This window comes from Archocentrus centrarchus, unplaced genomic scaffold (assembly GCF_007364275.1).
Source record: "Archocentrus centrarchus isolate MPI-CPG fArcCen1 unplaced genomic scaffold, fArcCen1 scaffold_54_ctg1, whole genome shotgun sequence".
Classification (NCBI taxonomy): domain Eukaryota; kingdom Metazoa; phylum Chordata; class Actinopteri; order Cichliformes; family Cichlidae; genus Archocentrus; species Archocentrus centrarchus.
The window spans coordinates 89,221-324,147 of NW_022060276.1; the positions used below are offsets into that span (position 1 = coordinate 89,221).

Sequence of the window (234,927 nt, forward strand, 5' to 3'; positions counted from 1 at the left end):
TCAATAGCTAATATTTGTCATGAATAGTGAAATGTCTCAGTTTAAAGATGTGATATTACATATTTGATTTTGCACAGCATCCCAACTTATTTGGAATTGGGGTTTTATTTCAGTGGTTTGAAACTATCCAGCCTTAACTAGTGAATGATGTAATTTTTGGCCAGCATTACTTAAACACCTACCATTAGAAACTAGTAATACCACATGAGCATTAAGTCATACCCTGGGTAGCTCATGGCCAGAGACAGAATTCTGTGGAAAGTCATTTTTAAAGGTCTTTCTTGAGTCATGCATATTTCTGTGAGTTGCTTTATGATTTTATGAATGATCAGAGTTTGCTGCTGGTGTGGTATTTATATTGACTGTTCCTGACTGTCTTGTTAACATAAGGTGTATTTTTGTGATACATGTGTAGCTTTTAAATAAACTGTATCATGCGCCAATTTAACTGCTCCCTGCTGCTTTTTTGTCCTTTTATGGAATCATTTATTTTAATTCTCTGTCAGTTTGTGGGTGTCAGCAAATGGTCAGATTAGTTCCCTTTCTAACAGAACATCTGGGACCTTTTCCTGCCACATACGCATGTTCTAGTGAATCACCTCATGCAACAGCAGGAAATAACTTTGTGGACATAGTGGTAATATATTGAAATAGCATGATGAAAATAGGCTTGATTATCCACATAGAGTGAGTCAACGTTATTAACAAATCCATTTTGGAAAAGTATTATAATTCATGTTCAAAAGCACTGGACATCAGCAATTATAATTTGAGCACTAGTGGTTTCAAATAAAAAATACACAGCTCAAAATAGTAAAGGAAATCTTTTTATCAGAGTATACCATCAAGTCAGTTAAACTCCTGGGATACTGTCTGGCAGTTACTGTAGGAGAGCTGGGCAGGGTCGTAGAAAGTCCTTAGCCCATCAGCAGGGCCAGTATCTGCTCCTTCGTGCAAAGAGGAACAAGATGAGCACTGCAGAGCTAAAAAATGAGCTCCAGCAGCCACTGGTGTAATTTAGTGAGACGCCATTCCCTCTCCAGCTTTCGGGTTATCTGCTTTAAGCTGTGCGTTTGTGAATTATACCACGGAGTCAGGCACTTCTGATTTGAAGCTTTCCTTTTCAGAGGAGCCACAGTATCCAAAGTCGTACGCAGTGAGGATGTAAAACTATTGACGAGATAATCGACCTCACTGGGAGCAGAGTTTAGGTAGCTGCTCTGCACGGTGTTGGCACTGAAGAGCATAACAATGAAGGAATTAGATCCTTAAACTTAGTTACAGCACTTTCAGAAAGACTTCTACTGTAATAAAACTTATTCCCCACTGCTGTGTAATCCATTAAAGTAAATGTAAATGTTACTAAGAAATGATCAGACAGGAGGGGGCTTTCAGGGAATAAGTCTTCAGTTTCTATGCCATATGTCAGGACAAGATCCAGAGTATGATTAAAGTGGTGGGTGGGCTCCTTTACATTTTAAGAGAAGCCAATTGAATCTAACAATAGATTAAATGCAGTGTTGAGGCTGTCATTCTCAGCATCTACATGGATGTTAAAATCACCCACTATAATGAAAAGCACTGGACATCAGCAATTATAATTTGAGCACTAGTGGTTTCAAATAAAAAATACACAGCTCAAAATAGTAAAGGAAATCTTTTTATCAGAGTATACCATCAAGTCAGTTAAACTCCTGGGATACTGTCTGGCAGTTACTGTAGGAGAGCTGGGCAGGGTCGTAGAAAGTCCTTAGCCCATCAGCAGGGCCAGTATCTGCTCCTTCGTGCAAAGAGGAACAAGATGAGCACTGCAGAGCTAAAAAATGAGCTCCAGCAGCCACTGGTGTAAATGTCTCTAACCTAACAATCAGAAACAGACTTCATGAGGGTGGTGTGAGGGCCAGACGCCCACTAGTGGGCGCTGTGCTCACTGCCAGTCACCGTAGAACCCGACTGGCATTTGCCATAGAATACCAGAATTTTCTTCCCCGTGGATCGCCACCTTTTCGTCATGGAGGGGTTTGTGTGTCCCAGTAATCTCTGGAGCTATGCTGTCCAGGGGCTTGTCCCCCTGGTAGGGTCTCCCATGGCAAATTGGTCCTGGTTGAGGAGCCAGACAAAGAGTGGTTCAGAAGACCCCTATGGAAGTGTCAACAAGGGAACTGTTTATCCTGCCCAGGATAGGGTTACTGGGGCCCCGCCCTGGAGCCAGGCCTGGGGAGGGAGCTCAAGGGAGAGCATCTGGTGCCCGACCATTAGCTCATGGTGCCCAGCTGGGCACAGGCCGAAGAGAAGACATGGACCCGCCCACCACCTGCAGGAGGCGTCGTAGGAGTCGGGTGCTATGTGTGTCAGTTGGTAGCCAAGGACGGAGGCCCTGGCGGACCGATCCCCGGCTATTGAGACTGGCTACTGGGACATGGAATGTCACCTCTCAGATAGGGAAGGAGCCTGAGCTAGTACATGAGGTTGAGAGATTGGCTACTGTGGTGTCTGTACTGCTATGTTAAACCCTATATATGTATGTATGTTTTCTTCTTTAAGGCCTGTAGTGATTTGAGCAAAAAAGGGTAACTTGAGATGAACAGGAATGCACAAAGGCCCTTGTAGCCTCTCTGGCCTTCCATATAAGGAGTTGACCATATGTCCAGATATAGGCTGTAGGTTGAAGTCATTTTCATAGCCATATATGGGAAGTTAGGAATGTGGGGCTTTCGCCAACACTATATATCCTTTGTTCTCCCCTTGCTGAGTTGAGTTAGGAAGATTGGGCATCCTCTCCCAGGCAGCAAAGGAAAAAGCGCCTGTTTTGACACTGTCTGTTTTTTGTAATAAACTTTGTATATATGCATTAAGACTTTGTCAGCGAAGGATTTCTTCAAACACACCATTATGGCATCAAGACTGAGAAACAACACTACGTATAGTCAGGCTCACCTCAGTGCATAGCGTGGGATCTGGAACCAGTCGCCCTCGGTGAGAGGCGGCAAGCTGGAGTGGGTATTGTTGTATTCCCTTGGCTTGCTGCCTGTACGTTGGAGTTTTCACTGGTAGATGATCATTCACACATATTCATACTCCATGGTTGCATTGGAGAGCAACTTGGTGTTCAGTATCTTGCCCAAGGATACTTTGGCATGCAAAGTGGAGCAGCCAAGGATTCACCTTCCAGGTGACCTGTGTAGGTGGCCACCTCTATCTCCTGAGCTAGTGCACCTCATAGCCCAGTGTGGTACAGCCCAGTCTTCTGGGTGTAGATATGTGGTGTAGATATACTGAGCTCTTTATAAAAATTAGTACATTCAGGTCAGTTCAGTTTGATTTATATAGTGCCAAATCACAACATCAGTTGCTTCTTGGAGCTTTATAGTGTAATGAAAAGACAATAATACAGAGAAACAACAACTTCAACAATCAGATGAACCCCTATGAGCAAGCAGTTGGCAACAGTAAGAAGGAAAAACTCCCTTTAAACAGGAAGAAAAGAACCAGGGAGGGGCAGTCATCTGCTGCAACCAGTTGGGGCTGAGGGGAGAGAAACAGGACAAAAGACACACCGTCGAAGAGCCAGAGATTAATAATAATTAATGATTAAATGCAGAGTGGGGTATAAACAGAGTGAAAGAGGTGAATGAAAAATAACAGGGTTCCGGAGCCGGTGCCTTTATTTGAACCGTTAGGTTTTCCACCGGGGAAACACTCGGTGCTCGGCCGAAAAACCGGTTCGACTCCGGCCCCGCAAACTAGCTGGTCTCGAACCAAGAACGCGTGGCAAAAGCAGCAGAAGGGCGTGACTCTGCCATCTCAACATCAAATTTTCTACCATATTACATGTTTATTACATGAGAAAAGTGATTTGATTTTCACGGCTGTGAATTAGGTTGGGCTCTAAGGCTGAACTTGCTGCTTTGTATCAGTTCATATCACAGATAAAAGGACACAAAGTGCGTACTTGTCGTCTTGCTCTAATCGCTGTCTGTGTTTCCCTCTGTGCTGCACACAGATGCTGCAGTAGTTTGGTTTGGACCGTAAAATGTGTTCGCAGCACGAGAAAGGGGAGCGTGTTCTCCCACGTTTGTGCACTTCGGCTTCTGTGTCCAGACGAGGACCCGCCCACACTCATATGTAAAGGAGCGGTTCACAGAAACGCGGTGGGAACGCGGGCTCGTTCTTAAGCGTTTTGCCAGTTCATTGGGAACAGCACGAGCACTGACATGAGAACCGGCTCCTCCGGGGTGGGAAAGTAGCAACAGTGTTACTGGAGGCCAAAGTAATGCCATCCAGAGTAAGTATCTGGTTTGACACCATGTTTCTAAGATTTGTGGGGCCGAGAACAAGAACTTCAGTTTGATCTGAATTTAAAAGCAGGAAATTAGAGGTCATCCAGGCCTTAATATCTTTAAGACATTCCTGCAGTTTAACCCCTTAACTGGCAAGGGCCTGGTGACGGGCCGTTTGTAGTCCCTTTTATATGGCAGGCTAGACCCTCCCATTTTTATTGACACGTCATTCGGCCAATCATGTAACTGGCTGCACCAAATCACCTGACAAAGCTACGTTACGCCCTCTGAGTATTATTGGCTCTGGGAAACCCATTTCTTAACATTATTGGCCGAATGAGGTGTCAGTCAAAATGGGCGGGTCTAGCCTGCCATATAAATGCACTTCATTCGGCCCGCGGACCAGACGCAGCCGATTAATAGGCTATGAAATGGGTTTTTCAGAGCCAATAATAACCAGAAGGCGTTATGTAGTTTTTGTCAGGTGATTTTTTTGCTGCCAGTTAAGGGGTTAACTAATTGATGTGTGTCATCTGGCTTCATTGATAGATAAAGCTGAGTATCATCTGCATAACAATGAAAATGTATGCAATGCTTTCTAATAATACTGCCTAAGAGAAGGGTTCAAATCCACCTTGACTGAGGTGGAGTTGACTTGTCTGTGTGGGTTGTCGCCGGGTACTTCAGTTTTGTCCCGTTTCCTCCCACAGTCTAAACACACGCAGTTAGTGGGGTTAGGTTGTAGCTCAGTAGGTAGAGCAGGTCACCTACTGATCAGAAGGTCAGCGGTTCGATTCCTGGCTACTCCAGGCTACATGCCAATGTATCCTTGGGCAAGATACTTAACCCCAAGTTGCTCTCCGACCGTCCCGTCGGAGTATGAATGTGTGTGAATGATAGTTAATTAAAAAGCACTTAGCTTAGTACATATGGAAGTGCTTGTATGAATGGGAGTGCATGGGTGAATGTAAACATGTTGTAATAGCGCTTTGAGTGCTCATACTGAGTAGAAAAGCGCTATATAAGAGCTAGTCCATTTAGGTTAATCGGGTTAGGGTTAGGGTTATTGATTCTAAATTGCTCATAGGTGTGAGTGTGAATGGTTGTCTGTCTCTATGTGTTAGCCCTGTGACCTGTACAGGATGTACCCTACCTCTCGCCCTATTACAGCTGGGATAGGCACCCAGCTGGGTAGCTACCCAGCGACTCTGAAAAGGATAGACAGAAAAAATGGATGGATGGTGTGAAGAAGACTCCTCATTTACATGCATAAATTGGAGTCTATTAGATGGATATGAAACCACTGCAGTGCATTACCTATGATACCTACCACATGCTCTAATCTCTGTGATAAAATGTTATGGTCAACAGCATCAAAGCTGCACTGAGGTACAACAGGACAAGAACAGAGATGAGTCCACTGTCAGAGGCTGTAAGAAGATCATTGGTAACCTTCACTAATGCTGTTTCTGTACTGTGATGAATTCTGAAACCTTTTAAGCCATGTTTTAATTGCCAACAGCTTAAAGGCCTGTGGCCTGGAGGAAGTAACTACTGAAGGTAACCCAGAAAGCTCAATTGGAGAGAAAGACTTTAAACAAATACCAGCAGTGCTGAAAGCAGCCAAACATGAAGATAAATCTTTGAGATAGTTTGGAATAATTTTTTCTTTAATGTCTAAAATGTTATTTGTAAAGAAATCCATGAAGTCAATACTAGTGACTTCATGGATTAAAGTGAAAGGAATTCTCGGCTCTACAGAGCTCTGACTCTTTGTCAGCCTGGCTACAGTGCTGAAAACAAACCTGGGGTTGTTCTTATTTTCTTCAATTAATGATGAATAGTAAGATGTCCTAGCTTTACGGAGGGCTTTTTTATAGAGCAACAAACTCTTTTTCCAGGCTAAATGAGCATCTTCTAATTTAGTGAGACGCCATTCCCTCTCCAGCTTTCGGGTTATCTGCTTTAAGCTGTGCGTTTGTGAATTATACCACGGAGTCAGGCACTTCTGATTTGAAGCTTTCCTTTTCAGAGGAGCCACAGTATCCAAAGTCGTACGCAGTGAGGATGTAAAACTATTGACGAGATAATCGACCTCACTGGGAGCAGAGTTTAGGTAGCTGCTCTGCACTGTGTTGGCACTGAAGAGCATAACAATGAAGGAATTAGATCCTTAAACTTAGTTACAGCACTTTCAGAAAGACTTCTACTGCAATAAAATTTATTCCCCACTGGTGTGTAATCGTTATTGTAGATGTCCATACTACAGTATAATTTGTCCTCTTTGTACTGTTGTAAACATGATACAATGCTTTTATAAGGTGCTATAGGTGCATAAATACTAAAAATTGGGAGATTTTAGCCTACTGCAAGGTGGCTGTTAGTCAACATGATGACTTTATGTATAATTCAGCTTTAGTGGATGTGAATGACATGTTATTGTCATAAAATAAAAATAAAAAAATCGGCCACTCAGGTGTTGCAGCTTACTAAAGACAAAACAAACAAACAAGCAAACAAAACAAAACAAAACAAAACAAAACAAACAAACACAAAAAACAGGTCATTTCAGCCCTTTGCTATGCGGTTGCTAAGCAACATGATGACATCATAATATATAACTTAGATAAGACCCTTCAGGAGCCTAAGATGTATCTAAGTACCCATTTTGGTTACTTAACTCCTGATCGTTTAAGATGAGTTGTCGTCCAAAAAACCAAAAAAACCTGAGATTTCCACAGAGATGTAGTACTTGCTGTAGTAGTATATGTACTTGCTGGTTTGCTGTCTTTAAGGGTTTTTTAATTAAAAAAATAAATAAATTAAATAAACCACTTACGAATGGTTCATTGTTTTGGTATGTTTTTAAAATGAACAAAAGTTAAAAGATTATGATCCCGACACTGAAGTATTGCATAGCAGCAAACAGCTGCAGCTTGAGGCGAGGCTAACGAAGAGAGAACTGCAAAAACCTGGACAAAAGGACTATTGTTGGTTTCTGGATATTGATTTAGAACCCAAGCTTCTTGTGCCCGCGTATTTTGTGTGTGTGTATAAATCGTTTAGTCTGAACTCCTGATGTGAGTCTTCTGTGGGCAGTAAATTTCTGTTTTTCTTTTATTATCTATTTTAAAAATGTTTTGAAGATGCTATTTTGCCAGGCCTTTCTAAGACCTAACTGAGCGTTGTCGTGGCTTACACCTCGCTCCTGTTTCCCCTGCGGGACGCCTGCGGACCCTTCTGTCCCCCTCCTCTTTTCAAAGAGCCCTGTATTGTGGTACATATCAGACCGTACCAAGTATTGTAGAGAGTGGGGGTGTATTGATTACTCCTGCGGTTGTACAGCCCCCGTCTGCCTGCCTGCCTGTCTGTCTGACCATGCACCTGGAGCTCGAGGCCCGGCCCGCAGCACAGTCGCGTTCTGCTCACAGGCTAGTACCGGAGGTTGCTGGTCAAACCCAGCCGGAGTCTCGCTAGGCTAGTTGATGGGAGAGGAGAGAAGGAAAAAACGTACACGACGCAGCGGGCGGACAACCATTGCTTCTTGCTCCTAATAAACCATAAACTGCGCCTCGGCTGTATCACTGAAACAACAGACTGCCTCGCGGAGGGAGCGCCGCACCGGGACCCACCTGCACCTGCTTTATTGTCTGTTTGACTCTGCGGATATTTTTGTTAACATGTTTTATCAGACCGCTTTGTTGTTGCCAGTCTTGTGTAGCATCATCAGCACCTCCAGCACTGCATCCTTAGTGTCCCGTAAGTAGGCTAGTGCGCGCGCGCGCACACACACACACACACACACACACACACACACACACACACACACACACACACACACACACACACACACACACACACACACTACCGTAGGGTAATTGGGAAGCTCGCATTTGCTGGGGCCACATCTTCTGTGTGTAGTCAGGGATATAGACTCGAGTCAGAGCTCAGCATGAGGGCAAAGCCCAGCGTCAGCAGCAGGGCGGGGGACCATACGGTATGGCACACACAGCATTCAGTCATGTGAAAATTAAAGACAGTTCTTATCACAGTTCCTCTGTGACTAAAGAGGAAAATAATTAGGGTTTTCCGGGGCAAGAATAGAAATAGTAGAATCATGAATGTGTTTCAGTGCACTTTGGTGGACTGTGGTAGACTTATAGAAAACACAGTCCAAATGTCTTCAGACAGAATATCAACAACATAGCAGTTACAAAATAACTATGAAAACTGCACACCCTCTTGACTGTGTATTGTAGCCATGCATGCTCCACAAATGTATCAGAAATAGCTTTTCTAGTCCATGTTTTTCCATTCAGTTCAGTTATTGTTTAATGCTAGTTCACTACAGTCATCAAGGTGCTTCATGCAGTAAGATAAACCTTACATCAAGGGTCATCTCTGCAAACAGTGTGAGGGCCAGATGCTCTCGTAAAGTAAAATAATATTAATATTATATCCTAAGTAATATATTATGATTTGATATATCATTTTTTATTTCAAAATTATACTATTTTTAATTATGTGATATGCAAGCCTTGCACTTATGTTGACGGTTGTTATGGAGACACTGCAGTTGTGTGCAGTTGTGCTCATTATAGATATAATGAGCATGGGAACCAATAAAATGTTACATAACAGCAAAGAGTTTATCTCTGCACAATCTACTTAAGTAGATTGTGCAGAGATAAACAACAAAACGGCTTCTGAAAATTTTCAGAAGCCGTTTTGTTGTTGTTGATTCTTTTTACAATGAATATAGAAACATGAAGAGTTCAGATGCAAACCCATCTAAATCTGCCTGGACACTTTTAAAAGAGCTGTGGGGTTCGTCACAACCGAGGGCGGAGGAATGAGTTTACTACTGGGGGGGAACACATATCATAAACCTGCCAGATCTGTAAATACTCTGAGCAAAGCATAAAAAAAATGCTATTTGATCTTTTACTTTCTTCTTTTTCAAATGCTTTTTGGAAAAATTGTGTTGTGTACACCTATATTATTGCATGCATAATTTACAGATGTATATGTTTTATAATTGTAAGACATGGGCAAACACCAAACAAAATGGTTATTTTATCAGGTGGCCGCACTGGTACTAGCAAGCTAAATATTTCAGTAGCACAAAAATAATTTAGTAGTGCACACAAATGCAATGTTTGATATGTTTTATTGGTTGAAAACATTTAATAATGGTCAGAAATGCATTTATGTTGGTTGACTGTCAGCAGAACTGGTTCTTTAATTAAACAACATTCTGACATGAAAGAACCCTCACAAATAATGCAATGAACAAATTATTCACTTTTTAATATCAACCTTAAGTTAAAAAAACAGCTATTAAAATATGCCTATTCAGTTTGAAACTCTGTTTGTTTGGACAACAAAAACTAAATCTAAAAAAAAATATATATAAATAAAAATAATAACCAAAGAAAATAAATAAAAGTGATACCTCTCACATTTAATCAACAAGCTGTGTGCCTCACTGACAACACAGTGTGCTGTTGCACTTTACAGCCAATCAGGTGCAGAGCACACAAAAGGTTAAAAAACACTGGCCTAGGCAAAAGAGCCAAAATGTTGTTTCCGCCTCTCATTTGCAGCAACAAACTGCTCGCAAATTGACTTCCTGTGCAGTAAATATTGGACGAGTGACCATCTCCGGATTAAGATGACTGAAAAAGATTTGGTTTCTATTTATGAAAGTAAACTGACAACAAGATGTTATAAAGAACCATATTCATGGCAACATTCGCAACACACCGTTTTACCTCATTCAAAAGAGTTTCTGACTCCTGCCGCTGTCTCCGCCTCTCAAACACTAGCCATTTAGAGGGGGGGCGGGGGGAGCGCAGTGACATGACGCTATGTTGCGCCTTCAAATTAAAAAAATGCGATTTCAAAATCAAGTATTTTTCTCTTCTGCGGTGTACTTTTTGAGTGGTACAAATGCGCCTGTCTCCAATATTGGGGGGGACACGCCCCCCTACCTCCCCCCGGTTCCTACGCCTATGGTGACAACCAAGGGATGGACGCATATGGGGGTCTGTGACCACAAGCGGGTACATGCCCAGTCACAGAGCCACCCCCCCTGCAAGCAGACTGTGTGAAAAAGCCCCACACAGGCCGGGAAGTACGCTCGGCAGCCCCTAACAATCCTTCCACAGGTTCACCGATTGAAATCTCTTTACGCCTTTTACTTCCTTTACTTAGACAAGTTTGATCACCGAACATTTTTTCGACACAAAACAAGGTTAGACTCACCTTCAGCTGTGTTTATAATCTGCGAAGGAGTATTACGGCCACATTGAGAAAAAAAAATTAAATTGTGCATTTTCAGAATAAAGTTAAAATTTCGAGAAAAAAGTTCTTTCAAGTCAAACTGCCACAGCTGCTGTACCCTCTACAAACTGCCTTGGGTAGATAAAACAACTTGATAAGTTGTTTTATTGTATCTGATTCCACATGTCCCCTCTGTACTGCACAAAGGTGCAACCATTGGTATCCTTGTGTCTGGCCATTGCCAGTTTCTGTGGTTTTTCCTTCTGAGCAGATGCAGCTTTCTGCATCATCTCTTTAACAGCCTCATACTTATCACTACATTGTGTTTATGTACTAAAAGAGAAATAATTTCTTTGTTACTAAAACAGATTCTAAAGTATAGTTTCACTAACTCATCTACTCAAGACATTTTCTAGAGGGTATAGCAGACGCGGCATTGCAGTTGTTTGACTTGAAGCGACAACTTTAATCCCCACATTTTGATTTTTTTCTCAAAATGTTGACTTTATTCTCAAAATGCACAATTTAATTTTTTTCCTAAATGTGGCCCTAATACTGCTTTGTAACAATCTGATCACCACCAACAAAAGCTGGTTCTTCAGTGCACTGCACTGCTGAAAATACTTGAAGTCACATGGTCTGATCTTGCATTCTGATCGGTTCTAGGGACATGGAGGCACTTACAGGCAATGGAAAATGTTGTTTGGAGGCTTTTGATAATTCAGACTAGTCAGAGACCGGTATTTAAAGAGTTATGACGTGACATGATTGAGTGGCGTATAGTAGCTCTGGCAATATTCAATTCAATTTTATTTATATAGCGCCAAATCACAACAAACTGTCGCCTCAAGGCGCTTTGTATTGTGGGTAAAGACCCTACAATAATACAGAGAAAACCCAACAGTCAAAACGACCCCCTATGAGCAAGCACTTGGCGACAGTGGGAAGGAAAAACTCCCTTTTAACAGGAAGAAACCTCCAGCAGAACCAGGCTCAGGGAGGGGCAGTCATCTGCCGCGACCGGTTGGGCTGAGGGGAGAAAAAGACATGCTGTGGAAGAGAGCCAGAGATTAATATCAATTAATGATTAAATGCAGAGTGGAGTATAAACAAAGTAAATAAGGTGAATGAGAAGAAACAGTGCATTATGTGAACCCCCCAGCAGACTAGGCCTATAGCAGCATAACTAAGGGATGGTTCAGGGTCACCTGATCCAGCCCTAACTATAAACTTGATCATAAAGGAAAGTTTTAAGCCTATTCTTAAAAATAGAGAGGGTGTCTGTCTCCCGAATCCAAGCTGGAAGCTGGTTCCACAGAAGAGGTGCCTGAAAGCTGAAGGCTCTGCCTCCCATTCTACTCTTAAGTATCCTAGGAACCACAAGTAAGCCAGCAGTCTGAGAGCGAAGTGCTCTGTTGGGGTGATATGGTACTATGAGGTCTTTGAGATAAGATGGTGCCTGATTATTCAAGACCTTGTATGTGAGGAGAAGAATTTTAAATTCTATTCTAGATTTAACAGGGTGCCAATGAAGAGAAGCCAATATGGGAGAAATATGCTCTCTCTTTCTAGTCCCTGTCAGTACTCTAGCTGCAGCATTTTGGATCAGCTGAAGGCTTTTCAGGGAGCTTTTAGGACAGCCTGATAATAATGAATTACAATAATCCAGCCTAGAAGTAATAAATGCATGAATGAGCTTTTCAGCATCACTCTGAGAAAGGATGTTTCTAATTTTAGAAATATTGCGCAAATGCAAAAAAGCGGGTCCTACATATTTGTTTAATATGTGCATTGAAGGACATATCCTGGTCAAAAATGACTCCAAGATTTCTCACAGTGTTACTGGAGGCCAAAGTAATGCCATCCAGAGTAAGTATCTGGTTTGACACCATGTTTCTAAGATTTGTGGGGCCGAGAACAAGAATTTCAGTTTTATCTGAATTTAGAAGCAGGAAATTAGAGGTCATCCAGGCCTTAATGTCTTTAAGACATTCCTGCAGTTTAATTAATTGATGTGTGTCATCTGGCTTCATTGATAGGTAAAGCTGAGTATCATCTGCATAACAATGAAAATTGATGCAGTGTTTTCTAATAATACTGCCTAAGGGAAGCATGTATAATGTAAATAAAATTGGTCCTAGCACAGAACCCTGTGGAACTCCATAATTAACCTTAGTGTGTGAAGAAGACTCCCCATTTACATGAACAAATTGGAGTCTATGAGATAAATATGATTCAAACCACTGCAGTGCAGTACCTGTAATACCTATAGCAAGCTCTAATCTCTGTAATAAAATGTTATGGTCAACAGTATCAAAAGCTGCACTGAGGTCCAACAGGACAAGAACAGAGATGAGTTCACTGTCAGAGGCTCTAAGAAGATCATTTGTAACCTTCACTAATGCTGTTTCTGTACTGTGATGAATTCTGAAACCTGACTGAAACTCTTCAAATAAACCGTTCCTCTGCAGATGATCAGTTAGCTGTTTTACAACTACTCTTTCAAGAATCTTTGAGAGAAAAGGAAGGTTGGAGATTGGCCTATAATTAGGTAAGACAGCTGGGTCAAGTGATGGCTTTTTAAGTAGAGGTTTAATTACAGCCACCTTGAAGGTCTGTGGTACATAGCCAACTAATAAAGACAGATTGATCATATTTAAGATTGAAGCATCAATAATTGGAAAGACTTCTTTGAACAGTCTAGTAGGAATGGGATCTAACAAACATGTTGCTGGTTTGGAGGAAGTAACTATTGAAGTTAACTCTGAAAGATCAACTGGAGCAAAAGAGTCTAAACAAATACCAGCAGTGCTGAAAGCAGCCGAACATGAAGAATAATCTTTGAGATGGTTATGAATCATTTTTTCTCGAATGTCTAAAATTTTATTTGTAAAGAAATCCATGAAGTCACTACTAGTTAACGTGAAAGGAATACTCGGCTCTACAGAGCTCTGACTCTTTGTCAGCCTGGCTACAGTGCTGAAAACAAACCTGGGGTTGTTCTTATTTTCTTCAATTAATGATGAATAGTAAGATGTCCTAGCTTTACGGAGGGCTTTTTTATAGAGCAACAAACTCTTTTTCCAGGCTAAATGAGCATCTTCTAATTTAGTGAGACGCCATTCCCTCTCCAGCTTTCGGGTTATCTGCTTTAAGCTGTGCGTTTGTGAATTATACCACGGAGTCAGGCACTTCTGATTTGAAGCTTTCCTTTTCAGAGGAGCCACAGTATCCAAAGTTATACGCAGTGAGGATGTAAAACTATTGACGAGATAATCGACCTCACTGGGAGCAGAGTTTAGGTAGCTGCTCTGCACTGTGTTGGCACATGGCACTGAAGAGCATAACAATGAAGGAATTAGATCCTTAAACTTAGTTACAGCACTTTCAGAAAGACTTCTACTGTAATAAAACTTTTTCCCCACTGCTGTGTAATCCATTAAGTAAATGTAAATGTTACTAAGAAATGATCAGACAGGAGGGGGCTTTCAGGGAATACTGTTAAGTCTTCAGTTTCTATGCCATATGTCAGGACAAGATCCAGAGTATGATTAAAGTGGTGGGTGGGCTCCTTTACATTTTGAGAGAAGCCAATTGAATCTAACAATAGATTAAATGCAGTGTTGAGGCTGTCATTCTCAGCATCTACATGGATGTTAAAATCACCCACTATAATTATTTTACCTGAACTGAGCACTAAATCAGATAAACAGTCTGAGAAATCAGACAGAAACTCTGAGTAAGGACCAGGTGGACGATAGATATAACAAATAAAACAGGTTTTTGATTTTCCCAATTAGGATGGACAAGACTAAGAGTCAGGCTTTCAAAAGAATGAAAACTTTGTCTCGGTCTTTGATTAATTAATAAGCTGGAATTGAGATTGCAGCTAATCCTCCTCCTCGACCTGTGCTTCGAGCATTCTGACAGTTACTGTGACTCGGGGGTGTTGATTCATTTAAACTAACATATTCATCCTGCTGTAACCAGGTTTCTGTAAGGCAGAATAAATCAATACGTTGATCAATTATTAAATCATTTACTAATAGGGACTTGAAGAGAGAGACCTAATGTTTAACATCCACATTAATTGTTTTATTTTTTGGTGCAGTTGATGAGCTGTATTATTTATTGTTTTTGAATTTTTATGCTTAAATAGCTTTTTGCTGATTTTAGCTTTGGTTTTTGGTGGTCTGGGAGCAAGCACCGACTCTATGGGGATGGGGTTTTGGGGGGATGGCAGGAGGAGAGAAGCTGCAGAGAGGCGTGTAAGACTGCAACTCTGCTTCCTGGTCTCAACCCTGGGTAGTCAGTTTTTAGGAGGGTTAATAAATTTGGCCAGATTTCTAGAAATGAGAGCTGCTCCATCCAAAGTGGGATGGATGCCGTCTCTCCTAACAAGACCAGGTTTTCCCCAGAAACTTTGCCAATTATCTATGAAGCCCACGTCATTTTTTGGACACCACTCAGACAGCCAGCGATTCAAGGAGAACATGCGGCTAAACATGTCGCTCCTGGTCTGATTGGGGAGGGGCCCAGAGAAAACTACAGAGTCCGACATCGTTTTTGCAAAGTTACACACCGAGTCAATATTAATTTTAGTGACCTCCGATTGGCGTCATTACTGCCGACGTGAATAACGATCTTACCAAATCTACGATTAGCCTTAGCCAGCAGTTTCAAATTTCCATGAATGTCGCCTGCTCTGGCCCCTGAAGACATTTGACTATGGTCGCCGGTGTCTCTAGCTTCACGTTTCTCAAAACAGAGTCACCAATAACCAGAGTTTGTTCCTCGGCGGCTGTGTCGCCGAGTGGAGAAAAACGGTTAGAGACGTGAACAGGTTGGTGGTGTACCCGGGGCTGCTGCTTAGGACTACGCTTCCTCCTCACCGTCACCCAGCTGGCCTGTTTTCCCTGCTGCTCGGGATCTGCTGGGGGGGAGCTAACGGCGGCTAAGCTACCATGGTCCGCACCCGCTACAGGGGCCTGGCTAGATGTAGGATTTTCCAGGGTGTGGAGCCGAGTCTCCAGTTCAGAAAGCCTGGCCTCCAGAGCTACAAACAGACTACATTTATTACAAGTACCGTTACTGCTAAAGGAGGCCGAGGAGTAACTAAACATGTGACACCCAGAGCAGGAAAGTGCAGGAGAGACAGGAGAAGAAGCCATGCTGGTAGTGAGTCGGCTAAGGGCTAAGCTACTAGCTGAGCTAAGCTAGCGAATTCTAAAAACAAATAAAGTGAGTAATGTGAATACAGGTGATTCAGCAAAGAGTATGCTATTTAAAGTAGGTGAAGATTACACTAAAATATGTTATTATCCAGATAAATCGAGTTATACAGATATAACAGCTAACAGACAGCAAAACAGTGTGCTCCGAAACAGGAACAGGAAGTGATACAATACCGCAGTGAGAGCCAACACCAAGTGACCAGCTGGTGACCATCAGGGGCGTATCAGATATTAAACTGATAAGAACAGATACTACACTTGATCTTAGCCAAAAGGCCGAGAAGCGATACTATTCGGGGGCCAGATGGAAAGCTCTGTGGGGACCGGATGTGACCCATGGGCCACTAGTTGCCTTTCCCTGCCCTAGATAATTAGACAGAGAACAATCTGATAAACCCCTATAATGGGTGGAAGGAAGAACATCTTTTAACAGGAAGTGGTCTCCAACAGAGCAGTCATCTACCGCAACCAGTGACTGGATGGGCAGTGTTGGGAAAGGAACAAGAAAAAAAGAGCATAGAGAGACCATGAATGATAAACACAAACTACAGGGGGAAAAAGTTGGGAAAACTCAAATATGAAGGAATATGATTGAATGTTTTTTTGAGTTTCTCAACATTTGACTGTTGACTTTACAGAGTTCTGGCAACTTGAATTTTCTTATTAGACATTAGACTTATAAGACACCCTTCCCGATGAGACCATGAGTGGTCGGACACCATCTTGTGCCATCCCCACATCCCCATACAATTGTTTTAGTCTGCCCTTAGGTGGTGAAGAAAAGAGGAAGAACATATGCACAAAACAAATTATACATATATAGCAAAAACTACTTCACTCCGACTCATTGATAAGAAGGGAAGAGGTGGGTATGGAAGTTCTTTGCATTCAGTCGTTAAAAGGGAAGAAGACAACGGTATGTTTCCATGAGCAGTTACAATAATGGTTGTGTAGTTCAGTGTTTTTCAACCTTTTTGAGCCGAGGTACATTTTTTCATTGAAAAAATCACGAGGCACACCACCAGCCAAAAATGTTAAAAAAATGATACTCTGTAGCCTATATTAACAATATAGTCATTCTTATCAAAGTGTCTTGAATAGGAATCAAATAAACACAAAAAGAACTTTATCATATAATATATATCTTCTTTCAAATAAAAAGTCGCGTTATTACGGTAACTCAAAGTTCCTTTGATCAGCGCCTCAGGCTCTGTGCTAACCAGCTGTTCGGCCGGTAGCGGCGATCGCCCGGCAGTATAGAGTTATAATATGTATGCTGTGTGTGCGTTTCAGATGGCTCTCATGTTGCAGAACTACCGCTGCAAACTGTTGGTCTGGGCATTCAACCGGTGCTTTGCATGCCTCCAGTTTCTTGGTGTGGGGTTTTAAAAATGATTGTGGTAAAGTAGTCACTCTCATGCCTCCGCTAGTGACGACACTCCCTGCCCAATCAGTGGCATGCTGTCGTCCGCGGCACATTGCATCGCCTCGGATCGCTTAGAACCTCGGGTGAGTGAGTAAGGAAAAAGGACCGGCAAAGTGTTCCTGATTCTACTGGAGATGCCGTCAAATCGCGGGGAGTCGAGTCGACCGGCGGCGAGCCATTCCGTATGGAAACACAGCTTAATTCTCTTGTCTCTATGCACAATGCAATTCGCTACCTGCTGCTATCTAGTCTAGTGATATGGAAGAGTATTACATGATTATGCTCCAGTCACTACTACAGCACAGACACTCGTGGCATATTACGTGAAACTGGATAATTTCCCACGGCACACCTGACGATCTCCCACGGCACACTAGTGAAAAACACTGGTGTAGTTAGTTATCGCTTGCTGGCTAGGTATGGTCTTTATCATGTCACTGTATCTATATCAAAAAAGGACAACCTGTCAGCCCGTGTCACTGCTTTCAGTGTGTTTCTAGTTAATATACATTTTGCTTGGCTCTTATTGTTATGGCCCTGGGTTATGACCCAGCGTTTTTAGTTTTTGGACTCTCAGTATTATATTGGTTAATGTTACTATTTGATTCTTAGTTTATTGTGTTTGTGCAGTTCTGAATCTTTGTCTTTTTCTGGTAATTCCTGGTTGGCTTCTTTGTTTATATTCTCAGACTTCTTAGTTTAGTTATCTGAGTTTTATTCTTGACTGTTCTTCATTTTGTATTTAATCCTGTTTCGGTTCTCAGGCTTCCCATGTTCTCCGGGTCTGTTTGGTGTTTTGTTTTTATGCTCCTGTTAGAGTGCATTTAGTCCTGGTCTCAGTTCCTTTTGTTGTAGTTTGAGTCCTCCCTGGTATTCCTTCCTCTTGTGTCTAGTTACCTGTTATGTTCTTGTTCCTCTAGTGTGGGTGTTGTAGTCCTTAAGTGTGTCTGCTTCCTCTGTGTGTCAAGTCAGCATTTCTCTTTCCATGTCTACTTCCTGTTTTAGTTTGTCAATCCTCTGTATCTTTGTATTCAGTTTTACTCCCCTTGTCTTGTTCAGCTGTGCTCCCTGTTGTGGTCTATGTCCCAGTTACATCATGTGTATATATTGTCTCTCATTGTGTTTCCTGGTTCAGAGTTTCCTTGTGTATTTCTTAGTTGTTGACTTATCAGCTCCAGTTGAGCTTCTAGTTTTCTTGTACATGGTGAAGTGCAACCAGCAATAGAGTTGTGGTATTTCCGAGTTATGCTTTGACTCCTGAGTTCTGTGTTTGGGGTCTTATCCTGCCTGTCACCTGCTGATCAATGACTCTTGGGTATGTTGGGGTTTGCTGAATAGTTACAAGTCAGTAGCATTGGACATGCCGGTGGCAGATCTTGGCTTTTATTCATGCATGTGCAGACATACTGTGCTTTGTGAGTTGTGTAGTCAATCTGACTTGTTCCTGTGGTGACAGCATTTTGTTGTTTCAATTACTAGGACTCGCTTTTGGTGCCTCATTTGGCGGGTCTTGGGATGCCACCTCACCATTTGTGATATACAATAATAACATATTTATTGCACTTCCTGTAGCAATGGCCCAAGTGTTGACCAGTGATGTTGATCGATTCTGTATGCTGATAATTATATTTACATATTACAAATGGCTTATTTACTAGTCTGTAATTCAATTCAATTCAATTCAATTATATTTATATTTATATAGTGCCAAATCCCAACAAACTGCAGTTAGTAAGTAAACTGCAGTTTAACTAACTGATGTGCGTCATCTGGCTTCATGGATAGATAAAGCTGGGTATCATCTGCATAACAATGAATATTTATGTAATGCTTTCTAATAATACTGCCTAAGGAAAGTATGTATAATGTAAATAAAATTGGTTCTAGCACAGAACCCTGTGGAACTCTATAATTAACTTAGTGTGTGAGGAAGACTCCCAATTTACATGAATAAATTGGAGTCTATTAGATAAATATGACTCAAACCACTGCAGTGCAGTTCTTTAATACCTATAGTATGCTCTAATCTCTGTAATAAAATGTTATTGGTCAACAGTATCAAAGCTGCACTGAGGTCCACAGGACAAGAACAGAGATGAGTCCACTGTCAGAGGCCTCTAAGAAGATCATTGTAACCTTCACTAATGCTGTTTCTGTACTGTGATGAATTCTGAAACCTGACTGAAACTCTTCAATAAACCGTTCCTCTGCAGATGATCAGTTAGCTGTTTTACAACTACTCTTCAAGAGTCTTGAGAGAAAGGAAGGTTGGAGATTGGCCTATAAGTAGCTAAGACAGCTGGGTCAGTGATGGCTTTTAAGTAGAGGTTTAATTACAGCCACCTTGAAGGCCTGTGGTACATAGCCAACTAATAAGACAGATTGATCATTTTTAAGATTGAAGCATCAATAATTGGAAAGACTTCTTTGAACAGTCTAGTAGGAATGGGATCTAATAAACATGTTGCTGGTTTGGGAGGAAGTAACTATTGAAGTTAACTCTGAAAGATCAACTGCAGCCAAAGAGTCTAAACAATACCACAGTGCTGAAAGCAGCCGAACATGAAGATAAATCTTTGAGATGGTTATGAATAATTTTTCTCTAATGTCTAAAATTTTATTTGTAAGAAATCCATGAAGTCACTACTAGTTAAAGTGAAAGGAATACTCGGCTCTACAGAGCTCTGACTCTTGTCAGCCTGGCTACAGTGCTGAAAAGAAACCTGGGGGTTGTTCTTATTTTCTTCAATTAATGATGAATAGTAAGATGTCCTAGCTTTACGGAGGGCTTTTTATAGAGCAAACAAACTCTTTTCCAGGCTAAATGAGCATCTTCTAATTTAGAGAGACGCCATTCTCTCTCCATGTGCATTTGCATAGTTACAAGAATATACATCTTTGATGAAGAGCATGTACACATTTCCAAAAGCAAGTCAAACACCCTACATCAGATATTTCCTATGCCCTCTAGATTGGATATGGCATGCACTGAATGTAATGTATATGGCATATTTATACAATGTATATTATACATTGTGCATGCATCCCAAAAAACATATTCAACAACTTCAATGGCTAGCTAAGGTGACAATGGATATAATCATCAAAATTAAAGAAGCAAACATTTGAAATATATCAGTTTATGTGTAATAATATACAAGTTTCAATTTTTGAATGGAATTACTGAAATAAATCAACTTTTTCACGGTATTGTAATTTTATGAGCAGCACCTGTATGTTTCATATTTTGCAAATGCTTAAGCGAACATATATAACTACCTTTATACCTTGTAGTAACAATAGTAGGCTACCCAGCTCTAGCCAGAAAAAAATTCACAGGCCAGGGTAATCAGTTGTATTCTCTGTCTTGGTGGGTTATTCATAAGAAGTCAGTCAATCTAAAATCGAAAATCGAAAGCGGCAGAAGGGCGTGACTCTGCCGTCTCAACATCAAGTTTTCTACCATATTACATGTGTATTACATGAGAAAAGCGAAGCGATTTTCACAGCTGTGAATTAGGTTGGGGCTCTAAGGCTGAACTTGCTGCTTTGTATCAGTTCATATCACAGATAAAAGGGATCGGCACGGGAGCTGCTGTGCTTAATTGGGTAAAAAAAAATTCTGATCACCGGCCGTTCGGGAACCTCCCGATGGCCACCATTGCCCCAGTCTGAATGAGTTATATCTGTATTTAACTTCCACTCAGCGGCGAAAGCCAGCGGGGGTTGAAATGATGTGACGGCAGTCGGGCGTTCTCTCCATCTAAAGCGAGCCTCGATAGTCCGGTCAGGTGACAGCTAGCGAGGCGAGCTGCTGGTAGAACAGCAGCAAAGGACAGCTCCAAAAACAGCGGAGCACTTTTTGCAAATAAGCTCATCATGCTCATCATATTGTCAATATAATCTGTATGCCTGGAACTTATACTTTCCACGGTGCAAAGTGCGATTTAAAATGCGTTAAATTTTTTAATTCGTTATTTTCCTCGTAATTAATTAATTGTAATTAACGCGTTAAAGTCCCACCCCTACTTTTAACAGGAAGAACCCTCTGGCAGAACCAGGTTCAGGGAGGGGCAGCCATCTGGGAAGACTTTATAAAGCCTTAATTATAAAGTAAATATAACGGTGCTACTTCATGGATTTTCACCTATTGCAGGGGTCTCTGGAATGTAACCTCAGCAATAGGTGAGGGATTGCTGTACAGCCAAAAGTAGCCATTTGTACCTCTTTCCAGTTGCAGAGCACTTTATTTTGTCATTTCAGGGAGAGAAAATCCCTTAACTTAGTGTAGTTTGTGGGAAGTTATAAAGTATAACTTCTTTTATTGTGAAAATAATAATTTTTATTTTTGTTTTTTGTGGCTGTAGCTCAGTGGGGTGGCTGTAGCTCAGTAGGTAGAGCAGGTCACCTACTGATCGGAAGTTCAGCGGTTCGAATCCTGGCTACTCCGGGCTACATGCCAATGTATCCTTGGGCAAGATACTTAACCCCAAGTTGCTCTCCGACCGTTCTGTCGGAGTATGAATGTGAGTGAATGTTAGTTAATTAAAAGCACTTAGCTTCATAAAAATGGAAGTGCTTGTATGAATGGGAGTGCATGGGTGAATGCAAACAGGTTGTATAAGCGCTTTGAGTGCTCTGACTGAGTAGAAAAGCGCTATATAAGAACTAGTCCATTTACCATTTACCATATATATATATATCATGTCAGCTATAGTTCTTGCAAAAAAAAAAAGAATTGGCAAAAATCTGTATCAGCAGGTTATACTTAGGTTATAACCTGCAGGTTATATTCAGCTAAGAAAATTTCATTTGGTGTATCTCTATATTATGAGAAAACTGTGAAACTGCAATGTATTAAACCTGAATAAAAATAGTCTACTTTTGATAGATAAACCATTACTGAAGGACTGATAATATAGTCAAGATACAAAACATCCTCACAGTGAAAATATTGTAACAAGTATTTTATTATACTAGTCCTGCCATGAAAATATGACTATAGATTATACCGCATGAAGACATTTCTTAAATTAGAGTTGTTTTTCAAAAGTCTAGAAGTTAGCTGTAAAGTGCAGCAGCATCATGTGATGTCTAGATTTGGCAAGACAGAGTAGTTGGAAACATTATAAGGAAGTTGGTTAGAAACTGAAAACTGACTGGGATTTAGACCCTGTTTTAGCTAGGATTCTGATGACATATCTTCTCTGCTAAATTAAGACAGTATCAGTATCCTTTTGAATTCTTAGTTATTCATTTGAGTTTCTGTTTAGGATTTTCTCCTTTTCTAGTGTTGAGGTTTTATTCTAATTTGGTAGTTTGATGTTTGGATTCACATTTCATGTGTTTCCTTTCATCACCAAACACAGAATCTTGTTGGCTCTGTGTCTAATGTTTGCCTTAGGTTACTTCCTGCTATCACTTTGAAGGTTTGTTTTTGGTATGTGGTGGAACGGTGGTATTGTGGTTAGCGCTGTTGCATCACAGCAAGAAGGATCTGTGTAACGTTGTGCAATGTTTAATGGTACCTTTGTGGGTTTCCTCCATGCGCTCATACTTCCTGCGACAGTCTAAAGACATGCTTTTAAGCTTAACTGGTAAATTTGCCATGGATGTGAGATAGAAGTGTATAATAAGAATAAAGCAATGGATGAGTACATGGTTGAAAAAGTGCTACACAACCACTAGTCCATTTTCTTTCATGTTCTTCCCTATGATAGCTGGGATAGGCTTCACCCCCCGTGACCCTGAAAAGGATAAGCAGAAGAAGATGGATGGTTGGATGGATGGATGGATGGATGGATGGGTTCTTTGTTAGGTTTGTGTCTGTCTCCCCTAATTCTCCTTATCCTCCTGTTGGTCAGCCCTTAATGATCATATCTTCCCTCAGGCTTTGTCACAGTGTCTGTTACCTACGCCAAGGAGGTTATGTTTTTTGGCAACATTTTGGTCATTCTGTCTGTAAACACAATAGCTCAAAAAGTTTTGAATTAATTCTGATAAAACTGTGCTGTGTGTCGAGTGGAGTCATGTTCATAAAAACAGTTCATTAAAATTTGGCTTACATTCACCAAGATCTTTAAGGTCTGCTTCATGATAAGGTTGAAAAATGGCAAAAAGCTTTATAACTTTGAAACAGATCTTTACAAGTGTGGTGTGTATTGTCAACATATAGAAAGTACCATATAAAGATTTAAAATATCATGTCACATTTGATCTCTGACCTTTTCATCAAGGCCAGATAAGGTCAAACTTTAAGGCTCCGTTTACATGAGAACAATCCAGTTTCCACTGTATCTTTTCTTGTTTTTGTTTTCGAAAAGTAACGTGTTCAAACAGAAACATTTTAAAAACGATCACCGTTCACATGAAAACACAAGACATTGAAAACCCTGTAGTTACCATGCCAGGCCACAAATTGGCGGTGTGGGTATAGGAGTTGCAAACATAGTGTGCAATATTTTCACTGTTTACGTGGGGATGGCGAATGGAGCATTTTGAAAACACTCCATGTGAAACACATTTTTAAATTGTGCCATCGAAACGCTGAGGTCAGGCCAGTGCACAACAAAACTTTATGGTTTTCATCTGAAAACATTCTTGTGTAAACGGGGGCTAAAATTATGCTTAAAGTTCTAGTGCAACATTTTGGAAGTGATACTGATATATGGGGATTCTAAATATCACAGTATGGTTTGCATCCAAATATCATCTCACATTTACCCCCTGATCTTAATTTTACATGTCACATCTGCCTGTCTTTCAAGTTGACACCAAAATGCATTATTTTGCTGCACTACAAATCTCTTTTTCGTCTTTGGAGTTTGTTGGAATTAGATTTATTTCAGCATTAAAGCATATTTCACAAACTAATTAGCAATTTTTGTGAAGACTGTAGTGGAACATAACTTGATTGGTACAATTCTTGGCATAAGAAAATACAAGAAAACACACAAGACCCAGAAATGTTTACAACACAATTAATTAAAGAAATTAATTAATTTCTTTAATTTTAAATGAATTTATATAAAGCGGGAAAAAAAAGTTAAAGTTGCATTAGAAAAAAGCAAGTTCCAGTGTCAGACTTGTTGAATAGTTCAGGGTTTCTACTTTTAAAATTACACTGGGCTGCAGGATCTTTGTGGGACTATTAAATAATTAAACCACAACTGCTGTATACTGAGCACAAAATGGTCATATTGCGTTATTTCATTCCCTGGCATGTGACTGTTACTTTTCATTAGTGTACAGACTGGGAAAGGTGCTGGAACTTTCATCCTTGAACACAACCTTTTTTCCATTTGCTCCTGCTGTAGCTGCCTGATTTCAAACACTTTACAGGTGTAGGAATCTGCAACATTTATCGTGACATTGTTGAAAAATTGCATTGATCCAAAGGGAATTCTGCACAGATCAAATGTCCAAGACTCCCACCACAGTTTTATGGTTTCATCATAGGCAGGTATTCTATATGATTCCTATAAAACTGCTACAGAACAGTAGTTTTAGTATAGGACCTTGAATTTAGTTCAGTGAATCTTCAATGGTAGAAAAAAAATCCAAACACTCAAAAAACCTTCAAAATGATTTCAAAATCTTTGGCATTTGTATGATGAAAAGTAATAAAGATATTAGCAGCTAAAAGCAGGGCTGAACGGAGGGAGTGGTTGGGTGAATAGTGGGCTGGTCACATTCCAGCAGCCGCAGTGGAGTCATCATTATACACAGGATACTAAATTAAATCCTGTTTCAACCAGAAACTCTGATCCATGATCTTTATATGAGTTCACTTGATTAAAAAGCAGCCGCATTTTAAAGAATATCATCATTGTGGTTTTCCAGACTCTCTTAGCAGCAGGAAGCTCACCACAAGTACTCTTGTCAGAAAGAAAAGGTGTTGATGGAGTGCTGAGGTTATTTTCCAGGTTGTCTGCTGAGCAGATAATTTTTGTCTTGTTCCTTTAAACTGCTTAATGCATGCATGGCTTGTTGCTTTGTGATGCAGATGAGGAAGCTCATTACTATGCCCTGCACCTGTCTCTATCTGTCCCTCACACACACACACACACACACACACACACACACACACACACACACACACACACACACACACACACACACACACGACAAATACACAAAAAAATGTTCATTTTTCCTGGTCCCATCTTTAGTGTTTGTGTGTAAGAGTAATGTGTGAATTTTGTTCAGTTCAGTTTCAGCACAAAAATGGTAAATGTTTCTTAATACTTTTCTACTCGAGCACTCCAGCCTCATTCACTCATTCTTACAAACACGTTATTATGCCTAAGTGCTTTCTATCTAGCAGTCACACTCCAATGACCACATCAGAGAGCATCTTGGCCCAAGGACTATCCTACTAACTTGATACTAGATACTAACTTGATTTTTTTTTATTTGTTGATTTCACAGATTCAGTTATGTTAGATTTACTTCACCGCAGAATCATTTTTATCAGTGCATAATAAGACCGTGACATTCTGATACTTGGCTTGTCAGGATGGTTTTATTTGCAATGTTGCACTTAAATATAACTAAGGTAGTCAGTAGTAATGGGGTGGTTGTACGGTAGATCATGAGGTAGATCAGGTCATCTGCTAATTGGAAGTTTGGTGGTTAGACCCCTGGCTCCTCCAGTCTGCATGCTAAAGTATCCTTGGGTTAGAGACTAAATCCAGAGTTGCTCTCTGATACAGCCATTGGAATAGGAGTTAGATCAAAAGCACTTAGGTGTAGAAAGATGTGTTTGTGTGAATTGGTGAATGAATCATGTTGTATGAAGTGCTTTGAGTGCTAAAAGTAGAGTAGAAAAGCGCTACATAAGAACCAGGCCATTTAGTAAAATAGTACACTTTTTAAAATTTTGACCTGTTTGTGGCATTAAAGGAAACATCTGGGAAAAAATAAAGCTCCCTTTGCTTCTGTCTCTGGTTCAGGGAAGTGTGAAGACAGCTTGGCCACTCCTCTCCCATATAGCTCCTTCACCAGTTCGTCACTATTCAGCCAAGGATATGGAGCTGGTTACGCCAGACTCAACCGGAAACAAGGTATGCCTTAGAAATATTGAGTACTGTGTTGTTTCTATTATTGGGTAAAGTTATTCATGTGCAAACCTCTAATTAATGTTCAATATGAATGAATTTTACTTTTTGTTTCACATATGAATGTAAATATACTACAATATGAATTGTAAAAGTGCGGGTACTAAAAATGTACTGGTTCCCATGTGAAATTTTAAAATTTGAGCTCACCTGACAGTAAATATTTAGCTGCTTCTAGAGCAGTGGTCCCCAACTTTTTTTGAGCCACGGACCGGTTTAGTATTAGAAAATATTTCCACTGACCAGCCTTTAAGGTCTAGCGGTCGTCATGGTAATGTTTAAACATGCCTTCAAAAAAAGATACACCTCAAAAACATGCATACAGTAGAAATCTCCTCATTCGGGTTTAAATGCCCCATGGGATTTCATCCGACGTAAAAAAAAAAAAAAACCCTTGTAAGTGTAAGCCAGGAAAAATCTGTTTCTTCCAAAATATCAGACAGTTTGGGGTCTAATATCAAATTTCGCTGCCATTGCTTCTGCTTCATCTCTGGATTTGCTTCTGCAATTTTGATAATGTCATATTTTTGCTTGTATGTGCGAGTTTGTAGCTTACGCTTGCCTCCTGCGCTTGCCATGATTGTCTCTGTTGCAATGAACTGATATAGACACTAAAGTGATCTCCAGGTATTGTGTAGTTGCACATGAATGAGTCAATGCATGGAAGTGGGTGGACGTGAGTTGAGGAAGGCTTTAACGCTAAATTCATCTGACTTATAGATCACATTTAATTGGACATGTATTACAATGGGAGCAGATTTTTCATCCAAGATAGGTGAATATCTGACTGACTTTGGTGATGATTTTATTGGAATTAACATCAGGAAAAATGGAGACCTGCAGATGCCATCTGACTAGAGAGAAAATACGATTTGTACGATTTCGACTTTTTCGATTTTTACTGTATAAAGCACATGAAAAATACAACTCATCATAACACTGAATCAGTGTGAGACCTGAGCTAGTTTCTCTGCAATTCATTTTTGCTAGCTTGTGGGTTGGCTGGGTTCAGCTGGCACACACCAATACAAACTTTGATTTCACATGGAGAGTGGCTACAGAGCTGTGGTGTCGGGCACCGGAGAGAATCAGCTTGATGGCTGAGTCTGCCTCACTGCTATCCCCGTGCTGCTAAATAAAAATGGTAAATAGGGGGGGGCACTGGTGAGCAAGATATGGCGTAAGATGCTTTTTTAGGGCTCCTGCAAAACTCACAACATTTACATAAAAAAAAACAGCACTAATGTGAGAAGATGACTTTCTCTAAGCTAACCTAACATTTTATTTCACTACTACTCACAACCCTATTGGTTCAAAAAGGTGGGGGCGGGCTTTGGTTTAGAACCGTGCCTTCCCTTGTTGGTGCCCTGAGCTGGTCCCAGCCCCTTGGCACGGCTCGTCCAATCGGCAGCACAAAACAGGTGGGGGCGGGCTGTGGTTTAGACTTTTAGCCCGCCCCTTCGTGGGTGCACAGCCTGGTCCCAGCCTCTTGGCACATCCAATCGGCGGCCCAGAAACCCTAAACAGGAAGGAACACACCTACAGAGCAGACCATGCTCTCAGAACGTGGCTATTTTACATTTTCCTGAAGCAGTGGGAGGGGAGTGACATTTACTGTTCACCTCTCACTTTAATGCGTGCAGTGTTTTAGCGATTTTATTAGGGACTTTACGTACCAAGCATATTTTCCCAGCCACGACAGCTGGGCAACAAGATTAGTGCATCACTGAAGTCTGAATTTACCAAGGTTCTTGTACAGGACATATTTGAGCCGTGATGGCTCAGCTGAATACCGAGATTAATGCATCTTTTTATAGCTTTGAGAACACTCTGACCTCTGATTTTAGATTCTTTCTGCTCTCCGTGTCTCTATCTCTTTATTTGAATTCTTTAGCCCACTGCTTCAGACACTGCATAGGTATTTAGTTCAATCATTATTAAAGTTGAATAATAGTTTTTAATTCCCCTCTGCCCTTTAGTGTTTTGAGCCAGCTGCTGAATTATTATCTGAGTAAAAACAAGTCCCAACACTAACCAAGTTAAAGCCAGGCGATAAACTGAAGAAAACACCATAAGGACATAAACAACCGGACAACTAGAACAAAACCAGTCCGAATGTCCGAAAAACTGCAAAAGTATAAGTACGGAAGTGATGCTAATGCTGCACGGCCTGCTAGGAACATGAGACAGCGTGCAACAGGCGACACGGATCCACCGACACCTGCTGGGACTGAAGCCCCAAACATGAGTAATGAAGAAATGAAAGCAGACATTTTGTCTTCATTGAGAGGAGAAATTGCTAAAGTGATAAGAGATGAAATCAAAGGTGCACTCGTGGAAGACTTTCAAGCTCTCAGATCTGAGCTATAGGCGGCCTGCTCTGATGACGGTCCACACCTGAACCCAAACATATGATAATATTTACTGACAGTCACAGCGCCACCTAGTGGGTACAGGAAATGTCATGTTTGACACTTTGAGGTACAGCTCCAAGGTGGTTGAGCAGAACCATCTCAAATTTCCCCTGGAAGGCCTTGAGGAGTTTCTCTTACATTGTTTTCAAAACTGAGTTTTCACCAAAGGGCGTGACCCTGGCAGGATGGCAACGTTCGGTGTTTCCCCACGAAAACAAAAATTGCTGTAACTCAAAGCCACATTGCTCTGCATCAAACTTTGGTGGTTTGATAAGCCTCCTGCCCTGAACACAATGATATGCATAAAGTCCCTAAACGTGAGAGCACTACCTAGTGGGAGCTGGAAATATAATAAAATACCATGTTTTTTGTGTAGCCCCAGAACATTCTGAAATTGTGCAGGCTCATGTAACATCCTAAGACGTACAAAAAAGTCTCTTGGACCCATACCCGAAACCCTACAGGAAGTCGACCATCCTCAATTGAAGGTGTCAATTTTTGACATTTTCAAGCCTGCTATTTGACTCAACCGCCCATCTTGAAAAGTTCCCCCCTCCCATATACTAATGTGCCACAAACAGGAAGTTAATATCACCAACCATTCCCGTGCTTGTGTGGGTTTCCTCCGGGTACTCCGGTTTCCTCCCGCATTCCAAAGACATGCACTTTCTGGGGTTAGGTTAATTGGCTACACTAAATTGCCCATAGGTGTGGATGAGAATGTGAGTGTGAAAGGTTGTTTGTCTCTCTGTGTTGGCCCTGCGACAGGCTGGCGACCTGTTCAGGGTGTACCCTGTCTCTCACCCCCTGCGACCCTGAACAGGATGAGCAGAAGCAAATGGATGGATGGATGGATGGATGGATGAAAGTTCAATCTTCATCTCATCAGACCAGAGAATCTTATTACTGTGAATGCTTTGCAGCATTCACTCAAAAACCGTTTAAGCTACAGAAACCGTTCTGGTATCAAAACGTTCAGCTTCTTCAGGAGGAGTGGCCTCTTACTTTTCATGTTCAAATCTTTTGGCACTAATTTAATATTAATATTTTTCTAAATTTTTTGCCCCATTCAAATGAATGAGGAAAGTTTCAAATCCTTTTCAAATCCTTTCCTGCTTTCAAATCTAATAACTTCAGCATACTTTCAGCTAGAGACACCATTTAAGCTTTAAAATAAAGCCAAGCCTTTCAGCTATTCAGCTATTACTTTTTGTGTTGATATCTTTCATGGTTTTTGAACAGTTACAGTTAAAGAAGGTTTTTTGCTCTTTTCAGCGTTTATAATGGGTGTGTATTGTGCCAGCTAGAGTGAGAGCTCCAACTGTCAGAGTGGGAGACTTCAAATTCTTCAGCTGAAAAATTTCTCTCTAAACTGCTGCTGTGTCCACAGTGTTTCCTCTACAGCCATCATTTTATGATCAAAACTTAGAGCCGCTTCTCTGCTTTCAAATAATGTGTCTCTCACCCCTGACAAATGTAAACTTTTTAAACTGTGAGGGTTCAAACAGAGGGAGCACCAACTGCTCCATTAGCCTCCATAGTAATTTTTGGGAGGTGATGTTCTCAAAACCAGAAAAGAGCCCTTTTTTAAAACTGCTCCCATGACTACATTTTTAAAGCCAGGAAAATAAAAATTACACCACTGTTTAGAGCAGGGCCTTGTGACACTCACAGTTCAAAAATTATTTTGGAGCTATGGTTTTTGATTTATAAGCAGTTGTTCAGGAGGTGCGCCAAGACAAATTCAACAGGGCTTTGCCACAAAGTGCCTGCATTTAAACAGTTACACAGCTGTTTTGAGTTGGCAGAACTAAATGTGTAGGAGCATTCTAATTGGCTCAAAATGCTTTAAACTGATTGGTGGATTTGTCTTCTGCATGCAAGTTGTTCAAAGTTGGGCTGCTGGTTTTGCTTTAATAACTTCAGCATCGTTTATGCTACTAAAACCGTTCTGGTATCAAAATGCTCAGCTTCTTCCAGAGAATACTGCTATTACATCTTTTTTGCCCTATTCAAATGACTGAGGAAATCTTCAAATAATCTTCAAATCTATTCCTACTTTCAAATCTAATAACTTAAGGATACTTTCAGCTAGAGACATCATTTAAGCTTTAAAATAAAGCCAAGCCTTTCAGCTGTTAAGCTATTCAACTGTTCAGCTGTTCAGCTATTCAACTGTTAAGCTATACAGCTGTTCAGCTATTCAGCTGTTCAGCTATTCAGCTGTTAAGCTGTTCAGCTGTTCAGCTGCTGTTCAGCTGTTGTTCAGCTGCTGTTCAGCTGTTGTTCAGCTGTTGTTCAGCTGTTGTTCAGCTGTTCACCTGTTGTTCAGCTGTTGTTCAGCTGTTGTTCAGCTGTTGTTCAGCTATTGTTCAGCTGTTGTTCAGCTGTTGTTCAGCTGTTGAGCTATTCAGCTGTTCAGCTCTTAAGCTATTCAGCTGTTCAGCTGTTGAAGCTCATTCAGCAAATAAAGTTTCAGCTGTTTGAAGCATTTCTTGGCATTTCAGCTGCAGCCTTTCAGCTTGCAGCATTCACAGTGCATTTTCTTCAGGAAATGCTTTTTCTAGTTTCTCATAGTCTCGGAGTCCTTCATGTGTTTTTGGCAAACTATGTGGGCTTTTATATGTCTGCACTGAGGAGAGGCTTCCGTTGGGCCACTCTGCCATAAAACCCCGACTGGTGAAGGGCTGCAGTGATAGTTGACTTTGTGGAACTTTCTCCCATCTCCCTACTGCATCTCTGGAGCTCAGCCACAGTGATCTTTGGGTTCTCCTTTACCTCTCTCACCAAGGCTCTTTCTCAGTTTGGCTGGATGGCCAGGTCTACGAAGAGTTCTGGTCGTCCCAATCTTCTTCTATTTAAGGATTATGGAGGGCACTGTGCTCTTAGGAACCTTGAGAAACCAGAAATCCATTTGTAACCTTGGCTAGATCTGTGCCTTGCCACAATTCTGTCCAGAGCTCCTTCAGCAGTTCCTTTAACCTCGTGATTCTCATTTGCTCACATGCACTGTGAGCTGTGAGGTCTTATATAGACAGGTGTGTGCCTTTCCTAATCAAGTCCAATCAGTTTAATTAAACACAGCTGGACTCCAATGAAGGAGTAGAACCATCTCAAGGAAGATCAGAAGAAACGGACAGCATGTGAGTTAAATATGAGTGTCACAGCAAAGGGTCTGAATTATGACGTGATATTTCAGTTTTTCTTTTTTTAATAAGTTTGCAAAAATTTCTACATATGTTTTTTTTTCTGTCAAGATGAGGTGCTGAGTGTACATTAATGAAAAATAAAATGAACTTTTTTCATTTTAGCAAATTGCTGCAATGAAACAAAACGGGAAAATTTTAAAGGGGTCTGAATACTTTCTGTACCCACTGTATATGGAGAAGCAGGTTTCGCAGAACTAAAGACTTTACTTTCTACTCAAGCAGGCATGCATCCCATTCTAGGATTGATTATTTCTTTACTCAAAGTCAGAGCTACATAGACTAGTAGATATATACATATTACCTATTACTATATCTGACCATGCACCTGTTTTATTAAAATGGGACATAGGACACAGGCCAACCTCCAAGCAATGGAGATTCAATAAATCCTTGCTCAGTGATCAAGTATTCATTGCACTGGTTACAGAAGAGTTAAAGACATATTTAGAAACTGATACATCTGTAGAAACAACACATCTGATAATATGGGATTGCAACAAAGAATTTCTTCGGGGCCCCATTATTTCTTTCACATTTGCAAGGAAAAAACAGAGGAATGCTAAACAACGAGACTTAGAGGACAAAATTAAAGAATTAGAATTTAAACATAAACAACACACTTCAGCCAATATCATGAAGGACTTAAACACAACTCGCAGACAACTAAACAGTCTATTATCAGATAAAATAGAGGGCAACCTGTGATTCACTAACCAAAAATATTATGAATATGGCCAGAAGGCAAGTACATTACTAGCACTTAGACTGAGGAAACAACAATCCTTTAACATGGTTCATAAAATAAAATTCCAAGGGACTATTGTGACAAAACCTGACAAAATAGCAGAGTCCTTTGCAAAATTTTACAAATTTTTATATAAGAACACTGATACTTGCAGTGATGACCAAGAACTCACAGATTTTTTAAACAACATAAAATTGAACCAACTGATGGAAGAGGCAGCTTTAAAGTTAGATCAACTGACTGAGGAGTGGGAGGTCAAGCAGGTAATTAAGAACAATAAAAGCCCAGGCCCAGAGGGATATGTCAGTGTATTTTATAAAACTTTTATGGACCTTTTAGTTCTCCCACTATTAATAGCATATCATCATACTCTGTCCAAGATGGCTATGGCACCATCTTGGACAGACGCCACTATATGATAATAGTATATATTAAGTATATAATAGTAGTAATATACAAAGAGGGTAAGAACCCCACTGACTGCCAGTCCTTCAGACCTATAGTACTACTGAATACAGACCTACGCATACTCACAGCAACACTCACAGCCGACTTAACAAATTTATCACCCAAATCATACACCCTGATCAGACAGGATTTAGCGCAGGGAGATATTATGCTGATAACCTAAGGCGTTTACTGAACATAACTGCTCAAAAAGAAAGAAAGAAAGATTGAATCAGCAATCAAATCCTTAGATGCCCAAAAGGCGTTTGACAGAGTATCCTGGAAATATCTGTTTCATACACTGAAACATCTTGGATTTGGCCCACACTTTGTTGACTGGGTACAAACACTTTACTCCTCTCCACAGGCAGCGGTCAAAGTCAGCGGCTATAGGTCTGATAGATTTCCATTAGAATGGGGGTTGTAACAGTCGTAATTGTGGTGTCTCTTTACGACAGTCTAAGCTTTTCGTTAATGATGTCACCAGTGTGCGCCCACCGCTCCTCGGTAGAGAGCGAGGGAGAAACGTTTGCAGACAGACATTTTGGCTTGAGGCGAACCTCTAATTTTCTTTCCTTATTCTTTGTATCGTCACGGGTTGTATGAACACTGCTCGTTTTCATGTGTGGTAATGTAGCAGCTACATTGGTGAAGAATACGTTGGTGAAGGTTGGTGAAGAATATGTTTATTAAAGGACAACACTGTGGAATTCCCAGTACCAGTGTGGTTGTGCGTTTTTGGCTGCCTGATAAGTATGTCTGCCGCCTCCTCTTCACCACCAAACACAACCCAGACATTACAGGGTGCAGACAGGGGTGCTCACTCTCAACCCTTCTGTTTGCCATTAGAATTGAACCGTTAGCCCGACTCATTAGAGACGATGTTAATATTAAAGGTACAGGAATAAACAAGGAATTACACAAAATCTCATTATATGCTGGTCATGTACTATTGTATTTAACAGAACCTACATCAACAATCCCCACTTAAAGAGCTCATCTCACAATACGGATTCTATTCAGGCTACAACGTAAATATAGACAAAACAGAGGCTGTGGATGTAAACTGCACAATCTCAGATACCACAAAATTACAGAGTGGATTTAAGTGGTCCAAGGATGGTATCAGATATCTTGGTATCTATATACCTCCATCTTTATATGATCTTTATGAGACAAACTATAGCAAACTACTCCGAGTCATTAAAAAAGATTTGGAGCGATGGGCTACACTCCCTATCTCTCTAATAGGTCATGTTGAAAGCATTCGTATGAATGTCTTACCAATACTATTTTATTTATTCCAGATGCTGCCAGTGGAGATTCCCAAACCTACCTTTGATAACTTAGATAAAATGATGTCTGGATTCATTTGGCAAAAAAAACAAAAAAAAAAACAACAAAAATGAACATAGAAAAGGGAAAGGGAATACATAAAGCAATTAGTAAATTATATGATCTATTCCTATCTGTGTACCTATGAATATGCATGACTCCATAAATAAAGCAGAAATGGGAGACTGAAATGAACGAGACAATAGCAGAGGACACATAGGAGGAAATATGCACTGGAGCACAATTAGTCACAAACTCTTTATACCTGGGGAGAATTCAAATGGAAAGTAATAATCTGATTTTTCAGAACGCCAGCAATAACTGGTAAAATGGGTCCAACACAGCCAAGCTCATGCTGGAGAAATTGTGGGACACAGACTGCCAGCCATACTTGTATTGTCTGGCTTTGTCCTAAATTAAGTGTACTGGGAGGAAATATTTACACACACACACACACACACACACACACACACACACACACACACACACACACACACACACACACACACATATATTTACATTAATAATAGTGAGCACTCAATGCAATTTTCAGAAGAGATGTTCCAAAACCCCCCGTAGCGGCAGTATTGGGAGAAATACCTGAGGTAATGGATAGGAAGGCTGACAGATATCTTCTAAACATATTGCTCACAGCAGCGTTGAAATGTATAGCCATTAGATGGCTAAAACCAGAGCCCCCCCACATATAACTATGGATTCAAAAATTTTGAGACATTTATTTAATGGAGGAAATTACATACTCTCTAAGGCTTCAAAAAACAGTTTTTAATATATGGTGCAGCCCAGCCATGCCCTTATTAATACAGTGATATACTTAGAGGCCTACCCTTTTGCACTCACTGTACACTTTCGGACCGGTAAAAAATACCATTGTGAACAAGAACATGTGGACCATCTTACCTCAGAGGGGATTCTATTATTTGTTTTGTTTTGTTTATCTCTTTGTCATTTTGCCTTTATTACTGTATTGTACTTATTGTTATAACTTTGGACAATATTATTGCTATCTCAACTTCTGTCATCAACTTATTATGTGGAATGTATACAGCTGCAAGAGAAGAATGGAACTATGGAAAACTGTCACTATTTATGGTTGAAAATAAATAAAATCTAAGTTAAAAAATGGTAAATGGACTAGTTCTTATATGGCGCTTTTCTACTCTTGTTGAGCACTCAAATATTTAAACGAGTGTAATGTAGGTAACCGGCCTATTCTGTTAGACAGGTTCTGGAATTTTAGCGGTGACTATCACGTGACCGAGACAAGCGTCTTGACACACGTCAAGACAGAGTCATAGACAGATGTAATGGAGAGAATCCAATTTTTAAAAAATAAAACATCAGAAATAATGTAAGTTAGTTAGTCTTTAAGCACAGCCCGGTACCAAATGACCTACGGCCCAGCACAGGTCCAGGGTCCGGGGGTTGGGGACCTCTGTTCTAGAGCATACATATATTTCCCTGGAAATTAAAGTATAAAATAACCTATGGCACAAATGGATGACTGAGAACCTACACACATATAAAATAACAAGTAGTGCTGGACGCAGCAAAACCTACCCCCGGCAGATGTTTTAGCTGATCTTAGCTGTCCGTCTTACAAACATCACTGTCCAAACACTGAATCACGGAAATAACGCATAGGACCTATTGTCCATGCTCATAATTTACCTTTGACCTTTACCTTGAGGCCAAGGCCACAAGATTCAAACTTGTCCAGTTTTTAGTATCCGCATCTTTGGGGCATTTTAAGCCTTATTTTTGGGCAAAGCAAACTATTTAACTTTGCTTTGGTGACCTGATACTGAGCTGTCTGGCTTCTAGGGCTGTGAATCTTTGGGAATCCCACGATTCGATTCAGAATCGATTCTTGGGGTCACGATTCAATTTTTTCTCCGATTCTTTCAAATCCAAACGATTCGATTAAAAAACTATTATTTTCTGATTCAAAAATGGTTCTTGATTCAAAACGATTCTCAGGATCTACTCCGGTCTGCTGGCATGAAAGCAGAGTACATTTATAAAGATTTTATAATTATAAAGGTTTTATCATGAATTAATTAATTATTTAATCATGAATTAGAAGCCGTCTCTCTCCACTGCGCTGTATGGTCGCAGGTCTTTTGCGATGAAACAAGTGATGGATTTTGTTATCTTCTTTGCCCGTTCACAATTGAGTGGCAGTTTTTCAAAGTGGTGAAGCGTGCTCTGGGTGATGTCTTTCCAGGTGAGAACGGGGATTTGAAGTATTCCCGAAATACTTTACCGTTACAGTCTCTGCAAATCGCATGAGTCGTGTCATGCCCTTTCTTACCCGGGTTGACGGTAAAACCCAAAGTGTTTCCAAATGGTTGCTTTCAAAGACCGCGGAGGCGGTTGGATTTTTTTTTCTTCATCCTCCATAATTTAGCGGCGCAACAACAAACACCGTAACACGACACTACACACCCCCTGTAGCCTACTAGGCCATGCTGCTTCCTTGTTTTGCCTAGCACTATGGTGGCTGAGAAGGCACACCCGCACCCGAAAAAAAAATCGATTTTTTGAAAATGAGAATTGATTCTGAATCGTTCAATGTTAGAAATGCGATTCGAGCTCAAATCGATTTTTTCCTGCACCCCTACTGGCTTCTGTCTATGAACTTTTTGCTCCTTAGCCATTTCTATTTGAAATCTTCTGAAACTTGGCACAAATACTCTTTCAGTAAGGATCTACAAAATAAGGGGCTATGGATTTAAGATTGTGGACTTTTTAGATTTTTTAAAATTTTTGAAAAATGCTGTACATTGAGGTTCAAACCAGTGTTAATTTTGACAGCAAATTTTGATTTAATTTTAGTCAGTCTTTTGACGAAAATGTAATTTAGTTTTAGTCATAATTTAGTCATCTGAATAGTTTTAGTTTTAGTCTAGTTTTAGTCAACGAAATTACTGTAAAAATATATTCGACTAAATCTACAGTCGATTTAGTCGACTAAAATATAAAGAGTGTAAAATGTAAATGCTTTTTCTTCAGTTCCCTTGAATTAGTCATTATACACACAAAATTAAACATTTATTAAACACCGCGGTGTGGAGATTTTCTCTAAACACAAACTGGGAAAAACACTTTACCCTGCATGACATTAAAATGCTCACCTTTGCATAAAGATCTGGGTGACTGGTTTGCAGATGTCGTTTAAGATTTGTCATGTTTTTACCCGAGATAGTCGCCCCCACATGGTTTACACATCGTTTTGTTTGTCACGGCATCATAGGACAAATGTGTCCATACATCGGCTCTTCTCTTTCTCCCTGCTGACATTGTTTACATAACTTAGTTCTATCAGAAGTAAAGACAAATCACAGGCTAGTTTGTCCTTCCTGGATTTAGAGCAAATTTGTGCAACTGTGCGTTTGATTGGATGTTTTCCTAACTTATCCTGCCCTTTCACAAAATTAAATAAGTTCTGATTGGTTTTCGTCCCCGCAAAGCATTTTTGTCTCTTTTTCATTTGTTGACAAAAGTATCAGTTAATTTCGTTATCGTTTTTATCTTTTTAGGTAGTTTTTATTTAGGTATCGTCTCGTTATTATCATACAAAAAAAGGGTCGTTGATGAAAACTGTGACGAAAATATTTCGTCAACGAAATTAACACTGGTTTAAACCCTACTCCTACCTTATTATTTCCAAATATTTTGAAACTTGGTAGGAGTATTCATTGTGCAAAGCTCTGCAAAATGCTTCAAACAAATTTTTATTTAATTTTTTTTTAAAGCCTTTCATGTCTGGCAGATATTCTAACAAGAATTCTGATCTGAACGCACTGGTGTCCCAGACATATTTACTCTTCCAAATTTTTAGAAATTTTTGAAATTTTCAAGATAAACAGCACATTCATGTTTAACTTCAGTGATTACTTCTCCATTATTTATTAGCAGACTCTTTTGAAACTTGATGCAATTATTCATTGGGCAAATTTGTGCAAAATGCTGCAGATGAATTTCAGATTTTTAACTTAATTTTCAAGAAATACTGTAGATTGATGTTTAACTTTAATGACTGCTACTCCCTGATTCATAAGCCCACTCCTTTGAAACCACTAAATGGATGAAAAACAAACAGCACATTTTGCTGTGCCTCTTGTTTGATCAGCTCAGTGATGGCTGACCTACAGCCAAATTAGTTTCTGTTCCAATATATCACATATTGTACAAGTAAAATATTTGACAGCGGAACTCTATTGGCCGGCAGGTCTCTTGTTGTCAAATTTGGGACATGATTCCATGTACAGTTAGTGACTATTTAAATTAAATTTAACTTAGACAAAGTTTCCAAATAACTGTACAAATAAAATAAGTTAGTGAAGACATTCCAAGTGGCAAAACTTCTAGAAGGACGTTGACGACACTTTTGCTAAAAGTTTGTTTTGTGTGTTCTTGATCTGCTGTCCTTCTTTTTCTCTGTGTTTCACCCTTTTTATCCCTACAACCCAATCTAGGTTCTGGAGGTTGGTCGCCATTGGATACAGACCATTACCCGTGGCTACAAGTAGACCTTGGTTCTAGAAAGCAGGTGGTTGCCATAGCAACACAAGGTCGCTATAGTAGCTCTGATTGGATCAGCAAGTATCGGCTACTATACAGTGACACACAGAAAAACTGGAGGCCTTATGTGCAGGATGGAAACATTTTGGTAAGGAAATCAGCCTGGCTAACTTATCTGCACAAATCTAATACCATTTGATGAGAACTTCAGAGCTTAGAAACCTTTTCATATATTTTTTTACATTGTGGGGTGGCTGTGGCTCAGGAGGTAGAGCAGGTCACCTTCTAATCAGAAGGTTGGCAGTTTGATTCCTGGCTGCTCCGGGCTGCATGCCAAAGTATCCTTGGGCAAGATACCGAACCCCAAGTTGCTCTCCGATGCAAGCACTGGAGTGTGAATGCATGTGAATGTTAGACAGTAAGCACTTAGCTTAGTTACACACAGTGTAACTAAGTGCTCGTATGAATGGGTGAATGTAAACGTGTTGTATTATTCCTTTGAGGGCTCAGATAGAGTAGAAAAGTGCTATATAAGAACTAGTTCATTTACCATATATTTTCATTGCAATGCACATGATAAGCAGCTCTATGTATCCATGAAGCCAGATGATACACACCAACTAGTGCATTAGTGCAGGAATGCCCTAAATACATAAAGGCCTGGCCTTTAATTTCCTACTTCTAAATTCAGATAAAACTGAAGTTATTGTATTTGGGCCTCAAAATTGTAGAAATATGGTTCCTAATCAGATACTCTGGATAGAATTACCTTGGCTTTCAGTAACATTGTGAGGAATCTTGGAGTCATCTTTGACCAGGATATGCACTTTGTGCATATATTAAACAAATATGTAGGACTGTGATTTGGCGCTATATAAATAAAATTGAATTGAATTGAATGTGCAGCCTCATAGACTCATCAGATGTAAATTGAGGCAGGTGAACAGGTCTCATTCTTCCCCAAAACCCTAGACAGGCTCTGATTTACCCTTTTTTTAAAAATTTTTTCTTGACAATAATCTGTCAATGGAAAAAAACAATTGGTTGAATGTTTTTTGATTACTGTAACAATAAAAAATAAATTTAAGAATTTGAATGTGTTTTCCCATTATTTTAAAAATGGTTTTGTTTCAGACATTTGAAGGTAATGTAAACAGCGATGGTGTGGTTCGCCATGAGCTGCAGTATGCCATCCTGGCTCGCTACATCCGCTTCATCCCACTGGACTGGAGCAGGGAAGGACGCATTGGGGTACGCCTGGAGCTCTACGGCTGCTCATACTGTGAGTACAAGTGGAAGAGAGGAATACCTGTTTGAAGCATTTTCTAATCTGTTGTACAGATAAAGTTTATTCACACCATGCATGGGAAGCAGACAAATGGACTTTGATATACATTAAATAACATGTCATTCACATCTGTCCTGGCTCTGGTTCACTCACTGTGAATTGGAATGGGTTCCAGCTCCTATGGCCCTGTAAGGGATAGAAAGTTTTTGAAATTTTGAAGGTACAATTATGTCCATATATTTATTGTCAAAGATACAATTTTTGTAGTTTTGCCTCTGTACACCGCCACAGTAGATTTTAGAGTATCTATCTATCTATCTATCTATCTATCTATCTATCTATCTATCTATCTATCTATCTATCTATCTATCTATCTATCTATCTATCTATCTATAACATGAAAATAATTCTGTCATCATGTAGAATAGAATAGAATAGAATGCCTTTATTGCCATTATACAGAATGTACAATAAGATTGGAGGGCCACCCCTGTTCAGTGCCATGCTGTAGAAAGTCAGACTTTCTAAAATATAAATTAGAACTTCTAAAGATATACAGAAAATAAAACAATGTATAAAGTATATATGTTGCAAAAAATAAAATAAGTGTATACATATAATAATGAAGATGGTGAGTATTGCACTTGGTGAATGAATATTGGATATTACACAATATAGGAGTGATAGATATTGTTCAGTATGAATAATATAATATTGCACAGAGATTGAGTTCAATTCAATTTTATTTATATAGCGCCAAATCATAACAAACAGTTGCCTCAAGGCGCTTTGTATTGTGGGTAAAGACCCTACAATAATACAGAGAAAACCCAACAGTCAAAACGACCCCCTATGAGCAGCACTTGGTGACAGTGGAAAGAAAAACCAGGACAGAACCAGGCTCAGGGAGGGGCAGTCATCTGCTGCGACCGGTTGGGCTGAGGGGAGAGAAAAAAAGACATGCTGTGGAAGAGAGCCAGAGATTAATAAAAATTAATGATTAAATACAGAGTGAAGTATAAACAAAGTTAATAAGGTGAATGAAAAGAAAGTGCATCATGGGAACCCCCCAGCAGCCTAGGCCTATAACAGCATAACTAAGGAGTGGTTCAGGGTCACCTGATCCAGCCCTACCTATAAGCTTGATCATAAAGGAAAGTTTTAAGCCTAATCTTAAAAATAGAGAGGGAGTCTGTCTCTCGAATCCAAGCTGGGAGCTGGTTCCACAGAAGAGGGGCCTGAAAGCTGAAGGCTCTGCCTCCCATTCTACTCTTAAGTATCCGAGGAACCACAAGTAAGCCAGCAGTCTGAGAGCGAAGTGCTCTGTTGGGGTGATATGGTACTATGAGGTCTTTGAGATAAGATGGGGCCTGATCATTCAAGACCTTGTAGGTGAGGAGAAGGATTTTAAATTCTATTCTAGATTTAACAGGGAGCCAATGAAGAGAAGCCAATATGGGAGAAATCTGTTCTCTCTTTCTAGTCCCTGTCAGTACTCTAGCTGCAGCATTTTGGATCAGGTGAAGGCTTTTCAGGGAGCTTTTAGGACAGCCTGATAATAATGAATTACAATAGTCCACCCTAGAAGTAATAAATGCATGAATTAGCTTTTCAGGATCACTCTGAGAAAGGATGTTTCTAATTTTAGAAATATTGCACAAATGCAAAAAAGCAGTCCTACATATTTGTTTAATATGTGCATTGAAGGACAAATCCTGGTCAAATATGACTCCCAAGATTTCTCACAGTGTTACTGGAGGCCAAAGTAATGCCATCCAGATTAAGTATCTGGTTAGACACCATGTTTCTAAGATCTGCTGGACCGAGTACAGGGAACTTCAGTTTTATCTGAATTTAGAAGCAGGAAATTAGAGGACATCCAGGCCTCATTGTCTTTAAGACATTCCTGCAGTTTAACTAATTGATGTGCATCATCTGGCTTCATTGATAGATAAAGCTGAGTATCATCTGCGTAACAATGAAAATTGATGCAATGCTTGCTAATAATACTGCCCAAGGGAAGCATGTACACTGCTCAAAAAAAGGGAACACTCAAATAACACATCCTAGATCTGAATTAATGAAATATTCTCATTGAATACTTTGTTCTGTACAAAGCTGAATGTGCTGACAACAAAATCACACAAAAATCATCAATGGAAATCAAATTTATTAACCAATGGAGGCCTGGTTTTGGAGTCACACACAAAATTAAAGTGTAAAAACACACTACAGGCTGATCCAACTTTGATGTAATGTCCTTAAAAGAAGTCAAAATGAGGCTCAGTATTGTGTGTAGCCTCCACGTGCCTGTATGACCTCCCTACAACACCTGGGCATGCTCCTGATGGGGTGGCGGATGGTCTCCTGAGGGATCTCCTCCCAGACCTGGACTAAAGCATCCGCTAATTCCTGGACAGTCTGTGGTGCAACATGACGTTTGTGGATGGAGCGAGACATGATGTCCCAGATGTGCTCAATTGGATTCAGGTCTGGGGAATGGGCAGGCCAGTCCTTAGCTTCAATGCCTTCATCTTGCAGGAACTGCTGACACACTCCAGCCACATGAGGTCTAGCATTGTCCTGTATTACGAGGAACCCAGGGCACCAGCATATGGTCTCACAAGGGGTCTGGGGATCTCATCTCGGTACCTAATGGCAGTTATGCTACCTCTGGCAAGCACATGGAGGGCTCTGCGGCCCTCCAAAGAAATGCCACCCCACACCATTACTGACCCACTGCCAAACCGGTCATGCTGAAGGATGTTGCAGGCAGCAGATCACTCTCCACGGCGTCTCCAGACTCTGTCACGTCTGTCACATGTGCTCAGTGTGAACCTGCTTTCATCTGTGAAGAGCACAGGGCACCAGTGGTGAATTTGCCAATCCTGGTGTTCTCTGGCAAATGCCAAGCGTCCTGCACGGTTTTGGGCTGTGAGCACAACCCCCATCTGTGGACATTGGGCCCTCATACCATCCTCATGGAGTCGGTTTCTAACCGTTTCTGCAAACACATTCACATTTGTGGCCTGCTGGAGGTCAGCAGGCCTGGCAGTGCTTCTCCTGTTCCTCCTTGCACAAAGGCGGAGGTAGCGGTCCTGTTGCTGGGTTGTTGCCCTCCTACAGCCTCCTCCACATCTCCTGGTGTACTGGCCTGTCTCCTGGTAGCGCCTCCAGCCTCTGGACACTACGCTGACAGACACAGCAAACCTTCTTGCACAGCTTGCATTGATGTGACATCCTGGACGAGCTGCACTACCTGAGCCACTTGTATGGGTTGTAGAGTCCGTCTCATGCTACCACGAGTGTGAAAGCACCACCAACATTCAAAAGTGACCAAAACATCAGCCAGAAATCTGAGAAGGTACTTAGAAGTGGTCTGTGGTCCCCACCTGCAGAACCACTCCTTTATTGAGTGTGTCTTGCTAATTGACAATAATTTCCATCTGTTGTCTATTCCATTTGCACAACAGCATGTGAAATTGATTGTCAATCAGTGTTGCTTCCTAAGTGGACAGTTTGATTTCACAGAAGTTTGATTTACTTGGAGTTATATTGTGTTGTTTAAGTGTTCCCTTTATTTTTTTGAGCAGTGTATAATGTAAATAAAATTGGTCCTAGCACAGAATCTTGTGGAACTCCATAATTAACCTTAGTGTGTGAAGAAGACTCCCTATTTACATGAACAAATTGGAGTCTATGAGATAAATATGATTCAAACCACTGCAGTGCAGTACCTTTAATACCTATAGCAAGCTCTAATCTCTGTAATAAAATGTTATGGTCAACAGTATCAAAAGCTGCACTGAGGTCCAACAGGACAAGAACAGAGATGAGTCCACTGTCAGAGGCTCTAAGAAGATCATTTGTAACCTTCACTAATGCTGTATCTGTACTGTGAAGAATTCTGAAACCTGACTGAAACTCTTCAAATAAACCGTTCCTCTGCAGATGATCAGTTAGCTGTTTTACAACTACTCTTTCAAGAGTCTTTGAGAGAAAAGGAAGGTTGGAGATTGGCCTATAATTAGCTAAGACAGCTGGGTCAGTGATGGCTTTTTAAGTAGCGGTTTAATAACAGCCACCTTGAAGGCCTGTGGTACATAGCCAACTAATAAAGACAGATTGATCATTTTTAAGATTGAAGCATCAATAATTGGAAAGACTTGTTTGAACAGTCTAGTAGGAATGGGATCTAATAAACATGTTGCTGGTTTGGAGGAAGTAACTATTGAAGTTAACTCTGAAAGATCAACTGGAGCCAAAGAGTCTAAACAAATACCAGCAGTGCTGAAAGCAGCCGAACAGAGATGTGGGTGTTGCACAGTTACAGTGGGTGAGTGTGTGAGTTCAGGTTGGTGATTGCTCTGGTGAAGAAACTGTTCCTGAGTCTGTTTGTTCTGGCTTTGATGCTCCTGTAGCTTCTGCCAGAGGGCAGCAGGTCAAACAGTTCAAAGTCAGGGTGTGAGCTGTCCTTGATGATGTTCCTGCTCTGCTGAGGCAGCGGGAGGTCTAGATGTCCATCAGGGAGGGGAGAGGGCAGCCAAAGATTCTTTGTGCTGTCTTGACTACCCTCTGACGTTATCTGACCAAGAGAGATCAGCAGAGATGAGGACACCAAGAAACTTGAACCCTCTCCACACGCTCGCCGTTGATGTAGAGGGGAGCTGGGTCAGTCCTGTGTTTCCTGAAATCAATGATGATTTCTTTGGTTTTCATGGTGTTCAGTGCAGGTTGTTCTCTGAACACCAGGCTGTCAACTTCAGGACCTCCTCTCTGTAAGCTGCCTCATCTCCCTTTGAGATGAGTCCGACCACTGTGGTGTCGTCAGCAAATTTGATGATGAGGTTGTTATTGTGGGCCGGACTGCAGTCATGGGTGTAGAGGCAGTACAGGAGGGGGCTCAACACACAGCCCTGTGGGGAGCCAGTGCTCAGTGTGTGGGTGGAGGAGAGATGGGGGCCAAGTCTCACAGTCAGGTTGGTTAAGAAGTCCTTTATCCAGGAATGTGTGTGTGTGGGGGGGGGGACCACAGTGTGCAGTTTGGTGGTGAGAATGTCCGGGATGATTGTGTTGAACGCTGAGCTGTAATCCACAAAGAGCATGCGAGTGTAGCTCTGCTGCTGCTCCAAGTGGCTCAACACAGAGTGGAGAGCTACAGTGATGGTGTTCTCTGTGGATCTGTTTGCACAATATGCCAACTGATGGGTGTCGAAAGTGGAAGTTGGGGGGGTGGGGGGGGGGGGGGGGGGGGGGGGGGGGTAGATGGGTGGTCCTGAGGCATCTCAAAGCGAGCAAAGAAACAGTTAAGTTCCTCTGCTAGTGACACACAGGTCTCCTGCAGTCACATCACAGCCTCTGAAGTTAGTGATGTTCTGAATGCCCTGCCACACCTCCTGTGTGTTATTGCTGGACAGATGGGACTCTGTTCTGCTCCTGTAGTCCGCCTTGGCTTTTTTAATTCCTCTTTTCAGGTCAGCTCGAGCAGCACTGTACAGAGCTCTATACCCCACCCTGAAGGCAGCATCGTGGGTTTTTTATGCTGAGTGCATCCCTTCTTTTTAAGAGTGCACCAGATTGTTGATTTGGCCACTCCTAAACCATTTCCTTTTTCTATGAAAATACTTGTCTGTCAGTTGTTCAATAAAAATGGGGGGTAGTCTATAAAAAATGGCTGCAATTCCCAAACTCTTAATGCAAAATTTCTATAAAACTCGTGGAAGTTCGCACTTCAGTCACATCTCAGATTTTTTTATTTCAAATCCACTGTGCGAATTATCAACCTTGATCGTAGACTGATAGTTAAGTTTAGGATTTTTAAATCGTGTCTCAGTTCAAGTGTAGCTTTGAGTCAGTCGGAGAAACAGGCTTTGCTAGTCAAAGCAGATTCTGTGGCCACAAATGGTGATTGCATGATACTGGCACATTAAACTCTGTTACACGCAGAGCCTGTGCAGTAATGCAAACAAGAATTTGCACTGGGTGGATGGTGGAGGCTAGCTTTACACTGAGTGAATGAGTACAGGAAAAGGTCTTCCCTAAACAGTGCTGACAGCTGATGGTGCAACACTTAGTAATTAGTAAGGTGCACTAATGTTAAATCACTTAAAGGTATCACAAAGAATACAGTCGGGTGGCTGCTAGTATGTACTTTAAGTTACAAATATTGTCTGCTAGCAGATATATGTAACTTAGCTTTGCTGATGACCAGCTGTGTTACATATAAAGTCTGAAGGTTTGTAGCCTGAATTTAGCTCTGTTGCTTTTATATTAACAAAACAACTTGTAAGAAGTCACCAATATACAATATGTTGAATTATGTGTTAGTGTTTGATGTGCTTCAAACTGAATCAAATTCAAATGATCATTTTTATTTATAAGTTCAGACTTTTCCTTTTGTGTCTTTCAGGGGCTGATGTGATCAGTTTTGATGGCCATGGTGTCATCTCCTACCGCTTCAGGAGTAAGAAGTTAAAAATTGTGAAGGATGTCATCTCTCTGAAGTTTCGAACCACAGTAGGAAATGGGGTGCTGCTTCATGGAGAGGGACAGCAGGGAGACTATATTTCCCTGGAGCTTCTTAGAGCAAGACTGCTGCTTAGCATCAACTTAGGTACCCTTCCATTCTTCTGTTCTGTTAAAAATTACTTCATTAACCACTGATTTCATTAATGAGCTCAAATGTGTGCTTGTGTCGTTCTAGGCAGTAACCAGTATGGCTCTATTCAGGGTCACACCACAGTGACCAGTGGGAGCTTGCTGGATGATGATCACTGGCACTCAGTTGTCATAGAGCGTTATCGTAGGAATGTCAACTTCACTCTAGACCACCACACACAGCAGTTCAGGACCAATGGAGAATTTGATCACCTGGACCTGGACTATGAGGTACACATTCCATGTGGCTCATTTTATAACATCTTAACCTCAGACTGATTGCAAACCTACATAAATTTGACTAAACTGGTCAGGGCATCTTAAGAATGCTCTCTTAAAATGCCTGGGACATGTTGGGCGTGCCGGCACTCCAGTCAGTCACAAAGGGCTGCAAGATCGCTCCCTATATAAATCTTCCTGCACTGTGTATATTTACTACTCATTGAATATCTGAATTCTGAAAGTGTCTTTTGCATATCCATGCCATGTCTATTTTTTTCTGTTGGTATATCTACATTCTATAACTCCACAGCTGTGTGTCTCTGTTATGCCCAAAATATTAATTTACTGGTAACAATCTCATGGTTATTGTCTGTTATTATTACTAGTCTTTATAAAGAGTGAGTCATTTTAGTTTGTGTTGGTCACAGAGATGCAGTAAACATCAGGCCCTCCAGTGGTATCTCAGCCAAACACCATTCTGCTATGTGTCCTCAGATCAGCTTTGGTGGACTTCCTGTATCTGCAAAGCCAACATCAGGAGGCAAAGAGAACTTTGTAGGCTGCATGGAGGGAATTACCTACAATGGGGAAAACATCACTAGTCTGGTGCGCAGGAAGAAGGTGGACACCACCAGCTTTGTAAGAAATCCCCTCTTGCTGAATGTTGTGTGTGTTAGCCTCAACTGTATGTAGAATAGAATGCTTGAATGCTAGAATGAATTTCCTTTAGATGGTGGCTTTCTTTTATTTTTCTAAACTACAATATATCATGGACACTAATGTGTAGAGGAAAACTCTTCTTTTTCAAAAAGAAATTATTTAGCTTCAGTAGTCTGCCTTGATTTATGATGACACATGTTACATTATGCTGTGCAGTTAGACACTGTTTCTAGGATTTGTAGGGCCGAGTACAATAACTAATTTCAAAGTAGGAACTTAGAGGTCATCCAGGTCTTTATGCCTTTAAGACATTCCTGCAGTTTAACTACTTGATGTGTGTCATCTGGCTTCATTGATAGATGAAGCTGAGTATCATCTGCATAACAATGAAAATATATGCAGTGCTTTCTAATAATACTGCCTAAGGGAAGCATGTATAGTGTAGATATAATTGGTCCTGTCGGGGAACCCTGTGGAACTCCATAATTAACCTTAGTGTGTGAAGAAGGCTCCCCATTTACATGAACAAATTAGCGCAGTACCTTTGATACCTATTGCATGCTTTAATCTCTGTAATAAATTACCTATATTTAGCAAGTAATAGTTACATCATTAACACCTTAAAGGCCTGTGATATGTAGCCAGTTAATAAAGCTAGAATGATCATATTTAAGATTGGCGCATTAATTTATGGTAGGACTTCTCTGAGCAATCTTGTGGGAATTGGGTCTAATAGACATGTTGATAGCTGGGACGAAGTAACTATTGAAGTCTAATGCAGAAAGATCAATCAGAGAGCAAGGGTCAAATAAATAATAGCAATACTGAAAGTAGATGTACACAAAGATACATCTGTGAGATGGCTATAAATAATTTTTTCTGTAATAGTTAAAATTTTATTTGTGAAGAAATCCATGAAGTCCCAGCTCTGACTCTTTGTCAGCCTGGCTACAGTGCTGAAAACAAACCTGGGGTTGTTCTTATTTTCTTCAGTTAATGATGAATAGTAAGATGTCCTAGCTTTACGGAGGGCTTTTTTATAGAGCAACAAACTACTTTTCCAGGCTAAATGAGCATCTTCTAATTTAGAGAGACGCCATTCCCTCTCCAGCTTTCGGGTTATCTGCTTTAAGCTGTGCGTTTGTGAATTATACCACGGAGTCAGGCACTTCTGATTTGAAGCTTTCCTTTTCAGAGGAGCCACAGTATCCAAAGTCGTACGCAGTGAGGATGTAAAACTATTGACGAGATAATCGACCTCACTGGGAGCAGAGTTTAGGTAGCTGCTCTGCACTGTGTTGGCACATGGTATTAAAGAAGGTAATAATGGAGAATTATATGCTTGACATTAGTTTTGTGTAATCCATTAGAGTAAATGTGAATGTTATTGAGAAATGATCAGACAGGAGCGTGTTTACAGGGAATACTGATAAGTCTTCAATTCCTATACCATATGTCAGAACAAGTTCCGGAGTATGATTAAACAACAAATAAATAACAGTCATCTGCTGCAACTGGTTGGGCTGAGGGGAAGAAGACAGGACAAAAGACATGCTGTGGAAGAGAGCCAGACATTAATAATAACTAATGATTAAATGCAAAGTGGGGTATAAACAGAGTGAAAAGAAGTGAATGAAGAAGAAATATTGCATAACTAAGACTCAAAATATTAAAATACATGACAGTGAAAATATAATGAGTAAACTCTGGAGCTTGAAAAAGGCGACTGGACTTCTTTTTGTTTCTTGAAGACGTTTCACCTCTCATCCGAAAGGCTTCTTCAGTTCTCAACCAAATGGTGGAGAGACCCAGGTATTTAAACCCCTGTGGGCGTAGTCCCCTGGAGGTGGTTATGACCCTCTATTGATCATGTGTGTGAACACATGTGCCCAGGTGTGAAGGGGGCGTGGGTCATATTTAATCAGTGGTTTCAGTTGAAACCAATTTAGGACTCCGCTCCATTGTTTCCTGTGGCCTATTGAGGTCACTGGAACAAAGGTGTGAATGGGGGTTGAGACGTCTGGGAAGGGAGCTCAGGACAGCACTGTAAGCGGGGGAAAGTTGGTGACGTAATCCACCTCCTCTGTTCAATGATGGTTGTTCACAGTGGACATAGGAGGAACACCCTTCAATTGGTGCGGGAGTATGAAAGGGACTCAAGAAAGCTAGCGGACTACAGGAACCACCTTCGTTTCAACTTGAGATGCAGACAGTCCAGACTGGTTCCCAAGAGTTTGCACCTTGGGTCCACAGTAAAAGGACATAGAGCTGACCAAATTCTATGGAGAGCACAGAACCACCTTTTGAGTGAAAGGATAAGACAGGTCCATTTCACCATAGATGCACTCCAGAACAAAATCCACCAGACTCAGCAGAAACTCTCATCACTCTTACCTCACACCATCGCAGAAGAAGTTTTTACATTTGTGGACAAAGCCCAGCTCGCACAACACATCAAAGGCAAGGAAAGACAACTACGTAAATTTCAAACTCTGCAAACCAAGGCATACCATTCATCTGTTAACAAACAGGACGACATGATAAGCAATGGAAACCAAAGAAAGTAGGTGAAGAACCTATCAGACAGGGTCCTCACCAAACCAGAAGAAAATGTGCTAGCCAAAGGACTCAACTTTGCCATAGCCCCACAACAGCTTCCTATAGTAGACCTCATCACAGCAACAGAAACCGCTATAAGAAATAACAAACTTTCCCATCCTGAAGCAGAACAGATCAGGATGAAAGTTTCAGCCACTCTCTCCAGTGCAAGACTTCCTCCATCCAACCTCACCATTCAGGAGAAGAAGGCCATCACAGCTCTAAGCAAGGATCAAAACATCACCATACTGCCAGCCGACAAGGGGAGGTGCACGGTTGTGCTGAATTCATCGGATTACCACAACAAAATTACTACACTCCTCAGTGACAACAATACTTATGAGGTCTTGAGACGTGATCCCACAAGCAACTACGAAAAAAGTTGTTTGCTGCCTGCAACAACTTGAAAAGGAAAAAGCCATTGACCGCCCCACTTACTACCGCCTGTACCCTGGAGAAGCCACTCCATGCATTTATGGACTCCCAAAGATCCACAAAGAAGGAGTCCCACTTCGACCCATTATCAGCAGTATAAACTCGGTCACCTACAACATTTCCAAACACCTCGCCACCATCTTATCACCGCTTGTTGGCATCACACCTCACCACATTGAAAACTCTACAGATTTTACTAACAAGGTCCAGAATCTTGTACTGGATCCAGATGAAACCATGGTGTCCTTTGATGTGGTTTCACTTTTCACTTGCATACCCACAACTGAGGCAGTGGAGACCGTCAGAAGACGACTACAGGAAGACGATTCCTTACTGAACAGAACCAGCTTCACCCCAGATCAGATTTGTGCACTTTTAGATCTCTGCCTTACCACAACATATTTTAAATACAATGATGGATTCTACAGACAGAAGCATGGATGTGCCATGGGCTCCCCAGTGTCTCCCATTGTAGCCAACCTTTACATGGAGGAAGTGGAAAGTAAAGCTCTTGGTTCTTTCAAAGGGATGGCACCTAGCCACTGGTACAGATATGTAGATGACACCTGGGTCAAAATCAAAACCCAAGAAGTAGAAGCCTTCACTCGTCACATTAACTCAGTGGATAAATACATACGTTTTACCAGGGAGGACACCAGAGATAACAAGTTACCATTCCTGGACTGTGCGGTGCTTATTGAGGAAGATGGAAGCCTCAACATTGAAGTTTACCGGAAGCCACACACACAGACCAGTATCTCCTCTTTGACTCCCACCACCCTCTGGAACACAAACTTGGGGTGATCAGGACCCTACAACACCGTGCGGAAAGTGTTCCCTCTAAGGCAGAAGGGAAGCATAAGGAACACACACACATTGAGAAAGCCCTCAAAACATGCGGTTACCCCAACTGGGCCTTCATCAAATCAGCTAAGATGCACAGGAATGAAGGCCAAACACAAACTACAGAGAATAGGAAGGACAAGATGAACAACATTGTCATCCCATATGTGTCAGGCTTGTCAGAGAAACTCAGAAGAATTTTCTCCAAGCATGACATCTCAGTATACTTCAAACCAAGTCACACCCTAAGACAAAAACTGGTTCATCCCAAGGACAAACCCGCCAAACACAAGATCAGCGATGTAGTGTATGCTGTTCAGTGCAGTGAAGAGTGCTCGGACCTCTACATTGGTGAAACCAAACAGCCTCTTCACAAACGAATGGCACAACATAGAAGAGCCACCTCGACAGGACAAGATTCAGCAGTACATCTGCATCTGAAGGAAAAAGGGCACTCTTTTGAGGATGCCAATGTTCACATTTTGGACAGGGAAAACAGATGGTTTGAAAGAGGAGTGAAAGAAGCCATCTATGTCCACTGTGAACAACCATCATTGAACAGAGGAGGTGGATTACGTCACCAACTTTCCCCCGCTTACAGTGCTGTCCTGAGCTCCCTTCCCAGACGTCTCAACCCCCATTCACACCTTTGTTCCAGTGACCTCAATAGGCCACAGGAAACAATGGAGCGGAGTCCTAAATTGGTTTCAACTGAAACCACTGATTAAATATGACCCACGCCCCCTTCACACCTGGGCACATGTGTTCACGCACATGATCAATAGAGGGTCATAACCACCTCCAGGGGACTACGCCCACAGGGGTTTAAATACCTGGGTCTCTCCACCATTTGGTTGAGAACTGAAGAAGCCTTTCGGATGAGAGGTGAAACGTCTTCAAGAAACAAAAAGAAGTCCAGTCGCCTTTTTCAAGCTCCAGAGACTACTATGATCTGGATGACTGAGAATCTACACAGACATAATGAGTAAACCAATAGATAACACTAACAGTCTCTCTTTCTATAAAAATAAATGCTATTTTTAGCATTTAAGTATGAACTAGTCCAGGGGTAACCTGTAATCCGGAAAGAGCCATTTGAAACCGGTTACTAAAACCTGGTCTTGTTAAGAGAAACGCCATCCATCCCACTTTGGATGGAGCAGCTCTCATTTCTAGAAATATGGCCAAATTTATTAAGAGTTTTTTTTTTTAAACCTGTCATGTCTGACAGATCTTGCAAACAGAAATGTGATCTGAATGCATTGTTGTGCCAAACATATTTGCTATTTCAAGATGAGCTCTATAGGTTCTATATACGCTCCTCTTGTTAGTGTAGGCTAGTAGCAAAAGGCTAACACAGAGAGGTGCTTCATCAAAACTTAACTCAATGATTCAAAGAAAACAATTCACATGTCATACTATATGACAAACTGTAACTGACAACACTCACAGATGTATCTCTTCTGAGGTTCAGAGCGAGAGAAACCACCGTGCTGTACACTTCTCCATGAACAGTCGAGTGAACTGAAGGCACCTCAGACAGAGAAAAGCTTATAACATGCAGTACCCAAAACGAACACTAGACGTCATCGTAGTGTCATGAAAATGCGGAAGTAAACAAAATTCTAAAACTTAACATGCCTTTTCTTAAACATAAAATGACTTACACAAGTCGGAACACTAACCTTTAACCACAGAACAAGTTTGGCCATAGAAACAATCAAATTGCATATTCTTGAAAAATTGCATAGTCTAATGTTACTGCTATTATTTGTTTATGTGTGTTTAATTTGAGATATGTGTTATGAAGATGGGCAGCACGGTGGCGCAGTGGTTAGCACTGCTGCCTCACAGATAGAATACCATCTGGAAGGCCTGGGTTCGATTCCACCTGGGCCCAGGCCTCTGCCTCTCTCTGTGTGGAGTTTGCATGTTCTCCCCGTGCTTGCGTGGGTTTCCTCCGGGTACTCCGGTTTCCTCCCACATTCCAAAGACATGCACTTACTGGGGTTAGGTTAATTGGCTACTCTAAATTGCCCATAGGTGTGAATGAGAGTGTGAAAGTGAGTGTGAAAGGTTGTTCGTCTTTCTGTGTTGGCCCTGTGACAGGCTGGCGACCTGTTCAGGGTGTACCCTGCCTCTCGCCCTATGACAACTGGGATAGGCTCCAGCCCCCCCCCGCGACCCTGAACAGGATAAGCGGAAGCGAATGGATGGATGGATGGATGTTATGAAGATCTGTATATGTTGGCCCGATGGGCCAGCAAAATAAAATAAATTCTTTTGTATGTGTAATAAAAAAAATTGCACAATCTCACCTATACTAGAACATAGGAGTTGGCTAATAACTTTTAACCTTTATGGCTCTTGCAGTCCACACCAAACTGTAATAAACATATTAATAAAGTGTTACAGTAGCTTGTTTTTTGAATAGTGATGCTCTCTGGCTGGAGTTATACCTTCTGAACAGTAAGTGAGTGAGTTGGGTAGTGTTGGTCACTGAGAATGTTGTGCCTTTCTGCTGCAGTGGTGTGAGTACTGACTGCTATGGAGGAGATAATTGTCTTTGTAGTTTCAGTGGTTCAGTGCAGAGAATTCCTCCCTGCTTGGATAGTGTTACCAAATCAAACAGTGGTGGTGAGAATGGTTTCAATGATGGCTTTCTTCAGAGGTTTGATGATATTAAGCTGCTGCTGTGCTGTCTTCATCATGACCACTGTGTTTTTAACTGAGATGTTCCAATCTGGAGTGGAATGCCACCATGTTGTGTACTGAGCTTGACTTGGAGTTCTTTGATGTTGCACACAGGAGAGTGCAGTCTTGGCAAATTTACTGTAGAAACACTGGAAGTGGACTGGCATTCTCTGTGAACAAGTCTGTGCAGTAAATTAGTAAAATAGTAAATTAAAAGTGTCTTTGTATATTCCATGACTGAGTCTACTACATAAATCCCTTTATTGCTGTCTTTCTTCCACTGTAGCGTAACCTGACGTTCTCCTGCACCGAATCCAACTCCTTCCCAGTCTTCTTCAACTCAACATCCTTCCTGCGGCTGCCCGGTCAGACTGACAGCGACACTCTGTCCGTCAGTCTGTCTTTCAGGACGTGGAATCTCAATGGGCTTCTGATGTTCACTGCATTGACGAATGGCTGGGTGGAGCTGAGTCTGACAGAGGGAAAAATCACTGTCTATATGAATGTGACACAAAAGAAGAACACACGTATAGACATTTCATCAGGTGAGCCCAGCACATTGGTTTTTAGAGTGAAAGTTCAACAGTCTTCAATTGTTCAGTTATCACTTCTAGGTCCCTTTTGATCTGACAGGTAAACAGGTTTGTTTGTGAAAGGAAGACACCTGAAACACTTGAATTAAAAAAGTAAGATATTTAATATATTAAAGAATCAGAAGTTATCACACATGTATGCGGGGACTCAGAGGAGACAGCAGGCCTGTGTGCTCTCTCTCTCTGAGCCCATGTTCCTACCTAACCATAACGTCTTATACTGCCACTTATCTAAACATAAGATCTGGGGCCTTCGTCATTCGGTCTTGTCCAAGCTGGTTTTTCATGACCCAGATTTCTCTCATCAGCAGTGGAGTCAGCACATCTTCTTCCTGAGGTTTTAATTTATCATAACGAACAATCTTGTCCAGATTAATAACAGAACATGGTGACGTTGGTGATGTTTCAATTGTACGTACTATGGCCAAACCTCCAAGATAAGATGCACTGAGACAGAGAAGTTCGTCAGCACTTTCTATCTGTTGTTCTCTGTCTAATGTATTATTTAATTGTTTATTATTTGGTTGATCACTCTTTATTAATTAACTTGCTGGAGTTTAATTTTAAACATTTGTCCTTTATTCATTGAGTAAAAAATAATCCCTAACAGATCCCTTTTCTTATTTTTCATTGTTTTATCCTGTTAAACAATTCTTGGTGCACATGTGTTTTTCCTCATAGGTTCAGGTCTGAATGATGGCCAGTGGCACAGTGTCCACCTGAATGCACTGGAAAACTATGCGATGCTTACAGTTGATGGAGATGAAGCCTCCACGGTCAGGACTGCTATCCCTATCCAGATCCAGACTGGAGGAACTTATTACTTTGGTGGTGATTACTGAAAATAATACAACTACAAATTAGGCTGTCAGCATAGGTTTCTTTGAGGTTTCTTTGAGAACATACCAAATTTGTTGACCTTTGTCAAACAAAGTTGTTGTCAAACCAAGTTTTCTTTTTCTTTTAAAACACAATACAAACACAGTATGATAAAGCAGCACTGATGGAAGTGTAAATTTAAAAAAGTGCCACAGCAGTCTGGAATAAAAGGGCAGTAACTGGGTGCTGGAACGCTCTTCAACATGAAAGTTTTGTGTGGTTGTAATTAACAAAAGTGTCTTAAATGTGAAACATAATTAATTAAATCAGGTTTCTGTTATGTCAGAAAGCACACCAACTTTATTTTCACAGAAAGCAAGTAGCTGCAAGGCTGTAAAAGGTTAAGCCTGAGTAGGTGAGATCAATACAATGTTAATGCCAGAGCAGACAACCTCAGCCATTTATCGCCCCAGTTTCTGGACCATTACAGATCCTAGAAATCTTATGGAATGTTTATTCTGTTCCATAACTTTAAAACTTAGCTTGGTGGCTGAAACTATTCAATATTTTTCAGTATACTTAAACATAACGCTGGAGAGATTATACCTCTCGGCTGGCCTGGCAACGCCTTGGGGTCCCCCCCAGGTGAGCTGGAGGAGGTGGCTGGGGAGAGGGAAGTCTGGGCTTCTCTGCTTAGACTGCTGCCCCTGCAATCTGGCCCTGGATAAGTGGAAGAAAATGGATGGATGGATGGACTTAAAAATAGTGGAAGAAAGATTAGATAAAATGTACAAATCTCACAAGCTTCAGTATGTCACTATTTCTTTACTAGTTATAATAATTACCTTTGGCCTTCTTCACTTTTCTCCAGGCTATTTTCTACAAACTAACACCCAATCACTTCAGCGCTCCTTCCAGGGGTGCATGCAGATGATCCACATAGATGATCACCTGGTTGACCTCAAGGCAGTGGAGCAGGGGCTCATTGGAACCTTTGAAAATGTCAGCCTGGATATGTGTGCCATTATAGACAGGTATACAGCCCAGAAATCAAAACCTGAGATTGTAATAAAATAATATAAAGCACAGTGGGTTGTTCTTGGGACTGGCAGAAAATATTGTAGAAGAATTTGAACTGTGGTGGAGATGGAAATCACAGCTGTGTTCTCACTGAGTTGCCATGACTTTCCTGCTGTCTCATGTCAGGTGTGTTCCTAACCACTGTGAGCACAGTGGTCACTGTTCTCAGACATGGGATACGTTCACCTGCAACTGTAGCGGCACTGGCTACACTGGAGCTACTTGTCATACTTGTAAGTGCATGTTTCGGCCACTTCAGTGGACTGTATACACTGGCATTTGTTTTACTGATTAATTTTATGCTAATCATAACCTAACCCTAGTCAAGTTTTAAGTTAGAAGTTTTTGTTTTTGCACATTATTTGGTAGCTAATTAATGGGAAACTGGAAATGTTTCCTTTAAGTAAAGCCCTACCTTTCTGAATTCATTTTGTATTTTTGTTTATACACATCATAATTTTCTTACATCAACAGATTAATCTAAACATAGCAAAAAACTAAGGACATTTGCCTTCAGTTGATCAATTATTTCTTTGTTGTAACAATGCTGCTTGGCAGTAAATCTTATACAGTTGGAAAGTCTGTTTATGTCCCCTTAAATGGAGCCACATTTGTATGGAAAATGCATTTGGGCATTGAGGAGCAGAGTTGAGTATGTGGATTGTGCCTGTGAAAAACAAACAGCCAAACAGCTTATTCTGCTATTGTGTCTTGTTTGGTGTCATTTATTGGACTGGATGATTGAAGTCTGAATAAACAGGACATGTTTGCAGTTTAACAGTTTATTAATTTAACAAACAGGGGCCTTAGTAGTGCGTGGAAGATCCAAACACAGCCACAACATCCTGGCACCTCCTCCTCATGCTGGTCACCAGCATGAGGAGGAGGTGCAAATCAACCAAGATGGTTGTGTTGGTCACTCTGGCACGAACAGCACACTCAAGCCTGATCCCACAGGTGCTCAATGGGGTTGACGTCAGAACTGCAGGCAGGTCATTTCATCCTCTCCACTCCAAAATTGTGGAAGTAGTCTCTGATAAACTGTGGGAGTGAGCATTGCCGTCTTTGGAGGACAAAGTTCGGTCCCAGACTGTGGAGATATGGGATTTCCCCTGGTTGCAGAATCTATCTAGATAAATTTGATAATGTTATTATAAAGTTTAGGTTATTAGGCTGTTTAAAGAGTAAACAGTTTAAAAAGTTGGCTTTGTGAGTCCTAGTGTAATGGAAATGATCGAATGCTGAAATATGGCTCAGTATCTTGTTTTGCAGAGGTTTGTGGCAGTTTGATTTCATACATTGTTAATGAAAAGATTTGTGAAATATGCTTACATTCTTTATCAAATTCATTCTTATAGGCTGTTTGACAGTGCTAAGAGTAGCGTTCAGACATAGCGTTCATGAAAGAAGTACATTTTCAATATTTTTCAGTTTGAGACTGAATTTCATGCTATAACCCCTGCTCTGACCAATGACTTTAGTAGTTATGCAAATACTGATAAGATCAAGTTTCTCCATTGCAGAAAGGATCATTTCAGATGTTGATGTTTATTTGGTACTAAGCAGAACCAGGGGAACCACTTTTGAGGTCTTATTATTACCTAATTCTGAGGCAATCATCCTGCTGAGAGCATTCTTTTAGTCCTTTATTTTGATATGGTACTTTTCTAATATTTTCCCCACAGCTCAGATTTCAGAACCTCGTATAGCTGCAGATACAAGTGTATAATTATAATAATTATTATAATATTGAAAGCCACCAGAGACCGTCTTCGAGGTCGCTAATAGAATCCACTCGTCGTATCACAGTGTCTGTGTTGTCCCTAGGGTTGACCTTTGTGGACCCTCCCAATAGAACAGCACTAACCTTATTTAAAAACCCTCTGAAATAGTTCCAGCTTGGAGACAGGCAACTCGGTTGTTTCATATTGGTCCCAGCTTTTTGGCTTTGGCATCTTACTTTATTTGGTTGAAATACAGTCACACAGACAGACCCCAGACACACACACACACACACACACACACACACACACACACTAACTTGAGTCTGCTGAGCTGTACATTGCTTCCCCTCTGTAGCACTGTATCAGCAATCATGTGAGGAGTATAAGCACCAAGGGAAGCGTTCAGGGAACTACTGGATAGACCCAGATGGCAGCGGTCCTGTCGCCCCCTTCAGAGTCCACTGTGACATGACAGGTAAGGTAGAAGAATATGGCTTTACTCTATTTGGTATTATCATATTACTGGACCATGGAAAAAGACTTTTGGACGGTATTGAAGAAATTCTGGCAAACCGTCAGGCGACTCAGGAGGGCAAAGTGGTGCTCCACTCACACGGTTTATAGTGCGGGTGGACTGCTGCTGACTTCAACTGAGGCTATAGTCAGGCAGTTGAAGGAATACTTTGAGGACCTCCTTAATCCCACTGTCACACCTTCTGTAGTGAAAGCAGAGTCTAGGAACGAGGGGGATGACTCACCGATCACTGGGGGTGAGGTTACTGAGGTGGTTAAGCCTTTAACACCAGGCGATCTCCGCTGAAGCGCCCATTCCCTGCCCTTACTAATCACGAACAGCTAATTAAGATGTAGTGTAGTGGCTTTTTACCGTAACTCAGCAACCGTTTGTCCTATTGAAAACATTCAGACGGTTCCTGAAAGCTCAAAAATTGTACTTCGCAGCCCTATGGGGTATTACAGTATTTGTTGCCGGAAGTCTGCGAATGGCGGCACTTTTGACGTACATTGTGTCGTGTTCGACACGTTCGGAGGTAAAAGGTTAAACAACTCCTTGGTGGCAGGTGGGGTGGATGAGATTCGCCCTGAGTTCCTGAAGACTCTGGATGTTGTAGGGCTGTCTTGGTTGACATACCTCTGCAACATCGTGTGGAGATCTGGGGCAGTGCCACTGGATTGCCAGACTGGGGTGGTGGTACACATCTTTCAGAAGGGAGACTGGAGGGTGTGCTCCAACTTTTGCAGGATCACGTTCCTCAGTCTCCCCGGTAAGGTCTATGGCAGGGTGTTGGAAAGGAGGGTCTGTCCATGAGATTAACCCCGGATTCAAGAGGAACAATGCGTTTTTCATCCTGGTCATAGTACGCTGGACCAGCTCGAGGATATTCGAGTGTGCGTGGGAGTTTGCCCAACCAGTCTACATGTGTTTTGTGGATTTGGAGAAGGCATTCAACTGAGTCCTTTGGGGTATCCAGTGGGAGGGAGTATGGGGTGTCTGGCTCATTGTTGCGGGCAGAGGTGGCAAAAGTACTGACATTCTGTACTTAAGTAGAAGTACAAGTGCTTGTGTTAAAAAATACTTTGGTAAAAGTCGAAGTACTGGTTCAACTTCTCTACTTAAGTAAAAGTAAAAAGTACAGGCTCTGAAATGTACTCAAAGTAACAAAGTAAAAGTAGTTCTTTGGAGGACGTTTCTACCTGCTATTTTTGTATAAAACTAACCGAACCTCATTATATATTATTGTAATAATATAAAATAATACATGAGAATACAAATGTTATTCCAATCTAAATTTTAATCCTGATGAATGCACTCAGCTTGAATCTGTTCTGTAGGCCACAAACTGTTAAAGGGAATTCAAACACAGCTCTGTTCTCTGTGTCCTCCATAGTAGAGGGTGACTGTGCCTCCACCTAAACACCAACATGAGGATACTCAGGGGTTACAGTGGGATTCAGAAGGTGGAGGAACCCTAAGATCAGCTGTAGTGGCTCTGCATGGGGAGAAGAATTACAACTTTCTATTGTAACTGCAGTAAATGATGTTGGTGTGCAGGCTGTGATCAGCTGACCTGCTGCTGCTGCTCTGAGGTTTACTGCTCTGTGTGGATGAACTGAATTCGCAAAGATGTAACCCAGTATTTCACAGCTATCTGCTGATCTCCATCCCCTACACTGACAGCATACAGGCTGTAGAAATGTTGGATTCAGTGAATGAATCTCAGCATCAGCAGCTTTGATTCAAACTCATCTCTGCTGCACTGATGTAACCTGTAACTCTGACCATGAACACAGCCTCTGTGCACCAACACAGAGCTTTACTGTAAATACAGTACAGCAAGCTGACCTATTTATTACACACTAAACTGCAGTATTTTCATACAATCTTTGAATTACACAAAGTCAGCATACTTCAGTTTGCTTTCCAGTCCTTACCTGTAAATTAACCTCTCTTCTTCCGCTCCTGTCCTCTTTCTAACATCTTTCTCCATCTCTGAGTGAACTTCTCTCTCTTTGCTCTCCCTGAAATACAGCAGCTCTTCTTTTAGCTCGCAGACACACTGTGTGACAAACTGCACACACTTTGTGTGTTTGCTGATATTTGTTGAGTATTTAGAAACGTTGCATTTACCTTTCATTTCCTCTTCAGTAGCACTAGCTAAGCTGTTTATGTCACGCAGCGCAACTTACGGACTCGTTCCGGCCCGCTGTGACCCCTGATTATAGCGCTATAAATGATACATAAACTATATGGGTTTGCGTATTTAATCCCTTTGTATGAGATAAGCCCGGTGATGGAGGATACGCCAGTACGATTGTCTCTTATGTGTTATTATTCCTCAGTTTAGGTACAAAAGGGTGGAGTGCCTACTATAGCTGAGGGATGAGTTCCTGCCCCAGGTGGAACTCATCCGTTCAAGTATCTTGGGGTCTTGTTCACTATGGCAGGCCATTTTAACATAAAATCCAATTCATCTGACTATCTGTAATTACATTTTAGATATATAAAGCTGCATTCTGACTAGACAAAACTACATTTTGACTATCCAGAATGGTAATTTAAGATACCTGCATTTACATTCTGACTTGTAAGAATAATAATTCTTCAATTACATTTTGACGAGTCAAAATTCCTTTCAAGATATCTCAAATGACGTCACCGGATTCGCCATTTGAAGGGTCACACATCCGTAATTACAATTCAAGATATCTCAAACATAATTATGTCTAGTCAAAATGACATTTTTAGATATGTGAATTAAGCGATTGCATTTAAGACCCCTTGTGCTGTACTGAGCTGTCCAAACAATTGCCTGTTAGAATTTCAGGTGGCTGCAATGGCGCTGGCCATTCTGGATAAAATAGTAGGAAAATGCAACAATATAGAAAGATCTCTTCAGTATGGGATATGCAGAGAATGCAAAAATCATGTACTTGAAGAGTGCTTAAGAAATCTGCAAAGAATCTCTGATTTTATGGCAGGCTGTTTTAACAAACTGCCTCATAACCTTTCCACCAAAATGCGCCGTAAATCTGTGATGTTTTGACTAGACAGAATACTAATTCAGGATATCAGTAATGTCATTCTGACTAGTCAGAATGTTAATTTATTTTAAATATAAAAGCCGTCTAAATCAAGATATCTGAAATTCATTTGGAGATATTTTAAAGGGAATTTTGACTAGTCAAATTACAGTTCTAAATATATCTAATTTAGTTTTGCCTAGTCATTATTTGCTTTCAAGTTATCTAGAATTTGATTTGCACTAGTCAAAACTATATATCCCCTATCTAAAAATACATTTAAGATATCTTAAATTAGGGTGTCACTCAAGATATCTTATTAGAATTATGACCAGTCAGAACAAAAAATTAGATATCTTAGATATCTTGAATTTTCTAAAAACTTTCCTTTTTGTTCAAGCTTATAGTTAGGGCTGGATCAGGTGACCCTGAACCATCCCTTAGTTATGCTGCTATAGGCCTAGGCTGCTGGGGGGGTTCCCACAATAGACTGTTTCTTTTCATTCACCTTATTTACTTTGTTTATACTCCACTCTGCATTTAATCATTAATTGTTATTAATCTCTGGCTCTCTTCCACAGCATGTCTTTTCTCTCCCCTCAGCCCAACCGGTCGTGGCAGATGACTGCCCCTCCCTGAGCCTGGTTCTGCTGGAGGTTTCTTCCTGTTAAAAGGGAGTTTTTCCTTTCCACTGTCGCCAAGTGCTGCTCATAGGGGGTCGTTTTTGACTGTTGGGTTTTCTCTGTATTGTAGGGTCTTTACCTGCAATACAAAGTGCCTTGAGGCGACTGTTGTGATTTGGTGCTATATAAATAAAATTTAAAATTGAATTGAATTGAATTAACTTCATGACTAGTCATAATTTAATTGTAGATATCTGAAATATGTGTTTCAGATAGTAATTCATTGTAGATATCTTGAATTGAAGCCTCCATTCAACTCAATGGTAAATCTGATGTCATTTCTACTAGTCAGAATGTAATTAGCGATATCTTATCCTGTTAACTGGTGGCACCAAAATCACCAAAAACAACGTATACCCAAGTTAAATAAGCTGCTGTTCTTGAAATTTTTGGAGTACATGCAAAAGCTTGGTCTCTTTGTGAAGATGACAAGCTATGTTTTTCATTTTTGCAGTCAAAAATACTTTAACTGTAAATAGTACGTAGCTATTAAGTTTGGAACACAGAACAATTAGACAATTTTTGCTTTGCCTAGATTTTTCATGTTTATTTTTATGTAACTACACACTGAGTGTTGAAGGTATGGACTTGAAAATAAAATGAAACTGTAGAATGAAGTCTTGTCTACTTGTGTTTAAAATTTTGTCAAAATAGCAAAAAAACTTACTGTTTTGGACAAGTTTTTGTGTGTTGATATCCAGGCATTGTCCAATTGGTGCCATTTGGAGACTCCCAAGTGGCACCAATGGGACAATGCCTGATATACAATGTTTAAATGGCTGTAACTCCTTAATGCTTCAACATGCAGTCATTAATGAGGGCTCTAATGAAAGATAATACCCAGATGAATCCTCTGCTATACACAAATTTAGTGATAGTTGTCATGGCTGGGTGCTGCAGGCAGGGCAAAGAGGACCTCAAAGCATGCGAGAGCAGATCTGTGCTTAACTTTTATTGAAAATAACACCAGAAAACAAAACTGGACAGGGTCCAGCTACACGAAAACTAAACACTCGAAAAAACTAGAAACTCAAAACACTCAGCACGAACGTTAACCTACTGTATGTCTGACATATAATGACAATAAAATTCTTCTGATTGTGATTCTTCTGATATCTGGAACGTAAGTGTGGTGAAGCGTAATTTATGCTAAAACGGCCTGCCATATGTTCACAAATGATGGGAGAAGAGGTTGGGAAACTGACAGATGAATTGGGGCTTGATCTGCAGTGATTCAGATGATGCACTGGTCTGTCGTGCTGAAGAGGGAGCTGACCCTAAAAGTGAAGCTGTCGATTTACCGGTCGATCTACGTTCCCACCCTCACCTATGGTCACGAGCTTTGGGTAGTGTCCAAAAGAATAAGATTGCGAATACAAGCGGCAGAAATGAGCTTCCTCTGAAGGATGGCTGGCCTCTCCCTTAGTGATAGGGTGATAAGTGCAGACATTCAGAAGAGGCTCAGAGTAGAGCTGCTGCTCCTCCACATCGAGAGGAGCCAGTTGAGGTGGCTCAGGAATCTGACTAGGATGCCTCCTGGGCGCCTCTTGGGTGAGGTGTTCCGGGCATGTCCTGCCAGGCGGAGGCCCGGAGCAGATGCAGGACATGCTGGACATGCTTGAGTACTCAAAGTGCTTACAACATGCCTCATTCACCCATTCACATCCATTCATACAAGCACTCATGCATTCACACTCCAGTGAACACATTGGAGAGCAACTTGGGTTTCATTATCTTGCCCAAGGATACGTTGGCATGCAGACTGGAGCATCCACATACAGTTACATGGAATCGTGAATCTGCTATATCACATTTCTCGTTGTTTATCGTATAAGTTATTGTACTGGTGAATCTTTGAATACAGACCGTACATATTTACATGTTTTCTTTTTTCCTTAGAGGAAATGGTTTGGACCACACTAAGGAACAACCTGTCTCCTCAGACATCTGTGTCCAGTGCCGACGATAAGGGGAAAGCAGTGCTGCAGATTTCTTACAATGTGACTGATGAACAGGTATAAACTGAAATTGACACACTCCATCTCCTGCATACATTGTTGAATAAAACATCACTTTTTGTTTTTTAAAAATTGTATTAGTGCAAACAGTAAACATGTAGCTACAAAAAGTATTCAGTAAAAGTGTCACTGAAGTAGAAATAAAGTTAATGGAGCTTTTCTAAACATTGGTAAAGTTCAGAATTACAGATATTTTTGGGTCAACCATAATTCTATGGTAAGGGACGCTTCACAAATATCGACATTTTCCAGAGCGTACAAAGTGTACGACAGGGTAGAGGGGGGTAACATCCAACGTACGCTTTTCAAATATTTAGAAAATGTTGGTGTAATTTCTGTAATGTCTGTGTAATTTGAGCGCCGATGGCTGAGGCATCCACACCACTGCACCATTCTGTGCTCTGCAGCGATATGGCCTCCAGTCTGGCGGATCAGTTCAAAGGCCTCATTGAATTCTCTGAAATAGTCCATCATCAATTCCCAAAATTACTCTACTGACGATATTAGACAGGAACAAGCTGTGAGTGTGGAAAGCAGCCAAAGCTGCCGGAGATAAATTCAACAAGAAGTGGAAGCATTGTTCCAAAAATGGAAATTGTATGCAGTGAACTGCAGAAAATGATGATGGATTTTATTCTACATGTTCCTGGCCTTTTCTCATCTATGAAGGTCTGTATATTTGTGAATAATCTGGCGATCGGCGGCCAGCACTGTTGCCAGCTTTTGTGCAACAAAACTCGCTGTCCCCACACGAGGTGGCTGTAGCTCAGTCGGTAGAGCAGGTCATCTACTGATTGGAAGGTCAGCGGTTCGATTCCTGGCTACTCCAGGCTTGGGGTTAAGTATCCTTGGGCAAGATACTTAAACCCAAGTTGCTCTCCGACACAACCATCAGAGTGTGAGTGTGTGTGAATGTTAGATAATTAAAGCACTTAGCTTAGTTAATATTGGTGTGCATGGGTGAATCTAAAATGTGTTGTATAAGTGCTTTGAGTGCTCAGACTGAGTAGAATAGCACTATATAAGAACTAGTCCATTTACACAAGTTCAAGAACCACCAAAATGATGGGAAATCAGAACAGCTGCACAGGACCATCTAACTTTAACAGAATCGCTACAATATGAAAGTCACTTTGCCAAAAACTCTTCTTTATGACTCAAAATGAATTGATATCATGCATAAGAGATGATGTTTGAGATGTTATTGACAGATTATAGGTCCACAAGTCATTTACAACAATATAAATACCAGCAATAATTTTTTGGGCAAATACCAGAAATCACTTTTTGGCACAAGACTGGCTATTCAGATGACAGCTGGGATAGGCTCCAGCCCTCCTGCGACCCTGAAAAGGATAAGCAGAAGAGAATGATGGATGGATTTTTATTAATGCAACAATACAATGTTTTAATAGATAGGAAAAAGTATATTTGATACCAAGATCTACAGAATTTTTCAACACCAGGATGTGTTTATACAGAACCCCGCAAGGAACATGGGAGAAAAAAATGAGGGAAAAAAACAGACGTACTTTTGCGAGATCTCACATGCACACACACACTCAGCTTGAGCTTTTAATTTAAGAATATATATGATATAGAGTAACAGATGTGTGTGTCCTCTATCACTGTAGTTGTTTATGAGCTGAGTGGCTGAGAGGAGAAGGGGGCGGGGCAGTGCTGTGTGTGTTTGTGGCGATCAGTGTAGCAGTGATGGCGTGAGAACGAGACATTCAGTCAGGTTCATTCCTTCATCCCTGTACAGTTTTGTTATGGCCAAAAGGAAATTTAAAAATTAAAATGAAATTAAAGGCGACTTTTAATCTTGGGGTGGGGGTGGGGGTTGGGGCTGAAAAAGAGTATGCTTTGTACGCTCTGGAAAATGTCGATATTTGTGAAGCGTCCCTAACCAACATACAAAAAGTGGCTTGCATGACCAAACTGGCAAATCTGAAGAATTCACTGTAACTTTTCTACAGCACAACATTTCCATCAGTAGAGTAATTTCATACTCTAGTCATGTTCAGCAGTTTAGTCTGTTCAGGACTAGATGACTTTAATCAGTAATTATTGCTCTAAACAATAAATAAGGACCTGATTGATATTTATTACATTTCAGTACATGTCACAGACCATAAATGTCACAGACTGATACATCTGTACTAGACAGAACACAGAGCAGAGGTTTCTTCTCTGTGTCCAGGTGTTGTCAGTAACCAGCAGTGCTGAGTATTGTGAACAGTATGTAGCCTACGCCTGTCGAATGTCCCGTCTGCTCAACAGTCCAGGTGAAGTTTCTATATTGTCAACTTTTCACTCATAAACAAAAAAGCCCCCAAAACATGGTAACTCTGTACACCAGAATACTCATTCTTATTATATTATTATATATATTTGGGAATTAAGGCATGCGGTCTGTGTTCTGAAATGTTGGAATAGAAGTACAGTGAATAGCTGTGTGTTTGGACTCCCAGATGGCACCCCATTTACTTGGTGGTTAGGAAGAGCCAATGAAAGGCATTCGTACTGGGGGGGTTCAGGACCAGGGATACAGAAGTGTGCCTGTGGAATTGAACACAACTGTACTGATCCCAAACACTACTGCAACTGTGATGCTGACCTACGTACCTGGTGAGTATACCGTTACTCAATAGCTCAGCTGAGCAGCATCGTATTTTGAGACTTTATAGATTCATTCTATATATTATATATCATAATCCTCACTATCCCCAATCTTTGAATGGAAGATTGTGCCAAACCATAATCAGCCCTTTACAATAGTTCTCATATGTATATTAATGATGGAACAAGACAGTTTGTCTTGATAGGGTTGGGTGTAACTGTAATTAACTGTAATTAAGTTACAGTAAAGCTGTGTGTATAGCTGTAGTCAGACTGGACACAGGCTGTAAAAAAGATTTATTAAAAACCCCAAATCTAAAAGGAGGCTGATGTAATCCTGAGTTGACAACCATGTTTGTGTGTGTTTGTATATGTGCATGCACACAGGAGGGAGGACTCAGGCCTGTTGGTCTACAAAGACCATTTGCCAGTCAGCCAGGTTGTGGTTGGTGATGCAAGCAGAGCTGGATCTGAGGCCAAACTAACAATAGGGCCACTCAAATGTCAAGGGGACTGTGAGTCTCTCTTTCTTGCTCTTACACACACACACACACACACACACACACACACACACACACACACACACACACACACACACACACACACACACACACACATACACACACACACACACGCACACACGCACACACACACACGCACACACGCACACACACACACACAAATATTTCATGTCATTAGTCAGACTCTTCTGTGGTTGTTTTCTGTAGCAAACTTCTGGAATGCAGCCTCTTTTACCAGCCCAGCCTCCTACCTCCACTTCCCTTCCTTGAGAGGTGAAACCAGCACTGATATCTCTTTCTACTTTAAGACATCATCCACTCATGGAATCTTTCTAGAAAACCTGGGAAACACCAACTTTCTTCACATCGAACTCAGAGGTGTGTCTCTGTATTATTGCACATTGTACATTTCACAACACATTTTGGCAAGCTGGAACAAACTGTAACCTCAGTTTCCTTTTTTTAGCTGACCAGAGTGGCATATGGTCTGGTCTTCTGCTGTAGTAGGACATCTGCTGTGAATAATTAATAGACCAAGTACCATATCGTCCTTACTTGTGGTTCCTAGGATACTTAGAATGGGAGGCAGAGCCTTCAGCTTTCAGGCCCCTCTTCTGTGGAACCAGCTCCCAGCTTGGATTCAGGAGACAGACACCCTCTCTATTTTTAAGATTAGGCTTAAAACTTTCCTTTATGATCAGGTTTATAGTTGGGGCTGAATCAATTACACTGTAATTGGCCTAGACTGCTGGGGGTTTCCTATGATGCACTGAGCATTTCTTCACTCACCTTGTTTCACTCTACACGTGTTTATACATCTTAATTGAATTTAATCATTGGTAATTAATTTTAAATTCTGGCTCTCTCTGTGTCTTTTGTTCTGTCGCCTCCAATGGGTTGTGGCAGATGGCTACCCCTCCCTGGTTCTGCTGGGGGCTTCTACTTGTTTTTTCTTCCTACTGTCACCAAGTGCTTGCTCAAGAATATTGTACATTTGGCTGAAATATGAGTTATTTACAAATGTGTATACACTGCTCAAAAAAAAAGATAAAGGAACACTTTGATAACAGATCAGATGGAGGGAAAAACATTATGTTCTACACACACACATACTGATACGGACTGAGTAATGTGTTATGAATGAAAGGACATCATAATATTTGATGGAAACAAAAATGATCAGCCTGCAGAGGGCTGAATTCAAAGACACCCCAAAAAATAAAAAATTATGCATGGTATCATTTCCTTCATCCTCCAGGAACTGTCTGCATACTCTCGCCAGATGAGACCAGGCATTGTTGTGCACCAGAAGGAACCCAGGACCTACTGCACCAATGTACGGCCTGACAGTGGGTCCAAGGGCTTCATCCTGATACCTGATGGCAGTCAGAGTGCTGTTCCGTAGTCTGTAGAGGTCTATGCATCCCTCCATGGATATGCCTCCCCAGACTGATGCTGACCTACAACCAAATCAGTCATGCTGAATGATGTTACAGCTAGTATGACATACTCTACAATACCTCCAGAGCCTTTCCTGTGTGTCATGTGCTGAGGGTGAACCTGTTCTCATCTGTGAAAAGCACAGAGCACCAATGGTGGACCTGCCAATTCTGGTATATGGCAATTGGTATATTCTGGTAAATGCCAGGCCACCCGCATGAAGTCTGTTTCTGATTGTTTGGTCAGAGACGTTCACACCAGTGGCTGCTGGAGCTTATTTCATAGGGCTCTGGCAGTGCTCATCAATGGCATGTACTGATGTGCCATTCTGGAGGAGTTGGGTTACCTGTGCAAACTCTGTAGGGTTCAGATATTGTCAGTAGTGACACTGACCCCAGCCAAATGCAAAATAGCTCATCCTGTTCAGGGTTGGGGGGGGGGGGGGCTGGAGCCTATCATAGGGCGAGAGGCAGGGTACACCCTGAACAGGTCGCCAGCCTGTCGCAGGGCCAACACAGAGAGACAACCTTTCACACTCACATTCACACCTATGGGCAATTTAGAGTAGCCAATTAACCTAACCCCAGTAAGTGAGAGGGGAGAACATGACACAGAGAGAGGGAGAGGCCTGGGCCAAGGTGGAATCAAACCCAGACCTTTCAGATGTTATTCTAACTGTGAGGCAGCAGTGCTAACCACTGCACCACAGTGCTGCCTGCAAAATAGTTATAAAAAATTTAAAAAAACAGAAAAGATGAGGAGAGTGTCCTCCACCTGTAAAACCATTCCTGGTTTGGGGGTTGTCTCATTGTTGTCCCTCTAGTGCACGTGTTGTTAATTTAATTAGCACCAAAGCAGCTGAAACTGATTAACAACCTCCTCTGCTACTTAACTGACCACATCAATATCCCAGATGTTTACCTACCTTGATGCTATATTTTGATTAAAAAGTGTTCCATTTTTATATATTCAAAGGACTCTTGTTCTCACACATTATACGTCATGCACAGTCACTTCTTAATATCCCTGTCCTAATATTTTTACCAACTTGTCTAGTTTCTGTATAATTAAATGTCCTGCCCTAATGTGGCTTGCTCAATTGTTATTCTAGTTTTGAAATTTAAGGATAATTAAAAATAATAATTTTGCGGCTTCCCCACCATCTCACCATGAAGACCATGAGGGCGAAATGGACAACAATGAGAAAGTGAAACCTTTGGCTGAATTTATATCTTTAGTGCATTAGTTTGCTCCTAGTCCTAGTACTCTTATTCCTCTCTCGGTGTTCCCGTCCTCCTGTGTCAAGTCCTTTTTAGTTAGTTCACTCATCTGTCTGTCTTTTTAGTTATCTAACATCCTGATTTATCACATCCTGCTCAACTTTAGGGCCTAAATACTACTTTAATTAAAAGGAAGGTTAGAAATCAGCCTATAATTAACTATGGCAGCTGGATGGTTTAATTACCACCCCCTTAAAAGCATGTGGCCTGTTAATAAGTTGCCCCCATAAGTTGATCTGTCTCTAAGAGAAATGCTACATCTTGCTAATGTTTGATTTGTTTGGTTCCCCAGGAGGCTCAGTGGTGCTGTTCTCTTTTGACGTGGGCACTGAGCAGATTGAACTCAGTGTCCGCTCACCGGTGCCTTTAAATGATGACCAATGGCATCATGTGGAGGCTGAAAAAAACATCAAGGAGGCAGTGCTGCAGCTTAATGGAAAGTACAGAATGGTCAGGCCCACCCACCTACAGGGAAATGCAAAACCAGAGCTCTACAGTGACCTTTATGTTGGTAAGACACACATGTGCTTGCCACATATGATTTAATACAGTTTTACTGTCCCTTTTGTACTTAAGTGATGGTCATGGTGGTCCCCTTTGACATTTCTTTTCAAGTCATAGTGAACAAACCATGTACCAGTTCACAAAAAGTACCTATGTTTTCTTAACTACATTTAATGTTGTGATCCCCAGAGTCTGAACAATAAAAAATATTCAAATTTTTTATTTTTGCTTTTACTGATGGCTGCAGATCATCTATATATATAAAAAAAAAAAGAAAAGAAAAAGGTTTTGTTAGTGCTTTAGTATCTGCACTAAATGGATCTCATTCACTCAGTTGTGGAACAGTGACTGGGAAACCTGTATTTTAGGCCTTAGTCTTTTGTTTTAGCTGTGCTCCATGACTTGTGGTTTGGAGATGTGGGATTCGGTTGGTGGGGGAACCCTAAAATTGCACCAACACAGGAAATGATTCACAGCAAAGAAGCATTTCTTTGAACTATTCCATTTTCAGTGTGGAATGATTGTACAGCATACATATATACATTAGTAAGGCACAATTTACAGCATTTTAACTCAGTAGAAGCACCAGATTAACTCAAGCTTGCAGGGATGGCTGTGGCTCAGGAGGTAGAGCAGGTCATCTACTAATCGGAAGGTTGGTGGTCAGGGGTGAAAGTAAGCCGGTACGGTCCGGTACTGCGTACCACTAAAAGATTCTGCGCCGATACGCAGTACCTGGAAGAGGGGGAGCAGCTGTCTGCTGTAAAGCCGTCATTCAGAACCGGTCACGGCTGTAATTTGGGTCAGAGTAGATCCGCTAGCAATAATCAGTCTAAAACAGTCTAAAAACGTAATCAGTTAATAAACTGCTTTTTTTTCTCATTTCAAATTGTTTCTGAACTGCTCGTGCTATGCCGGAGCCTCAAGTCTCTAGCTTCTCTCCCCTCAGAGCTTGTGGCTTTAGTCAACTGACACCCATGTCGGAAGTAGTGCATTGTCTATGGCAGGCCAATCATGTAACTGGCTGCACCAAAATCAACCGTAAAGCTACGTGACACCCGTGGTTATTATTGGTTCTGGAAAACCCATTTCTTAATATGATTGGCCGAATGTGGTTTCAAATACATACCAGACAGGATGCGGCCAGTTAACAGGCAGCAACAGGGGTTTTCCAGAGCCAATAATAACCAGAGGGCGTAGCTTTTTCAGGTGATTTTGGTTCGTCCAGTTAACAAGTTAAAACATTCACTGCTACGTTTAATGTCGATCTGCTTGTTACAAAATATCTCAATTAAAAACAAAGAGAGATTAGCAAATTGTGTTTCATGTTATTCTGCTCAATTTCAACAATTTAGAACAGCTGGAAAACACTGCTTATGACCAGAGATTTCATTTACGTTACATGAAAGCGCATTCACCTCCAAAACACAGTGCTTGCCAAGAAGATTGAGGTTTGAGAAAGTTTGGTGATTATTTCTTTCCAGAAGTTTTGTATTGGTGGACAGAGCCAGAATGCATGGAGGTGGTCATCAGTTGTGTTAGTGTACAGTGTGTGCAAACATCTCAGTTCCTTAACAACAAAAATAAATTCCACATTGTCATATATATATATATATATATATATATATATATATATATATATATATATGTGTGTGTGTGTGTGTGTGTGTGTGTGTGTGTGTGTGTGTGTGTGTGTGTGTGTGTGTTTGTCATAGTACCAGCAATAATTTGAAACTACTTTCACCCCTGTTGGTGTTTCAATTCCTGGCTGTGTGCCAAAGTATCCTTGGGCAAGATACAAACCCTGAGTTACTCTCTAGAGTTGTTCTATAGAAAGCACTTAGCTGCAGGTGGAACTGTTTATGTGTGCACTTTGAGTGCTCGGCTACAGTAGAAAAGAACCAGTCCTTTTACCATATTTAATGACTAAAAAAAACAAGAATTGGGTGCACAAGTTTGAATTTATTTTGGATTTTTGCTGATCTACACTGAGTTACAATTATACATACAGGCTTTAGGTTCTATTTTAAATTAAATTAGGACATTTCAAGTAAGGCAGGTTATAAATTTCAGGTTATAAAACTGTACTTTCTGATTAGGATTTAACTTGGTCTCCTGTCCTTGCTTTCTCGCGTTTTTCCATCTTTGACAGGGTCACACATTACCTTTTTTTTTATTCCCAGGAAATAAAGCAGCTGTACCTTAAGCTATTAGACACATTATCATAAGCAGCTGCCCCATCTAATTTTTACTACATTCCACTTTACATTTAAAAAGAACAAAGAAAACAAAATGAATATATATACTCAATACTATTCCCTTAAATGTAAATAATACCCATAGAGTGAGCTGTCTTGGTGGAAGTTGTGCTCTTGGCATGCTTCTTGTTTATATCTGCACCACAAGGACGAGCAGAGGAAAAAAGAATGTGTTGAGGGTGTAAGTGCGGTGTGGGATGTCCTTATTTTCTGGTTACTGAGCAAGTATTTCTAAGCCATCAGCTGGATGTAATGCCAGGCTGCGGCACATGAACGTATAACTAAATTAGGAATAATGTACAGATTTATTTGCTTATTATTTGAAAGTGTTTTTGATTGTTCTGGCCTACTTTAACATCAGGTGCTTCAAGCGGTCAAAGAGGTTTTCTGGGCTGCATGCGGGCTTTGAAGGTAAATGGTGTGACCTTTGACCTGGAGGAAAGGGCAGAGGGGACTCCGGGTGTGAATCCAGGCTGCCAGGGCCACTGCAACAGCTACAGGATGCACTGCAGAAATGGAGGAAAGTGTGTGGAGCAGTACAATGGTTACTCCTGTGACTGCTCCCTTACTGCCTATGATGGACCCTTCTGCACTGACGGTAATGACCTCTAACACTAAAGCTGAGTCAATTAGATTACATTATGTTAGATCAGATGATTCCAGCTGTTTAATGTTCTTTATTCTTCATTTGTGTGTGCTAGACGTAGGCGGCTACTTTGAGACAGGAACACTGGTGCGTTATGACTTCCTGCCAGAGGCGGGACCTTTTGCGTTGAGGGACGTGAAGAGCCTATCAAGTGTTGGTGTTCCAAGTGAGGCCAACCTGACTCAGGAGGAGCTTGTGTTTAGCTTCAGCACCTACAGTTCCCCCAGCATTCTTGTGTATATCAGTTCCAGAACTCGGGACTATTTGGCCGTGGTGCTCAAACACAATGGTAGGCTGATTAGTGATGACAATAAAACTTTACTGTTCTATTCTGATACATTTTTAATGGGTTATCATATTTATAAACTGTAAGAAATGTATATATCTCTGTTTGTGTTATCAGGCACTCTCCAGATCCGCTACAGTCTTGGAGGGCTCACAGAACCTTATACCATAGATGTTGACCATCGTAACATGGCCAATGGTCAACCACATTCTGTCAACATAACTAGGACCTTAAGGGCGATACGACTACAGGTTAGGGCATCCTGCCAGTACAGAACCTGGCAAACTGAATTTCCTGTGACTAGTTATAATAATAAAAGTCGAGTCATATTTCACCACTGAAAATTCTTTTAATTTGAAGCTGCATACGTAGTAAATATTAAGTTTGTATTAGCAGTACCTTAATGCACCGCTTTTTGCTGGAATATCATAATTTGTAACTCAGACTTCAGCCAGTTATTTTTTGAGGTTATTTAATTGAAAAAAAGGATTTTGTACTCATTACTAACATTATGCTAGGTAATGTTAGGCTCAAAACTCTGGGGCGGCTCATTAACACTGTTAGTGAGTGGTATATGCGTAAACAAAATTCTTCACATACTTTTTAACACATAAAAATAGAAATAAGAGAAGCTAGTGATTTTTTTTTCTTTTTTAGCTGGCGATACATTTCAAATCAGAACAACAGTTGCTTGTCTGGTTGAGCTGTAAACTGTGTATCCTTTTAAGAAGAACAACAAAATATGCTCGTTCAACACAACACAGGCTGTGGTCTCTCATACCAAGTCTCAAATAGCACCCAAGTCCCAGTGCACTGCTTTGAACAAGACTTCCAATGAAACTGTCACAACCAGGAGCACCATAAATACTCTAGTGTCATTTTAAGACCTTGAAATAGAGCAGCAAAAGTTTTTGCTTTTGTAAGGCTCAAAATGAAATGCCATCAGTTGCCAAATTAAAATGCATGTCAAAAACAAACCGCAGCAATAACAGCAATGTCGCTGAAGAACTCGACATTCTCATGTTGAACAGGAGGAGTTCCTGAGTGAAAGGTTAGACCGAAGAGAGACAGCAGTCCAACAGTTGTTTGTTTTAATTTGGAAGACTTTATGACCTGATTCCAAGATTAGTTATAATTATAATTCTATTTAAATGAAACAATTCCATTTTAAAAAGTAGAAAACATGGTAGTAAACAGCTCTTAAAAGTAAAATTTATCTTACAGGCTAAAAGTAGCTCAAATAAATTTCCTGTCATCAGGGATGGGTATCTTAAAACTTGACCAGTACAGTTTATCAGTTGAACTTCACGTCACTGTTGCTTTCTTCTGTCCACATTGTCTAGCTGGACCACTATCCAGTGTCCACATATACCCTGCCTGAGGCCTCTGACACCCAGTTCAATTTGGTCAAAAGTATCTTTCTTGGCAAGGTCTTTGGTAAGTCTATAGATGAGTGTTTGTGTGAATGCTTTGCTGACTCCTTTAAGGGTGTTCTATGATCTGAATAATCCAGAGGTTCATTTTTGTCCTCCTGCTATTTATTCCTGTCTTTTGTTTGTTTTTTGAGCTTTATTATGTGTTTAGCCTCTTCATAATTTCATCTTCCTTTGTAAAACCAGCCGCTCTACCGCCAATATGTTTCTCCATAACTGTGATTGGTCATATACTGCCAACACCACCCCTTTCATGTAAACATAGCAAGGGAACCCTGGGTTAACTTAGCTTGTTGATAACCAGCATCGTGTGACTGTTTAGCCTGACTGCCAGTGTTAGGGTAAGTAAATCCAGATCATGAAAAAAAAAAGAGATGTTGAACTCACTTTGCAGTACTGGACACTGGTGCAGCACTAAGGGTGGCCTAGAGGCCAGAGGGTTTACCCTATAAACAAAGGTCAGTTTATTGGATTGTGAAAAGGGAACATAGTTAAAGTATTTTCTTTACCGACAGTAAATATTTTAAAAGGTAATAAAGTGTAGGGCCAGGGAGGAACCATAAACCCTGTTCTGTTTTTTCTTTTAGAAACAGGACAGATTGATGCCATCCTGATAGAGCGCTACAACACACCAGGTTTTGTGGGCTGTTTGTCAAGAGTTCAGTTTAACAGCGTGGCACCACTGAAAGCTGCCCTGCGCCCTAGCATAGCAGCACCTGTCAGCACCCATGGGATACTGGTTCCTTCAAACTGTGGAGCCTCACCCCTGACCATCTCCCCCATGGCCTCTGCCAGAGACCCCTGGCACATAGAAGCTGGTAGACACACAAAGAGTTTGAAGCAAAATAAGGGCATGCCACTGCCAAAATCTAAAATAACTCAGTTTCTCAGAATTCAAGATAGATAACAGATGTTTGTTTTGTCTGCAGCTGGAGCTGTTTTCACCCTCAATGACGACAGGTCCAGTGGTGATGGTGTGGATCGAAACTCGGCCATCATAGGAGGTATATTTAGTTTTAACTTTCCAGAATATCACAATTTGATATCCTGGAAAGGATTTTTTCCTTTTTTTTTTTTTTGACATGGGGTATATAACACGTTATTAGTCTGTTAAGGCTAGTTGATCAATTATTTGGCCATAGGGAGGTCATTTCTGTTCTATTCTGCTTCTCTTGAAAAGCCTTCAGCTGACACTGGGTTCTCCAGTTCACAGCCTTCTTTCAGCATATGTTGCCAAACACCCTCATTTCTGTTAGCAGAGGCTGCAGTTGCACATGTCAGTAACTCTCTCTTTCACTATTTTTTTTCCTTTTTTAAACCATAATCTAGAGATCTCACTCAATCAGAATTCTCTCCTTCACCCTCTACAGATATGTATTCTGCTTTTCTTTTCCCCCAGAGGAACAATACACCTTCATGACCACCATCCTTTTCACTTTAGCAGCACTGGTTTCTACCGGTACTACATTTGGGTCGCCTCTGAAGCACCGAGGTTTAACCAGGACACCTAGTGGTGAAGCTTCAGCCAGGAACTTTACTTCAAAATTTTGTTTGTTTTCCCACCAGTCTACTACACAGACCAACGAAGGGTGGAAGTGCTCCTGTGATAAGCAAACTCCTGAAATTAAAGTTAAGCATCATAACTGGATAGTTTTATTCAACATTAATGTCTCACTTGTTATAGTTGGAAATTAATCATTCTCTCAGCTGTATTCCTTGATGTTGAAATGTGTTATGCTTGTTTTAACAGCTTATTTTGAATTACAGACTTAAAATTAAACTACAAAAAGGAGAAAAAGTTCGTTCACCGTTTAACAGCTGCTTTTACACAGCTGTGCTTCGCACTCACGGTTGCTAGGCGACATGAGATACGCAGAGGTGACGGCAGCTGATATGAAGGCTAGCTGCTCACTTCCGGCCTTTGTGGTGTTCGTGGGCTGCGAAAGACGTGGGCCGGGTCCTTCGCAGGATGCGGCCCCTAATTTGGACATTGTGCGTCAATATAATCTGTATGACGGGAACTCGCGCACTGAGAAACGTTCCACGGTGCAAAGTGCGATTAAAATGCGTTAAAATTTTTAACGCGTTAATTTCCCCATAATTAATTAATCGAAATTAACGCGTTAAAGTCCTACCCCTAATATATATATATATATATAATATTTGCCACTAGGAGTGTTTTTTTGGAATAAGAGGTGGAGATGTTATCAGAACAGGCTAAATGAGATTACTATTTTGGCCTTAACTACTGACAATCTGAAGGACTCTAGGAGGTTTTGCGAAAATAATATTTTTTCTTCTCAATTGGATTTTAAGAAATTGTACAGTACTGTAACTGCTTTCTTAAAAGTTCTCAACAACATCTATGAAGCTTTGGATACAAAAAAAATGCTGCTCTTTTTATTGACCTATCAAAAGGCTTCAGCACCACTGACCATGGCATTTTATGTCAGAGGTTATTGGAAATAGGCCTTTCAGACCAAGCACTTGGCTGGTTTTCTAATTACCTTTCTGACCGTAAGCAGCGTGTGCAGTTTAATGGTTCCTCTTCCAGTTTTTTAAATGTCACTACTGGAGTTCTGCAGGGTTCTGTTTTGGGACCTACATTATTTACTATTTATGTCAATAATGTATAAAATCTAAATGCAGCTGCCCATTTTTATGCAGATGATACAATTATTTATTGTGCTTGTACCATCGACATGGTTTTCAAAAACTTACAGTTGGCTTTCAACAGTATTTGGTCAAAGCTGTTTCAGCTAAGGTTGGTTTTAAACGCAGAAAAAAAACTAGGTCAAGTTGTTTTCAAATAGAAAGAGGGTGCCAGCAGTACTTCCCTCTCTTGTATCATTTCAAGGTTCTACTGAAACTGTGGCCTCATATAAATTTGTGATCAATGACAGTCTTTCCTTTACGTCACATATTGACCACCTGTTAAAGAAACTGAAGCTGAAACTGGGGTTCTTGTTCAGAAACAGATCATGTTTTTCTTTTACTGCAAGGAAAAGACTTGTTGCTGCCCTTTTTTTTTTTACCTCACCTGGACTATGGTGACATAATTTACATGAATACCCCTGCTCATTCTCTCTGTCTGTATGGTCTCTATTTATCATGGGGCATTAAGATTCATAACTGGTTGTAAACCCCTAACACACCACTGTACCTTCACTGGTCAACTGGTCCTCATTGACCTCATGCAGGAGGTTCATTGGTTTCATTTTATCTATTTCTGGTTTACTCCTTTATTATTTATCTGACTACATGCTACATAAACAGATAAATCATAATCAGCATTTCAGGATTGTATTACTTTTGTTGTTCCATCAATTTGTACAGAGCTTGTAAGGAGGGCTTTTTCTTTTTCTGCCCTGTCTTCACGGAATACGCTACAGAAGGATTTGCAGCTCTCCCAAATGATTTCGCTTGTTGGCTTTAAAAGACAATTTTGTGAAATCATCACTGAGAACTTGTTTTTACATGACTGTGTAAACATTTGGCATTTTATTCACTATTTATTGGTGAAAATGTATTATGCTTCTTGAAACAGGTCTCTCTTGCAAATGAGACACTGAGTCTCAATGGGACTACCTGCGTAAATAAATTTAAAAAAAGTGCATAAATGGCTGAGCTGGATGGCTAGAACTTGTGAGCACAGTGCCAAAACTTTGGCTCTGTCTTGCCACTCTTTACTTAGTCCTCTCTCTGAGTTTTTAGAGTCGGGCCCTACATATTCCTACTCTGCAGTAATACTATTATTTTATTGAAACAGAGCTGAACTGAGTTGAATTTAAGTGTCAGAAGGAGGAGGAGAATCCTGATACAAGATGCATACAAGGATATATCTTGGTTTCCTTTTTACCATGAACAGAGCAGGTTCCAGTGTTTCAGACTTTTAGTCACATTTCTACACAGAGATCAGTACACAATAAAAACATCTCTGTATGTCTTTTCTCAGACACAGAACAACATGTTTCTTCCTTTCTTTTACGTCCCTCTATAGACACTATTACATAACATGTCTGTCAAAATGCAGCTATTAATGGGACTGTCTTAGTGTGTTAGATTAATGCCTGAATATTAGAATCTGTTCGAATAGTTAAATTAATATTTGCGATATTCTGAGTCTTATGTTCTTCAGACACTCGCAATCAAACATAGCAGTACAAAAATTTAAGATGCTAGAATTAAATCCCCCATATGTCAGTTTAAAGAAAGAATTACTAAGAAAAGTCTGCACCTCTCTTTTGCTGACAACAGCCAGTTGCAAAGCCAACAAACTGTGTGTGTAATATTTCTTCAGAGACATCCTCATAGCAAGGCTTTCTAACTGCAGGATGTGAGAGAGCAGCCCTGGTGTGTAACTCCAATTCAGTTTCACACACTGCAGAAAAACCCAGAGCAATGCCCACATTTATGCACATGGTGCAGTAACAATATCTTCATTAACACAGGAACCACTAGGGATTTGATGGGAATGCCTTTTGTTCATGTCAGCTGTTACACATAGATTTCAGGTTTATGTGGAGGAAAAGGTTGCAATAATGCAACTCTGAGTAAGTCCTGCATTCATCCCGAGTCTTAGTTCTCAGGACCACACACACTCCCCAGCAGTTTCTCACAGAAGAGTTCAGAAGAGTTTGAGCTGCAAATTTGCAGTGCTCTTGGCAGAATGCTGGTCATTAATGAGATAAACTGGATCTGGCTCAGAATCCACACATCAAGCATGACCCTCTCAGTGACTGTCTGGTCCACTGGTGGCAAGTCCTGCCTTGGCTCTAGTACAGCACTATACATCTGATGTATAGTGCTGTTGATCAACTGTGATTAACCACATTTTTGGAAAGCTGAATTAAGTTTCACTTGCCTGATTACTACCAGACCTGTTGAATCAAGAAATCATTGGCATCCTCACTGTTAGCACTCTTTCCATTTCCTGGACTGCTTAGATTTGGTGCAATTTCCAGCTTCAGACTTCTCTTCCCATTATTCAGTGTTGATCTAGTGTTGTCTAGTTATCACATCTGTTCATTTCAATCAAAATACAATACAATACAATACAATAGTTTATGTCACTTTCTTTGCAAAATATTTGTGTGTGTTCTGCTTTTACACTATTTAATTTGTCACTGCTCATTAAAGTCTTTCAGGATTAAACATTTCCTTCAGCCCCTCATCATTTCCCATCCTATCTTTTCTTTCATTGCATTACTCGGAATTTACATACGAAGATATAGTTCATGGAATCCATGATCCTGCTAGTTTTATTCAGATTCCTACTTTGTACCTACTCATCAACCAAATTTGACTCAGGTTAGCTTAGTGCCTTTCATTTTGATAATTTCAGCACCTTTCCCTTTTTCTCTGTCAAATCTCTGTCAAGTCCAGCCATGTTGCTCTGGTTCCTGGTTCATATCACATCAAGTGTGATTATTAAACAGTTTAAATGAATCAACACCCCCGAGTCACAGTAACTGTCAGAATGCTCGAAGCACAGGTCGAGGAGGATGATTAGCTGCAATCTTCAATTCCAGCTTATTAATTAATCAAAGACCCAGACAAAGTTTTCATTCTTTTGAAAGCCTGACTCTTAGTCTTGTCCATCCTAATTGGGAAAATCAAAAAACTGTTTTATTTGTTATTATCTATCGTCCACCTGGTCCTTACTCAGAGTTTCTGTCTGATTTCTCAGACTTTTCATCTGATTTAGTGCTCAGTTCAGATAAAATCATTATAGTGGGTGATTTTAACATCCATGTAGATGCTGAGAATGACAGCCTCAACACTGCATTTAATCTATTGTTAGATTCAATTGGCTTCTCTCAAAATGTAAAGGAGCCCACCCACCACTTTAATCATACTCTGGATCTTTCTTTTCAGCACTGTAGCCAGGCTGACAAAGAGTCAGAGCTCTGTAGAGGCGAGAATTTTTTTTCACTTTAACTAGTAGTGACTTCATGGATTTCTTTACAAGTAGAATTTTAGACATTAAAGAAAAAAATATTCATAACCATCTCAAAGACTTAGCTTCGTGAATCTTCATGCTTTCAGCACTGCTGGTATTTGTTTAGACTCTTTGGCTGCAGTTGATCTTTCAGAGTTAACTTCAATAATTACTTGCTCCAAACATGTTTATTAGATCCCATTCCTACTAGACTGTTCAAAGTCTTTCCAATTATTGATGCTTCAATCTTAAAAATGATCAATCAGTCTTTATTGTCTGCAATCAGTCTGCACTAACACTGCACTATCCGAGCTACATGAGGCGATTTCCACCTATCAGGCTAACCAGCGTGATGCGTCTTCATTAGCAGGCCTTCAAGGTGGCTGTAATTAAACCTCTACTTAAAAAGCCATCACTGACCCAGCTGTCTTAGCTAATTATAGGCCAATCTCCAACCTTCCTTTTCTCTCAAAGATTCTTGAAAGAGTAGTTGTAAAACAGCTAACTGATCATCTGCAGAGGAACGGTTTATTTGAAGAGTTTCAGTCAGGTTTCAGAATTCATCACAGTACAGAAACAGCATTAGTGAAGGTTACAAATGATCTTCTTAGAGCCTCTGACAGTGGACTCATCAATGTTGCTCTTCAACGCAAGTTGCTCTTCAACGCAACTGTTGGAGTGTGAATGTTAGTTAGCTTAGGTAATCATGGACGTGCTTGTGTGAATGGGGTAAATGTGTTGTATAAGCACTTTAAGTGCTGAAAACAGAGTAGAAAAGCGCTATATAAGGACTAGTCCATTTACCAACATTTTATTACAGAGATTAGAGCATGCCATAGGTATTAAAGGTACTGCACTGCAGTGGTTTGAATCATATTTAACTAATAGACTCCAATTTATTCATGTAAATGAGGAGCCTTCTTCACACATTAAAGTTGGAGGAGTTCCACAGGGTTCTGTGCTAGGACCTTTTTTTATTTATGCCATACATGCTTCCCTTAGGCATAGAATTAGGTAGGGATGGTACCTAAGAGATTAAGATTAAGATTACGATAGTGTTTATTTGTCACATGCACAGTTATACACAGTACAATGCACAGTGAAATGTATTTTGTACCTGCAACCATATATACACACACATCTAAATAAGAAGAAGAATAAAAAAAAAAAAAAAAGTAATTCACACTATACACTATACTCTATATACTATACACTATACACACTTTTATAAATTATAATATTTACATTGTGCAATAATGGTCCAGTTAGGGCTCAGAGTTGAGCAGACGGATGGCTTGTGGGTAAAAACTCTTCTTCAACCTTTCAGTCTTAGCCCTCAGGCAGCGGTAACGCCGGCCTGATGGGAGCAGGGACAAGAGAGAGTGTCCGGGGTGGCTGGGCTGTTTTAGGATCTTCATGGCCCTCAGCCTGCACTGCTTGGTGTAAATGTCCTGCAGGTTGGGGAGGGTGGTTCTGATGGTCCGTTCAGCTGAACGAACCACCCTTTTTAGGGCCATGAAGTCCTGCTTGGTGCAGTTTCCCATCCAGGTGGTGATGCTCCCACGCATGATGCTCTCGATGGTGCAGGTGTAAAAGTTCCTGAGCACCTTGAGTGGGAGCTTGAAGTCTCTCAGCCGCCTGAGGAGGTAGAGACGCTGTCTGGCCTTCTTCACAGTGATGTTTATGTGATGAGTCCAGGACAGGTCCTGTGAGATGGTCACTCCCAGGTATTTGAGGGTGTCCACTCTTTCCACCTCAGCACCACTGATGACAAGTGGATGGTAGTCCCTCTGCTGCTTCCTGCTGAAGTCCACGATCAGTTCCTTCGTTTTGCTGACGTTGAGCAGGAGGTGGTTCTCCTGGCACCAGTTCTCCAGGCGGGAGACCTCTCTCCTGTAGGCTGTCTCCTCATTGGGAGAGATTAGTCCCACAACAGCAGTGTCGTCAGCAAACTTGATGATGACGTTGGACTCTGACGTGGCCTCGCAGTCATGGGTGTACAGTGAGTACAGCAGAGGGCTGAGCACACAGCCTTGGGGGGATCCAGTGTTGAGGGTGAGGGAGGATGAGGTGAGGTGACCCACTCGTACCACCTGTGGTCTGCTGGTCAGGAAGCTGTGAACCCACCTGCACAGGGATGGGCCCAGGCCCAGGTCCAGCAGCTTAGAGACCAGCCTGGAGGGAACTATGGTGTTGAATGCTGAGCTGTAATCTACAAACAGCACTCTCACATAGTTCCCCTTACCAGTGTCTATGTGTGAAAGGGTCTTGTGGAGGAGGAAGGATATGGCGTCATCTGTGGATCTGTCTGGCCGGTATGCAAACTGTAGTGGGTCGAGGGTGGTGGGCAGTGAGGAGGTGATGAATGTCTTGATGAGTCTCTCAAAACACTTCATCACCACAGAGGTGAGTGCTATGGGCCTGAAGTCATTGGGGCTGCTGGGGTGTGGTTTCTTTGGGACAGGGACTATGATGGACTTTTTAAAGCAGGTGGGAATCACACACAGTTTCAGTGAGAGGTTGAATATCAGTGTAAACACAGGTGCCAGCTGGTCAGCGCAGGTCTTAAGGACACGTCCACTAATACCGTCTGGTCCAGCCGCTTTCCTGGTGTTTACACGTCTAAACGCCCTCCTCACGTCGCGCTCCGTCACAGTGAGTGTCTCCGCCCCTCCGGCCGGGAGCGCAGCGGGCTGTCGGCTTCCCGACTCAAAGCGCGCAAAGAAGATGTTGAGTTCATCAGCCAGAGAAGCGTCGGCACTCACCGGGTGTGTGTGTGGTGCTTTGTAGTCCGTGATGGTGCGTGGTCCCTGCCACAGTCCCCTGGGGTCAGACTGTTGTAGTTGCTGTTCCAGTCTGCGGCCGTAGCGATGTTTAGCCTCTTTCACCGCTCTGCGGACGTTGTATGATGCAACCTTGTAGTCCTCCATGTTCCCTACTGTCCCTACCAATATCAAAAAACATCCATTATGTGGTTACCAAACCTATGCCATATTAAACAATATTGCATTTGTGCAATTTTTCTAAAATTAGAAACATCCTTTCTCAGAGTGATGCTGAAAAGCTAATTCATGCATTTATTAATTCAAGGCTGGACTATTGTAATTCATTATTATCAGGCTGTCCTAAAAGCTCCCTGAAAAGCCTTCAGCTGATCCAAAATGCTCCCATATTGGCTTCTCTTTGTTGGTTCCCTGTTCAATCCAAAATTGAATTTTAAATTCCTGACATACCTTGCATACCCCCTCAATTGAATAATCAGGCCCCATCTTACCTCATAGTGCCATATCATAGTATCTCTTTTCACTTTGTTTATACACCACTTTACATTTATTCATTAGTTATTATTAATCTCTGGCTCTCTTCCACAGTGTGTCTTTTGTCCTGTCTCCCTCCCCTCACCCCCCACCTGGTCACAGCAGATGACTGCTCCTCCCTGATCCTGGTTCTGCTGGAGATTTCTTCCTGTTAAAAGGGAGTTTTTCCTTACCACAGTTGCCAAGTGCTTGTTTATACATGGCTCAGTTGTACTGAATGCCTCCCTACCCATGCTCTGCGCTTCTGTCCTTTTCACTTTTTTTTTTACCTTCTCTCATTGGTATCGGGGGAAATGTTTGTCCCAGGATCCACCACTGGGCGTCAGTGAGGCATTCCCCAACATGCAGTCTGAAGCCTAGATCATTGCTTACCAGTGTTATCATTCCTGGCAATATTAGATATGGTTTGAAGACTGCAGATCTATAATATAAGCAACAGTGTTGTTTTTTTGGATTTGTTTTTCAATTCAAGTCAAAGTTCTTTTATTGTTAGTACCACATATATGCAGGACATACAGATTATATACCATTTTCTGCTGCTGCATTTTTCATGAATGCAGCTTGAAGAATATCAAATGTATTTGAGATTCAGTCCATTAAATAAAGTGCTTTCTGTTTTTCAGGAATAATCTCCATGGTGATCTTCAGCGTCCTCTGCATCATGGTGTTTGTGATTCGTCATATGTTTCGTCATAAAGGCTCCTACCACACTAATGAGGCTAAGGGAGCCGAGTCAGCAGACTGTGCTGATGCAGCAATCATCGTCAATGACCCAGCCTTCACTGAAACCATTGACGAGAGCAAGAAAGAGTGGTTCATATGAACCACTTGGCAACATGGACATGTTAGGATGTATGTAGTTTTCTAGGCATAGGGAGTAGTTGGAAGGTGACCACTTGTGGACATTCAAGGATGTACTGAGCAGTTTCTTTACAAACTTTAAGGACAGTGAAAATGGTGGAACTATAGCTTGGGTATTAAAGCACGGAGCACAGTAGTGGTTGGCAGAGGCAGTATATTGGTTTATATGAATGAATGATAGTCTTCAGGGGATGGTGCCATAACGTTTCAAAGTTTCAGACCTTGGATGAGTGTGTGTTCATTTGCTTTTATTTTATATATATATATGTGTGTGTGTCTGATTTTGATTTCAGTATGTAATTTATTTATTTAATTTTTTAAAAGTTTATATTATTTATTCATTATTTGTAGTTATTTTTATGTGTTTGTGTTTTACTTCTGGTACTTCAGCTTAGAAAACTATGGCATGAATTATGATGTTTATTGATTAATCCCAATTAGCCTTTGTGCATATAGCAAAGCTCATAAATTCCACATTTTGTATATTAAATGTGATACTTTATAATTTGCCTTGTTTTTATATAATTATTTAATTTATACCATATATTGGTAAAGTTTAATTTTGGTTCTAAGATTAAAAACGGTGGCGTGCTTTCATGTGTGTGTATGTGTGTGTGAGTTGGCTTGTCTGTAAAGGAGATGTAGCCAAGACTGTTTGCATTGTTTGGACAAAGAGCTTCTGTTTATTTCTGCATCTGTGTCTTAATGACTCTTTGGAACTCAGAATTTTGTCTTTTGCTCCCATATGAGTTCAGGGGTTTCTTTTGCTTTTAAAAACTGAACTGAGTCCTAAGAGCTCATCTTAGGTTGCATTTTGTCCAATGCCAGACTACAAAAATACAAAAAAACATCTTTCTCAAAATAATACATGAGTTAAGTATTTTAACATAATTCCATCTTATGAATTATCATTTTTGTGAAATCTTCTCATGCACCTTCAGAGCCACCATCAGGCATCATGTTTATCTTTGTGAGTCCAGTACCAAGACAGGTGGAGGATGAGTTAAGCACTAGACTGTATGGACAGATACTCTACCTTCTTTAAAAGGGAACAGATATACCTTCAGCCCCATAAGCTGTCAGATGTATTTACTGTAAGCATCTGAGAACCACAGCTCCATAATCTAGACTGAACTACTGTGACCTCTAACAGCAACTCCAACATTTATGCTTTTTCATATCTATACTGAAAGTAAAAACCTGTGACACAGAACTTGGAGTGGAAGGGGGGGCATAGCAGTCTTCCTACCACTGTAGTACCTTAACATGTGAGAGCTTTGAACTTTGCAGAAGCCCAGTTCTGTAATATGACTTACAGTGATCCTGCCAATGACTGCCAGTACAACAGTCATGCTGCTAGAAAGAATATACACTCAAAAAAATTAAAGCCACACTCTGAAAACACACCAGATCTCAATGGGGTTAAAAAAATATGGTTAATATGGACAGGGTGATGTGTTAGGAATGAACGAATTCCACATCATTCGATGGAAATGAAAACTCAACCTACAGAGAGCTGAATTCAAAGACACACCAAAAATCAAAGTGAAAAAAATATTGTGGCAGGCTAGAAATTTCATTGCAGTAACTCAGAATGGTGCCAGATAGTTTGTATGGCTCCCACCTCCCCCATGCATGGGGGAGGTGGGGGGCTGTCCATGTGTCACATGTGCTCAGGGTGAACCTGCTCTCATCTGTAAAAAAGCACAGGACCACTAGAGGATGTTTGTCCCGGCAGGTTTTTAAATGATCTGTTGTGATTTCATGTATGTTGTCATGGTATAACTGTTTTTATATTTCTGTATTACTGGCTGTGGCAATAATTGCCCTTAGGGGACAATATCTTTGAATTGGATTGGGCCCTCAGGCCACCCTCATGAAGTCTGTTTTGGATCGTTTGATTAGAGACATTCACACCAGTAGCCTGCTGGAGGTCACTGTATAGGGCTCTGGCAGTGCTCATCAAATGCACGTATTAATGTGCCATCCTGAAGGAGTGGGACTCCTGTGTAGGGTCCAGGGATTGCCAGTAGTGACACTGACCGTAGGCAAGTGCAATACTAATAAAAAAATTTTTAAAAAGCAGAAAAGATGGAGGGAAAAATGAGTGTCCTCCACCTGTAAAACCATTCCTATCGTGGGGGTGTCTCATTGTTGCCCCTCTAGTGCTCCTGTTGGTAATTTCATTAACACCAAAGCAGCTCAAAGTGATTAACAACCTCCTCTGATCTGATCAATATCCCAGTTAAGTTTAATTGACATGATGCTATACTCTGATTAAAAAGTGTTCCTTTAATTTTTTGGGGGGTGGGGGTGGGGTGTTTACAAAGCTAACTGCTTGTGGTTGAGACCACTAACCTGATGAGATCAGGTTAAGTCCGAGTACAAAAATATCCATAAAATCAGGAATCTGAGTTAACAGCTGAGAGCAGTAGCCCTTGCCGGAAGCTTTATTTCGTCCCTTGCAATGATTGAACTTGGCCACAGTGTTTCATTCTTTGGGCCAGATGCCATGGCTAAACACATTTTAGTACATGACTTGAATAAGAGATGAAACTGATATTGATTATCTTCACTGTTTCTGTACAAAAATGGAAACAAGCAATTGACAATATATTGGCAGCGCGAGTTTCCCCTACCATGAGAAAGTCTTATTTTCATTTTGCAGCCTTTCAGAGAGATTCGTAAGTATTACAGGTATTAGTTTCTCCTGTTTCCTTGGTTGAAGTTAGAATAATGTGGTCATAATGTGAAGCTACACTGACTGTCTAGATTCTTAGTTCAGGTTTCTGCTAATTTTTTTTATTTTTAAAATGAGTTGTCTTTGATTTTTATGAACAGGAATGTTTGTTAGTCAAATACTAATGGCTTACAACTTTGACATTTGATTGTATTGCATTTGTGTTCATTTGACTTCACTGAGATGTACTGGCATGCTGTGTAACACTGAATGACACTCTTCAGTTTGATGAACCACTGCAGCATCACACTGCTTTTTCTTCGATGTTATATGTGTAACCTGCCTAACCTGTTGTTTTATAGCTGATTTCTTATTCTTTGTGCTTGGAAACATAAAGTCTCTTACAAAGACCTGTAACATATAAGAATGAATTGTACCCTCACTGATACTGAATTTGTTACAAGACACAGTTTGATCAAGATGAAGATGGGGTTTAAAAAGAAAAAGGCACTTAATACCTAAAAAAACAGTTACATGGAAAGTTTCAGTATTTTGGCTACACAGTAAACAACCCATTAAAAAAACACAGATGAAAAGAATGACATTAAACAAAGAGCACAGGGAGCTGTTGCATCACCTAAAATCTAAGAAGCAAAGACACACTGAAGACCACGTGTCTGGGTGTAACCAAACAACAAATTTAACAAACTCATTAAAAAGCTTGTTACATTTTGCTAAAAGTCCCGGGATGTGGGGAAGTCACGAAAGGTGTCTGGGCTGAAAAAAGAGACACGGAGGCAAAATTTGAAGTAAAGCTTCTTTTTTTTTTAGCCTTTTGCAGCTTTATTTGATAGCTTTGCAGTGGAGCGAGACAAGAAGGCAGGAGGAGAGATGGGGAAGACACGTAGTGATTGGTGAATAGGTCAGGACTCAAGCATGCGCCATCTGCACCACCACGCGTTATATGGAGTCACCCGCTCAACCGCTGAGCCACCCTGGTACCCAAAGCAAAGGTTTTTATCAACAATTAAGCTACAAGAGCCGGACAGGCCACAATCACCATCAAAAGAGAACAAAAATAGGGCCCCCAGGGTGTCTCAATGGATGAGCAGGTGACCATATGGCTGTGGTGCGGGTGGCATAGGCTCGTGTCCGACCTGTGGCCCTTTCCTGTGTGTCTTCCCCTACATCTCTGTCCCCACTTTCCTGTCTCAGCTGCTGGCCACTAAACGAGAGTACAAGAACTCCTAATCAAGAACCTCCCCTTCAAAAAGCTTTCAGCTCCAGCTCTGGTTTGTAACCCTAAAATGAGGAAACTCTGGTTTTCAGTTACAGAAAGAACTAACTCCAACTCTGAGTCAGTTACCATGGTAACGGACTCTGTGACCCTAACCTGGCAGGTTTTATCCAACAACCTCTGAGTGTCTCTCTGACTCCGCCCCTCCTGCTGCACCTGAACCACCTGTCTGACACTCCCGTTCATAAAGTGTCTGTCAGAGCGTCAGAGGAGCGAATTCATCTGCAGACGTTTGTTTCTACGAGCTCTGAAATCCCAGTTAGACGTTAGTTTGTTATTTTGTAACATGAAGCCTTTACAGTCGTTCAGCGAAGCTGATCTCAGATCAGATTAGAAACATTAAAGCAGTTGTTTTACCCACTAATGGCAGAAATAATGAATAACGTTACATCAAGAGTCCATTTTTAGTGAATAATTATTTAAACATCTGCATATCCTTCTGCACAGTGATGGCCAAAAATCTAAGAGACCAACACACATTTTTGAATGACCTGTCTTAAACTAAAACAGTCAAGCTGACTTTACTGTAACAGTCTCTATTCAGGTGTCAGCCCGACACTACTCTGTTGACTACAACTGATCCAGAAGCAGCAGCACGGTAACTAATCGGCACTCGAGACCACATATCTCTGATATTAGCATCCTGACACTGGCTGTTTTGGAATTTTAAGGTTTACTATTTGTTTTTAAGGCATTGCATGGGCTAGTGCCTCCCTAACTGTCCGATCTTACAAGCCTGCACACTCCCACTAGGTCACTGAGGTCTGCTGAGCGAATGCTCCTAACTGTCCCGAGGCCCAGATTAAAGCACAGAGGTGATGGGGCCTTTGCAGCTGTTACTCTGAAACTCTGGAACAAATTGCCCCTTCATATCAGCTGACACTTTTAAACCCCATTTTTATTCTTTGGCTTGAGTCCTGGATACACTATTGATGCTGTTTTTACTTCTGTTTTATTATTTTATGTCCCCTGTCTTAATTGTCATCTTATCTTATGTTTGATCAACTGCTGCTGTTTTAAACGTGCTTTAGAGACAAACCTGACTTAAACTAAAATGTGTAAGTGCCTTATTAAGTCAAGCTCACATAAAAAACTGTATGGAAAACATTTATTAGGTTCAAATGAATAATAATAGGACAAAATTTAAACTGTTATCATAAAAATCTCAAAACTCCAGTCTTTCTGAAGTATTTAACATCTTTTAAAAAAAATCACCTGCATTAAAATGCCAGGTGGGGTTTATAAACTAGAAAAAAGGTTGTTGCACTTAATTGGAGTTCAACTGCCAGGATCTCTGGAATGAACAAACTGTAGTCCAGTAGTCTTGGAAATGGACAAAAAGAGAACAGAGATTTTTGTGGGAGAAGGATGCCATACTCGCCCATGGCTTAGCCAGGGTTTCTAATGGTCCAGTTTGATTAAGCTGCCAAAGTAAGCAGTCACAGTCTTCAGCTTGTTGTTCAGGAAGTTCTGCTCTACCTCCACCTTTCCTCCTGGACCAGCTAGAGAGGCCACCTGCAGCAAAGTGAAAACAGAGACAAAATTGCAATAAGACAAGTTCCAACATGCTCAAGTCCTACAAACTGATCCGATCAGTAGGTAGAGCAGGTCACCTACTGATCGGAAGGTCAGTGGTTCGATTCCTGGCTACTCCAGGCTACATGCCAATGTATCCTTGGGCAAGATACTTAACCCCAAGTTGCTCTCCGACGCAACTGTCGGAGTGTGAATGTGTGTGAATGGTAGATAATTAAAAGCACTTAGCTTAGTTAATATGGAAGTGCTTGTACGAATGGGTGTGCATGGGTAAATGTAAACGTGTTGTGTAAGCGCTTTGAGTGCTCTGACTGAGTAGAAAAGCGCTATATAAGAACTAGTCCATTTACATAAATATATAAAACAATAACTACGAGTAAAGCAGTTTAGATAGTACATAAAAAGTTTGATGTTCCACCAGTCATTACAGTACAGTGCAAAATGTAAAAAGATTCTCCTCAGATTAATCACATCAGATTTATTTAAGAATGAAACTGATTTTCACCATTAACTCTGCAGCAAACTGATTTAGCAGATTTGATAAAGACATTCGTACTGATCACGGTAGATGACCCCCCCTCCCTGAGCCTGGTTCTGATGGAGGTTTCTTCCTGTTTAAAGGGAGTTTTTCCTTCCCACTGTCACCAAGTGCTGCTCATAGGGGGTCGTTTTGACTGTTGGGTTTTCTCTGTATTATTGTAGGGTCTTTACCCACAATACAAAGCGCCTTGAGATGACAGTTTGTTGTGATTTGGTGCTATATAAATAAAATTGAATTGAATTGACCAACACACTAAATAATTGACGGTGCAGATTACATTAAACATTTCCCAAGTGTGTAACTGTAACTGAGAGCCCAACAGCATGCCGGCTGGGTCTAAAGTCCAATTGTTTTAACCCCCCAACTGGATGCAGCAAATGGCAGACCCTCCCTGAGCCTGGTTCTGCTAGAGGCTTGCTCGTAGGGGGGTGGCCTGATGGTTGGGTTTTCTGTGTATTATGGTAGGGGCTTTACCTTACACCTGTTTGTTGTGATTTGGTTCTTTATAAATGAAACTGAATTGAATAAACTCTTGAATTGAAGCTTGCTGATCACTCAGAAATTCTGACCATACTGACCTGATCCATGTCAACATTGCGGGGCAGAAAGTACACTATGTTGTCTGATATCAGTTTGGCCAGGCGGAAAATCTCAACTGTGTCAAATGTTAAGGATGAACAATTTTATTTGTACAGTCCATTTGTTAAAAAAAATTGCAACAACAAAAAATCAATTTCAAACTGCATTTTAAACTCAACAGACTAGACTGACTGATAGTATCACTTGTGTACTGAGGTGGTATTTTGCATTATGGACAGTGCTACTTGAGAGGTCACAAAGTCTCTAGAATAAAGTTTATGTTCAATAAATGAAGTGACACCTAATTAAACTTTTGTGCGTAAGTAGCAAAAAAACCCCAAAACAATAGACACATGTATATAAAATAATCAACTAATTTAATTTAGTCTTCAACCTGACAAGTACGCTTAAAATATCTGTACACTGGCTAGAAACATTAGGTGAACTTTTTGGAATTGTGTGCATTTATTAATAAAACTGCATAGAAAATATGGTCAAAGGGCACTTTGACCATACATATTTTCCAGGTATTTATTTGTACCAAATTAAATCTTACCTTTGCCTGCTTTCTTTTTTTTAAAGACAATTTTCATAAACATTGGCTTGGTAGTGTTTACGGTATCTTGCTGACAAATGGTCAGGTGCAGTCTTGAGCCACCCTTCATTTCTTTATATTTTACTAAGAAAATGGGAAATAGGTGCAGCAATTTACTGAAATGTGCAAACATTTGTGGAACTACAGCATATAATGCAAAACAGTTTTTTCTAACAATCTTAAGTCATTTTTTGGTATGAACACCTTTATTCTTCAGCACAGCTTGAACTCTCTTCTGCAGTTTTCTTGTGATCGGGGTGGCTGTGGCTCAGCAGGTATCATTTACTAATCGAAAAATTGGTGGTTTGATTCCTGGCTGCTCCATTCTGCATGCCAAAGTATCCTTGGGCGAGCTACTGAACCCCGAGTTGCTCTCTGATGCAACTGTCGGAGTATGAATGTGGCTTCTTAAAGGACATTAAAGCTCTCTTTGGATGTTGGCTGCCTTAATTCTGTTCTCTGTCACTGCTTTAATAATGGTCTGGGCTTTGGGGAGGCCAATCCATGACTGACAGTGTTCCATTGTGTGTTTTTATATTCAGGTATGCTTTTACTGCACTGGCAGTATGTTTGGGATCATCGTCATGCTGAAAAATAAAGCTGGCGCCAGTCAGATTCTTTTCTTTTCAATAACTTGAACAAAAAATTTCAAACATGGATTCATCACTCCATCAAACCTGCGGCCTCTGATTTTCAGTCCAGCTCTCTAATCTGGCCTACCTCATCTTCTTCCCTTCCTTAAGCTTCTTGACAGCCATCCTTCCATTGAGACGATTTCTGATGAGGCTTCAGTGACCAGTACACGGACCAACCGAAGGGCCAGATGCATCTGTATGATCCTGACAGGTCTCTGCTGGATTTTTTCCTATTTCTTAAGTATAAGACTTTGAGATATATTTTGACCTCCACTCAAATTCTTTAGGGACACACTGCACACCATGACAACATATGCCAAGTTTTCAGCTAATAGCACTTTGGGTATCACCTTCTTGCTATTTTATGCCAGTAAAACTGTTACCTTTGGCATTTTTTTGTTTTCTGTTACATGTAGATGCAACACTGGTTCATCCCTTGAAAGGAGTGCCTTTTTTATGCTTGAAGAATTCATAGGTCAGTGTGCCTTAATAAACGGACAAAAAAAACCATTGCTCTTAAAATCGTAAAGTCTAAGGACTGGACTAAAAGTGAGTGAAAAAAAGGAGCCAATACAAATCCCGATACCGATACAAATCCCATCTTTTTAAAAACAATTGTTTTTAAATGCCCGGATGCATTTTACATAAGTCGACAGTCTCACACAACAATCGCTCTATCACCTGAATCCATTGGCTTATGGCATGTTGCAAATTTCCTTAGGGCTGTAGCTCTCTTAGTAATTGAGTATTTTATCGATTATTCCATCAATTACTCGAGTAATAGGATAAGAAATACTTTTCTCGTATTAACAGTTCATCTGCATATTTTAACTTCTGTACTGCAGTTTTTCCCAGTGTGAAACAAATAGGGTGGATGGAGCAGCTACAAAGTTCTCTTTTCTTCACTTGATGATCAGGTGGTTGATGAAGGACCTCCAGCTGTTTCCCAGTAAAGGTTTAATGGAGGTTACAGGGGAAAAAAAAAAAAAGCTTTGTTTGGATCCTAGACAAACGTTTACTTTCGCTCCACCTGAGCTCACCTTCTCTGTAACAGCTCCACCTCTTTGTGCTTGTGCAGACAGACTGCAGTAAAACAGCTGACTGCTGCTGTTGTGTTATCAGTGTTTTTGTTGAAAAACTGGGGGCTGCAAGAGCGTAATGTTCTAATTCTTTGTATTCACAAGCATTCTCCTAAATACGTTTCTGATGCAGGTCTATATTTAGTCATTCAACAGGGATTAAAGTATAAAAAAATGTTTTGATGGGGAAGGGGTCCTTCCGGTGCCGAACGATCGCTAGTGCTAATAGCGGCGCAGAGGAGTGGAGGCAGAGGACCTGATCGCTGACATTGCAGGTAAAGTGCGAGTGGTTTGGTGGGACAGATACAGGAGAAAATGCAGAGGTAGACCTGCACAGGTGAGCTGACAGTGCATCACTGTGTCACACAGCAGGAAATGGTGCGCAGCAAAGTCCTGAAGACACAACGTGTCATAAGCACTGGAACACAGACAGTGAACTTTATAAAAAGCAAAGGTTTAAATCACTGGCAGTTTTGGAGGAAATAGTTTCTGAATGTGGTGACGTGCCCTATCACACAGGTGTGCTGAGCTACTGAGGAAATCAGTCAGTTAATGGAAAGTAAAGGAAAAGTCTCAGCAGGGCTCCAGGGTGAAAGGTTTAAATATTTTAATTTTTCCTGATGTTATTTTAAAAGAAAAATATGATTTTATATTTTATTTAATGTGTTGAGGAAAATGTTGCTGTATTCTGGCCATTCAAATTCATACTGCTGGTTAAAATGATTATTTTCAATCCCGTTCGGTCCACGACTCAGACTGTGTCTTCAATTTTGGTCCGTCCTGTGACTGAGTTTGACAGCCCTTCTCTAAACAGTATGTTGTAGGAATTTGTCCTATAAAATGGAAAAAGCAACATTTATACTCAAGTTATAGCCAGTCACATATTTAAAAAAATATATATATATCTAAACATAGAAGCTTAAACTGACAAAAATAAGCTGTAAGACATGGACACTTTCCCCTTTAACTTTTCTGTCTCATTCTCTCCCTCCTGCTGCAAATAAATCCTCCCTAACATCAAAGGATATCCATCAGGTTCCATCATGGTCCTAATGTCAAAAACCTCAGCAGTTAAGTAGTCTGGTCCTCCCCAAGGTGGTGACAGGAAGACCACATCAGCACAGAGACGGGGTGCCAGCTGAAGGAAGTCCCCTTGTAGGAAGTCAATTCGATCAGCAACACTGTAAACTGCAGCATTGTGCCGTGCCATTTCCAGCCGCGCTGCATCTATATCAATGGCTAAGACTGAGTGCGCAACACAAACAGAGGACAGACACTGTAAGCTCTCTGCATTATTTTTACAGGGATTATAACATTTCTGAACTTGCACTATGACTTCCTGGAAGTCAATCACAGGATTATAAACAACTAACAAACTAGTAACAGTTGAAGGAAGGTGCAGGAACACAAACACCAACATTACATTTACCTCTCTTTCCAGTAAGGGCAAACTGGATGGCATTTCCTCCCACACCACAGAAGGCATCTATGACCAGCTGAGAGGCATGGAAACTGCACTCCACTCTGAGAGCGATGTGCTCAGCGATCCTCTCAGGCGTTACAGAGAACCAGCCCTCTGAAACACAATGTTATCAATGTGTGTGAAACACAATCAAAGACATTCACTGACATGGCATATTTCTGGCATGGAAAATCTTTCATTCTGTGTACCATAGATGCTGAAGTCCTAAGCCCTGCAATTTCACATTGGGAAACATTATTCGTAAACTATTCACCAACCAACCAGTCTTCTCAGTGGCAAAGCCCTCCACCTCTTTCTAGTTTTTTTGCTGCACTTGTCCCAACTCTTCACCTGTTACCTGCCCTTACTTGATGTGAAGAGCTGGTTAACACAGAGTGTATCACCGCTGAGCCGTCAGATCAGACTACTTTGAACTACCCTAATCACACGTCTGTTTGTCCTATCAATTCAATTTTATTTATATAGCACCAAATCACAACAACAGTCGCCTCAAGGCGCTTTGTATTGTGGGTAAAGACCCTACAATAATACAGAGAAAACCCAACAGTCAAAACGACCCCCTATGAGCAGCACTTGGTGACAGTGGGAAGGAAAAACTCCCTTTAACAGGAAGAAACCTCCAGCAGAACCAGGCTCAGGGAGGGGCGGTCATCTGCTGAGGGAGGGGGGGGGGGGGGGGCATGCTGTGGACGCGAGCCAGATATTTAAAAACAATTAATGATTAAATGCAGAGTGGGGTATAAAAGTAAATAAGGTGAATGAAAAGAAACAGTGCATTATGGGAACCCCCCCCCCCCAGCAGCCTAGGCCTATAGCAGCATAACTAAGGGAGGGTTCAGGGTCACCTGATCCAGCCCTAACTATAAGCTTGATCAAAAAGGAAAGTTTTAAGCCTAATCTTAAAAATAGAGAGGGTGTCTGTCTCCTGAATCCAAGCTGGGAGCTGGTTCCACAGAAGAGGGGCCTGAAAGCTGAAGGCTCTGCCTCCCATTCTACTCTTAAGTATCCTAGGAACCACAAGTAAGCCAGCAGTCTGAGAGCAAAGTGCTCTGTTGGGGTGATATGGTACTATGAGGTCTTTGAGATAAGATGGGGCCTGATTATTCAAGACCTTGTAGGTGAGGAGAAGAATTTTAAATTCTATTCTAGATTTAACAGGGAGCCAATGAAGAGAAGCCAATATGGGAGAAATCTGCTCTCTCTTTCTAGTCCCTGTCAGTACTCTAGCTGCAGCATTTTGGATCAGCTGAAGGCTTTTCAGGGAGCTTTTAGGACAGCCTGATAATAATGAATTACAATAGTCCAGCCTAGAAGTAATAAATGCATGAATTAGCTTTTCAGCATCACTCTGAGAAAGGATGTTCCTATTTTAGAATATTGCATATTTGTTTAATATGTGCATTGAAGGACATATCCTGGTCAAAAATGACTCCAAGATTTCTCACAGTGTTACTGGAGGCCAAAGTAATGCCATCCAGAGTAAGTATCTGGTTTGACACCATGTTTCTAAGATTTGTGGGGCCGAGTACAAGAACTTCAGTTTTATCTGAATTTAGAAGCAGGAAATTAGAGGTCATCCAGGCCTTAATGTCTTTAAGACATTCCTGCAGTTTAATTAATTGATGTGTGTCATCTGGCTTCATTGATAGGTAAAGCTGAGTATCATCAGCATAGCAATGAAAATTGATGCAGTGCTTTCTAATAATACTGCCTAAGGGAAGCATGTATAATGTAAATAAAATTGGTCCTAGCACAGAACCCTGTGGAACTCCATAATTAACCTTAGTGTGTGAAGAAGACTCCCCATTTACATGAACAAATTGGAGTCTATGAGATAAATATGACTCAAACCACTGCAGTGCAGCACCTTTAATACCTATAGCAAGCTCTAATCTCTGTAATAAAATGTTATAGTCAACAGTATCAAAGCTGCACTGAGGTCCAACAGGACAAGAACAGAGATGAGTCCACTGTCAGAGGCTGTGAGAAGATCATTTGTAACCTTCACTAATGCTGTTTCTGTACTGTGATGAATTCTGAAACCTGACTGAAACTCTTCAAATAAACCGTTCCTCTGCAGATGATCAGTTAGCTGTTTTACAACTACTCTTTCAAGAATCTTTGAGAGAAAAGGAAGGTTGGAGATTGGCCTATAATTAGCTGCTGGGTCAGTGATGGCTTTTTAAGTAATGGTTAAATTACAGCCATGTTGAAGACCTGTGGTACACAGCCAAGTAATAAAGACAGATTGATCATATGATGATCATATTCCCTGGTCCCAATGTATACACAACTATTTGAATCCAGCAAAAGGTTCAGAACAATAGGAACAAGAACTAACAGACTCATGAATGCATTTGCCCCAATACTTTTTTTTTGGCTAATGATACTTTCAACTGGCTAAATTGTGTATAATTCTGCTGTCTTCTCTGTTGGTGCTGCTAAGTTTGCAACTAAAATGACTTTTATCCTTACCTTACCTTTATTCATTTTATTTATTTATTGTTTGTATCTTGAGAAAGCCAAACTGAATTTCAATGTACTATGTATCATGACAATAAACAATCATTCATTCTCTAATCAGATTCAACCATTAAACTCAGAGAAAGAGACAAGTCTTTGATTTGAAAATATATTATTATTAATCTATTAAGAGTGTCTACCTTTCACAGTGAGCAAGAACATAAGAGAAAGTGAGATTAAAAAGAACCAATCAGATGATGAAATTAAAATGAATCAACTGTCATTTGCTTCCACCTGTGTTAGATAAGCAGCAGTTACCATGGTGAAGGCATTCTGTGTAACTGACTGTAACCAAGTGTAAATGTTTTTCTGAAAAAGGTCATTCCTCTCACAAAATCGCTTCTAAAATCCAAACCATGATTGCCATCTACCTGCTTTAAAAAACATGAGCATAAAGTCACTCTGATCTGTGTTGTGTTCCTAGTGAAAAAAAAATGTCACAGGACTGAAATAGAAAAAGAGCTCATTTCCGTTTTCTCCAAAATTCCTTGCTCAAATAATAAAATAATATTATATGATAATATTTTTTGGTTTGTCAAAGAATAAAACAGAAGCTGTGAAAACTGAATTCTTGCTTTAGACTGCCTGGATACAGTAGTTGACAATCACTGTACTGCACAGAGTGCATGGTTACTTGTGGTTCCTAGAGTTTCTAAAATAGAATGGGAGGCAAAGCCTTCAGCTCCTTTTCTATGGAACAGCTACCAGTTTGGGCTTAGGAGACAGACACCTTCTCTACTTTTAAAATTAGGCTTAAACTTTTCCTGTTGATAAAGCTTATAGTTAGAACTAGATCAGATGATACTGAATCTATCCTCAGTTACACTGCTACAGGTTTCAGGTTGCTGGTGGGACTTCCATTGATACAGTGAGCATTTCTCCTCCATATAAGGAGAAGTAGTGAAACTACTGATTATGATTTCACAACTGTCACAACTTTTGCCTACATAATCCCATAGTTTATGTTTTGTCCTTGTTCTTTCTATGCTCCTATTTTTGTCTTCTCTTTCCTCTCCCCTCTCAAACTAGTAGTGGCAGATGGGCCTTCCCCGATCCTGGTTCTGCCAGAGGTCTCTTCCTGTTAAAATAGAGTTCTTCCATCCCACCATAAGCCAGTGGTTGCACATAGGGGACCAGCTGAATGTTGGGGTTGTCCTAATACTGTAGGGTCTTTTCCTTACAATGTGAAGTACCATGAGACAACCGTTGTATTGAATTGGTGCTCTATAAATAAAACTGAAATGAACTGAATTGAAATTCAGGTCCCAATAATGTGAGGTATACATTTGAGGGTTGATTATGTTGATGAAGATATGTTGTTGATAGCACTAGAATTCATTTTATGTATGTGTAGTATGCAGACTGACCTCGGTCCAGTCTGATCCCTTCATCAAAGCGAGAGAAGAGTCTGTAGCGCTGAGCCCAGTATTTAGCCAGCTCTGGTTCAGCTGCCATCTCTGCTGGCACCTGCTGCTTCTTCCTTCGCTTACTGTTCTTCTTCTTTGGTGTCTTTGTGTCTTTCACACTCAAGTCTATGCAGAAATACACATTCAGTAATTAGTTTTGGGTTTTTTTTAATAGTATAGTTGTACTGTTTTTTTAAAGCATAATCATTTACCACAAGAAGCTCTGTTAACTTCAGGCTTGTCAGGCAGGAGAAAGTCAGGAATTTGTAGACATGGTAACTGTCTCCATGGCTGCTTCTCTTCATCCACCATTTCACTATCCACAGACTCTGTGGCACAATTGAAGGAGGTGCTGGCCTGAGTATAATTCCTCCTCTCTGCACTTAAACTGGACACAGAAATAGAACTCTCTTCCTCTAGATCATCTGTATTTTCTTTTTCAGCATTCTTCATCTCCTTTTCCCTCTTCTCTTTTCCTCCTGTCAGTTCTCTTAGAAATGGAGGGTTGTTCTCAGGTGGGTTTCCTCTGCTCACTTCACTCTGGTCACACTTAGTCATCTGTATCTCTCTCTGGACTTTTTCAAGGAAATTTTGAACCTGTGAAATAAAAAGTCTTTATTTAATTAGTCTTCTTGATTTAACCTATTCCAGTTTCCCATGCCATCTAATCTGTCTTTTTCCACAGTATCCTACTACATACATGCATATTCAGTGATTTCCACTGTTGCATCAATGGAGTCCTTTGAGCTGTTACTCCCAGCTTCTTTCTAACTTCTCTGAGAGCTCATCATTCTGATTTTCTAACCTGTCCCCGCTGATAAGGGACATTTTAGATATTCTCTAACTAGCTGGACATATTGAAGTGGAAATATTCAACATTACACATCAGATAAGTTTGCAAAGTACTGTGCTCTCTGTCCCGTCTAAAAGACAATGTGCACTCTTCATCAGCTTACAGGTTTTACCTTATGGAGGGAGGTACTGATCTGCAGCTGTGCGTTGTCTCCACCCATCTTTGAGAACCTGGTGCATTTGTTGATGCTGCAGATTGCTCTCTTTGTCTGCTGCTGCTTTTGACACTTAGAAGCTGAGCTGCCTTTGAAGCTTAATACACCGTTGAACCTGAGAGATAAACACAATGTAACAATTTGGCAAAAGTACATAGACTCAGGCAACAGTTTCTATGACAAAATGTTTGAGAAGCAGACATTTTGAACATTGATAAAATGAGGTTTTCACTCTTAGAAATTAGATTAAGCCCTATTCATTTAGATGGGGGGGAATAATCACAGTGGTGGCACAGTGACATGGTCGTTAGCACTGTTGCCTCACAGCTAGAAGGTCTGAGTTTGAATCCACCTTGGCCTGGGCCTTTCTGTGTGGAGTTTGCATGTTCTCCCTGTGTCTGTGTGGGTTTCCCTCCAGTTTCCCCCCACAGTCCAAAGACATGCAGTTACTGGGTGATTGTCAAGTTTTTTAAACCTTCCTTCAGCTCCTGCCCAAACTTGAAAAAGGCTCTACACAAAGATGCTGGGACAACTCAACTCAGTTTAAGTGTTTTATTGTCTTTTTGTTGGAATTGCAAGCTTTAGGTGCAGTGGCAAATGAGCAGGTGAATTAATGATTGAGTAGGTTGATAACCTTTAAACAGATAACAGACATACACATTAAACATCAAATTATAACAAATTCACTGCACCCTAAAAAAATTTGTTTTAACTATGTGATTGATAAAGGCACTACTTTTAGCGAGATGAACATTTACTTATCCAAACATTTTCTTAAGTCATATGGTCCATCAAACAATTTTAACTTTATTTACACATTTAAATATTTATTGCATCTTACTTAAATAAAAAGTTCTGCAGATTAAAATTTATCTGGGTCATTCATGAATTTATGTTCAATCAATTAATGAGCTGATCTTAAAATATCTCATAAATATTAATTATATTCAGTGCAAGTAGTGACACACATCACCAAATTATTTTTTTAAATAAACTTTAACTTTGTCCTACGTTCATCCAAAGAATATTGTCTATTTAAATGAACATTTTACCATACCAGTGGTGTCTTTTGTGGGAGCTGTGAGCTGCAGGTCTTTCTCCTTGGTGTGACTGAAACAGTGAGCTACACAGGTGAATGGAATTACCTACTGAGCTCTACTGAGAGAGACAGGGAACGAAGTAACAGGAGCGCTTGTTTCAGTGCGAGGCGCACTGCAGCTGGGTGGGCAGTAAACCCATTTTGAAGCTTACTCTTGTTTATCTTGACAGTGATAGATCCTAATTGGTGATTGTAAATTGTCCATAGGTGTGAATTTGTCTGTCTCTCTGTGTTAGCACTGCGACAGGCTGGTGACCTGTCCAGGGTGTACCCTGACTCTCACCCTATGACAGCTGGAACAGGCTCCAGGCTCCAGTTTGCTGATGTAGCATACATTCTTCATAGCAGACATTTCGATTTGTCCCACTATGTAAGGAACAGATCTATTAATGAAGAATTAAGTCTCACTGATCATCCCAGTAAACATTGCTGGATTATCATCATGCACAAGAACTTAAGGTCTCCTAAGCATACTAGAGCCATCATCAGTAGTCCTGTGCTTTCCCTACTGTGAAAGGTCAAAATGTATGCTGTTGAGAGAGAGCCATAAATTAATAAATAAAAATATAGAGACTGAAAATATATGAAGAAGAAATGCTCAATGCAGTATGGGAACCCCCCAGCAGCCTAGGCCATTAGCAGCCTAACTAAGGGACAGTTCAGGGTCACCTGATCCAGCCCTAACTATAAGCTTGATCATAAAGGAAAGTTTTAAGCCTAATCTTAAAAATAGAGAGGGTGTCTGTCTCCTGAATCCAAACTGGGAGCTGGTTCCACAGAAGAGGGGCCTGAAAGCTGAAGGCTCTGCCTCCCATTCTACGTCTTGGGCTCCCAGATTTAGAGAGCCCAGGACTAAATCTGGGAGCGCATCTGCTCTCCAGAGATGCTCCATTATACGGTGACTAGGATCTGCATCCGGCCATTGTAGAACAGCTGTGGCTGCGCTACAGCCAGGCTGGTAGATCTTTTCACTTCAGAAGAAAATGTGCAGTGTTCACATTTCTTCTCCTTGTGTGATCAAAGCTCGCCTCTTGGAGCAGATGCAGTCACACAGGTTTGGCCACCTGTGCTGCCTTTTATCCTTAGCACCTGGCACTTTGAGACTTTGTGCTTGGCACCTGAGTGGGGCACTCTAAGTACATTAGGCCTTCCCCAGGGAGTGATTAACATTATTGAAAATGCAAGGGCATCCTCCTGCAAGTCTCTTTACAACTGTCAGTGCAGATGTCTCACCAGACAGCCCTTCTTGCTGGTGAGAAGAGATGCTTATCTTGAATAATGACTATGGGTGACTCTGCTCAACATGGTCATCACAATTACCTGCCAATCAGGATTGGCAGAATGACATAAATGCTTCTTAGGAATACACAAGAAGGCGCATCCCATAGTGAGACTCTCACTCATGCTACTCTGTGAACTGGGGTTACGCAAGTAACCAAAAGTTATTTTATTTTCACTTCATACTCCAAATCCATATAATGTACAACAAATTATGTTTCTTTTTCCTTTGAAATAAAAAACATAAATTATAAAAAAAAAAAGAAACAAAAAAACGGCCTGTCTTTTTATTTTTCATCTAAAGTAATTTAAAGCCTAATCTTAAAAATAGAGAGGGTGTCTGTCTCCTGAATCCAACCTGGGAGCTGGTTCCACAGAAGAGGGGCCTGAAAGCTGAAGGCTCTGCCTCCCATTCTACTCTTAAGTATCCTAGGAACCACAAGTAAGCCAGCAGTCTGAGAGAGAAGTGCTCTATCGAGTTGATATGATGCTATGTGATAAGGTGGGGCTTGATTATTCAATGACTTGTAAGGAAGAAGAAGGATTTTAAATTAAATTCTGGATTCAACAGGGAGTCAATGAAGACAAGCCAATATGGGAGAAACATGCTCTCTCTTTCTAGTTGCTGTCATTACTCTCTGTGCAGGGAGCTTTTAGGACAGCCTGACAGTCTAATCTAGAAGCAATAAATGCAGGAATGAACTTTTAAGTATCATGCTGGGACAGGATGTTTCTAATTTTAGAGATATTGAGAAAATTCAATAAAAGCAGTCCTACATATTTGTTTAATACGTGCATCCTGGTCAAAATTATTTCAAGATATGTGTTATTTACTCTTTAAAGATGTTCAACATGATATTCATATACCTGGCTGTTTAGTACCCTTTGGCTGTATTTATCTGAAGTGGAGAATAAATAACATGGACAATTTCAGGCTGCTAATGCTATGATAATATATGCTAATGATATGTACAGTCCTTTCAAAAAGTATTGGAACATTGAGGCCAATCACTATATTTTTTTCTGTAGACTAAAAACATTTTGGGTTTGCCATTAAAAGATGAATATGAAACAGAAGATCAACATCTCAGGTTTATTTCCAGGTATTTACATCTGGATCTGATACACAGTTCAGAAGATAGCACTTTTTGACTTAAGCCACCCATTTTTCTTGTGGGCAAAATTATTAAAAAAGATCAACTTAAACTAAATTAAAATGAATAAGACTTAATATTTAGTTGCAGATCCTTTGCTTACAATTGCATCAAGCCTGTGACCCACCGACATCACTAAACCTTTGCATTCCTCTATTGTGATCCTTTTCCAGGCTTTCACCGCAACCTCTCATTGTTTGTTTTTGGATCTTTCAATCAGTTTGGTTGCATCTTTCTTTAAATTGAAAAACAAAATGTTTCTGTAGACTTCTGAGTGCATTGTACTGCTCCCATCATGCTTGACATCATCAATGAAGATTATTGAACTCGTCCCAGAAGAAGCCATGCAAGCCCAAGCCATGACATTACCTCCACTCTGTTTCACAGATGAGCCCTTGTGTTTGGGATCACGAGCAGATCCTTTCTTTCTCCAGATTTTAGCCTTTCTATCACCTTTGTAAAAGTTCATCTTTGTCTTTGTCCATAAAATTTTGTCCCAGAGTTTCTGAGGCTTGTCTCTGAACTTCTTGGAAAATTCCTTCCTGGCCTTCCTGTTCTTGTTAATTTGTGGTTTGCATCTTTAGTTAAAGCCTCTGTACTTTTGTTCATGAAGTTGTCTGTAAACAGTAGATTGTGATACTTTCACTCCTGCCCTCTGGAGGTTGTTCCTGATGTCACTAACAGTTGTTTTAAAGCTATTACAATGTTTCTGTCATCAGCTGCTGTTGTTTTTCTTGGCCTACCTGTTGGACATCTGTTATTTATGCTTTATTTCCACTAGTACCTACTTGACTCCGCACAGTTTGTAGGGTTTTCCATTGGGTCCTGATACCAGGTACCAGGTACTTTTTTTTACAACCCACTCAGGAAGGATTCCAAACGATCCGAGGCGATCCAAAAATGTGACGGCAAAGAACAGCATGCCACTGATTGGCCAGGGAGTGTCATCACTAACTATCTCATGAGAAAGACTCCTTCACAGACTCAAATGTGCCATTTTTAAAACTCGACAGCAAAGGAAATGAAGACACATAAACCAACACCATGGTCCAATGACGAGGGGCAGACATTTCTGTGCTGGGTGGCAGATGAGAAATGAGAAAGTGTATCAGGAGGTCTCTGAGCTAATGGACACGTTTGAGTTGCATACAAATTATGTCAAGTGACTTCTGTCTGCATTGCTATATCAACTCCACCCACAGAGAGGTAGTGACCATGTCGAGTCGAGTCGCGCCGAGTCAGTGGAAACGTGGCATTAGTACACCAGTGACGACTTTCTTCTTCTGGACATTCCAAACGGTTGTACTGGCTATGGTCAATGTTTGTCCAATGGCTCTGATTGATTTTCCATCTTCTCTCAGCTTTACAATTGCTTGTTTTCACCCATAGACAGCTCTCTGGTTTTCATGTTGGTTATTCTTCTAACTAACACAGTCTGTAAATCCTAAATCTGAAATTGAGCATAGACATTCTGCGCTATTTATTGTTTGAATAACCAATTTAACACAACCCATGAAAGGATTAGCCTCGCTGCTCGAGGGGAGTATAGCTCATGCGTGATTGGATTAGCCTAATCAGGTTGCAGCATTGGCAAATGCCACAAGCCTAGTGTGACATACCATTGTTAAGTAATGTAAGTGAAGGAGAGTGTAACTGGGACATGCTGATGGACGTTAGGATTCCCAATCATGCTTCCATAAGAAACTTGTGTCTGTCTGTGGAGTGATGCGCAGGTAGTTACCCGTTATGTTGTAAACGGTTTTTGATGTGCTTGGGAAAGACCGTTTTATAGCATAAAATAGTGCTGATTGCTTCTTGCAGACATCTGCTTTGTCAGCTTATTGTGCCACTCGGTACACCTGACCCAACAAGGGAAAATCCGAGTGACAGACTTCAGCTTATTGTTCTGGTGAACCACCAGGTCACTTGAATCAGAAAGCCTCTCCTCCACACAGTCCTCATTTATAAAGTGCTCTACAAACCTGAACATTATGGCTAACAGATGGATTCTCCGGTTTCAGTGCAGCTAGCCAACAACTACTGCTTAAGAGCCAGGGAGGGAAAGTGGACAGTAAATCCTTGATTTTTAACACAATATAAAAGTGACCTCCTTAGAATGCTTTTTAGTTTTAGTTCCCTTGTTTTCCACTGAGTTATCAGTTCTGTCACTAGTTAGCTTACATAAACAAATGTAAGTATGAGCAACCAACCAAACAACATGGTGTCATCATGTTCTGTACTTGCACAATATGGTGCTACACATGCTCTAAAAACTTTGAACACTTATTTCTTAAATCCAGCTTCACAGACAGAGTTAAATCTATCACAGTTTTTCAGAGCAGGGGTCCATGGTGTAAATTAGTCTTTATATATGTAATGTTTCATGTCTACTTTAACTGAGGAACTGTTAGCTAACATAAACCATAGAGCAATATACAGCACTGCACAGCAATTTCTATAATCAAGTAGAAATGTTTGCTGACCATCTAAATGTCTTTTTTTGTTGTTGTTTTTTCATATTTCTATCGATATCAGCTCAAGTGTAGACAAACCACAAGGCATTTCAGTGGGAGTCAGCAGACACAAGGGACAAAAAGATTCACAAAAGAGGACAAACAGACTTACTGAGGCTCTGGGCTGTGCTTGAAGCCAAGTTTACCCCAAGCTTCCTCAGGTGTCAGATGTGGGTACTCATCCAAATCCAGCTCATGACTGCAAACACAAAAAAGTGCATCCAGATTTACATATGGCAATTATTTTCACATCACCATCTCAGGGATAAACATTATACCGCGGTTAAGGGAAGGGAATTAGCTGGAGAGATGATGGTCTTTAAATTGCTTTCTAATCAATGGCATGATGATACATCTTGAACTTCAACACATATACAATAAAAACTCACCTGCGTTTGACTTTTGAACATCCTGTGCCTGGAGGTTTGTCATCATCATCATCATCGTCATCATTATCTTTTCGAATTGGTTTTTCATTCCTTGATCCACGCTGTCTGTCGCGGCTGACTTGGGAACCTGAGTCAAAATTTACAAAATATTTATTTGCGTGACCTATGGCCAATACACATCCATTTAATTAACAAACGAAAATGCTAAATGCTAAAATGCTAAATGCTAAAATGCTACGCTCGTTTGCTAACTGAGTGATGGTGAGCAGTTAGACTGATAGAGTGATTAGCTGCAACTTCCTACACTGGTATATCTGTCATCACATTGTCAGCATGAATTATCATGTTTTTAATGCAACTAACTAAGACAACAGTAAGTGATATAATTTTGCTGGGAACTGTAGTTTTTCATCCAAGGCCTCTCACAGCTCCAGGGATTTTATGTTTAATAGGAAGACCAAAATTTTCATTTGAAAGCTAGGACATCTTACTACTCATCATTAATTGAAGAAAATAAGAACAACCCCAGGTTTCTTTTCAGCACTGTAGCCAGGCTGACAAAGAGTCAGAGCTCTGTAGAGCCGAGTATTCCTTTCACTTTAACTAGTAGTGACTTCATGGATTTCTTTACAAATAAAATTTTAGACATTAGAGAAAAAATTATTCATAACCATCTCAAAGATTTATCTTCATGTTCGGCTGCTTTCAGCACTGCTGGTATTTGTTTAGACTCTTTTGCTCCAGTTGATCTTTCAGAGTTAACTTCAATAGTTACTTCCTCCAAACCAGCAACATGTTTATTAGATCCCATTCCTACTAGACTGTTCAAAGAAGTCTTTCCAATTATTGATGCTTCAATCTTAAAAATGATCAATCAGTCTTTATTGTCTGCAATCAGTCTGCACTAACACTGCACTATCCGAGCTACATGAGGCGATTTCCACCTATCAGGCTAACCAGCGTGATGCGGCTCTCATCGTAGCCGGGGACTTTAACAGTGCAAACTTGAAAAAGGTGATACCGGAATTGATTCAACACATCGACTGCCCCACCAGAGGAGAGAGGACCCTAGACCACTGCTACTCTGCATTCAAAGATGGCTACAAAGCAAAGCCTCTTCCGCCTTTTGGGAAGTCTGACCACACCTCTGTCCTTCTCATGCCGAAATACAAACAACGGCTCAGGCAGGAACCCCCTGCTGTGAGAGAAGTGATACGGTGGTCTGATCAAACAGAGGCCGCTCTGCAGGGTGCGTTGGATTCAACCGACTGGGACATGTTTCGCAGCAGCGCGGGCGGAGACATCGAAGAGTTTACGGAAACTGTCGTGGGATTTATTGGGAAAGTTGTTGAAGACACTTCACTTAGGAGGACCATCAGGACTTTTCCCAACCAGAAGCCGTGGGTGGATAAATCTGTCCGCGACGCCCTGAGGTCCCGCACCGTTGCCTACAACTCCGGCCTCGCCTCTGGGAACATGGAGGACTACAAGGTTGCATCATACAACGTCCGCAGAGCGGTGAAAGAGGCTAAACATCGCTACGGCCGCAGACTGGAACAGCAACTACAACAGTCTGACTCCAGGGGACTGTGGCAGGGACTACGCACCATCACGGACTACAAAGCACCACACACACACCCGGTGAGTGCCGACGCTTCTCTGGCTGATGAACTCAACAGCCCGCTGCGCTCCCGGCCGGAGGGGCGGAGACACTCACTGTGACGGAGCGCGACGTGAGGAGGGCGTTTAGACGTGTAAACACCAGGAAAGCGGCTGGACCAGACGGTATTAGTGGACGTGTCCTTAAGACCTGCGCTGACCAGCTGGCACCTGTGTTTACACTGATATTCAACCTCTCACTGAAACTGTGTGTGATTCCCACCTGCTTTAAAAAGTCCATCATAGTCCCTGTCCCAAAGAAATCACACCCCAGCAGCCCCAATGACTTCAGGCCCATAGCACTCACCTCTGTGGTGATGAAGTGTTTTGAGAGACTCATCAAGACATTCATCACCTCCTCACTGCCCACCACCCTCGACCCACTACAGTTTGCATACCGGCCAGACAGATCCACAGATGACGCCATATCCTTCCTCCTCCACAAGACCCTTTCACACATAGACACTGGTAAGGGGAACTATGTGAGAGTGCTGTTTGTAGATTACAGCTCAGCATTCAACACCATAGTTCCCTCCAGGCTGGTCTCTAAGCTGCTGGACCTGGGCCTGGGCCCATCCCTGTGCAGGTGGGTTCACAGCTTCCTGACCAGCAGACCACAGGTGGTACGAGTGGGTCACCTCACCTCATCCTCCCTCACCCTCAACACTGGATCCCCCCAAGGCTGTGTGCTCAGCCCTCTGCTGTACTCACTGTACACCCATGACTGCGAGGCCACGTCAGAGTCCAACGTCATCATCAAGTTTGCTGACGACACTGCTGTTGTGGGACTAATCTCTCCCAATGAGGAGACAGCCTACAGGAGAGAGGTCTCCCGCCTGGAGAACTGGTGCCAGGAGAACCACCTCCTGCTCAACGTCAGCAAAACGAAGGAACTGATCGTGGACTTCAGCAGGAAGCAGCAGAGGGACTACCATCCACTTGTCATCAGTGGTGCTGAGGTGGAAAGAGTGGACACCCTCAAATACCTGGGAGTGACCATCTCACAGGACCTGTCCTGGACTCATCACATAAACATCACTGTGAAGAAGGCCAGACAGCGTCTCTACCTCCTCAGGCGGCTGAGAGACTTCAAGCTCCCACTCAAGGTGCTCAGGAACTTTTACACCTGCACCATCGAGAGCATCATGCGTGGGAGCATCACCACCTGGATGGGAAACTGCACCAAGCAGGACTTCATGGCCCTAAAAAGGGTGGTTCGTTCAGCTGAACGGACCATCAGAACCACCCTCCCCAACCTGCAGGACATTTACACCAAGCAGTGCAGGCTGAGGGCCATGAAGATCCTAAAACAGCCCAGCCACCCCGGACACTCTCTCTTGTCCCTGCTCCCATCAGGCCGGCGTTACCGCTGCCTGAGGACTAAGACTGAAAGGTTGAAGAAGAGTTTTTACCCACAAGCCATCCGTCTGCTCAACTCTGAGCCCTAACTGGACCATTATTGCACAATGTAAATATTATAATTTATAAGAGTGTGTATAGTGTATAGTATATAGAGTATAGTGTATAGTGTAAATTACTTTTTTTTTTTTTTTTATTCTTCTTCTTATTTATATGTGTGTGTATATATGGTTGCAGGTACAAAATACATTTCACTGTGCATTGTACTGTGTATAACTGTGCATGTGACAAATAAAACACTATCTTATCTATCTTATCTTATCTTATTGGTTGGCTATGTACCACAGGCCTTCAAGGTGGCTGTAATTAAACCTCTACTTAAAAAGCCATCACTGACCCAGTTGTCTTAGCTAATTATAGGCCAATCTCCAACCTTCCTTTTCTCTCAAAGATTCTTGAAAGAGTAGTTGTAAAACAGCTAACTGATCATCTGCAGAGGAACGGTTTATTTGAAGAGTTTCAGTCAGGTTTCAGAATTCATCACAGTACAGAAACAGCATTAGTGAAGGTTACCAATGATCTTCTTACAGCCTCTGACAGTGGACTCATCTCTGTTCTTGTCCTGTTGGACCTCAGTGCAGCTTTGATACTGTTGACCATAACATTTTATTACAGAGATTAGAGCTTGCTATAGGTATTAAAGGTGCTGCACTGCAGTGGTTTGAATCATATTTATTTAATAGACTCCAATTTGTTCATGTAAATGGGGAGTCTTCTTCACACACTAAGGTTAATTATGGAGTTCTGTGCTAGGACCAATTCTATTTACATTATACATGCTTCCTTTGGGCAGTATTATTAGAAAGCATTGCATCAATTTTCATTGCTATGCAGATGATCCTCAGCTTTATCTATCAATGAGGCCAGATGACACACATCAATTAGTTAAACTTCAGGAATGTCTTAAAGACATTAAGGCCTGGATGACCTCTAATTTCCTGCTTCTAAATTCAGATAAAACTGAAGTTCTTGTACTCGGCCCCACAAATCTTAGAAACATGGTGTCAAACCAGATACTTACTCTGGATGGCATTACTTTGGCCTCCAGTAACACTGTGAGAAATCTTGGAGTCATTTTTGACCAGGATATGTCCTTCAATGCACATATTAAACAAATATGTAGGACTGCTTTTTTGCATTTGTGCAATATTTCTAAAATTAGAAACATCGTTTCTCAGAGTGATGCTGAAAAGCTAATTCATACATTTATTACTTCTAGGCTGGACTATTGTAATTCTGTCCTAAAAGCTCCCTGAAAAGCCTTCAGCTGATCCAAAATGCTGCAGCTAGAGTACTGACAGGGACTAGAAAGAGAGAGCAGATTTCTCCCATATTGGCTTCTCTTCATTGGCTCCCTGTTAAATCTAGAATAGAATTTAAAATCCTTTTCCTCACCTACAAGGTCTTGAATGATCAGGCCCCATCTTATCTCAAAGACCTCATAGTACCATATCACCCCAATAGAGCACTTTGCTCTCAGACTGCTGGCTTACTTACTATTCTGCTATAGGCCTAGGCTGCTGGGGCGTTCCCATAATGCACTGTTTCTGTTCATTCACCTTATTTACTTTGTCTATACCCCACTCTGCATTCAATCATTAGTTATTATTAATCTCTGTCTCTCTCCCCTCTCAGCAGATGACCCCCCCTCCCTGAGCCTGGTTCTGCTGGAGGTTTCTTCCTGTTAAAAGGGAGTTTTTCCTTCCCACTGTCACCAAGTGCTGCTCATAGGGGGTCGTTTTGACTGTTGGGTTTTCTCTGTATTATTGTAGGGTCTTTACCCAGTCGCCTTCAGGCGACTGTTTGTTGTGATTTGGCACTATAGAAATAAAACTGAATTGAATTGCACACAGAAAATTTGCGGTGGGAGAGGTATGCACTCTACTGAGTGCCCTTCTAGTTAAGTATAACATTCAACTACTAAAACTAATAAAACTTTCTTCACCATATCAATTCAAAAGCAAATGGGTAAGTAAGAACCAAGAATGAGAAATGCTAATAAATACAAACCACTGAAAATACTGTCACTTTTTGTGATGGCATTATTATGGTAAGAACTAACTCATCTGATATTTTCAGTAGATGTATCTATGTTATGAATTTGTACATCCTAGATAACATCATTAAGTTAAAGGGTCCACAAGATTTTCAAAAACCTGACCTCTGACTTTGAGTTTTTTAGTAGATACAACTATGGTATCAATTTGAAAATAACAAAGGTGAATGCTGGCCTGCCTGCCTGGTAAAGTGATGACAATACCCATCAGCCTTTTTAGGCTGAGGGGTAAAAAATGGGTAATGAATACTGTTAACTGTTAAGTTGTGGTATTAACCTTACATTGATGGTGGTCTAATAAATTTGTTAAGCAATGTATATCCTGCACTCTTCTGGATCTTCCTATAATCTGTTGTGTTCTCTTTACTGTACCGCCATACATCCTTAATCCTCTTTCTCTTCTGATGGCTGGAAAGGGCTGTGCAGATTTTGAAAATTAGAATAACCATTCTACATGACATGAGGACACAAATAAATAATGCTCACATCCTTACATTCTGCCATTCTCTTGCTTCTAACACATGAACTTTAAGAACTGACACTTATAGACACTTATTACCTTACAAATCCTGTAGTTAGACAGGGGTTATTATAACCAATGTAAGTGACTTCACTTCTCTAGGGTTGTGTTTGGCAATATGTGTCTGAAATACATGTAATATATAATAATGTGTACAAAGCAAAGGATAAAAAAGACAACTTGAAAATACAAAAAACTATCAATAACTGTGACTTCTGTGTGGTGGTATCGCTTTCATGTTGTCTACAGTGTTTTTATTTCTGATTAAATTTTATGATTTCCTGCAGGCGCCCCCACTTTGTTCTTGGTCTCCCTTGGATCATCCCAGGGGCGGTTCTAGGGGCGGGGCCACAGGGGCCTTGGCCCCATCTGAAATCTGATTGGCCCCCTGAAGTGCCCCTGTCCTGTCACTCATCTGTCCTTTGTCCGAGAGCAAGGATCAAATTATAGGTGGATGCAATTCCATGCCGAAACACCAGTAGCGCTAATGAGCCAAATAGGAATGCTCAGCGTGAATAAAGCTTATAGAAGAAAAAGAAGATTTAAACGATCTTGCGGAGAAAGTTTTTTTAACCCACAACCGATGCAGTCTACATTTTGAGGACTTTGTTGGTAATGATAAGTCATAAATCTCTTTTTACTCACAGCTGTCACACAGCGTAAGTCTGACAAACATTAAATTAAGAAGCAAAGTTAGTTAAGAGTAATGTTAACTGAGGCACTACTTGTGTTTGGACATGAGTGTTAGCATTTCACTAATTCATGCAATACTAATTCATGTACTTCTTTGTAATTTGCATTTGTGTGTTTACATTAACTATAATGTTTGGCAGTAATAGAGAAGAATATGAAAAGAAAGGGTCAGTCTCAGGTGGGAATTCAGCAGTTTTTGAGCAAAAGAGTGAGTCTGCAGCTGAAAATGAGCAGGGTGAGAGGAGGGAAAGAGCAGCAGGACACAGTAGACCAGAGGCTGGTCAAGAGCAGGACACCTCCAGCCCCTTTTCATCAGGTCAGAAATCATTTAGGGAGAGCAACAACAGTTAATGCTGTAATGTATGAAATGTCTGATATTGTTATTTAGTGAAATGGCACATAAGTTCACTGAATTCTTACACTTCATGGTGATAAGATTTACCCTAACTGTAATGTAATGGCTTTAATTTTTATTGGTCCGTATATCACCACATCTACCACAAATACTTGGCCCCTCTATGAATACTGTGGCCCCTTGATGGCCCCTTACTCAGAAAAATCCTAGATCCGCCACTGGATCATCCTATTTAAAAAAAATCCTGGAAATGCCCCTGAATAGCAGCACTCAGGCAGAATATTTTGGTGAACAGACATTCTACTTTTTGTTTTTTTTTTAACCTTTAGTTGACCAGGTAAAAATGTTTGAGAACCAGACCTGGTGACATGATTTTACCAAGTAGGCTGAGTTCAGTATCTGGTTCTATTTAATGAGAGTCTGACTGCGTATTTCTCTCTCAAGGTTCAGGCACTCAGTGGAAGAACTTGAATTTATTTTACGCACTTTGTTTTTGAATGACAATAAAGCACAACAAACCCCGTCTCCTGCAGACGTTTTAGTTTATTTTAACATTGTCCATCTCACAAACATGTCACTCTCCAAACACTGAATCACCGAGATAACACATAGGTCCTGTTCTTTATGCCCATAATTATCCAAGGTTTTAAAAGCTGAAGCAAAATAACTTTCGTTTTATGGTCATTTTTTTACAATGAGAAATTACGCAATTTCTCACGGGGGCGATAATGGGAGAATTTTGTGATCGGATTTATAGAGGGATAAAAGTTGTGTCATATATTTGGAAGTATATGTCATATACTTCCAAGATGGCGCCACGGTAGGCAGCCTGTTACTGCAGCTCCCAGGTTACTTCCCTTTCTTGTGTGTTTTTCTTGTATTTTAAGGTTTTCTTTCAGACTCTTAGTTTCGTAGTTATATCGGATATCAAACCCGCCATGGACCTGCAAAGTTTCATTAGAGTAGTGGCATTCCTTATACTCTTTTTGGGACTTTTCACCACTTCATCTGGAGAACCGGTGAGCCACTCTATTGTTTACAGCCGGGATCAGCTGTTAGCCCTGTGCAACAGGAGCGTACTCCCGGAGGAGAGACCCGAGATTCCGAAGGAATTACGGCGTCGGAGGAGGGGATGCAGAGCTGGAGCGAAGTACCGGGAGAGGAGGAGACGGTACAAACCGAGCATTCCATCTATTCTCATGGGCAACGTAAGATCTTTACCCAACAAGATGGAAGAGCTGGCAGCGCTAACCAGACTGCAGTGGGAGTACCAGCAGAGCAGCCTCCTGCTGTTCACGGAGACTTGGCTCACGGACCACACACCGGACTCCGTCGTAACATTGGAGGGCTTTCAGCTGGTGAGAGCGGACCGGAGCATGAGGGAGAGTGGTAAGAGGAGAGGTGGGGGACTGGCGATGTACGTTAATGAGAGATGGTGTAACCCAGGACACATCACTGTGAAGGAGCAGCGCTGTACCAAAGACATTGAACTGTTAGCGGTTAGCGTTCGGCCATACCACCTGGCCCGGGAGTTTTCACGTTATTGTGTTAACTGTTTACATCCCGCCGTCGGCCGACGCTACAGCAGCCTGTGAGGACATCCACACCACCGTCTCTCAGTTACAGACGGCACATCCACAGTCCCTGATTATCATCTCTGGGGACTTCAACCATGCCTCACCTTCTTCCACTCTCCCTAACTTCACCCAATATGTTGACTGCCACACAAGGGACAATAAAACTCTAGACCTGCTGTTTGCTAACACAAAGGAGGCTTACAGCTCATCACCTCTACCCCCGCTTGGCCACTCAGACCACAACCTGGTCATTCTTCACCCCACCTACACCCCCATTGTGAAGAAGAAACCCCCCACCAAGAAGATAATAAGACTGTGGTCTGAGGACTGCAGTGAGGCCCTGAGAGACTGTTTTGAATGTACAGACTGGCAGGAACTCTGCAGGCCTCACGGTGAGGACATTGACGCCCTCACCCACTGCATCACAGACTACATGAACTTCTGTGTGGAGAACACTGTGCCAACCAAGAAGGTACGGTGCTTCTCCAACAATAAACCGTGGGTGACCCCAGAGCTGAAGGCCCTGCTGAACGAGAAGAAGAGGGCCTTCAGATCTGGAGACAAGGAGGAACTGAGGAGAGTGCAAAAGGATGTGAAATACAAGATCCGGAGAGGCAAAGAGAGCTTCAGGAGGAAGATGGAGGAACAGCTCCAACATAACAAAGTCCGAGAAGTCTGGAGAAACATGAAAAAAATCTCTGGCCACTTTGAGGACAATGGAGGAGCCACAGTGTCTGCTGACCGGGGGTGGGCTAACGACCTAAACCTGTTTTTCAATAGATTTGACTCTGGGTCGTTGACCACCTCCCCCACCCCTCAGCTCCCATCTGCCCCCCTCCGTATGCTGACCCCCCTCTCTCCTGGTGTAGTGCTATCATTGCCTGCACTCTCCTCACCCTCACCTACAGCGGAGCCAGCCCCATCACCCACCCCAACCCAGCCTCACATCCACCTCACAACTGATCAGGTGAGAAGTCAGCTCAGAAAGACGAAGATCAGGAAGGCAGCGGGTCCAGATGGAATCAGCCCCAGACTGCTCAGGGATTGTGCAGACTAGCTCTGTCAGGTGGTACTGCATATCTTCAACCTGAGCCTGAATCTGGAGAGGGTTCCTGAACTGTGGAAGACTTCCTGCATAGTTCCAGTGCCAAAGATCGCACAGCCCAGGGAGTCCAACCACTACAGACCTGTGGCCCTGACTTCTCACCTGATGAAGACCATGGAGAGGCTCATCCTTCATCACCTCCGCCCACTGGTGAGCTCAGCGCTGGATCCCCTGCAGTTCGCCTACCAGCCCGGCATTGGGGTGGACGATGCCATCATCTACCTGCTGCACAGATCCCTCTCTCACCTAGAGCAGGCAGGAAACACTGTGAGGGTCATGTTCTTTGACTTCTCCAGTGCTTTCAACACCATCCAGCCTGCACTACTGAGAGGGAAGATGGAGGGAGCCGGAGTAGACAGTCAGCTGACGGCATGGACCATCGACTACCTCACCAACAGACCACAGTATGTGAGGTGCCATGACTGTATGTCTGATGTGGTAGTCTGCAGCACGGGGGCGCCACAGGGCACGGTCCTCTCACCCTTTCTGTTCAGTCTGTACACCTCAGACTTCAGGTACAACTCGGACCACTGCCACCTACAGAAGTTCTCAGATGATACGGCCATCATTGGATGTGTATCAGATGGGAACGACCAGGAATACAGGGGTGTCATCAGTGACTTTGTCGGCTGGTGTGAGAACAACGCACTCCAAATCAATGCCAGCAAGACGAAGGAGATGATCATAGACTTCAGGAGGAAGCCACCCCCTACAGCACCGGTGAACATCCAGGGAAAGCATATTGAGACAGTGGTCTCCTACAAGTACCTGGGTGTTCATCTCAATAACAAGTTGGACTGGACTACAAACACAGATGTCCTGTATAAGAAGGGCCAGAGTCGACTCCACCTGCTGAGGAGACTGAGGTCCTTTGGTGTCTGCAGGACTCTGTTAAAGACCTTTTATGACACAGTGGTAGCATCTGCCCTTTTCTACGCAGTGGCCTGCTGGGGGGTGGATGCACCGAAAGGGACAGGAGCAGGATCGACAAACTGGTGCGGAGGTCTAGCTCTGTGTTGGGATGTCCTCTGGAGTCTGTGATGGTGATGGGTGAGAGGAGGATGTTAGCAAAGCTGACATCCATCATGAACAACCCCCATCACCCTCTGCATGAGACCGTGGGTGAGCTGAGCAGCTCCTTCAGTCAGAGACTGAAACATCCTCGCTGCAGGAAGGAGCGCTTTCGCAGGTCATTCATCCCAACAGCAGTTAGACTGTATAACACATCATAATGTCTTGAGTCACTTGGACACTTTACCTCCTCTGCCATCACTTTATCCTTACAGTCCAGATACATTTTATTTATTACACTCACCCATATAATGCATACCGTGTATGCTGTGTACCTTACCGGCTACAAATGTATATAATATTTTGATATCTGTATATAGTGTTTTGATGTGTGTGTATATGTGTGTATATGTACATGTGTGTATTGACTATATATTTTCTGTATATAGTGCTTATGTATATGTGTATAGTGTTCTTCTATTTTATTTTATTCTATTCTATTTTTAGTTTTCTGTACTGAGCTGCTGTAATGCGCAAATTTCCCCGTCGTGGGATCATTAAAGTTTTATCTTATCTTATCTTATCTTATTTGCATAACAGGATCATATCCCAATCAAATGTTACGTGTCCATGGACAATAGCACTATGCTTCTTTTTCCAACAAATGAAGATGATGTGTCTTTTTCAACTGAGATATGGCCAAAACTATGAGGTAAATGGAGTTTCCCATATTAAATTCAAGTAGCCCGCAAATCCAGGATCTGGATCGGACTCAGATGCGTTTGGTTTTGCACTAGCTCTTGGCCCTCCACAACTGTGTACCCAATATCAGATAAATCTGATAGGGTTTGGTTTTTGCCCTATGTTACAGATCAGGATTTTTTTTTCCATTTTTCTTTTGACCATGACCTTTTATGGCAAAATTTTTAACTGGATGACCTAGGGGTCACTGGCCATCATTTGTGGAAATTTCGTATGAATCGGACTTGTTAACAAACAGACAAACACAGCAAAAACAGTACCCCATTCCCCCTATATATAATATATATTATAAAATTTACTGCTACAACATAGCAGACAGATCAGTCTATTCAACCATGAAGCCTTGACAGTACCACACACACTCGATTCTTACCTGTAGTAGCTGTGTTATGCTGTATGGAGCCAGCTGGTCTCTTGCGACTATTCCCATCATCAGAAGCCTCATCAGAACTGCAGAACATTCCCTCTGACTGGACTATAACTGAGCCAGGCACACAGGTTCCATCTACCTCTATTGTGAAGCTTTGTCCAAACAGATCATTCAGAACTTCAGCATCAACTTCTTTGTGTCGGTTCTCAGCTTTGGTAGGTCTCTCTCTCTGTTCCTCTGTGTGGCTCTTTTCACCTGTGTCCATGACCCCTGTTGCTTCTTCACTTCCAGCATCCCCATTACAGACCAACTGCTCAAAGGTCCAACCCTGTCCTGCCCAGTATGAGTACTGCTCCCAATATGAACAGTAGGTCTCTGTAGCATGTTTGTCCCAGAGAGCTTTTGTATCTGGGTTGTCCCAAGGAGCAATCACTGTTCCTGGATCTTCTGCAGATTGCAGCTCAGTTTCTGGATGTTTCTCCAGCCAGCTGCTCCACAACAGAGCTTCTCCCTGTTGCACTGTAGAGGTGTCAAGATAGTATTTAAGAAAATGAAGAAGCAATATTTAATCTTGGGTGTAGAATGGGTTCATAAAAATAACATGATAACCACTGACACTTTCTGTGTGGAACATGGTTTAAAAAAAGGTTAGTGAATACTGAATTCATTTATTCAGTTTCAGTGAATACTGAAATTCATTTAATTTTTAATCTGGTCCTTTTTTCTGTCTTGTTGGGTCTAAAAAGATGTGCGCTGCCAAAGCTTTGGATCCATTCTACATCCTGAGGGCTGACTCATTCCCTACCTGGAGTCATATAAACTCTGGTACTAATATTATATTATTATATATTATAACAGAGTAGGAAATGTGCTGTTACACACTACAAAAGCCATCACACAGCAGCATTACAGATAATAAAGTTACTTTTGACAAAGTTAACGAACTGGTCCCAAAAAATTCCAGAAAGCACCAAGCTCTTGATCCAGTTGGCTGTGCTGTTTAAAAACTTCCACACCAAAGCTTTTAAATGCTTCCAATAAGAATCAAGTGCAATGTTTTCATTGATGAATGATGTGTTTGTGCTTATGTAAATGTGAGCTACTACATGAGTTACTTTACTCGGGATCCAAGCGAAGAATCAATTCAATTCAATTCCATTTTATTTCTATAGCGCCAAATCACAACAAACAGTCTCCTCAACAATCTAATATACCTTTGGTGATTAAGAAAAGTGCTATGCTGGTTTTACTCTTATTTATATGACATCTACCAGTTTATTCAATGTAAGTAAGAAGTTTTCCTCAACAAAAGTTCCACAGGGTTCCGTGCTAGGACCAATACATTTTCCATTAAACACGCGTCCCTTAGGTAATATTATTAGAAAACACTGCATATATTTTCACTGCTAATCAGATGACAGTTATATTTATACATGAAGCCAGATGACACAAATCAATTAGATATCTATAGACATAAAGGCCTGGATGACTTGTCCTTTTATACTTCTAAATTATGAAAAAAACCCATCATATTTTGCCCTACAAGAAGCAGAAATACTGTGTCTAAACAGATACTTACTTTGGGTGCCATTAGAGCACTCTGCTCTCAGAGTACAGGTTTACCTTTGGTTCTGAGAATTTCCTAAAGTACAATGGGAGTCAGACCCTTCGGCTACTATAGCACGCCCTTCTCCTGTAGAACCACATCTTAGCTTGGGTTAAACAAAGGCACCCTTTGTACTTTTAAGATTAAACCTTAAACTGTCATTTGTGATGAACATTATAGTAAGGGATGGGTGAGGTAACCCTAAACCATCCCTCAGCTTTGCTTCAATAGGCTCAGACTACTGGGAGACTTCCCATTATGCACTGAGCACTGCTCCTTAAATCCTATGGCAAGTCATTAACTTTTGTCTAATCTCTCCCAGAGTTTCTGTTTGGTTTGTGATCCCTCTGTCTGGTTCTTTCAGAGGGCTCATGTTAAAAGGAAGTTCTTCCTTTATAGTCAAGCACTTGCTCATAGCAGATCTTCTGATCATTGGGGTCTTTACCTTAGTGTATAACACAACTCAACTTGCTGTGAACTGGCACTATACAAATCAAAGTGAACCAAAATGAATTATTTGCATGTTGATGCCCATATCAAAGTTGTAATGGATGTACTAGCATTGCTAACTGTCCACTTGTAATAGGATCTGATAAGATCAACTTGTATATGGAAAGCAAGCAAACATGCAAAACTGCCACAATTTTAATGCAATGAGGTGCAGAAGCTTTAGACTTACACAAAACAAGACGCTGCTCTCCATATAAGGTTGCTTATATGGAGAGTTGTTTAGATTGATTTTTCAGTCTCCATACAATGTCTGCAACAATGCTTATAATACTGTTGTAGTCCACTGTTAGAAATCCACAAACTTCATTGAGTTCATTTGTATACCAGCACTGTGTACAGTGACCAAATACATACAATTAACTATAACCTTCACGTCTCCATCCTTACCCCAGTAGGCTTCCCAGCCGACATCTTGGAACCCTCCAGGTACTTCCACAAGTGGATCAAACACTTCCTTCTCATCAACTAGGACAAACAAAAAAAAAAATTACGTAGTTGTGTGATGTATGTGTCATGTCCTGGGCCCATGGCCCAGTGTTTTATGTTTTCTGGGTATTGTGTCTGTTACTTTCTCGGGTTATGTTTTGTTATTTGCCCTCAGTTAGTTAGTTCTAGTTCCTTGTGTCTCCCTGTATTCTGTGTCAGGTTTGCGTCTCTGTTCTCTCGTCATACTTCCTGTTTTTTTTATTTTGATAGTTGTCCAGCCCCTGTCTGTTGTATTCAGTTTTGCTTCCCCTGGTCTCATCTTGGTTATCAGCGTCACCTGTGTTCCCACCTGTTTCCTCTTCCCTCATCAGCCCCTCTGTGTATTTAAGTCCTGTGTTTTCGCTGCCTGTTGTCACATCGTTGATGTTATCGTGCCAGTGTGTTCCTGTGTTTTCCCTTCGCCTACCCTCAGAAGGATGTTGTATTCGTCCCCCAACCTTAATAAACACCTTTTTACGTAATGCCTGTCTCGGGAGTCCTGTGTTTGGGTCCATCCCTGCCCGTCACATCGCTGGCCGTGACAGTATGCATCTACTATCACATGAAAAAGAAGGTTTTCACAAGACTATATACAATCCTGTGTGTGCCCTTACTACTTCCATTGGAATTATGAAGTAGCAGCTAATAAAATGCACTTGATTAATTGATCAGCGAGTTGACCGCCTCCATAAAAGCAGAAATTCTTGCAATTTGTTGGGCTGGAGCTTTCAGGTATGCATTAGCACAATGCCAAACCTCCCCAGAACTGGACATCCCAGCAAATTGCATTGCAAGGTGCGATGTCTAGAGAAACTGCAAAAAACCGCAAGAACTACATCTCAAGCATGATTATCTGTCTGCATAGATATTTCTGTTTGGACAGCAGGGAGAGAGGTTTTCACCTACCGCAGAGAGAGTCAAAATTAAAGTCAAAGTCTAGTCAAAGTTTCTTTATAGTCAATACCACATATGTGCAGGATATACAGAGGATTGAAATTGCCTTACTCTCAGACCTGAGGTGTAAACATGCATCTAAACCTGAATTTCTACAGTGCAAAAGCATGTAGAAAGTACTAAAATTTAAGAAACATGTTTAAATAAAAATAAAAATAATAACTACAAAAAAATGGCAGAGACATGAGGCACTTAAGATATGACGTGCAAAGAGAAGTAGCTTATGTGCTGGGTACCTGAGCAATTTGGTAGTATTGGTGGATGAGGGTCAGGGGCTCGTGTGTGCAGGGGCGACAGGAGGAGGGGGTCAGAGCAGGGAGGGATCTGAATGCTCTGATAGCCTGAGGCTGCCTGAGGTTTCTATGAGGTTGCTCAGGGCTGTACCAGCAATTTTTCTGCACACCTTTACGATTCCCAGCAGCTGGTTACTGTTCTTAACGTTTAAAAATCCAAACCAGCAGATAAGATTAAATGTAAGAACAGACTCAATAAAACAAGGATAAAACATTTTCATAAAAGTCCTCATTAAAACCACAGAGCTTCCAGTAAAAATCCACCCTCTGATCCGCCTTTTTACAGCGTGAGCCTATGTGGGCTTCAAAAATCAGCCTGTTGTCAAGGATCGTTCCCAGGGGTTTATACTGGTTTACAACCTCAACATTTTCCCCAGAATGACCACAGGCACGATGACTGCACTGTGTTTAAAATCAATGACCATCTCCTTTATTTTAGAAACATTTATCTTTAAAAAGGAGGACTCTCAGCAGTCAGTGAAATCCCTGACCTCTGGTCCATGATCTGGGTCATCACTGCTGAGGAGGGACAGAATCACAGAGTCCACAGCAAATTTAAAATGTGGTGCTGTGGATACTGGCTGTGACAATCATTGGTATATAAAATAAATAAGAGGGGTGAAAGAACACAGCCCTGAGGAGACCCAGTAGAAGAAAAGAGGACATCGGAAAGAAACCCGCTGACCCTCTGAGAACATGCAGTTAAAAAGTCTATCAGCCAACATATGAGGCCAGAGTCAGACCATGAAAACAGTTGAATGCAGTTAAAAGCAGATGAGAAATCAATAAAAAGTAACCTTGCAAAGCCTTTTGTGCCTCCAGATGTCTTAAAATCATGTTTAAAAGGATTCCCATTGCATCCTCCTCTCCCCTGCCTGACCTAGAAGTAAACTGAAGTGGGTCCAGATGTTCTTTCACTCTAGATTAAAGGACCTCCTTAATAATCTTTTCAAATGTCTTCATTGCTAATTAAGTAAGGGCAACAGGCCTGAAACCATTCAGAGACTGGGTGGCCTTACTTTCGGGGACAGGAACCATGACAGAGGCTTTCCAGAGCTGAGGGACCCTGTGGGTCTGCAGAGACATGTTAAAAAGAAAACTAAAGATGCCTGCCAGCTGCAGGGCATGGTTTTTAAGAATACAGCCTCCGGTGTCATCAGGACCTGAGCTTTTCCTCTCCTGAGTCTTCCGAAAGAGATTCAGAACAGTTCCCCTATCAATGTGTACTGTGACATCTGAGGGCATTCTTGTAAAAATGGCACACAGAGGAGTTCGTGCCTCAATGACTCCAAGGTGCATGACCTTGGAGTGAATTTGTTGGGATGTCCAGAAAAAAATGTCTTGAATGTTTTCCACTTGTGAGAATGATGAGTAGAATGATGGACTTCAAATTGTTTGGAAATTGATTTATAGCCCTTCCCAGAGTGATGAGCAGCAACAATTATTTCTAAGATCATTGCTGATGTCTTTCCTTCTTAGCAAACACACACCTGAATGCTCCAGGACAGCAAACGGCCAACGCCTCCCCTTTTGTAGCCATGCTTGCTGATGATCATTTCATCAAGAACATTTGATTTGCAGCACCTGGCTGCTACTTACCTTGTTAATTCCCATGGAACAAGTAAGGTTGTATTTAATTTTTCACACACTGGTGTTTTTTTTGGCTTAGTAAATAAATAAATAAATAATAATACAGAGTAATATGTGTCATTAGGTGGTACTGACCAAACTTTAAGACTTTCTAAGGACCTGATATATAGAAACATTACAATTTAAAGAGAGTTTAGATATATTTGTAATATATACAAATAGTATGGGGTGGCTGTGGCTCAGGAGGTAGAGCAGGTCATCTACTAATCAGAAGGTTGGCGGTTTGATTCCTGGCTGCTCCAGGCTGCATGCCAAAGTATCCTTGGGCAAGATACTGAACCCCAAGTTGCTCTCAATAAATGCACTTTGCTTAGTTCCTCATGGAAGTGCTTGTATGAATAGGTGTGAATGTGTAAATGTAAACGTGTCGTATGCAAGCGCTTTGAGTGCTCAGGCGAGTAGAAAAGTGCGATACAAGAACTAGTCCATTTACCATTTAATAATAAAAATAACAGCAGTAAGGTCATTGTATCACCTCTTTCATCAACCTGTGGATCTAATTCACTTTCCTCTTCTTCTTCAGCTGGTTCTTCACAGTATATTAGGCAATTCCTGTTAGCCCTCCGTCCCTTTGACATGACCAAAAATAACAGCACAAACTGTTGTTTAGTTTTCCTTTAAAAAAGGTGACCAAAATAGCACAGCAACACAGAGCCAAGGTGAAGTCTGACTTACTGCTCTCCTCTGGTCAGAGGAGCACACAAAGGCTAAAGGCAGACCCAGGCTGACCATCATCTGACTCTCTTCATCCAGCTCCTCCACTTCAGCCTCCTCTTCTTCGCCATCATCTGCTTCTATGAGTTGAGGAAATTGACATGTGGTCAGAGGTTAAGACAGCGTCACATCATCGAACAATGTAAAGCAATCAGTGACACAGGAAACATTTGCTTCACTTTAAAGTCTGTCATATCTGATTTCAAAGAACTTCCACTGGATCATTTCTGAGAACCCGCTAGGAAATTTAAACATGTACCACCAACCCCACTGCATGATAAATTTTGTAATTCCAGTACAAATGACTATTAAATATTGTGACATGGTAAGACATACCTTGGACAGCGTTTGCAAAGTCAGGGAGAAGTCTGTTATCAGAACGATAAAGCTCTCGATCCCTGTACAGAGGCAGAGAACATAGAAAGCTGAGAATCTGCAGGAACGCCACAGCTTCATCTATCCATTAAAACCCAGGGTCCTGATGACAATAACACCTAAATCAAAATGTAATGCTGGCATTTATACAGTCTACTCCTACTCACTTAAATCACTTTGAGTTTGAGTGATATGTCATGAGATCGCAAATCACACCTCATATACCACACACTGCCCAGCTTGCCAATTCTGATTTAGCGCTCAGTAGCTAACCTTTGGTACACCATTTATAGTAACAGTAATAGCCTTGTAATAACCCTCAAAACAATGTTGTTTTAAACAACAATGGTATATAAAACAATGGCGTGTGGTTGTTTTCAATCCAAAACACGTGTACAAGAGAAATCAGCTTTCCGTTAAGACTTCACAAGCAATACATAATAACGATATTTATTAAGAAAGGCGGCGGAGGCTCACCGTACGAAGGCCCTGGAGCATCGACAATGAACAGTTTCCTCCACCTCCGGTGGCTGTTTCCTGCTGAGGATAATATCCGCTACCAGCGTTACTCTCCTCCTCTCCACCATCACAGCGGTCAGCGCACTACAACAAGGAAACACACACAATCTACCGACGAGCTGCTCGCGTCTGAGCGTGGCATGCGCCCACTTCCACAGTCATTTCCAGTGTTCCGCCTCAGAAGATAACGAAGGATTTCCCGCTCCCTTCTTTTCAGAATAAAAGTTGCATTCTCTCTTTTTAAGAACAAACAAAAGTTCCACAAATACTTTTCTTTGAAAATTACTTAGGAAGCAATAAAATAATCTTATGATTATTAGAACACTGTTTAATTTGAACTGATTTAGAAAAGCTACTTTTGGGCATTTTATATTAAAATCATTACTTTTTTTTTTTTTTTTTTTATTTAATACCATGTTTTGCGTTTTCCCACTCAGGACTATGAAAGATTTGTGTTGTCGTTAACAAGATGGAACGATTTAATTTGCTTTTATTTTGAAGGTAACGAGTCGAACCGGAAGCTCTTTCTGTTGCAAGTCAGTGGTGTGTTCTCATCTACGCTCTCATCCGCACGGTAGTTTGTGGAGATGTTGAATCTCCGGCTGCATTCCATATTGCTGAGCAAGGTACCTCACATAGACATACCTCACTGAGAGTAGTGGCCCGGAAGTGTCTGCGTGGCGGCCATCATCAGTACGCTAAGGAAAGGAGCTTCAGTGCTTTCTTCATTGCCTCCTTTGGCAGAGGATACATTGGGACCATCCTTTGTGAAACATTGACAGACCATCTGACCAGATCATGTGACTGTTAATTATAATTGCACATTTCATGCCACAACCTATTAAAATGTTTTGAGTTACATGCAAAGCTGGAAGAAAAAGTACTTCTTGTCCAGGTGTTGCCAGGCAGAAACATAGATTTATATAAGCTCTCCAAATCAGATTATGATCAAAGGTTTTAGGGTTATCATGACTTATTATTATTATTATTTACTTCAGGTCAGCTGGGATAAGTCACGGGAATCCTAAACGAGGAGGAAGAAATGACTCACTGGATCACTACTCGGGAAGAAATAGGAAAATAAATGTTCCCTTTTCTTTAAAATTCCAGCCTTATGTTTCGCAGATTGTTCTGGTTTGAACGACCTGCAGAAAACAAGCGGGCTAGAACACGCTGTGGTGAAGTAAGACGCGCATTTTGTAGTCCATTTTCTTTACACTGTAGTCCGGCGTCACATTGTTAAGGAGAGACCAGTGAACGGTCGTTAGAATCCTCAGCGCACTGCTCTTCTTTTTTCTTAAGTCCTTATGAATCCTTGTTTAGGAGGTTAGGAAAATTAGGTAGGAGGGAGTTTTGGAACGCACCCTCTAACGCTTCATTGAGCTACTTCCGGGTTGAGGAACAGGATAGCTGGTTGCTCTCAGGTGTTGTGGTTGTACTAGTGAAACATTGAATCTAGTGGTGTATTTTAATGCCTTTACACGCAGTAATTAGTCGGTGGGTAACATTTTTGGTGTTCGTGTGGAGTTGGTTTTTAGAAGTCAAGGCTTATTGCGAGCTGGCAGATTTGTCCAGCTCCTTTCATTTAACCAGTTAGCGCAGTTATACGTGCTGTGTGGATATTCTTTCCTGAACTTTGTTATTCATGGGGAAGCTCTTCCACCATTTTGCTGTGTGCGCTGTATTTTATGTAAACGACACGCTGTTCAGTGAGCACTACTACTGTTTATTTGTAAATGTGGTCACAGAACTAAGTGAGCGCTATCCTCCTTTATCTCATCTTCATATAGCAGCCGGTGCCCTCTGCAGTGTCATCTGTCTGCCTGAGACTGCCTGGCCTGATCGTCACCTGGGTGAGCTGGAGTTCTTGTGACTGAGAGCAGAGCACTATGTCAGACAGTGGCAACCAGTCCTGTGTGACGGGTGCAGAGGACGCTGTCTCCCTCTTGGTATGTGTTACAGACACTGGTAATGAAATGTATGAACTTAGAACCAAACGGATTATTCATTTAACATCAGCTCTGCTCTTCATGCATTATGAAAATCACATAATGCACTGTGGGTAAAATGTAATTGCAATACTTGTTTTACACAGTACGTTGGCGTGGTTAACAAATCCAACAATGGTTGTGGGCTGCATGATGGGATGTATTGCAGCCCTGTCTCTGCAGCCTTCTTTGAGAGGCCTGTGGTAACCATTCATGCATTTCCACTCCAGTCTGAATTTAAATGTAGAGTACTGTGATAGTTCATAGTCACAGCGTGTGATACCATAACAATGTCACGTGTTGTGTTGTTGCATCTGTTGCCATAGAAGCACTTTTCACATTATTTTTTCTCTCTCAGTGCTACATTATGTCAAACTGTAATGCTACATATGGCAGTTAACCAGTCTTTAAAGTTCCTGCTAATGCAAACAAGAATGTGTGTTACATATATTAAAGCTGTCCATCCAGTGGTTGAGATGTTTCAGGCTGGACCAAAGTGATGGATCTGCATAGTGACATTCTTCCCCTGCTCTGACAGGTGTGTTTGTTTCATGCATGGGAGGGATGGGCAGGCCTTGATCAAGAGGACTACCTGAGTGTCTTGGAGTACCTGTTGTGGGTCTTCACACCCCTAGCCATCGTCTTCATTGTGCCTTTCCTCATTGTTATCCTCCTGTACCTCTCTATACTCTTTCTTCACGTCTATAAGGTACGCAAACAGTCCTTACACTCTCTGCACCGTCTGAACAGTGAACCTAAGTTTATTTTATTTATCAGAGTTTGCAAGCAGTCATAAATGACACATAAATGTAATTGCTAACATGTACAGTGTTGGAAATAATTATTTGATCCCATGATTAATTTGTAAGTTTACTTACAAAGAAATGAACAGTCTCTAAATTTTATGGCACTTTAATTTTATTGGAGAAAGAGAATATCACCCAAAAAACACATTTCACAAGAGTTGATTTGTATTGTAAATTGATTTGTATGTCATTGAGTGAAATAAATATTTGATCCCCTGTAACCCAGCTTGGGTCTACAAACCCAAATACTTCACTTTAGGAATTGCAGTGATTTTTATAAACAGCCCCCCCATTTTCAGAGGTTCAAAATTAATGGGACAATGGACTGTCAAGCAGTCTTACAGCCAGGTGAGGCCAGCTTCTCAGTTACTTCATGACAAATGAAGCAGATGTAATATCTGAAGTTGATTCAAAGTGATCAGTTTGTATTTTACAGCTTTACACTATAATTTTACTCTATTTTTAAATATGAGGCCTAAAGATATATATATATTAGGGGTGGGACTTTAACACGTTAATTTCGATTAATTAATTATGGGGAAATTAACACGTTAAAAATTTTAACGCATTTTAATCGCACTTTGCACCGTGGAACGTTTCTCAGTGCACGAGTTCCCGTCATACAGATTATATCGACGCACAATGTCCAAATTAGGGGCCGCATCCTGCGAAGGACCCGGCCCACGTCTTTCGCAGCCCACGAACACCACAAAGGCCGGAAGTGAGCAGCTAGCCTTCATATCAGCTGCCGTCACCTCTGCGTAGCTCATGTCGCCTAGCAACCGTGAGTGTGAAGCACAGCTGTGTAAAAGCAGCTGTTAAACGGAGAACGAACTTTTTCTCCTTTTTGTGGTTTAATTTTAAGTCTTTATTCAAAATAAGCTGTTAAAACAAGCATAACACATTTCAACATCAAGGAATACAGCTGAGAGAATGATTAATTTCCAACTATAACAAGTGAGACATTAATGTTGAATAAAACTATCCAGTTATGATGCTTAACTTTAATTTCAGGAGTTTGCTTATCACAGGAGCACTTCCACCCTTCATTGGTCTGTGTAGTAGACTGGTGGGAAAATAAACAACATTTTGAAGTTTAAGCTTATGTATATTGATTCATTCATCAACTAAACTTAAATTAATATTTCTCATGTCAAATATTGAAATGCGATTAAACTGCGATTAATTTCGATTAATTAATTACAAAGCTTGTAACTAATTTGATTAATTTTTTTTAATCGAGTCCCACCCCTAATATAAATTTTATATATATATATATATATATATATATATATATATATATATATATATATATATATATATAATGGAATGCCATTTAGGAAATTATTATATATATATATTAAAATAAGAGTCTGAATATATAGAGTGAACTCTGAATATATTGAATGAAAGTCTGAATATATTGAATAAAAACTGACGTCACGGAAGCTCCTGCGCCATCTAGTGTTTTCGTTATGTAAAGCACATAATGTCGCTACAAGAAGCGGCACTATGAGTCAATCTGCAGTTCATCTTCACTGTTTCATCGTGGAAGACCAACTGCAGCGAACCTCTCAGGTCAGACAGCTCCTGCGTATCAAGCTAACATTACCAGAACATGCACAGGCACCCTCCACAACAACAGGCCCTGTCTAGAATCTGAGATGTGGATGTGGAAGGCATGTTCTGCTTGTTGTTAGCTTGATTCGCAGGAGCTGTGTGACCTGAGATTCACTGAATAAAACTCTTCATCAGTAGTACGATAAAGAACACTGCTGCTAGTATTATGTTGGCCAGTTCATGCATTTGCCAGGGTGTTAATTAGATACTCATTATTTAGGATTTCTGCCACTAAATTCCCTGCATATTGACTCATAGTGTCATTTCTTGTAGCGACAGTATGTGCTTTACGTAACGAAAACACTAGATGGCGCAGGAGCTTCTGTGAGGTCTGTTTTCATTCAATATATTCAGACTTTTCATTCAATATATTCAGACTTTCATTCAATATATTCAGACTTTCATTCAATATATTCAGACTTTTCATTCAATATATTCAGAGTTCATTCAATATATTCAGACTTTCATTCAATATATTCAGACTTTCATTCAATATATTCAGACTTTCATTCAATATATTCGACTCTCAAAGGCATTCCATAATAAATATATATATAAAAATAACTGCGCAGCGTGCAGCTGTGTGTCTGAGGTAACATTGTATTATTTTACTGTTCCCACATCACTGTATAGTCAGTGCACGTTTTGCGCTATAAGCTCACATGTTGCTGAATGCAACGCTCTGATTGGTCAGATCTGTTCAGAAAAATCAAACTTGATACAAAAAAAATAAATGCCACAAATCTGTCCTGTGAAGTTATGCGGTCGGTGTGAACGGCTGCATTAAGAACAGGTGAGTCTGAAAAACATTTTTCACAAACGAAACATTCGCACAAAATTGACACATCCAGTGTGTAACAGCCTGAACAGGCACGGGAGCCAGTGAAGCTTGTGAGTTTAATACTTTATTTATAATTTCTCAGAATTAAACAATTAAAGCAGATGAAAAAACAAAACAAACAAACAAAAAACAGTCAAAACAATCTGTCAGCCAGCAAGCGTATTGACAAGAGGATAAAAATGTGTCCAAAGTGGGCAATTAAGCACAAGACAGAGACATAAGGGACAACAGGCAGTTCAAGCAACAATGTGGTACAGACAGTGCACCATTAAAAAAAGAAAAACAGATCCAAGTGGTCAGAATAATCCTTTAGGCCCATTACTTTCTGTGTACCTATTGAAAGGACCCCACACATCGAGGAACTTATGCAGAGTGTCTGACAGAGAGGATCGAATCTCTTCAAGATAAATACAGGAGACCACATCATTAAGCCATTTTTTTAAACGGGGGGTAGAGGATTTCCATTCCCTCAGAATAACCCACTTTGCAACCACCAAACCAAACATAAGAGCCTGCTGGAGAGACACGGGAAAAGTAAGAGAAAAATTAGAGCATCCCAGAATTATCAAATGGTCATAAAGTGTCTGCCATAAACGTTATTATAAAATTAAAAGTTCTTGCACCAGAAGTCCGTACGTTTAGGGCAGGAGCAGAAAAAGGTGGCCCAGAGTCCCATCATCTAATTTACATTTGTCACAAGTAGGAGAGACCCACGGAAATAGTTAAGAAATAAATTTCAGTCTAGAGTTGATGGAACAGGTTTTGATCCTTGACAGACTCTTATCCCACAGCTCATCTGAAATTTCACAGAGTATGTCAGAAGACCAGGAATCTTTTATATGATTAGAGGAAGGGGACGTACTGAAAAAACTGACGAAATGAGAAATCAACTGCTTAGAGGTGGGGGGCTTTTTTATAAGCTCATAGAAGCTGTGCTGCTCAGGTAGGGTTTCAAATTGGGGGAAGTGCTGTCTGACAAAATTACGAACTTGCAAATATCTGAAAAAATGGCTAGAAGGGAGACCAAATTTAGTTTGGAGTTGCATAAAGGAGGCGAAGTGATTACTAATAACAGCTGTGCCCTCATTTAACCAGTGCTTAAAGACTGCGTCCATTGTGTCTGGTTTAAATGTTGAGTTCTGCAAAATGGGAGCATAAATGGAGAAGCCAGGGAGATTCAGAACAGTCTTTATCTGCTTGAGAATCTTGAGTGAATTTTTCAGCAGGAAATTATCCTTCAGCAGTTGGGAAAATAGAGAGAGACTGGAAAACAGAGCAGCAGATAGAGAGGAACTAGTAAGTGCTACAGAGGCAAGATTTTCATTCAGCAGCCAATTAGGCACTGGTGAGTCCACCTCTTTATCCCCCGGATAGACATGACTCCAAAAAACCCAGGCTCTGGCATTACAGGCCCAATAATAATGGGGAAAAACGAGGAGGCCGAGGCCCCGACTTTGAGATTTGAGGATGTTTACCAGCCCAGACAAAAGGAATGATAATTGAGTCTGTCATCTTAAAAAACGTTAACGGAGATAGAAAACCCTGAGTGAGTAGCTTAAACTCAGTGGGCTGTGTGCACCTCCGGAAGACTATATAAATGATAATGTGCACCAGAACAGGTCAGGGCCAGGCATGGGGACCAGATGATTGGGCTTCGGAAATGGTTCAAGCCCACGTCCGAGGTTGAAAGTAAGTAATCTAGGTATACATGATCAATGTAAACAATAGAACTGAAATGATCAGATGAGAGAAAGGTCGCCGGCCTCGTGGAATGCGACCGTCTGCATGATTTGATGATGAATTTCAGAGCCGACCGTGCTGTTCAGTCAGGGGCAAGTTTGACGATAAAATAATATGCATTAGCAGAGCTTCTGTACTTTTGAAGATTAACTTTCAAAATTATTTAAAAGCAGAGGGGGGAAGTAACAAAGTACAAATACTTCGTTACTGTACTTAAGTAGATTTTTCAGGTATCTGTACTTTACTGAGTACTTTTTACTTTTACTTCCTACATTTTTACACAAGTATCTGTACTTTCTACTTCTTACATTTTCAAACAGATTCGTTACTTTAGGTTTAACACGTCAGAGAAAGGTTTGCATTTCCGTCAAACATCAAACAATCTGAGCGGAGGAATAATAACACATAAGAGACAATCGTACTGGCGTATCATCCATCATCAGGGCTTATCGCGTACAAAGGGATTAAATACGCAAACCCATAAATTAATGTGTCATTTATAGCGCTATAATCAGGGGTCACAGCGGGCCGGACCGAGTCCATAAGTTGTGCTCGCGGGACATAAACAGCTTAGCTAGCGGTACTGAAGAGGAGCTAGCATAAAGGGAGGCATAAACGTGTGGCAGGTAAATGCAGCGTTTCTAAATGCTCAAAAAATATCAGCAAACACACAAAGTGTGTGCAGTTTGTCACACAGTGTGTCTGCTAGCTAAAAGAAGAGCTGCTGTATTTCAGGGAGAGCAAAGAGAGAGAAGTTCACTCAGAGATGGAGAAAGAGGACAGGAGAGGAAGAAGAGAGGTTAGAATTAAAGGTAAGGACTGCAAAACAAACTGAAGTATGCTGACTTAGTGTTACTCAAAGATTGTATACCACAGTTTAGTGTGTGTGATAAACAGATTAGCTTGTTGTACTGTATTTACAGTAAAGTTGGTGCACAGAGGCTGTGTTCATGGTCAGAGTTACAGGTTACATCAGTGCAGCAGAGATGAGTTTGAATCAAAGCTGCTGATGCTGAGATTCATTCACTGAGTCCAACATTTCTACAGCCTATATGCTGTCAGTGTAGGGGATGGAGATCAGCTCAGATAGCTGTGAAATACTGGGTTACATCTTTGTGAGTTCACTTCATCCACACAGAGCAGTAAACCTCAGAGCAGCAGGTCAGCTGATCACAGCCTGCACACCAACATCATTTACTGCAGCTTCAACAGAAAGCTGTGATTCTTGTCCCCACCCCGGGGTGGCTGTAGCTCAGTAGGTAGAGCAGGTCACCTACTGATCAGAAGGTCAGCGGTTCGAATCCTGGCTACTCCGGGCTACATGCCAATGTATCCTTGGGCAAGATACTTAACCCCAAGTTGCTCTCCGACCGTTCTGTCGGAGTATGAATGTGAGTGAATGTTAGTTAATTAAAAGCACTTAGCTTCATAAAAATGGAAGTGCTTGTATGAATGGGAGTGCATGGGTGAATGCAAAACAGGTTGTATAAGCGCTTTGAGTGCTCATACTGAGTAGAAAAGCGCTATATAAGAACTAGTCCATTTACCATTTACCATGCAGAGCCACTACAGCTGATCTTAGGGTTCCTCCAGCTTCTGAATCCCACTGTAACCCCTGAGTATCCTCATGTTTGTGTTTAGGTGGAGGCACAGTCACCCTCTACTATGGAGGACACAGAGAACAGAGCTGTGTTTGAATTCCCTTTAACAGTTTGTGTCCTACAGAACAGATTCAAGCTGAGTGCATTCATTAGGATTAAAATTTAGATTGGAATTACGTTTGTATTCTCATGCATTATTTTATATTATTACAATAATATATAATGAGGTTCAGTTAGCTTTACACAAAAATAGCAGGTAGAAACGTCCTCCAAAGAGCTACTTTTACTTTGTTACTTTGAGTACATTTCAGAGCCTGTACTTTTTTACTTTTACTTAAGTAAAGATGTTAAACCAGTACTTCAATTTTTACCAAAGTATTTTTTCACACAAGTACTTGTACTTCTACTGAAGTACAGAATGTCAGTACTTTTGCCACCTCTGTTTAAAATTAAACCATAACATTGTTGAGATGCATTGCATATAAGTAATGGTTTGTGAACATATCGGCCGTGGCATTTCTTCCTTTTATAGTAGAAGTTGTTCATTTATAGTAACTTTAATATATTTATGGGAATACTGAAAGAAAGTCTTTAAAAAGTAGTAAAATTTAGGGGATAGACACCCATGGAGGACAGCAAAGGTCTTAGTCATAAGGTGCCTGCTACTTTGTCATGCCCCCCTGCTACTCCAAAACAATTTGAAAGCCCTGAGAACTTACTTGGTATTGCTAAAAAAACTGTGTATTGCTAAAAAGACTTGCAGTTTGGCTGGAAAGTGAAGGGAGCATTTGGCCCCAGCCTCCACAAGCTTTTTCCTCACGCTGTTGAATGCCTGGCGCTGCTCCACGACCTCTGCCGTGTAGTTTGGGAATATGGAGACTCTCTGGCCATGGTATAACAGCAGGGCTTGCTGACAACTCAGCCTTAGAATGTTCATCACATCACGGTCATTGTGCACTCTGGTGATGATTATCCGTGGTCGTTCATTGGGAAGTGGCGTGATGCACCCTGCCTATTTTTACAGGCTTGGGAAAGTTGTTTGGTCCAAGCAGCTCTGTAGGATGACCACCTTCTTCCTTCTCATTGAAGCCAGTAATCTAAATGTTTTGTCTGCGAGAGCGCCCTTCTAAGTCATTCAGCTTTGCTTTAAGAAGCCCATTGGCCGCAGCTAGCTCGCAGCGTGTCACCTCCAGGGCAGAAACACAGCCGTCAGTAAAGGAAAGAGCTGTATCTATGTCGTCTAGGCGATGCTGGCCCTCACCGTGTTTGCTTTGCAGGGTTGTTAAGCAGGTGTCAATAGAGTAGGCGACCTTCCAGTGACTTCTTGAGGGAATCCACGAATGTGTGAACTTTTAAAAGCTGGTCTTTCTGGCTGTTGATGGCAGCTAAAATAGCCTTGTTGCTAACAGTTGAGCTTGCATAAGAGGCTGACTTCTGTGTTTTGTCTTTCTTTGGTATGGTGTAATCGACCAAAACTGCAAGCTCTTGATATAGTGGGTGTTTACTGGTTTACTGGTCCTCCAGTGAAAGAAAAAAGAACTTCGGTGCAGTAATTAAATGTTAAATGGAGGTAGCAACATGTAGCTACAAAACACGTCTACTCCATTACTCCACGTGAGCACCCCATCCTTGTGAGTTTAATTTTAACAGTAACTCATCACGTGACCGATACAAGCCTTGTGGCACGCATCAAGAGGGAGTCACAGACAAATGTAACGGAGCGAATCAGCCCATTTTTTCAAAATAAAACGACGTTCAAACTCATAATAAATAAAATGGAAATAATGTAAGTAATTTATTCTTTCAGTGTGGCCCAGTACCAAATGACCTGTGGACCAGTACCTGGGGACCTCTGATTTAAGTTATACAAGAAATGGTTGTCATAGCCCCTTAACTGGCCAGGGCCCGGGGATGGGCCATTTGTAGTCCCTTTTATATGGCAGGCTAGACCCTCCCATTTTTATTGACACCTCATTCGGCCAATCATGGAACTGGCTGCACCAAATCACCTGATAAAGCTACGTGACGCCCTCTGAGTATCACTGGCTCTAGCAAACCCATTTCTTAACACGATTGGCTGAATGAGGTGTCAATCAAAATGGGAGCCTGCCATATAAAATGCCCTTCATTCGGGTGGACCAGACGCGGCCAGTTAATAGACTATGAAATGGGTTTTTCAGAGCCAATAATAACCAGAAGGTGTTATGTAGTTTTTTCAGGTGATTTTTTTGCTGCCAGTTAAGAGGTTAATTAGAGGGATAAGCAAAATTTAAAAAAAGGAACTTAAAGGGCCAAATTGTATTATACTTTTGACATCAATTCACAGGCCAGAAACGTGTGTGTGTGTGTGTGTGTAAGTGACCCGCGGGCCAGCAGTTTGAGACAAATCACAGACTCATACAACTTGATCGGCGGAGAAAGGCTGTTCCAAAATTTGGGCGCCACAACCTCAAAACCATGATTGCATCTGGTTTTAAAATCAGAGTGTGGGACAGTTAGAAGACTGGCGTGGCCGCCTGCAGTGATAAGGTCTCAGAAGCTCTGCTATATAAGTAGGGGCCTGTCCATGTGGTGCTTTATGTTAAAACAGGATTTGCTTTGAAACGTGAAATCTAAACTTCAGATGTTAATTTATAGTTTGGTGGGCAAAGTTCCACAAGGGGGCAGTGGCTCAGGGTTAGTGATACAGAAAATGTCTAACTTTTGAGAAGTGACAAAATCGTTAAGGATAAATAATTTATGAGATAAAGATCTACTGTTTAAAACGGGTGATAATTGCAGGAGCGACAGGCTCAGAGGCAGAAGCTTACACCACACAGTAATTAGATTGTTAAGCCTGGGTGTGCAAATATGGCCAATATGAGATTTTTTTCTGTCACTGTAATTGGTAAAGATGAGTTAGCTGACCTTGAGACTTGGAACCCTGCTGTAGAAGTGGTATCACAGTGATATAACATTTTCCAGGCGTCATGCTGTAGAAGTCCTACATGAGTGAAGGGCTAGTTCAGTCTTTGTGAACAGAATACCTGAACCCCAGTGGTTTGGGTGAAGGCAATCTTAAAAAGCTTAAAAAGTTTGGGGCGGTTGAAGAATGATGTAAAGTTATACACAAAGGTAATGTTTTTACTCATGCAGTGGTTGATGCAGATGGCTGAACTTTACAACACCAAAACAAGGGGGCGACAGCGGACTGGAGATGTCCAGCAGACTGTCCACGGGGTGCGCAAAGTCTTGTTTGAGGGTCTCTGACTCACAGTATTTATTCATTAGTGCTGACATGGACAACTATTGAAGAAGCTTGTGGTGTGCTTTCAACAGCTGCAGAGCATTTGGAGTACCTTATTTTCCGGAGTATAAGTCGCACTTTTTTTCATAGTTTGGCTGGGGGTGCGACCTATACTCCGGAGCGACGTATATGTGACATTTATAACACATGAACCAAAATACTCCAGCCACTTGACATCTCCGTGAACTGCAGCTTTAAGGCAGTCTTGCGTAACCTGTGGGCGCAGTGGATGATGGATGGAGAGCACAGCTTAACGGCAACTGGGAGAATGCGCCACCCAACTTTCCTGGAAGTCATTGGATGGATCAAGAAAACATGGGCTTCAGTGACAAACCATCCTGTTGGGATTCAGAAAGGCTGGAATAATTGGAACTGCAGCTGACGACGAGTCTGACTAACGCGACACATAAGAGGAAGCGACGCTTCGTCTACGGAGTGTACGGAATTGTTTAGAAGTGACACCGAGGATGAAGAATTCAATGGATTGATGGTTTGGTTAACTTGTTAGCATGTTCTTTATGCTATGGTTATCTGAATAACTTAATGTTACGTTAACATACCGAACACGTGTTCGTTGTGCGTCATGTAGCTGAATGTGTTACGTTAGCATAACGTAGGCGTAACCGTGTTCGTCCTGTTCTTTAATCCATTATTATTTTAAATTGCCTTTCAAGATGGAATTTCTGCTCTGGGTCTCGGATTCTATCAACCCCCCCCCAAAAAAAAGTGCGACTTATAGTCCAGTGCGACCTATATGTTTTTTTCTTCTTTATTATGCATTTTTTGGCTGGTGCGACCTATACTCCGGAGCGACGTATAGTCCGAAAAATACGGTAATGTCCTTCAGAAGCTACAGCCATCACCACACGTCAGACCATAGAGGTGCCAACAACAAGCAGTGTGCGTAAATGTGGCCTCGAGGTGGTGGCAGATAGTAGGCAGGTATAGGTCACAGTAGCAGGTGAGCTCTGAAATGCAAGGGGGACACAGCAGCGATAGTCTGGTGGAGAGGTAGTTTTGATGGGTAGCCATCAGTGATGGCATAGTTACCTTGAAAAAGTAATCTGATTAGTGATTACTTCTTTAAAAAATAACTTAGTTACTTCTGTAGTAATCAGTAAAGTAACCAAGTTACTTTATTAGTTACATTTATTAGCTGCCGGTGTTGTGTCAAAAAACGATTTAAATGGCTGTAAATGACTTGTTGACCTTCAATCTGTGAAACATGTCAAACATCTCTCTCATGAATGATATCAGGTCACTTTGAGAGAGAAACAGTATTTCTATCACAAGGTAGAAGCTGCACTCATTTTTTGGCAAAGGGACTTTAATGTGATTTGTTGACCAACTGAATGGACACTGGGTATAGAAGGGGATGGGGGGCACGTTCCCTGCTGCTCTTTACCAGGATACACAGCTCGAGTTACAGAACATACACTACTCACAAAAAGTTAGGGATATTTGGCTTTTGGGTGAAATTTCAGGACGAGCCTAAAATGCATTCAAACCTTTACAGGTGAACTTAATGTGACCTTCTCTAAGCTTTTGAATGCACATGTCCAACTGTTAAATGTTTCAGAACTTTCTGCACAAGTTGCTGTTTTCTAACGAGGAGCTTAACGGCAAAATTCACAACAGGTGTTTGATCCTCAAATTGACCAATAAATGTCCTGGTTCATGATGAGGATGACTGTTTAAACACCAGCTCTAACTGAACCAGGACATTTATTGGTCAATCTGAGGATAGTAGCAGTGACATCGATGTAGTTGAAGATGTCACAGCAGATATTAAGATAGATAGATATTTTATTGATTCCAAAAGGGAAATATTGTGTAACAGCAGCGAGAAAAATACAGTCTACAGTAACTAAACATCCAACGTGCCAACGATGAGTACTGAAACTATACAGTGTATCACAAAAGTGAGTCCACCCTCACATTTCTGCAGATATTTAAGTATATCTGTTCATGGGACAACACTGGCAAAATGACACTTTGACACAATGAAAAGTAGTCTATGTGCAGCTTATATAACAGTGTAAATTTATTCTTCCCTCAAAGTAACTCAATATACAGCCATTAATGTCTAAACCAGCGGCAACAAAAGTGAGTACACCCCTAAGAGACTACACCGTAAATGTCCAAATTGAGCACTGCTTGTCATTTCCCCTCCAAAATGTCATGTGACTCGTTAGTGTTACTAGGTCTCAGGTGTGCACAGGGAGCAGGTGTGTTCAGTTTTGTAGTACAGCTCTCACACTCTCTCATACTGCTCACTGAAAGTTCCAACATGGCACCTCATGGCATAGAACTCTCTGAGGATCATAAAAGAGGAATTGTTGCTCTACATGAAGACTGTTATATGAGCTGCACACAGACTACATTGTGTCAAAGTGTCATTTTGTCAGTGTTGTCCCGTGAAAAGATATACTTAAATATATGCAGACATGTGAGGGGTGTACTCACTTTCGTACAAGAGAGTAGTGCAAACCACATTGATAAATAATATAATATGTAATCTATACACTATAAATATAAATCAGAGTATATACAAAAAAAATCCGGAAGACAGCAGCAAGAGGATATAATACAAAATTTGTGTGTTGGATCTTATGTCCTGACAGGTGTTTTCACCTGTCACAGAAAGAAGTGTTATTATACAGTTTTATTGGAGAATGGTAGGAATTATTTCCTGAAGTGTCTTTATGGCAGCGAAGTTGAAACAGCCTGAGGGAGAAGGAGTTCTGCTGCCTCAGCAGTGTGGAGTGGAGTGGAGTGGGTGAGATGGTTGTCCATGATAGAGAGCAGTTTGTTCAGTGACCTCCTGTCCCTCACTGACTCAAACGCCTCCTATTTCTGACCTATGATAGTTCCAACCTTGTGAATCAGTTTGTTGATCCTGCTGGCATCTCCCAGCAGACAACAGCAAAGTAGATGGCACTTGCTATCACAGACTGGTGAAGATCTCTAATATCTTGCTGCATACATTAAAGGATCTGAGCTTCCTTAGAAAGTAGAGTCTGCTCATCCCCTTCCTATACACAGCATCACTGTTGGTCCTCCAATCCAGTCTGTCATTCAGGTGAATGCCCAGGTACCTGTAGCTGTCCACTGTTTCCACATCCTCTCCCATGATGTTAATGGGCTAGTCGCAGTTTTATTCCCCCAGAATTCCACCACCATCTCTTTTGTCTTGCTGACATTAAGAAGGAGGTTATTAAAGTCTTATCACCACAAATTCAGAAAATGTTTTATAGCTAGCAAGATCCACAAAGAGCAGTTTGAAAGACAGTCTACTGCAAGTAGTCCAGTGCAGTTTCACCATTTCACCATTATCCCTAAAAAACCCAAAGAAACCTGTCAGAGAAACAGCAAAAATGTGAGAAGTGTGTAAATCAACAATCTGGTGTATTGGCAAAAAGAATAAATGCATGGGCCAGGTTTGCAACAACAAAAGGCATGAAAGACCACAGAAAAAAGATAAAGTGGGTGACAGTAGAATTATTCCCATGGTAATAAAAAGCAAAACAAAACAAAAAACAGCTTCACAACATCTGACCAAGTCAAGAACACTCTTGAGGAGGCAGGTATATCACTGTCAAAGTCTACAATCAAGAGACACCATCATGAATGGAAATACAGAGGGTCTACAACAAGGTGCAAAACATTGATTAGACTCAAGACCAAGAAGGTAAGATAAGTCTTGGCCAGAAAACGTCCAAATGAGCCAGCACAGTCATGTAAAAGTTTCTAGACCAATGAAACCAAAGAGAAAAGCATGGAGAAGGAGAGGCTTCTGGGGTGGCTGTGTCTCTGGAGGCAGAGCAGGGCACCTACTAATTGGAAGGTTGGAGGTTCAATTCCTGGCTGCTCCGGGCTGCATACCAAAGTGTCCTTGGGGAAGATACTGAACCCCAAGTTGCTCTCCGATGCAAGCGTTGGCATGTGAATGGTAGACGGTAAAAGCACTTAGCTTGCATACAGATGGAAGTACTTGTATGAATAGCTGTGAATGGGTAAATGCAAATGTGTTGTATAAGCACTAAGTGCTCAGTGAGAGTAGAAAAGTACTATATAAGAACTACACCATTTACTTATGATACAAAGTAAACATTATCTATCTAACATGGTATAGACAGCATTATGGCATGGGTATGTATGCCAGTGGAACCAGTCACTTGTGTTTATTGATGATCTGACTCCTGATAGAAGTAGCAGGATATTTTCTGAAGTGTACAGGGATATATTCTGCTCAGATTCAGCAAAGTGGGGTAAAATTAATCAGACAGCGTTTCACAGTGCAAATGCATAATGACCCAAAGCATACTGCAAAATCAACCCAAAAGTTTCTCAAGATAAATAAATGGAATATTCTTCAATGCTCAAGCCAGTCACCTGATCTCAGCCCAACAGAGCATGCTTTTCCATTATTAAATGCAAAATTGGATGCAGAAAGACTCAGTAACAAACAGCAACTGAAGGTGGCTGCAGTAAACACAACATTTGGTGATTTTATGGGTTCTAGACTTTAGGCAGACAGTGGCTGCAAAGTTTTTCATCTGAGTATTAAAAAGAGTCTTTATATTTAAATTAATGTTAGTTTGTCCCATTAATTTTGATCCTTAAAAAATGGGGGACTATGTAAAAAAAAATGTCTGCCATAGGGCTGCAACGATTCATCGATTAACTCGATTAAATCGATTCTAAAAATTTATCGACACAAATTTACTGTGTCGATGCTTCGTTTAAACTCTGCAGCGCTCAGCTGTCTCGGTGTAAGCGGCGCTCCTCACTAGCATTAGCAGCATTAGAGCTCCGTCGTTTTTTTGTGGGTTTATTGGTGGCTGGCAAACCAACATAGAACTGCATTACCGCCACCTACTGGACTGGAGTGTGAATCACTCACGTACACACACGCACACATTCTAAAAAGCTCTCCGTCGCTGCGATTGATTTCCTTTAACACAGAGTGGATCATCACTAGAGTTGCCACCTGTCTCGTAAAATACAGAACCCCGTATGTTACGGGACTCCGTGGAATACGGCTCCGTAACATGCGGGGTTCCATACTTTACGGGACGGGGGGCAACTATCGCTGACATGCATTTCCACGCCTCCACTGCTCTCTGTGTGTCTGTGTGGGTTGTGCTCGCTAAGAATTTCAGGTGTTATTTTTGTCTTTACTTCAGCTGTAGCTACCAGAACTGGTTGCTAGCGAGCGCGGGCATTAGCACTAGCGATGGTTCGGTACCGGAAGGCCCGCCCCCCCCCGACCCGAGGGGCTCCGTCAAAATATTTTTTATACTTTAATCCCTTATTAGTGACTAAATATAGACCTGCAGTAGAAACGTATTTTCGAGAATGCTTGTGAATACAAAGCATTACACCATTACTCACACATGCGCCATGGCTCCCACAGCCACTAGTTTTTCAAAACACTCATAGCAGGCAGCGGTTTTAACTGCGCAAGCGCAAAGAGGCGAAGCTGTGACGGTGAGCTCAAGTAGTGAAAAAGAAAACGTTTTTCCAGCGTCCAAAACAGCAGCTTTTTCTTTTAGTAACCACCATTAAATCTGTGAAACAGCTGGAGGTCCTTCATCAAGCACCTGATCAGCAAGTGTTAAGGTGAAGAAAAGAGAACTTTGTAGCTGCTCCATCCACCGCTGTTCACAGTCGAAAAACTGCAGTACGGAAGTTAAAATATGCAGATAAACTGTTAATAAAAAAAGTATTTCTTAGCCGATTACTCGATTAATCGATGGAATAATCGATAGAATACTCGATTACTAAAAAAATCGTTTTATGCAGCCCTAGTCTGCCATCACCACTCTCTTAAAGAGTTTGTGCACAATTTTTGTAAAACCCCTTTAATTAAAGCTGAAAGTCTGCACTTCATTCTCATGTTGTCTGCTTTATAATCCACTGTGGTGGTATATAGAGGCAAAACTACAAAAATTATTATCCCAAACATTGTGGAGAGCACTGGAAATCCCAAAACAATGGTGAAAGACCTTGGTTGTGCACAACCTGAAAGACTACTTCATAAGGAAGAAGCCACATTTGTTTTGGGAGAGAAAAATGTTTGTTTGATCAAACCTCTTCTGGTCTGAAGAGGACCTGCTAACATAATTCCAGTGATCCTCTAGTTGTTGCTTTGCATAAAAAAGGCTTCACAGGCAATATTGCTGCTGATAAGATTGATCAACCATTTATCAGATCATTCAATTCAATTTTATTTATATAGTGCCAAATCACAACAATTAATGTTAAAGGAATACTCGGCTCTACAGAGCTCTGACTCTTTGTCAGCCTGGCTACAGTGCTGAAAACAAACCTGGGGTTGTTCTTATTTTCTTCAGTTAATGATGAGTAGTAAGATGTCCTAGCTTTACGGAGGGCTTTTTTTTTTTTTAATAGAGCAACAAACTCTTTTTCCAGGCTAAATGAGCATCTATTAATTTAGTGAGACTCCATTCCCTCTCCAGCTTTCGGGTTATCTGCTTTAAGCTGTGTGTTTGTGAATTATACCACGGAGTCAGGCACTTCTGATTTGAAGCAGTATCCAAAGTCGTATGCAGTGAGGATGAACTACTGACTAGATAATCAACTTCTTTAGGTAGCTGCTCTGCACTGTGGTGGCACATAATAGTGCAGGAATTCTAACTCTCCTAACAGCACCAGGATTTCCCAAAAAGGTTTACCATTAAAGCTCACATTGGTTTTTTTGGGCACCACTAAGGCAGCAATTTAAGGAGAACCTGTGACTAAACATGTTGCTCCTGGCAAACTGTACACTCAGAAAAGTTTGACCACTATCTACTTAAAAAAATTATGGCAACAAAGTGACACTTAATATAATTGAGTAGATTTTAAGAGCTCCAACTTTAAGTAAAAACTATTGATTTAATTTAGTAAATTCAAGTAAAACTATTAAATAGGAAATAATGAAATCATTGATTAAAATATGTTGGATTTACTAATCCAACATATTTTATGGGGTGGCTGTAGCTCAGTAGGTAGAGCAGGTCACCTACTGATCGGAAGGTCAGCGGTTCGATTCCTGGCTACTCCAGGCTACATGCCAATGTATCCTTGGGCAAGATACTTAACTCCAAGTTGCTCTCCGACCATCCTGTCGGAGTATGAATGTGTGTGAATGCTAGTTAATTAAAAGCACTTAGCTTAGTATAAACATGGAAGTGCTTGTATGAATGTGAGTGCATGGGTAAATGTAAACATGTTGTGTAAGCGCTTTGAGTGCTCTGACTGAGTAGAAAAGCGCTATATAAGAGCTAGTCCATTTACCATTTACCATTTACTAATAGTTTCACAAATTTTGAGTAAATCCAAAACAATTTTATTGCAAAAACTGATAAATATTTACTAAATATCTAAAAGAATTTAATTTATATATATTAAATATCTGTAAAAAATGATTTGGATTTACTAATTTATTAGGTTGAATTAACTGATATTCACTAATTATCTGAATTAAATTAATTTATGTTTATTAATTTTGCTGGGTGAAATTGATGCTATATATCTAAATTTCTGAATAAGATTTATTTGGATTGAATAAATAAATCAAGTTTTATAAACTTGTAACAATGTCACTTAATTCAACACATTTTAACTGCAACTGCTAGTTATGTTTACTTAAATTAATTGTTCAAATTCTCTTTGAACTAGTGCCACATGTCTTAAAATCTATTTATTCTTAATTGTCACTTTGTTGCCATAACTTTTCTGTGTTGAATCTACTTAATATCATACCTTCTTTTTGCAAGAATTCAGTTAAGAAATTATCACATGTACAAAACCAGCAAGCATAGATTTATTTGTGTAAGGGATATGTACGATGGCAATGCATTTATTTTCTATTCTATTTTCTAAGCTCTGCATTTTCAAAACATTTCTCATTGTCAAAACATTACATCATATCCTTCAAATCAATGTGAATAACATTTGTTTTTCTGAACAAGACTTGAAGACTTAACTGCACCACAAAATTCTGTGCTCTCAAGTAGCCAATAACTTGCTCTTGAGGTTGTGTACTTTTGGGAAAGCTTTGATCCATCCAGCTCGAGGAAGAGTTTCCGAAAGGCTTCAAAAGTGTACCTGAGCTTCTTGGGGTACACAAGAGTCAATGCATAAGTCACACCCATGAGCATGGCACAAGCCCTCGGCAAGTTGCCCAGATTAGCTAGGACCTTTGTTCCATCTATCGCAATACCAATGTCCTCTTTATCCTTTGACGGATCAGTTTTGATGCTGTATATCGTCATTGCTTGTCTAGAAAGGTTTTGTGCCACATGGTCTTCATCTGCATCCTACAATAAGAAAAAAATGTATTTTAGACTGTAAAGCTAAAGGTGATGGTCAAAAAACAGAGATAGAAGGATATATGCATTTTACCTTAAACAATACTCTGTAAAGAGTGGAACTGCAGATTCCCCAAAGTACAACATCAAACACTGGATGACAAGGTCTCGGGTCAAATTGATAGCAGGATTGCTAGGAGGCTAAAATGACAAATTAATATTACTGAAGATCGTGGTTCAGTTTTTAACAGGAGACTTAGATTTAGAGAAACCACTGTTAATAATGCAGTGCCAAAGCAGCAAGTCTTTTGAATCACTTACTGTCTAAACTGAGGTTTCAGCAGACCAGCAATCACTCAATTCAAATGTCATGTTTATCACAGAACATATGATAGACCTGTAGTTGAGTTTTGTCACCTTTGGACAAACGAGCTGCTTCTCTGTCTCAATGTTTACAAGAGGTGCTGCTGATTGTGCCTTCAAATTTAAAATAGAGGGGCTTCAAAAGAAGACCTACATTTGTAATGAAACTGGTATGAAAAGATCAGTGTAAAACACACTATACTCCCAAAGCTGTTAAAGAAGGTTTAAGTAAGGACTCTGCAGGGCAGTCAAGTTGGAAGTGAATGGAGTACTTAAAATCATTGACTTTGTGGTATCACCCAATACTTTTAGCAATATAGTGTATATAGGGTACAGTATTTAATTTCTGTATGTAAAGATGAAAATATTAAAAATGGTCAAATTTTTGATAAGGTGTGATGAACAATGTCTCATTTGATGACTATTAAGTGCATACAAACTGCTGTAATTACAAAAGTATGCACTTATTTAACATTTTATAGACACCACAGGCTAACATTTTCTCTTACAGATTTGATGCAAAAAAATAAAACACATTATATGGCCAAACTTATGGTACCTTCAGTAGGACAGTCTGCAACCTTAATCCGATGGCCCCACCCTTTGAGTGGAAATGGTTCAGAAGCCCAGGAGAGTATTCATCCAGCCTGGACATGAACTTTGATTCCAGGTGTACTGTTGTAATTCGGTGAAACTCATCCTGGATCTATAAGACAAATTATGAACCTGTAAACTATATTTGTTATTCAAAACACCTGAAGCATGCTTTATAAGATGGTAGTAGGGATTCAAGTTATCGATTAATGGACTGTAAGTCACAGTTGTTTTCATAGTTCAATTAAATTCAATTCAATTCAATTTTATTTATATAGCGCCAAATCACAACAAACTGTCGCCTCAAGGCGCTTTGTATTGTGGGTAAAGACCCTACAATAATACAGAGAAAACCCAACAGTCAAAACGACCCCCTATGAGCAAGCACTTGGCGACAGTGGAAAGGAAAAACTCCCTTTTAACAGGAAGAAACCTCCAGCAGAACCAGGCTCAGGGAGGGGCAGTCATCTGCCGCGACCGGGTGGGCTGAGGGGAGAGAAAGACATGCTGTGGAAGAGAGCCAGAGATTAATATCAATTAATGATTAAATGCAGAGTGGAGTATAAACAAAGTAAATAAGGTGAATGAGAAACAGTGCATTATGTGAACCCCCCAGCAGACTAGGCCTATAGCAGCATAACTAAGGGATGGTTCAGGGTCACCTGATCCAGCCCTAACTATAAGCTTTATCATAAAGGAAAGTTTTAAGCCTAATCTTAAAAATAGAGAGGGTGTCTGTCTCCCGAATCCAAGCTGGAAGCTGGTTCCACAGAAGAGGCGCCTGAAAGCTGAAGGCTCTGCCTCCCATTCTACTCTTAAGTATCCTAGGAACCACAAGTAAGCCAGCAGTCTGAGAGCGAAGTGCTCTGTTGGGGTGATATGGTACTATGGGGTCTTTGAGATAAGATGGTGCCTGATTATTCAAGACCTTGTATGTGAGGAGAAGGATTTTAAATTCTATTCTAGATTTAACAGGGAGCCAATGAAGAGAAGCCAATATGGGAGAAATATGCTCTCTCTTTCTAGTCCCTGTCAGTACTCTAGCTGCAGCATTTTGGATCAGCTGAAGGCTTTTCAGGAAGCTTTTAGGACAGCCTGATAATAATGAATTACAATAGTCCACCCTAGAAGTAATAAATGCATGAATGAGCTTTTCAGCATCACTCTGAGAAAGGATGTTTCTAATTTTAGAAATATTGCGCAAATGCAAAAAAGCGGTCCTACATATTTGTTTAATATGTGCATTGAAGGACATATCCTGGTCAAAAATGACTCCAAGATTTCTCACAGTGTTTACTGGAGGCCAAAGTAATGCCATCCAGAGTAAGTATCTGGTTAGACACCATGTTTCTAAGATTTGTGGGGCCGAGAACAAGAATTTCAGTTTTATCTGAATTTAGAAGCAGGAAATTAGAGGTCATCCAGGCCTTAATGTCTTTAAGACATTCCTGCAGTTTAACTAATTGATGTGTGTCATCTGGCTTCATTGATAGGTAAAGCTGAGTATCATCTGCATAACAATGAAAATTGATGCAGTGCTTTCTAATAATACTGCCTAAGGGAAGCATGTATAATGTAAATAAAATTGGTCCTAGCACAGAACCCTGTGGAACTCCATAATTAACCTTAGTGTGTGAAGAAGACTCCCCATTTACATGAACAAATTGGAGTCTATGAGATAAATATGATTCAAACCACTGCAGCGCAGTACCTTTAATACCTATAGCAAGCTCTAATCTCTGTAATAAAATGTTATGGTCAACAGTATCAAAAGCTGCACTGAGGTCCAACAGGACAAGAACAGAGATGAGTCCACTGTCAGAGGCTGTAAGAAGATCATTTGTAACCTTCACTAATGCTGTTTCTGTACTGTGATGAATTCTGAAACCTGACTGAAACTCTTCAAATAAACCGTTCCTCTGCAGATGATCAGTTAGCTGTTTTACAACTACTCTTTCAAGAGTCTTTGAGAGAAAAGGAAGGTTGGAGATTGGCCTATAATTAGCTAAGACAACTGGGTCAAGTGATGGCTTTTTAAGCAGAGGTTTAATTACAGCCACCTTGAAGGTCTGTGGTACATAGCCAACTAATAAAGACTGATTGATCATTTTTAAGATTGAAGCATCAATAATTGGAAAGACTTCTTTGAACAGTCTAGTAGGAATGGGATCTAATAAACATGTTGCTGGTTAGGAGGAAGAAACTATTGAAGTTAACTCTGAAAGATCAACTGGAGCCAAAGAGTCTAAACAAATACCAGCAGTGCTGAAAGCAGCCGAACATGAAGAATAATCTTTGAGATGGTTATGAATAATTTTTTCTCGAATGTCTAAAATTTTATTTGTAAAGAAATCCATGAAGTCACTACTAGTTAAAGTGAAAGGAATACTCGGCTCTACAGAGCTCTGACTCTTTGTCAGCCTGGCTACAGTGCTGAAAACAAACCTGGGGTTGTTCTTATTTTCTTCAATTAATGATGAATAGTAAGATGTCCTAGCTTTACGGAGGGCTTTTTTAATAGAGCAACAAACTCTTTTTCCAGGCTTTTCCCAGACAAAGTTTTCATTCTTTTGAAAGCCTGACTCTTAGTCTTGTCCATCCTAATTGGGAAAATCAAAAAGCTGTTTTATTTGTTATTATCTATCGTCCACCTGGTCCCTACTCAGAGTTTCTGTCTGATTTCTCAGACTTTTTATCTGATTTAGTGCTCAGTTCAGATAAATAATTATAGTGGGAGATTTCAACATCCATGTAGATGCTGAGAATGACAGCCTCAACACTGCATTAATCTATTGTTAGATTCAATTGGCTTCTCTCAAAATGTAAAGGAGCCCACCCACCACTTTAATCATACTCTGGATCTTGTCCTAACATATGGCATAGAAACTGAAGACCTAACAGTATTCCCTGAAAGCCCCCTCCTGTCTGATCATTTCTTAGTAACATTTACATTTACTTTAATGGATTACACAGCAGTGGGGAATAAGTTTTATTACAGTAGAAGTCTTTCTGAAAGTGCTGTAACTAAGTTTAAGGATCTAATTCCTTCATTGTTATGCTCTTCAGTGCCATGTGCCAACACAGTGCAGAGCAGCTACCTAAACTCTGCTCCCAGTGAGGTCGATTATCTTGTCAATAGTTTTACATCCTCACTGCGTATAACTTTGGATACTGTGGCTCCTCTGAAAAGCAAAGCTTCAAATCAGAAGTGCCTGACTCCGTGGTATAATTCACAAACGCACAGCTTAAAGCAGATAACCCGAAAGCTTGAGAGGGAATGGCGTCTCACTAAATTAGAAGATGCGCATTTAGCCTGGAAAAGAGTTTGTTGCTCTATAAAAAAGCCCTCCGTAAAGCTAGGACATCTTACTATTCATCATTAATTGAAGAAAATAAGAACAACCCCAGGTTTGTTTTCAGCACTGTAGCCAGGCTGACAAAGAGTCAGAGCTCTGTAGAGCCGAGTATTCCTTTCACGTTAACTAGTAGTGACTTCATGGATTCTTTACAAATAAAATTTTAGACATTAGAGAAAAAATTATTCATAACCATCTCAAAGATTATTCTTCATGTTCGGCTGCTTTCAGCACTGCTGGTATTTGTTTAGACTCTTTTGCTCCAGTTGATCTTTCAGAGTTAACTTCAATAGTTTCTTCCTCCAAACCAGCAACATGTTTGTTAGATCCCATTCCTACTAGACTGTTAAAAGAAGTCTTTCCAATTATTGATGCTTCAATCTTAAAAATGATCAATCAGTCTTTATTAGTTGGCTGTGTACCACAGGCCTTCAAGGTGGCTGTAATTAAACCTCTACTTAAAAAGCCATCACTTGACCCAGCTGTCTTAGCTAATTATAGGCCAATCTCCAACCTTCCTTTTCTCTCAAAGACTCTTGAAAGAGTAGTTGTAAAACAGCTAACTGATCATCTGCAGAGGAACGGTTTATTTGAAGAGTTTCAGTCAGGTTTCAGAATTCATCACAGTACAGAAACAGCATTAGTGAAGGTTACAAATGATCTTCTTAGAGCCTCTGACAGTGGACTCATCTCTGTACTTGTCCTGTTGGACCTCAGTGCAGCTTTTGATACTGTTGACCATAACATTTTATTACAGAGATTAGAGCTTGCTATAGGTATTAAAGGTACTGCACTGCAGTGGTTTGAATCGTATTTATCTCATAGACTCCAATTTGTTCATGTAAATGGGGAGTCTTCTTCACACACTAAGGTTAATTATGGAGTTCCACAGGGTTCTGTGCTAGGACCAATTTTATTTACATTATACATGCTTCCCTTAGACAGTATTATTAGAAAGCACTGCATCAATTTCATTATTTTCATTGTTATGCAGATGATACTCAGCTTTACCTATCAATGAAGCCAGATGACACACATCAATTAGTTAAACTGCAGGAATGTCTTAAAGACATTAAGGCCTGGATGACCTCTAATTTCCTGCTTCTAAATCCAGATAAAACTGAAATTCTTGTTCTCGGCCCACAAATCTTAGAAACATGGTGACTAACCAGATACTTACTCTGGATGGCATTACTTTGGCCTCCAGTAACACTGTGAGAAATCTTGGAGTCATTTTTGACCAGGATATGTCCTTCAATGCACATATTAAACAAATATGTAGGACCGCTTTTTTGCATTTGCGCAATATTTCTAAATTAGAAACATCCTTTCTCAGAGTGATGCTGAAAAGCTCATTCATGCATTTATACTTCTAGGCTGGACTATTGTAATTCATTATTATCAGGCTGTCCTAAGCTCCCTGAAAGCCTTCAGCTGATCCAAAATGCTGCAGCTAGAGTACTGACAGGGACTAGAAAGAGAGAGCAGATTTCTCCCATATTGGCTTCTCTTCATTGGCTCCCTGTTAAATCTAGAATAGAATTTAAAATTCTTCTCCTCACATACAAGGTCTTGAATAATCAGGCCCATCTTATCTCAAAGACCTCATAGTACCATATCACCCCAATAGAGCACTTCGCTCTCAGACTGCTGGCTTACTTGTGGTTCCTAGGATACTTAAGAGTAGAATGGGAGGCAGAGCCTTCAGCTTTCAGGCCCCTCTTCTGTGGAACCAGCTTCCAGCTTGGATTCAGGAGACAGACACCCTCTCTATTTTTAAGATTAGGCTTAAAACTTTCCTTTATGACAAAGCTTATAGTTAGGCTGGATCAGGTGACCCTGAACCATCCCTTAGTTATGCTGCTATATGCCTAGTCTGCTGGGGGGTTCACATAATGCACTGTTTCTCATTCACCTTATTTACTTTGTTTATACTCCACTCTGCATTTAATCATTAATTGATATTAATCTCTGGCTCTCTTCCACAGCATGTCTTTCTCTCCCCTCAGCCCAACCGGTCGCGGCAGATGACTGCCCCTCCCTGAGCCTGGTTCTGCTGGAGGTTTCTTCCTGTTAAAAGGAAGTTTTTCCTTTCCACTGTCGCCAAGTGCTTGCTCATAGGGGGTCGTTTTGACTGTTGGGTTTTCTCTGTATTATTGTAGGGTCTTTACCCACAATACAAAGCGCCTTGAGGCGACAGTTTGTTGTGATTTGGCGCTATATAAATAAAATTGAATTGAATTGAATTGAATTGAATTGAATTGAAAGGTTCTCCCTCCTGCTTTCTGCAAGTGCTTGTCTCTCTCATTTTCTCCAAGGCTTGGCCAAAGAGGCCCTTGGTTGGGTCATAGGCTGCGTCCATGACTTTGGCCTTCTGAGGACCTCCCCAGCCTGACAGGTTTAGCCATAAAGCTCTCTCACCTGAGACTGCAAGGCACATTACACGCCCACAACCTTGGACTGCTCCATTGGAGGAGCCTAGGATGAGATTGTTGACTACACAAATCTCATCCCAGAGGGCCGGGTTCGGAGACCCCGTGTCCAGTTGATGGTCCATGTCCTCTAAAATCTCTGCCTGATAAGCTGACAGCAGTGTAACCACATTAAGGGAACACACTGACTGTGCTCCATATTTGTACATCCTTTGATAGATGGATGCAGTGAGGCTTACTGGGCAGAGAAATATTAGAAGAAGCTGAAACTGACCTGCGGTTAGGGTGAAGGTGATAAGCCACTGAAGGCTGCATTGCTGGGGGTCCGGTCAGCCCCAGCTCACCCATCTCCAGCTTAGAGCAGCCTTGGGTAGGAAGCTTGCTCTTAAAAGGGCTAGACCAATAGTGACTCATTTCTTTCATGCAAGCAGGCACTGCTGGCAGAAGCTGCTTTGCAGGTGGTAGGCTGGAGGGAGCCTCTTGCCATCATACAGGTCGCGTTCTGCCCCTTCAGCCTCCTGGGCTGCTGGCCATGGGATGCCCAGGTTGGCAGCAGCCCGTTTGCAAACCTCATAAAAGTTGCTGTCTACTGGGAGTACAACTTCAGCCCCACTTGGGCGCCTGGACTGCTGGGCAGGGAAGGTGGAGTCATCCTCCTTTTCCTCCATGTCCTCTACGCTGAGGTCGTCGGAGTTGGCATCACCATCTGCGTCCTCGCCATCCGGTTCACCCTCGTTTTGGTCAAGAATCTCCTTGAACAACTGGGGCATAACCGGGGACACTTCCTCCATCATGTCGTTGTGGCTGGTGGCTGATGGATATAAATTGTAGCATTGTTGGCTGACAGGCAGGGGGTCCTGGCTGTTAGCCACTGCTACTCGCAGCCTCCTTTCCAGGATTTTCTCTGGCATCAAGGCGCAGTGTGAGCAACCTTGTGGGTCCGCCAGAGAAGTCTGGGCATGCTTAGCACCCATGCAAGCTATGCACATCAAATGAGGGTCCCTGCCTGAAATGGAGGCACCACATGACGCGGGGCATGGGCGGGATGCAGCCTGTTTGGAGATGGTGCTAGCAGCGGGGTTAAGTCCGAGCTAGTCGCCATGAGAGTCAGCTCTACGTGACACGTTAACTGAACTCAGCTAACAAATTAATGCTAACTGAAACCTAACACTGTTTGGGATTTGTTAGCAAATTAATGCTAGCCAGACGTAACACAGTAGTGGCCTGCTAACAAGATAATGCTAGCCGGACACTGAAAAGCTCACCGTAACATGTTAGCACAAGTTACACACATAACGGCTACCCCGCTAACTAAAAACCAGGCAACCGCTGTAGACAGCTCGCCACGATGCGGTCGCTGTCCAAGATTTATAATTACAAGTACACTTCTTTCGAAGGACTTACTCAGCACAATCCAGACTGAAAACTGGAAAACTGTGTTCTGCGACGTACTCCTCTACGGGACGCCTGAGAACTGTTTAACAGCTAACCAAGCTAGCCTGGATGCGCTTGAGGGAGCTCGATGTAGTTTCTCACGGGAAGAAAGCAAGAATGAGTAGGGAGGAGCTGGTCAGCCGTAGTAGTATGAGGGGCGGGGCCCTGAGCATGGCTTGACAGGTCTGTCGCAGACAGACGTGGTGTCATTGGAGCTTCCATAGTTGGTCACGCACCGAGCGAAGTTAGAAAAAGAACCTTCATTTTCTGTACTGAGGTGAAGCTAGGAGTGTCACAGATTTTACCATCAGAAAGGTGCTTTTTTTTTCTTATTAATGACTAGCATTGCACATTTCATATTTTCACATTTTGAAGAGCTTAAAGTTCCGCCAACACTTGTGGCCTTCATCAGGGTCAACATAAAAACCACAAACAAAATGTGTCATTCGAGCAATAGAAATGTTCTTTATACTACTTTAAATGTGTCGCTAGCACTTTAACATATCTTCTCCTCTTCTCCATGTATCTTGGACGGAGATGAATCCTCAAACCTAGGGCTAGGAACAAATTAGTTGCCAGGAACAGCAACTAATTTGTTATGTAAATAGTAAACGGACTAGTTCTTATATAGTGCTTTTCTGCTGTGTCTGAGCACTCAAAGCGCTTATACGTGTTTACATTTACCCCCATTCACGCCCATTCATACAAGCACTTCCATGATTAACTAACTTTATACACTCAAACACATGGACTAACTAAGTGCTTTTATTATCTAACATTCACACACATTCACACTCCAGTGCTTGTGTCGGAGAGCAACTTGGGGTTAAGTATCTTGCCCAGGATACATTGGCATGCAGCCTGGTGTAGCCAGGAATCAAACTGCTGACCTTCTGATCAGTAGGTGACCTGCTCTACCTCCTGAGCTGCAGTTGTTAGTCAACTAAACAAGGGAAAAACATTAGACTGACTGACTAGTCCAAAACTAAGAAACTCTCAGATATCAAATTAAATATTATGCCTGTTTAATGTTAAAAACTGCCTAAACAAAGGCATCTGAAACCATTAATCACATTCTTCTATGTTGAATCACACTTTAAATGCTGCTTAACTGGGTGGCACAGCACATTGCACATTATGAACGCTGCACGTTACACGTCAAACATCAAAGACACAAAACTTAAAATCAATTGATGTTAAATAAATGAAAGCGCACATTGAATATGAGAAAATAACATCCGAAAAATGAAAAAATTGTGACTTAAAAGTGTGGCTCATTGTGAGCAGTGCTTGTTGCTCTATAGTTCATGACATGCATCAAAACAATAAAATACAAACATCCATCCATTTTCTTCCGCTTATCCGGGGCTGGGTCTCGGAGGCGGCATCCTGAGCAGTGGAGCCCGGACCTCCCTCTCCCCCAGCCTCCTGCTCCAGCTTACCCCTGATTGAGACTTCAGTGCTGCATCTTTGCAGAGCTAGGACATAACCTATGTAAGTGGCCGATGCTGCAACGTTTATGCTTTATGCATTTGCCTTGCGTGTTTTAATTACCTTTTGCTCATGTCCCGGTGTTTTACATGCGGTGCCAGCCAACAAACATAAAATGCTGGGACTTTTTCCCCTCCTGGCTCTTTGCTGTGGTCAGTTTTTTAAGGTGCAAACACATTTGTTTTTGTTGTTTCTAGTTTTTTTTCACTTCTTTGTACAAACTTGGGGAAAGTAGTCATAAACACAGGAAAGGAAGGGTGTTTCTCTGGAGGTGCGCTTCAGGTTATGTTGTAAAACTTGAAAAATAACAAAGTATCAGGCAAAGATTAACAGAGTTTTGGCATTTTTATATAATGATGTCAGGGCTGCAGCTCCATCTGTGGCAGGTGGACAAACATTTACTGGCACTGAGTATCAATTAAAATCGTAATAATAGGCTAATCGACTAGTACGTCTGGTACCGACTGGCGGCAATAGCGACGATTAGTTGTCTAGTCGACTAGTCGCGCACATCCCTACTCAAACCCTATCATTATACCAGTACGTGCTTTATGTGTGTATGGTAAAATTGATCAACAGCTCAGATGATTTTTAGTATTTGTATGAGTCAGTAACAGTTTGGTATTTTACAGCATACTATTAAATAGGACATGTCAATCAATTAGCAATACAATGGCAATTGTCAAAGGTTTTGAAATAGTATAGTGACCTAGTATGAAAGTTATCTTGATTTATTCCTTCTACCAGAGGAAGAATCAGCTGAAGGAAGCTTACTGTAACAACCTGTGGGATGGAGCCAGAAAGACGCTAGCTACTCTGTGGGATGGACATGGAGCTATATGGCATGGTAAGACACCAAGCCCCTCATTTTTGTTGACACAATGCAGTCCAGTACACTACTACCCCAACTATAAGTAATAGCCTCCATTTGGTTAAAGCCAGTAATGTACATAGGGCATCAATCATCTAGGTTATGGTAGTCTTGAATACTTAAAAAGATGGCAACTGGACTACTTTTTGCTTCATGAAGAAACCAAACACAAGCTAAACAATGTAGTGTGTGCTGTGCAGTACAGTGAGGAGAGGGCAAACAACCACTCCACAAATGCATGGCACAACATAAGTTAGCCAGCTCAACAGGACAAGAGTCAGCTGTACATCTGCACTTAAAGGAGAAAGGACATTCTTTTGAGGATGCCAGTGTTCACATTTTGGCCTGAGAAGCACTTGAAAGAGGAGTAAAGGAAGCCATTTACATTCACCGTTAACCACAATGAATGACCATTGTTGAGCCAATATAGTGGCTTTATGGACCAACTATCATCTCCCTGACAATCCAATTTTGAGATCCCTTTCCAGGTGATTCAACTTCTACTCCTACCTTGACTTGTGCCCTCAATAGCTTGCCTGATAGTGGAGTGGAGCAGTGTTTCACGTTGGCCGTTGTTATGGTAATAACCCATGCCTTGTTTCACAGCTTGGCTCATGTGACAACTCACCTGATTAATAGTGGGTCACCAACCCTTAGGACCACCTCTAAGGGGGTAGCCCTTGCTAGCCCCAAATACTTGACACTCTCTGTTATTTTAGAACTGAAGAAACCTCTTGGATGAGAGGCGAAATGTCTTCAGAAACCAAATAATGAGTCTAGTTGCCTTCTTTTCAAACTTTCAAGACCACAGCATAGTATTTATCAGCCTTTAATGCAGATTCATCTAACTTATTTATGCCTAATGTTATTTGACCTGTGTACTAGGCTATGAGATTCATGGTATGGAGAAGATCCCTGATGAAGGACCTGCTTTGATAGTGTACTATCATGGAGCCATTCCAGTCGACTACTACTACTTCCTGGCTAATGTTATCATTCAGAAGGGACGGACCTGCCATTCTGTAGCTGACCATTTCCTCTTTAAGATCCCAGGTACTGAGACTATTTGACCCATGCACAAATATGAACAGAGAATTGCTGAGTTGTGATCATGACACTCCAGGATGCCCTTAAAAGAATGCAACTACCATTAAAAATTATGCAGTCACCTTACTTGAAGGATATGCATTCAGTTTTTATTTTCCTTTTCAGCAAAAGAAAAAAAAAGATATAACACAACACTCTTTTTCTTAATGGCAAACACACAATCCTTGCGGGCTGCATCGACCTGACGAGTAGTTACATTTCTTGAGAGGTGCACGTCAGCTTACATCGTAGGTCACCATGTAGGGTTCAGAGGGAATTTCCAGTACGTAGGCCCCATAAAGACCCGACGCAGAAGTCTAAATCAGGTCTAAGTTGTTAAACCTCGAGGGTTGATCTATGCATTATAACATAAGTAAGTGATTAAGTAAAATTTATTTATAAAGCACCTTTCTAGATCACAAAGTGCTTCACAACAATCAAAGGAAACAGTGATTCACAGTAAAACACACACAAACCACTAGTTAAACGCAAGCCAGTACAAATGAGTCTTGAGCTGTTCTTTAAAAGATTCAATGAAGTCCGCAGAAAACAAAATCAAAATGAAAACAACAACAAAACTAGAGGGACAATTATGTTTGCAGCCAAAAACAAACTGACCACAAAGAGGGAGGGCCCAGGAGGGAAAAACGTCCCAGCATTTTTCGTTTCTGTCGGCACTGCAGGTAAAACACTGGCACATGACCACAAGGTAATTAACACACATAATGCAGCTCACACAAGAATAAATGCCAGTTGGCTGCGTACGTAGGCCTGGCAAAGATCCAGCACACAAGTCTAATTAGTGAACCAGCATCACAGCCATGTAGCAAGGAGACAACGATAATGTACTGTTTTCAGTGAATAAAATAACTGCTGGCTAGTTAATAGACAGGAACACTGTGAGATGGAGGATGCACTGATGAATGTGTTTTTGAGAGTGGGATGTCCACACCACTGTGTGACACACAGATACAAACACACAATCTTGAAAACTGTGTTTGAGCTTTGATTCCTCCCCAGGGGGAAGATTCACGCCCACCATATAGGTGATTGAATGTTCCGCGCATCCAATCTGGGTATCTCGTGCCAGACAAAGGCAACCACAGTCAGCCATCTCAGCGTTCCCCATACCCCAGGAAGGGCCTCCCCACCCACCACCACCCCACAGGACCCCAACCCCCCCACAAAAGCCGGGCCCAAGCAGCACAGCCCCGAGACCACCCAACAGGCTGGTTCATGAAAATATTTTCTGACATTAAACCAGTCTGTGGCGCAAAAAAGGTTGGGAACCACTGCACTAGATTTCAAAGTATTGAGGCTTCTTTAAGTGCAAAAAATGCTGTGTATTTACAACATCAATGAGTAATTGTGTTAAATAATTGTGATTTCAATATTGACCTAAATAATTTTTTTTTTTTTTTTCTCCATAATCAAGCAGCCCTAGGTTACATCATCCATCTGTTTGTGACTACTCATTCTATTCCCCGTTACACAATATGCATATTGATTATTTTTTAGTTGATTTCAGACTGATATCTACTGTTCATTTTAAGTACCACAGCATAATTATTTTGGACCACAGCACCATCTTCATTACTTTGGAACTGGTGCTTCCTAAACGGGTGTATTTTTAGTGTTTCAACCCATATCTGCTTACAGACTACCTTTAAGGAATAGATTATAGGGTGCATGTGCCATTTTCTTGAGACTGACAATAATGGTGAAGTTAATGATTCTGTAGTTTGGGAAACTTTGAAAGTTTATATTAGGGGACAGATAATTTAATATGAGACAAATGGGTCCGGCGCAGCAGATTGGAAGAAATTGAGAGGGAGTTGTTCATGGCTGACCAGGCTTACAGGAATTCTCTCCTTCAGTCTAATTATGATAAAATTCTTCAATTAAAATACGGATATCGATCTTGGTGGAACAAGTTGGCTGCATGTTACTTGTTGGATAAATTCAAAAACTTATTAAAAACCAGAGGCTACTCGATCAGTCTCCAGAAAAGATCTTTAATTTTCTTGCAAGAAAATTAAGGAGCAAGTACATCATTACAAGTTGAGTGTGTCCTCTCCCCTCAGCCATTTTTTATACACTCAAACACATGGACTAGTTCTTATATAGCGCTTTTCTACTCAGTTTTGAGCACTCAAAGCGCTTACACAACACGTTTTTACATTTACCCATGCACAACCATTCATACAAGAACTTCCATGATTAATTAATTAAGCTAAGTGCTTTAATTATCTAACATTCACTCACATTCATACTCCGACGGAACGGTCGGAGAGCAACTTGGGGTTAAGTATCTTGCCCAAGGATACATTGGCATGCAGCCTGCAGTAGCCAGGAATTGAACCACTGAACTTCCGATCAGTAGGTGACCTGCTCTACCTACTGAGCTACAGCCACCCTCAAACACGTGTCTCAAACAGGAAGGCGCGTAGGCAAAGAGGAAGTAACAGAAACCCTGACATTGGTAAAGTTCTACTTCAGTGCAGCTCTTAAAGGTCTGTTTCACATAAAAGTCAGTTCTGCACTTACCATAGTTAAAATTAAACACATATCATTAGTACAGCCTTTTGCTTCTATCAACTTTCTCTGTACTGACTTACAATAACATGGAAACAGGAGGGTCAAAGGAAGGTCTCCAGCCAGTCACACCTCTGTCTTACGCTTCGTTATTTCAAAGAACCACATTCTGTATAAAGGTCATAAGGTTATAGAAAGTTTCCTCTCAGGCATTCTGTAACACAGTCATTTTTAATGAGCAATACATATACACGTAACATGGTTATCATGCTATTACAGAATTCATTTTTCCAATATTACTCAAACTTAAATATAGGCACTTTGAACTGGGTGACAAGCCTCATAAATTGTTGGCTGGATAGTTTAAGGGGGAACAGCCTAAATGTGCAAAATATCTACAAAATAAAATCCAAATCAGGTCAGATGCTTACAGACTTTAAGGAAATAAACAATCAATTTCATGAATTTTATTCAGATTTTTTATTCAAGATTTTGACAATTTCTTTAATTCGCTGACACGACTAGACACAGTTTTCAGAGATAGCTTAGAGGCAGATTTTCCACTATCTGAGATTCTTGAATCCATCAAAGCATTTCTAAGTAGTAGGGCAGCCAGCCCGGATGGGTCTGTAAAGTATTCATGATAATGAGGAGGCAGCAATTATCTTTAGATTCCCACAAGGTGTTTGATATGATAGAATAACCCTTTTTTTTTTTTCTCAACTTTAAAGAGATTTGGCTTTGGGGATAAATTCGTGGACTTCTGTATGTGAACCCGAAATCATCAGTGCTCACTCATGGGGACAAATGTTAATGATTCTGCCTATAACATGAGGTCTGTCAGGGCAACCCACAACCCCCTCTGTTTTTCTACATTGCACTTGAGTGCTTAGCTATAGGTATTAGGTCCCATCCAGACATCAGGGGAATCATAGTGAACTGCACAGAGGCCCGTATGACTCTTTATGCCAATACCTTTTGGTTTGCTTGGGTGAGCCGATGGGCTCTGTTCCCAGCTTACTGAGGTACATAAATTATTTTGGTTATATTTCTGGCTACAGCGTAAACAGCAGGAAAAGCTATCAGCTGTAAATTTGGCTCATCGCCCCTTTAAGAGCGTTGTCTTGTGTGCTTGTGAACCTCCTTATAGTGATTTTGCTGCTTCCACTGCTGGAAGTGCCATTCTGACCATTTAGACTTGCTTATCTGAGATTTTACCATGGACCTCAAACTTGCAACGAGATCAAACATCAGTGTTTCTTTCAAAGTGACCCAGCTTTCGTGTGGTGGATCATCACTGGTGATGAGAGCTGGGTCTCCAGTTGTGTACCAAATCTTCAGCCATAGAGGCCGCAGTGTCCAAGCCAGATGCAGTACCCGTTAACCTGACTGCACCATCAATTCCTTGTCCCTGGTCAGGAATCTGCTGGAATGTCCTAAGGAGTCTGAGAGGAGGGAGTAGTCAGCTTAAACAACTCAAACTGTGACACGTGTCATACCACTGTCATAACTTTGACCAACAGAACACAGTGCTTGTGAGGATCACCACCTCCTTGTAGCAGTGTGGAGGTTCTGAAAATAAACCATAAACTTTGTAAGAAAAAAAAAGGAATTACACATTCTTGGAACACATGGCAGCCATGATGAACTTGCACTCAGTATATCATTGGTTTACTTTTACTTATGTCACCTAGTTAGGACTAGTTTCAGAACCTTGAACCTAATATTTATGGGTTTCCAAATGTATGAACTCAACTTTGATTTTCTCACTTTTTGGTCAGTTTTATCTTATTTTTTTCTTGCTACCTTCTCCCTGTTCTTCTGTTCCTAACTTTTTTATTCTATCTTGTAACTTCAGGTTTCAAATTGCTATTGGAGGTGTTCAGTGTGATCCATGGTCCTCAGGAGGAGTGTGTGCGGGCTCTCAAGAATGGTCACCTGTTGGCAATTTCTCCAGGAGGAGTACGGGAAGCTCTTTTTAGTGATGAGACCTACCCTCTTCTTTGGGGCAAACGGAAAGGCTTTGCCCAGGTCGCCATTGATTCTCAAGTGGTGTGTTGTTTCAATTTCATTTTCACTCACGTTACAGTAAATTGTGATAAAGGTTTGAAATATTTTTGAACCATCAGCAGACTGCAGCAATACCATTCTTCATGGTCAGTCTGTCCTATCCCATACAAGTCACATTATTTAATACTTTTTTGTTGACTACTTAGAAGCTATATAAAAACCTAAATAACTTTATAACTGTCTAAATTGTTATGTCATTCTTGCCATTATTTGTGTAGGTAACAAAACAGTGAAAATATCCTTTGAAAATATGCTCCAAGTTATCTGAACATTTTTTTAAAAATAATTTTTTCTAAAAATGAATTACACTACGGTGTGGCAGGCATAGCTTGGCCCCAAAACACAGTACTCGGCAGACAGATGTAAACTCAAAAGGCTTTATTGCTTAATTGCAAATTCCAGACAAAAACCTCCATGGAACAGATCCTGAACAGGTAATCTAGAAATTTCAGGCAGATATAGGAACAGACAAGCAGACAAACACACCGCCATGAGATGACCTACTGACTACAACGATGTGACAAAGAACTGACAAAAACACAAAGAATATATAAACCAGGTAATGAGACAATAAGAAACAGCTGGAAAGAACAAGCGGACAGAATCATACTGATCAGACCGGGGGAAGCAAAACTGAACACACTGCACAAGATACTACCAAAACCCAGAGACCAAGACAAAGACACTTGAACTTGACACACAGATTGAAAAATAAACAAACACGGAGAAGAAGGCACACAGAACAACCTAGCAAAGGCAGAACCAAACTAATATCATGAGCCCCAAAAGTAAATACTCACAACAGAACCTGCTAAGGGAAAAACAGAAAACTCAAAACTGCAAAAGGCTACCAAAACTCAAAAACACTGGGCAAAAGACCCAGGACCATGGCAAAAGAAAAGTGCTATGTAATCTACTGGCTAAAGAAGCTAGCTGCACTCCATTAGTGCCTGGCAGCACAAATGAACCAATGGATGAAAAACACCAAGAATAGCTGACAGAAGGCTGGACTGTCCTGATCCCAGAGGATCCCCAGAAGAGACCAATCCCATCCAACTACCAGGCAGTAACCTGCCTCAGCACAACCTGGAAGCTTGTGTCAGGCATCATAGTGGCTAAGATGAACAGGGACATGGTGCAATACATGAATGGAGCAAAGAAAGGAATTGGCAGAAACACCAGAGGAGCAAAACACTAGCAGTCACTTGAGACAATAATACCAGACTGACCAACCTGTGCACTGCTTGGATTGACTTTAAGAAAGTTGATGACTCAATGCCTCACACATGGCTCCTGGAATGCCTAGAACTGTACAAGATCAATAGGACCCTAAGAGCCTCCATCAAGAACTCAATGGAAATGTGGAGAACAACACTATTCAATTCAATTCAATTCAATTCAATTTTATTTATATAGCGCCAAATCACAACAAACTGTCGCCTCAAGGCGCTTTGTATTGTGGGTAAAGACCCTACAATAATACAGAGAAAACCCAACAGTCAAAACGACCCCCTATGAGCAGCACTTGGTGACAGTGGAAAGGAAAAACTCCCTTTTAACAGGAAGAAACCTCCAGCAGAACCAGGCTCAGGGAGGGGGGGTCATCTGCCGCAACCGGTTGGGCTGAGGGGAGAGAAAGACATGCTGTGGAAGAGAGCCAGAGATTAATATCAATTAATGATTAAATGCAGAGTGGAGTTTTAACAAAGTAAATAAGGTGAATGAGAAACAGTGCATTATGTGAACCCCCCAGCAGACTAGGCCTATAGCAGCATAACTAAGGGATGGTTCAGGGTCACCTGATCCAGCCCTAACTATAAGCTTTATCATAAAGGAAAGTTTTAAGCCTAATCTTAAAAATAGAGAGGGTGTCTGTCTCCCGAATCCAAGCTGGGAGCTGGTTCCACAGAAGAGGGGCCTGAAAGCTGAAGGCTCTGCCTCCCATTCTACTCTTAAGTATCCCACGAACCACAAGTAAGCCAGCAGTCTGAGAGCGAAGTGCTCTGTTGGGGTGATATGGTACTATGAGGTCTTTGAGATAAGATGGTGCCTGATTATTCAAGACCTTGTATGTGAGGAGAAGAATTTTAAATTCTATTCTAGATTTAACAGGGAGCCAATGAAGAGAAGCCAATATGGGAGAAATCTGCTCTCTCTTTCTAGTCCCTGTCAGTACTCTAGCTGCAGCATTTTGGATCAGCTGAAGGCTTTTCAGGGAGCTTTTAGGACAGCCTGATAATAATGAATTACAATAATCCAGCCTAGAAGTAATAAATGCATGAATGAGCTTTTCAGCATCACTCTGAGAAAGGATGTTTCTAATTTTAGAAATATTGCGCAAATGCAAAAAAGCGGTCCTACATATTTGTTTAATATGTGAATTGAAGGACATATCCTGGTCAAAAATGACTCCAAGATTTCTCACAGTGTTACTGGAGGCCAAAGTAATGCCATCCAGAGTAAGTATCTGGTTAGACACCATGTTTCTAAGATTTGTGGGGCCGAGTACAAGAATTTCAGTTTTATCTGAATTTAGAAGCAGGAAATTAGAGGTCATCCAGGCCTTAATGTCTTTAAGACATTCGTGCAGTTTAATTAATTGATGTGTGTCATCTGGCTTCATTGATAGGTAAAGCTGAGTATCATCTGCATAACAATGAAAATTGATGCAGTGCTTTCTAATAATACTGCCTAAGGGAAGCATGTATAATGTAAATAAAATTGGTCCTAGCACAGAACCCTGTGGAACTCCATAATTAACCTTAGTGTGTGAAGAAGACTCCCCATTTACATGAACAAATTGGAGTCTATGAGATAAATATGATTCAAACCACTGCAGTGCAGTACCTTTAATACCTATAGCAAGCTCTAATCTCTGTAATAAAATGTTATGGTCAACAGTATCAAAGCTGCGCTGAGGTCCAACAGGACAAGTACAGAGATGAGTCCACTGTCAGAGGCTCTAAGAAGATCATTTGTAACCTTCACTAATGCTGTTTCTGTACTGTGATGAATTCTGAAACCTGACTGAAACTCTTCAAATAAACCGTTCCTCTGCAGATGATCAGTTAGCTGTTTTACAACTACTCTTTCAAGAATCTTTGAGAGAAAAGGAAGGTTGGAGATTGGCCTATAATTAGCTAAGACAGCTGGGTCAAGTGATGGCTTTTTAAGCAGAGGTTTAATTACAGCCACCTTGAAGGTCTGTGGTACATAGCCAACTAATAAAGACTGATTGATCATTTTTAAGATTGAAGCATCAATAATTGGAAAGACTTCTTTGAACAATCTAGTAGGAATGGGATCTAACAAACATGTTGCTGGTTTGGAGGAAGTAACTATTGAAGTTAACTCTGAAAGATCAACTGGAGCAAAAGAGTCAAAACAAATACCAGCAGTGCTGAAAGCAGCCGAACATGAAGAATAATCTTTGAGATGGTTATGAATCATTTTTTCTCTAATGTCTAAAATTTTATTTGTAAAGAAATCCATGAAGTCACTACTAGTTAACGTGAAAGGAATACTCGGCTCTACAGAGCTCTGACTCTTTGTCAGCCTGGCTACAGAGCTGAAAACAAACCTGGGGTTGTTCTTATTTTCTTCAATTAATGATGAATAGTAAGATGTCCTAGCTTTACGGAGGGCTTTTTTATAGAGCAACAAACTCTTTTTCCAGGCTAAATGAGCATCTTCTAATTTAGTGAGACGCCATTCCCTCTCCGGCTTTCGGGTTATCTGCTTTAAGCTGTGCGTTTGTGAATTATACCACGGAGTCAGGCACTTCTGATTTGAAGCTTTCCTTTTCAGAGGAGCCACAGTATCCAAAGTTATACGCAGTGAGGATGTAAAACTATTGACAAGATAATCAACCTCACTGGGAGCAGAGTTTAGGTAGCTGCTCTGCACTGTGTTGGCACATGGCACTGAAGAGCATAACAATGAAGTAATTAGATCCTTAAACTTAGTTACAGCACTTTCAGAAAGACTTCTACTGTAATAAAACTTATTCCCCACTGCTGTGTAATCCATTAAAGTAAATGTAAATGTTACTAAGAAATGATCAGACAGGAGGGGGCTTTCAGGGAATACTGTTAAGTCTTCAGTTTCTATGCCATATGTCAGGACAAGATCCAGAGTATGATTAAAGTGGTGGGTGGGCTCCTTTACATTTTGAGAGAAGCCAATTGAATCTAACAATAGATTAAATGCAGTGTTGAGGCTGTCATTCTCAGCATCTACATGGATGTTAAAATCACCCACTATAATTATTTTATCTGAACTGAGCACTAAATCAGATAAAAAGTTTGAGAAATCAGACAGAAACTCTGAGTAGGGACCAGGTGGACGATAGATAATAACAAATAAAACAGCTTTTTGATTTTCCCAATTAGGATGGACAAGACTAAGAGTCAGGCTTTAAAAGAATGAAAACTTTGTCTGGGTCTTTGATTAATTGATAAGCTGGAATTGAAGATTGCAGCTAATCCTCCTCCTCGACCTGTGCTTCGAGCATTCTGACAGTTACTGTGACTCGGGGGTGTTGATTCATTTAAACTAACATATTCATCCTGCTGTAACCAGGTTTCTGTAAGGCAGAATAAATCAATACGTTGATCAATTATTAAATCATTTACTAATAGGGACTTGGAAGAGAGAGACCTAATGTTTAACAATCCACATTTAATTGTTTTATTCTTTGGTGCAGTTGATGAAGCTGTATTATTTATTGTTTTTGAATTTTTATGCTTAAATAGCTTTTTGCTGATTTTAGCTTTGGTTTTTGGTGGTCTGGGAGCAGGCACCGACTCTATGGGGATGGGGTTTTGGGGGGATGGCAGGAGGAGAGAAGCTGCAGAGAGGCGTGTAAGACTGCAACTCTGCTTCCTGGTCTCAACCCTGGGTAGTCAGTTTTTAGGAGGGTTAATAAATTTGGCCAGATTTCTAGAAATGAGAGCTGCTCCATCCAAAGTGGGATGGATGCCGTCTCTCCTAACAAGACCAGGTTTTCCCCAGAAACTTTGCCAATTATCTATGAAGCCCACGTCATTTTTTTGGACACCACTCAGACAGCCAGCGATTCAAGGAGAACATGCAGCTAAACATGTCGCTCCTGGTCTGATTGGGGAGGGGCCCAGAGAAAACTACAGAGTCCGACATCGTTTTTGCAAAGTTACACACCGAGTCAATATTAATTTTAGTGACCTCCGATTGGCGTAACCGGGTGTCATTACTGCCGACGTGAATAACGATCTTACCAAATCTACGATTAGCCTTAGCCAGCAGTTTCAAATTTCCATGAATGTCGCCTGCTCTGGCCCCTGGAAGACATTTGACTATGGTCGCCGGTGTCTCTAGCTTCACGTTTCTCAAAACAGAGTCACCAATAACCAGAGTTTGTTCCTCGGCGGGTGTGTCGCCGAGTGGAGAAAAACGGTTAGAGACGTGAACAGGTTGGTGGTGTACCCGGGGCTTCTGCTTAGGACTACGCTTCCTCCTCACCGTCACCCAGCTGGCCTGTTTTCCCTGCTGCTCGGGATCTGCTGGGGGGGGGGGCTAACGGCGGCTAAGCTACCATGGTCCGCACCCGCTACTGGGGCCTGGCTAGATGTAGGATTTTCCAGGGTGCGGAGCCGAGTCTCCAGTTCAGAAAGCCTGGCCTCCAGAGCTACAAACAGACTACATTTATTACAAGTACCGTTACTGCTAAAGGAGGCCGAGGAGTAACTAAACATGTGACACCCAGAGCAGGAAAGTGCAGGAGAAGAAGCCATGCTGGTAGTGAGTCGGCTAAGGGCTAAGCTACTAGCTGAGCTAAGCTAGCGAATTTCTAAAAACAAATAAAGTGAGTAATGTGAATACAGGTGATTCAGCAAAGAGTATGCTATTTAAAGTAGGTGAAGATTACACTAAAATATGTTATTATCCAGATAAATCGAGTTATACAGATATAACAGCTAACAGACAGCAAAACACTGTGCTCCGAAACAGGAACAGGAAGTGATACAATACCGCAGTGAGAGCCAACACCAAGGTGTCCAACACTAGAGACCAATTTCATACCAATTGCACAAGTGTGGCATTTACCAAGCAAATGCACTGTCCCCGCTGCTATTCTCCATAGGCCTGAACCCCCTCAGCCAGATCATGGAGTAGAGCTGGTCTACTAATCGTAGGGAAGGTAGTCAGAGATGAGAGGCCTGCACTACCAGAAGACAACATTGCAGACATATAGGACAGCTACAAGTACCTTGGAATTCCACAGGCAAATGGGAACCATGAAAAGGAAAGCTGCCACTGCTGAATGGGAAGAACAAGGTCCCGGCAATCAACACCTAAGCCCTGCCAGTTATAGAATAGAATGCCTTTTATTGTCATTATACAGGATGTACAATGAGATAGGAGGGCCACTCCTGTTCAGTGCCATGCAATAGAAAATCAAATTCTCTAAAATAAAAAATAAAAATATTATAGTCTAGTATAATCAAGAAATATACAGAAAAACAATGTATAAAATATACAAAAAATAGAATGTATAAAAATATACACATACATTGGTGCATCTGTACATTGTAAGAAAAGTAAATAAGTGCATACATATAAAAATGAAGATGATGAATATTGCACTAGTGAATGAATACTGGATATTACCAATATAGGAATGTTAGATATTGTTCAGTATGAATAATATAATATTGCACAGAGATGTGGGTGTTGCACAGTTACGGTGGGTGAGTGTGTGAGTTCAGGGTGGTGATTGCTCTGGCGAAGAAACTGTTCTTGAGTCTGTTTGTTCTGGCTTTGATGCACCTGTAGCGCCTGCCAGAGGGCAGCAGGTCAAACAGGTCAAAGCCAGGGTGTGAGCTGTCCTTGATGATGTTCCTGGCTCTGCTGATGCAGCGGGAGGTGTAGATGTCCATCAGGGAGGGGAGAGGGCAGCCAACGATTCTTTGTGCTGTCTTGACTACCCTCTGAAGCCTGACCCTGTCTGCCTCAGTGCAGCTGCCGTACCATACTGTGATACAGTAGGTCAGCAGGCTCTCAATGGATGAGCGGTAGAAGGTCAGCAGCAGGTTTGAGTCCAAGTTGTTCTTCCTGAGGACCCTCAGGAAGTGAAGTAGCTGCTGAGCCTTCTTGATAACAGCTGTGATGTTATCTGACCAAGAAAGATCAGCAGAGATGAGGACACCAAGAAACCTGAAGGTGTGGACCACACGCTCGCCGTTGATGTAGAGGGGAGCTGGGTCAGTCCTGTGCTTCCTGAAGTCGATGATGATCTCTTTGGTTTTCATGGTGTTCAGTACCAGGTTGTTCTCTGAACACTAGGCTGTCAACTTCAGGACCTCCTCTCTGTAAGCTGCCTCATCTCCCTTTGAGATGAGTCCGACCACTGTGGTGTCGTCAGCAAATTTGACGATGAGGTTGTTATTGTGGGCCGGACTGCAGTCATGGGTGTAGAGGCAGTACAGGAGGGGGCTCAGCACACAGCCCTGTGGGGAGCCAGTGCTCAGTGTGTGGGTGGAGGAGAGATGGGGGCCAAGTCTCACAGTCTGGGGCCGGTTGGTTAAGAAGTCCTTGATCCAGGAACATGTGAGAGGGGGGAGGCCCAGGGTGTGCAGTTTGGTGGTGAAAATGTCCGGGATGATTGTGTTGAACGCTGAGCTGTAATCCACAAAGAGCATGCGAGCGTAGCTCTGCTGCTGCTCCAAGTGGCTTAACACAGAGTGGAGAGCTACAGCGATGGCGTCCTCTGTGGATCTGTTTGCACGATATGCAAACTGATGGGTGTCAAAAGTGGGGGGCAGATGGTCTTTGATGTGCTGGAGAACCAGCCTCTCAAAGCACTTCATGATTACCGGTGTGAGGGCCACAGGGCGGTAATCATTTAGGCTGGTGACAGATGACCTTTTGGGCACGGGGATGATTGTGGCTGTTTTTAGGCAGGGGGGGATGACTGCTTGGGCCAGGGAGAGGTTGAAAATCCTGGTGAGAATCAGGGTGAGCTGGTGGGCACACGCTCTGATCACCTTGCCAGGTACTCCGTCTGGTCCGGCAGCCTTCCTGGGGTTCACTGCCAGGAGCACGCACCGTACCTCATGCTCCTGGACAGTGAGTGGGGTGCAGCCTAGTGGGGGGGGGGGCAGGACTGGAGCAGATGGGTGGTCCTGAGGTGTCTCAAAGCGAGCAAAGAAACAGTTAAGTTCCTCTGCTAGTGACACACTCAGGTCTCCTGCAGTCACATCACAGCCTCTGAAGTTTGTGATGTTCTGAATGCCCTGCCACACCTCCCGTGTGTTATTGCTGGACAGATGGGACTCTATTCTCCTCCTGTAGTCCGTCTTGGCTTTTTTAATTCCTCTTTTCAGGTCAGCTCGAGCAGCACTGTACAGAGCTCTGTCGCCTGACCTGAAGGCAGCATCACGGGTTTTGAGGAGTGAACGGACCTGGCTGTTCATCCAGGGTTTCTGGTTAGGGAAAACCCGGATGTTTTTGCTAACAGTCACATTTCCGATACAGAACTTAATGTAGTCCAGTACCGTCCCTGTGAATGTTTCTAGGTCCTCGTGTTCGAATAAGTCCCAGTCTGTGTATGCAAAGCAGTCCTGTAGGTCGGAGAGTGCGTTTTCAGGCCAGGTTGTAATGGTTTTTACAGTAGGCCTGGCTCTCCGTCTGAGGGGGGTGTATGCTGGGGTGAGCAGCAGGGAAAGATGGTCGGACTGGCCGAGGTGGGGGAGGGGTTTGGCTCTGTAAGCGTGCTTAATGTTGGAGTAAACATGGTCAAGAGTGTTCTCCCCTCTTGTAGAACGTTTGACATGTTGGTGGAATTTCGGGAGTACAGTCTTTAAGTTGGCCTTGTTAAAGTCTCCCCCAATAATAAGAACACCGTCGGGGTGGACCCGCTGCTGTTCGTTAATGGCGTTCAGCAGGAGAGCCAGCGCCATGCTAACATCGGGAGCTATATACACAGCTGTGACGATCACTACTGTTAGCTCTCTGGGTAGAAAAAAGGGCCGACATCTTACAGACATGTACTCGAGGTCTGGGGAACAATGTTTGTCTATGATTGTTCCGTTGTTACACCAGTCCTCATGCACGTAAATACAGAGACCCCCTCCCCTGCTCTTACCGGAGTCCTTGGTCCGATCACCGCGTAGCAGAGTGCGGACTGCTAGCTGCACGCTAGCATCGGGAATGTGGGGGTTTAACCAGGTCTCGGTGATAATCATTACACAGCAGTCATGAACATAGCGATTACCAGCCAGCTCTAACTCTAGGTTCTCCGTTTTATTTACCATGGACCTGGCGTTGGAGAGATACAGGCTCGGCAGAGGAGGTCTGTGTGGTTGGCATTTCAGCTTCAGCATAAAGCCGGACCTGCAGCCTCGCTTCTGCTTCCTCTCCCTCCGCCGTCGGCGGCGCCTTCCAGACCTGATAACAATCCACGGAGCACCCGGCATTCTCGCTATGTTGTCTGGGATGTTATGAGTGTAGTGAAAATCACTCGATACTGATATCTTGTGCCGGTAGCCAATGTCCACAAGATCCTGGCGTGTGTAGCAGTTGTTTGCGGAGACAAATGCACCAAAACTAACAAATATGAAATACAAAAAGTACAAAAAAGAGCACCGAAAGGAAGAGCCGTGAGCCGCTGCGTCTGTGCGCGCCGCCATCTTGAATCTCGGCCAGCGGCTGGGATAATAAGCTGCCCAAAGGAGGAGATAGAACCCACTGACATCAAGACAAGAAATCCTTATGATGCATGGAGGGTTTCACCCCAAATTGAGCACCCTGAGACTGTAAGCTAAGTGGAAGGAAGGTGGCCGAGGACTAGTGAGTGTCAGAAACACTATCCTAGATGAAACGACAATGATCCATGAATACATCAGGAAGATGGCCACAAAGGATCAGGTGCTTAGTGAGTACCTCAGACAGCAGAAACCTGAGAAAGAAGAGGTGGAAGAACAGGAACAATCATGGAAGGACAGGCCTCTGTGCAGCAGGTATCACCAGCAGATAGAAGCTGATATAGAAAAATCCTACCAATGGCTGGACAAAGCTGGACTGACAGACAGCACAGTCACAGCACAAGAGCAAGCTCTGAGCACAAGATCGATAAAGGCTGGGGTCTACCACACCAGGCAAGACCCCAGGTGCAGGCTGTGCAGAGATGCCCCTGAGACAGTCCAGCACATAACAACAGAGTTCAAGTTGCTAGCAGGCAGGGCATACATGGAACGCCGTAACCAAGTGGCTGGCATAGTATACAGGAACATCTGTGCTCAGTGTGACCTGGAAGTCCTGAGGTCAAAATGGGACACGCCCCCAAGGGTGGCTGAGAATAACAGAGCTAAGATCCTTCCAGATACAGACAGACAAACTTGTGATGGCTAACCAACCGGACATCGTAGTGGTGGACATACAGAGGAAGACGTTGCAATACCAAGTGATGGCAAGAAGAAGAAAGAACACAAGAAGCTCGAAAAATACCAAGGGCTCAGAGAGGAGCTGGAAAGGATGTGGAAGATGAAGGTGACAGTGGTCCCCGTGGTAATCGGAACATTCGGGGCAGTGACCCTCAAACTGGGAGAGTGGCTCCAGCAGATTCCTGGAATGACGTACGAGATCTCTGTCCAGAAGAGCGCAATACTGGGAACAGCTAAGATACTGTGCAGGACCCTCAAGCTCCCAGGCCTCTGGTAGAGGACCTGAGCTTGGAGGGCAAAGATTGCTTGCAGGATTTTTTTTTATTTTATATATATATATATATATATAATCAGTGGCGGATGCTGGTCTTTCAAGGAAGGGAAGCTCAATTTCGGCCTACATCATGAAATGTGTCGCTTTATTTATACAGCAGCACCCGCTGGACAGAAACTGCGATAGAAGTCAGAAAGAGTGATAGAAGTCAGTCTCCAAACAGAAGCAGCTACAAAAAAAACCCACCAGAAATAGAAGCCCGATTTGTCTCTAGTCGTTTTTAACAAAGAAAATGCTGCTAAGAGGATTAGGAAAGTCTCCGGTTCAACTCAGAACAGAACGAAAATTTAAAAGTGCTCCCACGGATGTTTACACCAAAAGATCGCTGATTCGCCCATAGACCCCCAGAGACGCTGAGCGTCCGATGGGCGGGACAAAGCCCAGCATTTATCCAATGACTCGTCTCGTTTCGCTGAACTCTTTTTTTCGCTATTGAACTCTGTAGACGCTCACCGTCCACACTGTTTAAAGCACTGGGAAGCTGCGGGAATGAGTGAGAGGAAAGCCGCGTCGTTACCAGTGATAAGAAGCTGATTCTGAACAAAAGTTGAGCGCGTTGTAGCGCACATTTAGTCAATGACATGTACACACAACAGTATATATTTGACCACTTTTTTTTTTGACATTTTAGGGGAAGCTGAGCTTCCCTTGCAGTCTGATATACCTTCTCTGATATATATACATAAATAATAAAATATGCGTGTGTGTGTGTGTGTATGGGTGGATACAGACACACACTTAAGATTTCAGTAGAATACATTGTAAATTCAATTTCTGTGGTTTCAGTGCTTTGTTATTGTGTAACATTGATCAGTGTAAACCAATAACCAACATTTCAGATATTCCACTGCTGAGCTTATCTTCTGGAAAAAAAAAAAACTAATGTTATTAATTTGGCTAAATATATTATTTAAATGTTGCTTGATTTAATTGTTACTGATCACAGATTTGAACTAAATTATTTCAAGGAAAAATTTGTTGAGGTGTCAAAAGGGTTGGTATATACCACATGTGTCAAACTCAAGGCCTGTGGGCTAGATCTGGTAGATATAATTATATTTGACCCGTGAGATAATTTCATATGGCTATTATTAATGGCCCATCGGTAAATAGCACTACCACCACCTATATTACAAATCCCACTATCCACTGCGACATCTGCCACGCAGGCCAAGACCTTGCGCACTAACCCCTTTTCCCGTGTTGCCAATGACACATTGATCAGTAGTCAGTGGATAAAAATGTCAGTCAGTACTTTTTACAGCGACATTTAAGCAGCCTGTCCCCAAAAATGGCCAAAAAGTGGGAAACAGGGATTTTACAAACAGGTGGGAGGCAAAGGACCTGTTTGGCTGCCATCAGAGGTAAACCTGTATGACTCTTTACCCCACCTGCGGTGTGTGGGGAAAAGAGCGGATTAGTGGGACAGATGCTGTAGAGCATACAGAGGGAGACCTGCACAGGTGAGCTGACAGTGCATCACTGCATCACACAGCAGGAAACACTGTGTAGCAAAGTCCTGAAGACACAATGCATCATAAGCACCGCAACACAGACAGTGAACTTATAAGAGGCAAAGTTTAGGAGGAAATAGCTTCTGAATTTGTTGACGTGCCTTATTACACAGGTGTGATGAGCTACCCGAGGAAATCTGTCAGTTCATAGAAAGTAAAGGAAAAGTCTCAGCAGGGCTCTGGGATGAAAGGTGGCTGTGTGAGTTCACCTTTCTCTGCAACATAATGAAGCATCTTAATGCGTTAAACCTGCAACTTCAAGGACAGGACCGTGTGATTACGCACATGGATGACGCAGTGAAAGGTTTTCAAGTCAAGTTCACATGCAAGAGGCACAGATGCAAAAAGGGAGTTTATGCAACTTTCTATGTTGCCAAAAAAAAGTCAGATTAGGTCTTCACTGCTGTGTTTGCAGCTGCACTTTTTGCTGAGAAACTGGACACACTGCACAGTTTATGCAGCGTTTTTCCAACTTTAAAGCACAGAAATTCACATTTTTCACCCGAAAAAAATTGCAAGTTTTCATCAGTTTGAAATATTCCCAATATGCAATGCCACAACATTAAATTATTCTCCCTGTCATAATTCTGTGGTAGAAATCACTCCTCTCTAATCATCTCTTCCTGTTGCTCTTTCTGTTTTTCAGCCAGTAATTCCAATGTTTACTCAAAATGTCCGGGAAGGCTTCAGATCTCTGGGAACGCTCAGTAAGTTTAGAAGAAAGTTCAAATTTAGCCATAAAGCTTATGGTATGACTGCAGGAATACGCTTGTTTTATGTTTCCTTCCGTTCTTTGCATAGCATCGGAACATCTTCAGTTCAGTCAGGTTTGATGTTTCTGAGCATGGACAGCCCGCTTTAAATCCCTCCACAGATGTTCAATAATATTCAGGTCTGGGACTGAGATGGCCGTTCCAGAACGGTGTACTTGTTCCTCTGCATGAACGCCTCAGTAGATTCTGAGCAGTGTTTAGGGTCGTTGCCTTGTTGAAGTATCCAGCCCCGGAGCAACTTCAACTTTGTCACTGATTCTTGAACATTGTTCTCAAGAATCTGCTGATATTGACTGGAATCCATGCGACCCTCAACTTTAACAAGATTCCCAGTACCTGCACTGGCCACACAGCCCCACAGCATGATGGGACCACCACCAAATGTTACTGTGGGTACCAAGTGTTTGTCTTGGAGCGCTGTGTTCTTTTTCCACCATGCATATCGCCCCTTGTTATGTCCAAATAACTCAGTTTTAGTTTCATCAGTCCACAGCACCTTATTCCAAAATGAAGCTGGCTTGTCCAAATGTGCTTTAGCAGACCTCAGTGACTCTGTGGTGTTTGTTTGCTATTTGATATATTTAACTGAAATTGCTGATCCAAACAACCAATGATTTATAAAGGAAAATCATGAAAATTATCAGGGGTGCCCAAAGTTCTGCATACCACTGTATCATTTTCTTAGATTTTATTTATATCAGTTTACACAGGTAGTCATCTCAAAGTACTTGATCTTGTAAGATAAAAACCCTGAAACATGACAGATAGAAACCAAAAAAATCAAGTGTTTCTATGAACCCCTGGTGAAAAGGGAGGGGAAATAAAACAAGCTCAGGGAGAGAAAGCTATCTGGCATGATTAAGGGGAGAGAGACAAGAAAAAAGAAAAAAGTAGAGCACAGTGAGACCACATACAAGAAATGTGACCAGAAAACTACAGGAGAAGACAAAAGATAATGACATGCAGTAAGTCCAGTATGTTTCTGCACAGGGAGTAAAAAAAGAGAAAAGACAAAAAACAAAATCTTTAAAAAAAGTTTGAACCCTAATCTTAAAAATAGTGTCTCTTGAACCTAAACTGACTGCATGACTAAACTGTCACCAGCCTTATCCTCAAGATAATATGGAAGGAATTAAAGGAAGTCTACTGATTGTAACTGATTAGTCTGAATGCCTTTCTAACCTGAAATCTAATTTCTTATTTAATATGCTCTTTTCTTGGCTGTTTTTATCCAGGAATTTTCCGCTGGGTATATGAGAGATTTCGTCTTCCTGTAGCTCCCGTTTATGGTGGATTTCCTGTGAAGTTTCGAACTTTCCTGGGAGATCCCATTCCATATGACCCCAACATAAATGCTACTGAGCTGGCACAGAAAGTGAGTAAGCCACTTTCTTCCGTACTTTCTCTTTTAAGCTGTACTTCCAAATAAAACTACAGCAGTTGAAAGTGAGCAGTACCATGTTTCCACTGCCGAGGTGCTGGTGCTCGTGCCAGTGCTGGTGTCATGTCAATGAACACTTAAGAACAAGCCTCCGTTTCCACCGCGCTTTGAGAGCCGATCATCTACATGCGAGTGTGGGTGGGTCCTCCTCTGGAAACGGAAGCTGAAGGGCACAAATGTGGTAGAATACGCTCCCCTTTCTTGTGCTGCAAACACATTTACGCAAGTACGCATTTTTGTGTCCCTTTATCTGTGATATGGACCAATACAAAGTTCAACCTTAGGGCCCAGCCTAATTCACAGCCGTGAAAATCACATCGCTTTTCTCATGTTATACACGCCATGCAGTGAAATAATGGTAGAAAACTTTACATCGAGATGGCAGAGTCTCGCCCTTCTGCCGCTGGCATCACGCGTTCTTTCGAGTTGAACCCGTTTTTTAGCTGAGCACCAAGTGAGTTCGCTGTGGAAAAAACGCTGAATGGTGCGAACACTGGCACCAGCACCCAGTCAGTGATAAAAGGGCCATGGTGGTGCATCAGTTGTCTCACAGGAAGGTTCTGGGTTTGAACCTTGCTGGACGCTTACTGTATGGAGTTTGCATTTCTCCCTGTGCTCCTCCTGATTTATCTGGGTACTCGGGTTTCTTTCAACTAAAGAGATGCGTTCTACCTTAATTGGTCATTCAAAATTCACCCTAAGTGTGGCTGTGAAACAGATAAAATGGCTGAAGTGCATTAGTAAAGTGGTGGCTTAATTTTTAAGGCAGTCACTACTGCTAGAAAAAAGTTGGGACACTCTTGCTTAGATTACAGCTTTGCACATCTTGGCATGTCTAGTTACATCTTTATGAGGCAGTCACCTGGAATGGCTTTCAGTTAACAGCTGTGCCTTGTCAAGAGTTAATTTCTTGTATTTCTTGCCCTCTTAATGTGTTTGAGACCATCAGTTGAGTTATGAAGAGGTAGAGTGTGTACAGCCCTATTTTACAGGAATAATACATATACATTACTATGGGTAGAACTGCTCAAATAAGTAAAGAAAAATGACAATCCATCATTGACTTTAAGAAATGAAGGTCAGTCAGTCCGAAACATTTCAAGAACTTATCAGAGTTACTGTAGCCATCACCTCCAACCAGCCAGTCCACTCCTCTGTCCTCGCTCATCACCCAGGTCTTTCCATTGACAGAAGTGCTGCTTACTGGATTTTTTTAATTGTTTATTTTTTGTTTGTTTGTTTTTGCCCCATTCTGGGAAGAAACGAGAGAAATCATCATCATTTTGAGATCATCTTTGAGATCATAATTTTCATAAATGCCCAGACCCAGTAGTCCCACTGCCCAACTTCTGGGGAACATATCTGCCCTCCAGTGCCCTATGTGATGTGTCATGAGCTGTAATGTCTATAGTGTAATTAAAAAGGGGAGCTATGAGTGACTCACTGTGGCCTATGTGCCACACCTGCCTCACCCATGAAGGTATTTCTAAATTTAGTTGATTGAGATAAAATCTTTCAATTGCTGATGTTCCAGAAATTTACTGTTGCTGATTCCATATTTTGATATAAGTTCACTTTCTTTTTCTGACAAATATCTAGATTGTTCCAAATGAGTGTTAGCTTACAGGGGGTAACTGATGACTTAGTTATTTTAAAAAAAATCCCACCAGGCTGTCAGAGAGGTGTTTATTTTAAGGCTTTTAAAGCATGCTTTAAAAATCATGATATTCTTGATACTGGAGCTAATGAAAGCCAGATCTGAGATTTTTACTTTTCGACAAAGTGCTTGTTCTAGGTCCAACCATGGGCTAACTAACAAACTTAATTTGATCCATTTTGAAACATATGGCACCATATTGGTTAAGTAGTAGTGATAAAAATTTGGTAGTTCTAGACCACATTGCATTTTGGCTTTTGTAAAGTTTTTAAACTTAATCGCGATAGTTTGATTTTCCATAGAGATTTTGTGACGATTGAGTCTATTGACTCCAAACCAAGCAACAGAGGATTTATTAGGGATCAGTGAGAACAAATAGTTGATTTTTGGCAAAACCATAATTTTTATGGTAGAAACTCTCCCCATGAGTGATATAGGTAAAGTATTTCAACATGTAAGAATATCCTCTATCGTTTTAATAGAGGAATATGATTTAACTCTACCAAGTCTGAGAGCTTTGCAGAAAAAAATGATACCTAAATATTTAATGTTGCCTGACTGTAGTGGAGTGGTGATCTTCTGAAAATTACAATTCAGAGGCAACACTGATGATTTTTTACTCCATTGATGGAGTAAATAATCATCTGTTAGAGATGAGAACTTATTTATTTAAGTGAGACTGTCTTCAGAAGAGAAAAGTAATAATCTCAGCATCAAGGCTTATCTTATGGTCTGTCTTTTCAGTTTGAATCCCTTTAATATTTGCATTTTGTCTAATTGCTGCTGTTAGTGGCTCAATAAAGATGACAAAAAGCGAGGGAGAGAGTGGACAGCCCGGCCTGGCACCCCTCTGTAGACTGAAGCTTTAAGAAGTAAGATCATTTGTCCTAACACGTGCATTTGGGGAGCTGTATAGTGTTCTGATCCAGTTAATGAAGGATGAACCAAATCCAAATTTGTGTAGAACTGCTAATGAAAATTTCCATTTATCCCAAATGCCTTCTCTGCATCAAAAGAGACAACTGTTTCTAATTTGTTAATGTTAATTGTTATTACATTTATTAGTCTGTGTATATTCTTTGCTGACTGTCTACCCTTGATAAAATCTGTTTGATCAGGATGTATTTTGAATGGAGTGATTTATTTATTTTTTTTTAATCTTCTGGCAAATAATTTAAAGGTTTACATTAATAAGAGAGATTAGGCTCTAGCTTGAAGGGAGTGTGGGGTCTTTGCCTGGTTTAAGAAGTAGGCTAATGTTGGCAGAGTTTATAGTTGGAGATAGTGTTTGATCATTCTGAATCTGAGTCACCATTCTGAAAAAGTGGGTGCTAGCACAGACCAAAATTCTTTGTAGAACTCTGCATGAAAACCATCTGGACCTGGGGCTTTATTATTTGGGACATGCTGTAGGGCTTCATGGAATTCAGACATTGAAAGAGGTGAATCCAGAGCCACAACCTGTTCGTCATTTAGTTTGGGCAGATTTATATTGTTAAGAAATTATTCAGTAACAGCATCAGATGGATTAGTCTGTGATTCATAAAGGTCTTTAAAATATTTATTTGTTATATGATATGAACTCTAACTGATGCATTTTCCATAAAACACTGTTCATCTTCCAACAATGCTAAAAACTATGCTTTTTGTATTTCAGGTGCAGCAAGCAGTACAGTCTCTGATAGACAAACACCAGCAAATCCCAGGGAGCATCCTGAGAGCCTTGTTGGAGAGATTCTACACCAAACACAAAGACCACTAACATAAGTAATACTACAACAGAAACAAAATGTCCAGCGTGTGACCAAAACAACGCATCAGATTGGCTCAAATGGCAACAGCGTGCACCGTTTTAGTGGTCTAATGTGTTGGAATATTTGCACAATTTTCTTGACTTTCCCCAGAAAGCACGGAGGCTCCGTTTGCATACATATATTTATTGCACAATTTAGATATTTAGATTATCTTAATTGTTTGAAGCTAGACTTTTTGAAAAATATTGTGACATTAGATGTAGTTGTTGTTTGTAGTTCTGAAAAATATGTGAGATAAAGACAAATTTATTTGTTTAAAACCATAAGTGCATTTACATCAGCAAGAGATTACAAATGATATTTAATCAATAAATCTGGTTTATTGTTGATACCTAAGAATTGAAAGGAGCCAGTTGAGGTGGTTTGGGTATGTCCTGGGCAGACCCAGGACATGCTGGAGAGATTATACTTCTCAGCTGGCCTGAGAACGCCTTCAGGTCCTCTGCGGACGAGCTGGAGGAGGTGGTTGAGGAAGAGGTCGTCTGGGCTTCTCTGCTTAGGCTGCCCCCGCGACCCGGCCTCGGATAAGCAGAAGAAGAAGGATGGATGGGCGAACTTAAGAATTGTTGTGATTAGTACATACTGGAGGGAGCTACTGCATTGTTTTCTAAAAACTCAGGCATTGAACAGGTACTAAAGATTACCAACTTAACACTCTCAATTTCCTCTATATTTTTAGCATTGAATAAATTTTTATAAGATATATAAATGGCCCTCAGCATGGAAAAAAGTTCCTTTGAGTAAGCCCCCCCTTCATATTACAGCATATTCAAACTGAATCTGAGCATATGCTAGCTACAGGCAAGTATGGATATACACAGAAAGGATGGAAGGAAAATGTTTCTTTGTACTATATTGATGATAATAATAAGTTCTATTTTAGGCACCTTTCAAAATATTTAGGATCAATTTACAGAGAAGAGTTAAAAAAAAATAACCCTAATTAATTATGTTCCCAAAAATGTAATGAAATTGATTTTGTGGTACCAAATAACCTCATTCAGTTTTCACAATGTGTATTGAAGTGTTTGGCTGTGGCTGCATGTGGTCCAACAGCCTAGAAAGAAGATCCAATAAATCCAACATTGCCCCTGTACAAAACGCAAGCATCTTCTTACTGTGGTATTTATCATATCAGTGTACATACTTTGCATGTGTTTTTTAATAATGATGCAATGATCAGTTTGGTAATATCAGTTTTGTTTTGCACCTGGATCTGCAGTGCACAGTAGTGTTATTAACTAATCATTTTTCATGTAACGTTTAATATTTGTCATGTAAAGTAAATTTTGTTGTGATTTGGAGATGAAATAGTTTTTTGTGTATGTGCAAACACTGTGTATTTGCATGTATGTGCATGTAAGTATTGTGATTCAGCAAATGTTTTTGCACACACTTGTCAAAATGTCACTGCCATCTCAGTTTTTTTTTACAAAGCTTTTCTGAGACCAACTGTGTTTCTGAGTGATATCTCACTGGATGATTAATGTCTGCGCACTGGTTGCCTTTTTCCATTTTAACGTCACTAGGTGTTGATGACCTAACCTGTATTTTTTAAATTATGACAATATAATGTATATGTTAAACTTTTAAATATTGAGACCCATTCCAACCTGTCAATAAATGTATTTTATTAAGATGTTTTAAGGACATTTATTTGCCCTGGATAGGGTTACTGGGGCCCCATCCTGGAGCCAGGCTTGGGGAGGGAGCTTGAGGGAGAGCGTATGGTCGCCAGGCCCACAGTGCCCGGCCGGGCAGAGCCCAAAGAGGAGACATGGTTCTGACCTCCTGTTGGGCCACTACCCACAGAAGGTGTTGTAGGGGTCGGGTGCAGTGTCTGTTGGGTGGTGGCCAAGGGCAGAGGCCCTGGCAGACCAATCTCTGGTTATCAAGGTGAAGCAATTCTGGCAAACCATCAGGTGACTCAGGAGGGGATAGCAGTGCTCTACTCACATAATCTATAGTGCGGGGCGGGTGCTGCTGACTTCAACTGAGGCTATAGTCAGGCAGTGGAAGAAATACTTCGAGGATCTCCTTAATCCCACTGACATTCCTTCTGTAGTGGAAGCAGAATCTTGGGATGAGGGGGATGACTCACCCATCACTGGGGGTGAGGTCATGGAGGTGGTTAAACAACTCCTTTGTGGCAGGGCCCCTGGGGTGGATGAGATTCACCCCAAGTTCCTGAAGGTTCTGGATGTTGTAGGACTGTCTTGGTTGACACGTCTCTGCAATATTATGTGGAGATCTGGGATGGTGCCACTGAATTGGCAGACCGGGGTGGTAGTCCCCATCTTTAAGAAAAGGAACCGGAGGGTGTGCTGCAACTATTCAATTTTATTTATTTCTATAGCGCCAAATCACAACAAACTGTCGCCTCAAGGTGCTTTGTATTGTGGGTAAAGACCCTACAATAATACAGAGAAAACCCAACAGTCAAAATGACCCCCTATGAGCAGCACTTGGCGACAGTGGAAAGGAAAAACTCCCTTTTAACAGGAAGAAACCTCCAGAAGAACCAGGCTCAGGGAGGGGCGGTCATCTGCCGCGACCGGTTGGGCTGAGGGGAGAGAAAGACATGCTGTGGAAGAGAGCCAGAGATTAATATCAATTAATGATTAAATGCAGAGTGGAGTATAAACAAAGTAAATAAGGTGAATGAGAAGAAACAGTGCATTATGTGAACCCCCCAGCAGACTAGGCCTATAGCAGCATAACTAAGGGATGGTTCAGGGTCACCTGATCCAGCCCTAACTATAAGCTTTATCATAAAGGAAAGTTTTAAGCCTAATCATCTATCATGGGATCACATTCCACCAGCCTCTGGAAAGGAGGGTCCATCCATTAGTCGAAACTCAGAGTCAAGAGGAGCAATGTGATTTTTGTCCTGGTTGCAGATCACTGGACCAGCTCTATATCCTCTCAAGAATATTCGAGTATATGTGGGACTCTGCCCATCCAGTCTACATGTGTTTTCTGGACTCAGAGAAAGCATTCGAATGCATCCCTTGGGGGTGTCCTATGGGAGGTGCTGCAGGAGTGTGGGGTGTCTGGTTCATTGTTGCGGGCCATTCAATCCCTACACAACCACAGAGACAGCTTGGTCTGTATTGCTGACAATAATTTAGTTCAATTCAGTTTTATCACTAATCCAAAACCCAACAGTTGCCTCAAGGTGCTTTGTATTTTAAGGTAAAGACCATACAAGAATTAAAGAGAAAACCCAACAGTCAAAACGACCCCCTATGAGCAGCACTCCTTTTTAACAGGAAGAAACCTCCAGCAGAACCAGGCTCAGGGAGGGGGGGTCATCTGCTGTGACCAGTTGGGGCTGAGGGGAGAGAGACAGGACAAAAGGCACACTGTGGGAGCGAGCCAGAGATTAATTCTGCAAATAATTAAATACAGAGTGGTGTATAAGCACTGTAAAAAGAAGTGAATAAAAAGAAACACTAAGTGAATCAGCAGCCTAGGGCTATTGCAGCTTAACTAAGGGATGGTTCAGGGTCACCTGATTCAGCCCTAACTAGTGTTAATTTTGACAGCAAATTTGGATTTAGTTTTAGTCATTGTCTTTTGACGAAAATGTAATTTAGTCTTAGTCATAGTTTAGTCATCTGAATAGTTTGTCTAGTTTTAGTTGACTAATTAGTGTAAGATTATAGTCGACTAAATCTACAGCCGATTCAGTCGACTAAAATATAAAGGGTGTAAAATGTAAATGCTTTTTCTTCAGTTCCCTTGAATTAGTCATTATACACACAAGAAATTAAACATTTATTAAAAGTTATGGAATATTATTAATGCTTGAAAGACCAATACACACAAACATATTGAACAAACAACATCTTTATTTACCTGACTTAACTTCTGTATATTGCTTTTTTTTTGCAGTATCTTACTCACAATTGTAATGTAATGTAATGTAAAGCTTTATTTATATAGCACCTCTCAAAACAGATGTTACGAAGTGCTTCACAACAGGACAAAGAATAATAAAAACAAATTAAAAACAAATTAAACAAATGCCAAGCTAAAAAGATGTGTTTTTAAAAGACCTTTAAAATGCATCAGTGAGTCCGCCGCTCTAAGATGGACAGGGAGAGAGTTCCAGAGACGGGGAGCCACTGAGGCAAAAGCTCTGTCTCCTTTCGTTTTCAGTCTTGTAGAATGCACAGACAGTAGTCCTTGATCACATGACTGCAGTGATCTAGAAGGAGTATAGAAGTGAAGGAGTTCACTGATATACAATGGGGCTTGCTTGTGAAGAGCTCTAAATGCAGGTCTGTACACACTGGGCCAGATTTTCTAATCTCTAGCCCATTGGGTTAACAGGTTAATTGTGTATCATAGGTTATGATGGTGATGAATGAATGAAATGAAAAGTAAGATTTGACTTGTTATACCAGTCTTGTGATATAGGCTTCTCCTGGAGAATTTGTCACTACCTGTCTTCTCAATTCTAAAAAAGGGAAGAAATTAGTTAGAATTTTTGACTCTGCAACCACATGTTGATTTGTTTCATTTGTTATAAATCAACAGAATTCCAGAACGCTGGCAGAATAAATAAAAGAGGAAATGAACAAACTTGAGGCCAGAAAAATAACCACAGTGTCCTTTATTAAATGAATTTGGTAGTTTGTGTTGCATTAGATTCAAATAAAAATTTACAAAAATCTCGTATATACAAAAGTCTCATTTTTATTATTTTATTATTATTATTAATAATAATATTATTATTATTATTATCTTTTACAATAAAATGTACTTTTCCCCCATTGAATGCTTTTTTTTTTTAGCACTTCATACTTTCATCACACAATGCAACTTAGTGAAGAGACCAATATTATTTTGTCTTAAACATTTGTATCTTGTTTTTTTTTTTTTAATACACCACATACACCACATTTATCTGTTTCTCTGTATTATACTGTCATAATTATAGCCATCATGGTGGCATCAAACCTCTAAAGACACCCTTCACAGTCAAAACTCAAAAAGAGAGGAATGTTCCTTGTAACATGTACACATTGCATACATTTATTTACAGATAAGCATTTAAGTTGATCAGTTCACTATCTGTGGTATTCCATGTTTAACCAACTTGCTAAACAGACATCTGTACAGAATGATTATACATGTCCGACTGGATTTTGTCTATTATTTTTTTTAACTGTTACTGTGCTTGTACTAAGGCTGGATAAGCCCGTGTGGAGCTGTTGTTGCTGCACAGATTGTGTTGACCATTCAAACTAGATAGGGTTGCTTTTGTCTGGTTGGATGCAAATAGTTAAAAATAAATAAATTTCTCTGTTGTGCTTGCAGGTATGTCCAGACCACAGCAGCAAAGCATTATTAATCCATTACAGCTGACACAGAGACAGCCACTGGACCAAAATGCTAGCAAAGAAACATAATCTATTCAACACATCTGAAGGAGCTACAGCGGGCTCTGAAACAGTGCACTGATCCCGTGTGCTGGCTTTCAGAGTGGAGCGGTGTTATAGTAGAATAGTTGGAGGTTTTCAGTTGTCAGCTCCTGTGACTAAATGTGGGTGTAGTTGAAAGCGAGAGCGAGTTTTCCGTCTTTGTTTTGGTTATGTTTAGCCAACTCTAATTATTTTACTTTGGTGGGAGACTGTACAGGCTTGTTTCCCATTCTACCCTAATACCAACCTCCCCAAATATATGAGCCAAACGGCTTCCCACAAGAAGCCCTGTAAAATTGGTTGGTTGTGTCCTCTATACACTTCCTTATTACATGTTTTTCCATATTCTTACATCAGTGTTGAATTGTGAGACTAAATTGAAATGGTTCTATGATTGTAATATTACATATTTAACATGTAACATGTGTCCCTGATGTTTGTAGAATTTAATTATGTAACTCCTTACAGTAACTGAAAGACCCCAAAAATGTTATTCTGTGAATGGATATTCTTTACTGTGAACGTTTTACTCACACATGGATCACTTTTTTTGTTAGACTAGCTGATAACAGTGCAGGAAAACAAGGAGGAGTAAAGAAACAAAAAGAATAGAACTGAAATGGTGATTTCTTTTTTTTTTTTGTCTTTCTCTATATTGCTTGTTCATTTCTTTATAGCAGTAGAGTCACAACTGATGCCATGTGTTGCAACTAAAGAGAATCTGCTGTATTTCTTACAGCTGAACACAAACATCTTCATGGAGCTCAGAAGATGCAGTACTGAAGGCTACACAACCACATTGTTAGAAAAAGGTGATACTTCCTAGTATAAGCACAGTAACTGCCACACATTATGCTATTGAACAGTGTAAAAACATCACGCACGCACACATTTAATCAGAAAACTGAGCTGTGGTGAACTCCAGCCTCAAACAAGGTCCCATGTAATGATGTTGAAATAAAGGCAAAAATAGAAATATTTTTATTTTAAGGCAAACAAAACACAGAAAGCAGCTAAAAAAGTAATGAGCAGAGTAAGAGAGGTCTCTTGATGTGTCCACCAGTCACATGAGAACTGGAGCACCTGTGGGATCTTATGATAGCACCTAATCTCATTTTTTATCATAACTGTGAGACTTAAAAAAAAAAAAGTGGGACAGAGACCAATGCTGTCCTGCTGCATTTAGTCTTCAATAACAGATTAATTAAAAATTTCCAAAATTTTAAACTCAAGGACCAAATGGAGTAAAATACTGCATGATATTTCATACAGTATTTGGCATGTGGATGATATATGAAATATTAAATTGATTAAATAATTTTTTACAGGTTTAAAAAATAACTGCTAAACTGATGATTACAGTATTTCAGTCTACTGGATGGACGGAAACTACTTTTTATGGACATCTTAAAAACCAGTAGTGTAGTAGGGCCACAGAGGTGCAATATTCTGAAAAAAACAGAAACATTTATTTGCAAGATTGAAATTGTGAATCTATAAGAAATATTAACTCAGTTACAAGAAAAGCCTGCTTCTTCTTCTGAACATGAATCTGAACATTCACTGCAACGTCTCTGCTGATACTGGAGCAAAACTACCAGCTCTACACTGCATTCAACTGTAATGTATAATTTGATGAGCATATCAACTGCAGATTAATATACAGCAAGCAGGACCTCATGTTATTCAGTGTCACTTGGAAAGAGAAGCAATGTGCTTCCTTAACAAAAAAACAAAGGAATTTTTTCAGAAATTTGACCTTGAACACAAAAGGGGTGAAGATTATTTCAAACATTTTTTGAGTTTTACTCTAATGCTCAGTTCAGTGCAATTTTCATTGCGTCAAATTACAACAACAGTCACCACAAGGTGTTTTATATTATAAGGTAAAGACCCTAAAAACTAATGCTATACAACTGTCATACTGACAGTGTTATACGTTGGAGGGTCTAATATTTATTGTTGTTTGGAATTCGTTTTAATTTTGGGAAACATATTCGTACTTAAACGGATTTACATCCTGAGTCTTTCGTGTCGCCTGTGGTACAGAGACAATGGATTGGCAATAACAAATATGCTGGAAGGGTTTATTCATGAAACAAACTGAGGTAGTTTTATGTTCAGTACATATTAGTACCATCATTTATTTGTTGATGGTGATGACTAAACTAAGGCTACAACTGAAAACTAAAAGAAATTGTTTGGATGCCTCAAAAAATTTAAGACTGCATCTGCAAACCTGTTTCCAAAAAAACTGTGTAAAATGTAACACCGTGTAAAATTCAAATAATAACCAATGTAGTAAAAATCATTTAAACCCCGTTGATTTAACTGATAGTGCAGCAGGAAGCTGTGTGGTGAAAACAAGCCGGAGGTTAGCCGGGTCAGTGCAGTGGTTGAGAATTTCGCTGATGAATTCCACCACAGAAACATTTCTGTATTTAATTTGGTGCTGCCTGAAGATCATGGCCATCCAGTCCTGGTTTTTAATTCTGGTAATTATAGTTTACAGGATAAAACCCCAAATGTCTGCAATTTTATATTGTTTTGTTTTTTAAATTTTGCACATCTTTGAGGAGGTTCAATTCAATTCAGTTTTATTTGTATAGCGCCAAATCACAACAAACAGTCGCCTTATATTGTTTTTTGCAACATGTCACTTTTCAAAATTAGCACTTTTTTTGACACATTGTCTTTGTGCTATTTTAAATTAAATATATGCTTCAAGTATTTTTTTCACTGATTGCATTTTTTCCTTTTAATTTACAAATAGTGTTCTTATTCTTGGAACTGGGGTGCACACATGGAAAGCTACACAAATAAAGCCTTTAGACTTTCTCATAATCTGCTGACATCCCAGTTACTGATTCATTTTATTAACTCTTTTCCAAAACAAATAACAACAAAAAAAATACAATTTTATTTATTTATTTTTTTGCCTGATTTAAAGAGATCAGGAAAGTTTTCCATAGCCTAAGACTTTGATCCTGAACAGGCAGGCAGCTCCTGTAGAGCTGAGTAAGTGCAGCCTTATTCAGTGTGTGCCATTCTCTAACAGTACTGTGCCATCATGAAACTTGTGTCTTTTCCCCAAGCAAAGAAACAAAATGAGAACTAAAAAACCCTTGATATCTACATTACCCACAAAAAAACACCTTCAGCTCTGAGGAACAACAGGCCGCACAGGTCTGGAAATATCCCTCCTTCAAACGCACTTCCTCAGATGCAGTATTTTCAAACTTTCAGTCTTTAGCTGTCACTGATGTTGCTTCAAATCAGGACATCTGTCTAATGTTATGCAGCTTCTTCTGGAGCCACAAAGGCTTTACTTATACGGCATTTTAACATAAGCAGTAGTGCATCCCTTCACCAAACACACTTTGATGTGTAATCAGTGCACTTCCCTTCAGAATAATGAAAATCTCAAAATTAACTGAAAAACAAACAAACAAAAAAAATAGGATAAAATAAAAGCTGTGATAGAGATCATCCTCTACACACACACACACACACACACATACACACACACACACAAACACACACACACACACACACACGACTCCTGAGCCACGTTCCAACCAGAAAGAATAAGACACTTACAAGCAGCTGTTGCTGAACTAAGAAAACACTGTGTTTGCATGTTTTTAGGTCCCCTCGTCAGTCTGAGGAGATTTTTGCAACTGTTTCAAATGCAAAAACAATTTCTGCCAAACTAGAAGGCCAGATTTTACCTTTGCTGTTCACTTCTGTACGGTATAAAACTGCAGATATTACCATTTAAATTCAGATATACTTAAGAAGTTACTTTATAATAATAATCAACAAAAGTAAAAAAGACTACAGTGAAGCTTCTGAAATACAGCAACAAGTTTTTCAAAAAGATTTGCTAAAACATGCAAAACCACTGCTTTAGTCCTTTAAAAGTACGTCTCTGGTAGAACTCAGAGCCTTTATTGTAAGCACAAAAATATGCCTGTTTCATTCAAGATTAAATTTTTACAGATTAAATTTTTGAATTTTTCACCACCACCAAAATATAATTAAAAAAACCCTAACATATGGAACTTAAACTTCTATCTAATAGAAAACACAAAGAATGGTGGGAATATGCCAGTTTTTACCAGCATAGAATATTATGGATACTCATCGTCCTGGTTCTCTAAGTGGTCTGTATATATACATCTTTGTTTCCACATCAGGCTGGCCCTTTTCCTGTGGGTTTAGACAATGGCCTGAAACAACATTTACAGAAAAGACCAGCTGAGGTCAGAAGAGCAGTCTCGTGCCACAACACTCTTCCTTTTCCACTTTCCTCTTCCCGCGCTTTAAAACAAAGACATTGTGCTTGTGAGAAAACACAAAACACAATATGCAGACACACTGTTAGCAGCGGGAAAGCAAGGGAGAGCACTAAAGTTCTTGAATTGTTATTTTTAATCTGTGAAGTAAAGTTATTAAAGATGCCACAGCTCTCTGTTCTGTCTTCAGTCTCCGGTTTTCTCTTTCTGGGGATGCTCCAAGCTTTGGAACACATACATGCACACCATGTCAACAGGACCATGACAGTTTGACTGTGAGATCAAATGGACCATGGTATTTGTATTTTTAAAAAGTAATCTCAGGATAAACTTGGTAATGTGACAGGTTCATCTTTAATATTGGGACTGAACCCAAAGTGCTTTTTCTGTTGTATTAGACTTTCCCCAGCTGACACCTGTTTACCAGCAGAGACTGCAGACTGTTGGAACAAGCTACGTGGTGCACAAAAAAACAATAATTTATCATATCAAACTGATTTTTTTCATACCACATTTAGAGCAGTGAATGGTAAATTCACTGCTCTAAATCTTCATGGGTCAGGATGGCTTTGCTGACTCCTCTGACACTTGCTACCAGTTAAGGACAAATCCTAACCTTCAGAAAAACAGGTTTTTTCCTGATCCAGGGTATAACAAGCTACTGGATGGATTTCAGTCACTCGTGTGTGAATAAATAATGTGAGACTAATCGAAGCTCAGGGAATGGCAGGCAATATTCTCACAGATAAATGTGTGAGGCAGAAAAAAGTCTTTGCGTAAATGTTTTTCTTTGTAACAACACTGTGTGTATGTTTATTACGGCACTGCTTTATGCGTAATACATTGATTTACCTTTGAAAAATGCTGTGTGCCAAAATGCCATCTACCGGAGTTTGTATTAGTTTACTTCTAACTAACGTCATTAGATCACACCACTGTGGCTGCAGACCCATAGTCATTTTTGGTTAGAAAGGTTCCTAACTTGAGTGAAATGACCTGGAATTGTAAAAATATTAAAATAACAAGATGACATGAAAGAGAGGTCTTTTGGGACACTTTTCACAACACTGCATTTCTGTTAGAATAAATTTAGCTACTTTAGACCTACTTCCAAATGTTTTTTTTTGTTTCTATCTCTTCTTTCCTCACTTTAAAAGTCACATAATGAAAATGCCTGTGTTCCATCACTTAGCTTTACCAGAGCACGTTATGTAGCATGACCTGAATCGAGCCTTAATCCCACATTTTAACGTCTCATTTTCTCATTTGCCAATGGACACTACCAGCACAATGCTAACATGTGTTGTGTGGCTTGGTTGTTAAATGTGTTGATTCAAAATGTAAAAACTCTAAGTCATCAGTGTTTCAAAAAAGGAACATTTTTCCTAGAAAGGTCACATGTGTAAATGTGTACCTACAGCAAAGATTCTACTCAGACATCCAATCACATGTCCTCCTGAGCTTCTTCTTTTGTGTGAACGCCAAACACACATACACAAGCACGCACGTGCACACACACAAACATATTGCCAACAAATACATCACAAAAAACACAGAATTACAATGACTTCAGTACCCTCTACTTCATGTCTAAAATAAAAAATTCTGCATGTTGCATGACTACTGTACATCCTGATGGCTGGTTGGTTTGGCTGAGATGGCTGCTTGTCTGTGTTGTCCATCCCCGACTCATTTCAAGTTCCTGCCTTATCCTCTCCTGTCTTCTATTCATTGGTGTCTGCCATTTGATTTCACTCTTTCACTCTTCACAGACAAGCAAAGACTGGTATCATTATGCAGCTGGGTTTATGAGGCTGAACTACAAATAGTTTCGTTGAGCTGCCAGGGAGATTTTTTTCTTGGCATTGGGTGAATTTGACAAGCTTCCTTTTGGGAGAAAGACCATTAGCTAGTGTTTAACCTTTGTCCCTTTTATATCTTGCTTTCTGTTATTACATCTAGCCAAATTTGGTATGCTTTGTCTAAACAAAACAGAATGACTAGTGGTCATTGAGTATAGATGCTACTTTGACCACTGTCCTTTTGTAGTTCACTTTCTGCCTGACCATGTTTCAGTGTAGATCACAGCGGTCCAGTAGCAATGAAAGCTCTAGGTCAGAGCAGAACCTTTTGGACTATGCAGTCATCTCTAAGTTGCTCCTTAAAAAACTAGAGGATGTTTCCAAGGAACCTTTTTGGCACTAAGAGAAAGTGAGTAATGAGTGTTATGATGCTGATGAAAGTACCCACCTGGTTGTGGCTGATGTGGGATCACAAAATCAGAACTATCAAATGGTAGGAAACCAACACATTAGGACAAATATGACAGTTCAAGTTTGTAATTCAGGTCTCATTTAGTTTCATGGGAATATCTGATGTTTAAATGCTGTCTGTATGGACATTAACAGTTTTATTATTTCCAATTTTTATTATTTTCCACCTTAACACTCCATCAGCTTCTTGTTGGTTTAAGCACAGTTTCAAAACACTATTTAGCATTTAGTCCATACAAGACAGGATTTATCTGATGAGTCTAAGTAAAAATAATAGCAACGATCTGACCAGCATATCAAGCCTACTAGTGACACTAACTGAGCTTGTACTGAATTGCTCATCCAGCCATTACCAACAGTCCCAAATGGTACTGGTTGGGTACTGACACCCAGAAATAGAAAAAGAAAAATGGCAATGGGAGATGAAGATTGAGACTGATGCTAGTAACAAATTCTTATTGCCACAGTCCCTGTTGCTGTTTTTGTCATCACAGGATACCACTCTGTTGCTGTGCCCCTACAGGGTTTCTGAGAGTCCTGTGGACTATAGAGTGGTCTCATATTCCAACCGCTCCTGTACCAGAGCATCGTCTTTGTACTGCAGTCGTGGAGGAGTCAAGGAGGAGTCTATGGCCAGAATTGCTTTGCGTATACTGCGGTCAAGGACATGACGCTCCCAGGCCGGATAGCGGTTCCTACAAAGGTCGATCTTGATGACGGTCTCTTCTAGGCGTGGAGCACGAGAAGATGGCGTGGATGGCACTGTGGGTCGGACCTGAAACACTGGCATGCAGCCATCGCGCTCAGAATACTTGCCCATGTCGCGTTCCAGGGTTGTGGTGGCACCTCGGTTGGAGCGCAGTGAATTGGTGGCACCTTCCGATGGTAGAGTGGAGAACTGAGCGGTGGGGTCCAAATCGAGGCCCTGGCCACTGGGTGAGCGTCCAAAGCGTGGCCCATTCGGGTGAAAAAAGGCATAGTACATGAGCATGAAAACAATGCCGGTGAGGAAACTGCTGAAAATGACACAGAGTGCTGGCACTGCAAAGGCGTCAGTATTTTGAGGCAATCGGTAGAGATACCACAACACACTGAGAGCAGCATTCTCCACCAAGATCACCAGGTAATAGATAAAAAGCCGACACCTGTACAAAGACATGAGACATAATGACAACAAATTAATCAAATTTCATAGTATTTGGAAGACCACTAGATCAATAATATAAGTCTAAGGTCTCAAAGACTGTTTTATATAAGTCTTCAATTTTCAGTACTTTAACATTTACTGTATCATTTTCCAAAGTACTGAAAATTGAAGACTTATATAAAACAGTCTTCAATTTTCAGTACTTTGGAAAATGATACAGTAAATGTTAAAGGTCATCTTAGTGAACAGATGTGAAACTGGCCCAAGAAAAGGAAAAACTAAATTTTTGACAGGATGACATATCAGTACTCAGACATAAGGGACGAGGACTCACTGAATGATTTTGATGAGGATCAGAAAATAATGTGACCACTATGCAGTCACCAGATCTCAAACCATGGAAAGACCTATGAGCTTTTGCACATTTGAGCTCTTAATTCTGAGCTAATTTTTTGCACACTTTTTCAATTAAGTAGCTTTTGGGTTAATAACTAAAATACAAAAGGTTACTTCCATCCTATCCTAATCAAAAATGATAGTATATTACTTTGCACTGCACATTGTACACTCCTGATTTTCATTATACAAAACTACCACAAAGTACTTTACTACCAAGATAGCTGTTTGAACTTAATGTACCCAAGGGTTTTTTCAAATTAAAAGTTAAAGTTAAAGAATTAAAAAAAAAATCAAGCCACATCACGCTGAATGGGAAATGCATTCACCTTGTCCGTCCTTCCTTGACATTAAACCAGGAAAAGATGTAGATTATGCCCACCACCATGTCAAATACAATCTCTTCCCACTTGCTGATACAGAAGTCTGTCTCACAGTGAACAATCCAGAATGTCATGATGCACCAGTGCAGGACGATGAAGATGCCAAAGTAGAGTTGGAACACAGAAGCAAACAGAGCGAAGGTGATGACTCGAGCTGCTATAGTAAAGAAGTGCCAACAGAACTGGATAATGACTGCCAGATAGCTGATGGGCTTCTTGTCATCCCGAGACTCTCGCAGGGCCTTCTGATAGGAGGCCAGGGCCCAGGCCAGAGAGACGAGGGAGGCTGCAGCTGTCATTCCTAGAAGAGACAGAGACACAGATAGAGAAACTAACTGATTTTAGATGGATTGCAGAAGCACTGTGATATTTTGAACACATGTGGAAAGGTGAATGGACCTGCATAGCCTGCCCCAGGTTGTCTTACTGTACCTTAACATAATGAATGAATAAGTGTGCTTTGGGTCATTTGCACCCTCTGTATTTATATTCATTACATTCATTACATTCATATTCATGAGGGCATGGTTTGATTGTAGAGTCTGTAGGTCCACCTTTGGTGTTGGTGAGCTGGCCAGTGCCTTTCTTCTTTTTAGGAATGTACCAGATTGCTGATTTGGCTACTTGTGAAGATTGTGCTTTCTTTTTATTTGGGTGTTTCACACTAGTGATAGCCTCCTTTATTTATTGTTTATTGTGGCTTTATTTTGAGAATGATAAAATAATACACCAAAAGAAATAACAATAATAATCATCACAAATAATTTAATAATAATCATCCTTTTTTTTTTCTTCCAGTTTATCTTATCGCAAATCCTTCCTTACAGTTGGTTGTAAGGAAGGATTTGGATTTGGTAAGGAAGGAATAATTATTGTAGGGTCTTTACCTTAAAGCACCCTGAGGCAGCTGTTTGTTGTGATGTGGTGCTATATAAATAAAATGTAATTTAATTATATATGCTCATATATATGTATACACACATAGTGTGTAGGTAAATGGAGTAGTTCTTATATAGTGCTTTTCTACTGTAGCTCACCACTCGAAGCACTTAATACAACACGCTTGCATTTACCCATTCACACACACACATACTTCCTACCTAACATCCACATTCATACTTTGATGGCTGCATCAGAGAGCAACTTGCATTCAGTACCTTGCCCGAGGATACATTGGCATGCAGACTGGAGCAGCCAGGAATCAAACTACCAACCTTCTGATTAGTAGATGACCTGCTCTACCTCCTGAGCCACAGCCACCCCTAAGTAGTGAGTGAGAACACCCAGTCAAAGCCCTGTATCCTCCTTGTACCTTTAAAGTGAGTCATGCTGGGATGTGCTTACTTCAGTTTCTCGCTCAGTCTTATCCTCATGAACTCTTTCAGTTTTTACACCATCTCTATATATCTGCACTTGTTTGGTTCTTTGACAATTCCCAAATAACATAATTTTAATTTTACTTGGATTTAGTGATACTTTGTTCCTGTCAGACCATGGCCTGTCAGACCAGCAGCTCCTTTAGATTCAATTCAATTCAATTCAATTCAATTTTATTTATATAGCGCCAAATCACAACAAACTGTCGCCTCAAGGCGCTTTGTATTGTGGGTAAAGACCCTACAATAATACAGAGAAAACCCAACAGTCAAAATGACCCCCTATGAGCAGCACTTGGTGACAGTGGAAAGGAAAAACTCCCTTTTAACAGGAAGAAACCTCCAGCAGAACCAGGCTCAGGGAGGGGCAGTCATCTGCCGCGACCGGTTGGGCTGAGGGGAGAGAAAGACATGCTGTGGAAGAGAGCCAGAGATTAATATCAATTAATGATTAAATGCAGAGTGGAGTATAAACAAAGTAAATAAGGTGAATGAGAAACAGTGCATTATGTGAACCCCCCAGCAGACTAGGCCTATAGCAGCATAACTAAGGGATGGTTCAGGGTCACCTGATCCAGCCCTAACTATAAGCTTTATCATAAAGGAAAGTTTTAAGCCTAATCTTAAAATAGAGAGGGTGTCTGTCTCCCGAATCCAAGCTGGGAGCTGGTTCCACAGAAGAGGCGCCTGAAAGCTGAAGGCTCTGCCTCCCATTCTACTCTTAAGTATCCTAGGAACCACAAGTAAGCCAGCAGTCTGAGAGCGAAGTGCTCTGTTGGGGTGATATGGTACTATGAGGTCTTTGAGATAAGATGGTGCCTGATTATTCAAGACCTTGTATGTGAGGAGAAGAATTTTAAATTCTATTCTAGATTTAACAGGGAGCCAATGAAGAGAAGCCAATATGGGAGAAATCTGCTCTCTCTTTCTAGTCCCTGTCAGTACTCTAGCTGCAGCATTTTGGATCAGCTGAAGGCTTTTCAGGGAGCTTTTAGGACAGCCTGATAATAATGAATTACAATAGTCCAGCCTAGAAGTAATAAATGCATGAATGAGCTTTTCAGCATCACTCTGAGAAAGGATGTTTCTAATTTTAGAAATATTGCGCAAATGCAAAAAAGCGGTCCTACATATTTGTTTAATATGTGCATTGAAGGACATATCCTGGTCAAAAATGACTCCAAGATTTCTCACAGTGTTACTGGAGGCCAAAGTAATGCCATCCAGAGTAAGTATCTGGTTAGACACCATGTTTCTAAGATTTGTGGGGCCGAGAACAAGAATTTCAGTTTTATCTGAATTTAGAAGCAGGAAATTAGAGGTCATCCAGGCCTTAATGCCTTTAAGACATTCCTGCAGTTTAACTAATTGATGTGTGTCATCTGGCTTCATTGATAGGTAAAGCTGAGTATCATCTGCATAACAATGAAAATTGATGCAGTGCTTTCTAATAATACTGCCTAAGGGAAGCATGTATAATGTAAATAAAATTGGTCCTAGCACAGAACCCTGTGGAACTCCATAATTAACCTTAGTGTGTGAAGAAGACTCCCCATTTACATGAACAAATTGGAGTCTATGAGATAAATATGATTCAAACCACTGCAGTGCAGTACCTTTAATACCTATAGCAAGCTCTAATCTCTGTAATAAAATGTTATGGTCAACAGTATCAAAAGCTGCACTGAGGTCCAACAGGACAAGAACAGAGATGAGTCCACTGTCAGAGGCTCTAAGAAGATCATTTGTAACCTTCACTAATGCTGTTTCTGTACTGTGATGAATTCTGAAACCTGACTGAAACTCTTCAAATAAACCGTTCCTCTGCAGATGATCAGTTAGCTGTTTTACAACTACTCTTTCAAGAATCTTTGAGAGAAAAGGAAGGTTGGAGATTGGCCTATAATTAGCTAAGGCAGCTGGGTCAAGTGATGGCTTTTTAAGTAGAGGTTTAATTACAGCCACCTTGAAGGTCTGTGGTACACAGCCAACTAATAAAGACTGATTGATCATTTCTAAGATTGAAGCATCAATAATTGGAAAGACTTCTTTGAACAGTCTAGTAGGAATAGGATCTAATAAACATGTTGCTGGTTTGGAGGAAGTAACTATTGAAGTTAACTCTGAAAGATCAACTGGAGCAAAAGAGTCTAAACAAATACCAGCAGTGCTGAAAGCAGCCGAACATGAAGAATAATCTTTGAGATGGTTATGAATCATTTTTTCTCGAATGTCTAAAATTTTATTTGTAAAGAAATCCATGAAGTCACTACTAGTTAACGTGAAAGGAATACTCGGCTCTACAGAGCTCTGACTCTTTGTCAGCCTGGCTACAGTGCTGAAAACAAACCTGGGGTTGTTCTTATTTTCTTCAATTAATGATGAATAGTAAGATGTCCTAGCTTTACGGAGGGCTTTTTTATAGAGCAACAAACTCTTTTTCCAGGCTAAATGAGCATCTTCTAATTTAGTGAGACGCCATTCCCTCTCCAGCTTTCGGGTTATCTGCTTTAAGCTGTGCATTTGTGAATTATACCATGGAGTCAGGCACTTCTGATTTGAAGCTTTCCTTTTCAGAGGAGCCACAGTATCCAAAGTTATACGCAGTGAGGATGTAAAACTAGATTCCCCAAGAACAAAAAATAATTGTGTCATTTGCAAATAATACCAATTTTAATATATCAGATACCTTAAAAATGTCATTTACATGAACAATAAATAGATTTGGATGCCACTTGCAATGTCCAAGCATGATGAGGAATATTTTTCCAACTTCACAAATTGTTTCCTGTCACTTAAATCATTTTTCACCCAGTGCACTACAACCCCGCTGGTGCCATACCATTCCAGTTTATTGATTAATATGTCATATGTGATTGTATCAAATGCTTTTTTAAGATCTAGGAACACTCCAACTGCATACTGTTTCTGGTCTACAGCATTTGTAAAGTAAATGTTAAATGGACTAGTTCTTATATAGTGCTTTTCTACTGTAGCTGAGCACTCAAAGCCCTTATACAACACATTTACATTTACCCATTCATACCCATTTATACAAGCACTTCCTTCTTTTAGCTAAGTGTTTACTGTCTAACATCAGTGATGGCATAGTTACCTTGAAAAAGTAATCCAATTACTGATTACTCCTTTAAAAAATAACTTAGTTACTTTACTGATTACTTAATTTTAGAAGTAACTAAGTTAGACTACAAGTTACTTTATTAGTTACTTTCAACAGCTGCCAGCGTTGTGCCAAAAAGTGATTGTCTGCCATAAAGTGGTTCTGATGTTTCTGTGTGCGTTTCTGTGTATGTTTATTTCTTTGCTTATATTGGTAAATAGAGTACAGTCAACATGATTTATGAAGGGCTTATATATAAAATGAAGAAATAACCTTTTTTTCAACAATCTTTAGGAGTCTTGGGAATCGAGATTCAGGGGTTCAGTATCTTACCCAAGGATACTTTGGCACGCAGACTGGAGCAGCCAGGAAGTGATCCACTTGTAGCTCAGGGGTGGCTCCTGGGCTACAGCCACCCCAACTGTAATCACCTCAATTGATTCAATTAATGCCGGTGATGTTGCGCTGTTTGATCTAAGTCTATATTTACTTTCAAGAGTATTTATGTTTATCTAAGAATTTATCTGATCATTTAATGAACTGTTTTCTAAGATTTTGGAGAATTGTGATGGTAGGCCTGTAATTTGTGAAGTGGTGTCTATCCTCAGTTTTATACAGAAGCACACTGCTGCTCCTTCACTTGCACAGGCATTTCTTTTAGGCTCATATTTGAAATTCCAGTGAAAAGCTGCTAAAAATGCAAGTTTAATACTTGGAATCAACTCCAGATTGTTCATCTGCTTCACATGTCATGGAATAATTAGGGAATAGTCATCACCTGGCCATGAAACTGCTTCGTCAGAAAACTGTCCAATTTACTCTGAGCCTCTGAAAATAGAGGACTATGTACAAAAATTTCTGTAATTCGGGAATCATATGATGCACCAACCAGAAGAGATCCAGTTTTCTACCAGTGTGCATGTTAGATCCACACCCACTTTCTGAACTGGAAGTCAGGGACTGGATAGCCCGCAACAATGAATCCCATACTTCCAAAAGCACCTTCCACAGAACATTCCAAGGGACGTGGTCAAATGTTTTCTCCAAGTCCACAAAAGACATGTAGACTGGTTGAACAAACACCCCTCAGACCCCTCAAATATCCTCTAAGGGATAAGATAGCCCAAGATTCCAAGACCAAGGCCATAGTAGTTAAGTGGGTTGGAGGTGACTCTCCTAATTCCATGATAAATCTCTTAGTTGGTCCTGGTTGTTGTGATAGGGGAAAAATTTGTACACTATATCAATGGGAGGACTCATCTTTCACTGCGAAAACAGAGGAAGCCACTGAAACTTTTGGTGGTTGATTATACTCTTTAAAGAGAAAATATGATAGACTGTGGCTGTAGCTCAGTAGGTAGAGCAGATCCACCTACTGATCGGAAGGTCAGGGGTTCGATTCCTGGCTACTCCAGGCTACATGCCAATGTATCCTTGGGCAAGGTACTTAACCCCAAGTTGCTCTCTGACGCAACCGTTGGAGTATGAATGTGTGTGAATGTTAGATAATTAAAGCACTTAGCTTAGTTAATATGGGTGTGCATGGGTAAATGTAAAATGTGTTGTTTGAGTGCTCTGACTGAGTAGAAAAGCGCTATATAAGAGCTAGTCCATTTACCAATTGCCAAATTTTTGGATTGGAAACAAAAATGTGGCAATTGACCCATATATTACTTATTGTAACAGAATTTACAAATAAGAATTGCTGTAACTCCTAAACACTTATGGTGAAATCTTCAGTGATTTAAGATCCACCAGAAAAAAGGACCCAGTATGCAAATTTATAATTTTGTCAGAATTTTTTTTGCTCTGAATTTAAATGTACATTCACCTGAATTTCTTATAATAGTATTTTAGTACCATAGGAATAGTACCATATCACCCCAACAGAGCACTTCGCTCTCAGACTGCTGAGTAGAATGGGAGGCAGAGCCTTCAGCTTTCAGGCGCCTCTTCTGTGGAACCAGCTCCCAGCTTGGATTCAGGAGACAGACACCCTCTCTATTTTTAAGATTAGGCTTAAAACTTTCCTTTATGATCAAGCTTATAGTTAGAGCTGGATCAGGCCTAGGCTGCTGGAGGGGGGTTCCCATGATGCACTGTTTCTTTTCATTCACCTTATTTACTTTGTTTATACCTCACTCTGTATTTAATCATTAATTATTATTAATCTGTGGCTCTCTTCCACAGCATGTCTGGTATTCAATTCAAATGTATGTTTTATATATATATATATATATATATATATATATATATATATATATATATATATATATATATATATATAAATCCCAGCTCGCCCTACAGGAGGTCTATTTTGCCCTCCAAGCTTGGGTCCTTTACCAGAGGCTTAAGGGTCCTGCGCAGTATCTTAGCTGTTCCCAGTATTGCGCTCTTCTGGACAGAGATCTCGGATGTCGTTCCAGGAATCTGCTGGAGCCACTCTTCCAGTTTGGGGGTCACTGCCCCGAGTGTTCCGATTACCACAGGGACCACTGTCACCTTCATCTTCCACAACCCTTCTAGCTCCTCTCTGAGCCCTTGGTATTTGTCGAGCTTCTCGTACATGCCGTGCAGAGGCCTGTCCTTCCATGATGGTTCCTGTTCTTCTTCCTCTTCTTTCTCAGGTTTCTGCTGCCTGAGTACTCACTAAGCACCTGATCCTTTGTGGCCATCTTCCTGATGTATTGATTGATCTTCATTGTTACATCTAGGACAGTGGTTCTGACACTCAGTAGTCCTTGGCCACCTTCCTTCTGCTTAGCATCTCAGGGTGCTGGATTTGGGGTGAAACCCTCCATACATGTTAACCTGTATATATATATATATATATATATATATATACACACACACACACACAAACACTTGAATTGAATACCAGGTGCTGTTCAAGGTGGCTGTAGACAGGTCATCTACCTAATCAGAAGGCTGGTAGTTAGATCCGTGGCTGCGTCAGTCTGCGGGAATATTTCTGTTTTTTTTTTTTATGGAACAAAAGATTTCCATTTTATTATGGTCTTCTTCAGATACCGCAGCTACCAGAATATTTCTCGTTTTTCACAGTTTTTTTAACAGTGCACCAATGGCTTTCCCTCTTTGAAACTGCTTTGTAAGTGTTTGTGAAAAACTGGTAATAACAAAAGACTACCATAGAATGCCTTTTTCAGTAAAAAAAGGCATTTCAATCACATTCATTGGTGGCTTTGAGGAATCATCTAATTTCCATCATGTGAAAACGCACACACAAAAACAAACAAGTAAATAGTTTCATCAGCTTCAGCTAAAAAAACACAAAAATATTTTTCATCAGTTTAGTTACATAGTTATACAATAGTGTTGGCTTGTGTGTGGGGGTATTACCTTGTGCAGCCTGGAGCTTGTGTGTCTGTATGATAATGCACAGCTGCAGCACCAGTTGTGGAGCGCTCTCCAGAAATGTTGCCAGTAGATGCAACATGCTCACATCTGCAAACTCATAGACCATCCTCCAGTAGTAACGCCAGCGCTCTGTCTCAGTACTCTGACGGCTCCGAACACCCAGGTAGATGGTATGGAAATACCTGAAGGAAAGAGAGAAAAAACTACAATGCTTCAACATCCCCCATGCAGCATCAAACGTTCAAGCACAGTACATCCTTCTCTTCTAATAGTAGGACCCAAGAGTTCAACTTTACTGTCAGTTATCAATGTTGGAATGAAAGGGAAGTTGGAGAAACAGTAATGTGCTGTTGATTTCTTACAACAGAAGCAATAATAATTTGAAAATACAAGGCTGGCACGGGTCTGGTGGATAAATGTAGAAATGATAGACATATGAACATGACATATGGTAAGAATGTTGGAATAATGGGACACATATGAGTGTGAAAAACCTAAAACTTTATGTGAAAAAATATTACTGAGATGTTGGCTCTCTATTCTTTTCCACACTGTTTTGTTTTATTTTGTGTTACTCACAGTTACTCCTGATTTGGACTTTTCACTTTCCCTTTTGTGTTTGTATTATCTTCACTCTGAATGAAGGTGCATCAGCTGTTTCTGTTTGATCTTTTTTTAATTTCTAACATTAAAATCTTAAAATCATTAAATCTTTAAATAAAACCACACAAAGGATTCACTTAGTGACATGACCCCAACAGACCCCCAACGCACGCACGGACGCACACAAAAACCCCAATTCAACACACAAATAGTTCAAGGGAGAAATGAACACAAGCCCAAATGGAAAAGAAAAGACAATTCATAGGTAAACAATATCCAGTTCTCTCCATTTAAGCTTATTGAACAGAGAAAAGTCTACTTTGGGTTTTACAATCAACCACAATATTCCACAATGTTTACATTTACATTTAACTGCCACAATGTGAGATCAAACCTGGAAGTGTCCACCCACTTTTTCACAACACAAGGTTAAACTACATATAAACTACAACTACAAAAAATGCCTAAGGCAGGCCAGGATACAGGACGAGTCCACTTTAGTTAAATTTAACTTTGCAAGTCTTCTCTTGTTGCATTTTACATCTTTCAGGATAACCTAATGTGGGAACAGGACTTGCATCTGGATGTCCTCATCCATGGTTCAAATATCGCCTTCAGTTGTCACTGTTGCTCTTCCACCACCGTTAGTTAGCAAAGTTTCACCTTCCAAATCCTCCCCCAGATTCTCAAATTCTGAAACTCTTTCAATTTTTTTTCTTTTTACATTGGCTGCTTTTTCACGCATTTCCAGTCCAGTCCTTCCGCCTGACCATTTTCAGAGGAATTGTTTTTTGATTTTTTGTCTGACCTATAAATGAGTCAAGCTTTGAAAAGGCCCCAATTCAAGGGGTGACAAAACAGACAGCAAAGAACCAATTTTAAATTGTATCTTTAGGCACTATTGGTTTTTTGCAAAAACACATTATTGTTTCCATTTCTTTGGTTGAATCTGTGGAAAATGCCAAAGATAACACCGTTTGACATGCATAAAACAATAATTTTGCTCCGAGGTGGTGATTCTCAAAGAGCTATTAGGCAAAAAAAAAGACATATCTAGGCATAGTGTGCATTGTTTGAATGGCTGGACTAAAAATGCTATCTACAACAGATGAACAGGATCTAAAAGTCATGTCTTTAAGAAACAAAAAAAAAATATCCAGCAAAGACCTGAGAGAACCTGAGAGATGCAGCTGGCCCTTAATTTAATCCATTTACTGTTTGCTGTAGCCTTGTTAGAAAACGTCACAGAGAAAGGGTGACTGTCAAAAAGCCACTCTTAAAGGAAATAATGAGAAATCCAAATTACACAAGTGTGAAAAATCATTGTCAGCATGTATGGAGGAGATCAGAGATACAACAGTAATGTCTGCAGCCATGTGTAAAACACAGCAGTGGCTCTGTTATGTGTGGGGCTGCATTTCAGCCGGTGATCAGTCATACAATACATCAAAGCATCTGACTGGCAACAGCTTCATTTTTATTGGCATGACAATAATCAAAAACACACTGCCAATGAAGAGAAAGCATACATGGATAGAAAAATACACAATGAAACACTATCAGTCACGGACCGCCCTTCCAAAAGCCTGGACATCAACATTATTGAAGCATCATGCGATTATTTTGGAATAATAATAATAATGGAACAATAATGGAATAATAAGCAGTCAACATCTAAAGCTTTATTCCCCACAGCTGTGTAATACATTATTGTAAATTTATATGTTATGAAGTGTGACCCTCCCAGTGTCAAGAAAGTCCTGGCCTGTTTCTGATAAGTGGCTGGCACACGAGGATGATCAGTTAATGCAGCTTACCTGTGTCTTCCAGGTTATAAATGAGGGCCCAGCTGAACCGCTCACTCTTCCACTCCATCTTGAATCAACCCACTGAGGTTTGTCTCTTGGTCAGGTTGTGTTAATAAAAGACCACTTAAGTAGCCCTCTTGTGTGTACTACTCCTTTTACCTACTCTGTGCCAGTTTAACACGCCCCTTTTCAATCCCTACTCTTTGCACTGGCAGTGAAAGTGTTGAGGTGCTGCCTTGGTTTAACTATGGCTTGACTGCATAGGTGTGGATAAAGTTATGCCTGAGTCTGAGACACACCACTACTTGATCTTATGCTCTGGGTTGCGACTTCTTTAGCGATGCTAGGCGACTTTAGCAGGCTGGGTCATAGCAAATTATAACAAGAGGGTTTTCAGGGAATGCTGTTGAATGTTCAGGTTCTATACCAGAGTAAGCTCCAGAGTGTGATTAAAGTGGTGGGTAGAATCATTTACATTTTTGAGAAGCCAACTGAGTCAAATACATTTTCAGCATCTACATGGATGTTAAAATCACCCACTATAACTTATCTGAACTGAGCATTAAATCAGTCTGAGGAATCAAACTTTAAATGAGGGCCCTGTGAATGATGACTACACTGGTTTGAGCTTCCCAATTAGGGTGGACAAGGCTAAAAACTGGACTTTCAAATGAACTGAAACTCTGAAATCTGGATCTTTGATAAGCTGGAATGGAAGATTTCTCCTGCTGATCCTGCTCCCCGGTCTGTGCTTTGAGGATTCTGACAGTATGACTCGAGAGTGATTCATTTAACATTCATCCTGTTGTAACCAGGTTTCCATATACTAACGTGAGAGATGAAATATTTAATAATCCACATTATCTGTATTACTTTGGTGCAGAGGATGCTATATTCTGTGAATTTTTTTTTTGCTGGTTTTTGGTTTGGGTTTTTTGGTGCGTTCGAGCTGGCACCGTCTCTATGACTGCAACTCTGCTTCCTGGTTTCAACCCTGGGCAATCCGGTTTTAGGAGGGTTTGCAGGGGTGGCTGTAGCTCAGGAGGTAGAGCAGGTCACGTACTAATCAGAAGGTTGGTGGTTCAATTCTGGGGTGCATGCCAAAGTATCCTTGGGCAAGATATTGAATCCCAAGTTACTCTCTGACGCAAGCGCTGGAGTATGAATGTGTGTGAATATTAGATAATAAGCACTTAGCTTAGTTACATATGGAAGTGCTTGTATGAATGGGTGAATGCAAACATGTTGTATGAGTGCTTTGAGTGTTCAGTCAGAGTAGAAAAGTGTTATATAATAACAAGTCCATTTACGATTTAATAAATTTGGCCAGATTTCTAGAAATGAGAGCTGCTCCATCTAAGGTAGGATGGATGCTGTCTCTCCAGGTTTTCCCCAGAAATGGTAAGTGGACTGTTTCTTATATTTTCTACTCTGAGCACTCAGCTTGCTTTATACAACATGCCTCATTCACCCATTCATACAAGCACTAATTTCTGCGCTTAAGTGCTTTTTAACTTTCACATGCCAAAGTTTGTTGCTCTATTATTTTTATGTTACTGATGCTCTTATTTATTTTTATATTTTATTGATGCTCTTATTTCTGGGTGTAGACTTTTACGTTTGTCTTTTGTTGTTTTTATTCTTCCATGTTCAGCACTTTGGTCAGTGCTTACTGTTTTAAAGTGCTCTATAAATAAATTGGCTTGGCTTGTATCGCAGAGCAACTTGGGGTTCAGTATCTTGCATGCCAAACGATACATTGGAATGCAAACTGGAGGAGCCAGGGTTGCTCCATGATTGAACCACCAACCTTCCAATTGGTAGATGACCTCCTCTACCTCCCGAGCTACAGCCACCCCTAAGTTTCCCAGTTATCTATAAAGCTCACATTGTCTTTTTGAACACCACTCAGACAGCAATTTGAGCTAAAAATGTCACTCCTGGTCCAACTGAGGGGCCCTGGGAGTGTCAGACAGGTGGTTCAGGTGCAGCAGGAGGGGCGGAGTCAGAGAGACACTCAGAGGATGTTGGATAAAACCTGCCAGGTTAGGGTCACAGAGGCTGTTACCGTGATAATTGATGCAGAGTTGGAGTTCTGTATTTTAGGATTAACAAACTCAGAGTTTTTGGCTAAACCTGCTTCCTGGAATGAGGCTCTGATGTGTGTGAGTGAGTGAGCGAGAGAATTTTTCCACCAAGATTCCTATATTGTGACAGAATGGGTTAAATGAGCTTTGGTACCCAGGAAAATTTTGTTAACCTGATGACTGTGTTTAGTCATCCACTAATTTCCATGACAGAATTGTACATGTTTTTTTCCACGGGCTTCAATATTTAATTTTCAGCCTTGGCCCTTATGCACAGATTCCTCCAGTTTCTTTTTTGATATTAAGACTGTAGATGGGATGATGAGAGATTCAAAGATTTGTTGTTTTTTTTTTTATGTTGGGTAACATCCTGAAATTGTCCCACAGTTTGTTGGAGTTTTTTGCAGATTGGTGAACCTTTGCCGATCTTTACTTCTGATGAGTATATTTCCAGTTAATCTAATTACAAAATGTTCCATCTGTTTCTTTTTTGCTTTCACTTTTTCATCCTTTTTTTTTTTTTTAGATGTTATTGCCATCAATTTACACTGCCTGGCCAAAAAAACAAGTCGCCACCTGGATTTAACTTCTGAGAAACTTCTGAGAAGCAAATGGGTACGATAATTGGATAATTACTGCATGGGCGATTATCTTTCAGCTGGCAACAAGTTATTTAACCCCAACTGATGCAATGAGTTGCTTCTCATTTATTAAATAACCATAACGAAAGACACATCGTGTGGTTGTGGAAAAGATGTCAGTCTATTTGAGAAGGGTCAAATCACTGGCGTGCATCAAGCAGAGAAAACATGGTAAATGGTAAATGGACTAGTTCTTATATAACGCTTTTCTACTCAGTCAGAGCACTCAAAGTGCTTATACAACACGTTTTTTTTTTCATCTAAGGAGATTACAGAAACTACTAAAACTGGGTTAAGAACTGTCCAACGCATTATTAAAAACTGGAAGGATAGTGGGGACACATCGTCTTCAAGGAAGAAATGTGGCTGGAAAAAAATCCTGAATGATTGTGATCGCGATCACTTAAATGTTTGGTGAAATCAAATCGAAGAAAAACAACAGTAGCACTCAGGGCTGTGTTTAATAGTGAAAGTAAGAACATTTCCACACACACAATGTGAAGGCAACTCAAGGGATTGGGACTGAACAGCTGTGTAACCTTAAGAAAACCACTAATCAGTGAGACTAAGTGGAAAAAAAGGCCTACTGTACAAGCCTGTGGGGGCAGTGCTGTGATCTGGGGTTGCTGCAGGTGGTCAGGTCTAGGTTCAGCAACATTATGTGCTCAAAGAATGAGGTCAGCTGACTACCTGAATATACTGAATGACCAGGTTATTCCATCAATGGATTTTTTCTTCCCTGATGGCACGGGCATATTCCAAGATGACAATGCCAGGATTCATCAGGCTGGAATTATGAAAGAGTGGCTCTGGGAGCATGGACATCATTTTCACACATGGATTGGCCTCCACAGAGTCCAGACCTCAACCCCACTGAGAATATTTGGGATGTGTTGAAGAAGGCTTTGTGCAGTGGTCAGAATCATCACTGCAAGATCTTGGTGAAAAATTAATGCAACACTGGATGAAATAAATCTTGTGACATTGCAGAAGCTTATGGAAACAATGCCACAGTGTATGCATGCTGTAATCAAAGCTAAAGGTGGTCCAAAGAAATATTAGTGGTGACCTTTTTTTTGGTGGCGACTTTTGTTCTTGGCCAGGCAATATATGTTGAGCTCACCTTTTTCTTCCTAAATCATACATTTTCCCAGTTTAAATATTTGTTTTCTGTTCTTAGTTTCATGCATTCACATGGTCATATGGTCCGGTCCCTAACAGCATTTCAATGACAACTTGGCAAAGCGTACTGCAATGAAAAAAAAAACTGCAAAGCAACAATCAAACAAACAAAACAAAAACAAAATAAAACAAAACAAAAAAGCAGTTCAAGGGAAAAATGACACTGAACAAACTTAACTTTAACCCAAACAGAAAATAAATCACTATTCACAGCTCTGCTTAGCAGAGTGAAACAATCCATGATGTGAAGTCATGATTCTGTCTAAACTAACCCAATGATTATTCTCCTGGGAGTGAAAAAAGGGGGAAATGAGGGAAAACAGAAAAACTGCTAAATAACTAAATGCTGCTAGTTTAGCTTTATACTATAACTGTAAGAGACACTTGAATAATATATATTGAGTAATACTATCACATTGTTTATTTTGCTTACTTTCACATTAGTTAAATTAGCAGAGCTAGCAGAGCAGCTTAGTGTGTTCACTTCTGCTGTCCATAACATGTAGTCAAGTGCACAATTTTTGTGTGTCACATTATTGAAATGACAAATGGACCGGTACTTATATAGCACGTTTCTACTCTGAGCACTTAAAATACTTTTTACTACTAGTACTCTTTCACACCTTTTTCTATACCTAATCACCTTATCTAACATTCATGCAAGTTGCCCCCTATGGAAACATCTGGGAAGCTTGGGATTCAGTATCTTGCCCAAGAATATCTCAGCATACAGACTGGAGTGCCTGGGGATCAAACCACCAACCATCTAATTAGTAGACAAGCAGTTCTACCTCCTGAGCCACAGTCACCGCTTCAATAAGGTGATGAACGCTGGCTGTGAATTTTCACCCAGGCCCCAACAACAGACTGACATGACGGCTCATATAGGTATGTACAGTATGTACACTGATGATACTTTACACAGTGAGGTCAATTCAATTCGATTTTATTTATATAGTAGCAAATCACAACAAACAGTTGCCAAAGGCACTTTATATTGTAAGGTAAAGACCCTAAAATATCAGGTCACAGTTATCAGCTCAGAAATTTAACAACCCCTTTAGTTTAGTTATTTGAGACTGTGTATATCTGGTTTAGGCTCATGGTACAGACATTTATCAAAGGTCTAGACTTAAGTGTTTGGTATCATTTTAAAGGGAACCCTCATGGCTTTCATTTGAGCCAGGTTTTGGATCTCTCTGACCAACATAGAGCTCTTTAAACCACAAATGCTATACAGTTGTATCACAAAAGAGTACACCCCTCACATGTCTGCATGTATTTATTAAGTATATCTTTTTATGGGACAACACTGACAAAATGACACTTTGACACAAAGAAAAGTCGTCTGTGTGCAGCTTATATAACAGTCTTCATGTAGAGCAACAATTCATCTTTAAGATCCTCACAGAGTTCTTTGCCATGTTGGAACTTTCAGTGAGCAGTATGAGAGAGTGTGAGAGCTGCACTACAAAACTGAACACACCTGCTCCCTATGCACACCTGAGACCTAGTAACACTAATGAGTCACATGACATTTTGGAGGGGAAATGACAAGCAGTGCTCAATTTGGACATTTACGGTGTAGTCTCTTAGGGGTGTACTCACTTTTGTTGCCGCTGGTTTAGACATTAATGGCTGTATATTGAGTTATTTTGAGGGAAGAATAAATTTACACTGTTATATAAGCTGCACACAGACTATTTATTATTGTGTCAAAGTGTCATTTTGTCAGTGTTGTCCCATGAAAAGATATACTTAAATATCTGCAGAAATGTGAGGGGTGGACTCACTTTTGTGATACACTATACATTTTCCCATAATTTTCACCTAAACTAAATAATTTTTTTTAGTCCTGTGGCATCCAGAGACATCAAGGACACAAGAGCCAACCACTGCAGTACTCACAGGACTCTAAGGATTCAGGAAATGCATAATATACCTATGATGTCTCTTTGTGGGAAGTGATTGTGAGCTGTACTTATGATGATGATGATGATGATGATGATGATACTTTATTGATCCCACAATGGGGAAATTATAGTTAACAGAACACCCATCCATTGAAAAGACAAACAACCAAACAAACAAAGGGAGATAAGTGTCTGTGGCCTTGCTGCCATCACTGAAAGGCACTTCCGTTACAAGATAAGAGGGAAACAAATCGTACACAATAGGATAGGTGAGGATACAAAATCATCTCATATTTTGCCCCAAAGGGGGCACAGTATGAGGTTAAAAAAAAAAACCTCTGTATAATAAGCACATATAGCAAATAGCATGGGAGCGCTAGGGTGGGTAAGGGCAGGGGATGGGAGGAAGCCAGCGGAGGCAAGGGGTTTGGGCTACTGTGAGGCTGACTCAAACTCCTCCCCTTTCGCCTAACAGTTCCTGATATCAGTTCACACAGGTCAGAAGACAGGACAGGGGGGGCGTAGAGCATCTGTTTACAAAACATTCAGGAAAAAAATGAGATAACCGGCAATCCAAGGCCATCAGGGAGCCAAATTTCTGATTCAACAAATTGTTTTGGTACAGGCTGTACTGAGGTTCTCCTTTCCCCCATCTCCTCTGGTGAAAATTTGATCAATCAAGAGGACTGAGAGACCAGCTGACCAGATTTTAATTTCCAGTTCAGAAGATGTGTGAAGAGAGCCTCTAAAGCAGCAAAGCAGGGTAAAAATGAAGGGTTGGGGAGAGAAGAAAAATGAGCAAGAGAGAAAAAAACGTCGTTGTTACAGGTTTAGAATTGGCTCTAACCAGAGCCAATTCTCAAAATAACAAATTCTTTATTGTCATTGCACTTTTCCATGCAATGAAATTCTGTTTGAAAGCTCTCCCTTTATTTTCTGAATGAGAACAAGAAACAAAAACAGAAACAAGAAAATAGCAACAAATATAAATAAATGTAAATGGCAATAAGATAATAAAGGCCTAAATGTCCATAAAGTGTGGATGTGGGTAAAGTGCAGAGTGTGAAGTGCAAAGTCCAGTGAGAAACAAAATATCAAGTCAATGCTCTAGCTTACAGCAGAGCTTTCATGGCTTTGTGGAAAAAGCTGTGTTTAAGTCTTTCTGTCCGTGCCCTCATGATCCTGAGCCTGCCAGAGGGGAGGGTACCAAAGAGGCATTGTCCAGGGTGTGTGTAATCCAACCTGATTTTTTTTCTGCTCTTTTTCTCAGCCAGGCAGAGTGAATTTGGTTCAGGAATGTAAGAGGGGCACCAGTGATCTTTGCTGCAGTCTTAATGATCCACTCCAGGTCTTTTCTCTGCTCTGAGGTGCAGCTGGAGAACCACACCGTGCATCCATAGCTCAGGACACTTTCTGTGTTGCACTGGTAAAAGTTGCTGAGGAGTTTTCTGGAGGGACTGCAGGAAGAAGCGTCTCTGCTGGGCCTTCTTCACCACCTCTCTGGTGTTTACTACCCATGTCAAGTCCCTTGAGAGGTGAAAACCAAGGTACTTGAAACTCCCCACCTGTTCCACCTTTTTTCCCAGCAATCACCAAACTGGCATGTACTGTGTCCGTATACTTCCTGAAGTCAATGACAAGCTCCTTTGTCTTGTTGATGTTGAGGAGCAAGTCATTATTCTGGCAGCAGGATGTGAGGGCCTGGACATCCTGTCTGTAGGCTGCCTCATCATTATATTTATCAACCCCACTGCAGCTGTGTCCCCTGCAAACTTGAATGTGTAGTTGGTGTCATAAATGGTGGGTAGAGTCATATGTAAAATGTGTGAATGGGAGTGGATTGAGAACACAGCCTTGGAGGGTGCTGGTGTTGATGAGCATGTTAGATGAGTAGAGGTCTCCAAGTCTCACGTGCTGTGGTCTGTTGGAGAGAAAATCTTTAATCCAGCTAAAGAGGTGGTATTCCAGGCCCAGTGTCAGCAATTTGTCTACCAGTTTGTCTGGGTTTACAGTGTTAAAGGCCGAGCTGAAGACGACAAACTGTATCCTCACATAAGTATTTGGGTTCCTGAGGTGTGTCAGTGCAGTATGGAGCAGGAGTGAGATGGTGTCCTCAATGCATCTGTTGGTGTTACAGGCAAACTGGTACTGGTCGAGGTCAGGAGGGACGGAGGCCTTGATGTGATTCATTATCAGTCTCTCAAAGCATTTCATGATTATTGGTGTTAATGCAACGGGCTGATAACCATTCAAGCATGTGACTGCTGAGGGCATCAAGATTGCGATGATGGCTGCAGTCTTCAAGAACTGCTAGTCTATATATTTCAACACGCTGATTTTTCTTAAGTAGTATTTAGCTTAGTGATATTTATCAGCTCTCAATGAAAACATCCATGATTCAAAAGAATGGAACAATCTTGTCATTTTAATATATAAATTCTACAATACAGCAATGTAACCTATTATAACAAACTGCAGAAAACTCATAACTTTAACTCAAAACAATCATTTTATAAACTGTTATAACAATCCATTCTCAAGGCTTCAGATTCTGTTTATTCCTCCTCATAATTTTTGCTATCATTTTTGTTGGTCAGTTCCACATTAATTTCAACATCCTTCTCCTCTCTCTGTGATTGGTGCAGGTTTGTAGCTTGCATATTTTTGTGCACTTCAGTCTGTTTGCAAGGCAAAAACAGGTTCTGTTTTTTCCATTGTGTGATGGAATGTAGTTGTTGGTGAGCCTTTTTCCAAACATTCACTTCTGAACTTTTTATGCTTCAGCTCCAGTCTGGTGAGCTCGCAGTGTTTGGTGACACAGTGATTCCTGTGGAAAGACTGATGATGTCTGACTGATGTGGACCTAGAGGGTTTACCTCTTTTCTCCAAAAGTTCTACAAAGGCATTGACATCTGTCCTGTCCTTCTCTATCCTTAGCTTCAGTAGATTGTGAAGTCTCACACTTTCTGTGGGCTTATATTGAGGCAAGACATTTGAGCGTAGTAGTATGGTAGGTAACTGGCATAGTTCAGCAAAGCACCATGGCTCTGATTGCTGTAAGATGTATCAACCACCGCCCCTCTCTTGATGCTTGAATAAGACTGAGCAAAACCTCACCGTGTCCATGTATGACAGCTGAGGCTGAGAGGGGACCATTGTCTTCTCTGAGGTAGTGTGGAGCTCATTGAGCTCACTGGACTGTGATACTTTATCATACAGGTTGCAGACTGCTTGCAGAGCTTCCTTCAAAGTGAATGAGATCCTCAGGATGATTCTCTTCTAACCAGGGATCAAAATCTTTTCAGGCTAATGTCAGGAAAGCCTCATAGAGCGGTTTGTGGAGCCTTATTGCTCGATTATACCCGTGACCATCAAAACCCCTGTGATTGAGCCATCAGCTAACACTCTTGCTTTCATGTAAAGGTCTCAGACCAGCATCTGCAAAATGTTTTCCTCAAAAACACAGGTGGTAAAATGATGTCCTTAAATGTCTCTGGGTGTTTCCAGGCGATTTCAACCACTTTGGCATACAATGCCTGGTCAGAAACAACAACAATGTTGTTGAGACTTGATGATGCTCATCATCTGGAAAAGAACCTATCAACAGTAAGTTTATAGATGTGTGGAAGGAGTGTTATTTCTTGGCAAAGAGCATCTTCTTGTACACTTGTATCGCTATGAGTGAGGGTGTTAAATGCAGTCCAGCTACAAATGTCCTTGTTGGATCGAAGAGCCACATCAGCCACAGGTTTTCTGTGTGTGAACAGCAGCGTGATCAGCATCAACTGTCCGTACAACTGGAGGAATGGCATGCTCTCCTGCATTGTAAAAGGGGAGCACCACCTCCACTGCTCCAATGCTTCTCTTTTTGATTTTGGGATGCAAGGCAAAGGTCTGGTTTCAGCAGGATGATGAGCTTGCACTGCATTGTCAGTTCTACATTTCCAGTGAATGTCTTAACAGCAAAAGGAACACACAACACACCACATGGTTCTGAATATCATGTCTGATATTCAACATCATCTCAGATATGTCACTGCTCGATTTGGAAGCCTTCAGTTCATCTTTGAGTTCCTGGAAAACCTTTACAAGTTCATCCATTGTCAAACTGTTAAGGTATATGAAGTTTTTTGGTCCATATGCTGTGATATGTAAAGATTCCCCAAATTCTGCTTCGGCTTCGTGTCTTAGTTTTCCCTTTGTGTTAGGTATCACTTGTGTAATACCATCTTCTTCCACAGAGCTATGTGTGTTTCTAGATATTTAATAGTAGCCCAGGACAGAAAAAGTCACAAAACCTGATTAACTTTTTTTATAACAAACAAGCTAGACACACACACACACACACACACACACACACACACACACACACACACACACACACACACACACGAAATTTGCATCATTTGTGGTTTAAAGAGCTCTACTAACCTCTATGTTGTCAGAGAGATCCAAAAGTGGGCTCAAATGAAAGCCACGAGGGTTCCCTTTGAATTGATAACAAACACCATATTCTAAACCTTTGATAAATGTCCGTACCATGAGCCTAAACCACATATACACAGTCTCAAAAAATTAAATTTTTCTTAAGGGGTTGTTAACATCATGAGCTGATAACTGTGATTAAGCTGCCACTTTGGCAGGGCTATCATACCAAAATATCATCTACATGTAACTTTTCAAAAATTATGGTTACGTTTTGCCACCCTGAGATGGACCAAATGGTGAAATTGTGGACTCATATGGCCCATATGGAAGAATAGATCTCAGGAAATTATATCCACAGATCTGAAGTTCTAACTTGAAGCTTGTTACGTCTATGGTCACACAGTCATAATAATGTAATGCATTATAACTCATTATTGCATTATAAAAGCTTAACATAAACTTTACAAGTGAGAAAATATATTCAGTTGGATTGTAGCACAGACATTACCTGAGAAGCACCCACACTGCAGCTCCCACTAATCCAACTTCAACTTTTCTTCACTGTACCTGAAGCAAGAGGTCATCTGAAGAAATTAATTTATTTCTTCTTTTCAGTTTGCCTGCAGGCTAAAGTTTTGTCCCTCTCTGTCAGTGGATCATTTATTTCCATTCTCTCTATCACGCTACCACTGAAATGACACCAACATTCAGTCATTTAACAGCGTGCTAATGGACTGTGAAATTATTGTCAGTTAAAGAATTTTAAAATCTGAGCTGATGGCATTTAAGCTGCAGCCTTTTCATGGACAGATGGACCTGCCACATAGGGCAGCTGTGGCTAAGGAGGAAGTAAATACCAATAAGATGGTTGGTTGTTTGATCTCCAGCTCCTCTAGTCTGCATGATGAAGTATCACAGTGTGTGAAAAGCACTTAGGCACAGAAAAAAAAAACAGTTGTATGAATATGTGTTTGAATGGGTGAATGACACTTATAGTAAGAAAGGGCTATATAAGTACCAGTCCATTTACACATCTCTCTTTTTTCTTTTCTTTTTGGGCCTGTCATGTCTGGCAGTTTTCACAATCAGAATGATGATCCGAATGCACTGTTGTACCAAACATATAGTTGTGTTCAAAATAATAGCAGTCCAACATGACTAACCAGATCAATCAGTCTTTTTGGTAGAAATCATATCACTACATGGCAAACAATTTACCAGTAGATGTAATAGAGTCATAGTAAACAACAGACCCAACATTCATGATATGCATACTCCTGAGTCTGTGTAATTGAATAATTAATTAGTGAGGTCATTCATTCTGTGAAAAAACAGGCGTCAATCAGGTGGCCCTTAATTAAGTACATTTCTCACTGAAAACCTGAGAAAAATGGGCCATTCCAGACATTGTTCAAAAGAAAAGCGTTCTTTAAAATGTTGATTGGAGAGGGGAAAAAATATAAAGAAGTGCAGAAAACAATAGGCTGCTCAGCTAAAATGATCTCCAGTGCTCTAAAATGGAAAGCAAAGCCAGAGAGAAATGGACGAAAACGGAAGACTACCGTTCAAACAGATCGAAGAATAGCCAGGATGGCAAAGACTCAGCCAATGATCAGCTCCAGGGTGATCAGAGACAGTCTGATGGTACCTGTGAGTACTGTGACAATTAGAAGACACCTGTGTGAGGCTAATTGGCCGGCAAGAAGCCCCCATAAAGTTCCACTGTGGAAAAAAAAAGGCATGTGCTGAAGAGGTTACAGTTTGCTGAAGAGAAATGTAGAAACATTTTGTGGACTGATGAAAGTAAGATTGTTATTTTTTGGTCCAAGAACCACAGACAGTTTGTCAGATGACTCCTAAACACTGAATACAAGCCACAGTACACAGTGAAGCATGGTGATGATGGATCAGTTTGCATATATCACAATCCTTGAAGAGGTCATGTTGCCTTATGCTGAAGGCATAAGTGACAACAAGACAGTGACACCGAACACACCAGTAAGCGAGCAGCATCTTAGTTCCAGACCAACAAAATTAAAGTTATGGAGTGGTCAGCCCAATCCCTGGACCTTAATCCCATAGAAAACTTGTGGGGTGACATCAAAAATGCTGTTTCTGAAATGCAGAGGAATTGTGGAAAGTTGTCAAATCATCCTGAGCTGGAATACCTGTTCACAGGTGCCAGAATTTGGTCAACTCCATGCAACACAGTTGTGAAGCAGTTCTCAGAAACAGTGGTTATGCAACTAAATATTAGTTTAGTGATTCACAGGAATGCTAATTCCTAAAGATTTTTCAGTTCAAGTGAATATTTGAGTTTATAATGAAAAATGCAGACACAATTTTTTTTTTTTGAATAGCCCAACATTAATTTTTCTTAATTTCCTGTTAAGTAATTGGAAAATTTATACATTTTTCTTCATGTTTTGATTTAGAATATAATGTGCAGCGTTCCCAATGCCTGGAAATAAAAACAATTTAAGGATTCCGAGCTTTACTTGTGCTTTTAAACGCACTGCTATTATTTTGAACACAACTTCTTTTACAAGAAGATAAATCTATAGGTTTTCTAAAGGCTATTCTTGTTAACTGTATTTTTATTAATTTTTTTATTTATTCTTGCCAGATCTGACAGGCGGAAAGGAAGAGAAGAAGAGAGAACAGAAAAAAACAATAGATAGCTACACATACATACACATTCACATATATACATGCATATACATATATATACACATACATACAGTCTTGCTGTAGTTGTAGTAATGTGTGTGTGTATATGTGTGTGTGTGTGTGTGTGTGTGTGTGTGTGTGTGTGTGTGTGTGTGTGTGTGTGTGTGTGTGTGTGTGTGCGCGCCTCTGTCATGAGGCAAAGGCAAACAGGGAAGACCCAGGGGACCCGGGTCATCCACGGCCCACCAGGAGCTCAGAAGACCTGAGGCCACACATCCCACATCCCACACATGGCAACTGTGCACACACCCCAGATGAGAAAGGAGGGCAAGAGCCCAGAGAGCCAGAGGCAATGAGCACCCCCCCAGGCACAAGCCGAGAACATGGCCCCAAGGCCCCAGGCGCCCAGGAACCGTCTGACACCCAGCAGAGCCCCCCCACACACACACTCACACGCCAAAGCAGCTCGAGCCACCCCCAGGCCACAGCCCCCAAGGGAGTGGGCCAAGAGCCAAGTCAAGACATCTGGCACCCCAGGCATCCACATCCCAGGGGTGGCAGTGATGATCAGTGGGGAGCAGTAGGGAGGCGTAACTCCCGGCCCCCCCAACTGTGTCCCACAGGGGCCAAGGCAATTTACACATCTCTCTGAGTGTGTGGTACTAGTGTTTATTGGCCCTTCTCACCCCTTTGGCCCTAACAGGAGATCACTTATCTGAAGTTTGGGAGTGGGACCACACGCCTTCCAGAATTACATCCATAAATGCCCAATTTATTGCCTGGCTGTTCTCGTTTTCATGTTTACTACTCCACCAAGATATGTGCCATTCACGGTCTGTTTTCAAGCAGACTTTTTGACTGTCAAATGAAATTCTATTTACTTTTCTTTAATCATCCTTTCATGGACCATCTTCTATCAGCCTAATTGTGGATATTTCCAGGATATTTCATGGAAAAATTCAATCATGTTTCTAGGCACAGTGGCTCAAGTCATCACTGCTCCAACTGGATCTTCTGATGATAAACATGGAGTCAAATAATCTCTAGAATGATTTTAGTCAGTTTACAGAGAAAGAAGGACTATCTATGATTGTTAAAAAAAAGTTAAGATAATTTCTTGCTTTTGGCTTCCCAAAGTTTCTTGATCACAATTCAAGACCAGAAAACTCAAAATAAACTTTTTCTCTGGTTGAGGTCACTATCTGTTTCCAGATCCACTTTTCTCTAGCCCCCATCTTAAACATTCTTTGGCTTCTTTTTTCTGACACTGGGTTCAGTTCAATTCAATTTTATCTATAAAGTGCCAAATAAAAACAGTCACCTCAAGGTACTTTATAGTTTAAGATGAAGACAGTACAATAATACAGAAAAGGCTCAACAATCAACCACCTATAAACAAGCACTTGGCAACAGTGGGAAGGAAAAACTCCCTCTTTTTTTTTGCATTTTTGGCCACAACAGCTTTTTGTTAGCAGTCAAGAGAGACAGGAAATTGGGGGAACACACACAGGCAAATTGGCGACTGGCCGGGACGCGAACCCATGCCGCCCGCACCGCAATGCGGCATATGTATGTGGTTGCTGGCTTCACCACTAAGCCACCCAGGCGCCCGGAAAAACTCCCTTTTAACAGGAAGAAACCTCCAACAGAACCAGGCTCAGGGAGGGTAACCAAGACGAGACCAGGGGAAGCAAAACTGAATACAACAGACAGGGGCTGGACGACTATAAAAATAAAACAGGAAGTATGACGAGGGAACAGAGACGCAAACCTGACACAGAATACAGGGAGACACAAGGAACTAGAAATAACTAACTGAGGGCAAATACAAAAGATAACAAAACACAACCTGAGAAAACAGAAACCATACCCAAAAAACATAAAACACTGGGCCACCGGCCCAGGACATCTTACTACTCATCATTAATTGAAGAAAATAAGAACAACCCCAGGTTTGTTTTCAGCACTGTAGCCAGGCTGACAAAGAGTCAGAGCTCTGTAGAGCCGAGTATTCCTTTCACGTTAACTAGTAGTGACTTCATGGATTTCTTTACAAATAAAATTTTAGACATTAGAGAAAAAATGATTCATAACCATCTCAAAGATTATTCTTCATGTTCGGCTGCTTTCAGCACTGCTGGTATTTGTTTAGACTCTTTGGCTCCAGTTGATCTTTCAGAGTTAACTTCAATAGTTACTTCCTCCAAACCAGCAACATGTTTGTTAGATCCCATTCCTACTAGACTGTTCAAAGAAGTCTTTCCAATTATTGATGCTTCAATCTTAAAAATGAACAATCTGTACGTACCACAGGAATTTAAAATCCTTCTCCTCACATACAAGGTCTTGAATAATCAGGCCCCATCTTATCTCAAAGACCTCATAGTCCCATATCACCCCAACAGAGCACTTCTCTCTCAGACTGCTGGCTTACTTGTGGTTCCTAGGATACTTAAGAGTAGAATGGGAGGCAGAGCCTTCAGCTTTCAGGCCCCTCTTCTGTGGAACCAGCTTCCAGCTTGGATTCGGGAGACAGACACCCTCTCTATTTTTAAGATTAGGCTTAAAACTTTCCTTTATGATCAAGCTTATCTTTAGGGCTGGATCAGGTGACCCTGAACCCTCCCTTAGTTATGTTGCTATAGGCCTAGGCTGCTGGGGGGTTCCCATGATGCACTGTTTCTTTTCATTCACCTTATTTACTCTGTTCATACATCACTCTGCATTTAATCATTAGTTATTATTAATCTATGTCTCCCCCCCCCTCAGCAGATGACCCCCCCTCCCTGAGCCTGGTTCTGCTGGAGGTTTCTTCCTGTTAAAAGGGAGTTTTTCCTTCCCACTGTCACCAAGTGCTGCTCATAGGGGGTCGTTTTGACTGTTGGGTTTTCTCTGTATTATTCTTTATCTTTATCTTTATTTTACAATATAAAGGCGTCTTGAGGTGACTGTTGTGATTTGGTGCTGTATAAATAAAACTGAATTAAATTAACTTCAATGGATTTCTAACTCACTTGCACTCTGTCTTACCTTTGAAAGAACAGACAGTTAAATAACACTGAAAATATGAAAGAAAATAAAAAATACAAAACATCTCAGCCATAAATTTATTAAAAATAAACAAAGTCAGTAATTTTGCTCAAACTCTGTTCTAACCGGCTTTGTCAGTTAATCTACACTTTCTTCTGTAGTGGAAAAATAAGTCCCATTCCCTTTCAAGGTACCTGCATGACTTTAGTGATTGTCTTACAAAAGTAAGGTAGGGTGCCACTTAGTTAGCAGCCCATTTCATTCTTATGAAAGTAGTAACTGTGCTGGAACCGTCTTGCTGAGTTTAGCTAGTGTGGCTATCAGCCTTATAGCAAAGTTGTCAGTTGATGTGTTAGCATCACAGCCTTTTTCCTTGATGCATGAATTTGATATTACATTACATTTACTGCAGTTATGGATTGTTTTAATCCTTTAGTTAATGTAACATATTTTACCTTAATAAATTTAATGGAATTTTTTAAATTAAACTTAAACTTATTTTTTATGCTAGCTTATTTTTGTCCTGTGTTAGTGTTATTGAGTACAGCTGCAGCAGCTGCCATAAAATACACCATCAATGCCTATACAGTAGGAGACCATCCTCTTTCCTTTCATTTCACCTGAGTTCACCTTGTGAAAGCTCAGCGCCAGACAGCGACGTTTTGTTTAATATATATGAGAAAGAGAGAGAGAGATTTCTTACAGACACTTAATAGAGACTAAGCAACTAAGCACTGGCTCTGGGCTACCTGTTCTCAAACCATTTCTTTAGTTTGATTCATTTGGTGAATTCAAATTCATGACTATTCTGAAACTTTACCCAGAACAGAAGTTCTTTCCAGAGGTTCTTTCCAAAATGGAAAGCCTCCAACAACATCAGTATTAGTCACTACCTTGACCCCAGCTGTGTCTGTCAGCCCTGCACCAGGTTCAGGTAAGAAGCTGTAAAGTGTAATTTGTGTTTTTCTTGACTTTCATAACACAGTGGTAAGAATAAGAAAGCTAAACACACATGTGTGTAACATGTTGGTTTTAAAAACAGGGAGCAAGCTAAAGATGGCAGCTGGCAGCATCCAGAGGCCAGCACCGTACCAAGAGTGCCTAAAAGCAGCCCTCTGCTTTTTCATTCATATATTTCAAACACACACATAAACCCATCTACACAGCATAATTGTACGCTATCCCAAGGCCTCATCCCAGCTCCATCCTACCTCCATATCTGGCCCAGTTGCAGGATATGAATGACGGACTGGGCGAACCAGACACAGAAGGAGTAGTAGGCCGAACGTTTCCTATTCCTATTTCCCAGCGCTGTACTGGCTGTGCTGTTGGTAGTGGTGTTCTTGCTGGCGGTCGACGCCTGTCTCTGCGGCGTGGCCGGGTGGTGTTGTGCAGTAACATCCCCGTGTGAGGCCGAGCCACTAAGCAACTTATTCCCATCCATGTGGGAGCAATCGGTGACAGAATCGGTACCGTCCTCGGTGCTGAAATCGTGAACGAACCATCTGAAGCTAAAGAGCTGGACCGAGAAGGAACCCAACACCACGAAAAAGAGCGTCAGGCCGAACCACCAGTAGTCGCGGCGGAGGTAGTAGTCGACCGACAGCCACACATCGGTGCCCACATCAGCCAGATACACGGCCACAGCGGCTACGATCCACAAGCAGTCCCACACCGTATATTTCTGCTGCCCTCTACCCAGACGAAGGCACGTCGAGTTTGAGCCTCCCCCGCCGCAGCACCGCGACTCCCCGTTGGCAAAGTCCCCGTCCCCGGTGCCCGCAGAGTCGAGCTGGCCGCCCGGGTGGAGTCCCTGCACCGACCCGGAGTGCTCTGAGTTTTGCAGGGGTGTAAAGGCCACGTCGCTCTTCTTCATCTTCAGGACCCCGTCCGATTTAGCCGCCATTATGAGTATCTTGATTTATTAGCTACTCTATTTTTTCTCTCTCCGCCTTGTCTCCTCTGCTCCTGCCTCTCTCTGTCGACACCCTTTTGCGTGTGTCTCCTACTCCTCCTCCTTTCTGGGCAGGACTAGCTCCTCCACACTGCCGTCTGGTCATAATACAGAATGAAGACAAAAGTGAAGACTGAATGAAGCCCCGTGCTCGCTCCAATATTTTGGTTCATATCAAATTTTAACTGGAACTATCCTCACACATAGGGACTTTTCCGTTTTGTTTCCTCCAGCCTTCCTACCTGAACGGAATCTGATTCCAGCGCTTGTAACTCACTGAAGCTAAGGCTGATGTTTGCGAGGGAGATGGTAACAGGAGCTAAGCGACAGGCGGACGGCTGCAGCCATCTGCTTGGCACAGTCTAAAAGCTATGACATCATCCCCCCCCCCCCCCCCCCCCCCCCCCCCCCCCCCCACACACACACACACACACACACATACACACATACACGATTGCCTCTCTCTGCTGTCTTTCTGTCTCTCGGCAGTTTCCTTGACATTTAAGCTCTGTTACAGCACAAAGTAAAGACTCTCCAAAATCCCCTATAAAGAGCAAATACATGTTCCTTTCTGTCGACCTAACAGCATGTACCCCGCTTTGTGAATCAGCATCTAAATAGGGCCAAACTGGTTTTCAGCACCACGGACAGAGCCAGCTGTTCACTCCGCAGCTTCTGCAGTATGTCCCAAGCTCTTAAGGTGTCCCTGTGTGTTTAAGTAGTTCGGAAAACACACTCTGTATTTATCCACCACACATTAGTCCTGTGAATTCCGCCTCCCACTCAAACCTTCCACACACTGTTGCAATAAAGTTGGAAAAACACTATTCTAACTGCATCATATTACATGGGTAACTGAGAAGGAAGGATATGGATAGGTTTGTACGACAGTTTTTCACTGTGTGAGTGGGAAGCTGTTGAGCTGCTGACAGTAAATAGGGATAGGGCTGCCAATGAACAGGGCACAAGGTTTTCATTTATTTTACAGGGAGCGTTCTAACTGGCCTGCAAGGGGGGGAAAGAACTGTGAGTGGACTAAAGGGCAACATTTCATCACTTGCTCCTTACCAGTTGTTAAAAAGAGAGCCTAAAATTAAAAATCACCCATGAAAGGTACGCTGTTAAAATACACATTGATGAATCAATCATGAAAGGCTAAAATAGCATATTTGGAAATTCAGGGAATCAGAGTGTTACATAAAAGATGCTTGATTATGAAAATCAAGTACAAGTATACAATACAAAAAGAAAAAAAAATGATGTGGTAATCCCTATGAAACAGAATTATTAAGAATACAATAAATAAGTGTCTAAAATGAATTATGGATTTGCTCATCTAAAAATAAATATTGCACGTCAGTGAGTAGAGAAGGAAGTGTTTGTGTCATGGAGCCTCAAATTAATAATATTTTACAATTAAACATCAGACACAAGAAACCCATTTAATTCGACCTGAAATACACTGGAGTAGCTTAATGAAAAATGAGCTTAGTTTTGATTTTAAGTGGTCACACTTAAATAAGTTTATTCCAAAACAAAAATAAATTAATCAGAGGCCAAATTTTAACTCCTTGTTAAATTAAGAAAGAAAGAGTTTAACACCAATGGGAAGGAAATACATGTTGTTTTGTAAACTGTGAGACTCATTCAGTTTCTCAGATGTTTTGAGAAGATCGCAGTGCTTACATTAAACAGAGAACACAGTTTTCCCTTGCAGGTAGTCATGAAAAATGCACTTCACAAGTAATTTTGAAAGTTTCAATCCATAAACAATATTTTTAATTAAATACATCAGTTACAAGAAAGAATTAGAGATTAATTCAAACTAAAACAAATCAGGAAATTAAAACATCAGAACTGTATCTCATACATCCAGGCTTGTTTCTGGCTCCAGGTCAGTGCTAGAGAACAATGTTTTCAGTCCGCCTAGTGACTCATGAGTCACAGAAAGCAACCCATGTGTCATTAGGTACACTGGCACTCAAGGGCTGGGATCATGGGTGGAGCTGAGCAACAAAAGTGAGATCGTCCCCATGCCTGCAATACACAACAGCACAGACCTTTCATTGACAAAATTCTTAAAGATAATACTTTGTGTTGCAGGAAACTTTGTGTTCTGTTGAAAAAGTGTGACTGTCACTGTGTGTGATTTTCCATTGTAGTGACAGAGTGCAATGTTACATTGTATCAGACTAAGCAGTATTCTGAAAGCCTGAAAAATTAACTGTGCTGAAAACATCTTGACCCAGTCTATTAAAGGATTACCCCTCCTTGATATTTCTTTGCATGTAAATGTAGAAATAGGAAATAAAGAAATAACAAATTGAGTGTTTGGGCTTAATTCAACCAGTTTGTCACATTTTGATGTTGTAGGATCTAATTAAATTAGCTTTGTTACAATATTAATGACTTTATATGAAGAAAACTGAGTTATCCTGATACACATCTATCTCTTCATCTGCCCATCCATCCATCCATCCATCCATCCATCCAACACCAGTCTAAGCCTTAGCACTCCAGTTAGACCTCAGGTGGTCTCCTTCCTTTTGTGAGACCTGCAAAAAATAGACAATAGAGAGGACAAAAGGAAAAGACAAGCACAGAGAAAAAAAACAGAAGGAGGAGAAGGAGAATGATGACAAGAACAAAGACTGCAGTCAAGAACCAGACAAGGTCCAGACCTGTTCTGCAAGCACTGAAAGAGGCATGCATGTATACTGAGGCATGGTCAGTCTGACAATGGACAGAGCTTGCAAGGTGAGAAATGTCATTCCTGACTGAGCAGCACACAGGAATGACATTACTTGTGATGTGGAGGAGGATATGTGGCCAATACCACTTTTTTTTTAACCACTGGAATGATTGCACTTTTTTGGGGGTGGGGTGGGGGTGGGGGGGGTGTTTTTACTGTTAACTGAAATGAGAGTTGATGCATTATGAGAAATTTCATTTTACAAAAGGATTATAATTAAGAGGTGTTTCATTACTTGTGTAGTGTCTGGTGTTTTGCATTGTCTGGAATTCCATATGGGATTTTATTACTTGTAGGAAGAGAGATTAGATGTAAAGCCTCTTCCTGAGGAGAGAGACTCAGGCCCAGAGGAGGAGGCCCAGAGTCAGAGGACTCCCCGGCCAGACTGGCAAGAACAAATGTACAGAGGTTATTTCCAGTGGTGGCCAAAGTACTGACATTCTGTACTTAAGTAGAAGTACAAGTACTTGTGTTAAAAACTACTCTGGTAAAAGTTGAAGTACTGGTTCAACTTCTATACTCAAGTAAAAGTAATAAAGTACAGGCTCTGAAATCTACTCAAAGTAAGACAGTAAAAGCAGCTCCTTGGAGGACGTTTCTTCCTCTTTCTTACATCTTTCTCCATCTGAGTGAAGTTATCGCTCATTCTTTGCTCTCCCTTAAAATACAGCAGCTGTTCTTTTAGCTAGCAGACACACTGTGTGACAAACTGCACACACTTTTTTTGTCATTTATTTTCCTCACCGTTCCGGCATGCAGCCTCTATGTAAAGCGCAACTTCCTCTGGCTCTTTCCGGTCTCCGAGCGAGCGTTGCAGGAGCCTCTCCCTCTACCGTGTGGGGTGTCTGTTCTCTCCCTCCCACCCTGTTGTTCCGACTTCCAAGAAAAAACCTGCTCGCAATCAAAAGCCGGCTCCACACTGACCGGAAATGCAGACGTTTCTCAGACGCATTAAACCTCAAGTAACGAGCTTGTTTTGAAAATGTAAGAAGTAGAAAATACAGATACTTGTGTAAAAATGTAGTGAGTAAAAGTAAAAAGTTGTCAGAAAAATAAATACTTAAGTAAAGTACAGATACCTGAAAAATCTATTTAAGTAAAGTAACGAAGTATTTGTACTTCGTTACTGTCCACCACTGGTTATTTCACATTCCTCTGCGAGTGACTTTAGCCAGTCCTAAAGGTAAAGTAATATGTAACAGATGGTAGGGCAGAACTCTGGTATATAAGCTGAAACTGGGAGAGATGACAATTGGCGGTCTCTCCCAAACACAACTAGGAGTGTTTGTTAGGCACCTTTTCTTTCTGTAATAAACTGTGATATTCTGAGATGAACCGTGTCAACGGAGAATTTCTTCAAATACATCCACATGGCATCGATAACAGGACACAACACTTGTTTGGAATAATATGTATTTTTGTTTTAGGTATTAGCAGCAGCACATTTGCACTTTAGTTAGCACTCTGCATTTTAGGAAAACATTTGCACATTATGAAACATATTAACTGTCATGGTCCCTGGGTCTAGGACCCATGGGTCTGGTAGTGCTGTATTGTGATTCTTAGTTTTCTGAATTCTGTCCTTAGTCATTATTTTGCATTTAGTGTCTATTTCTGCTTCTTTATTCAGTCATAGTCTTGTATTATGTCCCAGTATCACATCCACATGTCTAAGTCCAGGTTTCTGTCAGTCATGTTTAGTCAGTTCCTGTTTTACTTTGATAGTCTCTTGTATCGTGGATTTGATATTCAGTTTTGCTTCCTGCCTTGTTAGTGTGTGATTCTGTTCAGCTGTGCTCCCTGGTGTGTCTTATTTCCTTTGTCATGTCGTTGTCTATGGTTTTCTGTCCGCTGTGTGCTTTTCCATCCGTCTATCAGTCTGTCTAGTTTAGTAAGTCTTTCTAGTTTTTGCTGCTGGACCTGTCCAGCTCTGTATCCCCTGGCACTACCAAAAGTTATACCTGTTTCCAAGTCCTGCATTTTGGATTCATCACCTGCCTGCTACACAGCGTTCCTTGACACTAACAAATGGCAACTTTTCAATATTTATTGATTATTTATTGAACATTATAATGATTTGTATGAGTCTGTCTTCCAGGTAAAAATAAACCCCAACATTAGTCTTCTGTGGAACCAGGCTCCAGTTTGGTGGCTTCTCTATTTTTTCCCCCTTTTTTTGGAGGATATATACAAAAGAAAGTATGATATAAGAATGCTCCCCTTTATTGCACAGTTGCACCATTTGTTCTCAGACTCTGAAGCAACACGAGACATTAGATAAAGTAAATCAACAACACATGTCCACAACATAGTACAAGAGCAAAGTATCATGACTGTTGTGCTGCAGAATTACATGTCAGCAACTACACTGGATTTGGTTATAAAGTATAACATAAAAGTACTATGGTCGTTTTAGATTTTGAAAAGTATTCAATCTTTAGTTTTCTTTAGTTCTGCTGGAGGTTTCTTCCTGTTAAAGGGAGTTTTTCCTTCCCACTGTCGCCAAATGCTGCTCATAGGGGGTCGTCCTGACTGCTGGGTTTCCTCTGTAATTATTGTAGGGTCTTTACTTTACAATAAAAAGCATCTTGAGATGACTGTTGTTATTTGGTGCTATATCAATAAAACTGAATTGAACTGAACTGTGGGTATGGCAAAACAACATAAACAAACTAAAGAGCAACCAAGTTGACATATGGCATAGTGGCAAACAGGTAGCTGAGAGGCAGAATTAAGTTTTAGCCACAGCTTTGTAGTCTGGGAACACAGGGCCCAGGTGTTCCTAATTGGCATTGATGAGTCCTGCCACTCCTAACAATGTTCAGCTACATGGCCAGGAAGTGGTGGCAGGCACAGCCAAGTGGTGGAAGGTCTCTACTTTGGTAGCCTTAGGATCATGTCATTGCTCTTTGTAGATGATGTGGTTCACTTGGCCGCATCAGGCAGTGCCTCTAGCTTCCATTAGGGCAGTGTGCAACCATGTGTGAAGTGGCTGGGATGAGAATCACCACCTCCAAGGCTGACACTGTGGTGCTCACTCTAGGTCAAGGGACAAGTTGTTGCCCCAAATGGTGGCTCATGAGTGAGGGGAGAATGGAGTGAGACATGGAGAGACAGATTGATAGTGTCTGCAGTGATGTTCCGGACTGTTGTGATGAAGAGGAAACTGAGCGTGAAAGCGAACTTTTCAATTTACATGTCAATCTATGTTCCTACCCTATGGCCATGAGATCTGGGTAGTGACCAAAAGAATGAGACTGTGGATACAAGCAGCAGAAATGAGCTTCCTCTGAAGGGTGGCCCGGCTCTCCCTTAGAGATAGATCATACAGGTGGGTCTCAGAGTAGAGCTGGTACTCCATCTCATCAAAAGGAGCCAGTCGAGGTGGATGCTTCCCAGGTAAGGCATTTAGGGCATATCCTTCTGGGAGACAACTGGCTGGCCAATGAAGAGCATTGTATTTCTTTGTATTAAGCAACTTGTTGCTTACTTTGGGTCTTTGCACCTTGAAGTTCAGTCTGATCAGTTTTGTCTGAATTTGAGCAGATTATAGCTCTGTACACTTCACCCTGCTACTTCTAACAGCCGTAAATGGATTAGTTCCTATATAGCGCTTTTCTACTCTAGCTGAGCACTCAAAGTGCTTTATACAACACATCTGCATTTACTCAAACATACAAGCACTTTCTTCTACAGCTAAGTGCTTACTATCTAACACACACACATTGCATCAGAGAGCAACTTGGGGTACAGTATCTTGCCCAAGGATACTTTGGCATGCAGACTAGAGCAGCCAGAATTGAACCACCAGCCATCTGATTAGTACATGACCTGCTCTACCTCCTGGGCCACAGCAACTCCAAACATTATTAATATACGCCAGGCATGTGTGGTTGCCACTGACAACTCAGGAAGAGCTCCGCAATCATCTACTTTAGCTGTCTTCTGTGGTCTTTCAGGTCTTTTGGTATTTCTGAACTGGCTAGTGCCTTCGGTCTTTTCAAGAATGTACCAGATCGTTGATTTGATTACTCCTAAAGGTTGTGCTATCTCTCTATTTGATTTACTGAGTTTTTTCAAATTAATGGCCTCACTTGTTATGGGTCTCATAGTGAGAATTCCAGTGAACAGCTACCAAATGTAAGTACATCAGCCTAAATGTATATACACAAGGTCTAGAAATGCTGCAGCCTTCTCTGGTCTGGGACTCAGAGCTCATTTAAGGGCCTACTAACACCAGGGAGGACTGCGACTGGGAAAAAGGGGAAAATTGCCCTGCAGTCCGAGACACCACATCTTAAGCCAAGTATGCATTGTATTGTGCCTTTCTTTTCATTTTAGACAACATTCTAAGTATGGGTCCTTGAGTATCCTGTGTAACTATTTAGGACGATATCTGTGACTGTTGCTACACCCCACATGTATACACACCATTAAAAAAGTCCAGCAGTCATTTTATTAGAAACAATACATAACACAAATGAAAATTAACACAAACGGAAATTTATCTGCATTATACTGTCAGGATGCAAGACAAAAAAGTAAATACTATTATCTGTAAATTGATTCTAACACAATACTTGTGTCAAGTGCACAATTACAACATTTTATTTTACATACAACACAACACTTTAAAATATCCAGTAAAACAAGGTTTATGACACTGTAATTCACAGAAGTGCATTAACAAGAAATACTGCTTTACTTTCTGCAATAACAGGAAAAAAGAATGTGTTATTTGAATACTGCATCTGTAATGATTTTTATTTGTTTGTTTGCTTTGTTTGGTTTTTTGTTAATATAATTTGTCTTTTTTATGTAAACTGACCCCAGGAAGAATAGCTCATGCAGCATGCTGCTGACGCTAATGGGGATCTCAATAAACATAAACATAAATATAAACATAAACATAAACAACCTTTGGAGTGAAGTTTAACCATCTGTGCATTCTGAGCTTAGAACACAGCTAAATTGGAGTCCTCAGTTTCTTTTCAGTGATGCAAGCATTTAAGTTTCAAGAAGATTCCTGAAATGCTATCCACTGTTAATTTGCTCCTAACAAATGCAATGTTGTAGTCAAATTTATCTTTTCATTTTATTTTTTAAGTATTTTTAATGAACTCTGCAAATGTAGTAAAAAACCCCCAAAACAAACAAAATTGCTACCTTAGTTCAAGTCAATTTAATACTAACATTATAAAATGAGTTGAAACAGCATCAAGGTGGCTATGGTTGAAATGCTCTGAACAACCCACCTGGCAGAGAGCCTGATGGGCCGAGGGGGCTGCCCAGGATCCTGGGGTTGGCTGTCAAGCCCTCTGGAAGTGTTGTGGGTAAACTGATGAAACGCTGATAAAGGAGGGTTCCCACCTGGTGACCCAAAGAAAGCCCAAGGGCCCATGCCACAATGGTTGCTAGGGCTTGTGAAGCAAATGTGGCCATCACCCTCAAGGTAGCGGCCGGGACAACACCCAGCAATGGTAAATGGACTAGTTCTTATATAGCGCTTTTCTACTCAGATATGAGCACTCAAAGCACTTACACAACACGTTCTCATTTACCCCATGCACACGCATTCATACAAGCACTTCCATGATTAATTAATTAAGCTAAGTGCTTTAATCGTCTAACATTCACTCACATTCATACTCCGACGGAACGGTCGGAGAGCAACTTGGGGTTAAGTATCTTGCCCAAGGATACATTGGCACGCAGCCTGCAGTAGCCAGGAATTGAACCACTGACCTTCTAATCAGTAGGTGACCTGCTCTACCTACTGAGCTACAGCCACGCAGTTGAGGGCATAATGATCTGATTGTATTACAGACAGACAATACAACTTTATTTGCCCTTGTACTCATATCTGTGTACAATGTAAGTGAGGCTTACAGTGTACCACTAGTGAGTAAAACACTGAGCTTGAGAACAGAGGAGATCTTGACTTTATTGGGTTGGCACAATCAAAGGTCCCACCCTAAAATACTGGCTGTTCATTTCAGAGAAACAGTAACAGCAAAGCCTCAATATACAGTACTGTGCAAAGGTTTTTCAGCCACCACTCATCTCTTTATATTTTGCTAGGGAAATATAAAATAGGTGCAGTGATTTACTAAAATGTGCAAACATACATGGTAATACACTATAAAACAGAAACAGTTTGTACAAAAGAGCTTGAAAGTCAATATTTGGTAACTTTTATTCTCCAGCAGAGTCCGAACTATCTGAAGGCAACTTCCTGTGATTTCTTTAAGTAGCCTTCAGAAATAGTTCTCCAGCCTTCTTGAAGGACATTGGTAAATGGACTAGTTCTTATATAGCACTTTCTACTCTGAGCACTCAAAGCGCTTACACAACATGTTTACCATTTTCCCATAAACACAAGCACTTCCATGAGTATTTAACCCTTGTGTCGTCTGGTCAAAAGTGACCCACTACAGTGTTTAGCTGTAGAAAAAGTCATATTTTGTTTTTGTTTGTTTCCATGTGGGCTGTACAGTACTAGGGTACAAAGATTGTCTTATGGGTCATTTTTGACCCATGAATTATAAAAGCATTTAAACACCAGAAAAAAAGTTCAAATGCCACACACAAATAATACAATAACTAATACACACACACACACACACACACACACACACACACACACACACACACACACACACACACACACACACACACACACACACACACACACACACACCAAAGAAACTGGAAAAACTGGAGCTTGCATTTGACCCTCACCTGCAATCTTGATCTCCTCACATCACACAAGCTCCCAAAAAAAACAAAAAACAATCTCAGACATTATAAAATCAAATTCATAGAGGATATAATGGTACCCTGAATCAAAGTACCTTTAGTTAGTTCCTTGCTGAAGCCATGAGTAGACTATCCAACAGGTCCTGGATGAGATATTTTCAGGAGCTCAAGAGAATGAAGATGTATCTGAAGAGGAAGATGGGGAGGAATGCAACCCAGTGGATGATGCATCTTCAGATGAAGAAGAAGAGGAAATCCCTCAAGCTGACAGAGAGATATTTTTGTCAAAGAACGGCAAAATTGCATGGTCCTTATCAAATTCAGACAGCAACCAGGGAAGAACAGCAGCATCAAACATAATAAGGATGCCAACAAGGTATTCAGCTGCCCATGTCCAGGACATTTCATCTACCTTTCTCCTGTTCATCACACCAGCCACTGAAAAAAATCATCCTGGAGAAATCAAATTTGGAGGGTTTCCAGAAATATGGAGAAAACTGGAAAAATATGGATAAGATTGACCTGCCTGGCTACATAGGGCTTTTGATATTAGCAGGTGTATATTGGTCCTGTGGCCAGGCTGTGGCCAGGCTGGGATGCCCTTCCACTGGGATGCCCTTCCAGGCTGTGGCCAGGCTGGGATGCCCTTCCACTCTCTGCATCCCAGTGACTACTGGGATGCAGAGAGTGGAAGGGCAATTTTTCGTGCCACAATGCTGCTGAAAATCTTTGACACTTTCTCAAGAATGCTGAGATTTGACAACTGTGAGTCAAGACCAACAAGGCGTGTGACGGACAAACTGGCAGCCATCAGAGCCATCAATATAATTAATTCAGGAGTAATTACTTCACATTTATATGATAGCAATAATAAACCTTTACTGTGTAAAAGAAAACTGTTATGACAGTTGGTTTGTGTTAAAAAAAAAGAAAAAAAGTGTAATACTGTTCACTGGTGATTGTGTTTTTGTTTTATGCAATGATAAAAAATGAACTGAATTGAGTTGAATTGATAAATAACAGGTTGTTTCATCATGCAAAATAGATCTTGGATTTAAAATTCAATTAAGCTGCTTTATTTTGGGGCTTTGGTAGGGCAGGTCATTTTTGACCCGTAGGACAAGGGGAGTAAACAGAATGTTATGATCGCACAAGGGTTAAGCTAAGTGCTTTTATTACCTAACATTCACACTTGCATTGGAGAGCAACTTGGGGTTCAGTATCTTGCCCAAGGATGCTTTGGCACGCAGCCCGGAATCAAACTGCCAACCTTCCGATCAGTACGTGACCTGCTCTACCTCCTGTGCTACAGCCACCCCATTCAAAGTGCTTCTTTGGATGCTGGCTGCCTTTTGTTCTGTTTTTTGTTAAAATGAGCCCAAAGTACTTCAATAATGTTGAGGTAAAAACTCCAGGGTGGCCAATCCATGAATGATAGTGTTCGATTGTGTTTTGATCCAGGTATCCGTTTACTCCTTTTACTTTTACTGCACTGGCACTGTGTTTGGGATCATTGTCATACTGAAAAATGAAGCAGTTGCCAATCAGATCCCTTCCATATGGTGTTGCATGGTGAATCAGAATCTGACGGTACTTTTTCTGTTCATAATTCTATCAATTTTGACAAGATTTCCAATAACATTTGGCATACTTCAGCCTTTTCTGCCCATTTCCCTTCCTTAAGAATGACTTTTTGACAGCCATCCTTCCACTTAGACCACTGAAACCTCAGTGAACAGTAGACGGATCAACTGAATGACTAAGAGCATCTCTCGGGTTCTATGTCAGGTGTTTGTTAGATTTTTTCTGTTTATTAAGGACATGACTTTTAGATACTGCTATAGATAGTTATTTAGGCCTGCAACTTCTTTTGTCCACCACTCATCCAGTTTCCTCAATTTTTAAAGGACCCACTTCACGGGGCGCCCAGGTAGCTTAGTGGTGAAGCCGGCGACTACATTCATATACCTGCGCCGCCCGCACCGCACCTCAGCGCGGGTTCAAGTCCCAGCCTGTTGCCAATTTGTCCACGTATCTTCCCCCCATTTCCTGTTTCTTCCTACTGCTGATAAAAGTGGCCAAAAATGCAAGAAAAAAAAAAAGGACACTTCACAATATGCTGATATAGGCAACATTTTGGCTAACAGCGCTCTGGGAATCACTTTGTTGGTACAAAAATATAATTTTATGTCTGTCAAACTGTTATTGTCAGGATTTTTAAGAGATTCAACTAAAGAAATGGGAACACGTGTTTTTGTCAGGGCTGGGTGCTGGCAAGGCAGGGAGGACCCCAGTGCAGGACACGGCGAGTTTGGAGGGAAGATTTATTGAAAACTTCAATAAATACAAAACAGCAAACTCAAAACTTGAAAGCAGGAACTAGAAACTCAAAAACTCGAAAACAAAACACACAGGCAAAAACCGACAAGGACCCGAACACCGAACTAAACAACACTGAGACTTAAATACACAGATGGAACGAGGGGGAAAGGAAA

The 234,927-nt window shown here is 40.9% G+C and overlaps 4 protein-coding genes and 1 pseudogene across 8 annotated transcripts; 2 read left to right on the forward strand and 3 right to left on the reverse strand.

Annotated features, from left to right (window-relative positions):
* Positions 1 to 7,628: 7,628 nt before the first annotated feature.
* cntnap2b (contactin associated protein 2b) lies at positions 7,629 to 89,837 on the forward strand. Of its 2 annotated transcripts, none has more exons than XM_030725370.1 (25): positions 7,629 to 8,039; positions 26,180 to 26,290; positions 38,997 to 39,190; positions 40,177 to 40,324; positions 46,740 to 46,943; positions 47,034 to 47,218; positions 47,705 to 47,848; positions 54,726 to 54,984; positions 55,714 to 55,863; positions 56,723 to 56,885; positions 57,058 to 57,164; positions 59,011 to 59,130; positions 64,778 to 64,893; positions 67,100 to 67,184; positions 67,371 to 67,527; positions 67,906 to 68,033; positions 68,247 to 68,417; positions 71,052 to 71,270; positions 73,883 to 74,119; positions 74,223 to 74,456; positions 74,571 to 74,704; positions 75,797 to 75,890; positions 76,474 to 76,704; positions 76,816 to 76,890; positions 85,768 to 89,837. In XM_030725370.1, the coding sequence occupies exons 1-25, from the start codon at positions 7,961 to 7,963 to the stop codon at positions 85,965 to 85,967; spliced, it is 3,945 nt and encodes a 1,314-aa protein (XP_030581230.1). In that variant the 5' UTR covers positions 7,629 to 7,960; the 3' UTR covers positions 85,968 to 89,837. The 2 variants fall into 2 exon arrangements, with proteins under 2 accessions (XP_030581230.1, XP_030581231.1); XM_030725371.1 differs by having other exon boundaries at positions 55,714 to 55,860.
* On the reverse strand, positions 15,957 to 16,087 carry LOC115777496 (uncharacterized; annotated as a pseudogene).
* Positions 89,838 to 90,225: 388 nt separating the features above from the next.
* On the reverse strand, positions 90,226 to 126,664 carry tgs1 (trimethylguanosine synthase 1). The gene is made up of 15 exons (XM_030725372.1): positions 126,371 to 126,664; positions 125,855 to 125,916; positions 125,480 to 125,598; positions 125,280 to 125,373; positions 121,830 to 121,907; positions 119,330 to 119,845; positions 107,800 to 107,926; positions 107,523 to 107,609; positions 101,325 to 101,481; positions 100,572 to 100,956; positions 100,321 to 100,485; positions 96,377 to 96,523; positions 95,976 to 96,192; positions 92,638 to 92,716; positions 90,226 to 91,497 (listed from the first exon to the last, which is right to left on the reverse strand). The coding sequence occupies exons 1-15, from the start codon at positions 126,478 to 126,480 to the stop codon at positions 91,384 to 91,386; spliced, it is 2,457 nt and encodes an 818-aa protein (XP_030581232.1). The 5' UTR covers positions 126,481 to 126,664; the 3' UTR covers positions 90,226 to 91,383.
* Positions 126,665 to 127,809: 1,145 nt separating this feature from the next.
* On the forward strand, positions 127,810 to 182,438 carry tmem68 (transmembrane protein 68). 4 transcript variants are annotated; one of them, XM_030725389.1, is made up of 10 exons: positions 127,810 to 127,909; positions 128,203 to 128,361; positions 128,939 to 129,109; positions 157,033 to 157,132; positions 158,042 to 158,209; positions 162,636 to 162,829; positions 175,763 to 175,823; positions 177,125 to 177,264; positions 179,778 to 179,859; positions 180,645 to 182,438. In XM_030725389.1, exons 2-9 carry the CDS (start codon positions 128,302 to 128,304, stop codon positions 179,841 to 179,843), a joined length of 960 nt encoding a protein of 319 aa, XP_030581249.1. In that variant the 5' UTR covers positions 127,810 to 127,909; positions 128,203 to 128,301; the 3' UTR covers positions 179,844 to 179,859; positions 180,645 to 182,438. The 4 variants fall into 4 exon arrangements, with proteins under 4 accessions (XP_030581249.1, XP_030581247.1, XP_030581248.1 ...); XM_030725387.1 differs by lacking the exon at positions 179,778 to 179,859; XM_030725388.1 differs by lacking the exon at positions 180,645 to 182,438 and having other exon boundaries at positions 179,778 to 179,955.
* Positions 182,439 to 185,463: 3,025 nt separating this feature from the next.
* xkr4 (XK related 4) lies at positions 185,464 to 222,887 on the reverse strand. The gene is made up of 4 exons (XM_030725404.1): positions 222,179 to 222,887; positions 202,588 to 202,787; positions 194,677 to 195,031; positions 185,464 to 193,949 (listed from the first exon to the last, which is right to left on the reverse strand). The coding sequence occupies exons 1-4, from the start codon at positions 222,871 to 222,873 to the stop codon at positions 193,349 to 193,351; spliced, it is 1,851 nt and encodes a 616-aa protein (XP_030581264.1). The 5' UTR covers positions 222,874 to 222,887; the 3' UTR covers positions 185,464 to 193,348.
* Positions 222,888 to 234,927: the final 12,040 nt, after the last annotated feature.

Excerpts from the sequence above, each read along its gene's own strand:
- cntnap2b (XM_030725370.1), top strand. The coding sequence starts at position 7,961 with ATGTTTTATCAGACCGCTTTGTTGTTGCCAGTCTTGTGTAGCATCATC. Across the intron at positions 26,291-38,996 it reads CAGACTCAACCGGAAACAAG|GTTCTGGAGGTTGGTCGCCA; the intron begins GTATGCCTTAGA and ends AACCCAATCTAG. Across the intron at positions 46,944-47,033 it reads GCTGCTTAGCATCAACTTAG|GCAGTAACCAGTATGGCTCT; the intron begins GTACCCTTCCAT and ends GTGTCGTTCTAG.
- tgs1 (XM_030725372.1), bottom strand. The coding sequence starts at position 126,480 with ATGGTGGAGAGGAGGAGAGTAACGCTGGTAGCGGATATTATCCTCAGC. Across the intron at positions 107,927-119,329 it reads GCATAACACAGCTACTACAG|GTTCCCAAGTCAGCCGCGAC; the intron begins GTAAGAATCGAG and ends ATTTTGACTCAG. Across the intron at positions 91,498-92,637 it reads GCAATGTTGACATGGATCAG|GTGGCCTCTCTAGCTGGTCC; the intron begins GTCAGTATGGTC and ends ACTTTGCTGCAG.
- tmem68 (XM_030725387.1), top strand. The coding sequence starts at position 128,302 with ATGTCAGACAGTGGCAACCAGTCCTGTGTGACGGGTGCAGAGGACGCT. Across the intron at positions 128,362-128,938 it reads AGGACGCTGTCTCCCTCTTG|GTGTGTTTGTTTCATGCATG; the intron begins GTATGTGTTACA and ends CTGCTCTGACAG. Across the intron at positions 177,265-180,644 it reads CTACTGAGCTGGCACAGAAA|GTGCAGCAAGCAGTACAGTC; the intron begins GTGAGTAAGCCA and ends TTTGTATTTCAG.
- xkr4 (XM_030725404.1), bottom strand. The coding sequence starts at position 222,873 with ATGGCGGCTAAATCGGACGGGGTCCTGAAGATGAAGAAGAGCGACGTG. Across the intron at positions 202,788-222,178 it reads CAACTGGGCCAGATATGGAG|GTATTTCCATACCATCTACC; the intron begins GTAGGATGGAGC and ends TCTTTCCTTCAG. Across the intron at positions 195,032-202,587 it reads CAAGCTCCAGGCTGCACAAG|GAATGACAGCTGCAGCCTCC; the intron begins GTAATACCCCCA and ends TGTCTCTTCTAG.